Here is a 259,207-nt window from a genome sequence, read left to right as displayed (position 1 = left end):
GTGCTAATGAAATGTCAGCTCTTATTATTTCCAGAGTTTGGCTTTTGCAACATTTCTAACTATATCCTTGCACACATCTGTGATAACTTCCCAGGGATAAATTTCTAGATAGGGAGTCGCTAGGTGGGATTAGCATATTTATAAGATTTGAGATACATAATGTGAAACTTCTCTATAAAGATTCAGATTAAGTAATGATTCTTTTTAAGATTTTATTTACTTATTTGTGAGAGATTGAGAGAGAGAGAGAGAGAGAGAGAGAGAGAGAGAGAATGAGAGGAGCCCAAGCTGGCAGTGGGTGCGGGGAGGGGCAAGGAAGAGGGAGAAGCAGGCTCCCTGCTGAGCAGAGAGCCCGATGCAGGGCTCTATCCCATGATTTCTACCTGAAATCATGACCTGACCTGAAGGCAGACGCCTAACTGACTAAGTCACCCAGGCGCCCTTTAATGATTCTATGGCTGGGTTCACAATGGTAAGTAAAAGGACCAAACTCCCTGCCCCTAAGGGGCTTACATTAAAAGGTAGGTAGACAATAAACAAAATAAAGAGGTAACCTATTTGAAAGTGGCAAATACTGCAGAGAAAAATTAAGCAGGTTTGAGAGGTGGGAAAGCTGGACAAGGTGGGCATTGCAATTCTAAAGAGAGTGGTCAGGGAAGCTCCCTGAAAAGATGACACTGGAGCAGAGACCTAAAGCCAGGATGTAGAGAGGAGGACATCTGGGGGTGGACTGTTCGGGCAGAGGGAAGAGCAAGTGCAAAGGGCCTGGAGCAGGAAGTGCCAGGGTGTGCATTAGGGGAACTTGGAAGGGGAGACAACAGGGCTAGAGGAGGGCAGGGACATGTCACAGAGGGCTGGGCAGACCAAATCCAACTTCACTTTGGGAGCAGTTCTACTTTTGTGCAACTAGAGGTCTAGGAAGGATGAGGTAGGTGTTCAAGGAGACATTTAGAACAAATTGAAATTATGCTTTCCTTGTTTGCAGTCTATGCTGAAAGGAAGTGATAATTCTCTTAATTGCCACCCCCCCCCCCAAGAGAATCAAAGGCTCCCTGTTTTCTGAGCAAAACATGTGACTGTTTCAAATACTTAAGTCCAGTCTCTTTTTCCTAGAACCCTGAGAACCATGAATAAAATGAAAAGACACAAGATTGTTTTGCTTGTTCTTGGGCGATGTTCCTAGACAGCCCATTTGCCAGGTGTGTGACTTTGAGGCAGTATTTACCAGGGGAATTTAGGGCTGTGAATCTGAGATGACACTGCCAGGGTGGAGGGTCCCAGGTCCTCACCCCTCCTGTTTTCCCTGCACCCCACGGAGCCCCAGCCACAGAGACACATAGAGAGGGAAGAAAGGCGTCCCCGAGGCTGCAGTTCAGGGCAAAGAAGTAGTGAACCATAAGTTCATCATGGGGCCCACTGTGGCTGAAATAGTGACCTTGAATTTCTACCCACTTCTCGAACTGCAGAACCTCTGGGATAAACTAGCACTTCCCAGGGGCTTGGGCAGGACCAGGGCTGAGCTGAACCAGTTATAGATGAGGGGAGATGAATTTTTTCGGTGTGGACTTGAGGCTGGTGGCGGTGCCTGCAGCCATATAGGGTCAAAGACAAACGCTGGCAGGATGCTCGCTGTCCTGTTCAGGCTTCATCTACACCTTTCCAGGCGCTCCCCTTTGTAACTTGGCCTGTCACCAATGCATCACTGATCACCTGCAGCAGACAGGCCCAGGGCAGGGTGCCAGAGGAGGGCTCTGAGGGACCACGTCTTCAGAAGCTGCCAGTTCCTGCGGCAGGTTGGGGGGGTTGGGGACACTGGGCTCCGTGCCCCACGAGCCTTGCCTTCTCCAAATTAACATCAAGCAGCCTGTTGGTTTTCTCCACCTGTTTTCTTTTTTCCGCTCATTTTTTCCCTTCCTTCCTTCCTTCTTCTGTTTTGTAGATGGTACAGTTTTATCATTATGAAATGGGATTAGGCAGGATAACCTGTCCTCATAACTATATCTTAGTTTAATAAATCAGCAGAAATAAATGCTTGTTGGGAAAAATCAAACTGCAAAAACATCTAGATAAAAAGACCAAACATTCACTGCCTGCACTCTCTGCTTTTCCTCTCTGGAGTTAGTCACTGTTAACAATTTAATGTTTACTTTCCAGATATTTGTTTTTCATGCACACATGTATTTCAGTATATTGTTTTCGTACAGAAAGGGACTATAAAGTTCTCCTGTTTAACTTACTGCTGTGTTCCTAGTTCCTGGCACATGGTATACACTGGAAATATTTATACAAGTGAATTTTGAAGTTCTGAAACTTGTCTCTCACTCAGATGTGCACCCCGACATCCTTCCATGTCCTCTAGCTCATTCTTTTCATGGCTGCATCGTGGCCTAGAGAACGTCTGCACCATGGTTTAACCAGACATCAGGCTCTCTGTGTGTTTTCAATATTTGAAGTCCTTGTTCCTCTGTCCTCACACACTCCTGTGAGTGTTTCTGCAGACAACTGTGGTCGATAAAATAACAGCCTCCCAAAGATGCCCGTGTCCTAATCCTCAGAACCTGGGATCTGTTTCCTTACATGGGAAGGACTTGCAGGTATGAGGAGTTAAGGGTCCCAAGATGGGTGTGTCTCCTGGACGAGCAAGTGGGCCTCCTATAATCACAGGGCTCCTTACAAGAGAAGTTACAGCAGGTGACATGAGAGAAGGCAGGGGTTGGAAGAATGTCCTTGTTGGAAGGAGGCCACGAGCCAGAGAACATAGCCGCTGGCAGCCGGGAGAAGCAGGGAAATGGCTTCTCCTTTAGAGCCTCCAGAGAGCATGCAGCCTTGCCAGCCTATTCAGGACTTCTGACCTCCAGAACTGAAAGATAATCAGTTTGTGGATTTTTTTTCAGATTTTTTTCCTGTGGTAAAACACGTGTAACATAAAATTTACTTTCTCAACCATGTTTAAGGATACTGTTCAGTGGCTGGTAAATACATGCCTAATGTTGTGCAACCATCAACACCATCCATCTCCAGAACTCTTCGGCTTGTAAAGCAGAAACTCTGTACCTCTCAAACAGTGACTCCCCCTTCTCCCCTCCCTGCCGCCAACCAACTGACTTATTTCGCTTAGTATAATGTCCTCTAGGTTCTTCCATGTTGTAGCAGGAGTCAGAGTTTCCTTCCTTTTTAAGGCTGAATAATATTCCATGGTGTTTTGGTGGATATCCAGAGGGAGTCACACTTTTTTAGCTGAGACCCCATGAGGTGGCAGCTGATTCCAAGCAGAAAACCCAGCTGACGATGCATCAACGAATTTGAATCAGTTGACAATGTAAAAGATATCCGTGAAAAAAATCAGTGACAATTTTACCTAACTCATGCTGTTTAAACTTAACAAAGGGGTTTATAACTGGATTTCAGAAAGAAACCAAGTCTTTTTAGTTTTGTTTTTTAAAAAAATATAAGTGGGCTAGATCAAAGTTGACTTGATGTAGAATTCTAAGAAACAAGTGGGTAATGACTAGGGGTTATACCTGCCATTGGAGATGCAAACACGCGAAATTCTATGCTCCTGGTGGGTCAAAACTAGTGTGTAAAGTTCTAGAGAAGCTTTAGAACAGTTCAGAAAAAGTAACTCCTACCCACAGATGTTCTACAGACTTTGGTCATTGAGGATTTCTTCCATTGCTGTGCTATTTACATTTTTTTTTTTTTTCAGTTTTAAAATTATCCACTCATCTGTCAATGGATATTTGGGTTTCTTCTGTTTGGGTGATTGTGAATATGCTGCTATAAGCATGAGTCTACAGATACCTCTTTGAGACACTGTTTTCAACTCTTTTGGGTCTATATGCAGAAATGAAACTGCTAGGTCATACGGTAATTTTAATTTAAATGTTGTGAGGACCCTTGTGCTGTTATCAACAGTGGCTATACCATTTTATGCCCCCCACCAAGATGCACAAGGGTTTCAATTTCTCTGCATCTTTACCAACACTTGTTTCCTGTTTTTTTGATACTAGCCATCCTAATGGCTGTTAGGTGGTATCTCATTGTAGTTTTGATTAGCATCTCCATAATGATTAGTAATGTTGAGCATCTTTTCATGTGCTATTGGCCATGTGTTTACAAGTTTCTCCTGCTTTTCAAAAGTTCACGTTATGCCACTTTTCTGGAAGACTTATTTGAGAGAAAACATGTGTGCACTTGGGGTGGGGGGTGTACAGAGGTAGACGAAGAAGCAGGCTCCCGCAGAGCAGGGAGCCCACTCAGGGCTAGATTCCAGGACTCTGGGATCATGACCTGATCCAAAGGCAGGCGCTTAATGACTGAGCCACCCAGATGTCCCATCCTTTGTCTATTTTTAAATTAGGTTGTCTTTTGTTGTTCTCTATATATTCTGGATATTAAACCATATATATATGTATGTATGTATATACATATATATATATATATGATTTGCAAATAGTTTCTTTTTTTAATTTTTTTAATTTTTTAATTTTTTAATTTTTTATTTTTTTTTGCTTTTTTTTTTGCAAATAGTTTCTCTCATTCTTGTGGGTTGCCTTTCTACTTTGTTGATGGTATATTTTGATGTGCAAATTTTAACTTTCATGAAGTTCAGTTGATCTATTTTTCCTTTTGTTGACTATAATTTTGGCATCTTATCCAGGAACTCATTGCCAAATCCAATGTCATGAAGCTTTTGTCCTGCTTTTCCTCTAAGAGTCTTATGGTTTTAGATTTTATATTTAGGTCTCTGATCCATTTTGAGTTAATTTTTGTATGTAATGTTAGGTAAGGGTCCAACTTCATTCTTTTGCATGTGGCCATCTAGTTTTCCCAATACTATTTGTTAGAAAAATTGTCCTTTTCCCATTGAACAGGCTTGGCACCCTTGTCAGAAGTCTTTTGACCATATATATGTGGGGTTTTTTTCTGGGCTTTCTATACTACTCCATTGTTCTATATGTCTTTATGCCAATGCCACACTATTTTGATTACTGTAGCTTTGTAATAAGTTTTGAAATCATACAGTGTGAGTTCTTCAGGTTTGATCTTCTTTTTCAATAATGTTTTTGCTATTCCAGGTCCCTTGAGGTTCCAAATGAATCTTAGAATAGAATTTTCTATCTCTGCAGAAACATCACTGGGATTTTTGATGGATTGCAATGCATCTGCAGATCACTCTAGGTAGTAATGACCTCTGAACAGTATTACGTATTTTAATCCATGAACATGGGATGTGTTTACATGCATCTCTCCTTTATTTTTTTCCAGCAATGTTTTATAATTTTCATTGTACAAATCTTTCACCTCTTTGGTTAATTCATAAGTATGGTATTCTTTAGGATACTATCATAAATGGAACTTTTATAATTTCAGATTGTTTGCTATTAATGTACAGAAATGCAGCTGACTTTTATGTGTTGACTTTGTATCCTGCTACTTTGCTGAGTTCACTTATTACTTCTAACAGGCTTTTATTCTTCGTGCAGTCTTTAATGTTTCTTACATATAAGGTCCTATCATTTTACTTCCTTTCTAACTTGGATGCCCTTTATTTCTTTTTCTTGCCTAATACCTCTGGCTGGAACTCTCAGTACTGCACTGAATAGAAGTAGTAAGAGTAAACATCTTTGTGTTGTTTCTGATCTTAGAGGAATAGCTTTCAGTCTTCCACCACTGAGTATGATGCTTGGCTGTGGGTTTTGCCTAAGTGGCTTTTATTCTGTTGAAGTAGTTTCCTTCTATTCTTTAAGTGTTTTTATCATGAAAGGGTGTTGAATTTTGTCAAATACTTCTTAAGCAACAATTGAGATGATCATGTGGTCCCCTTCCACCTTTATTCTATGAGTGTGGTGTCTTACATTGACTAATTTTTGTATGTTGAACCATTCTTGCATTGGGGAAATAAATCCTGCTTGATCATGGTTTATAGTCCTTTGACTATGCTGCTGAATTCAGCTTGCTAGTATTTTGTTGATTTTTCCAACAATGTTCATAAAGGCAATTAGTCTATAGTTTTGGTTTTTTGATTTTTTTTTTCTTGTAGTGTCTCTGGCTTCAGTATCAGGGCAAGGCCAGCCTCCTAGAATGGCTTAGGAAATACTCCCTTGTCTTCAATTTTTTTTGAGAAAGCTTGAGGAAGGCTGATAGTTCTTTAAATGTTTGATAGAACTAACAAGTGAAACCATCAGGTCTGGGCTTTTCTTTGGGGAGATCTTTTTTTAAAGATTCGGGATCCCTGGGTGGCGCAGTGGTTTGGCGCCTGCCTTTGGCCCAGGGCGCGATCCTGGAGACCCAGGACTGAATCCCATGTCGGGCTCCCAGTGCATGGAGCCTGCTTCTCCCTCTGCCTATGTCTCTGCCTCTCCCTCCCTCTCTCTCTCTCTCTGTGTGTGTGTGACTATCAAAAATAAATAAAAATTAAAAAAAAAAAAAGATTTTATTTATTTTGAGCGAGAGTGAGAGAAAACATGATCTGGGTGAGGGCCAGAGGGAGAGGGAGAGGGAGAAGCAGACTCCCACTGAGCAGAGAGCCTAGTTCAGGGCTTGATCCCATGGCCCAAGGATCATGACCTGAGCTGAAGGCAGATGCTTAACTGACTGAGCCATCCAGGTGCCCCTTTTAGGAGATTCTTAATGACTGGTTTAGTCTCCTTACTAGTTACAAGTCTGTTCAGATTTTCTATTTCTTCATGATTTAGTTTTGGTAGGTTTTATGTTCTTGGAATTTGTCCATTTCATCTAGGTTTTCCAATTTGTTGGCCAGCCATTGTTCACAGTAGTCTCTGTGTCCTCCTTATTTCTGTAAAATCAGTAGTAATGTCTCTTCTTTCAGTTCTGATTGTAGTCATTTGTCTTTTTCTTTTTCTTAGTCCATCTAGCTAAAGGTTTGTCAATTTGTTGCTCAAAGAACCAATTTCTGGTTTGTTGATTTCCTCCCTTTCTATTTTTTCTATTTTCTTTTTTTAAGATTTTACTTTTTTTTTTTTTTTTTCGGTAATCACACCCAACTTGGGGCTTGAATTCACAACCCCAAGATCAAGAGTCACATGCTATACTGGCTGTGCCAGCCAGGCCACCCATTTCTATTTTCCATCTCATGTATTTCTGCTCTAATCTTTATTATTTCCTTCCTTCAGCTAGCTTTGGATTTAGTTTGCTCTTTTTCTAGTTCCCTAGGCTGTAAAGTTAGGTTCTTAATTTGAGATCTTTCTTGTTTGTTTATAACTATGACTTTTCCCTTAGGATTGTTTTCATTGCATTATAGTTTTTGTATTTTGTGGGTTGTTTTGTTTTCATATTTAAGTATTTTCAACTTCCCTTGTGATTTCTTTGATCCATTGTTCACAAGTGTGTTTAGTGTCCACAGATTTGTTGAATTTTCCAGTTTTCCTTCTGCTTCTGATTTCTGACTTTGTACCATTGTGTTTGGAGAAATCTTTTTAAATCTATTGAGACTTGGGCAGCCTGGGTGGCTCAGCAGTTTAGCGCTGCCTTCAGCCCAGGGCGTGATCCTGGAGACCCAGGATCGAGTCCCATGTCGGGCTCCCTGCATGGAGCCTGCTTCTCCTCCCTCTGCCTGTCTCTGCCTCTCTCTCTCTCTCTCTCTCTCTCTGTGTGTGTGTGTGTGTGTGTCTCTCTCTCTCATGAATAAATAAAATCTAATAAATAAATAAATCTATTGGGACTTGATTTTTGTGGCCTAATATATATATATATATATATATAGTCTATCCTGAAAAATCTCTGTGTACTTGAGAAGAATGTGTAGCTATTGGTGGTAGGTTAGAGTGTTCTATATCAATTAGATCTAGTTGGTTTATTGTATCTATTTCCTTCTGTCTGGTTGCTCTATCCATTATTGAAATTGGGCTATTAAAATCTCCAACTATTACTATAGAACGGTTTCTCTCTTCATTAATTAGTTTTTCTTTTGTCTATTTTGATTGTCCTTAGATATGTAACTGTTATATCTTGGTGTATTCAGATTTTTAATACATATTGTCCTTCTTTATTTCTTGTAACATTTTAAAAAATATTTTATTTATTTATTTATTTTAGAGCTAGGGAGCATGAGCAAGGAAAGAGGCAGAGGGAGAGAGAGAATCCCAAGCAGACTTCATGCTGAGTGCAGAGCCTGACAAAGGACTCAATCCCAGGACCCTGAGTTCATGACCTGAGCAAGAATTAAGAGTCAGAGACTTAGCTGATGGAACCACCCAGGATCCCTGTCTTGTAATCATTTTTTTATTTGTTTTTTTACTTTTTTTTTCCTTTTTTTTTATTTGAAGTCACTTGTAGACTATTAGTAGAACCACCTTGTTCTCTTTTGTTGACTATTTGCATGGAATACCTTTTACATTCTTTTGATCTATTAATGTTTGAGTCTAAAGTGAGTCTCTTGTAGACCACATATAGTTGGATCACATGTGTTTATCCACCTTCGCCAATCTTGATCTTTGGTCCATATAAAAGTAACTATTGGTAAGGAGGGACTTCTGTCATTTTTGTTTTCTTTATAACTTAGAGCTTTTTCTTTTCACTCATTTGTCCCTCATCCCTTTGTGTTGACTTTTTTTTAAATTCTTCATTTCCTTTTGTGTACTACTTTATTTGTAGTTACCATGGGGATTACACTTGATATCCTAAAGTTATAACACTCTACTTTAAATTTATACAAGCTTCTGGGATCCCTGGGTGGCGCAGCGGTTTGGTGCCTGCCTTTGGCCCAGGGCGTGATCCTGGAGACCTGGGATCGAATCCCACGTCGGGCTCCCGGTGCATGGAGCCTGCTTCTCCCTCTGCCTGTGTCTCTGCCTCTCTCTCTCTCTCTGTGTGTGACTATCATAAAAAAAAAAATTATACAAGCTTCTATAATATACAAAAACTGCTCCTTTACAGTTCCACTCTTGATGTTATCACAAAATTATGCCTTTATATATTATATACCCCAAAATGTAAATAATTATTTTTAATGCATTAGTGTCTTAAATCACACAGGAAACAGTGGAGTTACAAGCCATTGCTAGAATACTAGCTTTTATAATTGGCCAGGTATTTACCTTTATTGATGTCTTTGTTTCTTCTTATGGCCTCAAGTTACTGTTTAATGTCTCTTCATTTCACCGGTAGGACTTCCTTCAGCATTTCTGGCAGGACAGGTCTAGAGGCCACAGACCTCTTCCATTTTCTTAATCTGGGAGTGTCTTCATTCCTCTCTTTGAGTGACAGTTTTGCTAGATATAGGAGTCTTGGTTGACAGTTTTTTCTTTTAACACTTTGAATATATCTGCTTACTGCCCTCTGGCCTCTAAAAGTTTCTGATGAGAAATCTGCTGATAGCCTTATCAAGGATCCCTTGTACATGATAAGTAGCTTTTCTCTCCTGCTGTTTTTGAGATTGTCTTTGTTTTTTGATGGTTGGTGTGTCTTGGTGTGCATCTCTTTGAATTCATTTTACTTAGGTTGTTGAGCTTGTTGAATATTTATATTCATAAAATTTAGAAAGTTCCCATCCATTATTTCTTTGAACGTTCTCTCTAACCACCACCACCCCCAATTCTTTTTCTCTTTTTATGCTGGCTCTTCCTTCTGGGACTCCCACAATGTGTATCTTGTCCACTTAACTGTATCCCACAAGTTCCTCAGCCTTCATTTACTTCAGTCTCTTTCTCTTCCTCAGATTTGATCATTTCCTGTGTCCTATCTTCAAGATCATTTAAGGTTTTTCTGCCTGCTCAAATCTGCCTTTGGGGGATACCCAGGTGGCTCAGTGGTTGAGCATCTGCTTTTGGCTCAGGGCATGATCCCGGGACTCCTGGGAGCAAGTCCTGCATTGGACTCCCTGCATGGAGCCTGATTCTCCCTCTGCCTGTGTTTCTGCTTCTCTCTCTCTCTCTCTCTCTCTCTCTCTCTCATGAATAAATAAATAAAATATTTGAAAAAAATCTGCCTTTGAATCCCTCTAGTGAATTTTTTACTTCAATTATTGTACTTCTCAGCTCAAATACTTTTTTTCTTCTTATGCTTTCTTTCTTTTTTTTTTTTTTAAAGATTTTATTTATTTATTCATCAGAGATACACACAGAGAGAGAGAGAGAGAGGTGGAGACACAGGCAGAGGGAGAGGGAGAAGCAGGCTCCATGCACCGGGAGCCCGACGTGGGACTCGATCCCGGGTCTCCAGGATTGTGCCCTGGGCCAAAGGCAGGCGCCAAACCGCTGCGCCACCCAGGGATCCCCTGCTTTCTATCTTCTTATTGATATTTGGATTTTGTTGATATATCATTAGCTTAAATTTCTCCACATCTTCCTTCTGTTTCTTTGAGCATCTTTAAGATAGTTGTTTTTAAAGTGTTTTAAGACTCTTGTTTCATCTAGTATAACTGCCACCAGGTCTTTGGGAAAAAATGTGTTGATGTACTTTTTTTCCTTTGGATGGATTGTACTTTTCTGTTTCTTTGTAGGCTTTATAATTTTTTTTGAAAAAATTTGGACATTTGAATTTAATAATGTGGTAACTGTGGAGATCATATGTTTTTCATTCCCCAGAGTTGCTCATGTTTTGTTTTTTAACTTTATGGCTTTTGTTTTTCTTTTTTGATTACTATAGACTGTCTCTGTGCCAAGGATCAGCCAAAAGTGTAAATTTAAGGTCTTGGGTCTTTTTTAGCTTTTCCTTGGACATGTGTGGTCATTTTCCATTTTTCCCCAAATATGCAGTTGTTTTTAAATGTCTGTAATTGGGATCCCTGGGTGGCGCAGCGGTTTGGCGCCTGCCTTTGGCCCAGGGCGCGATCCTGGAGACCCGGGATCAAATCCCACATCAGGCTCCCGGTGCATGGAGCCTGCTTCTCCCTCTGCCTATGTCTCTGCTTCTCTCTCTCTCTCTCTATGTGACTATCATAAATAAATAAAAAATTAAAAAAAATGTCTGTGATTGGCTAATTCTGTGTGTCAGCTTAACCATAATAAAGAATGCCCAAATAGTAATGGTATACATTATTTCTGGGTGTGTTTGTGAGGGTATGTCCAAAAGAGATTAGAAGGGGTTCAGTAGGCTGAGTAAAGATCCATCTTCACCAATGTGAGCAGGCATTGTCCAATGCCTTGGGGATCCAAATAGGTAGCAGAAAACAAATTCTCTCTTCTTGAGCTGAGATGTCTATCCTCTCCTGCCCTCAGATATTTGCTCTTCTGGTTCTTGGGCCTTCAGACTCAAGGACTCATACCAACAGGCCCCCCACCTCTGAGGCTTTCAGCCTCAGACTGAGTGATACCAGTGGCTTTCCAGATTCTCCAGTTTATAGACAGAGATCACTGGACTTTAACCCTCCATAGCAGGAAGTAATCCTTAGGTACACATATATAGGAGATTTATTATATCTACATATGACATATAACATATTAGTTATTTTTCTTTGGAGAACCCTGACTGATACACTGTTCTAGCCTTAATATCTGGCTCCCAGAAGTAGAAGAAGGTAAATGTGAAGGGGGTGAGAGGAAGGGTGCTGGACCTTTAAATCCCTTGGAAGTCACTTCAGCTCAAGGGGGAGGGGTTACAGCAACAGGGGGAGATGCCACAACAGTGGTGCTTTGTCCCTTTATCTACACCTCTGTGATCAAAAGCAGTAATCAGCACTCAGAGCATAGGTCTCTGATATTTGGAAAACAAGGTCCTTTTTTTCCTACTCTCGCCCCTATAAGCTGTTCCAGGAATATGGACACAGTGGTCTACCATGGGGGTGAGGGATGGGTACTTTTTTTTTTAATAAATTAATTTTTATTGGTCTTCAATTTACCAACATACAGAAAAACACCCAGTGCTCATCCCGTCAAGTGTCCCCCTCAGTGCCCGTCACCCATTCCCCCCCACCCCCCGCCCTCCTCCCCTTCCACCACCCCTAGTTCGTTTCCCAGAGTTAGGAGTCTTTATGTTCTGTCTCCCTTCCTGATATTTCCCACACATTTCTTCTCCCTTCCCTTATATTCCCTTTCACTATTATTTATATTCCCCAAATGAATGAGAACATACACTGTTTGTCCTTCTCCGATTGACTTACTGCGCTCAGCATAATACCCTCCAGTTCCATCCACGTTGAAGCAAATGGTGGGTATTTGTCGTTTCTAATGGCTGAGTAATATTCCATGTATACATAAACCACATCTTCTTTATCCATTCATCTTTTGATGGACACCGAAGCTCCTTCCACAGTTTGGCTATTGTGGACGTTGCTGCTAGAAACATCAGGTACTCGGTGTTTCATTGCATCTGAATCTTTGGGGTAAATCCCCAACAGTGCAACTGCTGGGTCGTAGGCAGGTCTATTTTTAACTCTTTGAGGAACCTCCACACAGTTTTCCAGAGTGGCTGCACCAGTTCACATTCCCACCAACAGTGTAAGAGGGTTCCCTTTTCTCCGCATCCTCTCCAACATTTGTGGGTTCCTGCCTTGTTAATTTTCCCCATTCTCACTGGTGTGAGGTGGTATCTCATTGTGGTTTTGATTTGTATTTCCCTGATGGCAAGTGATGCAGAGCATTTTCTCATGTGCATGTTGGCCATGTCCATGTCTTCCTCTGTGAGATTTCTCTTCATGTCTTTTGCCCATTTCATGATTGGATTGTTTGTTTCTTTGGTGTTGAGTTTAATAAGTTCTTTATAGATTTTGGAAACTAGCCCTTTATCTGATATGTCATTTGCAAATATCTTCTCCCATTCTGTAGGTTGTCTTTTAGTTTTGTTGACTGTATCCTTTGCTGTGCAAAAGCTTCTTATCTTGATGAAGTCCCAATAGTTCATTTTTGCTTTTGTTTCTTTTGCCTTTGTGGATGTATCTTGCAAGAAGTTACTGTGGCCAAGTTCAAAAAGGGTGTTGCCTGTGTTCTCCTCTAGGATTTTGATGGAATCTTGTCTCACATTTAGATCTCTCATCCATTTTTAATTTAATTTAATTTTTTTTTTTATGGTAGTCACACAGAGAGAGAGAGAGAGGCAGAGACACAGGCAGAGGGAGAAGCAGGCTCCATGCACCGGGAGCCCGACGTGGGATTCGATCCCGGGTCTCCAGGATCGCTCCCTGGGGGCCAAAGGCAGGCGCTAAACCGCTGCGCCACCCAGGGATCCCTCTCTCATCCATTTTGAGTTTATCTTTGTGTGTGGTGAAAGAGAGTGGTCCAGTTTCATTCTTCTGCATGTGGATGTCCAATTTTCCCAGCACCATTTATTGAAGAGACTGTCTTTCTTCCAATGGATAGTCTTTCCTCCTTTATCGAATATTAGTTGACCATACAGTTCAGGGTCCACTTCTGGATTCTCTATTCTGTTCCATTGATCTATGTGTCTGTTTTTGTGCCAGTACCACACTGTCTTGATGACCACAGCTTTGTAGTACAACCTGAAATCTGGCATTGTGATGCCCCCAGCTATGGTTTTCTTTTTTAAAATTCAGGGATGGGTACTTCTAAGCTCTAAGCTGAAACTGACCAAGTAAACTATAACTGACCTGTCCAAACCCTTCCCCTGGAAGTTATAAGCCTTCAATAGATTCCAGAGATCCAAAACACATCAGACAGACCCTGTCCAGGCAACTTTTGTCTAGGTGGGAAGACCCACTTCAGGTGCTTCCTACTCCATTGTCTTTTCAGGGTCCTCTTAATATATATTGTTTTAGTCAACTAGTTTGTAATAATTTGTCATAGCAGCAATGAGAAAATAATTCAACAGGAGACCCGAAATGACATTGCTGGTTCAGAAGATAAGGCCATTTTCTTCATTCATTTACCATCATTCACGTACCCATGGTTTGTATCCCAGGCCCTGTCTTCCAGATAATTTCTAAGGTGTTTGTGTCCTTCTCAAAATGTCAATCCCAGAATGACCCATCACTCCAGACCCTGCTGACTGGAGCAAAGTAAGCGTTTTCTAGATTTGATCAGCACATCTGGGAATCTCACATTAAACTATGCTCATCGAGCTGAAAATGAACTGAACACCTAAAACTTCTTCCATCACATCTCTTCCATCCTGTTCTTGAGTCCTTGGTCTGTTTTTGACTTCGGGGCAGGACTTGACTTTGATTCCTCCTAAACTTCATGTTGTGTCAACAAACAGTGAAATATTAGAATTGCCCCTATCACATTACTGACGAGTTCCTTCTTCTCATTTCCATTCCATGTGCTCTCAGAGAATGGAAAGACCAGGTATATTTGGCCCATTAAATCTCAGAGAAAGGCTGCTAAGAGAGGTACCATCATAAATAATAGAGTAGGAAAAAGCCTCTATTAAAAAGAAAAAAAAAGGCTCAACTTCAGCACCTAATTTGTATGGGAAGAATTCACAGGAAAGCCAGCCTGATGTGCTCCTAGCCTTGTGCCTTTCTCCATTTGACCTAAGAACAGCAGACACCCTCACTCCCCTACCTCCAGGACTTCATGGACCACAAGGACCATAATGACCAAGAAGAAGGAAGTCTGAGTGGGTCCCTCCCAGTGGCCCAGAAGCATGAGATGACAAATAAGTGACCATCTCCATAATTACTGTGCCACCCACAGGCCCCTGGTTGTGTCTACTCTAAAGCAAGGGTAGATGAGGCTCAGGGCTTTAGAATCTGCCCCAGGTTCAAGTCCTGGTTCTTCTATGGTATTGGCCTCATGACCTCAGGCAATTGAGCCAGGCTGGCAAGACTCTGGCCTTGGACTCCTCTCACCCTTGCCACTGCTTGCATTCTAGTGCAGCACCCATACCCCCCCCAACCAGTGCACAAATGTGCCAAGATATGCCCAGAGTTTGGGGCTCAATCAGTCTACAGAGTAGGAGAAATCCTCTGCTGCTTTACCAAAGCGGCTGTAGAAGGGATAACCAACTCCTAGGGCTTCCCCCACTTGCCGTTATAGTAATTTCTGGTTTCTCCATCCATTGAGCATTCCTTCATTTATCACATGCTAAGTGGGAGCTGGCCAGGCATGTACTAGGCTCTGTCACGGGCCACAGCGGTGGATGGGACAGCTCCTCCTTCCTAGGGCTTTTCCTCTACCTGCTGTTTGAGCCCTTGAGCCTGCAGCTGACCTGCCCAGGAAGGACAAGCAACTCTCTGATCCTCAGGCTTGATTCCTCCTCTGTCAACAGGGTTCACAGCAGTCCCCATCTCCTGGTGTGGACATGGAGGACCATAGGAAATGGGAGAAGGGAAGGTTAGTTGCTGGAACTGGACCATTATCTAGTAAATGGTAAGTATCTTAACATTATTATTGTATAATCATTATGTTTTACTAGAATAATAAACCTCCTCAGGGCAGGTCTGATGTCAGACTCTTTGGTTCATTTCCCTTCTAGAATATAAGGTGGAAGAACACTCAATTAGCAGTGACAGGACTCAAGTTCAATGACTTTGCCATTTATTTATGTAATCATCCACTGACTCTGGATTGAGTTCCCACTCTGCTGAGCTACAAAGGTGAACACAGCAGACAAGGCCCCTGGCTTTATGATGCTCACAGTCCATGGGGAGAAGCAAGAACTCAAAAAGTAAGCCCCTGAGTTAATTTCAGAGAGTGATCAGGGCAGGAAGACCACACAGTGACAACCCAGGTAGTGAGCAAGAGGGGGCAGACTTAGCGTGGTACCTGTCAGGTGCACCCAGACATGGCACGCTCCAACGGGTGAGGGAAGGGAATTGCTGAAGGGACTATACAGTGGTGTGAGCACAGTGGTGCACCCAGGACTAGCCCCGGTGGGACACCAATACCTCTCCTGGCTGAAAGGTCAAGGAGAGGAAGCCACCACCGGAACCAGGGAGACCTGCATGGTCAGCTGGCCTGAGACATGAAAACATGTAACAGTGACTTCAAACTTTAAAAATATATACATACATACATACATACATACATACATACTTTGGTCTCCTTTGCTGGTGACAGGCCAAGGGGTTCCTACATGTTTTCATGTCTCAGACCAGCTGACCTGCTGGATGCCCTAGTACTGTGGTGGCAGTGCTGCTGTTTTGCTCCAGGCTCACTTCCCTGGCTTCCAGGAGCCTGGTCAGTGTAGATTCCTGGCCCTTGGAGGGCTGTGGAGCCCAGCGACTTAGTGTGTGGGCTTGGAGCCAGGTGAGCTCAGGTTCAAACCCTGCCAGCGTAGGCGCCAAGACCTGGGCCTGTCTGTCCCTCACCCCTCAGGGTGCTAGCATCTTCATTTGTAAAATAGCGCAGAGTACCACGCAGGCAAGGCTGGTCGGGGCACAGAGGAACCCCACAGGTGCGGCAGGCTGAAAGTGTCCCCTAGACTCCTGGGTTGAAGCGCTACCCCCCTGTGCGATGGCATTTGGAGCTGGGGTCTCTGGGAGGTAATTAGGATTTGAGGGGGTCATGAAGGTGGGCCCTCATGGTGACATGAGAGCCCTAACGGAAGACAGAACCTGCATATCTCTTTGCTTCCCTCCTCCTTACCTCTTCACACACTCGAACAAGAGGATCTGTGAGCCTGCAGCAAAACGGTGGCCACGCCCAAGCCAAGAGGAGAGGTCCCAGAATGAAACCTACCTTGATCTTGGACTTCTGGCCTCCAGAAGTGGCAGATTATAAATTTCTGTAGAAGCCACCCAGTCTCTGGCATTTTGCTAGGGCAGCTTGAGTGACGATGGCCCGGCTCCAGTCATGGTGACAGGGTGCACTTCCACAGCTTCAGGTTCATTTCTTCCAATAGGTTCAGGGCTGGGTACCGGCCAGCTGGGGAGCTGCCACCACTGTCTGAGCTTCCTTACAGCCAGTGACTGGCACTGCAGCGCCCGCCCACCTGCGGCCCAAGCTGAGCACCCAGCTCCTCTGCCGCTTGGCATCAGACTCCCTGTGTACACGGCCCCAAGCTGGTGGGATTGGTGCCGGGTCACTGTTCCCACAAGCCCTGCTCCAGGGGAAGCCCACTGCAGGGCTCCCAGTCCCTTCCTAGCCACCCCTCCAAGTCTGAGGGATGTCTAGAACCTGCAGGCTGTGTGTGTGTGTGTCCATAACGGTGTGGGCTGGATTCTTTCCTCATGTTTTACTCCAGACCCAAGCTCTGCTGCGAAAGAGGAGGGGAAGTTGAGAGGGGCTCACCTTTGGGACAGAACCCAATTTCTAGAGTGGGAGAAGCCACGAAATGGGTGGGTGCCCAGAAAAAGAGGGTGCCCCAGCAGGCAGGTGAGCAGAGCATAGCACCAGGAAAGTCACTTCGCCACACAGGTATTAAGTGGCCACTGTTTGCCAGGCATGGGGTGGTAGGGCAAGGAGGAGCCATGGGATACACATGGGTCACAGACCAGGGAAGCATGGAGGTCAACAGCCCCCCATCGAAGCCTCACTCCTCCACTTAGTATCCATAAGAAGCCACGAACATCTGTTGTTTTCTGTCAACATTCTCTACCTGCCCATACCTCTACTCCTATTGTCCTCTGGGAAGCCACCCCTTTGACTCACATGGTCACAGAGAAGCTGAGTTTGAGCCCAGTTCCCAGGATCCTCCTTGGCCCAGGCCAGTCCATGCCTCCCGTTCCCCTGGCCCAGGCAAGAGCAGGCACACAGCCAAGTCGAAGCCCTGGACACAACCCTGGTTGTGCATGAGTTCCTGCTGGACTGGAAACCGGAGAGGAGGTAGGTGCCAGAACTCCTGTGTCCATCTGGCCACGAAACAAAACCTGGAAGTAAAGTGAACACTGGAGAAACAAGAGCCAGAAATGAGGAGGAACTGAGGACTGTGGCATCTGCATCCCTGGATTAGCTGTGCCTGAACTAGCTCTACCCCACACCTCCAGCTCTTTGAGCAGATTAGTGGTTTCTTAAATTATTTTTTAAGATTTATTTATTTTAGAGAGAGAGAGAACATTCAAGCAGGCTCCCACTGACTGCAGAGCCCAACGCAGGGCTCAACCTCACAACCCCAAAATCATGACCTGAGCTGAAATCAAGGGTCAGCCACTCAACCGACGGAGCCATCCAGGTGCCCCTTAAATTATGTTTTATAAGCCCCTTTGTTAGATTTCCACCCCATACAACTGTTCTAATGCACATACATACCCAAACCAATGGCAGATTTCTAAAATTGGAGTGCAGCAAGACCACAGCATACCAGGTTGTGCCTGACTACTCGGGGCTGGTGGGGACGATCAATAAGGGGCAGGTTTGTCATCAGCATTGGAGAATATCTAATGTGGGCAGAAAAGATGCTCACCTAAGTGGCTTTGTGGATACCAGATAGAGCCTGACCTTTGCCCCCTCTTTTGAGAGGGCCATCCAGGCAGACTGGTTATCCCATTAGGTACCTTCAGCCTCCCACCCCCATATCCTGGGATGGCCCCAGTTCCAGGCATGTTCGCTAACCCCAGGATTAATGTATTTAATTCTTCCAGGAATGGGATTCTTAGGTCAAGAGAGGGACAAGGAAAGGTACATTTTCAGAAAGAAGCTGGCAAAGCAGTAAAAGGAATCCCATGTCCAGATGGGGAGTGGCAGGAAGCTGCTAGATCTCTGTCAACTAACAGGCCTGGCACACAGAGGTGTCAATATATGATTGAAATGAATGAATGAGGGATCCCTGGGTGGCGCAGCGGTTTGGCGCCTGCCTTTGGCCCAGGGCGCGATCCTGGAGACCCGGGATCGAATCCCACGTCGGGCTCCCGGTGCATGGAGCCTGCTTCTCCCTCTGCCTGTGTCTCTGCCTCTCTCTATCTCTCTGTGACTATCATAAATAAATAAAAATTAAAAAAAAAAAAAGAAATGAATGAATGAATGACCAGACCTCACAGAAGATCAGAGTATGGAGATGGTTATTATGCAAAGAATTTCCCAAGACCTCAAAAGACCTCGGGACGTCACTTAGCATAGTGTGTCTCAAGTTTGTCATTCAGATTTTCACCATGTTACGATAGTCACAGAGAGAGAGAGAGGGGCAGAGACATAGGCAGAAGCAGGCTCCATGCACCGGGAGCCCGATGTGGGATTCGATCCCGGGTCTCCAGGATCGCACCCTGGGCCAAAGGCAGGCGCCAAACCGCTGTGCCACCCAGGGATCCCCTGGCCACCAGTTTTATTTCAAGTAACCCACTCTTTAAAACTTCAATGCACTGTGGCAAGTCCGAATACAACACAGAGGAAATAATTCTAAGTCTAGGGCCTGTCTCTCTTTGGTAAGAACAATTAACAAGAGCTAGAGAGATTTTTAAGACCATCAGCACCAAACAGAGACTTTCTCTTTGTATAATCAGCGCTGAAAGGAATAACTCCCCATGAGATTTACTGCCACTTAAAACCATCTGGTACATCTTGTACGTCATAAGAGGTATGTGCCTTGGGCTGTGGGGACACAGAAGCATGGAAATAGAGGATGCAGCAAATCTGTGGCTTGCAGTCTCGAGTCTGGGACCTCCCAGCTGGTCTAGTGACCCTGCCGCCCTTCAGGGCTGCCCTTTGGGACCATCGTCTCCCTCTTCAGGTTGAAGTTCTGGTCCTGGATTTCTCTGCTTGATTCACAGGAGGCCGGCCAGGGCTTGGAATCCAGGCTGGGTGGCTCAAAGCCCTCTTGCCCCACTCCCCATCTTTCTACAAACTTATTGACTACCATCATTTCAAAGTAGCAATAAACAAAAACAATATTTCAAATCATCTGCAATAACCGTAGTGTAATAAGAAAATGCCTAGTATCACTGGAACCGGGGCACTGGCTCTGCTGACCCTACTGGGGTTTCCAGTTAGAGGTTAGTGAAAAGAAGGGTGCAATTTTTTTAGCATTGGTTTAAAATGTAGATTTTATTAAGCATAATAAAGCCAGAAGATTAAGAGATGATTGCCCTGAGGGAGAGATTGTTACAGATCCCCAGAAGAGGGGTCACACGGGGAGGCCCTGGGCTCAGTTAGCAGGCTGGGGAGCAAGAGGAAACCAAGGCCACAGCCTTTGTTGTGGTTTCAGTGAATCATCAATTTTGAATCCTTACAGCGGCTCTGAGGTGTAGGAGCAATCTCTGGTTGTCTGGTACCTGGCCCTGGGGAGGTGAAGATATGAGAATAGTGGCCCAGAGTGTAAGAGCCCAATAAAGAGGTGGTTGGGGGGGACACCTGGGTGGTTCAGCAATTTAACACCTGCCTTTGGCTGGGGGTATGATCCTGGGGTCCCTGGATCGAGTCCCACATCAGGCTCCCAGCATGGAGCCTGCTTCTCCCTCTCCCTGTGCCTGTCTCTCTCTCTCTCTGTGTCTCTCATGAATAAATAAATTAAATATTAAAAAAAAAAGAGGTGGTTGGGGTATGGGTTTAGATTTAGAAGGTTTTAGGTTGAAAGATGTACTCACAGGCTAGACATTTGCCATCTCCAGGAATTAACTAGCCCTGGGACGCACAATCTCTCTAGGCTTGGCAAGTCCCCAGAGGTTAAAACATCAGGAATCCGTAGTTAATACAGCCACCCAAATTCATAGGCCCCCTGAATTTGACCCAAGGCTGCCAGATGGAGAATCCTGAGAAAACTCCCCACCGTAAAAGGCAGCATTAACACTTGAGAGTCAGAGATCCCAAACAAGTGCCTTTGAGGGGCAAGCAGGCGACATTGGTGAGTGAAATGAGCCAAGTGAGAAGGATGGCAGGGTGGGACTGTGGGACTCATGCCCCAGCCAGTGGCCGGTATGACCTGATCTACTGAGCCTTCAGGAGATGCCTGATACCTAGACTGTGTGTGTGTGTGTGTGTGTGTGAGAGAGAGAGAGAGAGAGAGAAAGAGAGAGAGAGAGAGAGAGTGTGTGTGTGTGTGTGTGAGAGAGAGGAGAGAGAATCCCTGATTTTTAGTTGTTTGCAAAGATTTTTTAAAAAGTAAACACTGCATAAATAAGCACATCTCTGAGTTGCAAGAGGCCACCGGCCACCAGCCATGGTTTGCCCCTGTCCCTGTCTGCTCCCCTGGCCCCCCTTGGGACTTTCTCATTCATGGGGACTTTTTTTCTTTTAATTTTATTTGTTTATTAGTGAGAGACACACAGAGAAAGAGAGAGAGAGAGGCAGAGACACAGGCAGAGAGAGAAGCAGGCTCCTTGCAGGGAGCCCAACGTGGGACTCCATCCAGGGTCTCCAGGGTCACGCCCTGGGCTGAAGGCGGCGCTAAACCGCTGAGCCACCGGGGCTGCCCAGGGGACTCTCCTCTTGCTGCAGGAAACCGTGCCTCTGCTTCTGGCTTGGTTTCTTTTGTGTAAGGAGTCACACCTCAACGTCTCTTCCAGGCTTAATTTTTCCGTGGTATTCTAGGGAGCAAGGAGAGTTTGTGGGATGATACAGTACAGCTTTTTACAAAGACTGTTTTCCTCTAAACTTTGAAGTTCACCCCCAAGTCCCTCGGGTTCTCAGACTATGGGTTTCCTCACTTGTCCAGTGGAAGCTGAGGACAGTAACCCCACCCAGGCTGCAGTCCCTCCCCAAGGAGGGGCCACTGGCAGTAAACAGGCCAAACATTGTTGCGTACTGTGAGCCAGATTCGCCCAGCCTCACCTCATCAGGCCTCCCTACCACCTTCCAGGTTGGCTCTGTGATTAATCCTACCTCCCTGACAGGGAAGTGGAACCAGGAACACCACGGACCTGCCAGGGAGTGTCCTGAGGCAAAGCCACCTGTGAGCTGCCAGGGAGTGTCCTGAGGCAAAGCCACCTGGGGGCTGGGGGATGAGAGATGGAAGGCACCTGCGTGCCTCACCCAGGAAGCCCTCTGCCCCTGGATAAAGCTCAAACCCAGAGGGATGTAGAAAGCAGAATGGATGGATCAGAGGTTCAATCATAAAATAAGAAGGAACATTGTTCAGCCATACACTTGTTTGAGGAGGGAATCCTGATTCTGTCAACAAGGTGAGCGCCCCGAGACGGGCGCCTGCCAGGGTGGACGCTAGCAGCGGCTCGCTGTTCTCCAGTGAGGCCCTATGCAGAAGCTAGAGCTGCTCAAACAAGTATCACAGACCCAGGGTGGAGGGTGGGGGGTGGGGGGTTGGGGGGTGAATAAATCCCACAAAAGGGATTTATGTTTTCACAGTCCTAGAGGCCAGAAGCCCAAGATCAAGGTATCTGCAGGTTTGGTCTCTCCTGAGCCCTCTCCCCATGGCTTGTAGATGGCCTCCTTCTCCCTGTGTCCTCACATCATCTCTCTGTCTGCATCCACGTGTCCTCTATAAGGACACCCACCTTAGAGGATTACAACCCACTCTAATGATGCCATCTTAACTTAATTACTTCTTTAAAGACACTTCTAAGGTCCTGGGGACTTTAACATATGAATTTAGAGGAGAGCACAATCCAGCCCATAACAAAGGCACATGAAGGTGGCACAGGGGACTGCTCACTGCTCTCCAGGGAGGCACACTTGGGGGGTGGGGTTTACTGGAGGGGAGGCAGAGCAAAGCCCCACCCCCTAGCCCAGGTGCGCTGGGTTCACCAGGATGCTATGATGCCCTCAGGAGCTCGGCCCCAGGCCAGCTCCTAGCACGCAGGAATAGTGCTATAACTGAGTCCTAGCCAGGTAGATGATTCAATGTGAAACAAGCAAAAGATGTGAACAGAGCGTTTGCAAAAGAGGATACACACATGGCCAACAGTACAAGTGCTTAGCATCATTATTCATCAGGATAATGCACATTCAAACCACCGTGAAAAGCTAACCCTCACCAGAAAAGCTAAAATTCAAGACTGACAAGACCAAATGTTGGCAAGGATGTGGAGCTAGTACAACGCTAGGATAACTTGTCTGTGGGAATATAAAATGGTTCAACCACTTAGGAAAACAAAATGATGATGTCCTTAAAAATCTAATTATATACCTACTCTGTGACTCAACAATTCCTCTTAGTAATTAGCCAAGAGAAATGAAAATCTATACAACCAAAAAAGTTGCACAAGAATATTTATAGCAGCTTTCTTCATAATAACCCCAACACTGGAAATGGCCCAGGTGTCCATCAACAGGAGAGTGGATCAAGTATGGGGTAGCCAGACAATGAAATTCCGCTCCGCAGTAAAAGAGGCATAAACAATGATACACAGAACAATATGGATGAATCTCATAAATATCATGTTAAATGGAAGAAGCCAAATGAAAGAGGATATATTCCAATGACATTAAGGTCTAGGAGTGGCTGGATAATGCACAGGACAACCTCCAAGAACAATGAGTTATTTGGACCAAAATCTCAATGGCTCTGAGGTTGAGAAGCCTCAACTAAACTAATTTATGGTGGGGAAAAATCAGAACAGTGGTTGTCTCTGGGAGGTGGAGACTAGGATTGCCTGAGGCTGGACATGAAGGGATTGTCTAGGTGATAATAACATCTCATATTTTGACAGCAATTTGGGTTACCCCAGTGTATGCATCTGTCAAAATTCAGCAAACATATGCTTAACATTTTTGCATGTCACTATAAAGTTTACATTAAAAGAAAAGAAAACAGAAAAAGTTGAAGTTTAATTAATGACGTGTATGCTGAAGTGTTAATGGAATCACACTGCTGCCCACAGTTTACCTTGAAAGACAAAAAAAGAACATGGATGGATAGAAGGATGGATAGATAGATCTAGTTAATTTTTTAAAATTTATTTATTCATATGAGAGAGAGAGAGAGAGAGGCAGAGGGAGAAGCAGGCTCCATACAGGGAGCTCGATGTGGGACTTGATCCCAGGACTCCAGGATCACACCCAGGGCCGAAGGCAGGTGCTAAACCACTGAGCCATCCAGGAATCCCCAGATCTAGTTAATTCTTAAGAAGAATAAACACTGGGCAGCCCAGGCGGCTCAGCAGTTCAGCTGTTTCTCCCTCTGCCTGTGTCTCTGCCTCTTTCTCTGTGAATCTCTCTCATGAATAAATAAATAAAATCTTTTTTTAAAAAAGAAAAATATAAAAATTATTTAGTGAACATAATAGCCTGGATCTTGTTTTCTCTCTTTTTTTAAAATATTTTTAAATTTAATTTATTTGAGAGAGCATGAGAGAGTGAGATCCCAAGCAGGGGGAGGGTTAGAGGAAGAACCAGACTCCCCACTCAGTGGATCAACATGGGGCTGGATCCCAGGACCCTGGGATCATGACCTGTGCTGAAGACAGATGCTTAACCAGCTGAGCCACCCAGGCACCCCATTGTTTTCTCTTTTTAAGCAGAGTTCTGCTCACTTTCTGCTTCTCTGACTGGCTTTAACAAGTTCATAAAAGTTCATTTAACAAGTTTATAAAAGTTTATTTCACAAATTCATAAAAGCCAGACTTGCTGTGATGGTCTGCCTGAAGGATCAGATCCCTTCAGGATCTGATAATGCACATTATTTTTAATGATAGTAACTTTATTCTTGTTTTATTATTGGAATCGTACATCCTCTTATGTAAAAATCATGGGAAGTAAAACAAGAGACACATTAAGAAAAAAAATCAGAGACACATAAAGAAACAAAAACTCCCTTAAAATCTGCCACTCAGGGGTGCCCAGGTGGCTCAGTTGGTTGAGTACCTGACTCTTGGTTCCAGCTCAGAGTCCCATCTCAGGGTCATGAGATCAAGATCCACATAGGGCTCTGCATTCAGCACAATGTCTGGGGAGATTCTATCGCTCTTACTCCCCCTCTGCACTTCTTCTCGGCTGGTGCGTTCTCTCTAAAATAAATAAAATCTTAAAAAAAAAAAAATCCACCACCCAAAATTAACCACTGTTAGCATTTGGTGAACCAAATGCACCAGTAAGAACCCAAGCTGCCTCTTTTAAAAATGATCCGGTACTTTTTATTTTTTTGATTTCAGACTGTCCTGTCTGGTTGCTGAGCCTGGGTACCCAGACAGCTGAGCTCTAGCCCTTGGTGAACAGACTTTCCGGTCACAAAACGCAAGTCCCAGCTCTGAAATCTGCAGGGCTTGTGTGAGCATGGGTTCAAAGGAAAAATAGCAACATTGGGAAAATATCTGGAGGGTAATAAAATGACAGCCCAGTGAACAAATTTTTAAAGCACACTCATATTTGAAAAACAGAATTATTAATTAGCACACGGGAACACATTAGACATGACACAGCTGAGTTTCCAAATGTCTTTTTGGAAATAATTAACTCCTGGCGGCAGGAACTGAGTACATTCGCTGCAGGTGGGAGGTAGCTACAGGACTAGAAACTGGAAGGTGGCCCTGGCAAAGGGCTGTGTGGAAGGCGCTTGGGGAGCGGTGGTCCTAGAAAAGCAGGCATTTCTACTGGCACCAGAAGGCACCTCAGAAAAATGCTTAAGAACACAAGGTGGGAGATCTGGGCCAGCCTCTGCTCTACCACTTACCGGTGCTAAGATTGCCAGCAAGTTTCCTAACTTCCCCACACCTTGGCTTTCCCATGCATAAGACAGGAATCATCTAGATTCCTACTTCGTAGGATAGTGGTGACAAACATATAGAACATTTCAGATGAATTAGCAGTCTGTGGTCTACACTCAAGGCTTGCAGGTGATGACTGTGGTTGCTCCTATGATGAATAAGAAGGAAGAGGAACAGGCGTGCATCCAGGAGGCTCACAGCTGATTCTGGAGAAGGGAGGGACTGAGCACTGTGAAGGTCACCAAAATGACTTGGAACTTTAACATAAGACTCTTGCTGATTCACTAGAGCAAGAAACCACTCAGTGAGATTTAAAACAGGCAGAGTAAAAAATAAAATAAATAAATAAAATAAAACAGGCAGAGCTAACCTCAGGAGCCTCTGAGAAAATAGATTGATCCCGGTGAACTAGTCAGCTATTGCTGCAGTGCTGCTGGATAACAACCATCTCCAAAATTCAGGGGCTTACGCTCATGAGTGTTTGTGTTTTGGTTTGCTTTGCTTTGGTTTGCTTAGGGGGTCTGTAGATGGGCTGGTACAGCTCTGCTCCAGTCCCCAGGGCCTTGCCAGGCCACACTCCCTGCATCTTATTCTGTGGCCCAGGTCATATAGGCAGTGGCTACCCAGTGTGTGTCCTTTACAAGTCAACAGGCAGGAGAGAGCAAGAGCCAACCCAATCTCAAAAGTACATGTGTGGCCTCTGCTGGCATTGCATTGGCCAAAGCAAATCACAGCCAAGCCTGAGGTCAACAGAGGTAGGAACTTAACACTCACCTGAGGAGAGGGGTAAGGGCAGCAGGATGGGGGAGAGGGATACATAGCAAACAACATTGCCGTCAATCTCTCATATCTGGAATAAGCAGCCCTGTGGACCAGGAGGTGTTTAGGTGTCTAGGTACACAGAGCTGGCTGCACCAAGTACCGATGCAATGATGGGGATGCTGGCACTTGGGGCTCACTGGATTGACCACACAGATACCCCAGCTGTCTCATTGCTCTCAGGACCTGAGAGTTTTGAGTTTAAAAGTGGGAAGGAGAGGGGCACCTGGCTGGCTCAGTCAGAAGAGCATGCAACTCTTGATCTTGGGGTTGTGAGTTTGAGCCCCATGTTGGGTGTAGAGATTACTTTTTTAAAAAATCTTTATAAAAGAATAAAATGGGGAGGAGAAAGACAGAGATGCCTGCTTTCTGGTTTTATGTATTAATTCCTTTTCCAGAATTCCATGGTGATGTTAAGCAACTGCTAAATTCAGTCATTACCCATTTTATAGACATGAAAACTGAGGGGAAGTTGACCCTGCTACTGTCTAGATACCAGCCAGTTTGGTCTGTGGAACCCTTTGCTTCTCCTTTCCTTCAGGGGCCCTTTCTCCCAAGAGCTCATGATCCAAACTCATCCTGCCTTGCCTACGGGGAGGCAGGATATGGTGCATTGTCCAGAGACATTTATCAGCATTTACTGGCCTTGGGCTTTTTGCTGATTGCTTTACACATACTGTCTGTTAGTCCTGTAAGGATCCAGTGATGTAGTTAATGAGGAGGAAAATAATGTGCAGAGAGAGGAAGCAACTTGTTCAATGTCACACAGCTCCAAACTGTGTGGTCCAGCAGTTTTAGGGTGTCTTGCCCCAACCCTAACCCTCCACCTGAACACCTCTTCCCAGTGCCCCCAGTAAAGAAGGGAGAAGAAAATCATCCTTTCTCATTGGGCTCTCTGCTGCAAGACCCAGAAGAGGTAAGTCAGAGGTGTCCAGCTGTTAGTACTTTATCTCTTTCCCCACCACACCGCACACACACACACACACACACACACGCACACGCACACGAACACATACCAACCACCCACTTGCAATGTGCCGGCCATGTCGGGTGGGGGGGATGGTGAGTTTGGACTTTGCTGCTGCTACTGCTTTGCTCAGAGAGCTGGGAGCTTGCAGAAAGTGTCGGCTGGCTTGGCAAAGAGGAAACTGCTCACAAGGTGGTTCTCGTGGGTGGGAAGAGGGGACAGGCTGTGCCAGACACCAGGATCCTGCTGAGACCCAAAGAAGCTGCATGGGGGGAAGGGAGAGAAGAGAGGGAGGATGAGGGCGAGGAGTTGCCCTTGGTCCTTTCCAGGGGACACAGCGAGGTCACGACTCTGGCAGGCAGCATCTGGGTGCCTGCAGGAGGTGAGTAATGGGTCATAAATAATGCATCACAGTAAGGCAGAGGAGAGCTGATGGAAGAGAGAGACTCTGGACTTGGAGCCAGGAGCCAGGGGCAGGAATCCCACCCTTGCCTCGAATGGCTGGGTGCCTCCCTCTCCTGAGCTGTTTCCCACGATGTAAGGCAGGGGCCCTACTCATAATGACTGGCCACCTCAAGGATAATGAGAGAGGGTGTGTGAACAGAAAGGTCTGTGAAGTAGTGTTCCTGCTATTGTGGCCATTATGCCATCTAGAAAGGCAGGAGATCACAGTGGGTAAAAACAGAAACTCTGAAGCCCCACTGCCTTCATTCACTCTCAACCACGGGCTATGTGAGCGGACAAGTGACTTTACCTTTCTAGGCCTCTGTTTCCTAATCTGTAAAATGGACATAATGATAGCACCTGCCCCATGGAGTTTTGAGGAGAACTGGAAGGGGTTAAGGATGCTTAGCATTTGGAACAGTGCCCGACACAGTGAAGTATACAAGAGCTGGCTGTTCCCTCCTCTGGCCAATTGGCACTACCATGGTACTTGCATGCCAGGGCTTGTTAGGGACTGGTTGTGTGTTCCCTCCCCAAATTCATATACTGAAATCCTAACCCCCAAGGTGATGGATGGTATTAGGAGGTGGGGCCTTTGGGAGGCAACGAGGTTGTGAAGGTGGAATCCTCCTAAGGGGGTTAATCACCTTATAGAAGAGACTCCAGAGGGCTCTCTCCGCTCCCCACCATGGGAGGAAATGGCTGTCTGCAACTCTGAAAGGACCCTTACCAGCCCCTGACCATGCTGGTACCCAGGTCTCAGACCTCCAGCCTCCAGAACTACAGAAAAGCCACCCCAGCCTTTAGTTTTTGTTAGAGCAACTAGAGATTACTGAGACAGGGAAGTTGAGCTGCTGTGAGGGTAGTGGTGGTGGTGGTGGTGGCGGGGGGGGGGGGGGGGAGTGGGGGGGGCACTTAGGATGCTTCCCTGCAGTGTGTGATGTCCCTGATGACTATGGAGGCAGCAGGTACAGTGCCCAGAGATGGCACCCTTAGGCCTAAGGCTGTGGGTGCTCCAGGATGCTAACTCTCCCTGCCTAGCATCAGTGCTCCCTTGCTAGCCAGTGGCTCTGTTCCCCTAGAAGGCAGCTCATGTCTTCCCTGCGGCCCCACCCAACCCAGTCTGCTGAGCCAACGGCTTTGTCTCAGGCTCAAACTCTAACCCATCTTAAGGCTTGAGACCTCCCCATTAGGCCTCTAATGTAATAAACCCAAAATATTTAAAAAGCCCTTTTATGTGTCTTTTCTGAGAGGAAGAGGGGTGCTTACAGTCATAATCCAATTCAATTCGATGGTCATGGAATAAGTGACCACCAGGTGTCATCTTTGGCATCAGGAGGGACTGGCCTGGGTTTTGATGGTGACTGAGAACAAGACTTAGAGCCACACAGATGTATTTTCTTACAGATCTCCAGGTCCAAAATCTGAAATGTGTCTCACTGGACCAAATTCAAGATATCTGCTGGGCTGCATTGTTTTTGGAGGCTCTAGGGGAGAATCCACTTCCTTGCTTTCTCCAGCTTCTAGAGACTGCTTTCCTCGGCTGGTGGCCTTCCCTCATCTTCAAGGCAGCAGCACTGGCAAGCCACATCCTTCTCCCAGTGCCGTCCCTGGATCTCTCCTGCCTCTCCCCCACTTTTAAGGACCCTTGCAATTACATTGGGACCACTCAGAAAACGCAGGACAACCTTTCTATGTTGAAATCACCTGATTAGTGGCCACCTGGGTGGCTCAGTCGATTGTCTGCCTTTGGCTCGGGTGATTGAGCCATTTACTTCACTTCTCTATACCTGCTTCTTTATCTGTAAAATCAGAAAAATAGTCTATGGCCATACCACCCTGAACACGCTGAATCTGGTCTGTCAGAAAAATAAAGTGGCTCTATGCCTGACACACAGTAAGGGCTTAATGAATGGTAGAGTATTAATCCTGGTATATTATTATTAAGCATGAGGAGGGGAATCAGGGAATCGGGAGTTAGGTGAGATCTAAATTGACACCCCAGGGATAAGCAGGATTAGCCAGGGGCAGTGTCGAAAGTAAAAGGAAGGGTCCCAGGCAGAGAGAATGCATGTGCAAAGACCCTGTGGTGAACAGGCCTCTCAATCCTCGTGAGACCCTGAAACCACACCAGGTCTCTTCATGCTATGTGTGTATATGAGTTGTGCTTCCTCCCCAGAAACCCAGAAGCCATAGGGGTCCCCTGATTTCTCAGCATCCAGCTCTAGGGTGATTGGATATGTCACTGTACCTACTTTACTCACCACAAGAATCCTCACTGGCCCCACACTTTGTGCCTGGAGCCACAAGACTCATCATCCTAACAGCCACTAACCAATGGGCCTTGACAAGGTGCCAGGCCCCGGGCTGAGGCCTCTTCAGTTAACAGCGTTTAACTCTTCATGGCTTTATCATAGACCCATGTAATAAACGAGAAGACTTGCCTAAGGTCACGCAGGTAGTAGATGCTGGAACCCAGGGCTGTCTGACTCCACATCAGGAGGACCACACAGGCCAGCAGCCTCAGCCCTGATGGCTCAGCCCCATGCATGGGGCCTGCACACAGGAAAACCGGATGAGGCGGAGCCTTGGAAGAATAGTTGGTCTACCCTTGATTCGACTTAGGGAGGCCAGAGCCCCAGGTGAAGGCCAGGGCAGGGGGCGGGGCATTTGTTAAAAAGAACACATTCCTCTCTTTCCCAGGATAAACTGCAACAGCAGCAAGCCCCAGGAGCAAAAGGGATGCATGGGCTTGGACAGTTATACAAGGGTCCCAGACTGTGCCCTCCCACCCTCAGCAGGGCCTGGCCTTTCTCAGGAGCTGTGCAGGAGCCAGAGGGAACATCTCAGCTCATCTGTTCCTTACCTGGGCACAAAGCTGAATAGATCAAAAGGGAAAAGACACGGAGGCTTCCTGTTAGATGGCTGGCTCCTGGCCCCCTACCTCATCCTCAAAGCAAGCAAAATTGGGCCAACTGTTTTCTCTTGGGGAGCACTGACCCATATCACATCATGATATTCAGCGTACCTTCCTAGAGTTAAACTTCCTTTCTTTTATAAAATCATGTAGATAATGGAGGGTAGTTTGGGTTTCCATTTGGCAGAATAAATGACTGGCGCCCATGTAGTAAGGGTCTGACCCAAGTTAGAGTCTTAGTAAGGGTCTAGCCTACTAAGCTTGGGTTGCTCAGATCCTGCACATTCCAAAGAAAGGACTGGCTGGCCCTTGACAGCTCCGAAGAGATAACCTCTGAGGCTCTGGAATATCCTGCCTAATAGCAGCTTCTGTATGTCTGGAGCCTTGGGCCACACAGTATTAGCCCACATGGTTTGCAGTAACAATGTGATTTAAGGAGAATGCATGTTTGGGAGCATTTAAGGCCCAGGCCATGCTGTATCACTGACTTCTTGGGCCTGAACACTGAGTGGCTAAGGTCAATCATGTTGAAGCTGCGTTCTCATGTGACCAACCCCAATACCTGGACACCAAGGCTCAGGCAAGCATGTCTGGCTGACACTTGGCACAGGTTCTTGTAAATTGGTACCAGAAGAAGTAATCCTGTCCCCATGTGACTCCACTGGCAGGGAGTGGGAGGTCCTGGAAGCTTGTGCCTGGTGGCTCCTGGACACTGTTCATGCACCTTTTCTCTTCACTGATTTAACTTCATATCTTTCAATTAAAATCCATGGTAACTGTGAATGATACAAAAAGAAAAGAACTCACAAAAGCTATTAAGATTTTATTTATTAATGAGAGACACACAGAGAGAGGCAGAGACATAGGCAGAGGGAGATGCAGGCTCCCCACAGGGAACCTGATGCAGGACTCGATCCCAGGCCTCGGGGATCACACCCTGAGCCAAAGGCATCCTCAACCCCTGAGCCACTCAGGTGCCTGCTTTTTTGAGTTCTGTGAGTTCTCCTAGCAAATCGCTGAGCACAAAGGTAGACTTGGGGGCCCATGACATGGCATCATTCGTCACTTCCTTGGTTTCTTCAGTTTCTAGTATCAGGTGATACTCAGGAGGACTCTGCGGAGCCTGCTGTGGTCTGGAGAGGGGAGGGAGCAGGCCAGCCACAAGGCCAAGTAGTCCCCAGGTGTACCAGCGGCATGCACCTGGTGTAACTCAGGCCTGAGCCCAGTCAAGCACATTTCAGAAAAGGGGTTGCTTCTCCCCAGAACTTTCAGACAGAGGCTCCTCCAGACATGTGTGTCCTCTTTGGGAAGAAAAATGGCTTTGCTCTCCTCCAAGAGAGAGAACCTCCGCTTTTGTCTGCTTCCTGCCAGACTCTCCTCTACCTGGGAACTTGCTGGAGCCCAACCACAGGGAAGCTGTGCCCTGTTCAGCTCTTGGGTCCCCTCCTCTCTTGAGGTGGGGAGTACTTGCTCAGGGCCAGCAGGAGAGTTAGGACAGAGGACAGCCTGGAGCACCACCACCCCTCAGCAGGTCTGCCTCCTCCTAGAATGATTCCTACCCTTCAGGGGAAACTGAGGCAAGCTCAATTAACCCAGACTTAACTCTGGTCCTTGTGACAAAGTATGAACATAAAAACATTAGTTCCTGAGACTGGAGCCAAATAGCTTACCCCCAGTCCTGCCTCAGTTTGTCTTTTTTAAAACTTGCTATTTGAAATGATTATAGATTTATAGGAAGTTGCAAAAAAATACAGGAAGTTGCAAAAGGTCCTATGTGTGGGGCACCTGGGTGGCTCAGTCAGCTAAGCCTCTGCCTTTGGCTCAGTTCATGATGTCAGGGTTCTGGGATCGAGCCCCAAAATGGGCTCCCTGCTCAGTAAAGAGCCTGTTTCTCCCTCTCCCTCTGCTGCTCCTTCTGCTGTGCTCTCTCACTTGCTCTCTCATTCTCAAATAAATAAAATCTTTAAAAAAAAAGAGAGAGAGAGAGAGAGAGAGGATAGGGTCCTATGTACCCTTCACTTAGTGTTCCCCTGGTACACTTTATTTTTTTATTTATTTTTTTAAGGATGATTTCAACTTTTTTTTTTTTTAAGATTTATTTATTCATGATAGAGAGAGAGAGAGAAACACAAGCAGAGGAAGAAGCAGGCTCCATGCCGGGAGCCCGACCCGGGACTCGATCCCGGGTCTTCAGGATCACACCCTGGGCCAAAGGCAGCGCTTTAGCGCTGGTGGTTTACCACTGAGCCACTCAGGGATCCCCCAAAGCCTCAGGTTTTAAAATGGCATTGGTACAATCAGGAAGGTGAGGGCTGACAACCAGTTCACTCCTTCCCCAGAATTCCCCCCAAGAACCTGCATAGGTGTGAAAACAATCAGGGATTCTAAGCATCCATGGGCCTCCTTCTGAAGACAGATGGGCTGGCATTAGCAGAAGTCAAGAGACTAAGCAGCCAGGCAAAAGAATGCTGCAGAGTGGCCTTAGGAGGTCATCCAAGAGATGTGGGCAAAGCCGGTCTCGAGTGGATTGCTTGCAACTTTGTTTCCAATAATGAAAAAATATCCTGAATGCCTGGCGATTGACAGTGGCCAAGAAAAGAAAGAAGCTCCCACACAATAAGGACAATGCAGCTATTGTGATGTTACTGTAGAGTAACTTTTATCAAGGTAAATGTTCATGATATACCCCACGGAGAATAAAAGAGCACAGAAATAATACGTGCAGTATGATTCTTTGGGGGGAAACGAACACACACACACACACACACACACACACACACAAACTGCTGAAGGATATAACTCCTGAAATGTTAACATGTTAACACTGGTTATCATTAGACAGTGGAATCATGGCAGTGGAATTCCCTCTCCATCTTATAAATTTTCTGCATTGAATATATGTCACTATTAGAATTTTTAAAAATATTGCCAGATCCACCCCTTGTCTTGACTCAGCAGAAACTTGGGGGGGCTTCATGTGTCTATTAAAACTTCCGGGGCTGGGGGAGGGTTCTGCTCCCTCTGGGGTGGGTGGTGGGGGTAAGATGGTAAGGTGTCTGGAGTCACCCGGAGCACAAGGGTGACTACCTGCAGGAGAAGGGTCTTTGCATGCATGGGAGAAAGAAGACAACACCTCCACCAGTGAGTGGCCCAGGGTGGCCCAGGAGCCGGGAGCAGGTAATCTGGTGCCTGGTGAAATTCCAGAGGCTAGATGCTCGTTCTCACCCACTTCTTTGTTCCAGTTTCTTTACCTTCTGCTCTCACACATCCAGCATCCTGCACCTCCATTCAGGAGCTCCTGGCAGGGGCAGGGCTGCCTTGTGTCTAGCTAGCTCCGAGCCTCCCAGAGCTTTGCAAAAGGCCTGGGTGACCCAAGGGATGGTGGATGGATGGCATCTCCCCCATCCCCACTTTCCCCATCTCTGCAGTCTCTGAAGCCTCTTCCTCCAGGAAGCCCTTGCTGAGCCCTGCAGGACCCCACCATGCTGCATGGTAACCTCAATCACGCATTTTAGCAGAGTCAACCTCATACCTAAATTATGGGACGCTAACCTGGTTATGGGATGCTAAGATGGCACTCCATCAGGTGCATAGACTTTAGCAAGGTCAATGTCCTGGTCAGCTCTGGTTTTCTAATGCACCCCACAGCACAGGCCTTGGCACCAAAGAGGCACTCAACCAATCCTATAAAAGAGAAGGGATCCACTCTTCTCCTCCTGAGGCCCTTGGACTCACGATCAGTGAGTGGGGAGTATCAGTGGGGAGTGGGGGGCAGTTCCCGCGTCACCCTCCCCTGCTAAGAGAACAAGCCTCTGTGGCCCTGGGCTCATCTGCACCTCCGATCCCACCTGCTAGCTCTTCTTACTTGCTCCAGTCATGGTCACAAGGGGACTGGAGAGGAATGGTGACTCAGCCCAAATCATCACCACAATGGAAAAACCCAGTCACCTGTCCTCCTGGCAACAGGACCAGAGCTGCCTCTGCATCTGGAAGGGCAGCAAGCCATAGTGTTTTCAAGGTCCTTTTGTCTTTCACCTGCTGAAAAATCAGACTCAACCATGGAGGAGCACCACCAGTTGACACTGTAGATTCGCAGTGTGATATGAATCTCAGCGACCAGAGGTGGTGTGTGCCATCTGTCAAACTCACAGTGGCTTCACAAGTCCACCATCGTTGGAAGTAGGTGCTGTCACATTTTTGGCCACAGGCATCTGAGTTGTCCCTCCTGTAGGGCAGATCCCCCTCGTCCTAGAGGGTCTGAGAGCATCTTTTCCCAGCCTCCTTTGCAGCTTTGGCAGATGACCTGCTCTGGGCGCCTCCGATCAGACACGCCCAGGCTTGACTGTGATTGAGTAGCATGAGGAAGCCAGGGCCACACCGAGTCCCTCCTAGCGAGGACACAGCAGCAGCAGCAGTACCACCTCAGGCTTCAGAGGCAGCCATGGTCCCGCTGGACGGCAGTGTCCAGTGTCCTTGCCCACGGGTGGCACTGACCACAGCATCTGTGCCTGGGGATGGCAGTGGCGGTTTTGACAGCAGACTAACACTGCAGTGTTGGGCCTGGATCCTGAGATCGCAAGAGCGGCCTGCCCCCCTTTTAACAAAGCATTTTTCTGCTTCAACTAGCCAGCATCAGGCTCTATTTCCTGCAACTGCCCAGACAGTTACATATCCAGAATTTCCAGATGGGGAAATGAAGGCTCAAAGGGATCTTCAGAAATGCTGTGTCTTGTCTCCAATAGAGGTGCAGGCAGGTCTCCTGCCCATTTTACAGATGGCAAAGGGGAAGTCCAGCACAGGCAGTGACTTACGCAGCACTTTTCAGGTAATTAGAAGTGAGGCCAGGGGACACAATGTAGAGGTCCCCAGTCCCAGCCACCAGCTTGGCCCTCCACCCTGCTCTGCTTTCCTCTGTTCAAAGCCCCACCATCTGGCCCGTCCTCAAGCATCATGCCTCCTGCACAAGGTGTTAAAGAGGAAGAGAGCCTGGGAGCAAAAGAGATTGAGAGCTGGCCCTTCTGCTGCCTCAGCAGGGCTTCCTCTTTTCCTGGACTGTCTCCTCCAGAAGGGGCCAGGACCCCCTCTCTAAGCACCTGTGCTTGGTGCAAAAGCCCCACTCCCCAGGGGTTGGGGGTGAGGGTTCTTACATTTCTTCATCTATATTGTCTGCTTTTAAGTGTTCAAACCTGCAACCTGACCCACCTGAATGCTCGCTTGGGATTCGTGAATTATCTGAGCCTTGTGGATTGTGCACATCGTTTCAAGGCCTTCATAGATGCCATTCTGCACAGACGGACATGTCATAGTGTCAAAGCTTTTGTTAGGCAGCCCTAACACACTCCTGGGGCCTGTATTCCCCTCCCCCCAAGAAATTCAGAACAGCCTAGGCCTCATGAATTATGCTACCAGAATATTAACAATTAGTTTTCTGTGATGGCTAGGTCTGAATTTATTGAAAAAGGTGGAACTCAGGCACCTGGGTAGCTGAGTGGTTGAGTGTCTGCCTTTAGCTCAGGTCATGATCCCATGGTCCTAGAATTGAGTCCTGCATTGGGCTCCCCATAGGAAGCCTGCTTCTCCCTCTGCCTGTGTCTCTGCCTCTGTGTGTCTCTCATGAATAAATAAATAAAATCTTAAAAAAAAAAAAAAAAAGAAAGAAAAAGGTATAACTCAGGGAAGCCTGAATCTCTAATACAGTCATAACAATTTAATCAATAACAGCAACTATTCAGTGAACACAAACCACACAACAAATACTACACTAAAATTTTCTTTATGTCCTCTCATTTAATTCTTATAAGAACCCTCTGAAGGTTCATCATTCCAATTTCAGAATATGGCGTGAAGGCTCAGAGACGGTAAGTAACTTGTTGGACATTACACAGCCAGGAAATTATAGAACCTGCCTGTGCTCTTAAGGACTGGCATATATAGAACCATAGTCTCCTGGATGTCTTGGACACACAGGTTTACTTTGTCACCACCGACCTTCCACAGCCCTCTTACAAAGGTGTAGAGTGAGAGGCAGGGATTTCCCCAAGGTGAGACCTGGGGGGCTGTAAGGAGAACTCAAGCTTGCTGGCTTTTATGTGGTTAATATACTGTATTCCAAGCAGGAGCATGTACCCCATCTCAGGCCACCAAATCTTACCAGCTTCTTCAAGACAGATGAGTCAGTTAATTCAATGTCATGGCAGCTTCAACCACAGCCCAGAGCTGAAGGAAAGCCAGGACCTTACCCAAGCCAGCCCGGACAGAGGGGAGGAGGTACTGCAAATCTTCTTGACCTCCCACCCAATGTCATGCTGGACCTCCGGATGACAGGTCCAACTCATTCACTCTGCACAGAATAGGCTGTATAATCCGAGGGAGGCAGATCGGTGGCCAAGATCACTGGGTGGGGGATCCCTGGGTGGCGTAACGGTTTGGCGCCTGCCTTTGACCCAGGGCCCGATCCCGGAGACCCAGGATCGAATCCCACATAGGGCTCCCGGTGCATGGAGCCTGCTTCTCCCTCTGCCTGTGTCTCTGCCTCTCTCTCTCTCTCTCTCTCTCTCTCTCTGACTATCGTAAATAAATTTAAAAAATTTTTAAAAAAAAATTAAAAAAAAAGATCACTGGGTGGGCCTCCACAAACTCCTGTCTCCACGAGCACTGTTTTTGAGCGTCTTGACCAAGTAAATTCTTTCAGGTCATCAAATTTTCCTGCTCCCTACAGTAGGACTCTATCTAGGGACTTCAGCGCTGCCTCATTTGGGGTGACAGGCGCGAGAGCAACTGGGCCAGACCAGAGTGAGCCCGAGGAAGACCGGGCTAGGCCAGTCTTTGCCTGGAAACCATCACTCCCTCCCCCGCCCCTATGAGTCCCTCCAAGGAAACCCCGGGGCTCTGAAACCTGGACGAGGCTCCAGGGCCCCTGAGCTGCTGGATCGGTCCGACCGCCCTGGGGCTTTTCCCGCCGGGCTCCCAGGCTGCAGGCAGGTGGGGCGCGAGCCGCAGCGGCGGAGGGAGCTCCCGTCGGGAACCTAAACAAAGACCGGGACGGAGGCCTCCCCTCCCCGGGGGTCCTACGCCGCGCGGCCGGGCAGGGGGGCAGGGGGGCAGGGGGGCGGGCGGGGGCCAGCGGCGGGGCGCCTCCCCCGGACGCCCGCGGAACGAGGGGGCGTGCGGCTCCGCCCGGGGACTCCGCGGGGCTCGGGCGCTCCCGCCGCCCCAGGAGGAGGAAGCCGGGGCCGGGGCGGCCTGGGGCGCGGCCACCGCGCGGGGTCCCCGCGGCCTGCCGAGCGCCCACGCCCGCCACACCCACGTGGGCACGCCCCCGCGGCGCGCCGCCCCCAGCCCGGCTCCGCCTCCCCCCGCGGCCGCGGCGGTGTGCGGAGGGGCTCCCGGCGGCCCGCACCCGCGCCCGCACCCGCTCCCGCACCTGCACCCGCGCCCGCACCCGCACCCGCACCCGCGCCCGCCGCGCCCTGGCCCGGCTCCCCGCCTGCGCGTCGGTCTTCCTCGCAGCACCCTCGGTGAGTCGGCGGCGCCTCGGCCCGTCTCCCCGCCCCCCGCCCCCTTTCCCCCCGCGGGGGCTGCGGCCACCCCCTCCCCCTGCAGACCTGAGACTCGCGAGCCGCGCGCCCCCTCGCGCGGGCCACATTTCGCTGACGCGGGTGGCACCGCCTCCCTCCTCTCCAGACGGACTCGGGGACCCGAGTGTCGCGCTGGGGGCGCGGGTGGCGGGGCCTCTTTGTCCGCGCGGCGCCCCCCGCTCGCCCTCCGCGGCCGCCGGGAGTGAGCCCCGCATCCACCCCGCGAGCTCCCTCCGCCCCCCGGAGTTCGCCCCGACCAGGTGGCGGCGCGCGCCTTTTCGGGGTGCGTGGTCGTGCAATTGTTGGATTTTTTTAACTCGTTTCGGAGGGGGGAGCGCGGCGAGGGGGGCGGCGAGAGCGCTCCTGGCTGCCGGCAGCCCCGCCCGCCTCGCTCCCGGCTCCGCGGCTGCCTCGCTCCTCGCCTCCCGCACTCCTCTCCGGCCGGGCCGAGCGCGCTCCCCGCCGCGGCGCAGGGATGAAGGTGCTGGGACACAGGATCGAACTGCTGACAGGTACCGCCCGCCCGGCCCGGGCGCGGCCCTCGCCTCCCGCTGCGTTCCGAGTCGGAGCCGGAGCCCGGCGCGCTGCTCGGGGTTCGGGGCTGCTCGGGGTCGAATCAGAGGAAAGGGTGCGGATGCCCGTGGCGCGAGCTCGTGCGCTGTTCCTGCGCGGAGCCCGGCGCCGGGAGACGAGGGGCTGCGCCCGCCTGGCTCTGCTCCAGTCCGCTCAGAGTCCCCCAGTAGCCCGAGCCCTCCACCCAGTGTGGCCGTGCCGGCACAGGAGCCCGGCCATAGGCCTCTTATTTCCTGCTCCCTGTGACAACTGAGCGCCTCTCCCTTGCAGAAGTTTATTCCTGGGAGTAGAGGCCAAGTGATGTGGGAAGTGGGAAACCAGATGGGACCCTCAGCCTTGGGATCCCTCTGGAGAAGCAGCGGGACACCCCTGCTGGAGACCGCATCCAGGTTGCTGTGGCTGGAGATCTACAGAGGATGCTTGAGTATGCCCAGAAGTGGAGGCAGGAAACAGCAGGGATGGGGGACCTGGCATCTGAAAGGTGGGAAAGCTCCCCCAGCCCTGAGGTCCCAGAGGGGTTCATGAGGAAGGGCTAGAAAGGGAAACCCCCTGGAGCACCATCATTCCCCACCCACAACCCCATGGCAGGTGGAGGTGCTCAGTGTGCACTGTGTGGATATGTGGAGTCCTGTGCATGTCCTCTGGCACCTGGAAGGCTTTGGTTTCTGACCCCCAGGACCTTAACTGTCTGGTGTGTGAGAACAGAGCACAAGAACCCTGCTACAGGGAAGGGGACAGCATGGCGGGGGTAGACTCAGGAAACAGATTGAAGTCTGAGGGCACTGGAGGGGAGCAGAGAGATTTGAGCACGTAGCAATGTTAGAAGTGGATCCTAAGGAACGCCGGGATTTCCTAAGAGAGGATTTCTGTTACTGGAGAGAGAGGAGGCATTCCAGGCTGGGGGGGAGGGGGACCCGCTTACACAAGGGCCCTGGGAGTGATGCAGGGGCTGGAGGAATGAGGTCTGCTGAGGTTTTGGTCTGTGAGAGAGCTAACTCACCTGCAGCTCATGAAAGACTCACAGACAAGGGATGGGGGGCTGCTGTGAAGCGCGGGGAAAATCTGGCCAGGTGCTCAGCAGTGCCGCACCTGAGCCCAGAGAGCAGCAGGGCTGACCTGCCCTCCAGTCCCTTGCCAGCTTTTCCTTGTAGAACTCGCTTGAGGCAGGCCAGCCGGCAGGACACTGCACTTGTCAGTGCCCTTGAGGGAAAAGTTTTTATAACCGCTCCGGTGTTTAGAGCCCTACATGGAAGGCAGAACTTCTGGATCCTCCCCTTCTCCTCTTTGGTCCCAGAAGGGCCTGGAGGAAGAATGCTCTTGGGAGGCGTGTCTGGACGCTCCAGCGGGGGCCCAGCTTTACCCTCCTACCTCGTGCAGTGTGCTTTTGTCTCCTGAGTACAGGGGTCAAGGCCTCTCCTCCCTCATCAGACAGACTTGCCCAATGCTGACAGACTCTCTGACCCCCAGTAGGCTGGAACCTGGAACGGGAGCCCCTTGGGCATGGTCTCTCACCCCCTTGCATTTCTCACCAGGCCCCGGGAGCCAGTGTGTCCCTTCAGTCTCTGCCTCGTGGTCTTTGCATCCAGACTTCCAACTCCTTCCTGTCCTACGGACCGGGGTTCAAATCCGGGGTTCAAATCCCCACCCCACTGTTGGCCAGTTGTGTGACTTCAGAAAGCTTGCTTAAGCTCTCAGACTTCAGTTTTCTCGTCCTAGAGGTGGAACTGTCCACCCCTCCCTCCGAGAGTTGGCCTGAGGCTTACGGAGGTCGCACGGGTGAGAGGCCTGGCCCCGGTGGGCACCTCTGGGGCTTCACCTTCCCTCTGGTTCCTTGGTCTTGGCTGGTCCTATAATGGAGAACCTCCCCCCTCCTCTGGCTGGTTGGCCACTAGGAGGTTTGGATCTGTCCCTCTCCCCTGCCCCTTGTTCCTGCTCACCTGCACCTGTGAGACGTTGACCCATTTCTCCTGCCCGAAGATTGTGGCGGCACACAGCAACCGCTCTATTATCGTCCACTCCGTCCAGGCTCACATCTCCCATCCATCGCATGTGTCTCCAGGATACCTTCTTAGAGGCCTGTGACTCCCCCCGCCCCATCGCAGCAGTAGGGAGTTGTTTCATTAAACCTGTTTGCTGAATCCGTTTCTCCAGCTGTTCTAGTTCTCCCATTCTCCCCTCTGTTACCACGCCCACTTTCCCCGTGAGGTCACTTCTTCCTACAGCTGGAGAGAGGTGGAGCCCAGCTTCAGCCCTGAGCCCTGAGTCATCTCCTCTGTTCAGACTGCCTGGCTTCTGGCCAGCCTTGGAGCTACTTTGCATTTCTTTTTCCCATCTGTAAAATGGGATCGTCATGGTACCCACCTGGTTGTGTTTTCTTCAGCAGTTAGCCGTGAGAGCGTGAACGCTGAGTACAGTGTCCGGCACGTGCTCAGCAAATGGCAGCTGTGGGGCTGATGTCCATGACCCGCTCCTCAGTGTCCTGGGGTCTCTTCTTCCAGGAGGTTTACTTCCTTTTCTGGCTTCTCCACACAATCCAGATCTCCCTGAGATGTGCCTCTGGGGGACTCTGCTGAGACCTCAGCTTCCCATCCTCTCGGACACGTTGGGGCACGGTGTCTGGAGTTGGGCCCTGCTGGTCAGATGTCATAGTTCTGACATCTGCCCCTCACCTGAGGGATTCAGAGGATGTCCATAAATTGTCATGCCCACCCTGAGCATGTCTTTTTGTTGCAGAGAGAATTGGGTGGTCAGGGCCATTCTAGGAAGTCTCATGGGTGACTGATGCATATGGTGGCCAGCATTTTCCAGGCACCCTCAGTGTCTTGAACTGTAGAGAGGGCAGAGATTTGGTGACCAAAAGTTGTAACGTAAGAGTCTTCTCTCTTGTTCTTAGCTCCTCAGAAAAATTCTTAATTTCTCTGAGGCTCGGTCTCCTGATCAGCAAAATGGGAATAAGGGCCCTCCATCATTAGCACTGTGAGAAGGAGCCCAGTACACTGCTGTGTCCACACACAGGCTTGCTGTGGTCCTCAGAGGGCAGACTCTTGGTGCCTTTTGTAGCTTTTATTTCTCAGTGTAATGTGGGAAAGTGGGACATTAGTCTACCTCCAAATTGGAAGGTGATGGCTTGTGTGCATTTGTAATTAAAGGATCTGTCTCCAAGGTGGTTTGGAATCCGGAGAGAGAGCTCTCGAATGGCAGATTTGGGGCTCTGGTATGGTCCCTTGGGAGCCTTGATATTGGATGCTGGAAATGTTTTAAAATATCCAAAGTTTAATCACTCAATGTGTGATTAAAAAGCAAAATTTTTGCCCGTTCTGTCTGGAATTATGGTGTCATTTTAATGCATGGAATATGTAGTCCCACACAATTTCATAGACTACCTTTAAATAGCGTTGGATTCTTGGCAGGTGTGTTGACCCACATTTTTACATGTGGGGGTAAATGAAAAGCACAGATTTATCCAGGAGGCTGAAAATAGGATCCCCAAACCTCATCTCCAGTTCCTCCATTTCAGCAAACCTCACTGCTGGCTGGGGGGGGGAGGGCAGTGATGTGGGTATGGGGGACATGCAGAGGGGTGAGGAGGCCTGAGCTGCAGGAGGGGGAGACAAGCAGGTAGGCCCAGGACCCCAGGTGAAGGTGGGGTGTGTGGGGATGTGTACACTGTCCAACCGCGTGTGCGTAGGGTAAACTGGTGCAACTTTTTTGAAGGGCAGGTTGGCAATGATGTATCAGAAGTTTAAAAATATGTGTGATCTCTGACTCAGCAGTTAAATTTTTAGGAACAAATAAAGATGTGTGCAGAGGTGTTCAAGGATGTTTATCTCATAGTTGTTTATAGAAGATGAAGAAAAAACCCTGGAACAATCTAAATGCCTAACAGCAGAAGAGGTTAAATTAATGCAAGTACCATCATACCAGGAAACCCCAGCAGCTGCAGATTATGCTACCAGAGGTGATTTAGCCACATGAACCAACATTCCCTTATATATCTAATAATAACAACAGTGATGACAGCTCACATTTGTATGGCATTTGCCATGTGCCAGGCACCATCCTGAGTGCTTTCAGTATATTAACTCATCATCCTAGCAATCCTACAGGGGATATGCTATTGTTTCCTCCTTTTTGTAAATAAGGTCAGTGAGGCACAGAGAGGTTAAGTAACTTTCCCAAGGTCACACAGATGGTAAGTGGCTAGCTGGAATTTGAACCAGGATATCTGCTCCGGAGCCCAAAAATATGTTTCAAAACCGTGTGTTTTTGTTTTTGTTTTTTGTTTTTCTTTTTGTCTTCAGAAAAATCCTTTTTCAGCATATTGATGAGCAGTTAAAAAAGATGAAAGAACATAAGTAAAAATGTTAACGGTGCTTTCCTTTGGCAACTTAGGGATTATATGTGCTTTTTACTTCTTTTTCCTCTTCTGTGTCTCTGACTTTTCCCAGTGAATGTGTGTTACATGAAACTCAAGTCCTATTTTTAAAAACTAAAAATGAACAAACACAGAGGGGAACGCGCTTGTTGCTGGGATTCTGATGAAATCAACCCCGTGGGAACTCTGAGGAAGAGCTACAGCCCAGTGCTATGGAGGGGGGTGTCTTCTTGGAAAACTGGAGCGTGGAGCAGTCCTTCAAGGTGGATATTGAAGTGGGCTTTCTCTGAGTGGAGGGAGGAGGAAAGTCACCAGGGCACAGTGAACAATTCTGACAAAGGGCTGCAGACCAATGGGGAGGGGGTGCACTAGGCTGAGTAACAAACCCCAAACATACTCAGATCCTAACCTCTAGAACCTGTGAATGTTACTTCAGGCAAGAGACTTTGCAGGTGTGATTAGGTTAAGGCACCTGAGATGGGATCATTGTCCTGGATTAGCTAGATGGGCCCTAAATGCAACCACGTGTATCCTTACAAAGGGGCAGCAGAGGGGGAGTCTAGCAGAGCACAGAAGGAGGAGGCAGATGCCTGCAGGAAGAAGCTTCCCTTGCACGATGCTGGCCTTGAAGAGGACCATGGATCAAGGAACACAGTTCTAGAAGCTGGGCAAGACAGGAAAGTAGATTCTCCCCTAGAACCAGAGGAAGTGGTCCTGTCAACACATTGATTTCTGCCTGGTGCAGTGGAGTTTGGATTTCTGACTTCAGAACCATGAGACAACAAATAGGTCTTGTTTGAGGCCACCCGGGTTGTGGTGATTTGTTACAGCGGCCCCAGGAACCCAGTTCTGGGGTGTCAGCAGGTGAGATTCTCTGCCTCCGCGGGGGCTGGCAGCACAGACAAGGGGACAGACCATGGGCTTGGGGTCTGGAAAGCTGGTTACCACCAGCCCTGGCCGTGTGACCTCGGGCTGAGCCTGTGAGCCCACAGGGGTCAGCTGAGAGAGCACTGTGATGCTGTTTTGTCAGCTTAAGCGTGTCACATAAACATTGACACAAACCTGGTCTCTGCGTGGTGACGGAAGAGCTTCATTTGCATTAATCCGCAAGTGGGCTAAACTCCAAACCACGGATGAGATGTACACTCCAGCCAGAACGATCCTAGCTCTTAAGCCCTATAACAAATACCTTTGAGGACCTAAGGGCTTTTTCAGCTCACCTTTCAGGAGAGACATGGCAGGGCAAGTGTGCCTGCTGATACACCCTGTCTTGGGTGTGATGGGGGCACCCAGCCTCCTTGGAGGGGACAGGGGGAATATTTCTGGGATGTCATCTCCCTAGACCAGGGGGTTCCACAGCCAAGTCTGTGGTTTATAGCCAAGACCTTATTCTGCACTGAGACCAATTCCCGACAGCCTAGTCCAGGGGCCAGGCTTAGGAGTGCCAGAAGTAGCTTTTATTTATTTTTTAAAAGATTTATTTTTATTTATTTATGATAGAGGCAGAGACACAGGCAGAGGGAGAAGCAGGCTCCACTCCGGGAGCCCGATGTGGGACTCGATCCCGGGACTCCAGGACCGTGCCCTGGGCCAAAGGCAGGCGTGAAACCGCTGAGCCACCCAGGGATCCCCCAGAAGTAGCTTTTAACCATCCTTCTCATGTTGGTATTCAGGAGTAGAGATGGCCTGTTGGGGCTCAGGGCCTGGGAGGGGAACAGTGAGGCTGGCCGGTTGTCCGTTGGGTTGCCTGGAGAATCCTGTCTGTCACACCCTGAGCCCTTGCTCCTGCATTTCCTCATGCCTACGGTGAGAACTCTAAGCCCACTGCTCCAAAGCCCTGACCAGCTCCAGAGTGTTCGTCGGCATACTAGGATAGGGTAGAGGGGGCGTATAGTGGTCGGGGGTGGCCTGGAAGTCCCTTGCAATCCCAAGTGGTCATCCAGGAGGGCCATAGGCCCTAGGATGTTCAGGGTTGGAAACGCCCTGAGCAGCTGGAGTGGACCATGATGTTGCCATTGGAGTGTGGTGGGGAGTCCTGCCTCCAAGCCTGTGAGCCCTCCAGCCCAACGCTGGCCCTGGCTAGCCCCGTGTAAGGCTAGCTGGATGGGTGGGCGCTGGGCCATGTGGGAGAGAAGATGCTGACATCTTGACTGCAGAAACTGAACTTAGAACAACACAGAGGGGATTGGGGGGGTGTCTGTGCAGCATGGTGGACCCAGGGCACATGGGCCACCAGACTCCCCCACCCCCAACCCCCACCACTCCTACTTGTTCAGGTCTTTGAGTTGGTTGGGTTTGAGGTTATGCCTTGAGATGGCAAGGCAGCTACTGGCTCATAGACCATCCTCCTCGTCACCTCAGTGAGGAGTCTTTCTTCCCCAGGGAGGCCAGCAAAGACCTGGTCCTGCCTGGAGCTCACAGGCCTCCCTGTATGTCTCTGAGGGCAGGCCCTCTGTTATGTCCACCTGGTTCCCACCCTCCAGCCCCCACCACTGCTCTCCCCGCCCTCCAGCCTCACGGCTTTCCGAACCTCCTCTCCTTTCTCTGGGCTCACTCACCCCTTGGCTGGCCCCATCCAGTCTCATGACTTTGGGCACTGTGCCCAAAGTCCGCAACCCAGACATTTGCCACTCTACCTGCCCAAGGCTAAGCCTCCCCCCCCCCAGCCTCTTCTTCCCAGCTCTCTTCCTCCAACAGCTTCAAGCAAAACCCAAGTCACCCTTGACTCTTGTACCCCCCTCATGCCTCATACCTGCTGGCCCACAGCTCCGCCTTTAGGACGCACCCAAAATCTGAACACTTCTCCACTGTAGCTGTCGAGTCTCTTCTGGGTTTTTGCAACTGGTCTCCCTGTTTCCACCCCCACATCTGGACCACACAGAGCAGGTGGAGGAAGTTTTTCAAGTGCCAGAACCCTCCAGGGCTCCCCACTCAGAGAAAAACCAGAGTTTTTCTAATAACATTCAAGGCAGAATAGGATCTGATGCTCCTGCCCTAATCTCTCTGTCCCCAGGTCCTTCCCCACCACCCCTCTTCCAGCCACACTGGCTTCCTCACATGGGCCTGAACAGGCAAATGCCTGCCTCACAGCCTCTGCACTTCTCTCTGCCCTTGGTGCCCTTCCACACCTGCCCTCTGGACCCTCTCCCTCACCTCCATGCCCCATTTCATAACGCAGCCCCCAGCCTGCTGTCTAGCCCCTTCTCTGACACTGCTTCCTCTATTGAACTTGGCATATCTGACACACCATATACTTAGACTTGTTGATTGCCGCCTCTACTAGAAAATTCCACAAAGGCAGGACATTTTGTCTGTAATGGTCAGCAGTACATCGCCGGTCCTGGAACAGTGCCTGGCACATAATAGGTGCTCAGTCAGTATCTGGTGGGTGAATGAAGGAGGGACTTCCATCTGAGCCACTTGGCCACGCCTGGGGGGGGGGGTGGTTATCCCTGCCTGAACCACCTGGATTGGCAGTGGAGCAGGAGGGATGTTTCCCAAAAGGAAGCCGGGTGCCCTTCTAGAAGGGACCTGGGTGCTGAGTGGGTCCTGACACAGGGCCTCTTCTGAGACATTGTGTTTGAGGCAGGAAGACTCTGAGAGCTGCTTGGAGTGAGTCCTCTACTAGGTGAGTGGTGTTCCTGCCAACGCTGATGCGTTACAGCACTTCAGAGGAATAGGGGCTTCCTGTGAACAGATGCCCAGCAAGAAAGCTGCTTCCTCTGTCTTTAATTCAGGCCACATTACAGCCCCCTGAGCTGAACAAGGCTTGTTGCCTTAGCTTACCTCTTTGAGTCTTGCACAAAGATCCAGGACAAGTATATATTCGTTTCTGGGAAACTTGCCAAATGAGGCAAATACACAGAATCTGTGGCAAAAAAAAAAAAAAAAAAAAAGGCCAGACTCGGCTTTTTAACTAATTAGGTCAGTCGTGGTTACCCATATCAGCACAGTTACTGGGGGCGGGGGGCTGGGCCCATTTGTCGAAGAGCTAACGGAAAGGATTGCCTCATGGATTGTGCTGCCCACAGGGGAGTGGAAGCTGCAAGTTCTGGCCGAGCTCTAGCTTTCTCCTGGTTTCTCTTGGGTTAGCCCTTTCCTTTCCCTTGCTTTCCACTCCTTCAGCATGTTTGCGTGGGCCTCCAAGAAAAATGCCCCACATTTAGATCGTTTCAATAATATGGAACAAAAGAAAAACCAAGATAATATATTAAGATAAAAGTGTATTTCCCTCTTTTATAAACAGAGTCTAAAGATAGGCCATTCAGAATCATGGCTTCATGATTCTCCAGTACCTAGACTCCTTACTATACCCCCACACAGGACCCAGAATGGCTCTTGAAGCTCCCACCATCACATCTGTATTCCTGCCAGCAGGAAGGAGGATGGATTGAAGAATGGCATGTCTCCTCCTTTTAAGTCACATGCTTCCATTTACATCTTACTGGCAGAATGTTGTCATGTGGCCATTAACTTTTATTCCCATAATACACATGCGCATCTAAAATGTAGGGATGTAGGGTCGATGCCCCTGATGCAACTCTTGATGTCAGTTTTGATGTCTGTGTTTAAACCCAGATTGAATGTGGAGCATACTTTAATTAAGTGAATGGATGGATGGATAGGTGGATGGATGGATACCAAGTTTAAAAAAGAAAGGAAAATGTGGAAATGTATTCTTTTTTTTTAACATTTTATTTATTTATTCATGAGAGACACAGAGAGGCAGAGATACAGGCAAAGGGAGAGGCAGAATCCCTGCAGGGAGCTGGATGTAGGACTCGATCCTGGGATTCCGGGAACATGCCCTGAGCTGAAGGCAGATGCTTCAACCACTGAGCCACCCAGGCGTCCCTTGGGGAAGAAGGGGAGAACAGAATTAATAGTCTCTGCCACAGTGGGACTTTTTTACTGGTTCCCTATGCAGCTGCCCACATGAGATGTGTTACTGGGATTCTAGTTCCATCTCTCCTTGGTCCTGGTCTGCGGGTTGGAGGTTTATGATGTCTATGTTTAATCCCTGGGGCCATGTTGTACTAAGAAACAGCGCTCCCACGTTGGTGCTGAACCTCAGTAGAAGGAAATTTTATGAAAGAGCTCTATTATGTCAACTCTGAGATGCATAACTTTTTCACACTTTGACATCTAAAATGCAGTCTGTGTTGGTGAGGCAGGCTCAGCAGCACTGTCTTTGCTGCCTCAAGCGTCTCTGAGTTTGAGGCTCGGAGGGAAATCCTGGAGACAGTAGCGGAGCCCTGGTGGGAATGGGGCACCGCCAGCACACCTGATGTCAGAGGAGCCGGGACTGTGGAAAAGCATGCAGGCAGCAACAACTTCAAGACAGAGTGATTCAGGGGCATCAGACCCTGAACGTAGAGAAGCTTTAGGAAGATCCTAAACAATTTATCTCATGTGTATTCCTTTTCAATTTATAAGAGTGATAGATACTTTTAAAAATCTGGGTCTATGAGCGCCTGGGTGACTCAATCTGTTAAGCAGCCTACTCTTGATTTTGGCTCAGATCATGATCTCAGGGTTGTGAGATCCCACGCCCAGCACAGAGCCTGCTTAAGATTATCTCTCCCCCGCCCCCTCTCAAAAAAAAAAGTTTAAAAATTCAGGTATAAGTCTAAAAGAGTAAAGTCCAAAAAAATAATTAAAGTACAAAAAGTTTTGACCAATAAGAACTCATTATATGAGCATCAGTTCTAAAATTACTTTCTGTGTATGTGAGGAATGAACAAATAAGCATAAGTATTATGGATAATGAGAGCCAGGTTTCTTATCACAGCAGAAAAAATTACAAAGAAAGAGGGAAAACTAGAAATTTTTTGAGCATGTGACTCAATCTCAGGGTCATGAGTTCAAGCTCCATGTTGGGTATGGAGCCTACTTAAAAAAAAAAAAAAAAGAATTTAAAGATTTCTTTTTAAAAAAGCCTGTGGTAAATTGGAATCAAATGTATCAATATCAATTTCAGATTTATGTACACACACAGATGGTTGTAGACGTGTGTATGTGTTAGTATACTTACATACATATTCTAACTCTGCTGAGACAGCCTAGAACAGTGGCACCCCAATGACAATGAGCATACATAGTACCCAGATCTTGGTTTCTAAACAGTAATATGCAATACAAAGAAGCTTGGCTCCCTGGAGAAGTGGTTGATTCCAGGATTCAAGCAGAGAAAATATGAGTTACAAACATAAGGGACTGGAAAATTAGAAACTACTCAAAAGTTGCCGGTGGTTCTAAAAGAACCCAACTTGGAGGAATCCCCAATAGCCAAATCTGACGTAGTTGAAACAACAAAGTAATGATAGGAGTGGATTATAACCCATTGAATAGAATAAGTATCCATAATCCAAACTGATGTAAATGAATAATTCAATAAATAAGTGGAGGAGAAAGGACAGCTGTTTCTCACAGGAGAACTTGAATTAATAAATGCAGAAGGGATGATAGAAAAATGCCATTAAGAAAATACCTGCTGGTGGTTCAGTGGTTGAGTGTCTGCCTTTGGCTCGGGTCATGATCCTATCAAGTCCCACATCAAGCTCCCCACATGGAACCTGCTTCTCCCTCTGCCTCTCTCTCTCTCTCATGAATAAAAACATAAAATCTTTTTTAAAAAAGAAGACAGGATAGTTATTACTGGTAGGCACGAATCATCCATGGTTGCAATTAGTGGGGAAAGTCTGATAAGAAACAGGAGGTTGCATACTCTCAAAGTATCTTCCCACAAGATATTGATTAATCACAAGGAGAAAAATACTGACTATACAGTAGAGAAACCTGCAGATACTACCTTAATCAAGTGATCAAGGGCAGCATCCCCAGAAATAAAATAGACTGACATCACCTGCTTACTGATTGGATGCAGTGAGAAAGGCACACAGCATCTGTTCTATTCTTGCCAAAAATGCATAACCTCCCTCTGATCATGAGGAAACAACAGATGAACCCAAACTAAGGAGCATTCTGTAGATTTAACCCATCAGTATTCCTCAAAAGTGTCAATGTCGGAGGACTTTGTCGAAGACAGAGGAGTGAAGAATTGTCCCCAGCCCTATGACGATTAAATGCAACATGGATCCTGGATTGGGACATTATTGGGAAAACTGATGAGATTCATGTAAGGCCTGTAGATAACTCTATTGTATCAGTGTTTTATTTCCTGCTTCCTCTGGTGGTGTTTTGGTCTTATAGCATGATAGCATTAGGGGAAGCTGGGTGAAGGGTATGTGGGAAATTTCTGTGCTTTGTTTTTTTCTTCAATTTCTCTATAAGATTGATATTCTTTCAAAATAAGTTAAAAGGGGGCGTAACGTGTTATGTCTTAATTGGCAGTGGTTTTTTTTTTTTTTTCTCTTCTATGGGTACATAAAATGTTAATGTGAGTTACAATCAGTGATATCTTCGATCTAATCAAATCTGCTGGTAGAATAAAAATCTCCTGCTATATCCTTCTAAACCCATATGAGCGCTGTTGCAGCTCCCCTGAATCATGTGAGGGCTTTTATTTTAATTTGCAAATATATGGACCTGTGGTGCATATATGTTTTGCTTAAATGGGTTTGTTTAATACTTAATATTCTGCGATATCTTTTTTTATCTTAACTGCATATTTTAGAATGCTTTCCCTATTTCAATAGAAATATGGAAATCCCTCATATTTTCAATGGCTTATGATGCTCCAGGTGTAGATGTCCTCTCTTGACATTCATTTGGACTGTTTCCACTTTTTTTTTTTTTTTTTTTTACTATTCCAAACAGTGCATCCTTGCACACACTGCCTCATAGTGTGTCCTGTGATTGGGATAAATACCTAAAGATAGACTTTGTAGAGTTTACAGATATTTGCATTTCTATAAACTACCAAGTTCCCCTCCAACTAAAGTTGAACTCACTGCAATCCAGCCAACAGTATATAAAACTCTGTGCTATTTCCCCACAACCTCACCAGCCCTGAATGCTATCAGTCTTTTGATACTTGAAATCTAAGTGAAGAATCAGTCATTCATTCATCTCATTCAACAAAACCTATTAAGGGCCAGCAGAAAATATTAGTGATTGGTTCTGTTGTCATGTGGGTATACGATGGGGAAAAGCATTGCGGTTGCAGGGAGCAGCCCAAACAAAGGCATGTGCTTGCTGTGGGTAGAATGTGCCCAAGGAGTCAGCTGGGATCCTTAGCTATGAGTGTCAGCATCCACATATGGCTGCCTTAAGCACTGGAAGAAGCACAGTGGAATGTGCTTCTTCCAGTGTAATGTGCTGGAAAGATGTGTATGTGTGTGTATGTTGTCAGAGTGACGGTGGTTGTGGAGAGATGGGAATTCATAGACTCAAATCAGGAAGAAAACAGGAAATCTGATCTGGTTCAGGCTGGGCGTAAACCAAGGGGCCAACATGAGAGAGAAGAGGTAAAGGCTGAGCCAGCAAAAAGTGATATGCCCTGTGTACGCCTGCCAAGGGAGGCAGGATACACATGGAGTATGGGTTTATGAGCAGAGGCTCTGGATTCCCTACCCAGATCTGCCACCAGTCACTCCCACCTTGTGCCTTCCTTGTTTTCTGGCCTGTGAAGGGGGGATAATGAAGGAAGGTCTAGTCCCCACCCCAGCTCCACCCTCTGGTGCTGCCCCAGCCATTTGAGGTCAGGATAGGGATGGGGAGAGTGACCGAAGGGACCAGCTACCTATAAGGTGCCAGGCTCCCAATGGAGTCCATTTGGAAGTTGAATTCCTCATTTCTGAGGTCCCCAGTTTCTGGGGATTCTTTTCAAACCATGGTGCTGGTGTGGTGAGGGTGGAAAGATGGAAAGGTGTTTGGGTGCACAGGCTTGAAGGAGTCCTGTGCTGCCCTCTGCAATGTCATTCGTCATTCGTTATCTGTGCAGAGACCCTTCCTGGAGGGTGGAATCGGCCAGGCCCAGTTTGACTCTGCTCCTGGTTGCAGCTTATTTCATTTGCTTGTGGCTTTTCCCATAGTAAGGGGACCTCATAACCCGGACTTTCAGGAATGCAGCATACACAGGGCACCTTGGACCATGACCTTGACCTGCCAGAGGCTCCATCACTCTTGTAGTTGACAGATTATGGACCATTTCACAATCCCGCCTCTTTTCTCTCAGTCCAGTTTCTTCTTGCCCTATGGGGTCTGGTGCCCCATATAGTTTCTCCCATATACTAACTTCACTCTCTTTCTGTCTTGCCTTTCTTTGGCTGCAGTTCCCATGCTGCTCAGTGGCACAGCGATGGGTGTTTCGGGGGGGCGGGGAGCACTGTCCTTGCACAGCACCCTTCTCCTCTCTGGCTCCTGGACACTAAACACTGGTAGGAGTCCCTAGTTGCTGAGACAGCAAAGATCCCCACAGTATATTTCCAAGACATTCCTTTCCACTGTCTGAGCAGTGCTTTCATTCAGCAGTTGCTTTACTAGGGTGGGTCACTACTGCTGATCAGTTTAACTGACATACTGAATAATATGAATATATTGAATAATTTCAAGAATGACCATAGTAATCACTTGCACATGTATGTCTTTTTTTTTTTTTTTTTTTTTGAAGGGCGGGAGCAAAGGGAGGGAGAGAATCTTAACCAGACTAAAAGCCTGGGGCAGGGCTCAATCTCATGACCCTGAGATCATGACCTGAGCTGAGATCAAGATTCAGATGCTTGGGATCCCTGGGTGGCGCAGCGGTTTGGCGCCTGCCTTTGGCCCAGGGCGCGATCCTGGAGACCAGGGATCGAATCCCACGTCAGGCTCCCGGTGCATGGAGCCTGCTTCTCCCTCTGCCTGTATCTCTGCCTCTCTCTCTCTGTGACTATCATAAATAAATAAAAATTAAAAAAAAAAAGATTCAGATGCTTAACTGCTTAGCCAACTGAGCACCCCAGGCACCCCACTTATATTTTTAACCCTAACACATCCAAGGGTTTACATGGCCCAGGCCTCAGCATAGAGTCACATGGAAGGAAGCACAAAACAGGAACCAAAAGTAATTTGAAAGAAACAAACCTCCTCTGAAAGAAGCACCCACATTTGTACTGCTTAGGAGACCCTGTCCACTCCCAGATCTCCTTGTACTGTGACATGTCCCTGTCACGCAGGCAAAGAGGCCGCATTGCCCTCTATTACGAACATCAGTGTGGCATCTGCCACTAGGTTGGATCCTTCCTCAAGCAAAAGACAGCAAGAAAAGAGCTCCGAGCTGCCTTAAATATGCAGAGGAGGTCAAGGAAGCCCCCAGTCACCTCTGTTAAATTCTTTGTCTCATCAAATGGGTACCGAAAGCTTCCATCGCAAAGGCATCTTCCTGCCCATTGTCTGGTGCACCTCCCAAGTGGGCAGAGGATCACCCATGCTCCTGCTTCACAGATAACATCCTTTCAGTGATTTACCCAAAATCTCACTCACTGTGAGTGGGACACTTGCACTGTGTGTGATACCCATTGTGCCACAGTGAGTGACACAGAAGAAATACCGGCCAGGGTTCCAGTGACTCCTAAGCCCCAAGAAAGCAGAAGAATAATCCCAGGCTTGTTTGGATCTAACACACTAGGTTGCCTGAGGGGAGAAAAAATAGGAGGGTGAGAAGAGCCATCACTGTTGCTTCCCAGATCCCTGGGGTCACCCACCCCCCTCTCCCACCCCTCTCTACCCTGTGCCACCTGAACCCGGCTTCTCTGCAGGAGGTTGATAGAAATCTCTCTCCCCCTCCCCAGCTTTACGAAGATAGAATTACTGTTTAACATTCTGTACGTTTAAGGTGTACAATGTGTCGATTTGATAAGGAATCTCATTTTCCTTCAACTTAGCATCTAGCTGCTTTTTTTTTTTTCTAAACCCTAAGTTTCCTAGGAGGAACCTTCTATGCTGGACCTGTGGGGATGTCTGTTCTGAAGCCCCACATCACCCCCTGCTGGGCCTTGGGCTGCCTGTGTCTTCTGCAGGCTGCGACATTCCCGACATTCCTGGCTCTCTGGATTATGAGGTTTCTCCCCAACCCTGTCCCCACCTCCCCCTCCATCGCGGGCCATCTGTCCCGGCACTGCCCACCCTCAGCCCTTTCAATAGCACCACCCTTGGGGAGGGTGGTCTCCAGAGTGGTTTCATAACAGGCTCTGGGTGAGGGTGGGGACACCCCAGTGCTGCCAGGCTGTTTAATTGAGTTGGTTATTCAGAGAGACTGCAACTAAAAAAAGTCCTAATGGGGGAAGAGTTTTCTGGGGAGGGGGGGCTTCTTTCAGCCCTCCCCCCTCAACCGGGTGGATGGAGGAGTGTGCACACATGAGAAAGGATGGAAGGGAACCGGGGAGGGGAGAGGATGCCTTTCTAAAAATACAGCCCATCTGCACTGTGTTAGCTGGTTTCCCCGGAAACCACTGGGAAGAGCGCTCTCCAGCGTGGCACAGAGCTGGGGGCCTGGGTGGGGGGCTGAGTGGGCAGGGACCTTCTGGCCTGGCCTGTTCGTGCTGGGGGTGAGGCTCTCCTAGGGGGGCCCTGAAGAGCTCTCTCTTAGCCTTCCATGAGGCCTGGGTGGCCAACAGCCCCCAGTCTACCCTCAGCACATCTAAACCTTAAACTAGACTCAGGTGGAGACCCCATGACATCTTGAGGCACTGTCTTCCTAATACCCTGGCGGACTGATGCTTCCTGCTTCTCACAGGAGGGAAGGAAGCCGGGGGAAGGTCTGAAACCCCCCCGCCCCCCGGTGTCCTGACATTCTGCCACAGAAACAGGTTCCATCTGATTCCCCTCACCCTTGGGTCCCAACGGCCACTGTGCCCACTCTGCAGTCCCTGGGCCTTCCACGGGGAGAAGGGACGCGGGCAGGCACAGGGTGGGGCAGAGGGCGCCTTCTGATCAACCAACTGGTAGGATTCAGGGGCAGAAGGGAAAGTCAAGGGCTTTACCCCTAAAAAGACTAAAATAGAATTGAGGGAGGACAATCGAATGAGAGGAAGGAGAGCAATCCATCCTTACAGGTCACGCGGCTGTGGTGCCATAGAGTGAGCATTGGACCCAGATAGGAATCCCAAGACGCTATCTGGGCACGCCACGGAACTTCTTGGTTTCCCCATCGTGCTTCCCTCAGGGACGATGTGAAATAGTGCAAGGAAAGTACTTTGCAAGCAGTGAAATGCTTGCAAGAAGAAGGAATGATCGTGATCCTCATATAGTCTTTAAAAATGTTGGTTTTTCTAGATTTCAGGTTGCATAGCCTGGTTTTCAGTCCTCCGCCTGGGAAGGACACCTATGAACTTAATGGTGTACATCTTCCTAGGCTTGTCTGTTATGGAGCTACTCCTATTTTGTAATCTCAATGATACTGTGTGGTTTATAACTTCTTTTCCCATTTATGAGGACACAAGCATTTCCCCCGTGTTATTACATAATCGTTTACAAGCGACTGACCTACAGTTTGTCTCATGTCCTATGGATGGACATTTAGCTTTTTCAAGTTTATTATTATTTTAAAATGCATTGTGGTGAGCATTCTTACAGATAAATCAATAGGTGCCCTCTCTGGCCTCCATAGGAAATTTCTTCCAGGGAGAGGCTTGCTAAATCCAAGAACATGAACCTTTTTAAATTACTTTAATTCATTTTGCCAAACTGCCCTCCAGAAAGAGGTAGCAGTTTATACACCCACGAGCAGTAAGAGAAGTGCCATTTTGGGTGCACCACTGCCAGCACTGCCGACTCTGCCAGTTTGGTGGGGGGGAATAAAGCATCGTGTTTTAATTTGAATTTCTTTGACATCTAGAGAGCCTTAAAATTTTTTTCGCGTATTTATTGGTCAGTGTTAATTCTACGGACTTCCAGTTCACCTCCTTGCCTGCTTTTTCTCTTGGTACATTCTAATCTATTCTGTCCTAAAATCCAAGTGAGGATGGCAATGCCAGGCTACACAGATCATCTCCGCCTCCCCCGCCCCCACCACGGGCTCCTCCAAGCACACACAGGCGTGCACGCATACACACGTGCACGGAGAACCCTTTCTTGAGGTTCAGACTGAGAGCTCATCAGAGTCTCCCCGGGATACCCAGCCGTGAGGGCCTGGGGTCTATCACCTGCTGGCTGTGGGTTGAGCGGTCATCCCTCCCTGCTGCTGGCTCGCTTAAACTGGCACCGCCTCTTTCATCCTCACTGTACACAGACTGCCCCACTGCCTGGGCCATCCCCACCCAGGCTTTTCCTCCCAGGCCCCCGGGACAGCCATGCCCCCCAGGCCCTCACTGTCCCCCTCCAACCACAGAGGGCTTCCCTCTGCTTCCCGCCCTGCATTCGACCTCCCCACATCATCCCTCTGCATCTCAGTAAGTGCAGAGTTCACCCTGGCATTGTTTTAAGGATCATCCTGTGGTGCTTTTTCTCTTTTCTTTCTTGCTGAACGTGTTTTAAGAGCCAGTCATAGAAGAGCCTCGCCCGCCTCCGGAGGGCCCCCCACGCCGCCCGGCCCCGCAGGGGCCTGCACTCGGGGCGCGGGGTGGGGGGGGCTGCTGGGTGTGCTCGCCGGGGTGCCCCTGCCCGCCTGTCCACCCGGAGATTCAGCAGCAGGGCCCAACCCTCGTCCTCCCCCGCCCTCCCCTAGGGCTCCTGCTCCACGACGTGACCATGGCCGGGCTGCAGGAGCTGCGATTCCCGGAGGAGAAGCCGCTGCTCCGGGGCCAGGACGCAGCCGAGCTGGTGAGTGGCCCCGGGCGCTCCCGGGCGGGGGGCGCCACCTCGCGGCCAAGAAGGAAACTTCGGGAGGAGACCGCGGCCGGGCCGGGAGCCGCGCCTGGAGTCCTCCCGCGCCCGCAGGCCCCTCCCCCGCGGGGGCGCGGGCTGTCTCCGAGGCTGGGAGTCTCTTTAGGAGAGTTATTCCCATCTCAGTGATGAGAAGACTGAGACACAGAAAGTTAAGCCACTTGGTCAAGGTCGCAGAGCTACTGGGGAAGATACTCAACGTCGGTTCTGGGAGGCCCTGGATCCCCACAGGGGTCCCCAGTGGGCAGCAGAAGAGCAGCGGTAAGGCAGGGCCTCTCTTTCTTCATGGTGCTGTCAGGAGCAGTGGGACAAAGGCACTTGAGATTGTTGTTTTTGTCCCAGAGAGCCCCCTCCTGGGCACCAGGCTTTAGATTCCAGAGTTGTTTGTACCCCACGTTTTCTTGTGGGTGACCCCTGACCTGGCCTCCCTTACCCTTTCTGCAAGAAAAGCCGTGGGTGGACTGCTTGTAGAATCCTTGAGTGTCAGGCCCCGGGTCTTTGCAGGTTGTGCTGCCCACCCCTCTGACACTAGGTCTGATACGGCCTAGCAGAGAGCCTGGCCATTTTATTCCCAGTCTTCCCCCGGGCCTAGCACAGCCTTGCACACTGAAGGCTTTCAGTGCAGGGTCAGGTCATCACAGATTGGGATGCACCTGAGAATAAGGAAGTTTTCCAGAACTTCCTGAAAAAGTCCCTCCTCCCAACTACCACCCTTCTGAGGTAAGCAGAGACTGGCCTGCTTGTGAGGCTCAGTAGTGGACAGTGCCCCTAAGAATTTTCCCTGGAAAAGCTCTCCTATAAAGTGCATCAACAAACTGAAGGTACCTTTTTATTACTCCGTGGGGGAAAACATACAGACCTCTATGTGTACATACGTTCACACCCACCAAATTGTTACCACAGTGGGCTGTGTTTTCTTTCTTTTTTTTTTAAATATTTTTTTCTTTATTTATTTATGATAGTCACACACACAGAGAGAGAGAGAGAGAGAGAGAGAGGCAGAGACACAGGCAGAGGGAGAAGCAGACTCCATGCACCGGGAGCCCAACGTGGGATTCGATCCCGGGTCTCCAGGATCAGGCCCTGGGCCAAAGGCAGGCGCCAAACCACTGCACCACCCAGGGATCCCCTGGGCTATGTTTTCTTACAAATGTAAATTTTGAGAGAAAAGTCAAAGGTGCTTCAGCCATGTACTGTGTATATATATTAAAAAACAAAGTTTTGGGATCCCTGGGTGGCGCAGCGGTTTGGCGCCTGCCTTTGGCCCAGGGCGCGATCCTGGAGACCCGGGATCGAATCCCACGTCGGGCTCCCGGTGCATGGAGCCTGCTTCTCCCTCTGCCTGTGTCTCTGCCTCTCTCTCTCTCTCTCTGTGACTATCATAAATAAATAAAAATAAAAAAAAAAAAAAGTTTTGTGTGTTTTGATTACTTTAAATTTTGTTATAAAAAGCCTGGAATTCTTAATATGTGGCTTGGGGGGATTTTTGTTTGTTTTCCTGTTTGAGGGTTTTGGTTTTTTTGCTTTTGTTCTTCTGGGCAAAAAAAACCCTTGCTTTTAGTGTTTGTACTGCTGCTGGTCAGGACATTAAAATATTGAAGTGTTTTTAGGGCTGAGGCGTGGGTTTAGGCAGCGGCTGCACAGAGGAGGTGTCGCCTGCAGGTGTATGCTGTTGTATGTCCCTGCGAGGCCCAGAGGATAGACAGAGGGCACCATGGCCTTGCCTGGCCCTTCCTCTCCTCGTCTCCTGAGAGCTGCCCCTGTGCCCCTTCCCTCCCACCCTGACTTGGCGGTGTGGCACCTTGACCAGCAGCCTGGCCCTGCCTTCTGTTGGGTGCATTTGCTGTCGCTCACCTCATCCCACTCCAACAGGACCAGAGGTCCCCACCATGTCCGCGCTTCAGCCTTGAGTCCCCAGCAGCTTCTCTCCTCTCCTGGCCACGGACCTGGTCCCGCCTGCATAACAGCCCTGTCCCCAACCTCCTAAAGCCCCTGTGCTGGTGGCTGCAGACTGTGGTGAGCTCGCGCTTCACCTTCCAGAGCTATTCTGACTCTTTCCCGCCATTCCCCTGATTCTCCTTGTGTAGCTGCAGTGCGGGAGGGTGTGTGTCCCTGACTTCATAAACCTTCTGTGCAAATTCTGAGTGAGGAGCAAATAGTACCCCAGTGTTTACCCCACAGGGCTCTTACCATGTCAGGCTCGCTGGCCTTTGGAGGCTCAGGCGCCAGGTGTCCAGGGCTCCGGGAGAGCTGTTGCTCCTCCTCCTCCTGCCTGCATCCCCGTCCTCTGTCTCCATCCCATGCTCCTGGGCCTCCTCCCAGCCGGGCCCTCTCTCCCACCTGTCTTCCTCCAAAGGTTCCTGTACTCCTTCCAGGACCTCCCGGGGCCCTGTATTGGCTTGTGTCATTCCTGCCATTTGTTGGTTTGGGGTCCTGCCCCTCCAGAGACTTTCCCATGTCCAGGGGTCCCCAGCACATGGAGAGCACACAGTGCACCCTGCCATTATCTGCCTCATGGTTTGTGTTGATTTTGTTCCAAAAGAAACCACTTCCTTCTCTATAGCCTTAGGGCCTCTGGAATAAACAATCTCCCCATCTCTTTCCCTGCCCTCCCGTGCTTGGGCATGATCTTCTGGTGAGAGGATTCATCAGTAACCAGCCTGGTCCCCTTCCCTGAGCCCCCATCCCCTCTCTTAGAGGTTCCAGGAGTGGCCTGGCTGCTGCCTCTCCCCGCTGACACCTCCCACACCCAGGGAGAACCCCCAGGCCCTGAAGGAGCCAGAAGGTGTGGCCAGAGGACAGCCACTGTGTATGATACAGTCCCAGCCGCAGGACACCAGGCTTCCCTCTTGCAGTGTGAGACCCTTTCGTGCTGTCTCCCTCTCCCACCACCCCTGCCACCCCCACTGCCAGAAAGCAGGTGGTTGAACTTTTCCTTATTGTGAGAGTAAAACATCTAAATTGCTGGTTTTCATTTTTTCCCTTTTACTCCCATGATTTGGGGTCATCTTCCTTCTTGTACATTAGCAGCTCACCCCTTGTTCTGATTGTCTCATTTATCCGTGTATTTATTCGGTAGAACCTTAGGGAGCTTGTGCAGCATACAAAGTCAAGTGCAGGAGTATAAAGGAGTGACAACTGACACTGCACTTCTCTTTGATCCTCACAGACATTGAGGCCCGGAAGCTAGGTGGCCTGCCTCGTTTGTCACAGCTGAGCGGAGGGGATGACAAGTTTCTAGACAGACACGGCAGAAGACAAGGCAGAGGCCCAGGAGCTCTGCTTTTCCTGGACATGTGCTGCCCCACCCCCCTCCCTGCCGTGACGCTGCCTTCCCTAGACCAGACCCACAGAGGACACACACATGGAGTTCTAGGGCCCCCTTCCACTCCACACCTCTGCTGCCTTGCAAACAGTGGGTGCTTCTGAGCTGAGTTCCCCTCATTTGCAAAGTCAGGCTTGTTCATCCAGATCTGTTTTGGTTTGGGGAACCCACTCCATTCCAGGCTTTATGGAGAGGGCACAGCCAGCCTGGCACTTGCAGCCCAGTAGGAGGGACTCGGCGCACCAAAGATGCCCACTGTTTGGGGTAAATGAGCCTGGAAGCAGGGGACATCTGTGCTTTGAGAGCACAAAGCGGGCAGGTCTGGAAAGGTGGGAGCCACCACAGGCCCAGGCAGAGCCTTTGTGCAGCTTGGAAAAGCCCCGCATTGCTCCCCTGCTGCATGGCCTCAGCTCCCCTGTCCCTAAAGTGGATGCAGTTGTCCTGCCTACCACTGCCCTCCTTCCCCGGCCTCTGCAGCCATGGCCCAATGGCTGGGGGGTGTTGGGGGGCAGGGAGCAGTGGGGCAAGGTGACAGCAAGGATCTGGCTTCAGAGCTGTCACCACTGCCTAGCTGTGTGAGTCAACCTCTCAAAGCCTCACCCTTCCCACCTGTAAGATGGAAATCTTCACGTTTTAAATTAATAGGTAAAAGTGAAATGAGTAGATACTCGTAGGCTTATCCACCGGGCCCTTAACTGGCCTGCTGCCTGGGAAGCCCTGGGTCGTTTCTGTTAACATAAAAATGAATGGGGATACAAAGCAAGTGAGCCTGCTTGGGGCTGAACCCCCGTGGGCCTGCTGGGCCAGCCACGGCCTGACATGCACCCTCTCTGTTTGCCTTCCCTTAGGAGAACTCTGACACCTTCCTCTTGGCTATGGACACAGACTGGAAGGTAGGTCTCAGCTCGGCCTTCCAAGGTAGGAGCCTAACAGCTGGCCAGCCCCTTACCTTGCCCAGCCTGGTCCCAGATGAGGGTCACTGCCCTTCTGTGTGCGCATCGCCAGGACCACCGTCCCTCACTCCCCACAGTCCCCTGCCCATACCGTGGTTCACAGCAGCTTTGCCTGCCTCCTGCTTAGTGGAGACCTGGCTCCTTCCCTGAACAGGGCTGAAGGGGGGGGCGGGGGAGGAGGAGATGGGATACTGTCATCTGAATCAGCACTTTCCTCCAATGAGGAAAATCTCCAGCGAGGCTGGTGCTCTGAAATAGCTCCTGTTTCCATGGAAACTGTTGCCGGGACACCGGTGTCCTCTTTAGTTTGATGCCAGATTCCCTGCGAAAATTGAAATTGTTCTTTGTTTCTATTCATCTGCATGATCAGTTCACTCCCTTGACCAGCCTTTTCTTCCCTCTGAGTCCCATCCTGGCCATTTATTTCCGGGTCTTGGAACACATCACTTCTGACAGCAGACACAGTGGGAACCTCTGCGGGTTCCAGACAGAGCCCTGCTGGCAGTCAAAACCTGCTGAACAAAATCAGACCCTTCTAGGACCTTCCTCCTGGCTGAATGGAACTACCCTCTCCTGGGGCCTGACTTTAATTTGGTTTGGTCTCCTGTCTCCAAACCCCATGACAGCCCCAGCCACCTTGTCTGGACACCTCTGGGGTGACGCCAGAGGTGGGTTGGCCTGCGGGCTCCTCCCCTCCACCACCACCACCACCAGGCACACAGTGCTGCAGCAAGGACCCAGATCCCAGGCCTATGCCTCAGGCCTTGGGTCATGTGCCCCTTCAAGGACACCAGAGGAGGCTTCAGAGCAGCCTGTGCACACGTGCTCATGTCCCGGGGTGGGGGTGGGGGTGTGGGGGGAGCACCATCACCAAACACAGAGGGCTCTGGAGCTGAGGACAGGAGGAGTCTGGGCAATAGACAGGAGCCCAAGAGGAGGGAAAGGAGGAGACGCCCCAGGCCCAGCTAGAGATCAAAGCAGGCCCCTCAAGGGGGACTTCTTGTCCTACCCACTCAAATGAGGGCAGGAATATATGGATAAACAGCCCCTTTGCCCCAGGAGGGCCTGGGGAAATAAAATCTTGGAGCAGCCAGCCCCTGCCTGACACCAGGTGGGACCCACCAGACTAGTAGTGCTGACTGCCAGCCCCCAAAACACACCTGGGGGGGGGTGGGTCATGAAAGGGGAGAGGGAAATCCTGGAGCTGTGGGCTGGACCTAACCCAGCACTGCTGCCAGCAGTGTTTGGGACCCTTTGCTTGGTAAAAGGCAGTATGTGCAAAAGGCATCTACTCCTCTACTCCACTGTGCCGCAGAGAGGCTGCTGGCTTTTTTTTTTTTTTTTTTTAAAGCACTAAGAGGATGGATGACTCTTTTCTGGGCCAAGGCCTGGCAGGGATTTTATCCCCTTTCATTCCTTGCCTCAATGGACCCAGCCAATCTCAGGGGGAGGGGAGGCAAGGCAGACAAGAGCCAGACAGACCTGAGTCCCAGGCCTGTCCCTGCTAGTTGTGGGCCATGTGACCTCCAGCACACGTCACTGCCTTATTTGTACAGTGAAGAAAGCTGGGACCTCCCCAGATATTTGTAGGGTTGAGGGACGATGCCCCAGGCCCGACACTCAGCTCCCAAGCTCCCTGTGACTGTGACTGTGGTCACCAGAGCACATGGAGTCTGAGGCAGGCTGCCTGAGTGTGGTTCTGGGTTCTGTGTCATGTTGGGCACGTTACAGAACCTCTCTGTGCTTCATTTTCCTTGTCTGTAAAGTGGATGTTAAGAGGATAAAATAAGGTGACACGTGTAAGGCACTTGGAAGAGGCTGGCAACTGGGAGATAGGCTGATAAGGATTTGCGACTCTTAATCATGTGACCTAAGGCCCAGTGTGCTAGGGTGCTGGTAAACTCCATGGTTACTAGCTGAGTGGGACAGTTAATGTCCCTATGCTTTAGTTTGCTCATCCTTTGCCAGAGGTGTGTGAGGACTGTGTGTTATCCTTGCAGCTACCTACACAGACGGCACAGCTCTTCTCCCATTTATAGGTGTGGAGGCTCAGAGAGGTTGATTGCCTTGCCCACGGTTAAACAGTAGAGAAGTGGCAGATACAACTGGTACCTAGGTTTGGCTGGCAGGACCTGAGCCTGCCTCATCAGCCACCACTGCACAGCCTCCAGGGAAGGGGTCAACAGTTAGAAGAGGCACGCCGATTGCCCTGTCTCTCCCCAAGGGGCCTGGGCGGGCATGAGTTTGGGTCTATGGAACCCCTCTGTAGCTCTTTCTCTTTTTCATAGCAACTCTTCAGGAAGGCACAATTGCTGTTTACAATTGAGGAGCCTGAGGCATGGAGAAATGAGAAAGCCTTACCCAGGGTTACCCAGCTAGTGGGTGGGGGAGCCAGGACTTGAACTCGGGTCTGTAGATTTGAAGCCAGTGAGCTGAGCAGGAATGGGGCTATGGCTGGAAATGGGCAGTATCCAGAGTTAGCTTCTCACCCAGGGCAAAGGGTGGCAGAGCCACTCAGAGGTCAGAGGCTGGCTGGGCATAAAGTTGAATGGAAGAGCAGGGGTTTAGGCAGGAAGAATGGGAAGATGCCCTCCCACCCCCACCCCATCCTTTTTAAGGAGCAGGTAGGAGGGTCATGTGGATGGGGCAGCGCTGTGCTGGTGGCTACAGGGAACAGGGAGCTTGGCCAGTACCCAGGGGCAGTAGGACACTCTGATCCATACCCTGGCTGCTCTGGGACAGCGCAGGGCGCTGGGCCCCCAGAGCCAGAGGTCACAGATGGGGCATGGAGAGTTATTGGTGTGCCCCAGAGGACGTGGCCAGGAAGAGCACACATGACAGGTGTTGACCAGGACACTGGGCCCCTAGAGATGGGGAGGTGGCCCCCTCCCCACAAGGCTGCCAGCCAGTGTGTGGGGCTAGCGCTGCAGGCTGGAGTAACTGGCGTGTTCCTTCACCAGAGAGACAGAATGGGGTCTGTGTCTGCCCTCCCCTGTGTGCCCAGCACCCTCCTCTGTGTTGCTTCTGCTTCTCTTAGTCCTTGGGCTCCCTCCTGGGCTCACCTCCCTGACCTGTTTCCTCTTGTCTGTTCTCCTTTGCCTCCTCCTCCCCAGATTCCTCTACCTGCCAGCTCCCCACACAAGTCCTTGCCATCAGGAGGACAGGGCATGGAGCCTATTGTGGCCCATGCATCCTGCTCCCCAGAGACCTGGGAGCCAAGCTGCACACTGGTTGGCCCCAGGAGAGAGAACTGGGGGGCTTCTGCAGGAGGTGGGCATGTCCACTTTGACAGGCTGACTCCTGTCCTTCTCTCTGGTGGCCTCCAGCCCCTTGATGTAGGATGGGGGTGGGGAGGGCAAGCAGGTGTGTTCCCCATCATGCTGTTCATCCTACCATCAGCCCAGGCCCCTCGCCCCCAGAAGCCCCATTTCAGCACCAAGGGCAAGTGCTGGGCTTACATGGGGATGGGGCATGAGGGGTGCCCTAGGGGAGACCCTGGGGAGTGGTGAAGGAGCGGTCCCTGGATCAGGGTCACAACAGAAGGTTGCCCCCAGACAGCCAGTCACTCCCCCATCCCTTCAAGGTTAAGCGGTGGATTCTGACCTTCCTGAAGTGGAGGCTGGGCATGGGGCCCTCTCAGGCCCTCCCTGCTCCCCAGGGAATGGGTCAAGGGCTGTGCGGTCTGGGGCGTGCCTGTGAGCCCACCCTGCCCTATGTTGGTGTGTGTGTCAGTGAGTGGCTCCTGTGTACCTGACACAGGGCACACCTGTACATGTGACTCCTGGTCTCATCTTCCCAGGGCCCCGCGTGCAGCAGTGGCTGTGGGGGGAGGTGGGTGTGCGCACGCGCTTGAGTGCTGGGGGCAGGCAGGATGCGGGCCCTGGGGACCCTTGAGGATGCTCTGTTGCTGGGATGGGGGTGGAGCTGGAGGAGGAGCAGGAGCTGGGGTGAGCCAGGACTTCGGAAGCCAATGGGAGCTAGGTTCGTCTCCCGCCCGCCAATCTGGAAGCGGGGCTTGGAGAGCGAGTGGCTGCCTGGAAAGCCTGAGGGGGGGCTGGGCCAGCGCCGCATATAAAGGCCGGAAGCGGTGCCCCAGCACAGCGCCGCTGCTGGCTCCCCTTGGCGCCGTCCCCTCCCTCTGGACCCCGGTGACTCAGGCCTTTGTTTGCCCTTCTTGGAAGAGGCAGATCGCCTTCTCGCTCGGCAAGATGCCGGAGTGCTGGGACGGGGTGAGTGAGGGCTCTGGGGGCTGCCGGGTGGGTGGGGAGGAAGGGACATCCCTCCGCTTCTGTCTGGTGGCCGCCCCGCTTTCAGTCCCCTCCTTACCTTGGGCGTCACTGAGGCAGGGCCCGCAGGTTCTGGCAGCCTCCGCAGTCAGGAGTCAGCCGCCAGGCAGGGCCTGCGGGGAAGGGCTGGGATCCGCAGGCACGGGAGGGAGCTGTGCGAGCCGCCTGTGAGCCGGGGTGGCCCTCGCCGGCGCACCCCGCTGACCGTGTACCCTTCGCAGCAGGTGCCCGGCCGGTGTCTGCCTCGCACCCTTGAGCGCCTCAGCCCTGGGGGAGACACGTACCTGGACGTCCACCCTCCTGACCCAGCAAGGATTGTCCTGGTGGTTTGGGTGGCTGCACTGGGCTGGGAACAGAAGGGCGTCCCCTTCCTTCCCTGGGAATTGCCTGCAGCTCCGCCGTCATCCCCAGGGAGCCTCAGTGCCAGCCTGGCCGAGGCAGGGAGGTCTGACCCAGCCTTCAGGCCGAAGTCCCTGCCGGGAAGGGGACGAGGAGGGGGTCGCCGTCTTATTTTGTGGGTGGGGAAAGGCGGCCCAGGCAGCAGTGCCCCTAGGTGCTATTCTTCAAAGAGGGAGAAGCAGGGCACAAGTCCTCCTCCACCCCCACGCTGGGCCTGCCCTGCAAGGGAGCACAGGCCACCGGGCAGCACGTCCGCGCCTACCCCGCTGCAGACCTGGTTCACCAAACTGCTGATGTGGTTGATGGAATGAATCACACTAGACAACCCCTCCCCCCAGCCCCTCACCCCTTCCCCCTCGCTGATACCCTGATACCCGGATACCCGGCTGGGAGCCTCCCCTCCCATCGCAACCCTCAAGGTCACTGGTGAGACCAAGACCGATGTGAGAGAGAACGTCAGAGCCCCCTCCCTGGCTGCCGCAGTGCCGGCGCCCACCTGGAGGCGGGGGTTCTGACGTCACCAGGAGCCAATGGGAGTGCTGGGCCCTGGGGGCCGGGGCTCCGAGCGGGCCAGGCTGCGGCCCTCAGGTCACCTCTCTTGTGGGGCATCTGGCTCCCAAGGGATGGGGACGGGGCTCCTATCCCGCTGAGATGGGTCAGAGCTCCTGGGTTGGTGGAGGGAGGGTTCAGCCAAGTCACTGGGCTGCTGCCCTCGACAACCCATCCCGCCTGCGCAGCCGAGCCTCAGTAGGGAGAGCACTGCACCCAGTCCCACGACCCAGGGGCTGGTGATGGGGACGGCGCGGTCACACCAGGCGTGGGAGGGGGCAGACACCCCCATGCACAGCCACTGGCGGTGGAGGACTGCACCCTGCACCCTGGGCCCTGACCCGTAGCCTGCAGCATTAGCACTAGAGCTGACCTGGTGGAGATCCACCCTTCACACGGAGGCAGCGCATTGCAGGTCTTGTGCAATGGGCGTCCCTCCTGCCCCCACCCTCCCAATCTTTCCCTCAACCCCTGCCCTCCAAAGCTAAGAGCATGGAGGCTGGTGGGGGATGCAGCATGCCCCCCCTACCCCAGGGCAGGGACAGGCGGCTGTAGAGAACTGCCTGCTTGGAAATCTTTGGGGCGGTGTCTTCAGTGCATACCCTTGGCCTCTGGGGCTGGCAGCTGACAGGGCCTGCTTTGCCCTCTGTGCACTTGACCTTGGGCAAGTCATTTCTCCTTTTGAACCTCAGTTTGGGGCTTGGGTCCCTGTGAGAAGTAAATGAGAAGACACATGAAAAGTAGCTGGTCAGCCACCAGTGAGCAGAAAGTGTTCCTCATGTTGATGGCCCTGAGGGAGGACAGGCTGGGGATGTGGGAAGGCTGTGGTGGCCCTGGGCCCACTCAAAGGACATCAGGTTTATTTAACAGGGCCTCACAGCAGAATTGTGGCTCGCAGGGTGTGGCCTTTGTCAATGGAGTTGACACCACCTTGTCATTCCCCCTGGAGACACAGGCCTGAACAGTGGTCCTCTGACCTCCGACCCAAGAAGACCAGACTCCAGGAAGCTGTCCGCTGTCTCCCGAGTCTCCCCTTTTCCATCAGGAGCAGGAACTTGGGTTCTCTCTAAACCTAAGTGTCCTCCATTTGCAAAAGGGGAAAATGTATGCATAACATGCTTGGTACCTGGCCCACATTTGGGGGTCAGTCACATGTTCTTCCTACCCTTGACCTTAGCCCCACCTCCAACATACAGGGCCAACTCCCAGTGTTCCCCATGGTACAGGGCAAGGCTGGTATAATTCAGCTCTGACAGACCCTCTTGGAATCTGTCCATCGAGTGACCGAAAGTGACTAGTTTGCTGAGCCTGCATGGCACCTCCCCAAGGCTTAAGGATGTCTGAGCACATCAGCCTTCTCCTATGGCATCCAGCACCCATTCCCAAAGGACTAGTAAGCCTAAGCCACAAAACCAAAGGCACAAACACAGGAGGATCCCAGAGTAGTCACTGCAGAAGGTCTTTGGGGTGGGGGTGAGGGTCTGAACCTACCCTGCTTGGAAGGGAGGCCCTGGGGGTTGAGGGGAGGGGGATTCAAGGTGGAAGGAACAACATGAGTAGGAGTCTGGCAGTGGGAACCAGGGCTGGTGTGGGGGGGTTGGAGGCTGGGCTTGGCTGATATGGGGGTGGTGGCTGTAATTCAAGACTGTCAAGGCCACTCACCTTCAGGGTAGGCACTGAAGGATCCTGAGTGCAGGAGGGACATGGTGAGAGCAGGACTCACGCTGGGTGACAGAGCCGTCCCTGAGGGGCTGCAGCAAAATGGAGAGGACGAACCTCACTGGACCTGGGCAGTGGCAGCCCAGGGCCTGGTCAGCAGAGGGTCCCTGAGCTGGACACCTCTAGGCAGGGGTGCACCATCTGGTCCGCCCTCCCTGGGGATTGCTCGGGGGTGACGAGAAGGAGATGCCTTCCTGTTGGCAGGTGGGAGCCCCAGCACAGGCCCCACCACCCCTGGGCTACCCCATGGCCAGGAGGGAGAGCTGCCCAGAGTGTCCAGTGCTGTTTCCCTTCCAGGAACATGACATCGAGACACCGTACGGCCTGCTGCATGTGGTGATCCGGGGCTCCCCCAAAGGGAACCGCCCAGCCATCCTCACCTACCATGACGTGGGCCTCAATCGTAAGTTCACCCCAGCCTCATCCCGCCTTCCTCTGCCTCCCCACCTTCCCCACAGGGGCCCGCAGATCCCCATTTGCACTGAGTTCTGTGACCTTAGCTATTTGGGCCTTTGGTGTCCCTGCTGGCCCATAACACTGATCACCTCCACCTTGCCCCTCCTCTCAGGCCTGTGGCCCCCCCCACCCTTTTGCTGAGCCCCCGCTGAGAAGTGTGTCTTTGCAGACAAGCTGTGCTTCAATACCTTCTTCAACTTCGAGGACATGCAGGAGATCACCAAGCACTTTGTGGTGTGCCACGTGGATGCCCCTGGTCAGCAGGTGGGGGCGTCACAGTTTCCCCAGGGGTAGGTACCTGGGAGTACCCCCTCCCAACTCCCCCCTGCAGCTCTGTGGCCCCATCTGCACCTGTACCCTGACTTCCTCCTCTGCTTGCAGGTACCAGTTCCCCTCCATGGAGCAGCTGGCTGCCATGCTCCCCAGTGTGGTGCAGCACTTTGGGTGAGAAACCCCCTCCCCAGACTCTATCCCTGTGCTGGGGGTCAGAGGAGGGTGCCTCCTGCCACTGCAGGGCCACCAGGCTCCAGCTGACAGCAATCCTGGGAAGTGGCTCCCCTAGCCCTCAAGTGACCAGCCATGCTTTCCACCAGGTTCAAGTACGTGATTGGCATCGGAGTGGGAGCTGGGGCCTATGTGCTGGCCAAGTTTGCGGTGAGTCTCCCAACTCCCACCCCACCCCCACACCCATCCAGGGGCTGGCTCCCTCTCCCTTCAACCCTTCAACCACAGGAACATTTGCTCTTTCTTCCTGCTCCTTCTCCTCCCCCTACTTCCTCATTACTTAGAAAAGCTCCTTTTTCCCCCTGTTTTTCATCCTAGGAAATTAGACAAAAAGGAGGTATTTTTTTAATACATTTCCTCCAAAGACTATAAATTATAATGTGTTTAACCACTAGCCAGAGAATTTTCTGTTATCCACAAACTACACAAAGAATTGCTTTAGCCTCTAAGGGAGGATTATCCTAATCATTTGTGCACTGATTCGGGTAATATTTAAACATGAGTCATCTCTTAACCAAAAATTACGCTCACGTTAAAGTTTGGAAGGTTTAAAGAAAGTTGCATTTCAGAAACATCATGTTGGGCAGGAGCCCACAAGCTTCTCATCTCTGAAAACAAAAGCTTAATGTTCAGGATTTAAAATGTTTTTTTCCAAAGAAAAGAGCAAGAATTTTGAATCCCATTTTCAGCACTTCACCAACTTGTTAACTGTCAGCCATCCCCTGTCACCCTAGATGAACCCCACAGGATAACAGTGTCATACATATGTGATCATTCTCCCCTGAAGAAATCATTCCGATTTCTTTTACAATCAAACACAACGCAGGCTTTGGAAAGGTCACTTTGTTACTTCACTACAACTTCTTTTTCTATGAAAGCAAAGAAACAAAATGTTTTATTGAAGATGTGTATTCCTCAGGCTTACAATAGCAGTATCCTCAAAGATCTGTTAAAAGGAGTGGAAATCAGTGTGATAGGCATGGGTTCAAAGTTGATCAAAGAATTTGGAAAGCTTCCAGGTGGGGAGGAGGACAAACAGGGGCAGCTGGAGGGGGGTTCCCAGGAAGGTTCCAGCTGTATGACCCACTGGCATCTTGAAGTCCTTCCAGGACTGGGCCCCTCCTGCCCCTGTGAGATAGACAGGCCCAGCACTTCCTTACAGCCTTCTGGGTGGGAAGACTGGGGCTCCCTATGCATTATTCCGCTTCCCAAGCCCTATCTCCCTCTCACGGCAGCTCATCTTTCCCGACCTGGTGGAGGGGCTGGTGCTGATGAACATTGACCCCAACGGCAAAGGCTGGATTGACTGGGCAGCCACCAAGGTGAGCATGGGACACTTAGATGCGGTAGGGGGCAGGGGTAGGGGGCCCCGCTCACACTGGTCTCCATCCCGGCCCACAGCTCTCTGGCCTGACCAGCACTTTACCTGATACGGTGCTAACCCACCTCTTCAGCCAGGTAAGGGGGTGGGTGGTGGCTGGACTGGTGGTCTTGGGAGCCTCTTGCCCACTCTCAGGGGTGCTCAAGGCTTCTAGTCCCCCTCCCAGCCGGGCAGCAGGAGGGGGTCTGGGTTGTGACCTCTGCCCTGTCTCACTCTACTCCTCTGAGACAGATGTGGGGGGCCCTACTCCCACCCCTGGCTAGAGCCCTCCCCTCACTTCATGGGGCCCCGCCCCCAACACCCTTATGATTGCTGGGAAGGGGACAGGGGCTGCTCTGGCTGCCCCTCCTGCATGACCCCTCTGAGACCACGTGGCTTCCTGTCTACTGCACATCTTCCCCTCCTTGATCCCCCGGGGGGCCCCAGGAGGAGCTGGTGAGCAACACAGAGCTGGTGCAGAGCTACCGGCAGCAAATTGGGAACGTGGTGAACCAGGCCAACCTGCAGCTCTTCTGGAACATGTACAACAGGTATTGGTGATGGAGGTGGGTGGGGGTGGAGCTCAGCTCTGCAGCACCAGGCCACACAGTGCTCACTCTGTTGGGGTCCCCTCCGTACAACAATCATAGGAGGCCAGCAGGGGACATGCTCTCCCCAGTTTGTGGATGAGCAGCTTGCTGTATCTCTGACAAGAGTCACTTCTTGCTCAGGGTCACCCTCCCTTGAAGGGCAGAGGGGAAGCAGGGCTGCAGGCTCTGGTTCTTGGTTCTTGGTTCTGGTTCTTGGTTCTCTTCCACGCCTTCTGCGTTGGGGCACTGCTGTCCAGCTAGGAGCCATGGGGGGTGTGGGCAACATCACTGACCCCCACAGCCTGAGCTCAGGCCTGACATCGGAAGATGGGGAGGAGGTTGGATGAAGTCCATGGTTTTCAAGCTGTGCTCCTTGGAGCCCACTGGCTTTCCCTCCTCTCTCTCTCCTCCCAATATTTATTAAGCACCTGCTATGTGCATGGTGCTGGGGATATAATGAAGAAGGAGAATCAGGCCCTGCCTCCTGCTGTGACCCTGGAAGTCCACGCACAGGTGGCGTTGTATGTTAGAACTGTGCTTCAAGGGGGAGAGAGACCCAAATTCGAGGGCCCCCTGGCATGAATTGGGGTGGTCTGAGAAGTTCCACCTGAGGGGAGACCTGAAGACCCCCCCTATTTGTGCAGAGCATGACCCTGTCTCCCTGTTTACCAGCTGGGATCTGTGAGGCCTTTTCCGTAGCGGAGACAATTCAGTAACCTTAAGCCCCAACTCTGGGCCCGGCCTGGGATGTTGGGCCATACTGGTGCTGTGGGAGGATGGGCTATGGCCCCGGGGCACACAGCCCCCCCTCCACCTCTGCCTCTCCCTGCAGCCGCAGAGACCTGGACATTAACAGGCCTGGAACAGTGCCCAATGCCAAGACGCTCCGGTGAGTGCCCCTCACCCCCCGGCTTGCCCCTGCCCCCCATGCCCAGTCCAGACAGCTCTTTTCCTCTGTGTCTACAGCTGCCCCGTGATGCTGGTGGTGGGGGATAACGCACCTGCTGAAGATGGGGTGGTGAGTCTGGGGCCACCCTGAGTAGGGGTGGGAAGTGGGAGGGAAGGGACCACTGGCTTCTGGCCAGCGGCGCAGGCCCTGGATGCCGGACTTAACGGCTCTCAGAGCCAAGCATCTCCACCTGGCACAGCCCCACCCTTCCAGTGAGGGAGGCATGGAACCCTGAGGGAGCTGGGGCCAGACCACCTGCCTGCCAGTCAACCCCTCCACCCCTCCCTTCCAGCAGTGCAGTCCCACCTTGACCTCGCCCACTCCAGGCCCAGACACAGAGCTCTCCTCTCTACAGCTTGCTCCGTTCACTGTGAAATAACTCCTGAGCATTTGCATCCTTTGACTACCACTTGCACCCACTGCATTTGGGGATTGTAACCTTTCCCACTGGAACTTTGGAGGCAGGCGGCCAGGGGTTTCATGTCCCCCTTAGCACAGAGGGTCCAGGAGTCCCCAGGGCAGTCCCCAGTGTGTACGGAAACTAGTATGCCTTCCCTATGTCTGAGGGCTTGGGAATGGGGTGTGGGCTGCGCTGTCCAGGCGCAGGCCTCAGCCTCCTGCCGATGCTTGGCCCTCCCGCACCTCACCGCCTGACCCCTGTGGTCCCTGGGTCTTCCTCAGCCACTCCCACCAAGAGGGCCCCTGGCTCCCCATGAGGAGCTGGCCCAGCCCCTGTCCCAGGCCTACCCTGCCAGCAGCCATGGGTGGGAGTCCAGGGGTCTCAGGGCCCTTGGGGGCTGCTCCCTTACCTGCAGAGGCTTGGACTTTGGGAAGGCAGCCTGGTGAGGGGCAGCCTCAGCCAGGGCTGTGTTGCCACCTGTGTCTGCCCCCTGCACGCTGTCCCTCCCCAGTACAGCCTCCAGCTCTGGCAACAGACCCTGCCTTAGTGACTGGGGTGGGGGGCTCCCTGGATACAGGACTGGGGCTGCCTTACTGTGTTGACCTTATCCCTAGGTGGAGTGCAACTCCAAACTGGACCCAACCACCACGACCTTCCTGAAGGTGAGGCCTTCCTCCCCTTCCTCCACTTCCTCCCCAGCCAAGGGCCCAGCCTCAGGGAGGGGCCTGCCTGGGGTCCTAGGGCAGGCAGGAGGGAGCAGGACAGTGTGTCTGCTCAGGGTGGCCTGGGCAAGGTGTGGGGGGACCCCTGCCCAGCTTACCCCCCTCTTTTCCCTACAGATGGCAGATTCCGGGGGGCTCCCCCAGGTCACACAGGTGAGACTCTTGGCCCTCCCTCCCTCATCTTAGCCCAGGTGGGAGGAGCCTCCCCTCCCCCCAATCCCAGGCAGCCAATCAAAGCATGTGACTGTCCCTCTGTCCTGCAGCCAGGGAAGCTGACTGAGGCCTTCAAATACTTCCTGCAAGGCATGGGCTACAGTAAGTTAACTTCCCCCTGCCCCTGCCCTGGGGACTGGTGGGCAGGGGGCAGAGTGGGACTGGCACCAGCAGCAGCAGGTGACACCAAGCAGCCTGGGGGCATATGAGATCTGTGTCAGCAGGGCCCAGACGCTGTGCCACTCACCACATGCTCCCCACTATGACTGGAGACTCTCTAGGGCACCTCCACCTGAGTTGTGAGTAAATGATCCCAGGCTGTGTCTGGCTCTCCCATGCCCTTGGGGAGGCTGTGGGACATGTTCTCATGGCAATGTTGAAATGGTAGGCTCTTTTTCCAGGCCTGGGGGACCAGAGCCTGGGGTGGGGGCCTGCCCAGAAAGGCTACCTAAAGGTGAGTCATACACACCACCCACTCCCCTGCCAGACCTACAGCACCTGAGAAGGGCTTTTGTCACAAGTGGTGGATGGTCCCAGGGGCAGCAGAGTGGTCTTGAAGTCTGGGGCCTGACAAAGGTGCGTGGCGCCATCTGGGTGTTAAGAGAGAGCCAAAGGCAGCTGAGCCTGGGGGTAGCATATGTGAAGACCCCAAAATGATAGGGGCTGTGGGGTGGCAATGCCCACCCTCCTCCCCTCTCCAAACCACCTCTTGTGCAGGGATGAGCCGTCCAGATTGCTCAAGAGCACCTCCAAAACCCACGCACACACACACATGCACACAAGCACACTCACACCTTATCAACTTGATTCCTCCCCTTTCCAGCACATACCTGGCCCTCCTGCTGGAAGCAGAACTCCCCTACCTGAATGTCTCTCCACCCAGACCTCAGTCCCTGGAGCTTGTGCCTCCTTGGAAGGCCTTCAGGGGAAGGCTGGGGGCCCAGCCAGGAGAGGCGCCCCCTCTCTGTGGAAAAGTGGGGCAGAGAGAGGCCGAAACTAGCGGTGGGACACAGTGGGAACTCAGAGGTTGGGCCTGAGCCCAGGGGGCTCCCAGTGAACACCTGTGAGATGAGGAGATGAGCAATGCTTGTTGGGCTGGGACATATGCTCAGGGCCCTGGGAGAAATACCACCAGGCAGCCCAAGAGGTGGGCAGGATTTAGGAGCTGGTGCAGACCTCCCCCATTCTGTACCTGGGGAGACTGAGATCCAGAAGGGTGCAGGTGCTGGCACTCAGATATGGGCCCCAGAAAGCCCTGTCAACACAAGGCCCTCAGCGCTGCAGCCCAGGCTGGAGAAGAGGGGGCAAGAGGATTGCCCCCACTGTGGTGTCAGGGTTCCCTCCGGGGCTGCTACTTTGGTGGGTGGGCAGGGGTGGGCTTCCTGAGGCTCTGGGCCTGCCCTAGCCCACTCTGTGCCTGCTGTCTTGTCGTCTTCTCTCTCCGACCCATTGCAACACCCCGGCCTTGCCGGATCACACTCTTCACCCGTGTTCTGTGTCTCCCCCCGCCCCACCCCGCCCCGCCCCTCTGGCTCTGTCTTCTCTCTTAGTTGCATACTTGAAGGACCGAAGGCTGAGTGGAGGAGCAGGTAGCCCTGTGGCCCCTCCCCTGATGCATGGACCCCCGCCCCAGTCCCCCCTGCTCCTGCCTCTGTGTGGTGCTGCAGCCGGGCCTCATCTTGCTGTGGTTGGGAACTCTCTTATGTCCTGCTCGCCTCCAAAGCCCAAGAGCGTCCTGCTTTTTCACTGATCCTGGGCCAAGTGGGCTGCATCCCACATGAGGCTTCTAGATTGGGTGGGGTTTAGAGCAGTCTGGTTTCTGGGTTGCCATGGGCCACGTGGCTTCCACAGCTCAGGCTGTTGGAACCAGAGCCTCTCAGAGGTACTGCCCGGGCCTGGCCACAGGGGCAAGGGTGCCCAGCCATGCCTGAGCCGAATGGGTGGCCAGTTGAGTCCAGGAAGGTGGAGCTTGCCCACCTGAGCTTGCTCTCAGGAGTCTTGTCAAAGTCCAAATAAGGACAGAAACTAGACTTATGGCAGTTTGTGGCCACCACACCTTGTCCTCCTTTACAGAAGTAGTCCTGCTCCCCAATCCCATCATCCTCTTAATGGAGGTATTGTTGGAAATAACGTCCCATCCCAGCAGCAGCTCAGGGGTACCCAGTCGGACCACCCTGTTCTGGCCAGAGCTCTGGCCAGTTGTCACCCCCCACCTCTTTGGCTCAGTTACTGTTGCTGATGCTGCATGCCTCTGGCTTAACAAAGTAGGTGCCAGAGCCGTGGCTTGAAATGGGCCTCTGTGCCGTTGGAAGAACGGGTCTTGCTGGCCGCTTTGCTTGCGTCAGTCCTTTTCCTGCCTGCTGGCACTCAGCCCTGCCTGCCGGTCCTCATGCCTATCCCTTCTCTATCCACAGTGCCCTCGGCTAGCATGACCCGCCTCGCCCGCTCCCGGACCGCGTCACTCACCAGTGCCAGTTCGGTGGATGGCAGCCGCCCGCAGGCCTGCACCCACTCAGAAAGCAGCGAGGGCCTGGGCCAGGTCAATCACACCATGGAGGTGTCCTGTTGAAGCCCCTGGCCCAACAGAGCCACCCAGCTGCCCCCCACTCCCTCATCCCCTGCATCAATGTCCCATTGCCATCCTTGCACCGGCTCATTTCCCTTTTAGTTTATTTTTGTGAAGGCCAAGGGGAGGAAATGGGTTTACTTCTTTTTTTGTTAAAAAGATGAGGGGATTCATCCTAGATGCTGCAGAACAATGTCCAGATGGTTTGAGAGGCTCCTCCCCCCACCCCAGCTCACCTTGTTAACTTGGCTGACTTAGATTCCCTCTTCCAACTCCCCACAGTCAGGGCGGGGTACAGGGAGGAAGGGGATTTGCTAAGGAGAGAGCTGGAGTCCTTCTCTGGGCAGGATCCAGGATATCCTAGGTGGAAGAAAGCATGGGATGACCCCCTTGGGCAGACAGGTTTGAAGATGGGGTGGGGTTTTGAAGTGGTGTGCTGGGACAGCAGGAGCACAGGGTCCAGCTCAGGTACTGAGGTGACAACCAGGAGACAACACTGGGGAGCAGTGGGAGGCAGGCACCCTGCAGTTCTGCAGGCCCCTTTCTCCCCATCTCCCCACCAAGCACATCTGTTTGTCTTTTTGCACATATGACAATCATCTGAACCATAGCCACAAGGGGGTGCTCCTACCAGGCAGCAGTTTTCCTGGTGCTCTCTTGGCTGGCCTGGTGATGTGGGCCGGGCAGGAAGGGACTAACAGAGTTTCTCTGCCCAAGGAAGACAGAACACAGAGGACCATAAAGGCAGGAACCCCACAGACTGTCTCAGCCCATACACTACACCACCTCCTGGCCTTGTCCAATGTCTGTACCAAGGCCTTGAGGTAGAAAGTTACCTGATCCTCTGTTTCCATTGGGACTGGATTTGGGGGCTGAGCTTAAATGCTGGGAGAGCCCATCGGAGTTGGGCAGACCCAACCACTTCATGGTGCCTGCCTTGGGGAAGCAGTACGTGGCCAGAGGCCATGGTGGCTGATTCCCAATTCCATAGAGGACAACCTAATCAACAGCAGCGTGTCCAAGGCCACTGGAAACGTGGCGGTGTTAGAGTTCTGGTCAAGCTATGCCAATATTTTCTGTGGGTATCACTAAGAAAGGAAGTTTACTTGGAGAGAACTGGTCTAAGGCAGACTTCTGCAGGCCCACATCACCGTCTCAGGACTGTCAGAGTGGCAGGACCCCCAGACCCCTTGCTGGGTCCTGGGGTGGGAGGTGAAGGTTCCTAAAGTGAACAAGGGCCAGGCAGAGGAGAAAGGCTCTCCACACACCCTGGTCCCCTCCCCGTTCACGTGAAGCCTAGGACTGTGCCATACACATCCTACCCGCCCACACAGGGAGAATCTCCCAATCTGAAAACTGGAGCTACCGGTCTCAGAGACTCAATTGCACAAAACGAAACGAGTAAAAGGGGAGAGAGAGCAGTGAAAACTGCAGGGCTGTGGAGGGGACAGTTGTGTGTGGGGTGCTCTGAGGCTGAGCGGACACCTGCATCCACCTTTCCTTTGCACATATCACACCCTTCTAGAATCTTAAGCCATTACTAGACTGCTCTAGAGCCTGGTGGAGTGTTAGTCTGTGCCCAGTTCTATTCATTCACGTGCTTCCTTTGAATATCAAATGTGACTGTTTGAAAAGCTGGTAGAATTAATCCCTCTTTACTGTAGATAGTGCTGCAGACCTTGGATTTTTTTTCTGTGTTCTTTCAGATGAGATATCTATAAATATCTATACATTATATATATATATATATGTGTGTGTGTGTGTGTGTATATTGGGTCTTCCTGCGTGTGGTTTTCCATCAGAGGTGGTCTCTTTGGTCAAGTGAACTTCTACTGGAGTTTATTATTTTCCTCTCTGTATAAAGTGAAGAACCTAACTTTGTGTATTCTGGTGGCTGATGTCATGAAACTTTGAGATGACAAAATGTAAAACAAATAAAAACCCTTGTCAAATAGAAAGAGTTAATTAACTGTTGACAAACTAATAAGTGAAGAATTCAAGTACAGTGCCGCCAGGCCCATTACAGGAAGCTTTTGAGATGGCAGCATTGAGGTCCTTCCTGGGTTTAGGTGGGACTGAGTATGCAGTTCCCATTGCTGTTTCTACTTCTAGTTCTATTTAAAAAACTCTACTCCTGGGGACCTGAACTCAGGACCACTCAGAGATCAAGAATCACATGCTCTACCAACTGAACCAGCCAGGTCCCCCACTTATTTACAGTTCTTATCACATTATCTTACCAATCCTTATGTGGGTTTTTTTGGTTTTTTTTTTTTTTTTTTTTTTTTTTAAATTAGGAAGAGCAGCGAAGAGGGGGAAGTAAAAGGAGAAACAGATTCCCTGCTAAACCGCAGCCCGGTGCTGCGGGATCCCAGGACCCCAAGATCATGAGTGGCAGATGCTTCACTGAGCACCACCCAGGTGCCCACCCATCCTTACGTTAATTCCACATGGTATATAATCTGTTTCACAGCTGAGGAAACAGAGCCTCAAGATAAAGAATTTGCCATCTTATTAGGCTTCTTATTAAGCCAAGCTGGGAGCTGGCTTTTACATTGTGTGACTGCAAAACCCTCTATATTCGCTGCTTCATTTTCTTAACAGTATTCTACTTTCCTGTGTTTAACCACCATTTCTGATTCATTCACTCATTTATTTTATTTTTTTTTAATTTTTTTTAATTTTTATTTATTTATGATAGTCACAGAGAGAGAGAGAGAGAGAGAGGCAGAGACACAGGCAGAGGGAGAAACAGGCTCCATGCACTGGGAGCCTGATGTGGGATTCGATCCCGGGTCTCCAGGATCACGCCCTGGGCCAAAGGCAAGCGCCAAACCGCTGCGCCACCCAGGGATCCCTCATTCACTCATTTACTCAATAGATACTACGTACCTGCTATGTGTCAACTAATAAAGCACGTAAATAAAAAAAAACCCATGTATACGATGAAAACCAGAGGCTTATACTAGCAAGTGCGGCGGAGGGGCTCTTCCCGTGCCCCTCGGAAACACACACGCACGCGCACACACAACCGGCTCTTACGGAGCAAACGAAACGGGTTCGATGAGTTGAGTGGCTGGGACTCGAGATCAGGAAGGCAGACTGAGGACTCGTGCCCGGCTCAGACCCTCGCTCGATGCGGGTCCTCCGGAGGGACCCGACCGCACAGGCTCAAAGCCCCGCTCGCCCTCCACCCCGCGGCCCGGGCGAGCGTCACGTGGCCTGCGTCCCCGCCCCCGCCAGGCCCTTCCCCAGACGCCGGAAGTGCGCGCGCGGGGCTCCAGGGCCGCGGGGCTCCGGGGCCGCGGGGCCGCGGGGCGGCGGGCCGGGACCATGGCGACCCAGGCTAAGCGCCGGCGGGTAAGTCGCAGGGTCCTCCCCGCCGCGCCTCGTCCCTACCCTGCCCGCAGCGCGGCCCCCCGCCCCCTCCCTCCGCTCGCGCAGGCCCCTGCCCTCTCACCGCGCCCCTTCCCCCACCCAGAGCACTTCCTCCACGCGCGCCTCGGCCTCCTCCGGGGCGGGCCCCGGGGCGGGCCGTCTCCGCGGCGCTCGCTCGTTTCAGGTGGCGGGGCCCGTGCGCGGTAGCGACCCGGACCTGGACCCGGTGGCCGGCTTCCTGAGCTGGTGCCGGCAGGTGGGGCTGGAGCTGAGTCCCAAGGTGAGGCGGCGGGGGCCGGGGCGGGGGCGCGGGCGGGCGGGCGCGGCGGGCGCGCAGGCCAGCTCGGACCGGCCGCTCCCCCGTTCAGGTGACGGTGAGCCGGCAGGGCACGGTGGCCGGCTACGGTATGGTGGCCCGGGAGAGCGTGCAGCCCGGGGAGCTGCTGTTCGCCGTGCCGCGGGCCGCGCTCCTGTCGCAGCACACCTGCTCCATAGGCGGCCTGCTGGAGCGAGGTGGGTGCGCCTGCGGAGCGGGACGGGGAGGCGGGCCGCGGGGTGGCGCCCGGGCTCTCATCTCCCTGTCTCCCTCAGAGCGAGGCGCGCTGCAGAGCCAGTCGGGCTGGGTGCCGCTGCTGTTGGCGCTGCTGCATGAGCTGCAGACCCCAGCCTCGCTCTGGAGCCCCTACTTTGCGCTCTGGCCGGAGTTGGGCCGCTTGGAACACCCCATGTTCTGGTGAGAGCCTCAGTAGGGCTGGGGAGCACCAGCACCATAGCCTAGCTCAAACAGCCCTGGCCCGGGGACAGGGCTCCCAAGCACTAGTCTCGGTGGGATGTGTGAAGGGAACCCGGTGGGGTCTCCTGCAGGCCCGAGGAGGAGCGCCGGCAACTGCTGCAGGGCACGGGCGTACCGGAGGCCGTGGAGAAGGACTTAGCCAACATCCGCAGTGAATACTATTCCATCGTGTTGCCCTTCATGGAAGCCCACCCGGATCTTTTCAGCCCCAGGGTTCGCTCCCTGGATCTCTACCGCCAGCTTGTGGCTCTTGTGATGGCCTACAGGTCAGTGAGCAGAACGAAGGACTTTTTTGCTTTAGAATTCTATTGAGGGATGAGAGGGGAAAGAACACTGAACCACACCCCAGTCTCTGGGCTTTAGCAAAGTTCTCTTTGTGGCAGCTTTCAGGAACCACTGGAGGAAGAGGACGATGAAAAGGAGCCAAACTCCCCTTTGATGGTGCCTGCTGCAGACATACTAAACCACTTAGCCAATCATAATGCCAATCTAGAATACTCTCCGGTGAGTGGATCCCTCTTAGTTATTCCTTTAAAAAAAAGAAATTATTCATGAGAGGCAGAGGCAGGCTCCCCATGGGGAGCCCAATGCTGGACTGGATCCCAGGACCCTGGGACCACGACGTGAGCCAAAGACACTCAACCATTGAGCCACCCAGGTGCTGTTGTTGTTACTGCACGGATGATCAGGCATTTGATTCAAACCAGTGCTTGTCATTTATGCTGGTGGGACAGTTGGGCTAAGTGGGCTCCATTCTTGGCATGGTAAAAATGCATAGGTGAAATTAGCTTTTTTTAAATGTATCTTCAGTTTGTGTATTCCAGTCAAATAGTTTGAACACAAAACCTCAGCCCACAAAGTTTTGGTTAAGTCTCTGCTAAGCTACTGCAATCATTTTTTTGGTGCTGGAGGTTGGCTCCTCTAAGCAGTCAGTACCAGTGAGCCAAGGCAGTGTTGGAACCCTCCTGACAGCAGCCTGGAACAGCTATACAGTCATTACTTTTGGGGAAGGGGCAGAAAAGGGCATGGCCATAGGTCAGATCTAAGATGATACCAGGGTTATGTATCAATTCCATTTGTTTGTGGAAAGTTGCAAGAAAAGATCCAAGTTCTTGCAATTAGGGAATGGCTGTTTTTTTAATCCTAGCCTCTGTCTGCCATTCCTACTTTGATCTGAGTTTAACTGTTCATTTTTAAAAGCTAGTAGCTTTAAATTCTGAAGATGACTAAGGAGAGAGACTTACCTAATCAAGTAATGGGGCTAAACTTGACCTTTCTAAATCACACCTCTTTCATCCTATTGTACAGGCATGCCTCACTTTATTATACTTCAGATATTGATTGTGCTTTTTACAAATTGAAGGTTTGCGTCAATCCTGTGCTGAGCAAGTCTATCAGTGCCATTTTTCTAACACCACGTGCTTCACATCTGTTTTATTTTGGGAAGAATCACAGTACAAAATTTCTCATTACTGTATTTGTTTTGGTGATCTGATCAGTAATTACAACTCACAGAAAACTCAGATGGTTAGCACAGTTTAGCAATAAAGCTGTTTTCTACAATAAGATTTTTATATGCACTGGGATGTCAAAGTTCATTTCACTCGCATTTTAAAAAACTTGTTTTGTGGTGGTCTGGAGCTGAACCCTAAGTACAATTTCTGAGGTGTGCCTATACAGGATCATAATAGGAACTAAAAATAGAATGTTGGTAGGTATGTGATCAGTCCCATTGTTGAACTGTACCCACTGGGAGGCTTTTCCTAAGAGGGAATTAATCTTCATGGAGCTGCCCAAAGAAAGGCCAGGTCCCAGCTTCTCCCTTCCACCCTAGAATTGTCTTCGGATGGTGGCCACTAAGCCCATTCCTAAAGGCCATGAAATTTTCAACACTTACGGGCAGATGGCTAACTGGCAACTGATTCATATGTATGGTTTTGCTGAACCATATCCTGACAACATAGATGACACAGCTGACATTCAGATGGTGACAGTTCGTGAAGCAGCATTACAGGGTGAGTGTCTGATTGATCCAGTCTTAGGAGACTGGTGGACAGGTCTCTATCCCCACCCCAGGTGCTCTTACATAGCAGCAGTTGCCCTGTTTTTTTGGAGACTGGGTCGTAGACTAAAAAGCAATGATGATTTTAGACGGAGACTTTCACACTATTACTATCTACAGGAACAAAAGTTGAAGCTGAAAGGCTCTTACTGTTAGAACGCTGGGATTTCTTATGCAAACTGGAGATGGTTGGGGAAGAGGGAGCCTTTGTGATTGGGCGTGAGGAGGTACTGACTGAAGAGGAATTGACCACCACACTCAAGGTAAAGGGCTGAGAATGGCTGAAATGTTTAGAGGTAGATAAAGCTAGATGAGAAAGGAAAGGTGGGATGGAGGGAGAAGACACTTATTAAGCTGCCAAAATAGGCTTCTCTAAATTCAGAAATTGACAAAGGGCAATCAAATTCCTAATCAAAAGGCCCAACAATTGCTTCTAGGTACTATGCATGTCTGCTGAGGAGTTCAGAGAGTTTAAAGACCAAGATGGATGGGGAGATAATAAAAGGGAAGAGGACAGCTTGACAATCAAAAATATCCCCAAACTTAAAGCATCATGGAGACAGCTTCTTCGGGACAGTGTTTTGTTGACCCTGCAAACCTATGCCACAGACTTAAAATCTGAACAAGATTTACTAAGTAACAAGGAGGTCTACACCAAACTCAGCTGGAGGGAACAGCAGGCCTTACAGGTTCGCTTTGGTCAGAAGATGATCCTAAACCAGTTGTTGGAACTGACAAGTTAGCAGGTTCCCTGTTGCCTGAAGGAACATCCACGAGAAGAACTTTATTTGAAGCTAATATTCACTGATATTTGAAAAAAAGGAAATTTGCATCTTTTGCTTTGGTTTCCCTTTATTAAATACCAAAAGGAAAAGTAGCAAAGATAGTGTGCTAGGTAGGGTTAACTAAGAACTGTGTAAGAACCGGGCATAGCAGACTCAGGAATCGCTGCTGGTCACTAAGACCAATAAATTTTATAACTATTTTGTTCTTGGTTTGAACCAGAGTTAGCAGAAATGTGATAGTAATAAGGTCTTTAGTATAAACTAGCATTTAATAACATGGACTTTGAAAGTAGACCTGGGTCTGTTTTGAGCAAATTTTTCCCTGCAAGACCTTGTTTCCTCTTTAAGGGAAGAAACCCTAAGACACCAATGACATTCAAACCTCATTAAAATTTCTATTTAATCTTGAACCTTTTTGTCCTCTGTGGCCATGAAACTTGACAGTCATTAAAGGTAAGGTATATTTTAAGTGGCATAAATTTTAAATATTTTTTAAAAGGAAGAGGTATATATCAAAATACTATGAGGATAAAAGGGTAAGAAAAATAGTTTCTTAAATTGTTTAACCACAGAAACCTGCTCCAGTGATTTCCTACTGTTGTAACACTGTACAAAATTCACTTCCTTGCTTGTTTAAACAGCCAGATTAGTGGGAAAGATCTATCATTCAGTAAGAAGTGATGTTTCCCAGTGGCCCCAGGCTCTGAGAGACTGGGTTGTCCACTTCCTCCTCACCACCAGCACTGGCTGCTGCTACTGAGAAAGGCACAGTGGACGACTCACATGTGTGTCATGACTTTAATGTTTTGACTACAGTATGCATACACATACAAGAAAGGGAGCTAGAGCCCAGGAACTAGAAAGGCTACAAAATACAACACGTGGACCAATACATTTACAAAACATTCAAAATCCTTACAAAAGGGGCTGTATTGGTCCTTTTGACTTTTTTGTTGTTGTTCACCATAGCCTGTGTGGCTATTCACTGGGATAATAGGGAAGGGTAATTCATCCACTATTAGTTCCCTTTCCCACAATTTACAAGTATGAGAGAGCTAGGGGCACTTTTAGGCCTGGTCTGGTTTCCCTTTATAAAAAGAGGTGACTGCATCTCACAGGGCCTAAGGGGGTAGTTCTCCAGTAGAAATGAGAAAATGATGCTCTCCCAGTAGTCAGCTTTAGATTTGGGGAAGAGGCAAAACAAAAACCCATGGGATCTCAATTGTGAGCTCTTCCCATGTTCCCTAAGCATACCAAATAGTAGCACATACACATTTTTAACAACTTTGTGATTTTTCAGGGTCCCCTGTCCACGTTAAAAAAATAAGTTACACAATATTTAAACTGGCTTTTTTGCTATTCTTTGGGACACCAGGAATGTCAGAAGACATGGAGCTATGTTATGTCCCCGGACAAGTGCATGGCATCAACAGCCTTTTCAATTACAAGCTGGGCAGGTACCAGTTTATCTACTTGCCTTGGACACATTTTGCACAAACCCAAGAAGTTCCAGACAAAGGTTTTGTCTTTCATGTATTTACACAAGTTCAAAATGATATTCACAGCATCTTCCAAATTTTGGCCAAGAGTCAAAAAAATGCATTTAAACTTTGGAACGTGCCCACATAGACAGGAAGCTGACCCAAACAGTAATTGGGACAGGTACCCGAGAACCAAAGGGCTGGGAAAGTCAGGAAGAGCTGAAAGGATTCTTCAGCCGGTTTATAAACCTGGTGCAGTGGGACCTCCAGACTGACATGTTTACAGCAGAGATGCAGTTCCATCTAACTGGCACCTGTCCCTTCCATTACTTGCTGAGCCTGCTTCTGTCCCATGCAGCACTGTGCAACCGATTGGAATAACCTGAAGAACAGAGACAGTTAAAAGTTTGAGAAAAACTTCAGGCCAGCAATATCTTATATCACATTAGCTTTGACTATTATTACCTTCTTAATCACCCATCCTAAGCTAGAGCCATCATATGTTTCTCATTCTCAAACAAATTACTTTGAACTCACTTTTCAATTTCTGGGGCACAGTGTACAAACTCATGGTTCCAGAACTTAAACGCTGGATTTTTAATCAGCTCAATGAAGGTAATAAGAAGACCCCAAGGATGTGGCCTATTTACAATCAACCGTTCCAAGAGAACCCTGAAGGAGAAAAAAAAGATTAGTTAATGCATATAGAAACCTACAAATTTATTTATTTATTTTTTTAAAGATTTTATTTATTTATGAGAGAGAGAGAGAGACAGGCAGAGACATAGGCAGAGGGAGAAGCAGGCTTCATGCAGTGAGCCTGACGTGGGATTTGATCCTGGGTCTCCAGGATCATGCCCTGGGCTGAAGGCAGGCACTTAACCACTGAGCCACCCAGGAATCCCGAAACCTACCTAACCACACTTTTCCTTTACCTTTTTTCCTAACTTTTCTCCTTGATTACTAAACCACATGCAAAAGTTATTAGCTTTACAAAAGACAAATGGATTAATGTCTACATACAGCATGGTTACTGCAGATGGATTCTAGAATTAGAAATTCTGCCTCTTCCCATTAGTGAGCCTAGAAAACTAAGTTAAGGTAAAGGATAGTATTAGATTACATGGTTCACAGAAAGTAACTCAAAGAATGCACACAGTGAAAGAGGAAATGAATTCTACCACCAGTGGATGTGTAAATTGCTGTTTTTCTGAATGGTGGTCACTATTAGCTTACATCTTCCTATCTTTTGCCCTAACCAATTATACTTCTAAATTTACCATAAAAATACAAAGATTTATGTACAAGAAGTTCACTATAGCTTTATAATCACAAATAGAACATTCTCATTTAATAATGAGACAACACAGACTATTGGGTAAAGGGACACATTTTTAAAGTCTGGCCCACTTTTTAAAATGTGTTATATATATCTCTATCACCTACTGTCCAATCTCCAATGCTATACACAGTCCAAGCAATCTGCAATAGATTCCTATAATTGAACAAACAAAAAAAACTATGATCTTGTTATTTCTCCTTCAAACCTCTCATCTTAGAGGATGAAGAAAAGCCCAAGCTCTTTAATGTGGCTTTTGGAACACCTGGGTGGCTCAGCAGTTGAGCGCCTGCCTCCAGCTCAAGTCATGATCCTGGGGTCCAAGGATAGAGTCCCACACTGGGCTCCCCGCAGGAAGTGTGCTTCTCCCTCTGTCTATGCCTCCGCCTCTCTGCATCTCTCATGAATAAATAAATATTAAAAAAAACAGAAACAAGAAACATGGCTTTTAATAGGCCTGTGCAGATTCAAGACTCTGGATAAGAATGCTGTCATTTAAAAAAAAAAAAGTTTGTCATCACCACCTGAGACATTGTTGATTTACAATCAAAATGCTGGTAACAACCTTTCATTGAAAACCATTTATTTTAGTAATGATTAGAATCTATAATTCTCTGCTTGTGATTTTGTGTCCATCAGACTTAATTGCTAGGGCAGGAACCATGTCCATTTTATTCACAACTGTATCTCCTATTTAACACATGTAAAAGATGTCTTAAATGGACATGTAGAAGATACTCAATGAACACTGCACACGAAAAAAAAAAAAAGATTAATAAGAAAAGGTTAGAGGCATTACTTTGAATTATCAAAACTTCTCCCTTACCTTGTAATCTGTTCTTGAATAGCTTCAGTGTTGGCTTCTGCAAAAAGGTACAGCATGGTACAGCTGAAGTAGTGAGTGTGGCTATTTGGGTACCGCAGTTGATTTGCAATGGCATTCAGGAAGAGATACCGACCTAAAAATTCAGAAAACTTAGTTTATTGCAAACCTACTGTGAAAAGCCAATGTAAAAAAGATAAATCATTCTTAAATCATTCTAAGTGGCTAGGGTTTGATTTTCTGATACAGGCTTTCGTAGTATCCTTTCAACCAGTGGTACTTAGGGTCCCCAATGTTTCCATTTCTGGGGGGTTTATTTTGTATTTTCCACATTAATTTTTTTAATATTTAAAAACAGGTCCACTGCATATAAATATTTTCCAAAACAATGTAGGTAAGTATATTACTGTTTTACATTTCACAGGTTTCTTTAATGTCACTTAATAGGAGACAGCTAGATTCTTATTTCCGCCTCTGTGTTCAATCTGTTCCAGTATTGTTTCATGTAGCTCTGGAAAACTCCACTGTATACTCATGACAACATGAGTGCAAACAAAACAATAAAACACAAATGTTGTCATTATTTTGAAAATAGTTTTGACCTTACAACTCTTCTAAAAGGTCGGAACACCCTCAAGGGTTTCCAGACCACATTTTAACAACTGCTAGTTTAGACTATAATGGAATAAGTATTAACTGGGTTTGGTTGTCTGCCTCTGCTTGATATTAGTCATGTGTCATATGGCTATATCCAGGCGAGCTTTAACACTAAGGGCTACCTTTTTAAAAATTTTTTGCTGGGCTCTGGATAATCAGGTATTCAATTTTGTTAAATCTTGATTTTAAGCTATCTCAAATCCTTTCTACAAATAGACAAGCAAGTGTATGTATATCTCAAGATTAACCTCTCAAGAACTGATAGCAAAGTAGGCATCCATTCTAAACTATGCGTGTGTTAAGGGCACCTGCATAGCTCAGTGGGTTAAAGTGTTCAACTCGATCTCAGAGTCGAGTTCAAACACCACAACACCACATTGGGCTCAAGCCTACTTTAAAAAGTCTTTTGTTTTTTTTTTTTAAATAAAGTATATGTGTGGGCAGCCCCGGTGGCACAGCGGTTTAGCGCCGCCTGCAGCCGAGGGCGTGATCCTGGAGACCCTGGATCGAGTCCCACGTCAGGCTCTCTGCATAGAGCCTGCTTCTCCCTCTGCCTGTGTCTCTGCCTCTCTCTCTGTGTCTCTATGAATAAATAAAAAAAAAATTAAAAAAATAAAGTATATGTGTGTTCAAATAAGCAAGACTACGTACTTAGTACCTACTGAAGTCTCTGTAGTAAGAATGAATCTAGAAGCTCAAAAGAAATGTGATTACACCATGCAAGATGCAACTTATGGGAAAAACTATACTGCCAACTTTCTGCAAAGCAGGTAGGGAAAGTCCCATGCATTAATTTGTATATACCTAATACTTAATACGTTGCCTAACAGACACTAATAAATGGGGGGAAAGGCAGACTAACAAAACAATGTAAAATGAGCTTATTTTTAAAGAGAGCCTAGTAAAAGGAATGCTGTTTATTTTCACACTTAAAAAACACTGTAATCATACACATTGAAGTATTAAGCGATGTGGTAAGGATTCTGGATATTTCTTTCCTTTACATTTTCTCAGTTTTCTGCATTAAACAGATACTATGCAATTGAAATAGCCAGCAGAGAAAAAACAAATAACATGATTTCACATGTATATGGAATTTAAGCAACAAAAAACAAAACAAAAAAAGTCAAAGCAAGAAACAGACTTTTAATTATAGGAACAATCTGATAGTTACTAGAGGAGAGGCGGATGGGGAGATTGATTAAATAAGTGATAGAAATTAAGGAATGCACTTAGGATGAGCACCAGGTGATGTATGGAATTGTTGTATTACTGTTATACACTGAAACTGCTATAACACTGTATGTTAACTGGATTAAAGTAAGAAATTTTTTTTAATAGAGCCATAAACCTGTTGACAAAATATTTGTTGTGGCTAAAGCATTTTATGACCAGACTGTAGCAAAAAGTGCAAAGAACTTAACTCTGAGAATTGTCTGGCTTCACTCACCTTCAGTGTCCAAGTCCACAGCCAGGTTCTGGAAGATGTCCATGTGAGCCGAGTGGGTGATCGTGCTCATTGATGGCGTGCTACCCTTGTTGTGGATATGCGCAATGGCCTGAGTCCCTACATAGAGCACCAGTGCATTGATGAGCTGGAGGTTGTAACGATTGCCAGGCTCATTGGATACCTAAATGAACAAAACAGAAAGCTCCTTATTCACAGAGGATTCAGTATTTCTAAATCGTTTTTATGCCTTCACAGAAAAGGTGAACTGCTCTCAACAGTTTTTGATTTAAATTTTAGAAATTTGCTTGACTTTGTGAGGTTGCTGAACAAAATACACAGCAGCCTAAGGGTGGTTGGGTCAATAACAGAAACAGGAGTTCCCTTTGGAAGCCAAAGCTTCAACAGGTACCAGCAAAAAAAAAAAAGTTTGTAAAGTCAGACTATGCATTATCTTAATTATAGAAAGTATTTGGAGGGGTGCCTGGCTGGCTGTGGGTGGAGTGTGTGACTCTTGATCACAGGGTTGAGTCTGAGCCCCGTATTAGGTGTGGAGATTACTCAATGAAATCTTCTATTTGGAGGGGGTAAGTAGTATGGTGTGGAAAGACTGGAAGGTAACACAATTTCAAGTCCTCTTTTGTATAGCAAACTAAACCAGAATCCATTTAAAACAATCTTGAGCGTACTAACAGGTGCCAATCATCAGCAGTACATTCTTACAGAAAACAAACCTATTTCCTGGTTGTCTCTTCCAAGGCAATAGCTTTGTGTTGGTGATAAGACAACTAGTAAAATGCATAATCTAGTTAATCTCATCCATTAGAAATAGTATGTTTTAAAAATTTTAAATCCAGTTGAAGACACTGACTTCCAAATAGTATTATACATAGTCTTGTGGGTGGCCTAAGTGTTTTTCTATAAAGGCAAACAAATTAACCTGTAGGTTGCTTCGCAAATCAGACAGAAAAGTGACCGGTGATCGAGTTTTAAGATAAGAATCCAAATCCTTTTTGAACTGAGGTGGCATCACTCCAGTAAAATTGGTAAGAATCCGGGGTGCAATGTTAATTTCACTCAACATATCCACCTGCCAGACAGATAAAATAATCAAAACCAGAAGCATGTGTAGGAGTTAACAGCAAATTTTCTCTGCCTTAAAAAAATAAACTGCACATTGTAAATGTCTTGTTAAAAGCTGCCACTTTTTATTAATTTTTAATTAAAAGAATCTATCTACAAAATGATAAAAATCTCTCATTCTATAATAAATTATCTTTTCAAATTAAGGCAGGATAGGTACCTTTTGTGAAGAGGTCTAATGTATATTACTAATTGTTTCCTGGACTTGGATTTCAAAAGAGTACAGAGGAGATTCCTCACACCAAGATCCCTAGTCTTTGAAAAGATGCCCCAGCAGAACAGAACATCATACTGGTTACTTTAAAAAGAAAATAATGTATTTGAAATAGACAAAATGCATAAAAATTACAGTAGCCAAATCAGGGCTATAGACATAAAAAACACCTATGAAAAAAAAAACACCTATGAAATATGAGCATTACAAAGATCTATCCTGCAAATCTATGCCATCAGGGCCAGCCAGCAAATAATACCTCAGTTGAGGTTCTATAAAAATTAATTGAAAATAGCAAGTAGGCAAATACTGTGAACCAATATTCAGCAAGCTTAGTATTAATAACATGATTACCCCCGCAAAAGAGCATCCTTACCTAACAAATTTGTGCGTGTGTGTGTGTGCAAGGAAAGCGGTTAAATAAGTCTACTACCAGAGAAAGGACTAAAATACTAAGACAAAACTTTCTTTTCCTTAAATTGTTTGGAACTTACCTTCAGATTAGGAGTGAATGGGTCCGGGAGCCTCATGTTTCTTGGGAAGGCACTCAGGATGAGATTTCTTAGCTGAATACAATTAGGTGGGATCACATCACAAAATCCATAATGGTAATCACAAAGGAACTCAGGGAAATCATGCAAAAGAACCAGCAGCACCCTCAAAGTGCCCTATTTTTTAAAAATGAGAAAAACATTGGCTGTTTCCACATTGTTAGGAAATGAGAGTAACATTTATACTATTATGAACGTAACAAGCAAATACAAAAGTATATACCTCAGTAACAAATTACAGGCTTAAATCACCAAAAACTAGCTCTGAGGAGTTTATACATTAAGTGTATATGCTCAAAGAGGCTGGCAAAAAGTAATTAAAATGACATAAGTCTGCAGAAGATGGAAAAAGCAGCTAATGAAAACCAAGAAAGTAAAAGAGCCAAAATCAATTACATGTTTTAAAAGTACTGAAGGGAAAGATGAATCAAAGCTCGTTTTTTGAAAAGATTAAAATCCAGGCCTAGATAGCTTTACTGGTAAAAACTTAATTATAAATATTTAAGGAAAAATGAATACTATTTTCATGATCTCAAAAATAAATTTAGAAAGAATATTTTCCAGCTCTTTCAATGAGATTTGCATAATATTGACACCAAAACTTGATGTGAAAAATCACACAAAAATGCTAAATATCGTAACTAGAAATCACAATGATATATCATGACCAAATGGCCCAAAATGCAATGGCAGTTTAAGTATTTGTTGGAGTTATTAACAGAAAAAAACGTTTTTTATTTAAATATTTTATTTATTTATTCATGACAGAGAGAGAGAGAGAGAGAGAGGAGAAGCAGGCTCCATGCAGGCAGAGCCTGACATGGGACTCAATCCAGGGTCTCCAGGATCACACCCTGGGCTGAGAGGGCACCAAACCGCTGGGCCACCAGGGCTGCCCGAAAAAATGTTTTTTAAAAAAGATGTTATTCATTTATTCATGCAAGACACAGAGAGAGAGGCAGAGGAAGAAGCAGGCTCCCTGCGGGGAGCCCGATGCAGGACTCAATCCCAGGACTCTTCAGATCACGACCGGAGCCAAAGACAGAGGCTCAATCATTGAACCACCCAGGCGACCCCAGAAATAATATTTTACATAATCTTGAAAAGGCACTCAATACCCATTGAATGATTTCAGAACTCAACAAATTATGAATAGCAGGGCATTTCCTCATTTAGATAATGATACCTGCAAAACAAAACCGTAGATTTATAAAAACATTACACTTAATGCTGAATTACTGAAAGCTTTTGTTTTTTTTAAGGAGCATTAATGAGACAAGCATGCCATTATCACTCTTCTATTCAACACTGTCCTGGAGTTCCTGGCCACTGCAGTAAGGTAGGTAAAAAGCAAAACAAAAACCCACTGTTATATGCAGTTTTAATGACTGTGTATACAGAATATACTTCTCCCCACAAAAGACACAAGTAAACTCGCAGAGAAAGTAAATATTGCAAGGTAGCTGGCAAAAATCCATTTTGTTTCTATACAGGATCAACAAATACGAAAAAATTTAAAAGCTGTTCTACCACTTTACAAAAAACATCAAATATCTACAGATAAGTCTAAAGAAAGAGGCTGAAAACTTCTACGCTGAAAACTACAAAAGCACTGCAGAGAGAAATTAAAGACCTAACTAAATAGAAATACACATGTTCAGGATTGAAAGTCTCAATATTATTAAGAGGTCTATTTTCTTCAAAGTGATCTACAAATCCCCTGCAATCTCAATCTAAATCCCAGCCAGTTTTCAAAGTCAAAGCTGACTGCAGTTCTTTATGCAATGGCAAATGACACAAAATAGCCAAAATAAATTTTTAAAAGAGAGCAAAGTTGAAGAGCACTTACTCTGCTTGATAACTCTGACTTTATAAGTTTTATGAATCAAGACAGTTTGGTACTGGCCTCTACAAACAGATAAAGAGATCAACTAAGACAGCCATACACAAATAGTCAATTATTTTGACAAAGGTGCCCAATCAATTCAATACGGAATGAAGAATGGTACTGAAAAGCCTTGTTATTATATATTGGGGTGGGAACATAAAGGAAAAAGAAGGAAAAGAACCTCACCATACACAAAAATAAATACGAGACAGATCATATCACCTAGGCCAGAGTAACATGGCTTCTTGGTCAGTGAACAGAGTGTATGCAGAACAGATTGCAATTTGGGATTGGCAAAGATTTCTTACATGAGATTTAAAAAAGAAACATTTAATGAAAGCAAAAACTTGATTATTTTTGAAAACTTCCATTCCTCAAAGGACACCTAAGGTTTAAGGGAGTTAAGAGGCAAGCCACAAGAGTGACAAGTGTTTGAATATGTATTAAAGGGTTTATATCCAGAAATACATGAAAAATTCCTACAAAAAAAAAAAATACAGATAATCTAGTGGAAATATGAGCATAAAACTATAAAAGGAACATCACAAAAGAATACCCAAATGGCAGGGTGCCAGGGGGGGCTCAGATGGTTGAGGTCGTGATCTCCAGGTCCTGGGATCGAGCCCCACATGATAGGCTCCTAGCTCAGCAGGAAATCTGCTTCTTTCTCTCCCTCTGCCTTTCCCACTGCTTGTGCACCCACATGTGTGCTATCTCTCTCTAATGAATAAATAAAAAACTCTTAAAATCCAAATGACTAATCTATACTCACAAAAAGAAAAAAAAAAAATATACAAAATAAATCCATAATGAGATCCTACTGTACAACTGCCCAAAACAGTTAAAACAAAAAGCAGACAATAATAGGTATATCCTGGTGTAAGAGTTAATGGACATATCTATTTAGTAAACTAGTAGTATACACTAAAGTTGAACCTATGAATCCCTGTTCAGGCACTGACTGCACAATTACATTTGATTTCTGTACTTTTCTGAATATGTTATCCTTTAAAGGCTTTATAAAAAATTGGGGTAACTGGGTGGATCAGTTGGTTAAGTGTCTGACCTGAACTCAGGTTATGATTTCAGGGTCCTGGGATCTAGCTCCGCATCAGGCTCCCTCTTCCTTTCCCTCTGCCCCTCTCCCTGCCCATTCTCGCAAATACACAAAATCTTTTTAAAAAACCCCCAAAACAGAAAACTTAATAAAAAAAAATTAGGCTTTATAACTCCAAATTAATTACCTTATAGAGGATTTGCATAGGTTTGGTGAGTTCCACATTTCTAAGGAAAGGAGCCAAATATTTGAACAAATCTATCAGTAGCTGGGCATACATAGGCCATCCCTGAAAGGAAGAAATATACATGAGTCATAATTATACTCAGCTGCTGATTTACCACCAAAAAGTTGCCCAAGCAGCAACATTGTGACTTATTATCTTCCTCTTACTAATATAACTAGAGAATACTGACATATATACCTCTCTTAAGGACTGACTGACATTAAAAAGGAGTAAGCGTAACTATGGCAATAGTGAGAAATGGTATTTAAAACAAAATTGCTCCAGGGGTGCCTGGGTGGCTGAGTTGGTTGAGCATCTGACTCTTGATTTCGGCTCAGGCTATAATCTCAGGTTGTGAGACTGAGCTTCCCTGCCAGTTCCACACTCAGTGGGGAGTCAGCTCGGATTTCTAGCTCTCTTTTTCTCTAAAGATAAATAAATCAGGGGATCCCTGGGTGGCTTAGCGGTTTCGCGCCTGCCTTTGGCCCAGGGCGCGATCCTGGAGTCCCGGGATCGAGTCCCATGTCGGGCTCCTGGCATGGAGCCTGCTTCTCCCTCTGCCTGTGTCTCTGCCTCTCCCTCTCTCTCTCTCTCATAAATAAATAAAAATAAATCTTAAAAAAAAAAAAAGATAAATCAATCATGGGGGGGGGGGGTGCTCTCCAGAAATTCCTGTAAGCAAAATTTAAAGAGGAGGAGGTAACTGAGAAAATTTCAGACAAAACACAGAACAGTCAACTAAGAAACTGACAGAGGTCTGTTTTAATTCCCTCTTTTAATTAAGCCCTAGGTCTCAACCATTTTTCCCCACTTCCAACTCCTGTCAAATAACCTGATCCAGTTTACAAAAAGTTCACAACATAAATCCTCTATTTTCAGCCAAACTTGGACTGTCACCATCTCCCAATTATATTAATCATGTTTATTTTTGGACAATTTTATTGTTATTGTGTTCCTCCTCCTGGAATACCAAATAAAACCCACTCAATTTAAGGATTATCTTTCTTTTCTGCCAAGCATATTAGTCACATTTAATTGGAAGGGCAAATCAAGGATACTTTCTACAGTATTCATTTGCCATTTTCTCCCATTTAAGTGGGAGAAAAATTTCTCATGTTAACTGTGTTTATTTGCAATTACACAATTAAAAACTCTTTACTAGAACTTGATCCTAATTTTCTTCAAATATAGACCAGTGGTCTTCACCCTTGAGTGTGAGAGCTTTAGCATTTAGAGTGAGAACTTATAAAACTGGCAGGCTGTAGAGCTCCATTAATTATCCAAAGCTTTATACAAAGGTGCTCCAAGGTTTCAACTTTTTTTTTTTTTTCAAAGATTTATTTATTCATGAGAGACACAGAGAGAGAGGCAGAGACACAGGCAGGGGGAGAAGCAGGCTCCATGCAGGGAGCCCGATGTGGGACTCAATCCTGGGTCTCCAGGATCACACCCTGGGCTGAAGACAGGCGCGAAACCGCCGAGCCACCGGGGCTGCCCAGGTTTCAACTTTTTAATAAAAGTCCTTAAGAGAGATTAATACAGATGGCTCACAACACACTTGGAAAAGCAATACCCTTATCATTGAGGAATGGCTTCTAGGCAGAGGCAGTCAAGTACTGGTTAAACCTCTCTCCATAACTATACTCCACATTAAATAATTCTCGACTAAGCCTGGGAAAAGTGCAATTATTACTAAGTGACTGAGTGCTAATAATAAGCTCCAAGTAGTTACAGTCTTCATCTGTAGGAGATAAACTGCAGCCACACCTTCTGCTGTGGCGTATGTGCCAGCATTCTTGCAATAAATATCCGGTGGGAGATCAGTTCAAGCCAGGCATACACAAAGCCAGGAGCTTTGGTAGGCCTCAAGATGTGGAATGTATTGCTGAAGGGAAAAAAGACTTAGTCAGAACCAAGGTCCAACTTAAATATAGTAAACAACAGATCAACATAAGTAAGTAGACAACATGGAAGCTATTTTTCAAATCAATATGCTTCAAAATCCACAAGATTACTACTTCTCAATTTTACCACTAAAACAGCAATCCTTAACAAGAACTGTCTATTAAATTCAACAATACTCACCAGAAAGCTGTAAGTGTCTGGAAATTAATGGTTTCCAATACATGCTCAGGTGCATTGAGTTCTAAGAGCAGCATGATAAAAATTCGATGGTAGGGAAGCTGCTGAAATTCACTCTGCCGAACATCATGGTCCTGCAGGAGAACTCCCACTACTATACCAAGGACCTACAGAGTACATAGATTAGAGCTTAGAAATTATGAAGATAATTCACTTATCATTCACTGGACATACTTTGTTATCGTACTCTTAAGCCCCACATTAAAAGAAAGGATATATACGTTTGAATACACAATTAAATGCTGGCAGCCAAGGGGGCCAAACAAACACTGGTTTGATGTGGCCTGCAGATTTGTGTATTTTCTTTGAATTTCCATAATCTTGGACCAGAGATGTATACTCTTCACAAACACCCGCCAGTATTAAAAGGTCTAGAAATGAGCGTGGTACATCATATTCTATTAGTTAATACAATCTAAAAACCTATTTTTTCTGGTCTGATGTGAAGTTGCCAAGAGGTGAAATGGTTGGCATTTAGTAGATGGAGGGCCAACCAGGAACATCAAGGCTGTAGAAATGTGTCAAAGGACCATCCTGCATTCCACTTGATTTTCCCACTGCACAGCGAAGGACAGTCATTACCAAATATTAACATACTGAAATATCCTGTTCCCCCCACCATCTTTGGTCTTTAGTTAAGGCACCACACTCTTCAAGTATTTAGTGATTATAATTTAATTTCAAGACAGAAAAAGGGATGTTACTAAATGTTTTAGGGAACGGGTTGGGCCCCGAGAACCACTGTTGTAGATTTTAAGTGTATCAAGACTTAGGCAAAAGACAAGTTCCGACCTTGTTCAGCAGATTAATCTTTGTGACAGTGTTGGTGGCTTCCCCTGAGTGCTTCACTAGCAGTGCAATGAGTCGGACAAAAGCATCCAGGTTATGATAACACTTGGCTCGGATCATGGTAGGATTAGCAGCAGGATTGTGCTGCTGCTCTGCCTGAGCACGGTAACTGATTTCAACACACATTTCAGTACATAGACGAAAGAACCTTGTTATGAGGTCATCAGTCTTCAGGATTCCTTGCTGGTGCATCTAACAAGGGAACAACAACAACAATAATATATACACACACATATATAAAAAACAAAAGCACAGTAAGATACACAAATTTTAAATTTTCATGCTTAAGAAATATTCATTTATTCCTTGTCACATTTCTAATTCTTACTTTAAAAAACGTGCCATGAAAATGGTTTCTCCATTAAGGACTGGTGACAGAATTCCTCGGTTTTAAGTTTAATGGAGAACAAAAAAGACTAAAGTTGAGAAAGATAATAACATGACAATTTTGAACAATAGTCCATAGCCAAATATTGTGGAAATTTAGCTAGGCAAATAGACAATTTTTAGGAACCCACTGAAATCATATAAAGACATTCTAGACAACTCATTTCCCTAAGTATGAAATTAAATTACATATATTTCACTTTCCTACAGAATTTAAGATAATTTTTTCCAGCTGACTTAACCAATGACAAAATTTTCAAAACGCCAACTAGCTGCAACAGGAAAATCAAGTAATAATTTGTACAATTAAGTGGGTACCAAAGAAAATAGCCACAGATCATATTTGGCTATTTCAATGAAAACTAAAGTTTATTTTAATGTAAATTCACAGTTTAAAATAAAATGTTAAAGGATAAAAGTACAAATTTTATGACATGATTTGCAAGTGAAGCAAAGCAGAGCAGTTATTTGGCTAGTACATAAGAAGGCAGCAGTATAACAAAGGTTAAGGCTACATACGGAGAGCAAGGTCAGTGCTTAAAGAAACCAAGCCCAGAATGAAAACTTAATCATTATCTTGGAAACTTTAAAACAATTTCATTGTCCCTTAATAAGCAATAAAATAGCTGAATTGACATTAATGTACCCTAAGGCAAGACAGGAGGTCAGCAGAGGGAGTTTTGTACATTGAAATCTGAAAAACTAAGGGGGGGGTGGTGGTAACGAAGACAAACTGCTGTGATCAAAAGGGAACACAAGGAGGAAAAAATTTTCAAAAGGATGCAAAAGGGAACAAAAAGTATAAATTCTCCTTTTTTTAAACAGAGAGAAGAAACAAGAGTAAATAAGCCAGCAGGAAGAGCTGAGACAGGTGCCACATCCATACCCATGAAATACTGATGATTACAAAAACCAACTGATTTAAAGTTCTTCTATCCAAATCAGGTATCAAACTATAACATTCAATAACAGCTTTGCATTAAGGTATATTTTAGAATTCTGTTATGGTACAGACCTACTTAGTATGATTTATTTAAATAAGTTAACATTCATCTTGAAAAGTAAATTCAACTTTAACTTCTGAAATTCAAATCAGCTCTTCCACATTCCACTGTCATTTATGTGATAACAAATCTAATTTGCAATCTTTGGTAGCACACCTAAACTTTGGTCTCAGTTTAAAGAAATACAATGGTCAATCTGCAGAAATAACCAGATAAATATCTCTCCCTAAACAAAGAACAGTTCTACTAAAGGAATTCTAAGGCCAGTTCAGCAAAAGTACCATTCTTGCCATTAAGTAATATGATTAGTAGGACACACTGACTAATGGGTATGAGTCCCTCACAGTAGCTAAAAACAGACAGTAATGATCAAAAACAGAATGCTAAATGGTACTATAGTTCTTTTCCTACATTTTTGTTCATCCTGTTCACAAATACTCTTTCCAAACCTAATTATTCTAGGAACTTGTTTCTTAACACTTTAACTCAAAGTCCAATTTAGATCAAATCAAATGAAAATAAATACTGGAAACTATTTCCCAAAAGAATATGTTAATCAGTTTTAGGTAAGTAAGCTACTTAATAATAAAAGGCTCTACCATTTAAATATTTTAAGTTTTTTGTTTTCCTATTTTTTTAACATGAGCTACTATGAGAATTTTATTTATTTATTAGCCCATAATCCTCTCACTACTGATTATAGAGCTAGTGAAATTACTACATACATCTGGCACTTTCATTTTTCATTATCTGAACCACTGTACTTTGTAATTGTGACAACTGAAATGGGATAAAGTAGAACTAAATAAAGGGGACATGAAATGTTGAATTTACTGGTTAGGGTCCAAAGATCAGGAAAGAAATAGGCTTTACCAATTTAACAGAATAATGATGATGACATTTTTGGTTTACATGAGTATGGAGGTAAACTGTCTGACCACAGGTACATAATACTGAGCTTAAATATTGGAGGCATCACACCCTACTTATGTTGAATAAAAAGCACCTTTCTTTCCAAAAGCTCTACCTGTCCAACAAACGCAGAGAAAGCTTTGGTACTGTCACGGCCAGCTGCTGCTGAATGGTAGAGATTCACCCATTCCCTCAGAAGATACTCTGCCTTCTCCCTCAGGCCTGGAGGATCATCGTACTCTGAGGCTTGAGAGATTCCAGAATGCATCATAAAGTTAGGGCCTCCATGAGCACGATCAATCATTGCTTCATAGTTGGATCGCACTACTTCCATCAGCTGGGGCAATCTAGTACAATAAATCCAGAGTGAAAATCAGTCTACTCATGGTTGTGACTTCACAGACATACAGTTGGACAAGTTGTTTATTTAATAGAAACCACTTTAGTGATTTCCATACATAAAATTATCCTTGGGTTCTTCGGTTTACTCATGACCACATAACATGCAAATGACCAAACTTGGGTATGCCACTTCTTGACGCCGCGCCGCCCCCCCCCACCGCAAAAAGTGCCAGTTGAAATGGAGCTAATGTTCATTGTCAACAAATATTGACGGTCTGCCTACCCTGTGCCATGGTTTGTTATTTATCTTATCAACAATTCTTTGAGATATTTTACTTCTATTTTACTCAAGAAAACATAAATCAACTTGCCTAAAATCAGATTTTAAAAGTGCCCTAAACACAGGGCTCTTAATACCAAGTCTAGTACTGTGTGTACTACATGCTCTATAGCAAGAAGGCTTGTCAATTAGTTAAGCTTTCATACTTCAAGGGACTTAGGCCTCACTAAAGTTTCCCCACATATTGTAGGTACAGCAGTTGTTAACAGGTATTGTTAGTAAGTCTGCACATTCATTTCTAAAGCTCCTTCATAGACTACATACACAAAGATCCCAAAACATTTCATCCTCACCCTTCTGGAGCATTGCCTCTGGAGTGAGCATTAATCCTCATGAGAGTTTCAATGGTGTGGAATAGATCTGCCTCAGTAACATGAGCAACACTCCTTTCATCCACCAATAGGATTTTTACCAATTGCATAGCAAATGCCACGGCCATGTAATTTAAACCATTCTCCATTGACTGGCAACACAGAAAGCACAATGTAAGATAGACAACACTTAAAGCAAACACACTTCCCAACAACCAGAGTCTCTTTTCCTTTTTAAGAAACTTTCTTCGGGACACTGGGGTGGCTCAGTGGTTGAGCCTTCAGCTCAGGGCATGATCCCAGAGCCCCAAGATCGAGTCCCACATTGGGCTCCCTGAATGGAGCCTGCTTCTCCCTCTGCCTATGTCTCTGCCTTTCTCCCTGTGTCTCCCATGAATAAATAAATCTTAAAAACAAAAAACAAACTTTCTTCCATACCTGAGCTAGGTGAAGATCATACTGCTGCATATTAACCAAATGATTGCGAATGAGCAACTCCACTGCTTCCACATTATATTTATACTCATCTCGACATTCAATTAGGCACCTAGAAAAATTATGTCTTTAGAGAAAAGACCTAACCATACTGTATCAAGTAAAATAACCCGTTTTATCCAATGGTAATCTGTTCCAAACTAAGGATGCTTTGAGAACCAACTGCAAATTAGTATCTAAGGTTGAAAATAGCCAATAATAAAGTAGAACAGACAGCCCAGTGTTATAACTCAAGTTTTGCTTTCAAAGCCTAGAAAACAAAGCATTCCACTTAAGACACTGAAATATTTATATATGAACACCACTGCTATGAAATCATCGAAACCCTCTAAAACCAATGATCTACAATTTATCCCCCAATGCAAGGTACTGGATTTCCATACTCATCATGTGTACCAAATGGGAAAAGGCCAACCAATCAACTATTCTCAGTACTGAGAATTGGACAAATGTCCCATTTACCTTCTAGAAAAAGGAAATCTCTGGACACAAACAGGGCACGTATGTTAGAAAGCACTCCAATAAATAGTACTCTTCTAAGATGGCTACTAACCTTGTGATCTGTTTGTTACACCACGGAGACCCATATGCCCGGCCATCTTGAAGAGCTTTTAACACCAAAAGGTGGCACTCCCTATAGCGCAGCAATAGGTCAGCATCAGCACCACTTGTGGCATCTAATAAACCCTCTACAGCCTATGGAAGAAAAACAGTAGTCACAAACGGAAAATATAGGACTCGCGGCCCAACCATCAAAATCAAAAACCAAACCTTAACAAAAACTACAACATAGCTTCTAAAGCCTCCATTTAACAATGCCTGCAACTCACCAAAATGCTTTTCACTTACCCTAACACACACAACTCTTTAAATTTTATCTAGTTTATATTCAGTGTTCTACACAGGAAATGCCCCACCATCCCTACTGGGTGAAAATCCAATGTTCCCCACCAACCCTCCCAACATCACCCAAGTACTAGGATCAATCTATTTCACCAAATCTAAAGTGGTATCTTTTAAAGTTTCTTAACTATATTTTCAAAAACTCTTAATGAAAAATTTCTGTCCCATTTCACCACTGATAACTGTCATGACTACATTCTAGAGAAAATTACTTGCCTTATTACCAAACAGAATTTGTTTTATCTGAATTCTAAAATCTTAGGATAATTTAAGGAGATGGTGGTGTGAGTCACTATATTTTAGTCTCTTCTTAAAAGTAACATTTAAGGGGATCCCTGGGTGGCTCAGCAGTTTGGCACCTGCCTTCGGCCCAGGGCGTGATCCTGGAGTCCCGGGATCAAGTCCCACGTCAGGCTTCTGCATGGAGCCTGGTTCTCCCTCTGCCTGTGTTTCTGCAAACCGCCCTGCCACCCCCCCGCCGTGTCTCATGAATGAATAAAATCTTAAAAAAATAAAAATTAAAAAAAAAGGTAACATTTAATAACTAACCTTCTGGAGCAATCCAAGAGCAGCTATGGCATCCCGAGAGTTTCGAGATAATACTACAACCTCCAAAAGACTTCTAAGAGCCTGGGCTTGAGGATTCATGGCCAAAGTTGGTGGGATGGCATGCAGGTGCTGCTCCAATTCTGTAATGCACTTATCATAAATCTGAGCTACATCATCTGTTGCCCAAGCTTGCTGTTTTACAGAAGGAGACAACCAAAAAGGCAAATTTTAAAGATTTTTCGTGCAGCAATTAAAAAGTCATTTAGTATGTTTACTCACCGAATTTTTTTCTCATTGAAACATAGAAGGGTTCTCTTCCTTTCCCCTTCCTGAACTATTCAATCTTAATAACATTAGGTGGGGCAGTGAAGTGCAAGGCAGGGATTGCCAGCGGGGGGTGTGGGGATGGGGTGGGGGGTGTATTTCATTTGAGGAAAACCCATCACACAATCAAGTAATTAAAGCAAGCAAGATAAATAATGGGATAGGATACAGCCTAGGAAATTAGATAATCCAAATCATGGAAAATATAGTATTCAGTCCAGCTATCAAAGCCTGATAGAATAACAACACAAAATCATTTCTGTGATAAACCTATCAAAAATGCACTATCTGGATCTATTCCTGAGAACATATATTGGACAAACCCAAATCAAGCCGTTCTAGAAAATAACTGCCCTATAGTCTGTAGAAGTCTTGAGATCATATAAGAGGAGGAAGAAGTAAAGTGTTTTAACAGACCAACCTGGGATGAATTTAAAAAATATAACTAACTGAAATGTGTGATTTTGAAATAGGGCCTTTTAATATAAAAAGGGGATACTGAGACACTTCATAAAACCTGAACGAGGACTAATTAAGTATCAATATATCGGTGTTAACTTCCTGATTTCAATGGCAGTACTGGCAGGAGAATGTCTTTTTAGATAATACAGACCAAAGTATTCAAGAGTGACTGGGACCTAAGGGTCAGCATTGTATATTCAAATGGTTCAGGGGGAAAATGTTTCTCCCTATATGTTCAAGTTTTCTGTATATGACTATTTCAAAATGTCTTTACAAAACAAACAAAACCAAAACAAATAAAAACAGGCAAAGCCATGTGGATCACCCATGTAAATTCCTCTAGTTAGGCCAAACATGAAAATCAACTTCATGGGGGGGGGGGGGGGGAGGTCCCCCATATGCCAGTGCTGATCTGATACAAAGAACAGATATACTCAATAATTGTGGGGTTAAGTTTTCCTCCTAACTTAAGCTCACAGGAAGCAAGTGATAGGTTAACAGATAAAAACATTCAAAGTAAAATGTAAAACACTCAATTTAATCCCAGGCAATGATTTACCTTCATGGGTTGAGCTAAAAATCCCGTGGGCTGACTTAAATCATTTGTGGGCAAGAAGCCAGGCACATTGCGTGCAAACTCCTCATAAACAGCCAGCTGCTTTGGGTCCACACCACCAACCTGGAAAGAAGAAAAACAATTTTGACAGGATCCTCCTTACAGAACTGAACCCAAGTTTTTTGAAAGTGGAAAGTTTGCATAGGAATAATCACGGGGGTTCTGAGAAGGGACTGAGGAGTCACTGCAACATTATTGACGTTGTGTGCATGACTGAGTACGTTTTGCACACAATTCAGTGTTTCCCATTTCCCTGATTCCTGTCAAGAGTCCCCTTCATTGATAAATTCATTTGAGTTTTTCCACTGGAAAATGCTTCAGATTGGACCAAAACAAGTCCCAATTCTCCAGTGGAGCTGGTAAAATTATAAGATTTCTCACATGATCTTTTCATAGTAAGTAACTAGCAATAAAAACTTAAGTACCAGAAGGAAAGACCAAGTTGTAAAACCAAACAAGGACATGAACTCTTTATGGTAACACTTCAACCAACTGGGAGGTGCATACATCTAAGGTTATCCTTTCTTTTTTTTTTTAAGATTTTATTTAATTATGGGGGGGAGGGGGGCAGAGAGAGGCAGAGGCATAGGCAGGGGGAGAAGCAGGCTCCATGCAGGGAGCCTGACATGGGACTCAATCTGGGGTCTCCAGGATCACACACTGGGCTGAAGGCGGCGCTAAACCGCTAAACCACCCAGGCTGCCTCTAAGATTATCCTTTTTAAATATATACGTATTTTAAAGATTTTATCTTTAGGAAATCTTTTCAAGTAAGTAACTTTAAGTAATCCCTCACATGAGGCTTGAACTCCATCCCTAAAGTCAAGAGTCACAGTCTACCAACTGAGCCAGCCAGGCACCCCCATCTAAGTTATCTTTCATGCCTTCAATGATATGCTACTGAGGTAGGATCTGTCTCAGAAATATACAACCCCATTGTCTTAGTGAAGAGCTTAAGCAACAAGAATAGAAAGAAAATAAAGATGGTCAGAGAAAGACAAAGCCCCGATTCTCACTTTCAGCCTGATTTGCTCTGGCATCCGCTCAGCTTGGTATGTTAACACAACAGGATCACAGTACCTGCGCCCTTCTTGCCTAGCGTGTTTTCTCAGCTCAAATTCCTGCAAATAAAAAAAGTCACTGAGGTTCTTGTTATGAGGCATTTTCTTAAATAGAAAAAAAAATACTTAAATGGTAAATGTAAACACTTACAGTTGCTAATCTCTTGTCCATCTCAGGGCCCGCTTTCTCTACTGCAGTCTTCTGAATAAAACAGCAAGCTAATTCACAATTGTCCTGAGCTAACTGAGCAGCTGCCTGATCCATCATTTCCCTTTGTTGTGGGGATGCAGTCTATTGGAAGAAGAAACAAAAAGAAAACAATTTAAAGTTTTCTGTGGATGGTTAAGACATAAGAGTGGATGTCTTTCTGTGGATGGCAATACCTAGACAAATAAAAAAACAAAACGAAACAAAAAGCCCTGACTCCACTTATGACTCATCGGCTGTGACCATGAAATAGCCCAATAATCATCTTCATCTGTATACAAGATGAAAATACTATTCACCCAAAACATTTTACTTACCAGGCTGTTCTGATATGCACAATACGAAAACAGTAAGCAATGAAAGAAAGAAAATATGACATGCAAGACTCAAAATAAATGAGTTACTTGAGTGTGTGCTTCTGCGTGTGTGTGTACAAAGTCACTTTCCAAAATTACTTTGTACTATCCCTATTCCAAGTGCTTTAATCTAAATTTTTAGTGATAAACAGAAACAAGATTGCTAACTTAGACACTTTTTTCTACCCGTCACTTCCTTAAACCAATAAATATTTGGAGATCTACTATATGCCAAACACCATACTGAGGACATAATAGTGAGCAAAAAACAAATGTGATGCTTCACCTCATGGAATTTACAATCTGAGAGAAAGGAAGGCATCAAACAAATGTGATACGCAAAGAAAAACTCTTTCAGACAAGCAATAAAGAATTGTGTACTACACCAAGAACATAATCAACGTACACGTAAGGCTGAGGCAAAACTGTTTTTCAGGTTGGTAGATATGCTCATTAGCAAAGGTTCCCTGCAGGTAATCATAGCCATTCCAGCTGTTAAATTACGCATCATGTGATGAGCTGCTATTCGCATTCGAGATTCCTCAGAATCCAGGGCAAAATCCTTCCTGACTATTTGCTCACAAGTAGTCATGGCAATCTTAATTGATCGATCAACCACAGGATGGACCAGCTCCTGGACAGCCCGTTCAATTGCCTGGCGCACACACTGCTTCAACTGTGGATGGGCCTGAAACAAGGGAATCTAGGTGGGGAAAAAACAAGTCAACAGTTGTTTAAGACAACCCAACTTTCATCGGTAATCACACCCATGATTTTTGGAAGTTACTACAAATTAATCATTAACTACCAGTGTCTACCTTAAATTAAGCAGTGAAAAACACAGGAAATAGAAGCTAAGCTACAAAGAGAGTAGTATTCAGTATACCTTGTGATATGTGATAATAGATGTAACTTCAATTTTTTTTAAAAAAGTCTAAGACAGATGGGCAAAATTTTTATTATAGGGTACATTACATGCTTGCTTAGTTAAAATCTGTGGCTTAAGTACTTTTTTTTTTTCTTAAGATTTATTTGAGAGAGAAAGAGAGAGAGAGAGAACCTATCCAAGCACATGAGCTGGGGCAGAGGGAGAGGGAAAAGGAAACTCCCTGAGAGGGGAGGCCAACACGGGGCTCAATCCCAGGACCCCAAGATCATGACATGAGCCAAAGGCAGATGCTTAACACTGAGTCACCCAGGCACCCCATGTAGCTTAAGTATTTTTTTAAGGTTTTATTTATTTATTTACGAGAGACACAGAGAGGGAGGCAGAGACACAGGCAGAAGGAGAAGCAGGCTCCTCAATCCCTGAATCCTGCTGTGAATCACACCTAGAGCCAAAGGCAGATGCTCAACCACTGAGCCATCCACGTGTCCATAGCTTAAATACTCTCTTAAAGAAAGTAATTTTTTTAGTTGCTTGAAGAATTGCAAAAAGAATCAAGTTTACAGTGAAAAGGATTTCTTAAAAAACATTACTACAAATAATTCAGAATAGCAAACATTTATACTACCATACATTGAAAGCCATTTTGCTTTACTTTAAAGACTATTTACAATCCTTTATCTTTTATTATGCCCTAATACTTCATCTACTTAACTTAATGGCTTTGTAGGAAATTTTTAAAATATTCATGCTGGATACAAAAAAGTATTCAGATTACTGACAGTGTCATAAAGGGAAATCACGTTTTCTAGATCCAGGTCTGCCCCCTCTCCCCCAAAACATAGTGCAGGGGGCAGGTTAAAATGATCTCTTTCTTTATGTCCTTAAAAGGGGGGGGGGGGGGGGGCTCGATGTATTAATGTTATTTACTCCTGTATTTGTGAATATTTTCAGTTTCTAAAAAACAAAGACCAGGGACCCCTGGGTGGCTCAGTGGTTGAGCATTTGCCTTTGAGCGGTTGAGCGTTTGCCTTTGGCTCCGAGTGTGATCCTGGATTTTGGGATCAAATCCCACATGGGGCTCCTTATATGGAGCCTGCTTCTCCTCCCTCTGCCTGCCTCTCTTTCTCTGTCTCTCATGAATGAATAAGTAAAATCTTAAAAAAATAATAAATAAATAAAATAAAAAAGTAAAAAATAAAAAAGACCATGATCATACTCCAAGTATCTGATTTTGAACAAGTGTAAAGGAGAATAAAAACCAGAAGATAATCATCGCTCTGAACATACCAGAATAAAATACTACCTTTTAAAAATAGGAATCTTACAGGACTTCAAACTAAACTTCCTCCTATAACCAAGCTACAGAAATTTAACTTAAAGTATTAAGTTCCACTTCTAGACCCTTGCCTAGAGATTTAAAGATTTAAAGATTTAGAGCAAAAAAGCTATGAACACCCCAAGGATCTTTTGATTTCTGGAAGGAATTCCTGGTGACTGTGATTATATTGCCAGCTGATTAATCTTGGGGTTTAGATATGAGGAACAATACAGATGATACTCTACTCTTAGAGTAGAAAAAAATCCAAGCTGTACTACATAGCAGTTCCCAATTCCTGCTCTTTGCTAAAAATCCAGAAGAAGGGGGAAAAAGGAAAGGAAGGTGGCCAATTTATCCTATCACAAAGTAGGAACTGGGGAATGGAGCAGTGTTTACTTACTGTTGGATTTAGGGTAATGTGTGGTGCCAGGCCTGCAAGGGAATAGACATTGATGTCGTGGTAGCTGTATTGAGGTTGTGGTGGAACCGTGGCTGTACAAGTGGTACTGGTAGCTGGTGTTGTAGAAGTTGCTAAATATTAAAAGATAAAATAAGAGCTAATAAAAAGCAAACTTCTTTACTGTAACATTAGCAGGCTATCAAGTGATTTTTCATTAGATTAACTAGATTTAGTCTCCTGGGGGACCGGAATACAGGTCAGATTTTTTCCACCCTAAATTACAATAAGAAAACTTCTGTTGTTTTAAAGATTTGAACAAAGTATGTAAACCTATGTCAGTGACAATGCCCCAGAGCAAGTAAATCAACTGTGAGGACATGCTGCAATAGTAAACCCAAGCCTTGCTGGATTATTCTTTATTCCAGTCTAGGCTGTTGCCTGGTTTCATTTGGGGATTCTTAGATACTGCAGACTAAGAGAGAATGAAAAGCTAGTTTATTCTAACTCACATCTGAATCTTTCATTCAACACTCCCATAGCCCCCACACTTCCAATTTACATGATCCAAGTATAATAATTCACTCCCCATGCAGGTCTAGTTGGTAGTCTGGCCAGCCAAAGATTTGAGGAATAACATAGACCATCATGCCATGCAGTTCTGAGAATTCAAACAATGTAAAAGATAATCTGGCTTATTTGGGATATGATTAATGATACTGAGTTAAGAATATTTTATGAATTATTAGATGGCTTCTAATACCTAAGGCAATGCCTACCTAAAACTAACGTTTCTTTAATAATTTAGATAGCTTACCAAAAAGTTTGTGAAATTTCAGCACCACATTATGTGGATATTTTTAACTTGCTATATGCATGAAGATGAACCATTTAAGAAGATTTTGGTAAGCAGAGGGCTAATTATCACACTTACTTGTGGTTGTGATGGGAGGGAGTTCTTCTGGCTGCTTGACATCTTTCTTTGGAGCAGAGAGTTGCTCATCTAAGTTCTTTAGGCGATCTTTATCCTTTAGGAGGTTTCCAGGTTTTAGCTCATTGATGTCTAATGCAAGGTTCTTACAGAGGACCTCAATTTCAAACTTCAAGTTTAACTGCAGGATTCAAATATTTTAATAGAATTGTTGGTTTGTTTGTTTTTTTAGATTTATTTATTTATTTATGATAGACAGAAAGAGAGAGAGAGAGGCAGAGACACAGGAGGAGGGAGAAGCAGGCTCCATGCTGGGAGCCTGATGTCGGACTCAATCCCGGGACTCCAGGATCGCGCCCTGGGCCAAAGGCAGGCGCCAAACCGCTGAGCCACCCAGGGATCCCTGAATAGAATTGTTTTAACGTAGCTTTATTCACACAACATATACTGTTCTCACCCAAATGTTACAGTGCTTCCCTTCCCCCCACCAAATACTCTACCTTTCCTGTAAATTTTAATAATGTGAAGGCAGAGAATGCCCCAAAGGATAAAGCAGCCTTTAAATTTACCTTTAAGTCATGTTCCTGATGTAGCTCTGCTAATACATTCATAATTGCCATTGTCCAGGGGTTGGGTGGCCTAAAAACCTAAAGAAAAGCTACTATGTTAAGCTGGCCCCAAAAACCATTATTTAATTTGTATTATTTAAAATAGTTAAGCACTTATGTGCCCATAACAAAATCCTTACTTTTCCAATCTGTATCATATGTTACGAAAACACCAAAACCAAAAGCCATCCATTAAAATCAGATTTAAAATAATGTTACCTTAGCCTCTCACACTGGAAATTCTCTAAGACTGACTAAACTAGCTCTACATTCATAAGAACTAAAGATATAATCTCTTGCCCTTTTGCTGAAACAAACTAATTATTACAAATTAACCATCAATAAAGTATTAAAATCTACTCACCACACTACGAATGCTAGATTCTAAGACTTTGGCAACAAAGGGCACTACATAGAGCAACTCCTGCTGTCCTTTTACATAAGCCTCTAGCAGCAAAGATTTTACATCCAAGTCCTAGAATAAGAAAAATATTTTAAAAGTTGGGAATATACTTCAAAACCCCTCAAAAAGTACTAAAAGAAAGGTATCTTGCCAAACTAATTCCCAAATTAGGAATCAATATAATAAGACCCTGCCTTACAAAAAGGAATGACAGCCATCCCTTACTGGCTTCTGTTTATCCTGCTAAATAATGTAGGATCATAAGCATACCACAATTTGATTCAAAACATGCGCCAAACTCTTACAAACACCCAATAATCATTAAAAAAATAGTACAAAATAAAGTCGAGATTTTTAGACATAATATGCTATATGAACATTCTCAAGTTTTACATGAACCTCTGGCTGGAACTCACAGTGTGTAAGATGGGTTTATTTTTAGCTAGAGTGATCATTCCTAGCCAGTGTCCCAAATTCTTCAGCAAAGAACGATCTGAAAAATTTGCTGCGGCTTTATCAGAGGTCAGGAGCACCTGAAATGGTATAGGATTAAGAAAGACAGAAAATGAGCTTAAGAAAAAAAATTCTCAAAAAAAGAAAGAAACTCAACTGAGAATTCCACTTTATCCTACAATTAAAATGAGCCATCAATTGTGAGAACATGTCCCCAGAGTAGATCTATTCCATATAACTCTACAAAGGCTCATTTATAGTCCCAGAAAAAAATATTTGAAAACTGATAATTTTAGCTAGGTTTGAAGCGGACACCCAATTGCAAATCTAGTTTTGAAGAGCAAACATTCAATTCAAATGATGATTAAAGCAATGCTTCCAAGTCCTTCAAGACAACAAGCATATGGAAAAACGTAACCACGTTCACAGTTACCTACTGCAGTCTTTAGTATTATCCAGGTCACTATTTATCACTAGAGAGAACTAAAACAGCTTTCTGAAACACAGTATAATAACACTTCCTTTAAAATTTCTAGAATAGCTATTTCATTAATTCTCTAGTTCTTACTTTCCAGTGTGGGACATAACCATCACATGAATGTTTTGGGGCATGCACATTACATACATCTACTATAGGTTACCCCATAAAATTTATGGCTACAAAGTTATAATTTAAATTTGTTTAAAAGTATCTTGAAATTTTGCTTTAGAGTATGTGGAAACTTTCCCATCCCAATCACACTGCAATCAGATAAAAAACGGTGATTATAGTTATGTTCCTTAACTCTATTCAGCAACAGCAGAATGGCACAATGTCAGCTGTGCAGCATAAAGAGCCAGGAATTCTTTTTGCACTACAGCGTAACCAAGAATGGGGAAAATTCCCATCCACAGGTTTAAATATAGTGCTGATTCCTAAACCAATGCCCCAAGTTATGCATGCATCAGAATAATTAGAGCTGTATGCTGCTTTTCTTGAAACATTAATCCTCCTGAAAAATAAAATACCTATTTTTATGGAACAAGTGTTAGCACACTAGGAAAACTCTGACTCTAAACTGCTGAGAATCCTTCACAATAGCTATTCCACAAATAAGGCTAGAATATGTGGCACTTAAGACATAAAAGATTCACTGCAACACTGTCTTTTTAACAGTGAAAGTTATTATAAGTTATTAATCTTCCTATAAGACTACTAAAAAGAACCTGAGGGACTACAGCTAAGAGCCTATTACATATATGAAGGGGAAAAAAGTTAAAGACATCAATAGAAGATAAAGATTCTAAATTGTGCATGGAATGATGAAAATAGAATAGTATAGCTACTTTCAAAATAAACAGTACACGTCTATAAAACTAAATTCTTTTTAAAAAATAAATAAAAATAAAAATAAATTCTTCGTGAATTTTAATTCCATATATGAAACAAACCCTAGGTCAACTTTCATAAATAACCTAATATAGACAACATATAGGAAAAAAACAGCCGACCTATCCCCCAAAATTCTGCTTGTACAATCAGGTATTTCCAAATTCAGAACAGTAACGAAAAGAAATACATGAACTAAATTTTACTTTGATGTTTCTGTAGGTCTCATTCAGAACCATCTTATTAAATTCAGGGTTCTTCAGCGTGTCAAGGAAGTTTGAATAGAGGCTGTGGAAGTTTGGCTCAATACTGACTCTCTTCATAACCAGGTATTGTGAAACCCAAGGCATAAATTCTTCCTTCACAGTTTCCTTTAGTTCTTCAACCTAGCCAACCAATATAACAATTAAAAGATAAAATACAGTCTTGTGTTTTTTCCTGTGATCAATACCACAACATGTGGCTCCTTGCAAAATTTGATGCTAAAGCACCATGCTTCATTTGCTCCCCATATCAGACATATGCCATTAAATATATATATATTCAATTCCATGTTACTACAATCAGTCATCTCTCAAACTGTGGGAGATAAGGACTAAAACATCTATGGCCGCTTTCAGCTTTAAAATTATAAAACTTGAAGTCCCTCACCTCCATTTTACTCAACTCTCCATTTGACAAAAAATGAATAAATTATTAATGTACAACCTATCATAAACAGACCTAATGCTAAAACTTTTTTTCCCCTAAATTTCCATCTCCAGGAAACTTCTCTTCCAAAAGGACAATAACAGCTTATTTCCCCCTAATTAATTCTGGTGGGATTTTGAAAGATGGCATATGGATAATATCTCAAAAAATACTTGTTCAGGCTAATCTTACTGGCTAAAGTACACATTTCCAATACCTTATAATATAATCTTGAAAGGTAAGGATTTTTTATGCTTTGCACAAAGTCTACCTCAGTTCTTAGACACCTAATAAAAACTCTGAATGGTCTCTGGGAGGACATGAGTTGCGATGAGACAGAAGTGAAACCTTCCACCATGATGAGACCATTACTTCAAAAGCCTGTAAAACTAACTGCAAAACTAGTGCTGTTTAATGTCTACAAAAACCATAGCCACTAAGTGTATATCTACATTCTCCTTGTTTTGATTCTATCAACCTTTAAAGTATTACAAAGGGTGCAAAACATCAAGTATAAATCCCCCCAACCCATTATGGGTAAGAATAGACAGCATTCATAACGGTATATAAACTATTACATTGTGCTCACCTTTTGGGTCATATTTGACTGTGAGAGATTATTGAAGATAAAAGCAATCTTCTCTTGGATATTTTCTGGGGGCTCTACAATTCTCTCAGTTTGATCTGTGGCCACAAGCAACGTGTCTATATTTGTAGTATTAATAGAAGGCTAAAAAAATAAAGTACATAACATAAACTGAAATGCCTGCTTGACAAATCCCAGGGGAAAATGTATACTGATTCCTTTAGTAAAAAAACATACACATGGTATATACACAACTGTACACTGGAAAGTATTGGCAAAAATATATATTGAACTATTAATAGGGCCTGCCTCTGGGAAATCTGGGGAGGGGAGATAATAAAGGAGAAATGCTGGTCTTTACATTTAGTAGGCATGTGATATTTATATTAAAATTAAAATAATGCTCACTACTGGAGACATTACAACATAAAATACCCGAGAAAAGAAAAACGATCTACTTACTGGCACATCTTTCTTAAAGCTGACTCCGGTTGGCCTGGTGACTGTAACCGTTTTAGCAACAGTGGTGGTTGTTGAGGTGGTTACCATCGTGCTAACCTGACCAGCAAGGGGAGCTTTTGCTGGAACCTGGGCCTGAGCCTGGGCCTGAGCCAGTGCAATACTTCCAGGGGTTGTAATAGAGCCCTGCATTTTCACAGGAGGATCTCTGGATTGTTGTCCATACTCAATATACTAGGGACAGGGAGAGGGAAAGACATTAAAAGACTTAACAAAAACTGAAAATTCAGAATTACATTCCCCTCACTTCTCAGAGGGGAGAAATCCTCAGACCACTCCTCTGGTTCATCTATATCCCTCACTCCTTGCCTCATTCTGGTCCATATTCATATATACATTATACATAAGTAGATACCATGAACTCTTTAGGAGGTAAAATATTGGTATGTCTTAAAATATTTACAAGGGAACTACTCTAGAGAAGAACTTACAAAACAGCCACCACCGATACCTTCATATATACTTCCATAAATCCCTTAATACATGTAAACATTAACATTTTTAAATTTCTATACTGAATTGATCTCTTTTATTGGATGCTGATGAGAAACCTAAGGCCTAAAAAAATACACTGTGAGTTACCTCCCAATAAAGCTATAACTACAAAATAAAGGAACACACTGTAGAAAGCCCAGCCAACGAGAGAGTAATAAGCAAGAGGGCAGACTTCTTTCAATTTCACAGACCACTCAACCACCTTTCCATACACAAATTAGAAAACTGATAGATGGTTCCCGATCCTATTTCCAGCAGTCTATGTATGCCTGAACAAAACAAAAAATACTATCCAGAGGTGGCTTGGTGGCTCAGTTGGTTAAATGTCCAACTCTTGATTTCAGCTCAAGTCATGATCTCAGGACTGTGATATCGAGCCCTGCGCACATCTGGCTCTGCACTGGGTGAAGAGCCTTGCTTAAGATTTTCTTGCTCCCTCTGCCCCTCCCCCTCCCTTTCTAAACAAAAAACTATCTAAAAACTATCTAGACATATAACTTTAATCAAAAGAGGACATTTTCGATGCACCTGGGTAGCATAGTTGGTTAAGCATCCAACTTTTGATTTTGGCTCAATCTCAGGGTTGTGAAATCAAGCCCCGTGTTGGGTTCCACACTCAGCAAGGCTTCTGTTTAAGACTCTCTCCTCCGCCCTTCCCCCCCAACCCCACTTTTGAAATAAATAAATCTTTAAAAAAAATAAAGGGCATTTTCAAATAGGAAAGGCAATTTCTGAATAAAGTATAACACTTTAAATTGACTAAGTATAGGGACGCCTGCGTGGCTCTGAAGTTAAACATTTTTCAATGTTCAACCTTCGGCTCAGGGTATGATCCCAGGATCAAGTCCCACATCGGGCTTCTTGTAGGGAGTCTGCTTCTCCCTCTGCCTATTGTCTCTGCCTCTTTCTGTCTGTGTCTCTCATGAACACATAAATAAAATATTTTTAAAAATAAATAAATAAAAATAAATTAAGTATAGAAATACAAATAACCTCTCTCTCACCCTCTAGCTATTATCTTAAGAGGGGTTGCTGGAGACCACTATTTTGTGTGATCATTTCCATGCTACTTCTCTTTGTCTTCACTTTTCCAAGGTCTATATTCCCAGATCTGAATTCCAAACACATTTTATTGTGGTAAACCTCTGACTTCTCATGTTAGTCTTACAAAACTCTGCTTTCCTACATCGTACTACAATAGTGGCATATTCTCCCAATCCCTCACATGAATGAGCAACACTCGTGGCTCATATTAATATTTTTTAAAAGATTTTATTTATTTATTCATGAGAGACAGAGAGAGGCAGAGGCACAGGCAGAATAAGAAGTAGGCTCCTTGCAGGGAACCAGATGCAGGACTCGACCCCGGACCCGGAATCATACCCTGAGCCAAAGGCAAATACTCAACCATTGAGCCACCCAGGCATCCCACCATGCAGGAATTCTTAGTAAGGCGTCCCTTAGTACAATACAAGAATATACAAGATGTATATTCTTCAACAGCATTATAAAGCTAAAATAGCTGATAAAAATTTTTATTATATGAAGCAAAAGCACTGCTAAGATAATCCAAGCATGACATTTTTCATGACCTATTATTAAGCTGCAAAATGAGCAACAAATAGTATATATCCCTGTATCATGCCAATCATTAAGAAATCTTAATGCCAGTCCCAGAAATTCCAAAATCAAATTAAAATAAACTCTCCAACTAATAGATTTTAGATATTAAAGACACTTACCTCCTGTAAATGATGTGGAAATTGCATAAAGTGACTGATAGAAGCCAAGTGCTGACAATACTGGGGATAGTCCTTCAATCTGTCAACAAAAACATTTACTCATTCATTATTTCATGTAAGAACAGAAGCAGCACAATTAACAAATTTTCTTACAAATGCTAGTGTAAGCCACTTACCTATTTTACCTAGGAAAGACCTTACTTGAAGAAAATGCCAACGATAAAAACACAGAAATAGAGGAAAGAAATATCTATGCACTTTACTTTTTCTTACATCAGAAAATACTTTTTTTTTTAGGGTCCTATTTCAGTTAAAATTGGATTACAATGAACCACTAAAATTACTATCTGGAAATAATTTCAAATGTTCATAAACAGGTAAATGGAAAAACAATTCATAGTTAATCCAAACAATGGAATGCTACTTAGCAATAAAAAGACATAACTACTGAAACATACAATACAGATTAATTTCAAAACCATCATGCTAATTCCAAGAATACTGTGCAAGGTTCTGCTTAAAGAACACTGGGAAAAAAAAAAAAAAAAAGAAAAAAAAAAAAAAGAACACTGGAAAAACTAGAGAGAAATCAGATCAGTGACTGTCAGGGACCAAAGATGATCACAAAACTACAAAGGAGGAAACAAGAAAACTGCTTGGGAATGACAAAAATACACAGTATCTTCATTGTGATAGTGGAGGCCACATAACTGTGTAAATTTTGCCAAAACTCAAAGAACTAAAAGCTAAAATGGTGACTTTCACTGTATCTAAAGTATATTTCAATAAACAGTAACAAAAGAACTATTTTAGTTTATACTTTTCCTACCACTTCTTTGGTAATTATAAAGAAATTTTTTCATACTTCATACAGTTGTTAAAATACATATAATAATAAGGCATAACAAGAACTAGTTGATAAATGATAGTTATTATTTTTTATTATATTAAAAAAGAGATGCTTCAGGGGTGCCTGGGTGGCACAGTAGTTTAAGCACCCGACATTGATTTTGGCTTAGGTCAGGATCTTGAGGTGGTGAGATCAAGCCCCAAGTTGGGCTCTCCACTTAGTGTGGAATCTGCTTGAGATGCTCTCTCCTTCCGCCCCTCCCACTCTGGCATATGATCTCTCTAAAATAAATGAATTAAAAAAAAAAGAGAGAGAGAAAGAGAGAGAGAGAGAGAGAGAGAGAGATGCTTCATAGAAAACCTATTCACTCACCTATTTTTAAATCTATCTAGTGCAGCAATCCCAAAATAATACATTTTGGAACCAAAAGGCTTGCGTAAGGCTTCAAGAACGTATCGCAGGGCAAGACCTAATGCCATGTAAGTGACCAGTCCTTTTTCAATTATCCCACCAAACAGGCAGGCTGTTATATGTAACTCTTTATCAGGGTATTGGGGGAAAAATCGATATTCTTCAAATAAGTTCCTCAGCATACAGTTAAAGACTTCTCGTTCCCTCTTTATGGTAGAATCTTTAAACCTCTGTAACATTTCTAATACCTAGAAAAAGCAAGACAAAAACAAAACATGCATAAAGAAAACTATTATGGAAAGCATTCCTTACATATTCTTCAAAGAACTGTTAAAAAGAATATACTTTTAAAAATAAAATCTTTAAGGTTAGAGGAGGCTGGCTGGCTCATTTAGAAGAGCAAGCATCTCTTCATCTTGGGGTCGTGCATTCAAGCTCCACATTAGGTGTAAAGATTACTATAAAGAACAAACACACTTGAAAAAAATCTTTAAAAAAGAATTGTTAAGCAAAATATTTAACAATACACTGAGCCTGAGATGAATGTTAAGATTTCAAAGGGTATATAGATATAGGAGAACATTCGGAATTTCTAAAAACTTCAAAAGAGGTATTTACATAAAGTATTAGAATACCCTAGACACTTACCTCATCAACAGACATAGTTGGATGTGGTGGGTGATTATATATTCTCTGAAAATAGCTGTTTGCTTCATCATCTATCTCTTTACTAAAGTGCTGATTTGCCTCTGGCCACACCTGAGACAAGTCCGCTGTTAGAACAGAAAGGCAACCAGTGGGCATTTCAACTTATTCCCCAGTCGCCCATAAAACACACAGGATAGCCAAAGAGAACAATACAATTTTAATTTTAAGGGAAAAAATAAAGAAAATGAAGAAATTATTAAGTGGCCATGGATCAATATTCAAGTATTTTAGGTACATATAAAAGATTTTATCAAAATTGTCTTGTAACTATAGTTCTTATTATTTCTTCATCAGGCTTTAACCATGAAAGCTCACTACATTCAAATTCACAATGCACTTACCCTTAACCTCACTTGCCATGAACAAGTCTTCACTACTTTATAATAAAAACATCTAACATATAAGAATTACCAATGCATGTGCATGACACACTGATATAAAACACAAAGCATGCTACAGAACATAACATTCAGACAAGCCTTTCACACTAACATTTTCAAGTCAACTGGTATACTTTCAAATCCTGTATAATGAGTATTTTGTCCCAAAAACACGGGTATTTGTACGTAAATCACACCTATGTATTTACAAAGAGGACTTCTGACTTTGAGAGTTAACTTACTAAAGAGGTGAAACATTAAAAACTGTTTTCCAAGTTACATCATACATGTTATATGGCAATATTTATTAAATATAAGGCTAGACATATCATAAAAGCTTTAACCTTAAAATAAATTGCTTTATAAACTGCCAGGCTGAAACAGAAATCTGAAATTCTCATGGCTGCTCCTGTATTGTTAAAAACAAAAACAAAAACAAAAACCACCACCAACACAATTTTAGGGCAAGTATAAAATTTATATACATACATTTAAATTGCTTAAAGTGACTTTTTACTGTATTTCTTACTTTTAGAGTAATCCCCCTAAAAGATGCTACCTCTTACTAACCATCATACTTTTCTAACAATCCAGATCAAAGGTGGAGTGATACCTTAATTCATTTTAGTAACTCAAAGTTTGTAAAAAGTAATTCCTACTGATCCAGGAGGCACATCAACATATGGCCCTAGTAACAATATATTAGGATAAGTCAGTATTTTTAAGTTAAGAATAAGTCAATGTTTATTAAGTCCACATAACTCTAGTGGCAACAAATTGGAAATCTAAAGAGCTTTATGTGCATCAGTCACACTTCACAATCACAGACAACACTACCACTTACAAGGTTTCATCTTACTCTGCTGGAATGTAGGCTGGTTCAATCCAGAGGTGCCCAGTTTCCTCTGTACAAAAGGATCGTTATTCACTGCAGGGAGTCCAAGAGCCCCAGTTCCTATACCAGTCAGGCTGCCTGTGCCAAGACCACCTACTAGAAAGAAGGAAAGCAGCCAGAAGTCTTATCATTACTCATATTCTTGACTTCACTTACATCACAGATACAGTTTCTCATTTGAAAGAGTTATCTTTGTAAATTCCCTTAGAACAACGTCTATTTTATAGAGAATCTAAATTAATTAAAGTAGATAAAAATGGACAATCCCTAAAATGTCATCAGCATTTAGAATTATTCATGTGTCTACATTCTTGGTAAGATTATAATGCAAATCTTTAACTGTATATTCTCATGTGATATGACAAATAAGGGAGTGAAAATAAAAGGAACTGATTTGCTTTTCTAAAGAATTTCATACTATCTTCCAGGTGGCATGAGCCGGGACTTTCTTATTCCTCTCAACTCTGGCAAACAGAATTCATAATAATTAGAACTATGCTAAGAAGGCCTTATGAAGGAAGTTAGCTTTGACTTAAATAAATCAACAATCAGGGCTAAAACCATATAGCAGCATTGTTAATTAGGTTACAGTCATACATTTTCAGTCCTTAAGTTTTTGTACACTAAAACTTACACTCTGAAGATAAAAGATGCAGAGCTTAGGAGAAACAAATGGGTAAAGGAGAGAGAAAAAAATGTAACCTTCACTTCAATATAAAGTTCAAAGCCAAAATACCTGAAGTAACTGAAAAAGTTTTAGGGTTTTACTATCATTTCTAAGGTAGGTGAGGTGCAATGAAGCAGAATATATACCTCAATCAGATATGTGAAATATTTCCTACCTTGATTATACCAACCTTGAATGATTCATAAAGCTATGAATTCTTTAGCTAAACCCCCATCTTTCAGAGTGTGATTAACACAGTTGTTACTGTCTATACTATCATTTGGTAATACAGAATCCTTACAATTTGAATATTATCATAGTAAAGTTTTCTCTTCCCAGCTTTGAAGATTGAAACAGCCTTTATAATTTAAACAGCTTTCATTATCAAATTGATTCCAAACACTTTACCACATACTAAAGTGAAGTGAGATTTACAAATAATCTGCACTCTCATCAGCCACCACTACCCTTACCTGGAAGCTGTGATGAAATTCCTCCAATAGCACTGAATGCAGTTGTCTGATTTGGGGTTGAAAGGGGTGGAAATGCTTTTGCTGGTGACTGAGGGGTACTGAATGCAGAACCCAAATTTGGAGGAAAACCCTGCATACTCTGGGTGTGAGGGGCAGCTGAACCACCTATACTAAGAGATGCCATTCCAGCAAGAGGGTCAATCTAAAGAAAAACATTATAAAAATGTATTAAACATACTTCAAGAACATGCAGACATATGACACAGGTAAAGAAATCTTTAGCTCTTCATATAAAACTGCAAAACCCCGAGCAATCATGATGATACCTAAATCCTCAAATCAAGTCAACTGTGCTAGTTGTTTTTCTTACTGTATGACAGGAGGTTTAAAGAGTTAGCCTCTGCCAAAGGACCAGAGCCATAATATGAGGAATACAAAACTTCATGAATAACATTTAATAACATTTAAAAGAATTGCCCTGAGGCCATAGCACTAAGCACTTAATAGTGACACAGGACAATTGTTAAATTAGGTCTTTAAATTTTCCAATAAACCCCTTTACAACAGAAAGAATCTCTTGAACTATGTTATTTAATTTTCAACATAATAAAAGTTTAGCAATTAGAAATAAATCTTTCAGTCAAAACAAATAAATCTACTCAAAATGTGAAGATCTTGAGGGTTGGAGATCAGCTCTAATTTAAAACAAACAAAAAACAAGGTATGCTATTTACCAAAAGATCTTTTAAAATATCTAATAACTGAACTTTCAAGTTTCTTAGTTTGTGGCATTCTTTTCAAACCTTCATGACACAGAAAATGGTAAACAAAATGCCTTTTATATAAAGTGGCCCCTGCGGAATCACTAAATGTTCTTTTTTTTTTTTTTTTTTTTCTTAAACCCCAATCTGCCAATCAATGCAGATGAAAACAGAAGTAGAATATGTTGCTCCCAGAGAGAAGGGGGGTGGTTGGTGTCAGGGAGTAACTTAAATGTACCTTGTTTTTAAAAGAGCAGTTCAGTTGAGAGCTGAAGAGCCCCAGTTATAACAAGTCCTTATGCTCTAGCACTGTTGCTTGGCCCGTGAAGCTACAAACAAGACACATCAGGTTCAAAGGCAGTGCTTATTTCTCGAGTCTACGTTATTCTTATTTTAAAAAGCCCTTACCATTTACCTAAATAAACTGTTTTGCATCTTTCCTCTCAGAGTTATGTTCTATTTAATTATTAAAGTCTATCCTCAACTACAATGCCTATTTATGGATCTCCTTTAAAATGTAGTAGTGGATGCTAGACATGCAGGTATCTATAAGGTAATAAATTTAGACAAATTTTCCTTTGAGATTACTAATGATGTAGAAGTTTATTCTATTCCAAGTCTATGAACAAATGTAGGTGTACCAGTTGTAGCACTCATTTACCTGAACAGGAGAAATGGCATCTAAGCTGCTAGCACTAGGAGGGCGTCCTTTTGGCATAACTCCAGGTGGTGGCTGTCTGGCCTTGTTCATAACATTACTGCAATTGGCTACCATGGTGAGAATGGTTTCTGATAACTCCTGAGAAACACTCCTAAAGACAGAAGAAAAGTGAAAAGTGTCACTTTCTATTCCTCAGAACACCTAAATAAACAAATCTGATTTTTTTTTTTAAAGTAGGCTCTATGCCCAACCTGGAGCCCAATGTGGGACTTGAACTCACAACTCTGAGATCAAGTCCTGAGCTGAGATCAAGAGTTATATGCTTACCCAACAGAACAGGTACCCCAAACCTTACTTTTTTTTAAAGATTTTATTTATTTATTCATTCATTCATTCATTCATTCATTCATTTATGAGACACACAGAGAGAAGCAGAGACACAGGCAAAGGGAGAAGCAGGCTCCCTGCAAGGAGCCTGCTGCGGAACTCGATCCCACGTCCTCCTGAGACAAAGGCAGACGCTCAACTGCTGAGCCACCCAGGTATTCCCCCAAACCTAATTTTCTAATAAAGAAAACCTGCTAAAACATATAGCTAAATTTCCACCATACTCCATGTCCTTGCATCTATCACTAATCAAAAGGATTTTCTGAGCCCTGGCTCGATCTTGGAGAGACCTAATTTATACCTCTGAAACTAAACTTTGTATATGGTACAACAAATATATTTTAAAACACTGTAAGAAACATTACGTATCCTCAACCAAGTTTTCAAAACTTATGCCTAAACCTCAACATACCAAACAGAGAAGAAATTTCAATACTATTTTCTCATAGTTGAAGACAACACATTTACTTAAGTATAGATAAAAATATCACATGCATAGTCACTACACTTGACAAGCATGTAAAGAATTGACTTCTAAAACATCAAGTATGATAAATGTTTATTTAATGAAAAACTCACCTTCCTTTCTTAAGGAAAGAAAGGACATTATAAAAACATTACTGTTATTTTTACTTCATAAAAACTGTAGAAATCCCTTGTACTCCTCAACCCTATTGCTTCATAAAACTGTAGAAATCCCTTGTACTCTTCAACCCTATTGCTTCATAAAACTGTAGAAATCCCTTGTACTCCTCAACCCTACACAAACTTGATACCATCTTAAATCTTCCCTCCTAAATTCAGAATCTAACTATTGGGCATCAAGAGATAAAAGTAGTCACTCAAGAGAAGAACGCGGTTTCAAGTTTGGGGGAAAAAAAAACTGTACATTAAATCACTACAGCAAAATCTACAAAATTCTTGCTTGTAAAAAAAAAAAATTCTTGCTTGTGCCAATATGAAAGACACAGTGACTCCAATATAGATTACAAATTTAAATGAACAAGGAGTTATTTTTTTCACCCATTAAAGCAAGGAAGAAAAATATTAACAGAACATGGAAAAAAAGAAGCACATGCCAAGTACTAAAGGTGTGAGTCTACTTATTTACCTTAGTAATAAAAATTAAAACTGTTAATTTCCAAAAGATGCTGCAAACACAGTTCAAATAGGAAAAACGTGAGTAGCTCTCTCTAGCCTCTATGTATCTAGGTTCAAAATACCCACTCTCCTACAATTAAAACTTCATGGACATACAAGTTTCATCTTTCAGATTAGCAAATACTCCATCAGCAAGGCTACGGGGAAACAGACATTTTCATCACTACTGGTAGTTATATAAAATGGAAAACTTCCTATGGAGGAAAATTTTGCAGCACCCTAACAAAATTATACACGCATTTAACCCAACAGCTCTACTTCTTATGATCCCAAATATATACTGGCAAAGACAATGGATACAACATACTATTTATTGCAACACTATTGATGATACATAGCAAAAACAATCAGAATACCCACCAAGGAGACTAGTTTACTAAAGCATAAGCATCTATTCAATGGAGTACTATGCAGTAATGAACAAGGAAGCTCTCTAATTCTATGGAGTGAACTCTAGGATATATGATATGATCAAATGAAAGCATATTGCAATAGAGTATATAATATACTGCCTTTCCTATAAGAGAGAAACATACAAATAAATATTTTTAAAAATGCAAAGATAACATCAATATAAATGAAAATTATTACCTATAGAAGAAGATGGGGGTAAGAGCCACAAAGAACCCTTTTAATTAAAAAAGAAACCATTCCAGGATGCCTGGTGGCTCAGTGGTTGAGCATCTGCCTTTGGCTCAGGTCGTGATCCTGGGGTCCTGGAATCCTGGGGTCCTGGGATCGAGTCCTGCATCAGGCTCCCCACAGGGAGCCTGCTTCTCCCTCTGCCTATGTCTCTGCCTCTCTCTGTGTGTCTCTCATGAACAAATAAATAAAAAATATTTAAAAAAAAAAAAAGAAACCATTGCAAAAATACCTATGCCATGAGTTAATGGCTTCTAGTAGTAAATAATAATCATTATGCTGCACTGAAAACAAAATGCCTACAATTTTAAGACACATTATTTTACGTATTACACAAAAAGGAAATGATTAGCTAATTTTAACTATCAAGATGTCACTAATGATAGGAATCATTTCAGGTGTTAAAATATTTAATATACTGGGTATCTTAAATTCATCAACTATGGTTAAAGTATTTTTTACTATTTGAAAAAACTTTCAACTTTGTGAAAGAACTTTCTTAGACAGTTTCAAACTAATAGGAGGCTAGAATATCATTAGGAACTCTCATAAATGCTTTACTCACTAATTAGATACATTTTGTCCAATTTGTTTAGCCATTCTTTCTACACTCTCCTCCAAAAAGTTTGTGATGACATTATCTTTTGCCCCTAAATACTTCACTATGTTTTTCCTAAGAACAAGGACATTTTCTTATATAACCACGTAGAACAATAAACACCAGGAAGTTTATAACCGATAAAACAGGCCATATTCAAATTACATCAATTATTCCCACAATGTACTTCATTGTTATTTTTCCCCTGGATCAGGATCCAATCTACTACATTGAGTTGTCACCTCTTTAGTTTCTTTAAATGGAGAAATTCATCAGCTATTATTTGTCTTTCTTGAACTTGATTTTTTTTTAAATAGATATTGTATACAATATCCCTTGGCTTGAGTTTGTCTGATACCTTAGATTTTAGATGCATTTATGGCAGGACTACCACATAAGTTATATCATATTCTTCTCAGTGCATTGTTTTAAGTAACCTCTACACCCAGCATGGGGCTTAAACTCACTACACCCCAAGAACAAGAGTCATATGCTCTTCTAAGCCAGCCAGGTACCCCTTTAGTGTGTTTTACTAGGAGGCACAAGACAGAGAGCTGGTGATCACCTTGACCACTAAATTGTCAGGTTTCTCCACTGAACTGTTACAACGTTCCTCTTAATAATAACATTATTAAGTAATTTGTGGGGAGACCCTCCAAAATCAGGTGCTTGTCCTGATCCTCATTCTTTCACAACTTTTATCATCCACTGAAATTTATTAACTCCATCATAATTACTTCTATACATATTAACTGGAAGAACTTTCCTTCTTTGGCATGTTACATGCATTATTTCATTAAATTCCTCAAGAAGATAGATTCTTCTAATACATCAACAAAAGAAACTGAAACCTAGAGTTAGGTAAACTACCTTCTCAAAGATAAAAAAATAATTTTTCCAATTTCAATATGCTCTTAAATTTTCCCATATTTAATTCCAGGTGGATTATAATATATAAATGTGAAAGGCAAAATTCTAAAACTTTATATTTTAGAACATTAAGAATTATAGAGCAGTGTTTCTCAACGGTTCCACTATTAGCACTCTGGACTTGACAACAAAGAAATATCCAGGTGTGGGAGGCTCTACTGTGCATTGTAAAATGTTTAGCAGCAACCCTGTATTTTATCTGCTAGATGCCAAAAGGACGTGTCTCTCTGATTATAACAATAACAATATCAAATGACTTTGAGGGAGCAACATACTCCTTGGCTGAGAACACTGTGTTAGGGATATATATGCGTAAATTTTCTTATAAGCACAGAAAAGCAAAATAAAATTCAAGATCTACAAGGGAGAGGTTTAGAAAACAGGAATGGAGAGGACGACAAAGGGAGCTCCAAAAAATGTTATAGTTTAAGCTGCACAGCAGACTCACAGGTGTTTAATATGGTTCGGAACTTACAAAAAATAATACAGAGTACATAAGGAAAAATGGTGGAGTAAAACAAACAAACAAACAAAAAAACCTCCAATATTCTTTCCTCCATAAAAAGCAACTAGAGGGATCCCTGGGTGGCGCAGCGGTTTGGCGCCTGCCTTTGCCCCAGGGCGTGATCCTGGAGACCCGGGATCGAATCCCACCTTGGGCTCCCGGTGCATGGAGCCTGCTTCTCTCCCTCTGCCTCTCTCTCTCTCTGTGACTATAATAAATAAATAAAAATTAAAAAAAAAAAAAAAAAAGCAACTAGAAAAGTGGCAAAAGCTATCAGAATCAACTTTATCAGAACTCTGGAGACTAAAGGCTTACAACAATCCAGAAATTTTTATTTCAGGAAGACTAGATCTTAGTAATAAAAGAAAGCTTTCTGGCATCTCAATTTGCTTTATTCCCATGCCCCCTTCTCCAGCTGCACAGCAGCCTTGAAAACTAATAGCCCACAATCACAAAGAAAACCAGTGGCAGGACAGTCACAGGACAGGGTTCAGGACTGGTCTGAGGCATATTCAAAGCCTCATTCTGTCATTTCACAAAAGGATTCCCTTTGGACTACAATGGCACCCTTATCTTTATCTGACCTAAGAGCTGGTCAAGTGCAAATAGCCTTCTCCTCCTGAGGTATTTGTTGGTGACTGTCTTTTAATTTTCTGGCTGCCTGGGGTGGAAGATAACAGTTTGAGCAAACAACAGGTTAACCAAAAAGTTTAAAAGGAAAACTTGGAAAACCTCTCATTTTCCCAGAGAATCAAGAAGTCCTCAGATATGTGTAGAACATTGCCAATACCTAAATCTGTGATAGCCCCACAAAAGACCTGAAAAGGAACATGCTCTCACCTCAAATTGACCTTCATGCTCTATGAATGAAGTAAAGGCTAACAAGGAATTGTTAAGTGATTGGCTTAGTGTTAAGATGTGCCCCAATATGCACACAAAACCATAAGGTGAAGAGTAACTTACTGATTCTGACATTTAAGAAAATCACGGGATCCCTGGGTGGCGCAGCGGTTTGGCGCCTGCCTTTGGCCCAGGGCGCGATCCTGGAGACCCGGGATCGAATCCCACATCAGGCTCCCGGCGCATGGAGCCTGCTTCTCCCTCTGCCTGTGTCTCTGCCTCTCTCTTTCTCTCTGTATGACTATCATAAATAAATAAAATTAAAAAAAAAAAAAAAGAAAATCACCCAGTCTTAACTCACCACAAGGTTACCCAAACATAGACATCAGGGCCCAAACATGACCAAAAAAGAATATGGACACCACAACAATAATTCAGAAAAGTCGCTAAACAAAAGAAAAAAAGTAACAAAACAAAAAAATCCAGGTGAAGGGGGAGAACCTGATTTCAAGAACTGCCACATTATTTAAAATTACCAGTTTTCAACCACAAATTACAATATATGCAAAAAACACAACAAAGCACAGCCTGTGCACTGCAATAAAATGCTATCAACAAAAACTGTCCTGAGAAAAAGACATGTTGGACTTAGTAGACAAAGACTTTAAATCAGCTATTTTAAATATGTTCCAAGAACTAAAGAAAAATAGGTTAAAAGAACTACAAGAAAAAATTTAAAAGATGCCCCTCAAACGATGACCAGATGGCTCAGTTGGTAGAGCACAGAACTCTTGATCTCAGGGTTTGGAATTTCAGCCCCAAATTGGGCGTAGAGATTGCTTTAAAAAAAAAAAAAAAACTAAAAAAAAAAAAAAAAACAACTTATAGGTGGGGGAGGGGTGCACAGAGATGGATGACTCAGCCAGTTGGGCATGTGACTCTTGGTTTTGGCTGGGATGGTGATCTCAAGGCTTGGGATTTTCTCTCTCTCTCCCCCTATCCCTTTGCCACTCACTCCAAATGAGCATGCTTTCTCACTCTCCCTGAAGTAAATAAATCTTAAAAAAAAAAAAAAAAAGTTCCTCAAAGTAGAGTATGTCAATAGAAATTATTTCCTAAGGCATTTGGCTGGCTCTGTTGGAAGACTCCTCATCTCAGGGTCCTGAGTTTGAGTCTCACATGTAGAAATGGCTTAAATAAATAAACCTTAAGAATTATTTCCTTTGGGGATCCCTGGGTGGCTCAGCAGTTTGGCGCCTGCCTTCGGCCCAGGGCATGACCCTGGAGTCCTGGGATTGAGTCCTGCATCAGGCTCCCACAGGCAGCCTGCTTCTCCCTCTGCCTGTGTCTCTGCCTCTGTGTGTGTGTGTGTGTCTCTCATGAATAAATAAATAAAATCTTAAAAAAAAAAAAAAAAGAATTATTTCCTTTAAAGTTGAAAACTATAGAAAAAATGAATAAAATTGAAAATATAGTAACTGAAAACTTCATTACAAGTTCCCAAGGACAGATTCATGCAAGCCAAAAGAGTATCTACGAACTTGAAGATAACTAAAATTATCTAGCCTAAAAAATGAAAGTAAAAAGAAGGGGGGGAGAGAAAAGGACATAGAGACAGGTGGAACACTACCAAATGTACCAACATATATATAATGGGAGTCCCAAAAGAGATGAGATGGAAAGGGAGAAGAAAATATTTGTTGAAGTAACTTCAAATCTATTGAAATAACAACTGAAAACTTCCTGAATTTGATGAAAACCATTAAACTACACACCCAAGAAGCTCCAAAACTCCAAGTAATATAAACACAAGTCCAAACCTGGAAACCATATAATCAAACTGCTGAATTAAAAAAAGACGGTGAGAGTAGCTTAACAGCAAGGAGGAAACTTAGTGCACACAAAGGAGCCTTAAAAAAATTTAACAGCTGATGTCTTATCAGAAACTATGGACTCCGGAAAGCAGTGGAATTGCATAGTCAAAAAGCTGAAGGAAAAGCAGAGTCAATCTGGAATCCTGGTTTACAAAACTGACCTCCAAAAACAAAGAAGAAACCAAGACATTCCTAGATAAACCAAAGCTGAGGAAATTCATTCTTAAAAAAGACCCACCCTAACAAGATAATAAAGGGGATCCATAACTGAAATGAAGGACACGGCACAGTACCCTGAATCAATATGAAAAAAATAAGAGCATCAGTAAAGTAATATAGATTAATATAAAAACACAGTACAGAAGTGTGGTTTTTTTTTGTTTATAATCTTTTTTTTTTTTTAAATCTCCTACTTGTTCTTTCTTTTTTGGCTTGGTGAATGAATAAGTTTATTACAGTCTTTAGCCAAAAAATCTTCATAGAAATTATAGTTTATTAGTTCTCAGTGGCCACTTCCTAAAATCTACAAAAGCTTGTGTTCTTCTAGGCTACCTCATCTTTCTTCAGAGTGAGACACATTTTGGGACAGTTCCATCTCTTCTTTTTAACTTCTTTCTTAAGCTTCATCTCATAGATTCAATTCTCTCATATAGCACCGTGAGCTTTCTTATACATCTCCTCCACCATGTTTAGAGTTACTTTGTTCTTTATGTACTGAGAGAATGGTTTGGGTTTTTTAAAGATTTTATTTTTAAGTAATCCCCACATCTAACATGGGGCTTGAACTCACAACACCAAGATCAAGAGTCACATGCTCCATCGGCTGACCCAGCCATGAGAGCGGAGAACTGTTTCATGTAAGCATCTTCCTCTTCTTCCATTAGATAATACATATAACCTGCAACATTCTGACCCATAATGTGCTTCTGATGTACTTAGCATTGAATTCCCTGCTTTCTATAACTAGGGAACTATTTGGTACTATGAGGGACAGACAAGAAAGCCTCTATCTGCAGCTCCCATGAGGATCCCAAAAACGTCATTTCCAGTAGTAGTTCTGGCCAACCCTGCAACCAAATAGCAGGTGAAGGTACCAGGCTGACCATCAATGCTTTCCACATTGTATTCATCTTCAGTCATCTCCACTTGGCCTTCACAGATGTTGTCCAATCCAAACCTACTAATAAGTCTGTAGGCCAGCAGCAGCCAACCAGTAGAATATGCTGCAGCATAATTTGTCAAGTTAAACTTCACACTATACTTTGGGATTCGTAAGTATAAGCTGCAAAAAGTATCGTATCTCCTCCTATACCAGCATAAACAATCTGACAAATGATATCTCTGTTATGTGAACTATCATCCTATATTTGGATGTGCTGTTCTTACTTTTATCCTAATTACCAAGACTTTTTAAGCATAATAATCAGTTTTACCCTCTTGTCTTCTAAATTTCACTTGGTATCTCTTGAGATAAGCCTTATTCTTGACAACTTTAACAAACCCATCTTGCAGAACAGAGACCAGTGTCCACAGCTTGCCACAGACCTAGCTCCTACTTAATTTAAAGGACATTTACTGTACAAGATAATTATACATTTTTTGATAGACACACAACATACAGAGGTGTAATCTAACAGCAGCCCAATGAAGGAGAAAGGGAACCTATGAGTAAATTTTTGCATTCTACTGAAATTCAGTTGGTATTAATCAGAACTAGGTTGTTTTATGTTAAAATGTTAATTTTAATGCCAGGTAACTACTAAGTAAAAAAAAATTTTTTTTAATTTTTTTAAAAACCTCAAAAGCATATATTCAAGGAAATAAGAGACTTAAGATGACACACTACAAGATATCTACTTAACAGTAAAGGAGGCAGTAACAGAGGAATGAAAGAAAAAAAACAGACATAAAATATATAGAAAAATAGTGACATGAATAAATTAACTTATCAGTAATCACACTAAATATTAATAGATTAAATACTCCAGTTAAAAGAAATGGTCAAAATGGATTTTTAAAAAAATTATCCAACTATATGTTGTCCTGTAACTTGAAGGTAAAAGATGAAAGAAGATACCATGCAAACATTTACAAAAAGAGAACTACAATGGCTCCACTAATACCAAACAAAATATAGCCATTAAGAAAGAAATTAACAGGAACTAAGAAAAGCATTTAATACTAACAAAAAGCCAATCCTTCTTACAGGAAGACATGTAATAATCATAAGCATACATACCTTTAAAAACAGAGCCCCCAAACACATGAAGGGAAAACTGAAGGGAGAAATAGACAACTCAAAAATAGTTGGAGGCTTCTATACCCTACTTTCAATAATTGATAGTCAGCAATACTGTATTATACAAGTCAAAGTTGCTAAGAGACAAGAATTGTACCTACCACAAAAAAGAAATGATAGTTACATGATGTGACAGAGGTGTTAGCTAACATTATTGTAATAATTGTATATTGCAATATATAAATGTATCAAATCAACACATACACAAACTAACACAATGTCAAGTATATCTCAACTTTTAAAAAATAACGGATAGAACCACAGAGCAGTTAAACAAGGAATAGAAGACTTCAACAACAGTATAAAACTAACTAATCCTAACAAACATATACAGGACACTCTACCCAACAGCAGACTACACATCCTTTTCAAGGGCACATGGGAAATCCTCCAGGATAGACCACAATTAGGCCATACAATAAGTCTCCATAAATTTCAAGAGACTAAAATCATATAAAGCATATTCTCCACTCCCAATTGAATAAAATTAAAAATCAGTAACAAAACAAAAATCAGGTAGTCCCCAAATATGGGGAAATTAAATACAACATATTCTTGTGGGGTTAAAGGAAATACAAAATACTTTCAGATGAAAACAAAAAATATGTAATACCAAACTTAAAGCATTTCATAGTGGAAATTCAAAGCCATACATGCCCCAGTTAAGAACAATCTCAAATAAAAAGCCAAACTTTCCATCTTAGCTTTAAAAACTTCAAACTAGGGGATCCCTGGGTGGCTCAGTGGTTTAGCGCCTGCCTTTGACCCAGGGCATGATCCTGGGGTTCTGGGATCCAGTCCCACGTCAGCTCCCTGCATGGAGTCCACTCTGCCTGTTTCTTTGCCCACCCCACCCCCCGTGTCTATCATGAATGAATACATGAAAAATCTTTAAAAAAAAAAAAAAAAAGTTCAAACTAAACCCAAAATAGGAAGGAAAGAAATAAAGTTGAGAATTGAAATAAATGGAGAATAGAAAAACAAGAAAGAAAAACAAACCAAAAGCTGTCTCTTTGAAAAGGTAAACAAGATTGACATCCATTTAAGCCACAAAGACAAGAAAGGGGTCAAATAACTAAAACCAGGAACTGAGAGGATATTACTACCAAACTTAGAGAAATGAGAATGATTACAAGGATATAGTATAAAGGAATAAAATGAAAACTCCTAGAAAAGACACAAACTACCTAAACTGATTCAAAAGGAAAAAAAGAAAAAAAAAAGAAAATCTGGATGGGGGCACCTGGTTGGCTCAGTCAGTACAGCATGTGACTCCTGATCTCAGGGTTGTAAATTCGAGCACTACATTGGTTATACAGATGACTTAAAAATAAGAATCTTAAAAAAGAAAAGAAAATCTGCATAGATCTATAACAAGATATTGAATCTGTAATTTAAAACTACCCAGAAGATAAAGCCCAGGACCAGATGGTTTCACTGCTTAATTCTATAGAACATTTAAAGAATCGACACCAATCTTTCTCAAAAAATTAAAAGAGGGAAGAGAAAGAATACTTATCAACTCATTGTATGAGGTTTTCATTATCCTGATAATCGAAATCATACAAAAACAACATAAGAAAACTATGAAACAACATCTCTTAGGAATGCAGACGCAAAAATGCTCACTGAATACTAGCAAACTGAATTCAGTGGCATATAAAAAGTACACACAAAGACCAAGTGAATATAAGATACATCAATAAAGTAAAAAACAAAAACCACATGATCATCTCAAGAGATGCAGACATAAAAGCATGTGACAAAATACTTTCATGATAAAACATTCAACTAACTAGAATTAAAGGTAAGGAAACATTAACCTGAAGGGTATCTACAGAAACCCACATACCTAACAACAAACTTAATGTTTGTTAAAGATAGGAAAAAAAGATAGGAAAGGAAAAAATAAAATTCTACTCGAACATGACATGACTTTTACAAAACACTTCATAAATGCAACAAAAGAAGACTTGTACATGAAAATGATGAAACATCACTGAAAGAAATTAAAGATCTAAAAAGAATTCATGAATTAGAAAACTTAGTATTTTAAGATGGAAATATTCCCCAAAATAATGTAAAGATTCAATATAATTCCAGTGGGTTTCCTCACAAAATAACAAAAATTAACAAGCTGATACTAAAATTCATATGGGAATATAAGGGACTCACAATAGCCAAAAAAATCTTGAAAAAGAACAAAGTTGGAGGAGTCACATTTCCCAATTTCAAAGCTCACTGAAATGCTGCAGTATCAAGATGATGTGGTATTGGCATACGGATCGACATGTATAGGTCAGGAGAACAGAACTAAGAATCCAGATAAAACATTTTGCGCAACTTATTTTTCAGAAGACAAGTCAAAAGAGAAAGACCAATCTTTTCAACAAATGGTATTGGGACAAATAAACATCCATATGAAAAACAATGAATCTGGACCTCGTATAGTATACGAAAAAAAATTCAAATAGATCTAATATGTATTTTTAGTATATTACTTTAGACTTAAAAACTATTGGATTATCAAAGCTGCTGTCACTTTTAATCATTCAATCCCTCTTTCCCCCCCAAACAAGTTATTCATATAATCCAATTCCAACATTAAATAGGCGTATTCAAGCATGCTCTTCTTACCCTGCACAAGCTTGTAAACAGGCCAACATTGTTGCCAGAGTTTCTGGGGGAAGTTGAGCACTTTTGGGCTGATCTTTTTCTGGAGCAAGTCCACCCAAAATGGAAGGGCATCGTCTCTTTAAAAAAGTCATACATGCTTGGATAAAAGGCTCCTGAAAAACAGAAAGTCTCTTGGTTTATTTGAAATTGACCTTAATTGCTTTTAAATTTAAGATAAATTGCTTTCAGATTACAGACTATTAAAGACAGTATGACTAAAATCCACAAGTAACATCTTCATTGCCATTTAAAAAGGTTGTTTCAAAAAAAGGGGGGGGGGTGTTTCTTTAGCTATTTTAGGCATCAAAATTTTAAAGCAGTAACAAATGGACAAATCCTGCTTACTCCATGCTCTCGAATTTTATCTGTGAGCCACTTGTCAAGTTTGAGGTATTCACGACGTGAAGCAAGTGCAGCAAGGTCAATAACAAAGGCAAATGGAGTACCATTTAGCAGCATTGACAAGGCCTAAAACAAAAGAGTATTAGAAACTTTAAGTCAAGGTGTCTAGGTGTCTCAGTGGACTAAGCATCTGACGTTTGATTTTGGCTCAGGTCACAATCTCGAGGTTGTGAGATCAAGCCCCACAGCATGCTCCCTGCTCAGCAGGGAATAAAATTCTGTCTGTCCCTCTCCTTCTGCCCCTCCCCACTCCACATGTGTGCCCTCTCTCTCAAACAAATCAATAAATCTTAAAAGAAACAAACTATAAATCAAGCAATTCCATATCTATCATCTATCCTAGTCTCTGTTCCCTCCTTTTATTTTCACAAACAAGTCTAAATAAAACATACTGCTAATATTTTCTTGGTCATAATTTAAATAGCTCAGTAAAATTCAACAGTGACATTAGTTCTTACTTAAAATAAGATCACATCTCAAAGGTGGACAGACACATGACTTTACCCTGTGCTTCTTAAACTAAACCTAAATAAGAGCAAGACATAATACATGAAAAAGGATCCTTACTCCGTTTTTTTAAAATCTAAACTCAGGGATCCCTGGGTGGCGCAGCAGTTTGGCGCCTGCCTCTGGCCCAGGGCGCGATCCTGGAGACCCGGGATCGAATCCCACGTCAGGCTCCCGGTGCATGGAGCCTGCTTCTCCCTCTGCCTGTGTCTCTGCCTCTCTCTCTCTCTCTCTCTCTCTCTCTCTCTCTGTGTGACTATCATAAATAAATAAAAATTTAAAAAAAAAATAAAAATAAAAAAAAAATAAAATCTAAACTCAGGCTTATTCTAACCTAAACCCAGCCTCAACATAAGTACTAAGCACCTACTGGTCAAAGACATCAAGAGACAGACTATTTGTCAAAAGATTCCATTAATGGGGAAAAAAAAAAAAAGATTCCATTAATGGTAATGGAATCTGCAAAAGAAATGGAATCTGAAACCCATCAAGTTTCTCCATAAATTATATCTCACATATTTATTATATGAAGTTAATTATCACTTACTTTATTTTTTTTATTTTATTTTTTTTATTATCACTTCCTTTAAAATAGCTTCGCAATGATTGTGGAAGACAAAGAAAATTCAATCAAATGTACTCAGAACAGAAAATTTTTACGCTTTTTTTAAAAGGTTTTATTTAAAAAAAAAAAAAGGTTTTATTTATTTGAGGGGCACCTGGGTCGCTCAGTGGTTGAGCATCTGCTTTATCTCAGGGCGTAATCCTGGGATCCTAGGATCAAGTTCCACATCAGATTCCCTTCAGGGAGCCTGCTTCTCTCTCTCCCTAAGTCTCTGCCTCCCTATGTCTCTCATGAATGAATGAATGAATCAATGAATGAATAAGACTTATTTATTTGAGAAAGAGTGAATGAGAGAATGCATGGGGGGGGGCGGGGACCGAGGAAGGGGGAAAAGAAGACTCCCCATTTAGCAGAGGGCCTAATGCAGGGCCAGATCCCAGGACCTCAAGACCATGGCCTGAGCTAAAGGCAGATGCTTGACCAACTGAACCATCACGGCAGCCCCATTTTTTACATTTCTAAAACCACTCTCCTTCCAATACATTTGAACTTAAAAGGCAAACTGTAAATCTTAACATAATTTAGCTAAAAGTTAGTTACATTTGAATTATTCTTAAGGCATATGTTAAATGAAAAATTTTGGGGGCACCTGGGTGGCACAGTTTTAAGCATCCAACTTGATTTCAGCTCAGGCTGTGATCTCAGGTCATGAAATCAAGCCCCACGTCAGGCTGCATACTCAGCAAGTCAGCTTGTCTGCTTGAGTTTCTCTGCCACTCCCCACCCACCCCCGCCACATGCCCGCTCGAGCTAACATATATCTTTAAAAAATAATGTGATTTTCTTCTCGTTAATATGTAAGTGCTAACCTGTCCCTCCAAGCTCACCTTCAAGTCTTGGGCCACATCAAGTATTCGAGACAATTTGGCCTGGTCATACTGCTCCCCTCGCATGTACCATTCTGCCATTGCATGCATGATAAGTTGGCGGATTGAGGGAGACTGTCCCTAAGAAAAGAAAACGGGGGTTACATATCAGTACTGATTAACATTTTCATAGGCACTACTGGAAACACCCAGCTAATTTAAATTGTTATATTTATGTAAAATTGAAGTGCATCAATAAAGACATTAAGTTTAATCCTCAAGCAGTGATGCAGTGACATTCTCTGTAGTAAAGTAAAGTTACTTCCACATCTTCCAAATGAAAGCCTGTATCTAAACCTTGGGTCAGAGTCATTCAATAAATGTCCTATAAAACATCTGTCAAAACATTTTCAAACAGAATAGAATGTGATGTGAACATATGGGTACAACAAATTTGTATAAATTCCTTATTATTAAATTATAAATTAATGGTCTATAAATTTTTTAAAAATATTTTAAGGTAATAAGTTCGCACGTCACACAATGCAGTGTTCCATCAGTATTTCCAAGAGTGGTATTCTACATCTAGCTATTTTCACAAATAAGAATGTTCATTTTTTTGGTAATCATTCAATTTCCTTTTTTTCCAGAAAACAGTCTGGCTTTAAGGACTGATCTAAAGGCTTGCAGCTGAATGATAGAAATAAACAGTTGGTATTTAGGGAACAGTTCTCATAGAAGCAATGGCAAAGCAACTGCTATCATTGTACACCTAAATTCCTTTCCAATAACTGTCCTAGAGCAACAGAAGATCCAAATGAAACAAATATTCAACAAGAAGTGAGGAGATGCAGCTCCTTTTGGCCTGCCCTTTGTACCCTCATAGCTATGGCAAGAAAGACCTTAAAATATCTGGGCTGCAAACTTTTGAATAAATGTTTGTTAACATTCTGTAACCTGTAAGTTTACTATGTAATATGAATCTCTAGAAATGGAGGGCTGACTGAATAGCACAGAACCAAAGCTAACACTTTCATTTATAAATGAGAATCTTAACAAATATTTTAAAGGGCTTGTGTACGGGCAGCCCCGGTGGCTCGGCGGTTTAGCACCACCTTCGGCCTGGGGTATGATCCTGGAGACCCAGGATCGAGTCCCACGTCAGGCTCCTTGCATGGGGCCTGCTTCTCCCTCTGCCTGTGTCTCTGTCTCTCTCTCTCTCTTTCTGTCATAAAAAAATAAAATCTTTAAAAAATAAGAAATAAAAAAATAAAGGGCTTGTATACGTCAACTATTGAAAATAAAATGATTAAAGAAAAAAGTAGCCAAAACAAGGCACTTGAGGAGCACCTGTGTGGCTCAGTCAGTTAAGCGTCCAACTATTGGTTTCAGCTCAGGTCATGATCTCAGGGTGATTCGATGGAGCCCCATGTGGGTTCCACACCTTGCAGGAAGTCTGCTAGGAGATTCTCTCCCTCTGCTCCCTCTCCCATGCATGCTCTCTATTAAGTAATCTTTTTTTTTTGTCTTATAGGGATAAAGTGCTTGATAACTGCTTTTCCTAAGCTTCTGCATTATTAAAAATATAGGTTATTAGGGGAAAAAATTTCAATGAACAAAAAATATTTACAGCTTAAGTAAATTCTACAGGAATAGGGAGTAAAAGCACAGAGCTTAAAAGACATTTTCAGCAGAAACTAAAATAAAATTTAGACGTTGGGCTTGGATAAAAGAAAAATATCAATTAAATTAATTTGTAATCTCCCATTTACTATTAAAAAAGTGACAGGAGCACCTTCTCGTTTCATGGTAAGTAATTAAACTCCTTACGATTATCAAAAGCAATACTGATGCCTCGTAGTACAGAACTTTCATGATACTGAATGTGGGGCTTTTTGCCTCCTCCCTATTTTTCTTTGAAGTCTTAGATTTTAACACCCATGATGCTAAAAGATTAAGTTTGATGGAAGAGTCACTTTCCATAAATGTCATAAACTTAAGATTGACAATTCTGTTGAACATCCTCCAAAGAATGTCAATTATTAAAAGAAAGAAATGTTCATGTCTTACCTGTCCATGCCATGCATAGTGCAAAATAATAGCAGAGTTGGGATGGTTTCCAAGGAAAATTGGCATCAGTGTGGAGATGAGCTCATGGCGCAAGGTGTGCCAAGAGGTGTTGATCTGTAGTAAGGCCAATACCAGCATGTCTGGACAGTGTTTAATAGGGAAGCTGAAGAGCTGTTTGACTTGCTCATATTGCCCCACCTCTGCAAGCCTCAGCAGAGATTCAATCAAATCCAAGCTCTTCCTAACAAGAATGGAAGTAAGATACTTCGTCAATGAAGACCTAAGTATACAAAAATCCATTTTTCCAAATGAGTGATACCAGCTATTAAAACAAAATTGAGTTATCAACTTGAAAAATATTTAAATTGGTGGTGTTCATATTAAAATTATATGCTGGTATACTTTCAAACTAATTTCAAAGGCAGTCCAAGTTGACAGTAAGCGATGAAGTAGGAGGGGACACCACAGACCAGTAATATAATCATGGATCCTTCTTACCAAGGAATTAACATCAAAGATTTTTGTGATTAGTGTAAAAAATAGAAACATCACAAACTTTAGAAAGTCAAAAATCCAAAATATAAACATAGACCTAATTTATACACACACAAAAAATCTACACAAAAATATAGCCTGAACACTTACTTTGGTAATACAAAGGTATAACTTAAGTGCCTCCTGATGTCAAGCAAGTTCAGAAGTCCACAGCATCCCCTATGCATTATTCTTGCCCCAAGAAGCTGAATTTGGTTGACTTTAATCAAATCTCAAGATCTTACTCTACCCTAAGTCCATGAAAACTATGGGGATAGAGATCAAATTAAATGCCATGAGGAAACATAAACCCCTTACCAATGAGTAGACTAAAAGATAAATTATCCTATTACTTCATCAAAGCAACAGAAAAAATTATACTTCAAAAGACAATGAGAAAAGGAAGACTTACAGAATAAAAGAAACTATGTGAATCCTGTCTGGATTCTTCATCATACAAACTGTTAAAAAGACGTTTTTGATACAAATTTGAATATACAGCTATGTTAAGGAATTGTTAAATGCACTATGACATTTCAGTTTTATAAAAGAAATACTGCTATACGTATTAGACTGAGAGAGAAAAAAAGCAACAACTAAGCCTTCATATCCAATCTTCTAGCACCTGCAAAAAGGACACACTTTAAAACAAACTACTACATGGGGGGAGGGGGGGGCAATCTTTTGGAACAGGGATCAGCAAACTACATCCACAGGACCAATCTTACCTCCTACTGCCTATCAGTAAATGCTTTATTCAAAGAGCTACACCCATGTTTATACTCTGCTACAATGAAGATTTAAGCAGTTGCTTTGTACAAAGACCACCTGACCAGAAAAGCCAGGCAGATATTAACTAATCCGTTACAAGAAAATTTCACCATCTTCTACTTTAGTAGATCTGGCAATGCCTAAAGGGTTTTACACTGCCCTAAAAATCCCACCCACAACCCTCAAAATGCAATGATCTGTTCCATGCTGGAAAAGGGTCTCAGAAAACTACTTAGAAAAAATGTAAGAAACAAAGTAGTTACCTTTGAGGAGCAAGCTGGCCCATGTGTCCCCCACCCCCACCCCCCCGCTCAGTTGAGCTGCAGATATGTGCGTGCGTGTGTGTACAGTAATGGAAGAACTTTCACCATCCTTACCTCACATTCCTAGAGGAGGGACTTGAGTTCCAGGAGAAACGTACTGGCCCAGAGTCAGATTCTCCCTCAGAAATTAGGAATTGGAACTCAAATAAACTAGGTAATTTAGCTGAAAGGATTAGAATTGATGGGTTGGCCATCTTGAGCTACTTACAAAGGAAAGAAAACAAGCAAATCTGTACACAGAAGGGATCTAAACTAAGGGAGAAGTAAAACCTCATTCCAATATGTGACAGTTTCAGAGAATACCCACTGGCAGAACTTAGAGTAAAAACATAACTATCTAAAGATAAAGAAACTAAAAATGGATGTTTATCCATCAACATCCCTCTATAAAAATTTAAAGTTTAAATAGGCTCATTAAAAATATGGTTTTGGCAAAAACCTTTTAACTAAGTAATTGCTCCCTGTTAATTTTGTACTGCAAAGAAAAAGCAAGCAGAAGTGGCCCTTGCAAGAAAAGCTAGAGGAGAGTCTTTACCATGTGGCAATTTCTCGATTGTCATCCTCTGGTGGTGCTTTCAGAATATCAGTGGCAACCGTATGACAGGGATAGTCAGCAAAACAGAAGATCTCTGGATTTATAAGGGAATGCTGAATGAAAGAGAGCTGGAACAAGAGAACAAAGTCCTTACCACCATAAATGGCTGCAAATGCTATAAAAATAGGAAATATTTTTATTAGGCTACTCTCAATCTTATTAGAACAATTCATCTTTTAAATCTTAATTATGTGCTCTTTCAAAACCATAGACAGGGATCCCTGGGTGGTGCAGCGGTTTGGCGCCTGCCTTTGGCCCAGGGCGCGATCCTGGAGACCCGGGATCGAATCCCACATCAGGCTCCGGGTGCATGGAGCCTGCTTCTCCCTCTGCCTATGTCTCTGCCTCTCTCTCTTTCTGTCTGTGACTATCATAAATAAATAAAATTTAAAAAAAAAAAAAACACAGACAATTCAAACACATGAAAGGTATGAGATAAAATGGTCTTGGAGACAGCTGGGAAAATGGTTGCTATATATATTTCAGTTAAGTCTGACCGTACTAAACTATGATGATATTTTTTTTTCAATATTTATTGACAGTCTCTGCTACTCTGCACTGCACAAAGCAAATTCTACATTAAAACAATAATTTAGGGGGATCCCTGGGTGGCGCAGTGGTTTGGCGCTTGCCTTTGGCCCAGGGCGCGATCCTGGAGACCCGGGATCGAATCCCACATCAGGCTCCCGGTGCATGGAGCCTGCTTCTCCCTCTGCCTATGTCTCTGTCTCTCTCTCTCTCTCTCTCTCTGTGACTATCATAAATAAATAAAAATTAAAAAAAAAAAAAAAAACAATAATTTAGGGCACCCTGGGTGGCTCAGCAGTTTAGCGCCGCCTTCAGCCCAGGGCCTGATCCTGGAGTCCCGGGATCGAGTCCCACGTCAGGCTCCCTGTATGGAGCCTGCTTCTCCCTTTGCCTGTATCTCTGCCCCTCTGTGTGTGTGTGTCTCTCTCATGAATAAATAGATGGAATATTTTTTAAAAAATTTAAAAATAAAATAAAAATGTAATCAATGGATAGATGGCACTATATTATATAAGGAAGAAGTCATTATTTGCTTCCCCTTCTACAGTGAAACAGCATTCACTTACCTGGCCTTCTGCATGTTTCCAAGGTCTATATATGAGGTCTACTGGAAACACTTCCATACCTAAACCCCTCTGAATGCCATAAACCACATTATGAAGTCCTTTACTATCACGAATTTGAAATCCAGGATGGTCCAGTTCATAAGTTACTTCCTTGAAATTCAAACTCGGGTTCTAGAACAGAAAAACATTTTATAATCTAATTAACAAAAAGTGTACACATTTCTATGCTTTATCCAAAGAGCCAAATTAAATCTAATATTAAAATGTTCTAATTATAAACTCAAAATAATCATAACCTGGCATTTCTAGAGACTTAGAAAAGTAATTCTTAATATTCAAAATGAACTGGTCCTGGGCACCTGGGTGGCTCAGTGGTTGAGCATCTGCTTTTGGCTCAGGGTGTGGTCCTAGGGTCCCAGGATTGAGTCCCACATGGAGCTCCCCTTGAGGAGCCGGCTTCTCCATCTGCCTATGTTTCTGCTTCTCTTTTTTTCTGAGTAAATACATAAAATCTTTTTTTTTTATTTTGATTTTATTTTATTTTATTTTTTTTAATACATAAAATCTTAAAAAATAAAATAACTGGTTCTACTAGCAAGGCATTCCACCTTTTAGATCATGATATATTCTGACCACTGGAGTGTGTAAAGGGGAATTCTCTCTTCTGTACTTAGTCCAACAAACAATCCTACCCCAGTTTGGCAAAACTCTTCAATTAGTGCCTCTTTGTTTTTACACCAAGATTCTACTACCTTGAAACAAAGTGGTAAAGATAATTATCTCAAATACCAGTTTTTTTGAAGATTTTATTTGTGAGAAAGAGAGAACACATGCACCCATGTGTGGGGGCAATGGCAGAGTCTCAAGCCAACTCCATGCTGAGCACAGAGCCTGATGCAGGGCTTGATCTTACAACCCGGAGATCACGACCTAAGCCAAAATCAAGTTGGACACTTAACAGATTGAGCCATCCAGGGACCCTCCCAATACCATTCTTAATTAACTGAAGATCTCCCCTAAAAAGTATATCAATTTTATGCATCAGGATAAGTGGTCTAAATTCTTTAAGCCAAAATGATTGAAAATTCCATTTTAAAAAAATGTTCTATGAAAAGGTATTCAAAAAAGTAGTATGAGACTTCAGAAAACACAAAGCAAAGGCAACAAGTTTATAGAAGTTAATTTACCAGATACTCGGCACAAAGTACCAAGTTTATTTTATGCTTGAAAAGAAAAAGGCTGGGATGCCTGGGTGGCTCAGCAGTTGAGCGTCTGCCTTCAGCTCAGGGCGTGATCCTGGAGTCCCGGGATCAAGTCCCATATCGGGCTCCTTGCATGGAGCCTGCTTCTCCTGCCTCTGCCTCTGTGTCTCTCATGAATAAGTAAATAAAATCAGAAAAGAAAAAGAAAAAAGAAGAGAAAAAGAAAAAAAGAAAAAGGGTGTCCAAAGTTTGTATTTAAAACTCTTCAAAGCACCATGGATAGTTTAGTTTTGTTCTGTGACTTCTTGTAAACCATGAAGACATTAATGCTTGCTTTACAAAGCAAGGGTACAAAGAACAAACTTCCAATGTGTATTCGCTCTAAGATAACAACATTCAGAAAATAATCTTTTCTTCTTCCTAAAATTTGCTTCAAGGACTAACTGTAACAAAACAGAACCAATAATGTACTGTAAAATAGCATTTTCATAGAGACGAATTTAGTAAATCCACAGGTAAGTTTGGTAAGACCATAAGAACCCCCTGTGGTTTCTTCCTCTCCTCTTTGGTAGGCAATGGAGAAAACAAACTGTTGACCCAAAACGAAATTGTCTTCTGCTCCCTGCCTACAAAAAATGTACAGAAAATTCTAATATATGAGAAGAAAAGGGAAGAAAGAAGAAAAGAGGTTACTAACTCAATTGTTCAAACCCACACTGCAGGCACTCAATTTTATGGCCTTTTCCACTCTCTGAAAACAGAAAATAGGTTGAGATAGCACAAAATATTCTTATCTGAAATTCTTAAAAAGCGATTATTTTCAGTAAGGCAATAAAGTACAATGATGGAACTATTGAGTGAAAAAGCCCTGTTCTTACTTTTGCATTACCACCACAAGATAAAAATAAACAGTAGCTGGTATTCATAAGTGATGAAACTGGTTTTATTTCTCTTTTTATTTCCAAATTTCCCACCATGATCAAGTATTATTTTTTCCTATTACTAAAGCAGAATAAATCTGAATACTCTAAATCCATCTACTATCAAGAAAAATTCTAAACCTCATGATGTTAACAGTAACATCATATAGACAACTATAACCCAATTCTACCTATAAGTTACAAACACAGAAAACTAAAAACGAAAATTAGGAATAATGTACTGACACCTTATAAGGAATGTAATATTATAAATATATATACTCCATTACAGGTAAAGTTAGATTTTCTTCCTTGACATTTTAGAAATGAAGACTGAAGATACTACATACACCCTGATTCCACTATTCTCCCACTGACTGAACTTTATCACTCCCTTTTAAAATCTCAAAGTTGAAAAAAAAATAAAATAAAATAAAATAAAAAATAAATAAAATCTCAAAGTTGCAGACCTACATTTTTATTTAAGCATTTTAACATTTTAGGAGAGTTACATCTGGGGGAAAATTATTTAGCTTATGGATATTCTAGAAATGGAAATAGTAAGAGAAGTATAGATTATATTTTATCCACCATAAAGACAGCAAAATTTTTGTTGTACTTCCCAAAAAATATTCAGAAGGCCTCCTTTATATAGTCATTACTTTGCACTAAATTCCTCCAAAATAACCATACACCAGGACCCTCAACAGTGCCACTCAGAACTGCACTGCACCAAGTCCTAATGAACAAAACTGGTATTTGATTCTGAACTATCTCTAAAACATAATCATCTCCTAAACTTCATTACTATGAAGCCAATGAAGTCGGGACCCCCAAAACTGCTGCTCTCATTCGGCTGAGCATTTTATTTATTAAAATTTGCTTTCTTTGATCTATATTAACACCAAAAATATAAGATCATGATTTACATGTACTTACCAATTCCTTGAGAACATCAATCAAGACTTCTACATTCCATGTGTGTGCCTGTGCTCCATCACTTTTATCTTTTCCATCACTCCAGATCCCACTACCAGGAGCAGAGATACTCTGTACAAGTAAAATTTGAATTAAACAAACCCAACTACTTAAAGTACTTAGCTCTAGTTGGTAGAACAATCAATCATACTGTAATTTGATAAATAAAATAAAGAGGGCAGGATATTAATTCACATGGCAAACCAGCTGATTTCTGTATTTACCTGTAATGGAATTCCATCTGTCAATCCTGAATGGGTGCGAGCCATCATTCCCAAAACCCTGGCAACCTGGGCAGCTGTGACCTCCCGAACACCAAATTGCATGATTATACTGCGACATTCTTCAATACTGAAACAAAAATTAAACCTCAGGAAAACGCTACCACCTTCATTACCAAGGTTAAGAGATGCTAGTATGAAATAAGCCCTAAGTGAAACCCTCGACTTTTACTAATAAGTTTTATTCCATGTTATTTTATATAGCTATAAATATAAAAAACACCTACTTAACCAAGAAAATAGGAAAACTTTTCTTTTCACTTTGTCTATATGATAAGATGGATATTAGCTGAATCTATCATGGTAATCATTTCATAATATATGTAAATCAAACCATCATGCTATATGCTTAAGCTGGTACAGTGATGTCCATGAATTATTTCTCAATAAGACTGGAGGGAAAAAAAATAGAAAAAGTTTCAAAGATCGATGGAAGAAAAGCCAAGCCAAAAGGAATGATTATCTTTCACACAAACAAAATTTAATTCATCTTCAATATGAATCAAGTTGCTCTTTAAAATACTGATACTTAAGAGTGCCTGGGTGGTCAGCTGGCTAAGCATCCAGCTCTTGATTTCAGCTCACATCATGATCTCAGGGTCGTGACACAGAACACAGCTGGGAAATTAAGATTCTCTCTCTCTCCCTCTGACCCACCCCTAACCCCTCAAAAAAGATAAAAAATAGAAATAATAAACTAAAATACTGAAAGTCAAAGTGAGTTTGATTATTTTAATACATACAAAGCCTTGAAAATATATCCTAACTCTTCTTTGTTCCTTGAAGTTTAACTAAACAAAAGTTTTATAACAGGCACATATTCACACCCACAAATGTATTTTCAAAATTGGAAATTTGGTTTGTATGAACAGTTTGAAAACATTAAAAGTTACACTGAAAGTCAAAGCAGAACGCATTAATGCCCTTAACTCTCAAGAAAACATTGACAATCTACTTTATCACAGTCATAAATGTCACTAACAGACAGTATTTCCTTTAGTGTCCCTAGCAAGTGAGAAAAAACCTTCACGTGGCAGCTATGAAACAATGAAAAAAGGAAGCTTGTAGAAAATGAAGATACAGTGGGGATTTGAAGGTGCAAGGAGGGAAAAGACAAACACATCCAGTAGGAATTGATACAGTTTCCACAAATACTCCCCTTAATGCTCTCTCTCCTCCAAAGGATAAAACTGTCTATCCTGGCAACTAGACTAGAAAGCTCTGATTTCTAAATTGAGAAACTAGGGGAGGAAAAAGAGACAGAAATTTAGCCACCAGGATATTTACAGCTGCCATCAAAACTAGTACAGGCATATCCAGGAGATTTTATGAATTAGGCTCCAGACACAACAAAAAAAAAAAACAAGTCAAATCAATTTTTTTATTTACCAGGGTATTTAAATTATGTTTACACTACACTGTAGGTCTACTAAGTTTGCAATAACATTAAGTCTAAACAGAAATACTTTTTTGCTTAAAATTTGCTGACCAACATCTGAGCTTTCAGTGAGTTATAATCACTGATGACAGATCACCATTAACAGAGTAATAAAAAAGTTTGAAATGTCAAAAAGTTACAAAAAGGAGACAAGAAGTAATAAGCTAATGCTATTGGAAAAAATGTGCCAAGACTTGCTTGACACAGGGTTGCCACAAACCTTCAGTTTGTTTATAAAGGGGGGTGGGGAGGGGAGCAGCCCTGGTGACTCAGCGGTTTAGCACCGCCTCCAGGCTGGGGCGTGATCCTGGGACCCAGAATCGAGTCCCATGTCGGTCTCCCTGCACGGGGCCTGCTTCTCCCTCTGCCTGTGTCTCTGCCTCTCTCTCTCTGTCTCTCTCATGAAAAAGTAAATAAAATCTTTAAAAAGAAAAGTGCGGTATCTCTGAAGCACAGTAAACTGAAGCATACAAAACGAGGCATGCCTGTATGTGTAAGATTAAATTTAGAAGCATGGGACTCCTGGGTGGCTCAGGAGGTTGAGCGTCTGTCTTTGGCTCAGGGCATGATATCGGGATCCCAGGATGGAGTCCTGCATCGGGCTCCCTATGAGAAGCCTGGTTCTCTCTCTGCCTGTGTCTCTGCCTCTCTCTGAGTCTCTGATGAATAAATAATATACATATATCTATATCTATATCTATATCTATATCTATATATATATATATATATATACACAGAGAGAGAGAGAGATCTATAGATCTATAGATCTCTATATATATAAATAAATAAATTTATAAGAGAAATTCCTGAGAGGCAAAGATAATAGCACATTAATCTTAGGAACTTGCCTTAAAAAAATTACATCACATTTGGCACAAGAGTAATCAAAAGTTTAATATGTCTTACTACCAACCTTGCACAAAAGCCATAGCCTACTTCCTGCATAAAATCAGCCAAGGAGCTCTCCATCATGGTTTTAGCTACCCCTCCGGAATCAGGCAGGATCCTGTCCATTAGAATGTCCCGTTTTTCAGGGTATAAAAGTGGTGCAAGCACCACGGGACAGCGTTCCTGGGGAAAATCTGAAGGAGGAAAAGAAGATTACGACTGCTATCCCGATTAAAAACAATCCTAAAAGCGCCTCAAACTTTAATCTTTCATAAGTTCATTTTCCAAGTTTTTTTCAGTGTTTTCCAATCCATCAAACCCCCCATGTTATGACCTTAACACCAATTCCAAAATATGAACATTTTCTCATCACAAAATCTGCTTGAATAATTTGTGTTTATATTAGGATCCCAGTATCTAGTGGACAGTTCACAGTATCACTTTAAATTTTCACAGGACTACCAGTTCCCAAAGACAACATTAGAGAGAATCAGAGTATCAATGTAACTTCACTGACAAGAAGAAAGCTTTCTATCATTGAGAAAGTTAATGTAGTTTAAAATTAAATTATACAGGGGGCACGTGGCTAGCTGAGTTGGAAGAGCACGCAACTCCTGATCTCAGGGTTCTGAGTTTGAGCCTCTTGTTGGGTGTAGAGATTACTTAAATATAATTAAACTTTACATTTTTTTAAATTAAGAAGCACTTGAATGGCTCAGTTGGTTAGTAATCCAACTGTTAATTTCGGCTCAGGTCATGGTCTCAGGGTCCTCTGGGATTGAACCCCAAGCTCAGCAGGGAGTCTGCTTCTTTTCTCCCTCTCCCTCTGCCCCTCCCCCCACCTGGCTCAGGTGTGTTTTTTCTCTCTCTCAAATAAGTAAATCTTTCCAAAAAAATTTTTTGAATAAACTAAGCCATAAATAGTCAAGTTTTAACAGTGAAAATGAACAGCAGTTAGTGTACAAAGATTTGTTTTAAAAAGACTACTTATGTCTCTAAAATAAAGATCTGAGAAGAGAATAACAACAACAGGACCAGGAGTTATCTTAGCACAGCAACACAAAAAGTCCACAAAATGGGGATATCAATAATGATCAATTTTTAAAGTAAAAAGAACATACCACGACAATGTAGTCTCCATCACCCTAAGGTGATGGGAGTCTAGACTACATGGAAATATACCAAGTCATAACTTAGACTGTATTTACAGAACAAGATTATTGAAGTCATGTTCATTTTATAACTTTTTCTATGAGGCTTTAGTCAGTTTCATATTTGAAATTACAAAATACTCTCTTTTTAAAAGTTAAACTTAAGTACAGAAATCATGGTCTTCACTTGTATTCTAAAATCCTTCTGTGATGTGTTTGTGTTCATCCAAAGAAATAATCTTTTGTAGGCAACAAATACTCCTTTACCTCTGCGCAACGTCTTAAGAAAAGCGTCTATTTGTTCCTGTCCAACTCCAAAGGCTCCCTTCTGCCCAAAGAGGAGATGGGAGAGGAGGAGATGTAGAACCTCTATTGCTATATCTTGGAAGCCACCTTCTTGATTTCCACTGACGTCTGCGTCAATGTAAGAACGCAGAAGATCAGGAAGCTTCTGTTTGATAAACTGGGCAGCTAGAAGACAGGTAAACCAAAAACCACAAATTACTTTTGCACCACAATAGGTAAAAAGTCACATCAGAACACAGATGACCATCATTCTTATTCACCAACTCACCCCTTACCCTCTAATGTTTTCATAGTTAAAGCTGGCAGATATAAAATAAAAAGCCAATTGCCAGGGGCTGGGGGACAGAGAAATGGAGAACTGTTCAGAGGGCTTACTGTTTCAGTTTTGCAAAATGAAGAAGTTCCAAACATCTATTACACAACAATGTGAATATAGTTAACACTACTGAACTATACACTTAAAAATGGTTATGAAATTATGAAATTAAGTTTTTTATGGCATCTTTTTACCATACATATTTACATTCGTAAGACCGGCCAAAAGAAAATAATCCTGGATTATCTTACACTCTAAAATTTAAACTATGGAGCCTCAAGATTCAAAAACTCATGGATTTAAAGAATTAACTTCACTACAGGATCTTTAAGAAAAAAGAACTTACCAAAACCTCTGAGATCTGAGCTGGAAGAATTCAAGAGGGCAAGGCCAAAAATTACCTGAAACAAAAGGGTCAGATTGACCGAAGAGTCAAGTAATTGTTTTTAATTCAATTTTGCCTCTCTCTCTTCTTTAATCACTTACCTCTTGTACTTTGCTTAACTTGAGAACTTTACTCAGCTGGGCAAATAAGTGGGGTGCAGGTTTTAAACTCTGAAACAAACCAAAATTTATTTTAAAACAACAAAAACTTAAAAAAGAGAACTTAAGATTTTCAGCAAGTTTATAAAAGCATCTATTCACCCAATTATGCTGCTACAGAGGAGTGACAGAATTCTGTAGTCATGCTAGAAACAATACACCATATCCTAGAATTGTGTGGACTGACCATCTTAAACCTTCAAATTATCTGGTTTTAGTACATTTCTATTAATTATCAAACAGTCTTGATTTTGCTAGAAAATTTTTAAAAACCCAAGTAACTATTGAAATTTTTTAATTAAGACATGTCAAAAAAAAAAGACATGTCATTATGACATCAAGGTTTAAGGCCTTTTTAGAAAGTCACATTCTTAGGACTACTAAAGATAAAAGCAATACCAACCTTCTGATAGTGCAATGGATTATCAATGGCATAGGACAGCGTCGAGATAAAATTTGGCTTTGTAATCAGCGACGCACACTCCTGAATCAGAAACTGAGTCTTTAAAAATAAAAAGTGAATTTTCATTAGCAAGCACTAACATTTATCTTCTTCACAAACAGACACAGAGGTGCTCAGAACCTTAAAGTGTAATTCAATATTGCACATTTTTTCTAAGCATTATCAAAATTAGCTCTTTAAAAATCCCATTTAAACTAGAGTCCATTAGCAACAAGTCAACACCAACACCTCAACAGAATAGTTTCCACTGACAAGAAGATAACTCTAAGGAACAATATAATGACAAACTATTGCCATACTGAAAATCAAGCCAGACAAACTTTATCTAGAACAAAGATCCCTTCTCTGTCTTATTTATCAAGCAGGACTTTCCCCACATTCCTGCTTCCTGTAGGCAAGTCTGATCCCCAGCAATCTAAGCCTGAACTAGGCAGCTATTAATGGTCTGCAGCCAGGCAGAAGGGAGGAACAAAAAAAAGAACAAATCCCAGTATCTTTTAGCCATTGAGCTAAGATTATCTCTGGATGATTTGTATGTGTCGTTTGCTACACACACTATGCCCAAAATGCAATTCATTGAACAACTAGATCTAAGTAAACAAACTCTAAGTCCCAATACCTGATGAAAATCTTTGCCACTGCTTTTACCATCGCCACTGAAATCCACATGCGAAAATAGGCAGCGTAATAAATGCCTGTCTGCCTCAGGACCGTGCCGATTCACAATCTAAAAAGACCAAAAATATAAATTTGTAATCACCATTAAGGAGGATTAAAAAAAATGTCCCTAGGCAAAATCCCAAATTACATTAATTATTCATTTTGAGTAAGAGTTACAGGAATTAATAAAATGGAGATACCAATATTTTATAATTAAATGTTTCCTACAGTCATTGACAGAAAAAATAGAAGAAATTAATCAGTCCACATAACTGTGTGTACTTTGGTCAATATCTAAACCAAAACACCAAGTAGCATAAATGACATGTAGTAAGAATACAAAGTTTTTAATTATAAGGCAACAATTTTATACCAAACTAGAGTTAGGAGAAAATCACTTTTTCTATGCAGTATTTGTACCCTAAAAATATAACCTGAACTCTGACACAACTGTAACTCTTTAGCTACAAGGCAACGTGCTTAAAAACAAAACAAAAAAGTCTGGAGACGCCTGGGTAGCTCAGTCAGTTAAATGTCCAGCTCTTGATCTCAGGTCAGTTCTTGATCTCAGGGTTTTGAGGTCAAGCCTTCGGTTGGGCTCTCATTGGGCATGAGCTTACTTAAATTAAAAAAGAAAAAACAAACAAACAAAAAAAGTCTAACAAGTTCAGTACTTTAGTGCTGCCTCCAAGCTCCATTAGTTTTTTGCTATTTCTTAAATTTACCTATGTTTGTACTCACTATTCTAATTAGAAAGCTTCAATTATCTATACATGAGCTGTTCTCTCAGCTCCTAACTACCTGGACCTGCCCTCCCATCACCCCTTCACACTGCTTTACTTTTCCTAATAGAGCTTATGACCATCTGATAATTTATTCTCAATATCCCCCACTAGACTTTAAGTTGCAAGAAAACAGGAAATTTGTGCAGTTCAGCTAGCTTCTTCACACCTGGAAAAGAGCTTAGCACACAACAAGGACAGAGTAATCATTTAAGTATTACAAATATTTTTTTACACTTTAGGCTAAATACTGTACTGAACTTCCCTGGTTTAATCTTCAACAACTCTGCCAAAATCTACTGCAATTTTATAGATAAAGAGATGGATACTTGTATCAGACTAATGAGCCTTAAATCCTATAGTCCATGAACTAAGAAATCAGGATCTGTAGTCCAACTCCACTGTACCATAATTACATGGCAGCTGGCTAAGTTAACTTATTTTTTTTTTTTAAGTTAACTTATTTTGTTTTCCCCACCCAGAAAATGCAGCAGTTAAATAAGACCTTGTGGGGAGCCTGATGCAGGACTGGATCCTAGGACCCAGAAATCATGACCTGAGCCAAAGGCAGACACTCAACCAGTGAGCCAACCAGGGGTCCCCAGATTTTTTAAATTTAAACTGAAGGCAGGGGATCCCTGGGTGGCTCAGTGGTTTAGTGCCTGCCTTTGGCCCAGGGTGTGATCCTGGAGTCCCGGGATCGAGTCCCACATCGGGCTCCCTGAATGGAGCCTGTTTCTCTTTCTCTCTCTCTCTCTCTCTCTCTCTCTCTCTCTGTCTCTCATGAATGAATGAATGAATGAATGAATAAATAAATAAATAAATAAACTGAAGGCGGTAACTCTCTACATTACAATGATCACAGTTTTGGACTGTAATATATGCAAGTAACGAAGCATCTTCCTAGTAATCATACTTATTAAACAATTTTAATTCTTAAAAATACTGATTCTAGGTTTTTATTATATTATCTGTATGAATACTTCAGGTTACTTTATTTAAAAATACTACATGTATTTGAAACTGTTTAGTATAATAAAAAATGAAAAAATTGTGCATCAAATATAAAGGGTAGTTCTAACTTGAAAAGCATTAATTTAAAGGACAAAACTTTCAAACCCTTAAGTAAAACATGGTGAAACTAGGAGTACTTTTTTCTGTTCTTGAATAACAAAAAACTTAATTTCCATTTTCAGTAAAACATGGTCCAGGGAGAAAAGGAATAGTTCATTATTACCACCCTCAAATGACAGGCCAAATGTAGATTTCTACCTGGGACTTAGAATTCCAGAAATAAAACTGTTAAGGACTGATAAATGTCCCAAAAAAATGTCCCTCTGTTCAAGTGATGAATCTGGGGCACAATTAGCCATTAAAGAAAAGAGACTATACATTTAGAAACCTAGATCAGGGATCCCTGGGTGGCGCAGCGGTTTGGCGCCTGCCTTTGGCCCAGGGCGCGATCCTGGAGACCCGGGATCGAATCCCACGTCGGGCTCCCGGTGCATGGAGCCTGCTTCTCCCTCTGCCTGTGACTCTGCCTCTGTCTCTATCTCTCTCTCTCTGTGACTATCATAAATAAATAAATAAATTTTAAAAAAATTAGAAACCTAGATCAACATACTGCATAAATGACAAAGGAGGTAGAGCTGAAAAAACAACAAAGCTCAAGATACCACTTTTAATGTCTAAGAGCAAGCCATCTAGCCAAAGGGGAATGCTGGAGAAGCAGAATGAAGGAGGACATGGGAGGTAGAAACCATTACATAATTAGAAAACAGAAATGACACTCTACCACAACATACTTCTCTGCCCTCAAACATCCCTAAGATTGTTTACATTTGAGTAAATAACGGAAGTTGATTCAAAGATGAGCAAAAATCCAAAGACAGCATAGAACCTACTGAAGGAACTGTAAAATAAATGGAGCAAACAGTTAAGACAGATGAAAAACATACATTTAAAGGACTTACCCAAGTAAACAGAAGAATTTAGATAAATAATATTTCATATTGTCAAAGAAATTATACGAACTGTTTTTAAGGGGAAAAAGTCCTCAAAAAACACTGGTCCAAGGACAAGATAAGGAAATGAAAGTAAGCTTGCAGTACTTAAGAAAGAAACTTAAGGCAAAAATCTTCAGAAAAGATAACCATGTATCAGTAGATCTCAATCCACACGAAAAAAAATTCAAAGATGGAATGCCTGGGTGCCACAGTGGTTGGAGCACCTGCCTTCACCCCAGGGTGTGATCCCAGAGTCCCAGGGTCTAGTCCCACATGGAGTTTCGCTGCATGGAGCCTGCTTCTCTCTCTGCCTAGGTCTCTGCCTCTATCTAACTCTCATGAATAAATAAAGAAAATCTTAAAAAAAAATTCAAAGAAAACAACAAAATCCAAAAAGATCTGAATGGGAATATTAAAAGATATACAATAGGGGATCCCTGGGTGGCTCAGCGGTTTGGCGCCTGCCTTTGGCCCAGGGCGTGATCCCAGGGTCCTGGGATCGAGTCCCACATCGGGTTCCTCACAGGGAGCCTGCTTCTCCTTCTGCCCATGTCTCTGCCTCTCTCTCTGTGTGTCTCTCATGAATAAATAAATAATTAAAAAATAAATAAAAATGAAAAACATATTCTCAAGCATGAAAGAATTTCATTAACACCACTCAAGTCCAAAATGAAACAAATCTGACAATAATCTGCAGCCAAAAAAGAAATGAACGAAAATAGAGGGCTTTTTGGGAATACAGAAAAAGGACAGGAGGCAATAAGAACTGAATCCATTCAATATATAAGACATTTCTAGTAATGGGGCTTCATGGGCTCAGCTGGTGGAACAGAGGACTCTTGATCTCAGGGTCATGAGTTCAAGCCCCACATTGGGTGAGAGCCTACTTAAAAAAAAGAACACATGTCTAGTAAGACTATATTGCCTTTTGAATAAAGTTGTCTTACAGACTTCGGGAACAAAAATTTTACATAATTACCTAGCAAAATTAAATTCTTAAAAGTACTCCCTAAATACTGAAAGTAATATGAAAACAATTAAGCCAATTGTATATCCAGTTGGTAGTATAATGATGCCAAGAACTACTCTTAATAACCTCAAAACAGGGATCCCTGGGTGGCGCAGCGGTTTGGTGCCTGCCTTTGGCCCAGGGCGCGATCCTGGAGACCCGGGATCGAATCCCACATCGGGCTCCCAGTGCATGGAGCCTGCTTCTCCCTCTGCCTGAGTCTCTGCCCCTCTCTCTCTCTCTCTCTCTGTGACTATCATAAATAAATAAAAATTTAAAAAAATATATTAAAAAAATAATAATAACCTCAAAACAATTTGATGGTATATCTCTAGTGAGATACATAGCTATACCTCATTTTATTGCACTTCACAGATAATGTTTTTCAAATTGAAAGTTTGTGGCAACTGTGTATCAGTGACATTTTTGCAAAAGCATTCGCTCATTTCTTGTCTCTGTGTCAATTTTGGTAATTCTCACAATATTTCTGATTTTCCCATTATATTTCTTATGGTGATCTATAATCTGTGACCTTTGATGTTACTACTAGAATTGTTTTGGGGCACCATGAACTACACCCATATAAGACACCAGATGTAATAAATGCCATGTGTTTTCTGACTACTTCACCAACCAGCTGCTTCCCAAACTCTATTACCTGTGACACAACAGTATTGAAGTTAGAACAATTAATAACCCTAAAATGGCCTCCTAAGCGTTCAAATGAAAGAAGAGTCAAACATATCTCACTAGAAATCAAAAGAAATGATTAAGGTTAGTTGAGCAAGGCATGCTGAAAGTCCAAACTGACTGACCAAAAGCTAGTCCTCTTGTGCCTAAGTCAGCCAAAACACCTATGTCTGCCTATGTCTCTGCCTCTGTGTCTCTCATGAATAAATAAAAATTTTAAAATAAAATATAATTGGGTATAAAGTCAGTTTTGGGGGGCAACTGAGTGGCTCAGTCAGTTGAGCTTCTGACACCTGATTTCAGTGCAGGTCATGATCTCATGGCTGTGGGATTGAGCTACTATCTGGCTCTGCATTCAGCAGGGAGTCTGCTTGAAATTCTTTCTCTCCCTCTTCCTCTGCCCCTCCCCCTCCACACTTTTCTCCCTTGCTCTCTTTCTTGGGTTCTTGCTCTTTCTCTCTCTCTCTAAATAAAATTCTAAAAAAAGAAAACAAGTTTTTGGAAATCACATCACATGCTTATAGTCCCTGCTTTAGTTAAAAAGTAACACATGCCCCTCATCCCCAGTTTTATCAAGAAAAATTTCACATGTATAGAAAAATCATAGTAGTACAGTGAACAGCTGTATAACTGCTGCCTAGATTCAGCAATTTAACATCTTACCATAGTTATTTTTGTTATTTATATATATTTTTTTTTAATCAAAGAATGGTTGACAGTACGACAGTGATCTGACAATTCCATGTTCTGCTATGCCACCCAAGTGTTGCTACCATCTGTCACCATATAACATTACTACCATACTATTGACTATATTCTAGATCTTTCATTCCTGTGACTTACTCATTCCATAACTGGAACTCTATTTCCTGCTCCCTTTCACCCATTTTGCCCATCCCCATTCATATTTTTTTTTTTACTGGTTTGATGCTAGACACTTGAGTATGTTATTTCCTGCAAATGAAGACTTTTTTTCTTTTTTTTAAGATTTTATTTATTCATGAGACACACAGAGAGAAGCACAGACATAGGCAGAGGGAGAAAGAGGCTCCCTGTGGGGAGCGCCAACTCCATCCCAGGATCCTGGAATCACAACTAGAGCCAAAGGCAGATGTTCAAACAATGAACCACCTAGGTGTCCCAAAAACCACAGGTTTTAAAAGAAATTTATTAAGGGCCAATGCAACAAACATTTATTTTATTTGGATCCTAATTCAAGCCCACGTGTCATAAAAATTTTTAGATGAGGCAAAAGAGGAAATTTGAGTATTAACTAGATATTATATGTTTAAAAATTATTGTGTTTTTTTTTAGAGAGAGAATGTGCACATGCCCAAATGAGCTGGGGAAAGACTAAGGGGGAGGGAAAGAGAATTCCAAGCAGGCTCCACAACCAGTGCAGAGCACCCACATGGGGTTCCTTCTCTCCTCCCTGAGATCATGACCTGAACCGCATGTTTAACCAACTCAGTCACCCAAAGAATCCATAGCTTTTTTTTTTTAAAGATGTGACAGTGGGGGGGGGGGGGGGGGGGACACCCGAGTGGCTTAGTGATGAAGTGTCTGCCTTCAGTTCAAGGGCATGATCCCAGGGTTCTAAGATTGAGTCCCACATCAGGCTCCCCACAGGGAGCCTTCTTCTCCCTCTCGCTGTCTCTGATGAGTAAATATTTTTTTTAAGAAGATGTGACAACAAAAAAATAAATTAAAAAATAAAAATAAAAAAGATGTGACAGTAGGGGGCACCTGGGTGGCTCAGTTAAGCATCCAACTCTTGATTTTGGTTCAGGTCATTACCTCAGGGTCATGAGATCAAGCCCTGAATCAGAAGCTCAGCATGGAGTCCAAATGTCCCTGTATCCCCCCTCCCCCTTTGCCCCTCCTCCAGCTCCATCTAGCACACTCTAGCTTTCTCTCAAATAAATAAAGGCTTAAAAATTTTTTTTGAATAATAAATGTGTGGTACACAGCAGATGCTTAAATAGTAGCTGCATGAAATTGTCAGGTCACATTCTGACCAACACAGCTTTCAGAATTTATCCTGAAGAATTATTCCAAATAAAGATGAAAAGGGGTAAGTCTTCACTAAAATGAGATATTATTGGATCTGTTTCTCCAAAATGGGAATTCCAAGATTTAGAAGGACTTACAGGGCCCTAAAATTCAGATTGAGATTAGATTTTGTTCTCTAATCAAAGGACCCCTGAGTCTGGGTGGCTCAGAGGTTTAGCGCCGGCTTCAGCCCAGGGCCTGATCCTGGAGACCCGGGATCAAGTCCCACATCGGGCTCCCTGTGTGAAGCCTGCTTCTCTCTCTGCCTGTGTCTCTGCCTCTCTCTGTGTCTCTCATGAATGGATAAATAAAATCTTAAAAAAATAAAAAAGAACAATGAACTTAACCACTATAATTCATCAAAGCAGCATCAACTGCAATAAACCCTACAAGCATACAAAGCTGATATTTCAATATACTACATACGCTGAACTACATGAAAAGAAAAAATAAGTACTGAGTAATTCCAAGAATTGAGCTTTTCCATTAGAAAAGAATGACCCAAGTTTGAATTTCTAAGAATTTATTCTACAAATAAGCTAACACACATGTAAAAAAAAATGTTGTAACAGCAATGTCAATAGCAAATACAAAAAACAAAGTATATAGGGATCCCTGGTGGCTCAGCAGTTTAGCGCCTGCCTTGAGCCCAGGGCATGATCCTGGAGTCCGAGGACCGAGGACCGAGTCCCACAGCAGGCTCCCTGGGTGGAGCCTGCTTCTCACACCTCTCTCTGTGTCTCTCATGAATAAATTTTAAAAATCTTTAAAAAAAGTATATAACCTAAATGTCCATCAATAGAGAAATAAATTATGATCATCCATATAATGGTGATCCTACACTGCCTTAAAAGAAGAAACATCTTACGTATAGAATAAGGAGTACTTTATTTTTTTCTTTTTCTTTTTTTTTTTTTTTTTTGAAAAGCAGACTCCATGTTCAACTGGGCTCAAATACACTACCCTAAGATCCAGAGTCAGATGCTCTACCAACTAAGCCAGCCAGGCCCGCAAGGAATCATTTCTAAGACAGACTGGTAAGTTAGAAAAGAAAAAACCCAAGATACAGAAAACTATCATATGCCAACATATGAAAAAAGGATGGAAAATATTTTACTATTTTCTTCATTTTTAAACTTTTTAAGAATAATTTTGTTTAACATGGTTCAGCTTTATCAGAATAATATTTTACTGTTTTCTATGTGCAAGTATCTTCGAAAGAACAGTTAAGAAACAGAAAACATCAATTGTCTATGGGCAAAGAAAAAACGAGTAGCTGGGGTAATCAGGTTAATAGATGATCTATTTTAAAAATAAAACTAGGGCACCTGGGTGGCTCAGATGGTTAAGCACCTGCCTTTAGCTCAGGTCATGATCGCCAGGTCCTAGGATCAAGCCACCACATCAGGCTCCTGGCACAGCGGGGCCTGCTTCTCCCTTTCCCCACTTGTATTCTCTCCCTGTCTCTCAAATGAACAAATAAAATCTTTTAAATAAAAAAATAATAAAATAAATAAATAAAAAATAAAAATAAAGTTAAACCACAACCTCTACATATCCCAAAAACAAGGAAAAGAGAAAAAACTTACCATACAAACTCCTCTTATATTTATTTACCTGAAATAATTAGGCACCTGTTTCACTTAAAAGCTTGTACTTATATACTACCCACCTTATATAACAAATGTAATTTGTAACAGAGAGAAAGGAAAATTCGTATTTTTTAAAAATAATGCTTCTGACAGGAACTGTATTAGGTGCTCTTTTTGTTTTTTTTAAAGATTTTATTTATTCACTCATGAGAGACAGAGAGAGAGAGAGAGAGAGAGAGAGAGGCAGAGACACAGGCAGAGGGAGAAGCAGGCTCCATGCAGGGAGCCTGATGTGGGACTTGATCCTGGGTCTCCAGGCCCTGGGCTGAAGGTGGTGCTAAACCACTGAGCCACCTGGGCTGCCCCTAGGTGCTCTTAACTTCATTTATTCCTAACAAGGATGTCAGACAAATTTTATTTTTATCCTTATTTTGCAGATGAGGAAAATAAAGTTCGGAAAAGCTACCTACTACTATCACACAACTAGTGTAAGTTTTAATTTAACAACATATACAATTCTAAGTATGGAACTCCATTTGATTTATTTTTTAAAGATCTTGTTTGTTTATTCATGAGAGATAGAGAGATAGGAGCAGATAGGCAGAGGCAAAAGCAGATTCCCTGCGGGGAGACCGATGTGGGACTCAATCCCAGGATCCCAGGTTCACAACTTGAGCCAAAGGCAGATGCTCAACCACTGAGCCACCATTGCATGCATCTCTCCATTTGATTTATTAATAAGAAAAGGGTACCATCACTAAAACTAAGATACAGTATACTATTTAACTTTCATGAACATTGCATGAGGGACACCTGGGTGGCTCAGCAGTTGAAAATCAGCTTTCAACTCATGGTGTGATCCTGGAGTCCCATGCAGGGAGCCTGCTTCTCTCTCTGCCTATGTCTCTGCCTCTCTCTGTATCTAATGTCTCTATTCTTCCAAAAAAGTTTTTAAAAAAAAGCATGAAATGATCAACAAGTCAAAACTATACTTGAGAACAAGGATTTTTTAAAATTGAAGGTCAACAGTGAAAACACTGAGGCAAAAGATTTGAATTGAACACTTCTCCAAAGAGGAGCATGGGAAAAGATGTTCAACAGCATTAGCCACACTACCAAACAATGTACTTGTCCACACTCATTAGAATGGGTACAAAGACATAAAATAACAAGTGTTAGTAAGGATAAGGTAAAATTGGAACCCTGGTAAACTACTTGTGGAATTGAAAAGTGATCGAGTGAAAAGTTTGGTAGTTCTTCAGAGTTAGTATAACCCATCAATTCCATTCTTTATTATATATCTCAAAAATTGAAAACAAAGATCTAAGAACTCATAAACAAATGTTGAAACTCTTAATAGCCACAAAATGGAAATAAATTAAATATCCAACTGAATAAACAAAATGTAAAATATCCACAGAACTATTTGTTCATTATTATAAATAATATTCATACAGTATTATTACTCATAAAAAGGAATGAAGTACTGGCACAGACTCCCAACATGGATGAAACATCTTAAAGGGGGGGAAGGAAGAGTTGAGGAAGAGAATCTCAAGCAGGGTCCACATTCAGTGCAGAGCCCCACGTGTGGCTCAATCTCATGATCCCGAGATCATGACCTGAGCTGAAAGTTGGACATTTAAGTGACTGAACCACCTAGGTGCCCCCACAAGACAGATGAATCTTGAAAGCACTGTGCTAAGTGAAAGAAGGCAGACACAAAAGGCCACATCTGGTATGATTGCATTTATATGAAATGTCCAGAAAGGCAAATCCATAAAAGCAGAAAGATCAGTGGTTGCCAGGGTCTGGAGGGAGAAGGAAATGGGAGAGCAACTGCTAATAGATTCAAGTATTTCTTTTCAAGGTGATGAAAACATTCTGGAGTTAGATGGTGATGATTAAGTAACTTAGTAAATCCACTAAAAACTACAAACTGCATATTCATTATAAGGGTAAATTTTAAAGTTTGTGAAGTACATCTTAATTTTAAAACATAGATAAGAAAAAAAATAAAAAATAAAAAAAAAAAAAATAAAACATAGATAAGGACAGCCCCGGTGACTCAGCAGTTTAGCGCCACCTTCAGCCTGGGGCGTGATCCTGGGGACCTGGGATCAAGTCTCGCATCGGGCTCCCTGCATGGGGCCTGCTTCTTTCTCCCTCTGCCTGTGTCTCTGCCTCTCTGTCTCTCATGAATAAATAAATATTTTTAAAAAATAAAAAATAGTAAAACATAGGTAAGAAAAAAATGAGACTAAACCAAAACAAACCAGACATTTCATAATTTTTATAGAAAAATTTAAATCTGTGGCTCCTTTAAAGAAAAAATTGAGGGGAATTCCTAGGTGGCTCAGTAGTTTGGCGCCTGCCTTTGGCCCAGGGCATGATCCTGGAGACCCGGGATCAAGTCCCACGTCAGGCTCCCTGCATGAAGCCTGCTTCTCCCTCTGCCTGTGTCTCTGCATGTCTGTCTGTGTGTGTGTGTGTGTGTGTGTGTGTGTGTGTGTGTGTGTGTCTCATCGATAAAAATAAAATCTATTAAAAAAGAAAGAAAAGAAAAGGAAAAATTGAGGGGGCAATTGGGTGGCTCAGTTAGGCATCGCTCCCTGCTCAGCAGGGAGTCTGCTTCTCCCTCTCCTGCTTGCCACTTGCTTGTGTACGCATGCACAGTCTCTATGTCAAATAAATGAACAAAATCTTAAGAAAAAAAAAAAGGATGCCTGGGTGGCTCAGTGGTTGAGCATCTGCCTTCCACCCACCAAGGCATGATCCCCAGTCTGGGGATCGAGTCCCGCATCTGGCTCCCCACGAGGAGCCTGCTTCTCCCTCCTATCTGAGTCTCTGCCCCTGTGTGTCTCATGAATAAATAAAATCTGAAAAAAAAATAGATTGGGATAAAATCTTTTATATATTAAAGCTGAGGAGAACCTTCTTTCTACTGCATACTCATTCCTCTAATGGCACTTGTTTTCTAAGTTTACTTACATGCTGTATTTCCTGCTGGCTGGCTCGGTAGTTTTTCTTGGTTAAATTGTCCACCAGGTAGCTGATTTGAGACAAGGCCAGCGAGAGCGAGTCAAGATTCATTGCTGGTTGGGGCGGAAGCAGGCGGCCGAGCCCGGCGCAAAATCACCATTATTCCCCTTTAGTCACCTCAGAGGCAGGTTAATGCTTTCTTTGTAATTAGCCTATATCTGATGTCTGTACAGTGTCTTCAGTTCTTCTTTACCAGGGGTATTACTCTGTTCTGAAACATGGCACCTGTTTTTTTTTAAAAAAAAGAAAAGAAAAATCAGATTTTTAAATTAGTTTTTTTATATAGAGAAGAAGAGTTGAATAGCCGTCGTTTCTCCAACTTAATACCTGAAAGACCACTAAGGACTCAAAAAAAAAAAAAAATTTAAGGTATCTCGACCACTAGTTACAGAAGAAGATGCCAAGTTGGAAAATTAGGTAGGGCCAGTATAAGAAGGAAATATTCCCCCTCAAAAAAGTTGCAGTTTAGCAAGACAACCTATAATATATGGATTTCTATTTTATCCACTTGAAAATGATTGCTTATACTATACTCTTTAGAAATAGCAGGAAAGTACTTAAAATTAGGACTAATGGAAAGAAACTCATCTGACATTTTCAGTTCCTCTACACACACCATCTACAACCTACTTTTAAGATTTCATTTATTGACTTTACTCCTTGTGTACTACACTTCAGAATCAAGTATGATAGTCTGGCCCTAAAGCTGTACCTTAGGGTGTATGTTTTAGGTTTTAAATGGCTGTCATATGGGATCCCTGGGTGGCGCAGCGGTTTGGCACCTGCCTTTGGCCCAGGGCGCATTCCTGGAGACCCGGGATCGAATCCCACATCGGGCTCCCGGTGCATGGAGCCTGCTTCTCCCTCTGCCTGTGTCTCTGCCTTTCTCTCTCTCTCTCTGTCTCTCTCTCACTATCATAAATAAATAATTTAAAAATAAATAAATAAATAAATGGCTGTCATAAATGCAAGTAAGAGCTTCAGAACCCAAATTCCTTCCCACATTGTTGAAAATGTTACTAAGATTTAGAAAAGGAAGCCCTAAGCAGAAAATGACAGGATGCTTATCTGTCAACCTGGGGCTGAGTCAGAAAAACTATTCTGTATTTAAAAAAGGGGCAGAGGAAAAAAAAAAAAGGAGGGGAGAGAACCACAAGTTTTTCTTAGGAACTTACCAAGTACCGCTGATGAAACACAAAAATCTTTAAAAACAAGGAGCTGAACTTATACAAAGCTTCATGTTCTAAAATCCCCAAATTTCATTATAATCAGAAAATTCACAAAGATTTTTATTGTTTTTTATTTTAAAGATTTTATTTATTTATTCATAGACACAGAGAGAGAGAGAGAGGCAGAGACACAGGCAGAGGGAGAAGCAGGCTCCACGCAGAGAGCCCGACGTGGGGCTCGATCCACAGTTTCCAGGATCACACCCTGGGCTGCAGGCGGCGCTAAACCGCTGCGCCACAGAGGCTGCCCCACAAAGATTTTTTTTAAAGATTTCATCCATTCATTCATGAGAGACAAAAAGAGAGAGAGGCAGAGAGACACAGGGAGAGGGAGAAGCAGGCTCCATGCAGGGAGCCCAATGTGGGACTCAATCCCAGCACTCTAGGATCACACCCTGAGCTGAAGGCAGAAAGAAGCTCAACTGCTGAGCCACCCAGGCATCCTGAAAATTCACAAAGGTTAAAAGGCCCTCTTAGAGACAGTAAAACCTTTACCTTTAACAATTTCTAAACAAATTAGAAACACTACATTGTTTTGGTGTTTCAACTTTATACAAAGCAAAAGTTCAACCTACGGTATCACTCCACATGCTCCCTAAAAAAAGAGAAGGAGCGGGCAGCCTGGGTGGCTCAGCAGGTTAGCGCGCCGCCTGCAGACCAGGGCATGATCCTGGAGACCTAGGATCGAGTCCCACGTCAGGCTCCCTGCATGGAGCCTGCTTCTCCCTCTGCCTGTGTCTCGGCCTCTCTCTCCCCGTGTCTTTCATGAATAAATAAATTTTTAAAAAATTTTTTAAAAAGAGGAGGAGCTTGAAAATGTGCCAAGATGTTTTGTTCATTCTAAATAACACATGAATTGTTTGTATCTATCCATTACTTGCAACTAAACTAGCCTGTTATAAATCTTAGAGAAGTCTCCTTCACATTCTATTCATAGCATATTTTCTGTATCTGACTAGTAAGACATCCAACTTTGAGGGCCTACTCTAAGTTTACAAGCAAAGGGCAGCCCCGGTGGCACAGCGGTTTAGCGCCGCCTGCAGCCAGGGTGTGATCGTGGAGACCCGGGATTGAGTCCCACATCGGGACTCCTGCATGGAGCCTGCTTCTCCCTCTCTGCCTGTGTCTCTGCCTCTCTCTCGCTCTCTCTGAATGAATAAATAAATAAATCTTTAAAAAAAAAAAGTTTACAAGCAAAGAGAGGACTCATCGGACTGTTAACAATAGTATTAACTGTACAACCTTTCCTAAAATTCAAAATAAATAAAGTATCCCTCCAGATATAGAAGTTCTTTTTGCCTCAAGAACTCCAAGGACACAGATTTTCAGGGAAGTCTATCTCAGCAAAAGGAAAAAGTAAAGTAAAAGAGTAAAAAGTAACTCTTTAGGGGCTCCTGGGTGGCTCAGTTAGTTAAACGTCAGACTCCTCATTTTGGCTCAGGTCATGATCTCAGGTGGAGAGACTGGCTAGCCACAGGCTCCCAGCTCAGTTAGGAGTCTGCTTAAGATTCTCTCCCTGTGGGGATCCCCAGGTGGCTCAGTAGTTTGCACCTGCCTTCGACCCGGGTTGTGATCCTGGAGTCCTGGGATCGAGATTCACATCAGGCTCTCTGCATGGAGCCTGCTTCTCCCTCTGCTTGTGTCTCTGCCACTCTCTCTGTGTCTCTCATTAATAAATAAATAAATCTTAAAAAAAAAAAAAAATCTCTCCCTATGACCATCCCCCTGGCTCCCACAAGCTCTCTCTCTCAAATAAATAAATAAATAAATCTAAAAACAAAAATCATTTCTTAGTTGAGTCTAATGAAAGCCCTAGAGTATACAATGAAACTACAAGACTTTGTTGAAAGAAATCAAATATGACACAAACAGCCACCCAGAGGGAGCCTGCTTCTCCCTCTACCTGTCTCTCATGAATAAATAAAATCTTCAAAAAAAAAAAAAAAAAAGGACACAAACAAATGGAAAGACATATGTTAATGGGTTAGAAATAGTTAATACTCTTTTTTTATTTTTTAATAGTTAATACTCTTAAAATGTACACATCACTCACAGAGTTAAGCATCTGACTCTTGATTTCAGCTCAGGTCATGATCTCAGGATTGTGAGATGGAGCCCTGCATCAGGCTCTCCGGTGGGCATGGTGCCTGCTTAAAATTCTCTCTCCCTCTCTAAAAATTAGTAATTTAAAAAAAATTTTAAATTAAATGTCCACACCACCCAAAGCCATGTAGATTCAACAAAAACCCTGTGAAAATTCCAATGGCATTTTTCACATAAATAGAAAAACAAAAGTCCTAAATTGGTATGGAACTATAAAAGATCCTCAAGAGCCAAAGCAATCATGAGACATAAGAACAAAACCAGGGGGACACCTGGGTGGCTCAGCGGTTGAGTGCCTGCCTTCGGCCCAGGGTGCAATACTGGAGTCGCGGGATTGAGTCCCACATCAGGCTTCCTGCATGGAGCTTACTTTTCCCTCTACCTATGTCTCTACTTCCTTCTCTTTCATGACTATATAAATAAAACCTTAAAAAAAAGAATAGAGAGTACATACAGTCAACTAAAAACTTGATAAGGGAAGCAAGAACAACCTATGGGGAAAGGACAGTGTCTTAAAATGGTGCTGGGAAAACTGGATAAATCCATGCAGAAAAATGAAAACAGACCTCTATCCTAACACCACTCACAAAAATTAACTCAAAACTAAACAGAAGACCTGATACCAAAAAAATTCCTAGAAGAAGGACACCTGGATGGCTCAGGGCATGATCCCGGAGTCCCAGGGTCTGGTCCCGCATGGGGCTTCCTGCATGGAACCTGCTTCTCCCTCTGCCTATGTCTCTGCCTCTCTCTCTCTCATGAATAAATAAATATTTTTAAAAAAATTCCTAGAAGAAAACGCACAAAGGATACTTTTCAGGGCCAGTCTTGGCAATGATTTTTTTTGGACAGGATGCCAAAAACACAAACCACCAAAGAAAAAAATAACAAACTCAACTACATCAAAATTAAAAGCTTCTGCACAAAGGAAACAATTGACCAAATGAAAAGGCAATCTACAGAATGAGAGAGAATATTTGCAAAACGTGTACCAGATAAAGGGTTAATACACCCTTTTTAATTACAAAAAAATTCCTACAACTCAGTAACAACAAAAAAAGTCACAATCCAGGGGCACCTGGGTGGCTCAGTTGGTTAAGCTTCTGCCTTTGGCTCAGATCATAATCCCAGGGTCCTGGGATCAAGCCCCACATCGGGCTCCCTGCTCAGTGAGTAGCCTGCTTCTCCCTCTCCTACTCTCCCTGTTTGTGTTCTGCTGTCAAATAAATAAATAAAATCTTTTTTAAAAATAACAATCCGGGCTGCCCGGGTGGCTCAGCGGTTTAGCGCTACCTTCAGCCTAGGGCCTGATCCTAGAGACCCGGGATCGAGTCCCACATCGGGCTCCCTGCATGGAGCCTGCTTCTCCCTCTGCCTGTGTCTCTCCCTCTCTCTCTCTGTCTCTCATGAATAAATAAATAAAAATCTTTTAAAAAAAAATCACAATCCAATTAAAAAATGGGCAGAAAACCAAAAGATGTCTTTTTCCCAAAGACATCTGCAAAGGTGCTCAACATCACTAATCATCAGGGAAATGCACACCAAAACCAGGATAAAACACCATCTAACACCTGTAAGAATGGCTACAACAAGAAAAGGGCTGGAGAGGACATGGAGAAAAGGGAACCCCTATGTACTGCTGTTTGGACTCTAAAGTGTTTCTACCACTATGCAGAACAGTGTAGATCCTCAAAAAATTAAAAATAGAGGTGTCTGGCTCAATTGGTAGAGCATATGACTCTTGATCTCAGGGTTGTGAGTTCAAACTCCACATTGGGCATGGAGCCAACTTTAAAAACACAATAATAATTAATAATAAAACTACCACAGAACCCAGTAATTCCACTTCTGGGTACATATCCAAAGGTAATGAAAACAGGTTACTGAAAAGATACATGCACTCCCATGTTTACTGCAACATTATTCACAATAACCAAGATATGAAAACAACCTGGATGCGTGGCTGGCTCAGTTGGTAGAACGTGTAGATTTCGGGGTTCAGAGTTCAAGCCCCACATTGGGTAGAAAGATTACTTAAAAATAAAATCTTAAAAAAATATATGGAAACAATCTAAGTGTCAACAAATGAATGGAAAAGATGTGGTGCATATATACACTGGAATACTTTTCAGCCATGGGGGGAAAAAATACTGTCATTTGTGACAACATGAATGGCCTTGAGTATATTATTCTGAGATAAATCAGACAGAATAAGACAAATACTGTATGATATCGGTTATATGTGGAATCTTAAAAACAACTCTGAAACAGAAAACATATTGTGGTTACCAGAGGTGGGGAAGGGGGTTATAAGGATGGGGGTGGTGAAATGATAAAGGTGGTCAACAGATTAACTTTCAATTATGATCAGTAAGTCTCAAAGATATAATGTATGGCATGGTGATTAAAGAGTAAATCTTAAAAGTTCTCATCACAAGGAATAAAAAATTCTTCTATCTATGGGTGGTGGTAGATTTGTTGTTGTTCTTATTGTTGTTTTTAAGTAGGCTCCATGCCCAGTGTGGAGCCCAGCATGGAACCCAATGCAGGGTTTGAACTCATATCCTGAGATCGAAGACTTGAGCTGAGACCAAGAACCGGACTCTTAACTGACTAAGCCACCCAGGTATTCCTGGATAGTGGTAGATGTTAACTAGATTTATTAGTGTTCATTTCACAATATACAGAAATACTGAATCATTATGTTGTACACCTGAAACTATTATAGTGCTCTATGTTGACTCTACCTCAAAAACAAAATAAATAATTTAAGTACCAAATGACAAAACAGAGTGAGGGGCACCTGAGTGGCTCAGTAGGTTAGTGTCTGCCTTTGTCTCGGTTCATGATCCCAGGGTCCTGGGATCCAGCCCTGCATCAGGCTCCCTGCTGCACGGGGAGCCTGCTTCTCCCTCTGCCTCTGCCTGTCATTCCTCCTGCTTGTGCTGTCAATAAATAAAAATCAAAAAAAAAAAAAAAAAAAAAAGAGTGAAATAGTCATAACCAGGAAGTGAAGACATGAGTGTTTAAAGGTACAAACTTGTGATTTGTAGGTAAGTCTTGGAGATCTAATACACAATACAGTGATTATATACAACAAAACTGTATTATAAACATTAAACCTGCTAAGAGAAAAAAATAAATAAATAAAATAAACCTGCTAAGAGACTAGAAAAAAAAAAGATTTATTCATGAGAGACACAGAGAGAGAGGCAGACACACAAGCAGAGGGAGAAGCAAGCTCCATGCAGAAGTCTGATGTGGAACCCAATCCCGGGACTCCAGGATCACACCCTGGGCCGAAGGCAGATGCTCAATCATGGAGCCACCCAGGCGACCCAGAGACTAGATCTTAATTGTTATCACCATTAAAATAATCATTTGAAGTGACAGAGTATTAGCTAATGCTACAAAGGTATGAATGTAACAAATCACGTGGCACAACTTAAACTTGTATGTCAACTATATCTCAATTTTTTTAAAAAGATACCCTACTGGCGCCTGGGTGGTTCAGTGGTTGAACGTCTGCCTTTGGCTTGAATGATGATCCCAGGGTCCTCAGATTGAGTCCCGTATCAGCCCCCCTCCCGCCCCCACGGGGAGCCTGCTTCTCCCTCTGCCTATGTCTCTGCCTCTCTGTCTCATGAATAAATAAAATCTTAAAAAAAAAATTTCCCTAGATAGAAACAATGACATCCCAAAAGCAATGCACCCATGTAACTCCTAAATCTTGGTTTCTGAACACTAAAAAGCAATGTTTTCTTAGAGAAATGACTAATTCCAAGAGTCTGGATAATAAATACAAGTGAGTTTGCATCCATTCCGTGACAAAAGGAAACACTCAAAAATCCAAGAGGGATATGTCAGAAAGATACAAAAGCCAATTAAAGGCAGTCTCACTTAATTCTGGGTCCATCTGGACATCGAAAAAGGACTTATATTATGACCAATGACCAATTGTGTATTTTGCCCCCAGTGCAACATCATTTAGAAATGCCTAAAGGAAAAAAAAAAGAAAAAGAAATGCCTAAAGGGGGAGCAAAATTCAAAATAATGTGCATTTTTTACTATTGTCAACCAATACATTCTAAATTCTTAATTTATCAAAACATATCATTTTGGGGGGCACCTGGATGGCTCAGTTGCTTAAGAGCCCGATTCTTGGTTTTGGATCAGGTCATAATCTCATGGGTCATAAAGTTGGCTTGGGATTCTCTCCCCCTGCCCCTCCCCCAACTTGCACACAAGATCAGACACCCTCTCTCAAATAAATAAATCTTAAAAAATATATATCATTTTTGAATGCATGCCAGTGAATACACAAGTTTATTATTTGGTGTCACAAATTTCTTTCTACATGTTTTAAGTTCTTCATATATGTACAGATATAAAAAATCTAATGCAGGGCACTTGGGTGGCTCAAGGGTTGAGTGTCTGCCTTTGGCTCAGGTTGTGATCCCAGGGTCCTGGGATCGAGTCCCACATTGGGTTCCTCACAGGGAGCCTGCTTCTCCCTTTGCCTATGTCTCTCATGAATAAATAAAATCTTAAAAAATAAAAACTAACACAATTAAATATTCTAACATAAATATAAGATTAAAACAACAATGTGTTACTTAATCTACAATTTCAGTAAAACACTATGGGTAAAAATGTCCTAACAAATCATAGCATAAAAAAAAACTGAATACAGTAAATGAGAATCCCTGAATCCATGATTATACTTAAAAAGGAAGATGTACCTTTTACTGAAAGATGCCAGCAAATAAATTGAAAAAGTATGAAAGAAAAATAAAGATACCATTTTGTAACACCTGTAACCTGTATAAAAGTTGATTCAGGCAACTGGGGCGCCTGGGTGGTTTAGCTGGTTTAAGCATCCAGATCGTGATCTGATGGTTGTGGGATCAACCCCTACATCAGGCTCTCTAGTCAGCAGGAAGTAGGCTTGAGATTCTTTCTCCTTTCCTTCTTCTACCCCTCCCTTCACTCACTCACGTGTGCATGCAGCACACCTTCTCTAAAATAATCTTTTTTTTTTTAAGTTGATTCAGGCCAAAAATTACCAATGCCTAAAAAACATCAGGTGAAAGAGTGCTGGGACATTTGCACACTATTACCCAACAAATTACCTACTAACTAGAAAAGGAAAAAATGTCCCTTTACAATACACCCTGTACTGAAGGCGGCACTAAACCACTGAGCCACCTGGGCTGCCCTACAATACAGCTATGGCAGTCACTACCTTAACCAAATGAGTAACCAAATGTGTTATTCTACTGATGTGTTGCAATATGAAGTTATCACCTTGACGTATTCTTGCCAAAAATAATTACCATAAGCCTAACCATACCTCCATACATATCAATTCCCAGGAAATAAAGAGGTTAAAGGGACAAGTTTATAATACACATGAGACTCTAACAAATATATCCAAATACTGGTTCATTCTACCAAGTCACTGGCCTGCACTTGTCAAAACATGAGCAGGGAGAGAAAAAAATGGGGTCTGTTCTACATTACGAAACTAAAATAAAGCTCCTCTATAGGGAGCCTGATGCAGGACTCAATCCCAGGACCCCGGGATCATGCCCTGAGCCAAAGGCAGACGCTCAACCACTGAGCCACCCAGATGCCCCTCTCAATTGTATTTTAATTTTTAGAACTATAAAGTAGTTTTTACAAACTTAAAGTTTAAGATAAGTAATAGCAATTTTAGGGGATGCTTGGGTGGCTCAGCAGTTGGGCTCAGCTCAGGGCGTGATCCTGGAGTGCTGGGAAAAAGTCCCACATCAAGCTCCCTGCATGGAGCCTGCTTCTCCCTCTGCCTATATCTCTGCCTCTCTCTCCCTGGGTCTCTCATGAATAAATAAATAAAATCTTAAAAAAAAAAAAAAAGTAATAGCAATTACTTTTTGTAAAACTTGGGCATCTTCTAACCAGAGCTTCCCCAAAAGGGTAGATCTTTAATGAGTAGGAGGTAGCACAGAGAATTAAGAATCTTCTAAGCCCTCAAGACAGTCTCGTAGAGCAGCTAATCCAGTCTACCTTCTGATAACATCAGGCAAATAGCAAGTATTTAGCATAAGCACAGTGGATGAGATATTCTATCACCTCATATCTGCTTTAAGAGTTTGCTGAAAAGTGAGCAGCTGGGGCACCTTGGTGGCTCAGGGGTTGAATGTCTGCCTTTAGCTCAGGTTGTGATCCTGGGGTCCTGGGATCGAGTCCCGCATTGGGCTCCTCCCTCTGCTTGTCTCTGCCCCTCTGTCTCTCATGAATGAATAAAATCTTTAAAAAAAGGAAAAAGAAAGAAAAAGAAAATCTTTAAAAGGAAAAAAAGAAAAAAGGTGAGCAGCTGCCAGTCTTCAGTGGAGCTGTAGAAGTTTATAAAACATGTAACAAGGAGCATAGCCAGGCTGGACAAGATGTGACTAACTGGTGCAAAGTGATGATAGGCTGAGTGGCAGGTTCTTTTCTTTTTTTTTTTTTTTTAATTTTATTTATTCATAGAGACACAGAGAGAGAGAGAGGCAGAAACACAGGCAGAGGGAGAAGCGGGGTCCATGCAGGGAGCCCGACGTGGGACTCAATCCCAGGTCTCCAGGATCATGCCCCAGGCTGCAGGCGGCACTAAACCGCTGTGCCACTCAGGCTGCCCTGAGTGGCAGGTTGAGAGAAGGAATTAAAACTCACATCTCTTGTCGTCTATGTTTTAGTGTCATGTGAGATAGCTGTAATGCCTTACAATGCTGCAATGTAAACAAATTCTCATATTAAACATTTTTCAGGGGGCAGCCTGGGAGTCTTAGTGGTTTAGCACTACCTTCAGCCCAGGGCGTGATCCTGGAGTCCCAGGATCGAGTCCCACGTCGGGCTCCCTGCATGGAGCCTGCTTCTCCCTCTGCCTGTGTCTCTGTGCCTCACTCTGTGTCTCTCATGAATAAATAAAATCTTTTAAAAACAAATAAATAAAATAAAAATAAACATTTTTCAGGGACACCTGGGTGGCTCAGTGGTTGGGCGTCTGCCTTTGGCTCAGGGCATGATCCCAGAGTGCTGGGATCAAGTCCTGCATCAGGTTCCCTGCAGGGAGTCTGCGAATGTCTCTGCCTCTCTCTCCCTCTGTCTCTCATGAATAAGTAAAATCTTTAAAAAATAAATGAAGAAGGACAAACATATGGTCTCATTCATTTGGGGAATATAAAAAATAGTGAAAGGGATTAAAGGGGAAAGGAGAAAAAAATGAGTGGGAAATATCAAAAAGGGAGACAGAACATGAGAGACTCCTAACTCTGGGAAACAAACTAGGGGGGGTGGAGGTGACTGGGTGACGGGCACTGAGGGGGGGCACTTGATGGGATGAGCACTGAGTGTTATTCTATCTGTTGGCAAATTGAACACCAATAAAAAATAAATTTATATATTAGATAAATAAATAAAATAAAATATAAAATAAATATAAAAAATAAAATAAAATAAAGAAATATAAAAATAAAATAAAATATAAAAAATATAAAAATAAAAAATAAAATAAAATAAATAAAATAAAAAATAAAAATAAAATAAAATAAATAAATAAAATAAATAAAATTAAATTAAATTAAGTTAAATTAAATTTAAAAATAAAATAAAAAAATAAAAAAATAAAAATTAAATTAAAATAAAATATAGAATAAAATAGAATAAAATAAAATAAATAAAATAAGATAAATAAGATAAGATTAAAATAAAAAATAAAAATAATAAATAAATAAATAAAATAAAATAAAATAAAATAAAATAAAATAAAATAAAATAAAATAAAATAAAATAAAATAGCAGCCCAGGTGGCTCAGGGGTTTAGCACTGCCTTCAGCCCAGGGTCTGATCCTGGAGACCTGGGATCCTGGGATCGAGTCCCACATCGGGCTTCTTGCATGGAGCCTGCTTCTCCCTTTGCCTGTGTCTCTGCCTCTCTCTCTCTCTCTCTCTCTCTCTGTCTCTCATGAATAAATAAAATCTTTTAAAACTAAATAATTATACAATAAACAAACATTTATCATTACTTTTACATAATTATTTTTACTGTTGGGCTCAAATATTATTTACAAATTTTTGAAATTATTACATTTTGTTAAAAAGAAGAAAGCCATTACCTTTAAATATTTCAATTTGGGGGCACCTGGGTATTGCAGTCGATTGAGCGTCACTCTCAGTTTTGGCTCAGGTCAGATCTCATGGGTCCTGGGATTGAGCCCTGTGTCGCCTCTGTACTCAGGGGAATCTACTTGAAGATTCTCTCCCTCTGCCCTCCCTCTACTTGCTTATGTGCACACTCACTCTCCCTCATATTAGATCTTAGGGACCCTGGGGTGGCTCAGTGGTTGAACATCTGCCTCTGGCTCAAGGCATGATCCCAGGGTCCAGAGATGGAGTCCCACGTCGGGCTTCCTGCATGGAGCCTGCTTCTCCCTCTGCCTATGTCTCTGCCTCGCTCTCTGTGTCCTTCATGAATAAATAAAATCTTTTGTAAAAAAATAAAATCTTAAAACTCTCCTCTGCCCCTTTTCCTGCTTATGCACCCTCTCGTTCTAAGATAAATAAATCTTAAATATTTCCATTTTAAATCTTTGAATGGATCTAAAAAGGTCTTAAATATAACACCCTTATTTGTGCAAATGAGACTTCCCTTTGAGGTCAACTATCAATAATTTGGAGATGATTAAAATGTACATAGGCTTTTCAAACATAAAACCATCATAAACCTGACTGCAGAAACAAGCTCAAATTCATTCAACTTTGAAATTATTTTTTAATTGGACAAATTTACTATTATCCCTTATTTTTATCAGGATTATATAAAATGTCCCAAATGATCTCCTTCCATTTCACTACAGGATTACTTTATAAATACCTTCATTTGCTAAAGATGGCACTCCTATTAATACAAACACTTGAGCCTAGCTCTAAGCCATGTGACTAATTATTTACTTTTTGTTTTCTAGAACACCTACCTCAAGGGGCTTAACAGAATAAATATAGATTTTACTATAGTGCTATGTAACTAAGGCAATTATATATAAGAATTGGGAAACAAGGGGGCACCTGGCTGGCTCAGTCAGAAGAGCATGTGATTTTATTTTATTTTATTATTATTATTATTTTTTAATGATAGTCACACACACACACAGAGAGAGAGAGAGAGAGAGAGAGAATGGCAGAGACATAGGCAGAGGGAGAAGCAGGCTCCATGCACCGGGAGCCCGACGTGGGATTCGATCCCGGGTCTCCAGGATCGCGCCATGGGCCAAAGGCAGGCGCTAAACCACTGCGTCACCCAGGGATCCCGAGCATGTGATTTTAGATCATGGTTTTGAGTTTGAGCCCTATGGTGGATGTAGAGATTATTTAAATAAATTGGGGGGGGGTGGAGCTTAAAAAAAAGAATTGGGAGATGGGAGAGACCGATTTAAAATGCTAAGCACCACCTTCCATCAAAAAAATTAAAATCCTTAAGTACAGAACACTGTATTTTAAACACTCTGTATTCTTATGCACTTTATTATTTTTTTTTTTTATAAAATTTTATTTGTTCATGAGACACACAGAGAGAGGCAGAGACACAGGCAGAGGGAGAAGCAGGCTTCATGCAGGGAGCCTGATGCAAGCATCCCAGGACTCCGGGATCATGCCGAGCCAAAGGCAGACACCAACCACTGAGCCACCCAGGTGTCCCTCTTACATACTTTAAAGACTGAGAACCACTAAACTTACTAATAGCTCTGGGAAATGTTTTTAGAAAGTATATCAGGGGTGCCTGGGTGGCCCAGTGGCTGAGCGTCTGCCTCTGGCTCAGGTCGTGATCTTGGGGTCCTGGGATGGAGTCCTACAACAGGCTCCCCGCAGCCAGCCTGGTTCTCCCTCTGCCTCTCTGGGTCTCTCATGAATAAACAAATAAAATCTTTAAAAAGAAAAAAAAAAAAGAGAGAGAGAGAGAGAGAGAGAGAGAGAGAGAGAGAGAGAGAGAGAAAGTAAGTATGAATACCAAACTGGGGCACCTGGGTGGCTCAGTCAGTTGAGTATCTGACTTCAGCTCAAAGTTGTGATTCAGAGTCCTGGGATCGAACCCCGCATCAGGCCCTGCACTCTGTGTGGAGTCTGCTTCTCCCTCTCCCCCTTCCCTCTACTCCTATTCTCTCTCATATAAATAAATAAAACTTTTTTTTAATGGAATATTAAACCTTAATGTAATCTCTAAGACAACCAGGAAAGTCCTTCACATCTATTCCTTTTCCCCTAACATCCAGTTATGCCAAAAATATCTCTGTAAAAGCAATTTGGTGTCCCACTCACTTATGCCAACAATCTTGGTATTATCTCCTAACTTGCTCTAAGTATCAACAGGTACTTCAAGAAGCCAAAGAGGCCAGATCCAAGGCTATCAGTTTTTTAAAACTCCAAATGCCAATATTAAAAATATATGGGGATACCTGGGGTGGCTCAATCAGTTAAGCATCGAACTCGATTTCGGCTCAGATCATCATCTCAGAGTTGTGAGCCTCCGTAAGATTCTCTCTCCTTGGGATACCTGAGTGGGTTCAGTGGTTGAGCATCTGCCTTTGGCTCGGGATGTGATCCCAGGGTCCCAGGATCGAGTCCCACATGAGGTTCCTCGCAGGGAGCCTGCTTCTCTCTCTGCCTGTGTTTCTGCTTCTCCCTGTGTCTCTCTCATGAATAAATAAATAAATCTTTAAAAAAAATAATAAAAAGATTCTCCCTCTCCCTCTGTCCCCACCCCCACTTACACATGCTCTCTCTAAACATACATATATATGTATATATGTATATGTACATGTATATGTATATGGAGGGGCGCCTGGCTAGCTCAGTTGGTGGAACGTCCAACTTTTGATTTTGGAGTTTTAAGTTCAAGCCCCCTGGTGTGTGCAGAGATTATATAAAAATAATCAAAAAAAAAAAAAAAAACAGAACAAATACTTAAGTCTACCAACACTACAGACTGACCTTGAAAATTCTTACCAACTCTTAAAAGTAGCATTCCAATTTATAAGTCATCAAGCTGAGAGATCTCTTTTCTCCAACTACGGCAATGCTCTACATCGGTACTGTCCAATGTGGCAGGTACTAACCACATGTGGCTCCTTAAAATGTGTCTAGAGTGACTAAGGAACTCAGCTTTCTTAAAAATTTTATGTAATTTTAACTAATCTTAGTATAAACTAAAAGGCCAACATGTGGGTAGTGGCTACCATATTATACAAAGTTGTAAATTTCTAATGATCCATATAAGTCAAGAAAGGTAGCTTATTCTAGCATCCAAAAACAACCAATACGAATTTTCCTAGATGCCTCACTTTTCCCCTTGGTTTCCTTAAAAGAAAGAGCTCACTATTTCCTATGGGACTTTATAACCAATAACTAAATACCAACTCAAAACAAAATACTCATCCTGGTATTTAAAATTCCTTCAAGAGGCAGGGATTCTAGATTTACAGTACATAGTTCTAAACCCAAAATGTTGGTTCACTTATTAAAGTCTTAATTACTGTGTACAAAATAGAGCAACTTATCGAAGTATAATCACAACAAATACACAGAATTGTTCTAATCATTTTTCATATATTAACTTAAACCTGTTAAACTCTTTGTGAGAAAGGTATTATATCATGTTTACAGATGAAGAGGACTGCCTGGCAGGCTCAGTTGGTAGAGCATGTATGTGACTCTTGCTCTCTGGGTTTGGAGTTCAAGCCCCACTTCAGTCCTAGAGCTTACTTTAAAAAAGAAAAACATACATACATAACATATGTATGTATGTAAAGAATAGTTTGACTTACCATTACTAATAAAATTTTAAAGACAAATTTTTTTCTTGGGGGGGTGGCGGGGCACAGAGGGCAAGAGATAATTTTAAGCAGCCTCTACGTCCAGTGCAGCATCCAATGCCAACTCAATGCAGAGATTCTTTTTTTTTTTTTAAGATTTTATTTATTTATTCATAGACACAGAGAGAGAGAGAGAGAGGCAAGGACACAGGCAGAGGGAGAAGCAGGCTCCATGCAGGGAGCCTGATGTGGGACTCGATCCCTGGTCTCCAGGATCACACCCCAGGCTGAAGGCGGCGCTAAACCGCTGTGCCACGGGGGCTGCCCTCAATGCAGAGATTCAGTCTCACAACCCTTGAGATCATGATCTGAGCCAAAATCAAGAGTGGGGTTGAGCCAACCAACTAAGTCACAGATACCCCTAAAGATAGTATTTAATAGAACTTTAAAGAACTGGACAGTAGAGGTAAGATAAGCCCTTGTACTGTACCTTCAAAATCACTGTCTAAATCACTGTTTCATTTATTTAAAGATTTTATTAATTTATTTGAGAGAGAGAACATACAAGCATGGGGAACAGCAGGCAGAGGGAGAAGCAGGCTCTCTGCTGAGCAGGCAGCCCAACGCAGGGCTGGATCCCAAGACCCTGGGATGATGAACCAAGCCGACAGCAGATGCTCAATCAAATGAACCACCCAGGCAACCCTAAATAATTGTTTTAATACCAACTCCTAAAACAAGCCAACCCTGATCTAAGTAACTCCAACCTTACATAAAGTATAAAGAGTAAGAGTTTTAGAATTCTAAAGCCCCAATTTTGCACTGAATACTCAAGAGTCATCTTTAATTCATTTCCTTTTCATCCAGGAAATGAACTCTTTAAAAACATATCATGTGAAAATGGCCTACATATCCATCAAAAAAGGGCACTGGTTAAGTAAACCATAAAAAGGAATATTATGTAATAACAAAAAAAAAGTTATAAAGATTGGAAATTATCTATTGGGAGGAAAACAAGTTACAGAATATATATATATATATATATATACACATATATATATATATATATATATATATCTCCTTATATGCAGATATCTAGAATGATACAAAAATAACTATCTGAAAAGATAGGTGAAAGGAGCTAAGGGGGGGCACCTCGATGGCTCAGTCAGTTGAGAGTCTGCCTTCAGCTCAGGTCATGATCCCAGGGTCCTGGGACAGAGCCTATCACACTACAGGAGTAGGCTCCCTGCTCAGCGAGGACTCTGCTTCTCTGTTTCTCTCTGTTCTTCCACCCACTTGTGTATGGATGCATGTTTGCTTTCTCTCTCTCTCAAAAGAAAAAAGAAAAGAAGCTAGGAAGAGAATTGAACTTTCTTTCCTACTGAAACAGAAAAAAAAATTTTTTTTAATTTTTATTTATTTATGATAGTCACACAGAGAGAGAGAGGCAGAGACACAGGCAGAGGGAGAAGCAGGCTCCATGCACCAGAAGCCCGACGTGGGATTCGATCCCGGGTCTCCAGGATTACGCCCTGGGCCAAAGGCAGGCGCCAAACCGCTGCGCCACCCAGGGATCCCTGAAACAAAAAAAATTTTAAGACAAAATACCAAGTCAACTAAGTTTTGCATATTCCTAGATTCTCTCTAGGACATCCTTTTAAATGGAGATCATTCACCTTCTCACTGAGCAGCAGAGTTAACACAGAAGGTCTGAGATTGCTATCCTTAGAAAGACATACCAGGTTGGCCTTTGGCTGATGTTAGAACTTCTTTTGTGGAAAACTAATACACACTCCCAGAACCAAGTGAGAGTGGTTCCCTGTGCCTAAGCTGCACACACACAAAAAAAATATATGGTTTATGTTGAACACCTGCCTTTCCTCCAGGAATCTGGAATTTTAGTGTGTAATAGGTAGATGATGCCCACATGACAAGTTCCCAGGAACAATCCTAGGCACTGAGTCTCTAACGAGCTTCCCTGTTAACATTTCACACACGTGTTGTCACAATTCCTTGCTGAAGGAATTAACTATGTCCAGTATGACTCCACTGGGAAAGGCACTAGGAGAGGTTCAGCTTGAGAGCATGAGTGCAGTTTCCTTAGACTTCCCCTTGGTTTCCTTAAAAGAAAGAGCTCACTATTTCCAAGGGGACTTTATAAGCCAGTAACTAAATACCAACTCAAAACAAACAAATAAAAAAATAATATAAATGTCTACTCTGTTAAGCCACTGGTATCTTGGGGTTGTTTGTTAAAACACTAACCTCATATGCCTTTTCCCTTTGCTGATTCTGCTCTGTATCTTTTTGTTGTAATAAATCACAGCCCTAAGTACAACCCACACACTAACCTTGCCAAGGGCCAAAAATGAAATGTCTGCTGGAGGTAATTGAGACCCAATTTGTGCCTTTTTTCTCTCATGTAGATAATCCATTTCAGACTTCTGGATTTTATCCTAAAGACGATCCTGGAAGCTATGTGGATTGGTCTGAGTATATTTTAGGGAATAAGTGAGTAAGAGAGACATGATCACCGAATCTGTTCCCTCTTCTTGGCGAAACAGCTAAACTACATTTCTCAGCCTCTTTTGCATAGGTGTGGCCAAGAAACTAAGTTCTAGCCAATGAAACGTAGACCATAAGTGATCCCAGCCACTTCCAGACCCGGTCCAGAAAAGCTCTTACTCATGACCCTTTGGTTTTTTCCCACCATCTGCCAGCTAAGTGAAGAGGACTCCCTCTAGAGAAAACCAGAGCTATAAGCTGCAAAGACTCTTGTTTCCTGAATTACCCCACAGAAGGCAACCTAATGAACACCCAACGAAAGTTATCTGAGGAAAGTTATCTGAATATAAATGTCTAGGGACACCCAGGTAGCTCAGCGGTTGAGCATCTGCCTTCAGTTCAGGGCATGAGTCCCGGGGTTTGGTCCCACATTGAGCTCCTTGCAGGCAGCCTGCTTCTCCCTCTGCCTGTGTCTCTGCCTCTCATGAATAAATAAATAATTTAAAAAAAAAAAAAGCACTGGGTGTTATACTATATGTTGGCAAATCAAACGCCAATAAAAAAATATACAAAAAAAAAAAATACAAAAAAATAAAAAATAAAAACCTTGCTGTTCTGGGCAGGTGAAGAAAAAAATTTAAAAAAAAGAAAAGAAAAGCTAACATAAAACTATTTTTTAGAACAGAGCTGAAGCTGACAAGGGTTATGGAAATATTCAAAAGCATAGTGGTCACCAAGTAGTACAGATTTGAAATGAGATAACAAAAAAAAAAAAGAAAAAAAGAAAAAGAAATGAGATAAATGGAGAAAGAGCTGCAACTGCTTCCTAACCATGACACTTTGTTTTTTTAAGATCTCATTTTCTTATTCATGAGAAACAGAGAAAGAGGCAGAGACATAGAGGGAGAAGCAGATTCCTCGAAGGAGGCCCAATGCAGGAATCGATCCCCGGACCCCAGAATCAAGACCTGAGCCAAAGGCAGATGCTCAACTGCTGACCCACCCACGCATCCGCTAACCATGCCACTTTAAATAAGCTATTTTACTGGAATCAACAGAATCTTAATACTGTTAAAAAGAACCTTTCATAGCCTTTTGTAGATACTTTCGGAATTTTACAAGACTTAATCGAATCCATACATTAGCACAGCATGACATACTGTTAGTGTTAGCAAATAAACCATTTTACTTCTTTTTTTTTTTTATTATTTATGCATGATAGTCACAGAGAGAGAGAGAGAGAGAGAGAGGCAGAGACACAGGCAGAGGGAGAAGCAGGCTCCATGCACCAGAAGCCCGACGTGGGATTCGATCCCGGGTCTCCAGGATCGCGCCCTGGGCCAAAGGCAGGCGCTAAACCGCTGCGCCACCCAGGGATCCCCCCATTTTACTTCTATATTTATTTATTCACGTAAGCTCTACACCCAACGTGGGGCTTGAATTCATGACCAAGACCAAGAGACCCATGCTCTATGGATTGAGCCAACCAAGAACCCCAATAAATCCCTATTTTTTAAAAATAGGGAGTGAACCAGGAAAAGTACTCCAAAACTAAAAAAGAATCAAGTTCTTGATCCGAAATCAACGGAATATTAAGAAGCACCAACCCAGTAGTAATTACAAAATCATAAAGCTACATAGTATATAATATACTTGACTACTAAAAGATAACGGAGTATCCTTCTTGGAGCTACTTAAAACTACACCAGGGATTCCTGGGGGGCTAAATCAGTTGGGCATCTGACTCTTGGTTTTGGCCCAGGTCCTGGTCTCATGGGAGGTAGGACTGGATTGGAGCCTGGCTTCCTGCTCAGCGGGGAGTCTGCTTGGGACTGTCTCTCTCCCTCTGTTCCCCCTACACACTTTCTCTAATAAATAAGTCATACACACACACACACACACACACACATATAACTACACCAAGAGAAAACTTACTTGTATCTGTCAGAATTCAATTTATAGTGCTCAAGATCATTTTAAAACCTAAGTCCTTTCCTATCCTTTGGTGGTCTTAACAGAAGTGCAAGTTAATTTACACTAAGGTTAATTAATGACCACTCACAATAACTGTAACTGAAAAGGTCGACTTTTTGTTCAGTTTAGAGTTTTATATTTTCACAGTGAAGAGAAGAAACACTCAAATCTCATGTCTTATCCTACAAAAAATTTCTGGGGGGATGGGGGGGGTGGATTTTGTTTGCTTTAGTCACAACTAAGAAAATCTTCTCCAAATGAACATTGGAGGTATCTCACAATAAACCTAGGTCAAGTCATTACTCTATACATATGAAACATATACAGTGCTGTGTGTCAATTATGTCAATAAAACAGGAAGAAACACTCATTAAAAGTAAAGAAAAGGGATCCCTGGGTGGCGCAGCGGTTTGGCGCCTGCCTTTGGCCCAGGGCGCGATCCTGGAGACCCAGGATCGAATCCCACATCAGGCTCCCGGTGCATGGAACCTGCTTCTCCCTCTGCCTATGTCTTTGCCCCCCCCCCCCCCTCTGTGACTATCATAAATAAATAAAGATAAAATAAAATAAAATAAAAAAGAAAAGAAAAAAATCTCCCTAATTAATTACCCAAGAAACAGTTTAATTCTATAGAAAACTATTTTTAATAGATATTCATGATGTGCTAAAATCCAATCCACTAAATGAAAGTGAAATCCTGAACTACCAAACCAACCTCCAGAAATTTTAATTATACAATGACAAACTCCTTCAAAAAAACAAATGGTTGGGGAATCCCTGGGTGGCTCAGTGGTTTAGCACCTGCCTTCGGACCAGAGCATGATTCTGGAGTCCCAGGATTGAGTCCCATGTCGGGCTCCCTGTGTGGAGTCTGCTTCTCCCTCAGATGCCTGTGTCTCTGCCTCTCTCTCTCTGTGTGTGTCTCTCATGAATAAATAAATAAAAATCTTTAAAAAAAAAAAAAAAAAAAAGAAAAGAAAAAGAAAACAAATGGTTAACCACAAAGATTATGGGTTTTTTGTTTTTTAAGTAGGCTCCACACCCAGCATGGAGCCCAACGGGGAGACTGAATTCACACCCCTGAGATCAAGACCTAAGCTGAGATCAAGACCTAAGCTGAGATCAAGAGCCAGATACTTGGGGCACTTGGGTGGCTCAATCAGTTGAACATACCCTTGATTTTGGCTCAAATCATGATCTCAGGGTCATGAAATCAAGCCTCTCATCAAGCTCTGCGCTCAAGCCAGGAGTCTGCTTCCCCTCCCCCTCTCATGCAAGCACTCTCTCTCTAAAATCAATAAATCTTAAGGGAAAAGTCTGAAACTTAACTGACTGAGCCACCCAGGTGCCCCTATGCTCTTCTTTGATTAGTAAATTCATACATCTTTCTTTTCCTTGTACTGAACTCAAGCAGAATATGGAAAGACAGAATGAACATCAGGATACAGTAGGAGGGATGCCTGGGTGGCTCAGCTGTTGAGCATCTGCCTTTGGCCCAGGGCGTGATCCTGGAGTCCTGGGATTGAGTCCCACATCTTCCTGCATGGAGCCTGCTTCTCCCTCTGCCTTTGTCTCTCCCTCTCTCTCTGTGTCACTCATGAATAAATAAATAAAAACTTAAAAAAAAAAAAAAAGAATGCAGTGGGAAACCTGGTCTGTCTGACCTTAAACTAAGAAAAGTCACCTTACTTTCCTCAGCTTCAATTTCCTAAAGAATGATACCATAATTCTGTATGACTAGCTCTCAAAGTGTAACCATCTAAAAGATGTCAACAGAATTATAAGTTTATAGTTCCAAGAAAAAGGCTCTATACATCTACCCTAGTGGAACAAATGAAGCATTATCCAATTACAATTCAGGGCAATGAGGCAGAAAAAATTTACAAGGCAAAACAGTATATGCTATACGTAAGCAAAACTGACCAAGAGATATTTAAGAAACCAATCTTGTTAGGAATATCAGTGCAAAGACTTCTATAGACAGTATATTTGAGTTTGAATGATAGATGTTTTGGTAGACACAATGACTTTCCAGATAAAAGGGATAAAGGATAAAGATATATTTAGGAACCACTATGTAACAGTCTTTTGACTACTACAAGATAGTAATATGATGCCACAGGTAGGAAAAGGATCAACACACAGCTTCAGGCCAAGGGATCTGAAGGACTTTTGAGCAGAGAATGGCTATTTTTCAAACCAGTGACTTAGGAGGCAATCTGGCAGTAAAGAATTAATTATATTCCTGGAATTATTTACACTTGGAATGTATTTACATATTACTTATGTAATTAAAAAAACACAATCATCAAATCATGGGGAAGATACGGGAGATTAGTTAGAAAGCTACTGCAAAGGGGTGCCTGGGTTGCTCAGTCAGTTGAGTGACAACTTTTTTTTTTTTAAGATTTTTTTTTTTTTTTTTATCCTTGAGACACAGAGAGAGAGAGAGAGAGAGAGAGAGAGGCAGAGACACAGGCAGAGGAAGAAGCAGGCTCCTCACAGGGAACTCGATCCCAGGACCCTGGGATCAAACCCTGAGCCAAAGGCAGACACTCAACCAGAGCCACCCAGGCAGCAACTTCTGATTTTAGTTCAGGTCATGACTTCTGGGTCTGAGGCCCGGGGTGGGCTCCATGCTCAGTGTGTAAGTCAATTTGAGGAAAAAAGAAAGCAAGCTACTGCAAAAAGGCAAGGGTGGGCTTCAGGGGGCGCCTGGCTGGCTCAGTAAGTAGAGCATGGGACTCCATCGTGGAGTCATGAGTTCAACCCCCACGCTGGGAGTAGGGAAGAGAAAAAGAAAGAAAAAGTCTGAAACAAAGGGTTAACTATTCTTAGGATTAATCTAATAAAAATTTAAAAGTAACACTGCATTTCAAAACTATGAGCTATAAATCCAAGGTGACAAACTTTCAAACTAATTATCTGAAAGGGAAAATGCTGAGCTCTGAATGAGGATTAAGAACAGAAGATAAGGGGGATCCCTGGGTGGCGCAGCGGTTTGGCGCCTGCCTTTGGCCCAGGGCGTGATCCTGGAGACCCAGGATCGAATCCCGCGTCGGGCTTCCGGTGCATGGAGCCTGCTTCTCCCTCTGCCTGTGTCTCTGCCTCTCTCTCTCTCTCTCTGTGACTATCATAAATAAATAAATAAAACAAAAAAAATAAAAAAAATAAAAGAACAGAAGATAAAAAAAAAAAGAACAGAAGATGATGTCTTTTGAAATATGCTTTCATTCCCTTTTATATTTTACATAATTAGTACAACATACACACACACACAAACACTTCTCCGGCAGACAATTTAACATCTCATTCAACATTTTAGGAATTTCCTAACAACTGTTAACAAAATTAACCAAAACATTTTATCCTGGAGGTTTATGCTGAGCTTTCCAACATTAATAAAGACAGAAGTGCATTTCTTAAATCAACAGTCTACACTTCCAAAAGCTGTACTTTCTTCAAATCTCAACACAAGGTTTCAGATTAAGTCTACGCCTCTAACTACTGACTTCTTAAAGGTGCTTTTCAATTAATGTTTTATTTGCTTTGCTACAGTCTTACAAATATAAGAATAAAAAGAACGCTAAACTATTGTGTATATATAGGGTGCTAAGGGTTTTGAGCCCCTTTTAGCTTTGAAACATGCTTCTTAAAAATTGTGAGCAAACAGAAAAGGAACTGTAGGACCTTGCTATATATAAGGTCTTAAAATAAGACTCGGTGGGATGCCAGTTTGAAACGTCCCAGCAGGAAGTTCAGTTTGGTCAGAGGGCCATTTAAAAATGCTTCAGCTAATATTTTTAAATGACCTGAAAGTTAGTTTTGTACTTTAATAAAGTATACCAAAGTTCATAAAATACAGCATTTCAAAATGGCAGGCTATTATTTTTGGTCATTCCAGAAGCATAAATATCTTAACAAAAATTAGTGTCTTAAAGAATGTGTGAGGGGATCCCTGGGTGGCTCAGTGGTTGGACTCCTGCCTTTGGCTCAGGGCGTGCGTGATCCTGGAGTCCTGGGATGGAGTCCCACATCAGGCTCCCTGCATGAAGCCTGCTCTCCCTCTGCCTGTGTCTCTGCCTCTCTCTGTGTGTCTCTCGTGAATAAATAAATAAAATCTAAGAAGAAGAAAGAAGAAAGAAAAAAGAAGAATGTGTGAGCATTTAATTAGAATTATGGACAAATTCCCTTCCACGCAATGAATGCCCAAGATTTTGTTACCTCGTGGAATGAAAAAAAATTCAAGTTCATCAACTCAGGCTGCTCAAAAAGTTTTTCATAACTACGTATCAGAATCTAACAAAAAACATGCTTAGAGAAAGCAACATGCAATGATGAGATCAGTCTTTAAGCAGGGTCTTGAACAGACAGCATTTCCTCTTGTGTTCATATAGTTTGTTTCTAAACGACATAACCCAAAGTTAAAACTTCACAGTACTTAGCCTGACAAGATTCTATGTTGAAGAGACTGGGATTTAAACAAGCCTAGTAGAAATTTAGAGATTAGAGGGAAAAAACTAAGCCAGAAACTAATATATTTGACTTAGGAACCAAAAGCATTTCAGTCCCACCAAGATGCCACAAAACCCTGCTTTAAAACCTCTAAGGTTATATCTTAGGTAAGAAAGGGAAACGCTGTCAGTTATTAATGGTCAAGTCTTTGTGCCTTGATTCTAGAGTTAAGTTTCCAATAAAGGTCTTGGGACCAACACTTGTTGAAAAGGGACCAACCCTCTCAACAGGTTTTATCAACATACTACCATTTTAAAGTAAAACTGGATGCCTAAAACTTTATGTATCATCGGCTCATTTTCTGCTAAGACAAGGTAACAATTTGCAGTGTCCCAAAACAAGACTACTTAAACTGTTACCATATATATTAATAGCAAAAATACCACGCTGCCCAGCTTTAGAAGGATGTCAACCTGAGCCACACATTACTAACATATTAAACCCAAATACCCCAACAAAAACAGGCTTGCTCTAAATCTGTTTGACCTTTCTAATTTTTTCCTTGTCCTCCCCTTTTTTTCATATATGTATCCTTATTCCTATCAAACGGATTGTCACGAGGGCCATGATCAGAATTTTTTACCCCCAAAATACTCAATTAGAGTTTATTCAAATTACTGGCTGTTAAATCTTCCAAGGCAACAGAATTATAGAGAAAGGGGGAAAGAAGCATCATTACTCTGCTTACAGGAAAAAAACAGACTTTTTTTATTAGAGTCCTAAGCAATGGGACATTTGATTGGGTGGGTGGCTTCAGGGGGGGGAAAGCGTACTTCTCAAAGTTTACTTTAAACACAGCATTTCCAAACCCACAGATATCAGACATTTTCTTTCTTTTTTTTTAAGCTACAAACCTCACTCCTAGAGGGGATAATGATCTGTGCGAGGCTAGCTGGGCAAGTTTTGCAGAGGAACTGGTACCGAATGAGTTATTTTGTGTTTGGCCTCAAGCAACCTCTCTGCTAGAGGTGCAGGAAGGAAGTCTCTCCCCTGCGCCCAGGCCTACAAACGCTCCGCTCACTGGGGGGACACTTGGGGGGGGGGGGGGGGCGCCGAGCCGCCACTACAGCTCAGACTCACCCGCCCGAGTGGGCGACGGCCGACTTCGGAGAGAAGTCGGAGCGCCCCGGCGCGCGCCTGGAACAAAACCTGTGGCCAGAAGTAATGAGGAAGTGCTGGCTCCCGCCCGCCCCTCCCACCGGCGGGCACCCGAAACACCCGGGGGGTGACAACGTGCTGGGGGCGCAGGGAGGGGGCGGCCGGCTCCGCATCCCCCAGAAAGACCCAGGCGCCTGCAGCCACTCCAAACACGGACCCTCGCCTCGGGAGCTAGGCCTCGGGGGCCGGAGCCCGCTGGACCCCTCCGGAAGCCCGCAGAGAAAGGGGCAGTTGAGGAGCTCGTGGGGTCCGACGAGGGTGCAGCCGGCGCCCAGCACGGCCCAGCCGCCCCCCGGCCGCCCCCGCGGCCCCCAGGCCCTGCCGCCGACCACCGCGGGGCTCACCCCGCGCTCTGCGCTCCGCTCGGTGAAGCCTCCGCCCCAGCCTCCTCTCTTCAGAGCCCGAAGGCTCCGCGAGCCGTGGAAAGAGCCCGCCGTCCCCCGCCTCCCCACTTCCCGGTCCCGACTGCCCCTCAGCCCGCGGAGCTCCGGGAAACGCTCCCAATGGCCCCTGGACCGCCCCCGTCCCTTCGCCCAGGGGCGCTCGCGTCCCGAAGCTGACACCGCCAGCCGGCAGTAGCCGCCGACCCCGGCCCGCCTCACCTCAGGCGGCTCCGGCAGCGCTGGACACAGGAAACTCCTGAGTCCCCGTCTCCGGCTCTCGTCGACCCCCTCTTCGGTTAACTCCGCTTGTTTCTCTACAAAATGGCGCCGGAGGTCGCGCGCTCACGTCGCGGCCTTTCCCCTCCCCGTTCCCATTTCATCATTCGCTGCCCGCCCGAGGAGGGACGGCCCCGGCACCAGCCAATCATGGTCCCCAGCCCGGGGCTCCCGCCCAATCACCGTCAGGTGCCCGCGGATTTAAACCAATCATACACTATCACTTGCAGAAGTCAAGGAAGAAACCAGGCTCCTGCTAGCAACTACCAATCCGGACTCCTACTTCGCGGGCTTGGGCCAATTGCCGCTTCCCCGTCCCTGGGGACGGGAGTCGGGGCCCTCGCGCCTGCGCTCGAGAGGAAGGCCAATGGGGAGACGCAGATAACTTCGATTTGGGGCTTCACGGACTTCCCACCTGCCCTCGAGGTCTTCGACCAATGGGAGCCTGGCAGTGCCTCTGAGAAACAATAAATATGGGAGGGGCCCCATAACCCCTCGCCACCCCGCGCGGGAAGTACTTTGAATGAGCGTTAGACACTTTTCCTGACTCTCCTAACCCCTTTCGAAGTGTCGCGTCCGGCATACAGCGGGGCTGCACTCCCCTCCCCTGGCGTCCCTTTGGTAAGAACGCCAGTTACCGGAAAACAAGCCAGGCTAGAACTACGGGCGGGGGGGGCGGGGGGGGGGGGCTTTGCGTTCTGGGACGTGTAGTCGTCCCCCGTCCCCGCGCACCATCCTTGACGCTGAAGTATCGCGTCTTCTTCCGCCACGGACTGCGTCCTAAGGGTGCATTGCATGCTGGGGAATGTAGTCTCCTACCTGGTCCTAGTTTGCCACACATTTATCAGAACTTTCTCCTTATCTAGTCCTGCCTATTGAAGAAGGGACCCCTTACAGAAAGATGGGAAGCTGGGATTCTCTTTTTGACTTAGCCCTATTAGCAGTACCAGGATACCTATCAGAGAGGTATCAGAAAGGCTCTCATTAGAAAAAGCATTAGAAACATAGCTTTGCTGCGATTTACCTATATCAGATTATAAGATTTTATGGTCACCTGTTCCCACACAAAGGTGGGAGGACGGGGAGGGAAGTGATGACTGGTTGGTTTTTCTACCTTTTGGGAAAAAAAAAGAAAAAAAAAAAAAAAACGAACTTCTTCATCACTCCATCCTGCATCCTGGGCTAGACTCAGTGGCTTGTCTCCCAACCATCTGTCTCATTGCTACCTTTTGTGTCTAAAAATACTTTTTTAAAAGATATTTATTTATCTGAGAGAGAGCATCACAGTGAGCGACCACAGACGGGATGAGGAGCAGAGGGAGAAACAGAAGGAGACGCTGATCCAGGACCCCGGGATCACGTCCTGAGCCAAAGGCGGATGCTCAAACACTGAGCCACCCAGGCGTCCCTTTTTAAATTTTTTAAAAAGAGACAAAGTGAGACCCATAAAGGTCAACTATCTGAAGTCAACTCTGAAATTCTACAACTAGTTCAGGCCTCAAACATAGATCTCCTAAAATAAGTTGAAATAAAACTGAGTTGCCTTTCCCCACTTCAGTCTGTCTTTGCCAGAAAATGGTTTGCTACTTTATACTGAGGCTGTTCCAGGACATTCTTAACCCACCGACAGTCCCTCCCCTAAAACGACATCAATGCCACTCCTAGAATTTGACCTGCCTTGGGGACTTAGCCAAGTAGCTGTAGGATTCACACAGTAGCCTGGAGATCAAAGTTCTTCAACTGTATGTTGTCAAGAATTCTGGGTGGCTTCTGTCCCTACTCGAAAGCAAAGAGACTTATAGAATGTTCACAAACTAAGAAGTAATGGAGATCATGTGATGTACCTTTTTCATTTTACTGAAAGACATAGTAGGAAATCATGCCCAAACTATTTTACTAGAGACCTTCACAAAGGATTCACTGAATCACCTTAAATAACTCAGCAATTATGTGTCCTGGGGTTCAAAGGTATTTGGAAACAGGATATTTAAGCCAGCTGTTAATTACTCACCTGGCCTCTCCTCAGCCTTCATCTTCCAGTCCTTCACCCTCCAGTTAATTGTGCATCCCAGGCTCTGGAAACACTTTACAAACTCTTTTGTTTCCCAAAACAGCGTGGAGGAGAAAACCTACCAGTTAGGAAACAAAAACCTTATGGAATTGGGTTGCAGTCAGTGGATGCAAATTTACTCAGAAGAGGAAGGACTTTGAGACTTTAAGACCTGTGTGAACTGTATTATTTTTGAAATGCTTGAAAGAAGGGTAAGCAGAGTACAAACCTTATTATTTCATGCTCCTATTTTTCAGTCCCATTTATCAAGTGATTCGGTAAATTCAATTTATAGTAGTTTTGACTACTTTACAACTCTGTCCAAACAACTTCCTGACAGCCTAACCCTTCCAGCCCATCACTACTGCCTAGTAACAAAGTTCCTGACTCCCCAGGCACACATGCTTTGGTATTACTCTGGTGGCTCTACCCCGAGGGGAGGATGTCTGGGGAGGCATATTGCAAACTCACAGAAAAATATTCTGAAACCCAAGTCCTAAACCGGGCTGTACCCCCAACTTTCTGTGTAACCTTGGGAGGGTCATGTACCCTCCCTGGGCCTTTTTTTTCCTCTTCTCTACTCTGAGGATATTGGACAAACATTACATGGCTCCCAAATTGTGGGCTGTTGATTCCCAGGAAGCCAAGGATTTGCTGTGGGGTGCTGGAATTCTTATGTATGCACAGGTTTCTTTAGTCAACTCATATATTCTAAAAGTACACTTTTACTTGCTTTATCTTATTCACATCTCAGGACCCTAAGAGGTAGAGTCTGAGTTATTTACCCCATTTTACAGATCATAAAACAGAGGCTTAGAGAGGTTGAGTCACTCATCCGAGGTCAAATACCTGGCAGAACAAGTGTAGGAACCCAAGCTGTCAGACATCAAGGCTCACATTCTCAGGCACCACACTCTCAGCTGTAGTTTGGAAAAACCCCTGCCCAGGAAACCTGCCAGCTGTGACATTCAGTGGCCCATTAAAAACCAGATTACTTTCCCAGCAACAACAAAAAAAATGTGACATGTCATCTGACAGGGTGTTGTGAGTTAGTAATAATGGGTTCTTCAAATACTGCTATGTGTTTGATGTTTTCCAGTTGAAGTAACATTTGAATTATTAGGTCCTCTCCTTAACAGGAAATTTGTCCTAGGGCTGTATAGGAGCTCCTGACTTAAGGTTATTTATCCCCTGTCTCTTTTCATGAGAAAACAAGAAAGAAGCTAGGAAGTAAAAGGAAAGGCCACACATCTCCTCTGGTTCATAAGTACTTTAGAACTATCTAAATGGATGCTTGTAAACAAATTGGGGCAGATCTAGGAAGCCTGTCTGGGATCTAGACAGATGAGTGAAACTTAGGACAACTGACAGAATTCTGAGCTGGACAGAGTCTGTGACTCTGCTCTAATTTTTTGTGTCCTCCCTGATTATAGACCTACTGTTTGAAGTGATTACCTGTAAGCTGGACCATAAGCCCAAATTCTTTTTTAATTCTATTTTTAAGACTTTATTTATTTGAGAAAGGGAGAGAAAGCAAGAGCAAGGGATGGGGCAGAAGGAGAAGTAGACACCCCAGTGAGCAGGGAGCCCAACTTGGGGCTTGATCCCAGAACCCTGGGATCATTACCTGAGCCAAAGGCAGATGCCCAACCAACTGAGCCATCCAGGTGCCCCAGCCCAAACTCTTCATCTTTCACCCATCTGGGCCCCTGCCTTAGCAGATAGTTCATTTATTATTATAGACTTCTCAAAGAACTATCTCAGCCCCAATTTTAAACTTCACATTTTTTTCTCCCTTCCCCAGACTCAACTTTTTTTTTTAAGATTTTATTTATTTATTCATGAGAGACAGAGAGAGAGAAGCAGAGACATAGGCAGAGGGAGAAGCAGGCTCCATGCAGGGAGCCTGATGCAGGGACTTGATCCCAGGACCCTGGGATCACGACCTGAGCCAAAGGCAGATGCTCAACCAGTAAACCACCCAGATTCCCCCCAGATTTAACATTTTTAACCTAAGATTCATCTCTACTATCATCTTAGAGACCTTAGAGATGTAAAGTTATACCATATCCTGAACTTGGAGGTGGGAGGGGAGCAGTAAGTCTAAGGATTGTCCTCCAAACTCTTCAGCATTCCATATTTCTCTCTCTAAGGTATAAGTCCATCAGACATTTAATCTCTTCCAAATACAACATAGAGCCTTAGGAATCTGAGAAAAAAAGGACCCTGCCTCTAAGATGCTTACAGTCACTCTTTGGAGGAGCAAAAGATAAACCAGTTAATACGTAGTGAACAATTGAAGCCTGTATGTTACCTATAGAACAAATGGATCAAACATCTCAATGTTGGGATGCCTGGATGGCTCAGTGGTTAGGCATCTGCCTTTGGCTCAGGATGTGATCCTGGACTTCCGGGATGGAGACCCACATTGGGCTCCTGCAAGGAGTCTGCTTCTCCTCCCTCTGCCTGTGTCTCTGCCTCTCTCTGTGTTTCTCATAAATAAATAAATAAATAAATAAATAAATAAATAAATAAATAAATAAACCTAAAAAAAAAATCTCAACATTGAGGGTGCCTGAGTGGCTCTGTCTGCCACGCTTCAGACTCCTGCTTTTGGCTCAGGTCATGATCTCAGGGCCATGAGATCAAGCCCCGCATTGGGCTTACGTTCAGCCCAGAGTCCACTTATCCCTCTCTCTCTGCTCCTCCTCTGCTTGCACTCTCTCCCCCTCTCTCTTTTTCTAAAATAAATCAACAAACCTGAAAAAAAAAATTCTCAGGATGCCTGGGTGGCTCAGCGGTTGAGCATCCGCCTCCAGCTGACGTCGTGATCCCAGGATCCCAGGATAGAGTACCACATTGGGCTCCTTGCAGGGAGCCTGCTTCTCCCTCTGCCTATGTCTCTGCCTCTCTCTCTGTGTCTCTAATGAATAAATAAAATCATAAAAAAAAAAAACTCAGTGCTGGAAAATGTTCCAAAAGAAATACTTTTGTTGAAACTCTTCCAAGATACATACCTTAAACAAATGTAATAACCCATCCCCTTACCCAAAAAGGTGGGCTGAACAGCCAACCTGACTGACCCAAAAAGACTTCTTGTGACCAGAAATCCTTGAACTCAAATACACTACTGGGGGCCTGTGAACAGTATTTCAAAATGCATATCCTTCTCCATTCTTTTACTAAGTTCATTATTTTTGGTAGGTAAAAACTCCCAAATTCAGAACCCACAGGGAAAATAATAATCAAAGATCTTTAAAATAGAGCAGCCCTTAAAAAAATAATAATAATAATAGAGCAGCCCTGGCAGCTCAGCAGTTTAGCGCCGCCTTCGGCCCACGGTGTAATCCTGGAGACCTGGGATGCATGCAGCCTGCTTCTCCCTCTGCCTGTGTCTCTGTCTCTGTCTCTCTGTCTCTGTCTCTGTCTCTCTCTGTGTCTCTCATGAATAAATAAATAAAATTAAAATCTTAAAAAAAAAAACTGAGCTTTGGTAGCCTCATTTGCTCACCTGAAGGTAGGGATATGCCCATATTTGTCTTTGTAGCCCTGTGGTGCTTGGTCTGTTTTAGAGTAGTGAAAGATGAAAGAATGTACAGGAAGAAGAAAGCATTTTCAGAAGGGTCTTAGTCCATTCAAGCTGCTATAACAAAATACCAAAACTGAGTGGCTTCTAAACAACAGAAATGTATTTCTCACAGTTCTGGTGAGGGAAAGCAGACGGATGCCTTGCTGAGCACAGAGCCCAACCCAGGCTGGCTGGATGTGCAGCTGGATCCCAGGACCCCAGATCATGACCCAAGCTTAAGTCAGATGCTTAACCCACTGAGCCTCCAAAACGCCCCAAATCATTTCTTTTTTTTTATTTTTTTATTTTTTTTTAATTTTTATTTATTTATGATAGTCACAGAGAGAGACAGAGAGGCAGAGACACAGGTGGAGGAAGAAGCAGGCTCCATGCACCGGGAGCCCGATGTGGGATTCGATCCCGGGTCTCCAGGATCGCGCCCTGGGCTAAAGGCAGGCGCCAAACCGCTGCGCCACCCAGGGATCCCCATTTCTTTTTTTTTAAATCATTTCTTTTTTAATAGGCTATTAATCATATACAATAGCTAATTCTGCCACCTTGATGCAGACAATAGACACAAACAGAAACATCTGTTCAGAAAGGGGGATGGGTAGAGGTGTGGGAAAGTGGCTTTCAAATTTACCTTTAAGTGATAAAGCCTCTTAAAGTGCAACCTGTGTTAAGGTTTACTCTTTCCAAGTCAATGTCAAGAATTTGGGGGATCCCTGGGTGGCGCAGCGGTTTGGCGCCTGCCTTTGGCCCAGGGCGCGATCCTGGAGACCCGGGATCGAGTCCCACGTCGGGCTCCCGGTGCATGGAGCCTGCTTCTCCCTCTGCCTATGTCTCTGCCTCTCTCTCTCTCTCTCTCTCTCTCTGTGACTATCATAAATAAATTAATAATAATAAGAATAAGAATAAGAATAAGAATAAGAATAAGAATAAGAATAAGAATAAGAATAAGAATAAGAATAAGAATTTGGTCCTTCCCATCAGCTCTGGGAGGCAGGATATGTGCAAGAGAAGGTTTCCTGTCACTCTGCAGATGGGAATACAGACTCAGAAGAGGTTAGTGACTCCATTGAGGTCACATAGCAAATTAGGGGCAGGACCTTCACTGGAACCCAGCAGCTGCTGGAGACTCCCAGGAGTGGGCTACTGTCTGTTCTCCTCACAGGAACCTTTTTTGTCTTCCCCTTTTCTTCTCCCAGGTCTCACTATATTGGTGACAGCAGCATAGAGCTTTGGAGAAGGAAAGTGAGAGTGCATGGAAGGGGATGCACCCCAAAGGAAGCAGACTGGGTATACAGGGAGGAAGACTCCAGCTTCTGGGGAACCTTACCCACAGCTGAGGAAGAACACAAGAGGGAGGTGCTCTTCAGGAATATCTTGAATGTCTCCAGGGACCAAACCATTTGATATTGGAGGGCTATGACACCTGAGCCCTACCCAGAAGAAAGAAACAATTATCTGTTTTTGTAGAGCAGTGTTTCTCAAAGTGTAGTTCCCTAATCAGCAGCAGCAGCAGCAGCAGCAGCAGCAGCAGCAGCAGCAGCAGCACCATCTGGGAAATTGTTAGAAATGCACATTCCTTTATACTCCCGCTCAGACCTACAGAATCCAAAACCCTGGAAGGGGTGCCCAGCAGCCCACACCCTCTAGTGATTCTGATATGTTCAAATTTTTGAAAACCACTGCTCTAGAGTTAACATTTTATTTTTCTAAAAACATTTTATTTGAGAGAGAGAGACAGAGATAGCATGAGGTGGGGGAAAATTGAAGCAGGCTCCTCAGTGAGTAGGGAGCCCAACACAGGGCCCGATCCCAGGACCCTGAGATCATGACCTGAGTGGAAGGCAGACGCTTTCCCAACTGAGCCACTCAAGAGCCCTGAGGTGATTAACATTTTATAACTTTTTTTTAAGCAGAAAAAGTAGTAGCTTTTTTTTTTTTTTCTTATTCTACAGAGGCATGGATAGAGAGATGGGACAGAACACTGGAGAAGTTTGGGGGTTTCTCAGGGAAAGTAGTGTTTGAATGAAGACTTGATGTCTCTAGCCTCAGTCTTCCTAATAGTAGTCTCCGAGCTATGAGGCCTCTAACGCATCTACCTTCCTCAGTTCCCCAAACTGGGGCCACAGTGTTTGGGTCCCGAACCACTCCTGAGGTCTCAAGCCAGGACTCTGGTTCTTTCTGACTGGGTCCTATTTGGCATCCTTCACTCATTGAAGGGGGACAAGCACCCCTGTCTACCCCCAGGAGGACCTAGCCCAGATGGAGTCCCAAGTCATCTCCCCTATACAGGTTGTGGTGAAGCACTGGTGAGGAGTTGGGTGGCCCTACCTTGATTATGAGGAATGAGATCTCATATTGGGTTTTTTTTTAGATTTTATTTATTTATTCATGAGAGACACACAAAGAGAGGCAGATACACAGACAGAGGGAGAAGCAGGCTCCTTGCAGGAAAGCCCAATGCAGGACTTGATCCCCAGACTCAGGATCATGACTTGAGCCAAAGGCAGATGCTCAACCACTGAGCCACCCAGGTGCCCTGAGAGCATATTCTTTAAAGAAGCCAGCAACCTATTTGTTCTAGTACCAGGGATGGTGGGGGCTCACCATCTAGGAGACCAAAGAAGTGGGTAACTCAGCAACTGTGTCCTCACAAACTCTGCAAAGGGATTTCTTCTTCGAGTAGTCCTCAGACCAATTGACTCCCATCTGGGTTTTCTGCCACAGTTATTGGCTCTGAGGAGATTGAGAGCTGGAGCCTCAGGTACTCGTCTATCTCTATAGCCACCACCCCTTGACTACCAGGGCAGAACTCTCATTTCTTCCACAAATAATCATTGATTAGGTATCCACTGTGTCCTAGAATGTAGCTCAGAATAGTACAGGTGCTTGAGGTGCTGGTTGATGTTGCTCACAGACTAGCAGAGAAGCCAACTGTCGAAGAATTACAAGTGCATAAATGTTCATAAATGGGGAAGCACAGGGAGCTTTGGGGAGTCTACAACCCAATCTAGGGATTCAAGGGCTCTCTAAGCGTGTGCAAGGAGTAGTTTTCTGGATAGAGTGGCAGAGAGAGGATGCATCCCAGCAAAGAACTGAGCCTTACAGAGATGATACTGGCATCTTTGAACATCTTTGAGGAATTGAAAGGCCAGGAGAGTTGGAACTCAGGAGGTAGCAGGCTGCAGGTCTGCTAAAGCAGCCTTGGTCAGCCCTCTATCCTAAAGAGTCTGGGAGGAGTGCCAGACTGGCTAGCATGGGACTCTTGATTTCAAGGTAATGAGTTCAAGCCCCACATTGGGTGTAGAAATTATTAAAAATACACAAACAGGGATCCCTGGGTGGCGCAGCGGTTTGGCGCCTGCCTTTGGCCCAGGGCGCGATCCTGGAGACCCGGGATCGAATCCCACATCAGGCTCCCGGTGCATGGAGCCTGCTTCTCCCTCCGCCTGTGTCTCTGCCTCTCTCTCTCTCTCTGTGACTATCATAAATAAATAAAAAATTAAAAAAAAAAATTTTAAAAATACACAAACAAACACACAAAGAGACAAGCTAAGGGCTCTCAGAAGCCTTTGAAGGGTAGGGTAGAACAGGTGACATCCTAATATGGGCATTGTTTTAAGGTCACACTGGCTGCGCCCTGGAGAAAGGGTGGGTGCCCAACCAAAGAAGTTACTGGGAGACTAACCAGGAAGCTGCTGCCAATGCCAGAAGAGGGAGTGGTAGTGGTGAGAGGAAAGTGGGACCACCAGAGATGGGACCACCAGAGATGGGACCACCAGAGATGTGGGAGGTAAAGCATGGGGCTTTAGCAACTGGTGGGGTGTGAAAGATGAGAGAAAAAAAGTGAAGGATTGTGTACTCCAGATGATTTCCCCTGTGAGGCAGGGAGACTAGAGGAGACTAGAGGAGTTTGAAAGCAGTGATGGTGGGTTCAGTTTGGGGATCGATGCTACCTGTGATTCACCCAAGTGGAGAGATTGAGAGGCCCTTGGTCTAAAGCTGCTGGAGATGGAGCTGGGAGCCTGACTTCTGCTGGGGGACTGAAGTCACCAACAAGAGAGCTGCAATGGGAGAGCCTTCAGAGAGCAGAGGCCCCAAGGACCTGAGCAGAGCTGTCATGCTCCTGGTAGTGGAGGGAAGTGCTCTGGTGCCTGGCTGGCTCAGTCAGTAGAGCATGCAACACTTGATCTCGGGGTTGTGAGTTTGACCTCTACGTTGTGTGCAGATTACTTGGGGAAAAAAAAATCTTGAAAAGAAAAAAGAAAAGAAAAGAAAAGAAAAGAAAAGAAAAGAAAAGAAAAGAAAGGAAAGGAAAGGAAAGGAAAGGAAAGGAAAGGAAAGGAAAGGAAAGGAAAGGAAAGGAAAGGAAAAGAAAAGAAAAGAAAGAAGGAAGGAAGGAAGGAAGGAAGGAAGGAAGGAAAGAAAGAAAGAAAGAAAGAAAGAAAGAAAGAAAGAAAGAAGTTAGGGTCTAAGGACAGCCCAGCCCAGTAGGATGAGAACTAGTAGAAGCTAAGTAAGGTCGTGAAAGCCAAGAGCATTGAGGGAGGCCAGCAAGAGCTTGTGCCATCCAGCAAGGAAGGGATTGACAAGGCCTTGGGCTGTGTGACAGGACCAGTGGCAACCTTGGAGAGAACCATTTCTCAGAAGCCAGACTAGAGTGGGAGACTGGAGTGGGAGCTGTAGCTGAAAAGGAAGGGAGAGTTTGGGTTTTTTTAAGATGGAGAGATTTGTGCACATTTAAATGCTAATGAACTTGTTTTGGAAAGAAGTTATCTCTTCGTTTTAGATAGCTAGAGGGACAAGGTCTCTTTCTTTGTTGTTGTTTTTTAAGATTTTATTTATTTATTTATTTATTTATTTATTTATTTATTTATTTATTTATTTATGAGAGAGAGGGAGGGAGAAGCAGAGACACAGGCAGAGGGAGAAGCAGGCTCCATTCAGGGAGCCTGACATGGGACTCGGTCCTGATCCCGATCCCAGGTCTCCAGGATCACGCCCTGGGCTGAAAGCCGCTAAACCGCTGAGCCACCGGGGCTGCCCTCTTTCTTTGTTTTCTGAAAGGAAGGAAGAAATACTTTGATTTCTCCAGCCCTCCTCTTCCTGAGGATTCTTCTCCAAGGCAGAAGGGATCAAGGGCCGCAGCCCTCCACCCTCACCTAGCATCCTCTGGGGCATCGGTCCTCACCTGCTCCGGGGCCTCCACACACCTCTCCCCCCTCAGGAAGTTGCAAGCCAGGTCAGCATCCCCTTTGTAGACAAAAGGGGACAAGGGTCACGCTCCCAGCATAAAGGGGCCATGTCACATGCCACCACTGGGAATGAGAGCTAACCTGGAAGCTGCAGGGAGAAGTAGCTGGGAACTGGGATTCCCAGGGTCCCTCTTCAACCAGGAAGAATTTGCTCCTCGACATGGGCCTTCTCTTCCCAGGGTCCCTCTTCAACCAGGAAGAATTTGCTCCTCGACATGGGCCTTCTCACCACCCCAGGATTACAGCTCTTTCTCACTTTCTCTTCCTGGACCCAAGGGCCCCCACCTCTGTGTCTTCTGCTTCCAACAGCAACAGGTGCCTCTCAACCATTTCTTCTTTCAATAAATATTGGAGTACTATGTCCAGACACTGTACATGTACTGGGATTGTAACAGTGAACAAATATCCTGCCCTCCATTTATATATTCATTCATTGATTCATTCATTCATTATTTTTAGAGACAGAGTTAGGGAGAGTGAGAATCTTAAATAGGTTCCATGCCTAGCATGGGCCCTAGGAGGGGCCATATCTCACAACTCTTGAATTGTGACTTAAGCTGACATCCAGAGTCAGATGCTTAACAGACTGAGCCACCCAGGCACCCCCTGTCCTACAGTTAATACCTCTCCCCAAGAAAACCCCTCAATCTTGTTAGGTCACAGCCTTGTTGTCCTGCCTTTACTACTGGCTGCCAGACCTCAGGTTCACCGCAGGGTGCCCAGGCAGGAAGGGAATCTGGTTCAGCTGCAAGTACAGGGTGGGGCATTGCTGCATTCAGGCCTCCCAGGGCTGGAATCATTAGGAGGCTGGAAGCAGTGAATGTAGGAAGGGGTTATAAGGTAGAAAACCTCAGACATTCCCTTCCTCCATCCCATTATTCCACGCTCAGGCCCTCAAACTCAGTGTGTCTCATAGAGATATTCTTGGAATTCTACAAACTCTTTCTCTGTTTTATACTCTTGATCTGTTTCTGTAACTCTGCTCATCCCCTTCACATACAGGCTAGTTTTTCCCCTGTTCTATACCTCAGAATCCCCTCTATAAAACAGAAGAGTTGGCTCAAAAGATCTGAAAATCCTTTCCACCTGGAACTCTTCTGTCACAGCAGCCCTTACTCTACTCTGTACTCCAGTGGGATGTTCTCAGGAAGAGTTACCTGGGAAGGCAGGACAGAGAGGAGGGGTGGCCAGGTCACTCCTGCATACCTGACTTTCTGCCTCACCATCACCATGCGATAGTCCCAAGAAATAAGGACACCAGGACATACCAGTTCCAGATGGGGAGTGAGCAGGGGGATGGACTCTGGAAAGGTGCCCCCGTTCCCTATTCCCACCACCCTGAGCACCACACCATCCTGAGTCTTTTCAGGCTCAGACCATGCTGTCCCACAGTCCAAGACTGCCCTGGCACAGAAGCACCCAAGTCAGACTCCTTAGAGTCATATTCCAGCTCTGTCCTATGTAGGGCAGCCTGGTCTGGTGTAAGCAGGTGGCACAGGCAGTAAAAGAATCCACCCAAGGCAGAACAAGAGAGAAGTTTACCAAGTACACTTCAACAGTGCAGCAGGCAGGACAGCAAAAGAGAGATTGTCTGCCAGGAAGCAGTGGAGGAGGCTATAGCTAAGGGAGGGGAGGGGAAGGCATATGGAATTTCCCCTTTGGGTACCTGTGCCCGGTTATAAGTAGCCCATTGGTCAGCTAGGGCCTGTGGATATATTGAGGAGGGTTGTCTGATGAACCTGTTTGCATTCAGCTCATCGTCCCTGTGGGCCCTTTGCCTCACTCAGCTTTCTTTTTTTCTTTTTTCTTTTCACTCAGCTTTCCACTGCTCAAGCCTGTTGCCTAAAATCAGCCTCTACATACCCACCTGACAGATAACAATGGCAAATCTTTGGCATTTGAGCAGAGGTCTCATTTTTAGAGCTGCTGAAATGCTGGATGGGGCAATGCTGGATGGGGCTTCCCTCCCCGGGGAAGAGGGGAGCATACTGTCCTTACCTAATTTGTGGGTCCATCAGGGGTTCTGCACAGTTGTAGACAGAGCATGATATTATATTAATGTGCTGGTAGGTGATTTGAGTGAAATTCCTTGGTGGTGAGGTCCACAGTCTTTAGGGGGAGGAGATCCTCTAGTCATCTGGTCAGGAGTCCACTGAATCATCATTCCTATGTGAAGCTGTTGGATTCTAGAAGAGACACATTTAACAAAGAGAATTAAAGAGGGAGGACCAATAAGTAGGAGAACAAGTTTTGAAGCCTGGGATCCTAAGAAGGGAAGAAACCAGAATAGCCCTGACTCCTGACTAGGTTTCTTCCCAAGAAAACCATCTTTTGTGTTGCACGGTCCCAAAGGCAGGAAGCCAGTTGAAATCGAATGATGGACATTTTCTTGTATTTGTATTACAAAAAAAGAGTTCCACGGAGAGGCCATATCTCTTGATCTGGGACTTTTTGTTTGTTTGTTTGTTTGTTTGTTTGTTTGTTTGTTTTTTGATCTAGGACTTTGTACTGGGGCCAGGAAACGTAACATAAAAAAATGAGACATTTTTCCTTAGGCCTTAGGCAGCGGTGTGTGTGTGTGTGTGTGTGTGTGTGTGTGTGTGTGTGTGTGTGTAGTGTGAGATTTGTTCCTTTTTAAGAATACAGCCCAAGAGGAATGGCTGGGTGGTTCAGTGGTTGAGCAATTCCCTTCGGCCCAAAGCATGATCCTGGAGTCCCAGGATCGAGTCCCACATTAGTCTCCTTGCATGAAGACTGCCTGTGTCTCTGCCTCTCTCTGTGTCTCTCATGAATAAATAAATAAAATCTTAAAAAAAAAAAAAAAAAAGAATACAGCCCAAGAACAAGTCCAAAGGAACAGAGGGGGTTTGTCCCAACATGGGAAAGATCAGCTATTGATTCTCAAAGGGGTGTTGCACTAAAGGGAACGGAGCTCCAACCAGTGGTCACAATTTCAGTCAGGGCACCCCACTGACTGAGAAAGGACCTTTTGCAGGGCAACTGACTCTTCCTAGGGCAGCCCACCAGCGGAAGGTCATGGTAGATGGTAACTGGAATCCCTGCTGGTATGTCCCCTACAACAGGGAAGTGAGTACCATTGAGCAAACCAGGTCTGAAAAAGGAGGGGGACACTCAGCACTCAGACACTTAGGAACATATTTTGCCAAGAGATCAGGATGGCAGCTGGATCTGTGGAACAAAGGAGAAAAGGTGGGGCTCTACAGAAGCAGAGTGGCTGAAAGGCAGCCAGCATCAGGAAAGGGTTCCAATGGAGTCTGGGATGTGTGCAGATTCACCTTGGACAGACTGCTGCCGCCAAGGAAGCCACACACTGGAGGACAGAGGCCTTGGGAGGAATGGAGTGGGAGGGAAGGGGTCCTTCACCCTCACAGGCAGGGACAGTCCAATCTGCTCACCATGAGACCTCAGACCACACCTGGGAGCCACTCTCACCAGAGATCTTCAGTTGTCTGGGGAGTGGCAGGGTGAGACCACCCAAGGGCTGAAAAGAGAAAGAAGGAGGAAAGGATCCCTCCAAAGGGCAAGAGGGGGAAATCCCTCACCCTTTTGGAGCAGTGGGTCTGGCGGGTTCCTCCTCGGACTTCACTGAGGAGTAGCTTCAGCTGGAGAATGTCAGTTCCCCAAGGAATACTAGAGTCAGTCCATGGAGAGGAAGTCTCCAGAAACTGCTGGAGAATCTGGGGGAAAGTCCCAGGATGGGCAGAGGGGCCCTGTGAGAGCCACCAAATGTGGGGGACAGCCAATTGGGTGGAGGCAGGTGGCGCTGAAAGAATCCACCCAAGTCAGAACAAAGAGATAAAAATCTATCAAGTACACTGCAAGGGAGCAGCTGGCTGGTTGGCAAAAGAGAAGCTGCCAGGAGGCAGTAGAGGAGGCTATTGGTGGGGAGGATGCGGAATTTCCTCTTTTGGCATCTGTGCCTGGTTATAGGTAGCCCATTGGTCAGGTAGGGGTGGTGGATATTTTGAGGTGCGTTGCCTGATGAGCCTGCTTGCATTCAGCTCATCGTCCCTGTGGGCCCTTTGCCTCACTCAGCTTCCCATTGCTCAAACCCTCCACCCACCTCCCCTTCTACTACCCCTTGTTCGTTTCCCAGAGTTAGGAGTCTCTCATGTTCTGTCTTCCTCTCTGGTATTTCCCACTCATTTTCTCTCCTTTCCCCTTTAATCCCTTTCACTATTTTTTATATTCCCCGAATGAATGCAAGAAAGTGCAAAGACCTTGAGGCTAATATATCGTGAGTCTGCAGATGAGGCTGAGGCAGAGCTCTGGTGGTGGAGGTGGTGGTAGTGGTGGTGGTAGTGGCCATGGAGGAGGGGGAGGAGAGGGATGGATTGGGAGATCACAGAGGAGCCAGGGCTGTGGGGCCCTGTTAGCCAGGATGAGGACCCTGGGTTTCCTCCTAGTAAGGAGAGAAGCCATCGAAGATTTTGAGCTGAGGATGATATGTGTTTTAAGACTATTGCAAGGACAAGAGACTATACAAAAGGAAGGGTGGCAGCAGAAATTTGTTTCAGAAAATCCAAGTTCAGATGCCAGCTGTTCGAAAAGCTAGTACTCAAGAGAGACAAGGTTTCTGTTTTGTTTTGATTTGTTTTGTTTTGTTTTGTTTTGTTTAAGAGACAAGTTTTGATTGGAAAGGAATATGAGCTTTATTCAGGAGGCTGCCCACCTGGGCAAGACAGACTCTTGTCCAAAAACCAACTTTAAGGGATCCCTGGGTGGCACAGCGGTTTAGCACCTGCCTTTGGCCCAGGGCGCAATCCTGGAGACCTGGGATCGAGTCCCACGTTGGGCTCCCGGTACATGGAGCCTGCTTCTCCCTCTGCCTGTGTCTCTGCCTCTCTCTCTCTCTGTGACTATCATAAATAAATAAAAATTAAAAACAAAACAAAACAAAACAAAACAAAAAACCAACTTTGACGTTTCTGCCTGGCCCAAAGATTTTTAAAGGAATTTTAGGGCAGTTAATCAGTAAAAGGGAAGCACAGTGGTCTGTCACACTTCTTGATTGCATGTGCACTCCATGGTGCCAGCTACAGATGTTATCTTGGTTCTCAGAGGTTGTGCATGGGTGGGGGGGTGGGTTGTGTCAGAGGGTTTGGTTCCAAGTCCTTGTAGGAAACAATACATGATCTATAGATAATACAAAAAAAAAAGGGTTAGTTAATCAATCACATGGGCTAAACAAGCTTGCTAAAAAAAGACTGCAAAGGGGATGCCTGGGGCAGCCCTGGTGGCGCAGCAGTTTGGCGCAGCAGTTTAGCGCCGCCTGCAGCCAAGGGTGTGATCCTGGAGACCCTGAATCGAGTCCCACGTCTGGCTCTCTGCGTGGAGCCTGCTTCTCCCTCTGCCTGTGTCTCTGCCTCTCTCTCTGTGTCTCTCATGAATAAATAAAATCAAAAGAAAGAAAGAAAGAAAGAAAGAAGAAAGAAAGAAAGAAAGAAAGAAAGAGAGAAAGAAAGAAAGAAAGAAAGAAAGAAAAAGAAAAAGAAAAAGAAAAAGAAAAAGAAAAAGAAAAAGAAAAAGAAAAAGAAAAAGAAAAAAGGAAAAGAAAAGAAAGAAAAAAAGAAAGAAACTACTAAGTTTGGCCAGAGGGGCCAAGGCAGTAGCTTCAGAATCACCAAATTAGGGGGAACCTGGGTGGCTCAGTCAGTTAAGCATCTGCCTTTGGCTTAGGTCATGATCCTGGGGTCCTGGGATTGAGCTGCATGTCTGGCTCCCTGCTCAGTGGGAAGCCTGCTTCTCCCTCTTCCTCTGCCACCTCTCTGCCCCACTTATGCTCTCACTCTCTCTCAAATAAATAAATAAAATATATTTTTTTAAAAAAATCACCAAATTAGAAGTGTATTATAATAGTCCAGGCAATGGGTGATGGTGGATTGAACTAGTTGTAAAGGTGGAGAGAAGTGATACCTATAATAATTATCTCCAGACCACAGGGCATGGCTCTTCACCCTCTTATACCCCATCTGACCAACCACTTACAGTGTGACCATGTGGAACTGGTATGTTCACAAGAGGTTGCTCCTGTTGGCAGCATCACACTCCTGGTAGCCATGTGCCCCCCAGCAGGGTGAGTAGAGGTGGAGGATGTTGAGGCAATGCCCTGAAGCATGCCAGAAGCCTTTAGGACCCACAGAAAAGAGTCAGCCCAAGGGCTTCCCAGGGTTAAGGATAAAAACAAAATATGCTATACTTCTGGGAACAGGGTCCAATTACTTTGACACCCAATATAATGAGAATTTACAGTAGAGGGCATGAGACTTGAGCTTGTGCCTTCTGGCCTCTCGGAGCTGACCCCGGGAACACCTGCATGCCATAACATGGGGAGCTGAAGGCACTGCTGCAACCCTTCCCCCAGGAAGAGAGTTCCCAAGTACCAGCCGGCTTTGACAAGCCAGTGAGCTCCATTCTGATCTAGGGGCTAGAGATTCCTTTTTTTTTTTTTTTTTTTGGCTCATTCAGACAGGAGCAAAGGCTTTTGAGTCCTCTCATCCCATCTATTCCCGCTTTTTGTAGCTTTCCTTCTATCTCCACGTGGGCAAGCACAGCAGGAACTTTGCAAAGTCTGTATGGCTCCCAAACTTCTTGGCAGGAATCTGAGCTGGCCAGTAACTGCTCCTAAAGTGTTAATTCTTGTTTGAAAACCAAAGTTTGGTGACCTGTAATAGTTCCCTGTATATAGTAATCCTTTGTCAGAGGTCAAATGAAATTGCAAAAATAAATAAATAAATAAGTAAACAAATAAAACCGTGAGGCATTTCTGAACCCTGAGGCCCCAGCGTGAGCACAAGAAGCAGAGGCAGAAACACTGCTCAGGGGCACTCATCTCCTCTGAGTTGTCACCATTCCTGGTGAGAGATCTCTTGCTCCTTATTTTGTTAAAAAAAAAAAAAAAATCATAGAATGCTGGGGCTTTTGGCTGGCTCAGTCAGTAGAGCATGTGAGTCTTGGTCTCTGAGTCATCAATTCCAGCTCCACACTGGGTGGGTAGCCTACTTAAAAAAAAAAAAAAAAAAATCAGGATGCCTGTGTGGATCAGTGGTTGGGCATCTGCCTTCTGCTCCAGTCATGATCCTTGGAGTCCCGGGAATCCAGTCCTGCATTGGGCTCCCTGCATGGAGCCTGCTTCTCCCTCTGCCTGTGCCTCTGCCTCTGTCTCATGAATAAATAAATAAAATCTTAAAAAAAAAAAGTTTATATCAAATGCCAGTAGTCCTTTGTCCCAATTCTTCCCACACCTGTCAAGTCCTATTCCTTGTAATAATTTCTTTTAAGCTGTTTTTTATGGCATTTATCGCAGTATTTTATTTTTAAAAACATTTAATTAATTAATTTACTATAATCTCTGTTCCTTCCATGGGGCTCAAACTCATGGCCCTGAGATTAAGAGTCACATGCTTTATTGACAGAGTCAGCCAGATGCCCCTTATCTAAATATTTTATTGTATTTTATTTTAAAGTAATTTCTATACCCAATGTGGGGCTTGAACTTACAACTCCGAGATCAAGAGTTGAATATTCCATCAATTGAGCCAGCTGGGCACTCCCCCTTGTCTCAATATTTTAAAACAATGTATTTATACTGCTATTTCTTTATTTAAAAATTAAAAGCAGTAACTATTGACTAAAGATTTAGTTTTCTTATACCTGTACCTTGAAGTCCTTTCCTCCTTTTTTAATTTTTTAAAAAAGATTTATTTATTTATTTATTCCAGAGTGAGAGAGTGGGAGTGGGGATAGGGGCAGAGGCAGAGAGAATCCCAAGCAGACTCCAAGCTCAACATGGAGCTCCCATGACCCTGAGATCATGACCTGAGTCAAAACGAAGAGGCAGCTGCTCAAACGAATGAGCCACCCAGGTGCCCCTATTTAATTTTATTTATTTATTTTTTTAAAGATTTTATTTATTCATGAGAGACACAGAGAGAGAGGCAGAGACACAGGCAGAGGGAGAGGCAGGATCCACGCAGGGAGCCCAATGTGGGACCTGATCCCAGGACTCCAGGATCACACCCTGGGCCGAAGGCAGGCACTAAACCACTGAGCCACCCAGGGATCCCCCAATTTTATTTTTAAATTTTACTTAATTATTCTTTACACCCAATGTGGGGCTTGAACATCATGAACTTATAACCCTGAGATCAAGAGTAGCATTCTTTACCTACTGAGCCAGCCAGATGCCTCTCTAATTTGGATTTTTTTTTTTTAAGATTTTACTTATTTATTCATGAGAGACACACAGGGAGAGGCAGAGACACAGACAGAGGGAGAAGCAGGCTCCCTGCAGAGACCCTGATGCAGGACTCAATCCCAGGACCACGGGATCATGACCTGAGCCAAAGGCAGACACTCAACCGCTGAACTACCCAGGTGTCCCTCTTCTTGGATTTTTAAAAATTAGGCTATCACACTTTTAATTTTTAGTTGCTAACTTTAATTTTGCTCCTTCTTTAAAAATTATTTATTTATTTATTTATTTATTCATTCATTCATTCATTCATTCATTCATTCATTCATTCATTATTTAGCAAGAGCTGGTGTGGGTAGGGAAAGGGCCTGAGGGGAGGGAGACAGAGAATCCCAAGTAGACTGCTGAGCACAGAGCCTGACCTGGGGCTTGATCTCATGACTGAGAGACCATAGCCCAGCTGCAAACAAGAGTTGGACACTTTATGAACTGGGCCACCCAGGTGCCCCTATTTTGCTTATTCTTTAAAGCATTCTTTTCTTGTTTCATAATTGTAATATCTCTTTCATTTTCTTTCTCTCTAAATAACTTTTAAAATTTTATTTATTTACTTGAGAGAGAGGGAGCGTGAGTGGGGTGGGGGAAGGAGCAGAGGGAGAGGGAGATGCAGATCCCTGCTAGTAGGGAGCCCAATGTGGGGCTCCATCCCAGGACCCTAGGATCATGACCTGAGTTGAAGGCAGGCATTTAACCATTGAGCTACCTAGGCACTGCTATTCTTTTTAAATTTTATTCATGAGAGACACATGAGAGAAGCAGAGACACAAGCAGAGGGAGAAGCGGGCTCCCTGCGGGGAGCCCAATGTGGGACTGGATCCCAGGATCTCAGGATCATGCCCTGATCCAAAGGCAGACGCTCAACCACTGAGCCACCCAAGTGCCCCTAAAGAGCTTCTTTTAACACTTCTTTCAAGGCAGGTCTACTGGCAACAAATTCCTTCAATTTTTGTTTGTCCATGAAAGTCTTTAGTTCTCTTTCATTTTTTTTATTTTTTTATTTTTTTTCATTTTTTTTTAAAGTAGGCTCCACATCTAGCATAGAGCCCAATGGGGAGCTTGAACTAACAACCCTGAGATCAAGACCTGAACTGAGACCAAGAGTAGGACACTTAACTGAGGCACCCAGCACCCTCTCCTTCATTTCTGAAGGATAATTTCATAGGATACAGAGTTCTTTCAATATTTAAAATATTTCACTCCATTCTTTTCATGCTTATATGGTGTCTGAGGAGAAGTCAGATGTAATTCTTATCTTTAGGTATTCTCCTATCTGTAGGTATTCTCCCCACCTCCCTACCCAAACCACCCCCAGCCCTTTCAGGATTTTTCTTTAAAGATTGTATTTATTTATTCATGAGAGACGCACAGAGAGAGGCAGAGACACAGGCAGAGGGAGAAGCAGGCTCCTTGTGAGGAGCCCTATATGGGACTCGATCCTGGGACCCCGGGATCACCTGACCCAAAAGGAGATGTTCAACTGCTGAGCCACCCAGGCATCCTGAGAGCAGATCTTGTGAAAGAACATACCACTTTGCACATTTCAAAAATGGTTTCTTCTACTCTCCCCTCCTGGAAACTTAAGAGGATTATCTGGTGTTAACTATGAGAACCTATAGAACTCCAGAAGGTAAAATGCACAAAAGTGAGTTCACTCCCATGACTGGGTCCCCCTGTGTTTTTATCTCTCCGATTTGTGCACACTGAGCCTCCAGCAATTTATCTGTTATATTTCTGGTTTCCCTAAGCTCGTGCTGGTTCCTGTGCAGGTTTCTGCTGGTGAGTTCCTGCCCTGTACGTGTCTGTCATTGTCTCCAGTTTTGGGGGAAGTGGTGTGACCTGTAATCTGATATCTTACAGATTTAAGTAAACTTTTCAGTGTGTGTAGCTTTTTACTTGTTAGGATGGAGTGGCCACTCCCAAGCTTCTTATATGCTGGACTGGAAACATCAATTTCATGTTTAATGGAAGAATGACTGAATGAGTCTTGTGCCTATTCCCTCCAAGGAAACACAAAGTGTTCCTTCACAGGACAGTGTCTCTGGCCTTCTTCCATGCCTACTGAATTTTGTTTTTCATTGTATCATAGCAGTGAATTATTACTAAATCTGGATTTGGAACTTCTAATCTACATCTAGCACATGAATCTACACAATTGGATTTTGTGATTATTTGGCCTGCTTCCCCCACTAAACTGGAGGACAGAATCTAGAGGTGGTCCTAACCCCAATATAGGGGCATCACTCATGGGTAGCAGGCGGCAGCCAAATTACCAGGACCCCCAGTGACTCAGAGATCAGGAATCTCAGCTTTCCAAAGAAGACATTACACAGAGATGACCCCTATTGACCAAAATAAGAAACTGCAGTCATACACTCCTTCCATACAGGGAAATGATCCACATAACCCCTGCCAGCTTCCAGGCACTTCACATGTTATTATGCCATTTGTCCTTGAATTTACAATATTTACATCTACAAGGTGGGCACCATCACTATCATTCTCACTTTAGAGTTGAGAAAAACAGGGTTGAAATAAGTGAACTAATTTCATGAGTTTCCACAGTTTAAGAAGCATTGCTAAGAACCACCCCAGGTCTGTCCTGAGGCTAAAGGCTTTGCTCTACCAGTCCCCTGCTACTGAAAGTGTGGTCCAAGGACCAGAGCATGGGCAACACTAGAGCATCAACAATACAGACTTCTCAGGGCTCCTGTGGGGCTCGGTCTGGTGAGCATCTGACTCTTGGTTTTGGCTTAGGTCATGATCTCTGGGTCGGGAGACTGAGACCTGAATGGGGCTCTGCGCATAGCGAGGAGTCTGCTTAGAGTTCTCTCTCTCCCTCCCCTTCTGCCTCTTCCCCACCTCATTCTCTATCATAAATAACCTTAAAACAAACAAACAAACATCAATACAGACTTCAGGCAGGCTCCCTGAATCCACACTTGCTGAATTGGAATATGTATCCTAAGGAGATAAAAATTTTTATCTGTACCTTAAAGGTTGAGGAGTACTCTGACTCCCAGGAAGTGATAGGGAAATGCCAGTTTGCCTTCTTGAGGAGACACTGAGTCCTCCTATTTATTCTGTGAATGTGGATTTCTGGCTACAAAGCACTTCTGTCATTTTTCATGTACTGTCTCTACATTGGCTCCTTTTTCCCCTGGGAGGTAAATAAGGTCAGTGATTATCATTCTGATTTTAGAACTGGGAAAACAGAAGCCCAGAAGGGTGAAGCAATTTACCCAGAGGCATCCCAGCACTTGACATGGATTGGCTGGGAGTACGATCCAAGGGTTCCCAGATCTGGCATCGGCACCAGCATGGGGACCATAGGTTCCAGAGCTTGCCTTCAGGGGTCAGAAACCACTAGAGAGGGCCTTTTGCTCACTTGTTTATCTATGCATGATGAGTGCTGAGTCCAATTTTGCTACCTGCATGTCCCTGAGCAAACTATGTGATAATCTCTCTTAGCCTTGTCTTCAGAGCTATTGTAAAGATCAAATGAGGAGGATGCAGGTGAAGTGCTGGCACAAGGTAAGAATGCACAAATATTTGTTGCTATTCAATCATTTGCTCCACAACTATAGGACACTTACTTACTAAGTGCCAGGCTCAAGGCTCTGGGCTAAGATACCAGATGGATACAAGTGTTCAAAAAAACCAAAGGCCCAAGGTTGAGTCCTTTGCCCCTAGGCAGCAAAATGAGACTTAGATGCAGTTTCAGCCTCCCCCAGAACTGTCTTAACTGATCAGTTAGGAATTTTCTGGTCAGCACCAAGGAGGCAATCTGTCATCTGGGCCTCTCAATCCCCCAGGGAAAGATGAAGTAATCCACCTAAGCTCCCTGCCCTCCTTCCCTTTAAGGGAAGGTGACTTTGCCTGAAGCAGTCTGTTCTTTTCTTTCTCTAATAACCAGCTTGTCCCACTCCTCTTCCCATAAAAACCTTCCATTTTGCACAACTCCTTGGAGCCTCTCTATACTTGGATAGGATACTGCCCAGTTCATGAATTGCCTAATAAAAGCCTTATTAGATCTTCAGATTTACTCAGTTGAATTTTTTTTTGAGAGAGAGAGGGGGGTAGGGAGGGGCAGATGGAGAAAGAGAGAATCTTAAGCAGACTCCATGCTGAGCAAAGAGCCCACCCACGATGTGCCGCTCCATCTCACAGCCTGGGATCATGACCTGAGCTGAAATCAAGAGTTGAACATTTCACCAACTGAACCACCCAGGTGCCCCTAATTTTTTTTTTTTTTTAAAACAAGAAATATGCCCTTGCTCCCATGGAGCTTAGTGTAATGGAGGATATATGATCAAGTGCTTATAAGTAAGGTGAACAAGACTGGGAATGTCTTGAGTATCATGAATGAATGGATGATTGTTTGCTTTTAGCATAGACGTAACCTTTTCTTCTCTCTGTTCACTCAGAGAAAGTGAAACCAAACCTCAAGTTCTGGTGTCCAGAGTCCCGTGTGAGGCAAGGCCTGAAACTGTCTCACCCCTCTAACCCTTCAGAAGTACTGGGCCACTTCATTAGTATTTTCCCCCTGGGGAGTCCCCACTCCCACCAGGAGGGAAAGGGAGCATGGTGGGAGATGAGCTGGTTAAAATTGACCCTCCAGGCAAGTCTCATCCTTGCTCTCCTACACTCACCTGATAATCCCACAGACAATGGCCACTTTTCAGTTCTTCAAATATCAAGTGCCAAATTCCAAATTCCTCCCCACAGGGCTTTTGCACATGCAGCTTCCATGGTCTGTAAAGGTTTCCCTGTCTCTCTTCATTTAGTTTATCCCTACTCATCATCCAGGGGCCAGCTCAAATGTAACTTTCTCCAGGAAGCTTTCTCTCACTCCCCAGACAAACTTCAGGCCCCCAAATACCACATTCTGTATATTCTCTTCTTGGCACCTATCACAATTTGTAAGTGTGTACTTATGTGACCACTTGCTTAGCATTAGTCTTACACAGCAGTTTGAGAATGGAGCTGCATACAGCTGAGTATCCTGCAGCCCTGGAAAGTGCCTGGCTCCACAACCAGGACAACCAGGGCCTGCAAACACATGCCTCTGAAGGGATGAGGTGGTTGTTCAGGCAGGAGTCTGAAGCTCATCGCAGAATGTGAAGTCAGTGAGCCCTGCAGCATGGAGGCCAGTCTGAAGGCCTATGGTGTGGGGAAGATAGGAGGACTTGAAACAAGGCAGTGGCTGTGGGACAGGAGACCAGGGCAAACTGTCAGGTTGGCAGGTAAGGGCTGGTGGGATGTGCAAGAAAGAGGAGGCATCTAGAACCACTTGTATGCTCCCATCTTGGTGAAGGGAACATAGCAATACTCATGCCTGAGACAGGGATCAGAGTTGATAAGGCCAAAAGTCCCCACCCCAACCCCTACCCCCGCAGCCTATTTTCCTGCTGTCAGTGGCTTGGATTCTGTCCCCAGCACCAGACATAGGCCACACAGCTCAGCAGCACAGCCTCTTTTTATTAACCACCCTCTCTGGTATGAATGCTTACAAGTAGAAAAGAAACAGTAAAATACCCTGGAGGGGAGGGCAGAGCAGGGGGCTCCCGAGGTTAGGCCAAGTGGCCAGATTCCAGCTCCTTTTCCTGACTGGTCTGTTTTGTGTGATGACTCCCCTCACATCCTCCATCCCTCGGCTGAAATCCAACATTAGGAAGCTGTTCAGCCCTGCTGACTGGACCATCCTAAGCTTGGCAGGGATGGGCACTGGAAGGGCCTGATGCTGAGTACGGGCTAAGAGAACACAGCAGCACTGGTCTGGCCCCAGGGGCTGTGGTGGGTGGATCTGAGGAAAGGCAGGTCATCCAGTCTGAGAACTGAGCAAAAGTCTATCCGGCCACCAGCCAGCCAGCCAGCCTCTGCTTCTGCGATCTCACAGCCCTGAGTGGTGGGTTGCTGGGTGGGGGTCCTGCTCACCCCTGGAACAGAGGTTTTGAGCAGAAGGGGCCAAGGAAATGTTGGGAGTTCCAGGTGGAGGGAGCCTGATTCAATGCCTGGGATTAGTCAAAGTGAACAGCCAAAAAGGGAAAAGTGGGACTGCAGACCTAGAAAGAAATGTCCCTCTTCTCCCCACCTGGGACACAATCCATGTGTGACCTCAGTGTGATTGACAGACCGCTGAGGCCAAGCCTGGTGGACCTGTGGAGCTGAGAAAGCTGGCAAGAGAAGGTCTTGCATACCCCCTACCCTCAGTCTTATGTGAGCAGGAGAGCCTGCACCAGAAAAATGGAGTAGGGAGTGAAGAAACGACGGAGGGAGGGAACAGACAAGATCTGGACTGGAAGGGAAACTTCCAGACTGTCATGACTACACGAAAATGTTGCCCAGTCAGTGACAACTCAGCTGTTCTTCTCTGTGGGCTATCCTGCTAGGGTTGACAAGGAGAGGTGAGCAGAAGGCCGGCAGAAGAGAAGCAGTCACTGAAAGAGAAGTTATCAGAGAGGCTCACCTTGACACTGACCAGCCCAGCCTACATGGGTTTGAAAGGTTCTCAGGCTTATCACCCTCCCTGTGTCTCTGAAGCACAGGGCACATCTGGAATCTGAGAGAGCAAAGTAGACTTCCTGCCAAGGGAAAAGCTAACTGAGGAGTACTCACAGCACCGTGGTGGCACGGTATGGCCCCTGGCCTCTGCTTCAGACCGGGCTGGCACCGTTTGTAAACATTAGACTTGATGATGTCTGGGGATAGAAGAAGACAAGAATGCCTGGACTCTTAGGTTTGGGGAAAGAGGCCCCAGGCTGAGGTGGACAAGGCATGACTATCTACCTCTGTGCATCTGTATGACTTTTGTGCTACCTTTGGAAGCTGCCATCCCAGAGAAGCCACTACTGGCCAAGCGGCTGACAAACTGGAGCAGGCACTGAGTCTCAGAGTAATACGCACGGTTCCTGCTCAGGACAGGCTGCTCTGAGGAGGATGGTGGTGGCCCTTTGCCCACACTCTTTCTCCAAAGGAAAGTCAGGCTAGGTTCTCTTTTCTGAGGTGTTCTGACCCTCTTCACCCATGTTTTTCAGGCATGGAGAAGCTGAGAGCTGGCAGACAGGGAAGGTTCTTCTGTGATATGAGACCTCCTCCCTGCATCCTCACACTGCTGGGACCACAGAGCAGGAGGGGAGCTGGGTTTGAGCTGTCCAGAGGTAAGAGGCCTGATTTCACTCCAAAACTGTCCCTGGAAAAGGATGTCTAGATGTCATCCCATCAGGAAAAGGGAATGATGCTGGACTCAGAGTGGTCCCACAGCTCTGAGAGATGGGCTCCTGGGTTCAGTGGCAAAGGCCATGTGTTGCCTGGGAGGCAGCTGTTACGCCAAGAGATCCACAAAGATGGCATTGGTTGTGGTCTGGCCGAAGATGAAGGCTCCCAGGGTCACCAAGAGGATACCATAACTGACCAGCGCCCACCAGCTGTAGGGCAGAGGGAGAGAGGGACCTAGTCAGTCAACCTACAATTGACTTTGCAGACTTCTCTATATGTATATATATATATATATATATATTACTGTTTATATATATATATATATATATATATATATATATATATATATATATCAGTTAATTACTGTAATTACTTATCCCACTTCTTTACAATTAATTATTGTAATTATACCACTTCTCCTGTGGGTAGAGCACTTCCTACTTTTTTTTTTAAGCACTTCCTACTTCTGAGTGACTTTTCATATAAAGGTATGTGAGGCCAGGTATGTGATCCCTAGACCATGCGCCAGAAGACCAAGACCTAATGGGATTTATTGTCCTCGGTCATAGTAAGCCAAGGACAGAACCAGGATTAGAACATATGTCTTCTGATGGAAATAGGTTCAGGACAAAGCAGTTCACACAGAGTATGATCCACTTCATTTACAAAAGAAAGCAGACATCTGTAAATCTATGTATCAAGAACAGCAACAGGGAATTAAGAGGGTACAACAGGGCATCGAGATTAGGGTGACTTTTTAAATTTTTTTTTAGGGTGACTTTAATTTTCTTCCTCAGACTTGTATTATTAAGGTTTTCTATAATGAATATTACTAGCACAATTTTTTAAAAAGCTTGCAGCAACCTGTTTTCAACCTCTGTACTATTCAAGGAAATGTGGATATTAAAACAATGTCATGTTTTTCATCTATCAGACTAACAGTAATTTAAAAGCCTGTTCTATACAGTACTGGCAGGGATGTGGAGAGGTGAGCACTCTGCTGCTAGAACTCTGACTGGTACTGCCTTTCTGGAGGGAAATTTGAACCCATGTGCAAAGGTAAAAATGAGCATTTCCCATGATCCAGCAATTTCCTTCAAAGAATTGATCCTACCAAGATCCTCAAACCAGGTGTGCCAAGATGTACATGTCTAAGAATATTCATACATTCACCAAACAGAATGCTCTGCAGCCCTCAAAAAAGGGAAGAAGTGGACGGATCTTCTTGTGCTGACACAGAGTGATCTCCAAGACACATGGTTAAGTGAAAGAAAGCAAGTGGTAGAAAACTTTGGCCTGAAGCCATTCTTGGAAAAACCAAACTAGACACACAACCTCACATGCTTGTGTATACATAGGCCTAGTTTATGTACACAAAGCTCTCCCAGGAGAAAGGATACAGTGGGGAGTCGGCTGTGGGGGCAAGAAGGACTTCCACTCTTTTCTCTAAAGTTCTTTAGTAGCAATTTGAACAGTTGGAAGCAGCATGTGCCACTTGGTCTTTTAAAACTGTATTTAGAAAACTCTTAGGTTTTTTAAGTATACAAGTCTCTTGATCCTTCCCTGCTTTAAGCCTCCCTGCCCCTATTGGACCATCCCTTGTCCAGCACCTCCCTGACAGGACCATAGATGTGCCCGGCTTTACCTGGCTGGCTTTACTTCTTCCATCTCAGAGAGTTTGGCTTGAATGAGGCACAGTCCTGGAAGAGAGGAGGTGGCCCCAGAACTCAGGTGGGCTCCTTCACTCAGGCCCACCCACCCCCTTTACCAAGAGGTGGTGGCAATGAATGGACAAAGGCCTCTGTGTACTCGTCCAGATATTCCATCTCTGTCCTCAATCCACACACAGCTGGAGGCCTTGCATCTGCTCCTCCAGAAGAGGCCAGCATCTGACAGGCACTTCCTAGGCTGCACAGGAACCTCAGAGCTAACGGGGCAGCCATGGAAGATGATATAGCAGCAGCCCCCACCATACCCAGGGCCCTTCCAGTTACTTCTAAGAAGTGGTCCCCCTGGTCCAGGCAAAGTGGCAGCAGCTTTCAAGCTGGCCTCTTGGATAGGAATAAACTGGGTACAGGAGGAACTCGTGGCTGGGCACATGGGACCACTTCCTTGGAGATCTGGCGGCAGAATCGTGTCTGAAACACAGGTCTCCCGACTTCTGCACCAGACCCCATGGCCGTCTTGCCTATAATGGGCTGAACCAGCTCAACCCCTCACAGTCAGGCAGCAACAGGTATGTGCATGAAAGGTGATGAGTGCAGGCTGCACACCCAGACAGACCTGCATCAGAAAAGCTGTTACTCAATAGTTGAGTATGTTAACTTCCTCCCATCTCACCAGCAAAGTGGAGATAACACCTGTAGCTTCTTTTCAGGAGGGGCAGGGGTCAGCACAGAGCCTAAGTCGGGTGATTAATAAGCACTAGTGGTAGTTCTTCAGGCAGGAAAGCAAGGGAGGTACTGAGGCAAGCAAGGGAGATACAAAGCAAGGGAGAGCCTGGGGGCCAATGCTGTGGGGGTGCCGGGAGTGCCCACCTGGGAAGACAAAGATGAAGCAGGCAGCCAGGCCTCCAATGACCGAGATGACCTTGCCGATGTCAGGGATGAAGAGGGCCAGCAGCAGGGTGAGCAGGAACCAGACCAGCGTCTGCAGCACACGCCGCCGCTGCTCCCGCCCCACGTCCTCCTCCACCGGCATCCCCTGGTAGCGCAGCCATAAGCCTTCGACCACAGCCCTGCCCACAAAGACAGTGGATCAGAGGCCCCTACCTCCAGCTCACGGAGCCAGGCCTCTGAGTGGGTGGACTGGGGGTCTGGCCCTAAGCTCCCAAGCCTGTTTCCTGTTCTGTGAAGTGGGCCTGACAGCACTCTTCCGGTGGTTGCCACGGAGACTGGATGGGATGGTGGACGTGACACGCTCAGTGCCTGGCCTGGCCCCCTGGGAACTGACACTGATTCTCCTGAAAAGGAAGGGTCTGGGAACCCACAAGACTAGGTGTTCAGGAAAGGACTCACAGAAGATCAAAGGACCATGTCCAAAGGGCTTTTGTGAGCCCTGAGAAGAGGAAGCACCCTATGGGGTAAGGAGGGAGCTCACCGCCCGCAGAAGTGCAGGATGGGGTAGGAGGTGAGCACGCTGAGGATGATGAAGGCGCGGGCAACAGCCACGGCCATGTCCTCTGAGGGGTAGGACAGGAGCACATCGGGATCCACAGCAGCCCCAAAGGTCAGGAAGCCACAGATGCCTGAGGACAGGGACAAGAGGGCTGGGCAGGAGCAACCCTGGTAGGGGGAAGGGGGGCGGCCATTCACTCCTGGGTGGTGCACCAGATGGGGAGCGTCCTGGGGCAGCTCTGGAGGCTGGGACCCGAGGCCTCACAGCCCATCCGCATCACCACCTTTGTCATCTTGAGCTAGCCCAGCACGTTCTCGTTCCCGTTCCCCGTGTCAGAGTGTCAACACTCATATTGTTTGCCCAGCCCTTCACACCTCCATCCCCTCAGCGTTCAGGTCTCAGCCCAGACAGCCCTTCCTCAGAGAAGGTATCCACCCTGTGTGTCCACGATGCTCCTGACACTGGGCACTCACTCACATCACCCAGCTCTACTTTTCTCAGAGCACGCCTCTCTCTCTGCATTTTTTTTTTTTTTTAAACACTTGTTCACTGTGTCTCCCCAGCCAGAACACGAGCCCCAGAAGGACAGGGACTCCGCCTAGTTGCCTCTTTGGCTCCTGGCTTTGTCTTCAGAGGTAGGACAGTGCTGGCCCCATTACACCTGCGGAAGGTCTTCTGTCCTGCTCTGTCATCTAAATCATTCCCCGCATGGCGCCCACAGCCATTTTTTGCTGAGACATGCTCCTGCTTGAAACACTTCCTCTCTAGTTCCCCCAGTCCTCAGGCCCAATCGGACCTATCAGTCCCCTGTCTGGCCTTACTGCCTGCCACTTGCTCCCAACTCACTCCACTCCAGACCTTTCTGTCTCTGCCTCAGGGGCTTGGCATTTTCTGCCTGTCTGGAATGCTCTTCTCCTGGCCCTTCAGATTCTGGCTCTTTCTCACCACTGGGGCCTCCCCAGATGTCACCCCTTCAGAGAGGAGCCTTCTGTGAACCACTTCTTTCCTGCGAACCATGGCAGCTGTCACCACTTTTCTAGTCCCACTCACATCTCCCCTGTTTGACTGTCATGGTGGCACTCACCACTGCCTGGAATGCTTTACTGATCCCTGATTTACTCTTGTAAGACTCTCTTTAGCTAGATTGTCAATTCCATGAGAGCAGAACCATGTCTGTCAATCTTCGCGGCATCCTCCATGCTGGGAATAGTTCCTGGCACTTACTAGGCACTGACTGAAGCTGCTGAGTGAATGGATGAATATGTCTCTCTCATTTGGGCCCACAGAGGAGGCCCAAGGCAGCCCAGGGTCAAGCCAATGCCTATGGAAGTGTCTGATATGCTGGGAGTGCAGGGTTGTCCCCAGAAGAGCTGGGCCAGGGGACTTGGAGCCAAGGAGGGAAACCAGGAGCATTCCAAGCCCAGCCCTCAGAGGGGAGCACTCACCTGTGCCCATGTAGACAGCGAGGGCTATGACCATGGCGGCTGTCACCACTCCACCCCAGGTCTTCACCTTGGGCCGCTGCATGCTGTTAAAGACGGGCACACTGCTCACATGGCACTGTTAGGGTGAAGGTCACGGTTATGGGGTGAAGTGACCCCTTCCTCAGTTTCCAGAGGGAGGTACTTTGGGGACAAAGGCCACGGGGAAAAGGGACATGTCCCAGGGCCCTGACTCTTTCTTCCCAGGATGTCCCCATCCTCTCTGTAAGGTGGATTCCAGCCCAGGGAGGGGGGAGTGAGCTAAGAGGACGACAGGAAACTTGCAACTGGCACCTGAAATCCGAAGCAGATGGTGGGCATAGCATTGAATACGGCTACCCAGGAAGCTGGCCTGTGGACAAACACATAAGAATCTGCTGCCTGTGAACCCCCCAGAGCCACCAACCCATGGCTCATTCCCGTATTCTTCACTCAGCCCACCATGCCCACTCCCCAACCACTATTCCACATGTTCAACCCCCCTAAGTCTGGAAACAGGGAGAGGGAGCATCTCCATTTCACAGGTCATTAAACTGAAGCTCTGGAAGACCCTCCTGGGACCAAAATCTGGAATTTCTGGATCCTGCACTGGGGCTTTTGCTTCCCTTTCTCTTCAAAAACAGGATTTTTTTTTTTTTTACATGACAAAACAGATTTATACTGTATAGAAGATAGAGAAATTACAGATAAGCACAAGTTGCAAAAATGTCCAAGTTCACCATGGTAGGCTCTATAAGCAGGGGCCTAGTCTCATGATAGCTCATCTTTTGGATATTGGTGGCAAAGTCTCCCTGGGTCTGGTTCTCACTCTCCCCTCCAATGAAAAGAGATAAGGACCTCTTGCCTCCTTCCTACAATGACCAATGGGTCAAGCTCTGGTGAGCTAACAAGGCCTGAGAAGAGCACTTGTGTGGCCTTTTGATGGTGGCCAGCACCTCCACGGGCCCAAGTGGTGGGTTCCCCAGGGGTTCTTACCCACCTAGTCAGGATGTCCCCTGGGGTCATCTCTTTATCTGGCCAGATATATTTGATGATAATGATGGCAGTGACGTACCAGGTGCCCACGACGCTCAAGAAGCTGCCAGAAAGAATGGATTGAGCTTCCTCTTCTCCAGTGCCAGATGTTCTCTGACTCCACCCCAGGAGTATCCACCCTCAGCTCTAGTGACCACAGTGTCAGAATGAATTGGGTGACTATTCCAAACAACAATTATTTATTATTTATTTATTTATTTGTTTATTTATTTATTTATTTATTCCCAAACAACGATTTAAAAAAATGCACAAGAAATAGGTTTTAGAGGGGTGCCTGGCTGGCTCAGTCAGAAGAGCATGTGACTCTTGATCCTGGGGTCATGAGTTTGAGCCCCATGCTGTATGTTGAAATAAATAAACTTAAAAAAAGAAATAAGTTTTAGAGAAACTGGTCACAGCTTGGAAGGAGCTAAGACCTAAAGAGGGGAAGAGACTAACATTTCAGACCATTAGGAAATGCACTAGTTCAGCTCCATAGCTCAGACGTCTGGGCTTCAAAGCACATCTGTTACTTTGATTAGTGCAGCCCACACTTGGTAACAGCTGCAAGCAGGGCTCTTGAGAACCAGGAGCCATTGGAGGTAAAAGAGTTGAAGATTCAAATACTGGAATGTCAACATTAAAGGGGACCTTAGGAGACAGCTGAGTATGACCCTGTCAATTATGGATCACAGGAAACAGCTCAGAATTACACAGCTTTTCTGACTCTGAGCCAGGAAGCCAGTCCTTTCCCTTCATACCAAGCTGCATGGAGCATGCGGCCAGGCTCAACAATTCCAAATGATCAAATATCCCACTCTCCCTGGGAAAACCACAGCCCTGGCCAGGAAACTGCTCTCACACTCCTGATTATCATCTGTCCTTCCTTTGACAAGGACATCTGGAGCTGAGTCTTTCACTGATGCAAAAGGCCACTGTCTTGCTTGTTGCTGACACAAAAGTAAATCTTAGGCTGGAAGCCTCACAAGCCCTGGTCTACCCTGCCTTGCCCACTCTTGCTGCCCCCGAAGAAGAGGACTTCTCCAGTAGCGCCTGAGTCTCTAGCTGCCTGTGATTAGAGCTTCCATCCGGCCCAGGTTGTGGTGGGGTCTCCGAACCTGGCATATTTCTGGAAGCCAATCTCTCTGGGAATGGAAAGGGGCAGGATGAAGAGGACGGCAGTGAGGCTGATGGTGAACTTTCGGTCTGTGTACCAGGGGCTGCTGCCGCCCCCCTCCGGCTCCTTTGCCATCACAGCTATAACTGCACAGGGAAGAAAGAGGGAACATCACTCCAGGCTCCTATAGGCTGTGACCCTCCTGCTCTGGTGAGCCTCAGGGCCTCCATCAATCTAATGGGCTCAGCAGCCAGGAGGCAGGATTTATAGAAGAATGCTAGATCCAGGCTAGGCCTTGGGCAGCTGTTCATGCCCATTCCCTCCCCCCAGGGATCCCCAGGGTCAAGGGGGAGGTATTAATGGGGAGCCTCACTCTTGTCTTGTTGGTCCCCAATGATGATGAGGAAGGCGATGCAGGTGCCGAAGGTGTAGATAGCAATGGTCACCTCACAAAGTACTCCTGTCAGCTTGCCACACACGGCCCATACCACCTCCTGGTAGGTCCTCTCATTGCTGGCCTGGGAGCAGTAGGCCAGGATGACAAGACCGCTGATGATGAAGACCAGCATGCCCTGCAGGCAACACAGAGCCAGAGAGTGTGGGAAAGGCCTGGCTGCAAAGGGCAGCTGGGTCTTGTTCAGTATTTACCAGGCCAATGCCCAAAGCCAGTTTGGTAAAGGAGTCGCATCCTGTAGGCAACTGTACCAGATTGCTGGATGCTGCCGAGTTGAGGTTTTCTTTCAAAACAGAAGTTTTGTAGAAAATTTCGAACACACACAAGATTTGACAGAATTGTATCATGAACTCCCATGCACCCATCACTCAGCTTCAAAAATAATCAATTCATGGCCTATCTTGTTTCTGCTATTTCCCCTCCCACTCTGGATTATGGGAAGGAAATACAGGCTATTGAATTATTTCACCAGTAAATATTTTAGCATGTAGTTCTAACACATAAGGGACCACTTTCTAGATGTAAACTACAAAATTAATTATGTAGTTGGTGTCTAAACTTCTCTGATTGCTGGGAGGCCTTCTGAAGCCTCATGTGGGCTCAGAGGAAAGAACACTGGAATAGATTGGTAATGTCTGCCAAGTATGAGGGTGGGGAGAGTGGTCACCTGTGCCACTGACCATCTTGGATGCAGCACCTCCCTTCTGAGGTACAGAGCCCTGGCCTAGCACCTGACCTGCATTTCCACCCTAAGGGCCAGCATACTCACCATCTGCAGCGTGACACCAGCTGCCACACCCCCTGCAGAGCTGAAGGCCGCGGGGAAGTTGAGCAGCCCTGCACCTAAGCAGGCATTGACGACGATAAAGATGGCCCCCACTGTGGAAGTGGTGCCTCTACTCAGGCCCTCAGGAGAGGCCTCCCCTTCGCTCTTGGGGGCTGTGTCCACACAGGGACTCTGCAGCAGACGGGCCCGCTCCCCAGAGTCCGTGCTCGAGCCCCACTCGCCAAGGTCACTGTTGATGCTGACCTGGGCCATGGCCCTGGGAGCCCTCTTCTCGCAGGGTCTGTGGATTTGGCCTCACAACCACATCTCCTGGGTAGCTGAGGGAACGCCTCCAGCACCAGCCTGTTTGGGACTATTATCCTAGGAGGCCTGTGAGCTCCAGCTCTTTTCAACCTAGATGGGAGACAGGTACTACCGTTATCCTGAGATGGGCACAGAAAGCTGAAACAACATTCCCAAGGTCAGATGGCTGAGAATCAAACCCAGGTGTCCCTCTGTGCAGAACACTGCAGTGGGTACCACAGTGAAGGGTGGCAGAGACAGAAATACATCCTCTGCAAATCCTGCTTGCTTCAGGCTTACAGACCCATAGGGTCAATAAGACATAAACATTAAAGAGAGGGGTACTAACACTATAGCACTACAGAGAAGCAGGAGTATCGTAGACATATCTTATCTCATTCAGTCCTTACCACAGTGGTCCTTCTTCTTTCCTTTTTAAAAACATCTTATTTATTTATTCATGAGTTACATGGAGAGGGACAAAGACATAGGCAGAGGGAGAAGCAGGCTTCCCGGGGAGCCCAATGTGGGACTTGATCCCAGCATCATGCCCTGAGCCAAAGACAGACACTCAATCACTGAGGCACCCAGGTGTCCCATACCACAGTGGTCCTAAGGTTCATTGAGATTGTATAGCTGACCTAGGGTCACATATTAGCAAGAGGAAGAGCAGGATTTGGATCTAAATTTATCTGGCTTCCCAGCCTGTTTCCACTTCACAAGGTTGCACAAGAGCAGCCCTCAGCTAGAACTGTAGGTATGTTTAAAAAAGATTTTATTAATTTATTCATGAGAGAGAGAAAGAGAGAGAGAGAGAGAGAGACATAGACATATATATAGAGAGGGGCAGAGACACAGGCAGAGGGAGAAGCAGGCTCCCTGCAGGGAGCCCGATACGGGACTCGATCCCAGGACCCCGGGACCATGACCTGAGCCTAAGGCAGAAGCTCAACCACTGAGCCACCTACGCGTCCCAACTGTGGTTATTTCAGTGAATTACAGTCCAACATACCTCTTTCTGGTCCAGACTCTAAAATCTGCATAGCTATCGAAGTCCTTCAAAATTCAAGGCTAATTCTCACTCTTCTCTTGCAACACTGATCTAACCACCGCCCATCAGAGAGACATCCCTTTGATGCCCTCAATACATTTAGAATGGCTAATGAGAAGCTTAGGTAAGTAGTCAGATGCTTCCTATTTCTCCTTCTGGTGATGGCTGAACAAAGGTAGGAATCGTACACTCATGAGAGGGAAAGGAAGAGTGGGGGTGCTCTCAGACAATTGTCACCAAGGATGCAACCAGGGGACCCAGTTCCAGAGGAAATACCTCTCTGCTGCCTCCAAGTCCAGAAATATCAGTCTGATGCCACAGGGCTTCCTCTTATGCAACCTGTTACCCAACCAGTAACTCAGCCAAAAAAATCAAAGCTGTGAGTAGTGGAGGTAGAGATTTGGGCTCCCAGCTTTCCAGCTGGCTCCAAGGAGAGCCATGCAAAGTCAGCACTCCCAGAGCTGTGAGACCTCCGCTTTCACCCGGCTTACATCTCAGACACAGAAGTCTCAGCACTGGTCCAAGAGCTCTCAGCTCTTCTTCCTCAAAACATCCTCAGCTCCACAACCCCCAGCTTACCTGCTATTTCCACCTGATGGCCTACGGTGGAGGGTGTGTTGCTCCTTACAGGTCTTTCTCCCCAAAGATCTGGGATCTGATTTTCCTCACTTCCCTCTATGGCACCAATTTCTTCTTTCTCAAAACTTCACCTAAAACCTGCTGTCAGCAGAAGGAAGAGTTTGAGCTGTTTCTGTGCTGGTCAGTAGAGGGAAGGGAACCGAGCAGCTCTGACGCTAACTCACAGAATAGGAGCACCAGATAGGTCAGGGGAACAGGCCCAGGGAAGAAAAAGGGCTAGACTAATGTCACAGCAGGTAGTTGGCAGAACCAGAACTAGAGGCCTGATGTGCACAGGCTCAGGCCAGAGCTGTAACCACTGCCGTGGGCCCCCGGAGATTCCAATCGGAGGGGGTTCCCTGTACAGCCAGGGCTGGATCCCAGAAATACGCAGGGTGGGCTGCATAGGGAGGTGGGTCAGGGCGTACCCGGAGGGTAGGATGCCCAGGCCCGAAGCAAGGCGACGGGGCTGCGGTGAGGTAAGCTAGGAAGGCGCTCTGGGACGCGATCCGGGCCTAGCACTAGGCGGAGTCAGTCGGTCGGGGCTGCGGCGGGGCCAAGCTGGCCGAGGGCGGGCGGGGGGCCGAGGACGCCTGGCTTCGGAGCGCTGCAGGGAGTGGCAGGACTCTACCGCAGCGGGGACCCCAAGACTGAACGCTTCCACCCTCCACAGTCCTCCCGCCACCTACCTACAGCGCTTCACACCCGAGCCGGCGGCAGGGACACGTGAGCAGCGGTCACATGACCGCCGGGACTGCGGCGGCCGCGGGAGACGCCGGGAGTTGTAGTCTTCTGCGGCTTTAGTCTTGGACGGCACCAGCTCCCGCAATCCTCAACCCCACAGCATTGACCTGAGCCCCTCTCCGCGCCCAGATCACTATACTTATACTGTTAGTTTTAATCCTGGTATCTTGGTCAAGCCACACACTTCACTTTCCTCCTAGGAAGAGCATTAGGAGCTTTGGTGTCTTAGCAGTCTCACGAAGTGGGCAAACCTATTTGGCCTCCTTAATCCTTGTCCGTCTCCCTCCTTGCCTTCAGGCTCGCAACCAGAGACCCTGTAGTTTCTTTCACTGAGGACAGGGAAGGACCTTCTGTGCTGTGTGTTCTCTACTATGCGAAGACTGGTCTGAGTGTTGCCCAGGGCCTAGATTCTAAGTTTCTGAGGCATCTAGTTACTCATGTAAATAAATAGTTGCATGAAGGAATGGGTGTCCAGAGCCCTGGCTTCTGTTCTTGGCTCTGTGACACTTGCAAGTTGTCACAAAATATTTCCAATGTACTAGGTCTGTGTTATATGAGAAGATGCTCTCCACTATACCTACCTATCCATGTGTCAAAGGTCCTCACTAATGAGGGAACACAGGGAATGTCATAGAAACCCATCTTTTTTTTTTTTTTTTAAAGATTTTATTTATTTATTCATGAGAGACACGGAGACAGAGAGAGAAGCAGGCTCCATGCAGGGAGCCTGACGTGGGACTCGATCCCAGGTCTCCAGGATCACACCCCCGGCTGAAAGCGGTGTTAAATCGCTAAGCCCCATCTTTTAACTGAAATTTTTATTGAGATCACTGTAGATTCATATGCAGTTATAAGAAATAATACAAGAGCTCCTATGTACTTGAGGGAGAAACAGGCTCCCCTCAGGGAGCCAAAGTGGAACTCAGTCCTGAATTTGACCAATGCCCAAAGGCAGACGCTCAACCACTGAGCCTTCCAGGCATCCCGCTCCTGTGTTACTGTTTCCCTCAGTGGTGACATTTTGCAAAACTACAGTACAACAGCCAGGATATTGACATTGACACAATCCACCAATCATATTCAGATTTCCTCTTGTTTAGGTATTTCGTTCTATACAGTTTTTTTTTAAGATTTTATTTATTTATGTATTCATGAGAGAGAGAGAGAGAGAGAGAGAGAGAGAGAGAGAGAGAGAGGGAGAGAGGCAGAGACACAGGCAGAGGGAGAAGCAGGCTCCATGCAGGGAGCCCGACGTGGGACTTGATTCAGGTCTCCAGGATCACACCCTGGGCTGAAGGCGGCACTAAACCGCTGGGCCACTAGGGTGCCCCTCGTTCTATAGTTTAAGCACATGTGTAGGGTTTATATACATCTGCACCACCTTCAAGATACTGAAAGTTTCCCTCGCCATAAGGCTCCCTCCTGTTGCTTTATAACCATACTCATCTTCTCCAGCAAGGCCACCCCTTCCATAACGCCAGCAACCACTAATCTGTTCTCTATTTCTAAACATTTGTTGTTTCAAAAATGTTATGTAAGAGGCTCAGTTGGTTAAGAATCTGTCTTTGGCTCAGGTCATAATCCCGGGGTCTTGGGATTGAGTCCTGCATTGGACTTCCTACTCCGCAGGATGTCTGCTTCTCCCTCTCCTTCTGCCCCTCTCCCCTCTGCTCCTGCTCTCTCTCTCAAGTAAATAAATAAAAACAAAAACAAAAAAAGTTATATAAATGGAATCTAACAGTCTGTAGTCAGGATTGGCTTTCTGTACTCGGCAGAATTCCCCAGAGACATGTCCAAATTGTTGTGTATTAACATGTATTTTATTATGTAGTAGTATTCCATGGTAGGTATATACCAGTCTGTGTAATCACTTGTTGAACGATATATGAGCTATTAGCAAGTTTTTTAAACATAAGTAACTTTATTGAGCTTTATGTATTTTATCATAAAATGAGAGAGAGAGAGAGAGAGAGAGACGGGGAGAGGGGGAAAGGGAGAGGGAGAGAAGCAGATTCCCTACTGAGTGTGGAGCCCGATGTGGGGCTCAATCATGACCTGAGCTGAAATCAAAGGTTGGACACTTGGCACGCCTGAGTGGCACAATGGTTGAGCATCTGCCTTTGGCTCAGGGCATGATTCCCTGGTCTGGGGAATGAGTCCTGCATCAGGCTCCCTGTTGGGAGCCTGCTTATTCCTCTGCCCATGTCTCTGCCTCTCTCTGTGTGTCTCTCATGAATAAATAAAATCTTTTAAAAAAGAGAGAGGCAGAGACACAGGCAGAGGGAGAAACAGGCTCCATGCAGGGAGCCCGACATGGGACTCGATCCCGTGTCTCCAGGATCACACCCTGGGCTGAAGGTAGCACTAAACCACTGAGCCACTGGGGCTGCCCTAATCTCAACATTTTTAATAAGACTGTCATTTTTAAAAAGTGGGTCTTTCAGGTTGCTAGATATAAATTTATCTATTTAAAAATAAACTAGTAATTTCTTAAAAAAAACAATTCCCAAGCCTAGAAGGAAAAAAGTTAAAAATTTTTTTCAAGGAGGATGAATAAGCTGGGCTTTGGTTGTTTAAATGCAAGCCTGAAGCAGTCTAGGTCTACTAGTGCCCAATGGCTGTCCATGGAGCAGCTATATATGAACCACCTAGAAAGTTTTATTTTAAAAAACAGATTCCCAAGCCTTATTTCAGACATACTGAGTCCACATGCCCAAAGGTAAGAACAGGGAACCAGTATTTAAAAAATCAATCCAGATTTGGGAACTATTATACTTTAAATTAGAACAAAGGCATGACTATTCTGAACCACCTCCTCCATCATGTGCAAGAATGTTAACATCTTAGAGCCCAAGAAACATGGAAGGGGTAAAACAAACAGTCTGAACAGTGGGGAGAAGCATCAGGTTCACACCTATCAGGTCTGTTTTCAGTGAGGATTGGGACTTAGTCCAGGGCAAGCTGGTAATACATGCGTTTAAAAATAACAAGTCAGCAGGGTGGCTAAGTTCCTTTTTGGTTGAAGTCTTGGCAGCCAACTTTCAACCTACTGGCCCCAGACAAGGAGACTTAAAGCAGTTTCTCCCAACCTAGTCAGTCCTTTTATGGACTACTGCTTTTCTTTTTAAGATATTTCCAAAGACACCCAGTGATCCAGTCTGTCTACTTCCTTTTACCACCTTGGTATTTCCATTAGCAATAGGAACATCCCCGCCCCTACCCTGTGCACTGTGTCCCTCAGGGAGGGAGGAGAAACAAGAGCTCACTTTCCCCTCCCCCTCCAACTGTCACAACACCACAGATGGGGGATGGGCTCTGGGCCTGGCTCCTGTTCCACTGTGTGTCTGGCCAGGAGCCGTCCCATCTTGAATGGTTCCTAGCACTCAGCAGAAGGGGACAGAATAACCTTGGGCAGGACTGATGCTAAGCAGATGCCACTGCTAAATGCTGACAGAGCACATGACTTCATGCAAAAGGCTTCACACTGGCAAACTACTGTTTGCATCTTTCTGGTAAACCATTTTAAAACAACTGAATTAGTTGTTAACTTTTAAGCATCAGTCCTTGAAAAACCAGGACTTCCATTTTATTTAAAGACCTTAAGACCTGCAGTCCTGAACGTTTTCTTTCAGTGCTGTCACTTCCCTACTGCCCTGCAACACCAAGGGATGAAGGCTATGCACCAGGCATGATCTCCTATCTATTTCACATCACTTTCTATTTTACATTCATACATTCACTGTTTGCTTGTATTACCTACTTGGCTCTTGTAGACACCTAAAGTCGCCACTGCCCCTCCATTTCTTCACTGCTGCTCTATCTACAGGTTTCTTCACAGTATTTCATTTGACCCCACAGTGCAAAGGATCATACCCACATTTTCAACATCGTTGGACTGGACAAGCTGAATGGCAAGACAAACAGAAAGCCATGGCTTTGGTTTACATTCAGAACAGTCACACACCTACTGGCTTACGGGCAGCTGAATAGACTGCAGATTTCTGGGACAATTGGCCACTCCTACCCATTCCCCCATTAAAAGAAAAACGTAACAGAGTAGACAGTGGTGGGGTCTACAGTAACTTTATTTTCAGAGAAACCAGGCTGCAAGAAGTCTACATGATTGGAGCAGATGGTGGTTATCTTTCCAAAAGGTGAAGCCTGAGTCCAGCTGGCAACACACAAAGGTTAAAACCAAAGCCCAAATATCTGCTTTCCTGGTTCTGCCCTGCATTGCCCACTCATGATGTGAAATGCGAGACCGCACAACAGTACTGAACGAAGAGGTCCAACCAGGCAGAGGCAACATTCCAACCAGGAGACAATCAATCATTGAAGAGGATGCTGATCTAAGTGCCATTACCTACTCTCTGCTATTCTTTGATGAGAAAGGTGAGGGTATGGGATGAGCAGTAAATTATATTCTTAGTTCTTCAAGTAAGTAAACTCTATAGGATAGGGCAGGTGGCCAATCAAGCAGTAGAACAGGATGCAAATCTAGGCTAGTTATAGATCTCTGTGCCTAAGGAAAAGAACAGAACTTAAAATGCCCAAAAGTACTGAAAAAAAAAAAAAAAAAAAAAGAACCTTATTTCCACTCCCCCAAATAAGACAGGAAATAGCATCTTTTATTTTCCTCACTGCAGTGGCAGCAGACGTGCTGGTTTTCATGAAACATGATTTCTGTAATGAGGTCTGTTGATAAGCTTGCTCAGTCACAGGATGACAAACACGAGGCTGCCTGTTAGAACGGGCTCTGCTCACAACACCCTGTAGGTGCTATTCTCATACTAGATCTACAGAGGTGCCCCAATACCGCTGGTAAGGGGCTGCAGTTAAAGCTTCTGAAATATTGCAATGGTATGATCGACAGAATTTTTTGGGCTATGTCTTTCTTGTACATGTAAACTCTTTTGGAACAGCTGGAGTTAAAGGAGGGGCAGGAGTTTGGTTTTGAGCCCCAGAGTTTCAGACACCCACCACAGGTGCCTCTGCCCTATTTCACTACACCTTCTTTTCTGCAAAACACATTCAGTGGTTGAGTGTTAACTACTGTGGTTGGAAGAAAAGACCTGATTGCCACCATCCACCCTCCTTCTCCCTCCATGTGAATCTCACAACAGCAGAGGTCGTAGGCAGGAAGGTTGTCTCTGTTCCCTCTCACCAGGGAAATTACTTGGTAACCTGGTGAATGGCATGGGCAAGGTAGCCCACATTGCCAGAGGTGACCCCTGCCACAGAGATGCGGCCATCCTTTGTCATGTAGATGGAGAACTCCTTGGTCAGCCTCTCCACCTGCAGGGAGACAAAAGCACGTTTGAGGCAGGGGGATTTGCCTAGCCTGGTGCAGTAAAACAGGAAAATAACAGAAATGATTTTCTTGCTTAAACCCTGTTCCCAGAATTTGGTGGGCTAATGTTGAGAGAAGGAAGAAAAAACTATTTTATTTATTTTTCAAATATTTTTTATTTATTCATGAGAGACAGAGAGAGAGGCAGAGACACAGGCAGAGGAATAAGCAGGCTCCCTGCAGGGAGATGCTCAACCACTGAGCCACCCAGGCGTCCCAGAAAAAACTATTTTAAAGTAGGATGAGAAATTCTGAGGTGTGAATAGGTGAAAAAAAAACCTTCCGTCCAACATTTCTAGAAACAATAGTTCCAGAATCCAGCTATGGAACAGCTTTGTCTATCAATATTCAGGCTCTTGCTTGCTCTGATATCACTTCAGAGGAGCAGCAAGGGTCACAAAAATGCCCAAAACACACTCTGCTCAACAGTGGTTTGCAGCGTCATGGGAGATACAGAGAGGTGAATGACTAATAACAAAATGAGGGACACCTGGGTGGCTTAGTGTTTGAGCATCTGCCTTTGGCTCAGGGCATTATCCTGGGGTCCTGGGATTGAGTCCTGCATTGGGCTCCCTGTGATGAGCCTGCTTCTCCCTCTGCCTATGTCTCTGTGTCTCTCATGAATAAATAAAATCTTTAAAAAACAAAAAATAAAAATAAAGAAAATGAATGCTACACTCTTCTTTTACCTAAGAGGGCTGCAAAATGCCTGTTTTAAGTGTAATCTGAACGGGTGGGTGATCTATGAGGAATTCTAATTTGCCAGGACTGATCAATTGTTTAGCTGAGGAGAAAACAGAGCCCACTAACCTGTTCAGGCTTTAGTCCTGTGAAACAAAACATGCCAATCTGGTCAGTGATGTGCTGCCAATTGTGGGAGGAGCCCTCCTTCTTGAGGTTGGAGACCAGCTGAGTACGCATGCTAATGATGCGGTCGGCCATGCCTTTTACTTCCTGCAACCTGCAAAAGAAAAAAAAAAACAAAAACAAAAAACCCTGGGATGCAGCTTAATTCTGGACAAGCACTGACAGATAAGCCGCAGTTCACAGCAATTTTACCCTCCTTGAGGATTCCTCTAGTATGCTTTAATTCTTTGTCCTAGCCTAAGTCAAATGCTGTCACTGGTTCAGGAAATAAAAAGCTATTTTATAGCACTGTGCTCTATCACAACACTATTTTGATCAGGCAGCTAAAATGACTAATATAACTGAGTTACTAAGAAAGATGGGGAAAAAAAAAAAAAAAGAAAGATGAGGGGTACCTGTGTGGCTCAGTTGGTCAAATATCCGACTCTTCATTTTGGCTTACGTCATGATCTCGGGGTTGTAGGATTGAGCCCTGTATTGGGCTGTGTTCAGCATGGAGCCTGCTTCGGATTCTCTCTGTTCCTAGGCCACCCACCCTCTGCTTTCTCTCTCTCCCAAATAAATGAATAAATCTTAAAAAAATAAAATAAAATAAAAGGAATGAATGACCCAATTTTTTTTTTTTTTTAAGATTTTGTTTATTCATGAGAGACAGAGAGAGGCAGAGACACAGGCAGTGGGAGAAGCAGGCTCCCTGTAGGAGTCTGATGTGGGACTTGATCCCAGGACCTCGGGATCATGCTAAGCCACCCAGGTACCCCCTTTGTTAAAAAAGATTTTATTCATTTATTCATGAGAGAGAAGCAGAGACCTAGGCAGAGGGAGAAGCAGGCTCCCTTTGGGGAGCCCAATGCAGGACTCAATCCCAGGACCCTTGTATCTCGACCTGATCTGAAGGCAGACACTCAACCACTGAGCCACCCAGGCATCCCCTTAGCAAATTTTTTATAAAAGGATAAATTATAAATGTGTTAGGTCTTGTGGGCTATTTGCTCTCTGTCACAATTACTAAACTCTGCTCTATGGCACATAAGCAGCCATACATAATTCATCAAAAATGGGTGTAGCTGTGTGCCAACAAAACTTTGTAATAGAGGACAGACTAGATATGACCCAAGAACAGTTTGCCAACCTTTGATCAAATGTAAGGTTTTCTAAATTATGTGGCACCACCCTTTCATATCTCATATATTCAAGGTAGTTGGATGCAACTGGCATTTAGAAAACAATAGAATATAATACATGAAGCCCAAGTATTGAGTTTTGACAAGCGTTTCAGTTACATGTACGTTTTATAGGTAATGTGTGTTCAGGGTCATGATACAAAATATCTGTTTTATGTGGACTACAAGAGACTGAGTAGCTAAGAGCAAGCACAGATGCCAAGAGATTCAGACAGTAAGCCTAATAAAACCCCAAGATATCATGTTCTTTTTTGTTTTATTTATTTATTCATGAGAGACAGAGAGATATAGAGGCAGAGACACAGGCAGAGGGAGAAGCAGGAAGCTTCAATGCAGGAAGCCCGATACGGGACTCGACCCCAGGACTTCAGGATCACACCCTGAGCCAAAGGCAGACACTCAACCACTGAGCCATCCAGGCGTCCCAAGATATGATGTCCTTAAAAAAGTTTTCCATGTAAGGCACTTCAATTTGAACTTCGGTTGAGGAGAGGGCAGATTTTACCTAACGTGGAGATGATGGAATAAAAAACCCTGCTGTTTCTGAATTACGTTTGTCTCCAATGTATTTATTTGAAAGGGCTAACAAAATGTACATTCCTCTCTCCTCTCTTCCCCTTCCACATGTAGAAGCTGTGTGATATTTTATGGCACTACTTGCTGATTATAAACAAGATCTGAAAGATCAGTGGCAGGAAAGGCAGATGGCTGGGGAGTGGCAATGTGCTTTTACCATTGTTTTCGCAGGTCAGGGCTGGTCAGGATGGTTGAGGCAATTCGGGCCCCATTGATTGGAGGGTTGGAATACATGGGACGGATCAAGATCTTCAACTGTGACTCCACCCTTTTAGCTTCATCAGCATCCTTGCAGACCACAGTGAAGGCTCCTACACGCTCACCTGAAAAGACACAAATAGATCTTCTCTTCTAGTTTTCCAATCTAACATGCTAAAGCAAATCACGATTCAATTTGCTAGATTTTATGCTTCCATCAGAAGTGCCATAAAAATATGTTATAAATAAAAAGGTTTCAACAACCAGTATGGTGAATCTAGAGACAACAGGAAGTTTGAGTACTCAAAAGTCTCTTTTTATTATATCCATCTTCTTGGCTCGTGGAGCAGTCACTTTTTGTTTAGAGAAGCAGTCATTAGTTTTCTCTGCTGGAAGAATTCAGGGACACGAAAGAAGATGTGACTAAGATCAGTAAAATCCATGTCATCTTTTTTCTCTGTGTAACACACATACACATGTGCGTGTGGACAGACACACAGACACCCCAGCCCCCAAATTGGTATTTCTGTGGCATCCTCTTCCAGCACTTCTTCAATCTCATCAGGACACACATCTCATGCACTGGGTGGGTCCCTTAGCTTACCGTATAAGCCCATGTTCTTGGCATAGGATTGGCAGAGACAAACATTAATGCCTTGTTCGATGAAGTGGCGTACAGCCCAGGCATCCTTGTTACCATCACCACTGGCAAAGCCTTGGTAGGCCATGTCAAAGAATGCAAAGAGATTATTTTTCTGGGAAAGAGAAGAGCAAAGCTTTAGGGAGTCCCTCTCAAGATGTCCACATGCTTATTGGGACCATGTGTCCCTCACATAGTTAACACAATTTTTTCGCCCCAGTGGCAATTTGGAGATGTTTAATTTTCCCTGAGTTAAGACATCATCATATATATTTTTACTTTGGTGGATATGGCCCCTCACGAAGACATTAAGAGAAGATACTCTTAATTGCAATCTTCCCAGAAAGCTGCTTGATCAATTGGGAAGCATTTTCAGGCTCATAGGAATTTGGGTAATTACTCTGGCCCAGTCAACACAGGACAGCATCAGCCTAATGTAACTTTGGCAGCCTCATCTTACACCCAGGACTCATGGGAACCATCTCATCTCCAGAGTGCTCTCTGAATGCTCTCTCTTTATTTTCCTCTGTTTAATTCTGTTTGTACTCCAGGTTTGACAGAATATTAAGAAAGGGAAACCAAAAGAAGTGAAAATGGGGACACAAGGCAACAGGAATATTTTCCTTCTCTGGAATTTTTTAAGTAAACTCTCCCTCCAATGTGGCACTTGAACTCCTAACCCTAAGATCATAAGTTCCATGCTCTACAAACTGAGCCACCAGGTGCCGCTCCTCCCTTAAAACTTTGACTAGTGCCTTCTCTGACAGCTGATCCTCTGAATGATAATGGTCATGTTGAGAAAACAGGCAAGGATAGGAGACATAACAAAGTATATAAAGGACGAATAAGTAACCCTGACCAGGGCAAACGTAGGTGCTAATAACAGACATCCTGGGACCAGTGGATGCCCACTGTACAGGCTAACCAACCACAGAATTGATCAGAATTCCCTACATCCAGGCTGAGGAACAAAAATTACTTTCAAGCTGTTCACGTATCATCAATTAAGAACTGCGAATTATGCAGGGCGCCTGGGTGGCTCAGTCGATTAAGTGGCTGACTCTTGATTTCACTCCGGTTGTGATCTTGGAGTTGTGGGATGGAGCCCTGTATTGGGCTCTGTGCTCGGCAGAGTCTGGTTGAGATTCTTTCCCTCCTTCTGCCCCCTCCCCCCACTTACATGTACACGCCCTCTCTTCCTCAAATAAATAAATAAAAATCTTAAAAAAAAAAAAGGAACTGTTAATTATGCAAATAAGTTTTTTCCTGACAACAATGTGGGCTCAAGGGTAACTAATTCTCACTGTTCAGACTTTGCCCAGTTAAGCATCTCATAAGGCCAGTTACCAAAGAGAGAAGTTTCCTTACCTTCACCACTGTTGCTATTTCCTTCCATTGCTCAGGGCGGGGGTCTACTCCCGTGGGATTGTGGGCACAGGCATGCAGGAGAAGAACACTTTGCTGTGGCATTTTCTAAAGAGACAGCCAACAGATAACTTTGCAGCTCTGAAGGAGATAATTTACCTAAAGTGTCACAGGGTCACTATTTTTGATCAATAACAGATAATCTGAGATCTGGGAATTAGTTGATCCTCAGTATTTTAAGTCAGCTCTTGAGACTCAGCTGTGAAACATCAAATCTCTGCAAGGAGGTTTGTTCCAGTTCCTTCAACCCTCTTGCCCTGAAAGTCACACTTACCGAAATGTCCTCTATAGCGCCTGTGAAATCAAAGCCGCACGTCTTGGGGTCATAGTATCGATAACCATGTAGCTTCATGCCAGCGTCCCTGAAGATTGGTGTATGGTTTCCCCAGGATGGTTTGGGCAGAAAGACATCTTGGCTGAACTTAAAAAATCTTTGCTAAAAAGTGGGATGAGGCAGAATGGAAAAGTGAAGAAGAGGAAAAAGAAAGAGTTGATGTATTTTATTGAAGAAGACATTTTCTTTTCTTTTTTTTTTTAAGATTTTATTTTTTTCATAAGAGACACAGGCAGAGGGAGAAGCAAGCTCCACGCAGGGAGCCCGATGTGGGACTCAATCCTGGAACCCCAGGATCACGCCCTGGTCTGAAGGCAGACATTAAACCACTGAGCCACCCAGGGATCCCAAGAAGACATTTTCTTTACTGAAACTCAGCTTATCTCTGAGTGAGAGATAGTAATGACTCAGCAGCAGCACTGTGAGTTGGAATCCAGGCTCTGGCAAGTAAATTCACTGTGTAGCCAAGGACCTACCTGTCTGGCCCTCACTTTCTTCATTTGTCAAATGGTGGGAGGTTCACCTCCTTCACAAAGATTAAATGAGTTAAAATAAAAGCTGGTAGTAACAGATGTGCTTAACAAATTATATTTATTATTATTCTATCTTCCTTTTAATTTCTTCTAAGAACTTTCACTCTTCTTAGCCTGACTCCATTTATCAGACTCCATTTATCCATTTTTCCAACTTTGTGGAAAGAAGGCAGCAAACACACATGCAATAGGAAACCCCATCATCCTCAACTTCCGGACTGTCTTACATCTTTCTCCTAAAGGAATTTCCAGACTTACCAGAAAACTGGCTCCAATCCTCAATGCCCCTGTTCCAGAAATGGTCTGCACCGTGACATACTGAAGGAGAGACAGCATGGTCAGTAACATGGGGCACTCTCTACAGGCCCACAACGAACAGAACCGAGGCCAGGCCCACGGAGGCACTGTTCTGTACAGTCAGTCCCCTTCCTTCTTCAGAATCTGAAGACAACGTTCCAAATTGTATTTGGAAATGAGCGAGAATGGCACTATTGTTTCATTTCCCCATTTCCTAAGAGATAGACCGACTCTCCCTGTGAGTCCTCAAACAAACCACCTCTTTAGTTGCCAACACCCTTGCTGGTGGAGAAGCTAACTCCACATGGCTTATTATCAGTATCATACTGTATTATATGAGGAATGATCACCCATGAGAAAAGGCTGATTTACACAGAGAAAAAAAGACACTAAGAACAGTCACTATATTAAAATATTCCAGAGGCAGGAGAAGAAATGGAAGAACCTAACAAACTCTTTACCAAACAAAATTTGTCTCTACAAACTTTGCCGTGACAGAAATAAAAACCCAATTGTGGGGACAACTGGCTGGCTCGCTGGTGGAGCATGGGACTCTTGATTTAAGGGTTGTGAGTTTGAGCCCCACACTGAAGAGATTATTTAAAAAATAAAATCTTAAAACAAATCTAACTGTGGATCTGATAATACTAATAATTCACAAAGGCACAGCAACTTGTGGAACAAGCTGATGTTATTTTAGCTAGATAGATACAGATTAAGCAAAATTTATGTAATCTGTTTATAAGAAGTCTATGTTCAGTGACCTTTAGGGACATCTTTCTTCTACAATAAAAGGGTCCCCAGGGAGATAGGAGGAGATGCTAGGAGACACTTGTGTTTCCCCCCTCACTGCTGCATGATGCTCTCTGGACCGGAGAAGAGGGAGGCAGCAAGAAGGAAGCATGGTCTGCTCTCTCTTAATGTCCAAACTGGCTGTGAAAGGGCAGCAGAGCAGTGCCAAACTGGTCTTGTCCCCCACAGCCCTGCCTGTGTGCTTCTTCCATCTAAGCTGCAAGCTGAGAACATTAGGGTAGCAGCTAATTATTGGCCTAAAATTGGGCATAGTCTGGCATTTCTAAAACATATTCAGTGTAAAATGAGCATAAGCACACACAGAGCAAGGTCAACTCTTCAGTCAAATTATTCTTCCATTTCAGGATTACTGCTATATTTTTGGAATTGGTTATATGAAATCTTTGATTTAATAAGTACCATCTTACTTCCTAAAGAAGAGATATTAGCAGTAGTGTGGTCACCTCAAACGAATCATCGCAAAGTGATATCTTTATTTATTTAAATTATTTCAAATTTGTTAAACTGTTAAATTTAAAATTTAAAAACAGACTACATGATGCCAGAGTCTGCTCTGCTTACCCGGCTACTTTTCAACACTTCATTGTTCTCACCCAGGGCTAGTTCTGCAGATGCCTTACAAAATTCAGCAAGTCCAGCAATGGGCAGGTATTCTTTGTCCAAATTTTTTGCAGCAATCTGGGCCTCTGCCTAGAGGTGAGAAAGGTATCCTCTTAGTTTCTTCTCCTTACATGCAATTACTCTGATTAATATTTAATGTTTTATAAATTCAATTTACATATTAAATATAAAGGAAGTAAAGCCTTGTTTTTATCTGGAAATACTGTCCAAGAAAAAGGATAAGTAGTACACCTGAAACTAATATGACATTGTATGTTAACTAAATGGAATTTAAATAAAAACTTGAAAACACATACCAAAAAAAAAATATATATATATATATACACAAAGTAGAATACTTACTATTTTATATTGTAGAATAGAAATATTTGTAATTTTTAAAGTAATATTTTTCTTTTACAACTAGGTTTTATATGGATGAGTACGCAATGTTCTCTTGGTTAATATGAAGCATAAAATGGCATTCTTGGAATGCACAAGAACAAAGTTTATGAGCAATGCTTTAAAGATATAATAAAATCAAACTAAATACATAGAAAAGAAGTATTTCAAGATATATGCTAGTCTAAGAATTTCAAAGAGTTACTAGTAACAGCCACATCTCTTAATGCTTTGGAGACAGGTGTGCTGTCCCTTATTAGCTATGTGACCCTGAGCAAATCAGTAATCTTCCTGAGCTTCAGTTTCTTCACCTGTTGAATGGGAGAACAAACTGTTGCTATGACTCTTACGGTTGGGTGAAGACCTGATGAAGGAACATACAGCAGTGTGTGGTGATATTCCAGCTTGTAAAATAGCTAATACTTGTCGAGTACTTGATACTGAGACCAGAACAATTCCTGCATGACTTGAGACACGGGAGCCAGCAATTTTTAATGGGTTTTCTCATCACGATTGTTTCTTGAATCCTTTTTTTTTCTATTCAGAGAGTTCTAGAGATGACCCTTAATCTATACACTTAAAATTTCTTCTTTCAGGGGTTCATTCAGCTCATTTTCTATTACTTCAGTGGCCTGAGCCATGAGGGCCTGAGCCAACCTGCTGCAGGGTGGTGAAGCTCAGATTATGGAGTGCCTTACCTTCACCCAGAAGTATTTTTTTAAAGACTTTATTTATTCATGAGAGATACACACACAGAGAGAGAGAGAGGGGCAGAGACATAGGCAGAGGGAGAAGCAGGCTCCATGCAGGGAGCCCGACACAGGACTTGATATCGGGACCCCAGGATCATGCCCTGAGCTGAAGGCAGGGCTGAGCCACCCAGGCATCCCACCCGGAAGTATTCTTTTGTAACTTTCACTCACTGTGCCCAGTACTGCTGTATGGAGAATGATGCATCGCCACCTCACTTTTGGAAATGACAAAGAAGCATTCATATATCAACAGAGGTGGTGTAGATGGAAAGGAAACTGTTCTAAGGGGATTAATTATTTAAAGTTACAGTGATAACCAACAGAAAGACTACTGAAAAAAATACAACAAAAATAAAGCGTATTACTCTATAGCTCAATAGGAAGAGAGGACAGAGAGCATGCCTGTGTAGGAGAGCTTACTAAGGCAATCAACACGAGAAATGGAAAATAATGGCAGTAACCCTCCTCCACAAAGGGCTATTCTTACCACCAAGAAGCAATGTTTAAATTGTCAGTCCTTTTGTGCACCCTCAGGATTAAACATGATGATGTATCTGCTTACAGATAATCACATAAATTCAATCTTGAAAAAGACCACGTAGTTACAATATGTCACTATTGGAGCTAAGGAGACCATAGCCCAGTCGACCTGAGTGATTCAAGAAGTTAATGCCAGGACTAGAACCCAGGTCTCTGGACTCCTAGCCCTGCACTCTTTCTGCTACTCTTCCTGCTACTCTTCAGGAGCTTCAGTTTATCTCTCCCAAGAAGGCAGGGGACAGATGGCAAACTCACCTTCCGGACACTAGGGAGCACATAAGGCTTTCCATTATCATCCCGATAGGCGCCAACTCCCAGATTCATCTTTTTGCTGTTAGTGTCTCTCTTAAAGGCTTCTGTGACTCCCAGGATGGGGTCTGGGGGACCCATTTCCACATGGGTCCACCAGGAACTGAAATGGGAAATAAAAGATGTGAGATACAGTAGCTAGACTTCCAGGGCCATAGACAGCTCAGATCCTTCAAAAATCCATTTCAAAGCACTCTACAGAGGAGTATGGGAGACCAAATATTTGCAAGTGCAACGAGGAGCAGGAGGGAAATACCCCAATCACCCTGGGAGGACAGGGTGCATGTATAGACTTTCAAAGCAGTCCAAACCTGACTCAAATTCTCAAAGATTATTTCATATAATGTGGCTGTGAGAAACTGAGGGTGGTAAGAGATGACCAAAAGAAGCAAGGACGACTGTAAGAATATTATGTGACACCCTCTCGCTCCCCAAAGGTATTTGGGTTGTACCCTGTTCTCAAACTTATTAAAGGGTAGCATTTGGAGAGCTTGTTAAAAACATAGGTTCTTGTGTCCCATCTTGGATATAGTGAGAACATGTAGAGTCATTAAAGTTTTTTTTAGGGGAGGGGGCAGGTTGATTAAGTGGAATGACACGAGTAGCCTTGCAGTTTTAGAGCCCATCTGGTTGCAAAGTAGGGTACTAAATGCAGAGTGATAAGAGCAGATGCAGAGGATCACTGGTTCATTACTTGGCAAAAGAGATAGAGATGAGGGCCTAAACCAGGACAGGACAGGAGGGGGTATAGAGGAAGACAGAATTTTGAGGTATTTAGGAATTAAAAATCAATAGGAACTAGTTATAACATCCTGTTGTTACTAAGTTAAAATGCTTACTACTAAGTTAAAATACTAGATGTTATTCTACATGTATACGAGTCATGATTTTACCTTAAAAAATTATCCCTTGGCAGACTTAGGGGGTCATCCACCTGGGCCAGGTGAACTTTGTTGCTAGGGAAGTATACCTCATCTTTCTTGGTGCCCTGAGGTAATCTCAAGAGGCAACAGAACTTTATTTTTTAAAAGATTTTATTTATCTATTCATGAGAGACACATAGAGAGACAGAGACATAGGCAGAGAGAGAAGCAGCCTCCCTGTGGGGAGTCTCCCCTGATGCAGGACTTGATTCTAGGACCCTGGGATCATGACCTGAACCAAAGGCAGATGCTCAACCACTGGGCTACCCAGGTGCCTCAACACACACACACACACACACACACATATATATATATATATATATTTTATTTTATTTTATTTTTTTTTTTTTTTTATATTTTAATTATCTTCATTCTTTTTAGAGAAAGAAGGCGGGGGTGGTGGTGGAGGGAGAGAATCTTAAGTAGGCTCCATGCCCACCACTGAGCCCAACATCGGGCTTGATCTCATGACCCTGAGATCATGACTTGAGCCAAAATCAAGAGTTGGATGCTTTAACTAAGCCACCCAGGTGCTTCCCAAAATTATCTTTATTATAAGTAAAATATACAGCTGCCTAAACACGGCTTCCTGCTGTGGGGGACAATTATTTGGCTCGTATCTTTCCTGCTTTTCCTGATTCAAAGAAACCACTCTTAGGACGGGCCCCATTTTTCATTCTCTTCCTTTGGAAGAGAAAGGTTATGAAGGGTTGTTGAGTTCTCAACTTTCAAGAAGGCAATATGGAAAAGGAAAGGATGTCACAGCCCTTTGGTCCAGTATTATGCCCAGCCCCATCCCTCAGTATTTGTTGATGCCAAAGAGATAAGCCTCATGGAACTGGGGTATTTAAGCAGCAGTATGCTGAGCAATGAGGCTGTGTTGATGAGGAAGTGAACAGCATCATACTTGGTGTAGAAGTAGGCCAGGAGATAGAGTACAATAGGAGAGATGCTGAGAAATTTGAGGGAAGAGGTAAATTGGAGCTTGTAGTCCATCAAGGAAAGCCAAACCTTTCCTTGGTCAGGGGTGTCCCTTTCACTGTATATATTAAAAAGACATAAATAGCCAAGTTATGGATGATATTGGTCGGGGTCCAGACAACACGAATACTTAAGGATAGCCCTGACTATTCATCACTCGAGTGTTAGGGTTTACTTGCTGTGTGCCACCCCCACATTCGTCCTCTGGCTTCAGAAGCCCTTCTGGCTGGAGGCACAGCACTCATTTCCATACCTGCAGTCTCCAGGGAGCAGTCTGAGGCAAAAGAACTTTAAATAACTTTCTCTGGTTCCCCACCACTGATTGGGGGCTTTGTTTCCAGTTTACCGATGGCCAATTGGCTAGTTTTCATTGGCAGCAATGATTGTGAATCTGGTTTTATGGTCTGACCATTCAGTAAACTCTGAAAATGGGTAGCAGAGATCTATTCTCTGTTGGGTGAGAAATTACGCATAATCTGATTTGTTTGACTTTGTTTTTTTGTTTGTTTTTAAGATTTTATTTATTTATTCATGAAAGACACAGAGAGAGGCAGAGACATAGGCAGAGGGAGTAGGCTCCATGCAGGGAGCATGATGTGAGACTCGATCCCAGGACCCTGGGATCATGCCCTGAGCCAAAGCAGATGCCCAACTGCTGAGCCATCCAGATGTCCCGACTTTGTTAATTTGAAGCTTAAATCAAGAACTTTGCAGCTCTGGGGTGCTTGGCTGGCTCATCAGCAGAGCACACGACTCCTGATTTTGGGGTTGTGGGTTCAAGCCCCAAGTTGGGAGCAGAGATTACTTAACATCTTTTAAAAAAAGACTTTTGCAGCTCTTTTTAATATCATAGCTGTGAGGTTTTTGTTTACTCTTGGCCTGTGACTGAAGTTATAGACCCGAAGAGCTGTAGAATCTGTGTAATTCAGAAAGGTTTTGTTTACCTCTTAGTGTCTGATGTGAAATGTTTTCCAGCTCTGTAGGGTACTGATAAATTGGGATTATAAAAATCGTAAACATCCGACTTTTATTCTCAGGGTCCTGAGTTCAAGCCCTGTGTTGGGCTCCATTAAAAAAAAAAAAAAAAGGTGCTCTGTTCTGGTTGTATTATAGAGATTGAATTTCTAGTACTTTAAATGTGCTAAAGTTTTTTTCTTTTAAAAAAAGATATATTTTTTTAACTTATTCATGAGAGACACAGAGAGAGAGGCACAGACACAGGCAGAGGGAGAAGAAGGCTCCATTACATGCAGGGAGCCTGATTTGGGACTTGACCCTGGGTCTCCAGGACCATACCCCGGGCTAAAGGTGGTGCTAAACCGCTGAGCCACCTGGGCTGCCCTAAAGTTTTTTTTTCTTAAACTCAGAAATGTTTAAAAAAAAAATTCAAGTTCACATCAGTGATATAAACCTTGGAGACTAGTTTAACGGATTTAATCACAATAGCTAGGTCTTTTATTTATTCATGGTAAGTATGATGTAAGCATACATTTTATTCTGTGTGGCTTTGTTTTTCCTAAACTTATATTGGTTAACTGATACTATAAGCTAATATTATTCCTATACAATGTTTAAAATTATAAAAAATGTAAATTTGTGTTCAGCTAATTATTATTCTGACATATTTTTACCTCACATTTGTCAGAATAGCTAAAATCAAAGACCCAAAAACAAGCATTGGCTAGGATGTGGAAAAAAAGGAACCCTCGTGCACTGTTGGTGGGAATGCAAGGTAAAGCAGCCACTATAGGAAAGAGTATGGCAGTTTTTCAACAAATTAAAAATAGAGAGCACCTGGCTGGCTTAGTCAGAGCATGCAACTCTTGACCTCAGGGTTGTGAGTCTGAGCCCTATGCTGGGTGTTGAGATTACTTAAAAAAAAAAAAAAAAAAAAAAAAAAAAAAGTTAAAAAAAAGATTAAAAACAGAATAACCATAATATCCAGTAATTCCACTACTGGGTATTTACTCAAAGAAAGCAACAACAAAAATAATTCAAAAAGATATATGCCACCATATGTTGTTTGCAACATTATTTACAATAGCCAAGATATGGAAGCAACCCGAGTGTCATCTATCCATAGATGAATGGATAGAGAAGATGTGATACGATGGAATATTACTCAGCCATAAAAAAGAATGAAATCTTACAATTTGCAACAACATGGATGGATCTAGAGGGTATAATGCTAAGTGAAATAAGTCAGAGAAAGACAAATACCATAAGATTTCACTCCCATGTGGAATTTAAAGAAACAAAACAAATGAGCAAAGAAAAAAAAGAGACAAAAACCAGACTCTTAAATACAGAGAATGGATGGTTTCCAGATGGGAAGAGATGGATGATGAGTGAAACAGGTGAAGAGGAGTAAGAGTACACACACTTTTTTTAAGATTTTATTTATTTATTCATGAGAAACACACACAGAGACACAAGAGACATATGCAGAGGGAGAAGCAAGCTCCCTGTGGGAAGCCCAATGTGGGACTCAATTCCAGACCCCAGGATCACGCCCTGAACCAAAGGCAGATGCTCAACTGCTGAGCCACCCAGGCATCCCAAGAGTAAACACACACCTTGGTAAGGATTGCCTATCATACAGAATTGCTGAATCATTATATTGTACACCTGAAACTAATATAACACATTTATATTAGTATAAATACAATAAATATTAGTATAAATGCAATAATATAAAATAGTATATTATAGTATATATACTATATATATTATAGTATATAATACTAATAAATATTAGTATAAATGCAAATATATATATATATATATCACAGGTTATACTTGCAAATATGAAAGACCATACAAGGACAAAACTTGGAAAATGAAGTTTGTCTTGATTCATTAGAATTTAGTCTGAAAAGAAACTATGAAATGTGTTAACATTTTAAAAATGTTTGCCGTCTTCCTTGGTTTAGTGATTAATGACTTTATCTTTAAAGATTTTTTTTAATTCATTTGAGAGAGAGAATGAGCACAAGCAGGGGTAGAAACAGAGGGAGGTGAAGAAGCAGACTCCTCGCCCCCATTGAGCTGGGGGGCTCTATTCCAGGATCTGAAGATCACGATCTAAGCTGAAGGCATATGCTTAACCATCCGAGTCACCCAGGTGCCCCTTAATGACTTTACCTTTAAAACAAAAGGTTAGGGGATCCGTGGGTGGCTCAGTGGTCCTGGGGTCCCGGGATCGAGTCCCAGGATTGAGTCCCATGTCAAGCTCCCTGCATGGAGCCTGCTTCTCCCTCTGCCTGTGTCTCTGCCTTTCTGAGTCTCTCATGAATAAATAAATAAAATGTTTTTAAAAACAAAACAAAACCCACAAAAGGTTATTTTTTTTACCTTCTGTGTAATCTGCCTAGATAGTAGAGATTCTTTGTTAACAGAATACTTCTCTATGCTTTATGTTGACTCTCTTATGTCTAAAGAAAAAACAAAAACAAAAGTTCCTCACATATGAAAGGGCTTTAAAGTCATGTTGTGTTTAATTTTAATGTTTTTCCATTTTCATAGGTAAACAATGATTAATTCTCAACCACTCACAATATTATCTTAAGTGATCAAATATCTAACAATTTTTTTTGAATTAGCCTTCCCAGATTGAATCCTAAATATAGCAAACAGAAAACTTCCAGGTTATGTTTCACCTAGAACTACTTTGAGACTTCAAAGAGGGCACGGAAGAAGCACCATCTTTGTTTCCAATAAACAGTTTCTTGGCAGCAGTTAATGTATCAGTTGAGGTTTTTTACCTCAAGGTAAATTACTGTTCTGCAAAAAAGATTATTCTACCCCTTTTCTTCAGGGCAAATAAGCAAAAAGCTTTTTACAGTTTAATATTATGGAAAACAAAGTCTTTATTATCTCCTAAATTAATTATTGAGAATGTGCTATCTGCTAAAAGCTGGGAATGTAGAGTAAAACCACCCCTCCCTACCACATTAGCCCAGTGGGACGACCCGTAGGGAGTCCTAAACAATGCAGGCTAGTGTGTGTGGGGGGTGATGTACAGTGATAAGGACAGGCTCAGAGCACAGATTATTATTTTTCAGAGCCTGAGGACAGGACCTAATAACCTGGGGTAGGGGAAGAAAGAAAAGCTTCAGGAGGCTTCCTAGAGGAGGTGACATATGAGGTGAGTGCTAAGGATGACAGGAGGAAAAAGGCATTCCCAACAGAGGCATAAGAATAAAGGCTAAAGGTGAAACAGACCGTGTGTGTGTGTGGGGGGGGGGCACTCTACAGTGACAAGTGGAAGCTTGGGAAGCAAGGGTCCAAATTACCCAGGTGAAATAGCTCAAGTTTTTTTAGTAATCATTTATCCAATCTCAAGCAATCAAACGTTTTAGCACAGCACAGTGAAAGTTCTCTCTGCTTATCATGCTGACAAGCTCAGCGAATTATTTATATTTTTTTCCTCGAAAATGGTTCCCTTGTTGAACTAGTCAGTGGCCAGTCAGCACTTGTACACTTCACTCCTCTGTAAGGCACACTGGATAGCTCAGCACAGCATTACATTTATGCTCTTCTGACATGCTAAAAACTACCTCAGCATTAGTAGCTGTAATTGTCACACACAGTTAATTCTGTTATTGAAGGGTAGATTATTCCATTTTTGGATTTCCCAGGCATTTATTTCTTTTATTAGCTTGCCTTAGATAATGTCAGACTGCATGGATTTAAATAACAGCTCGGCTGTATACCAGCTTGGGGGAGGGAGCACAGGCAAGCCAGTTAACTTCTAAGTCTCAACTTTCCTGATCTGAAAAATGAGGGCATAAGAGTCCCTCTCCTACAGAGATGTTGTAAGGATGAAAGGAGTTATTTTTTTATTTTGTATTTTTTATAATAATTTTTTTTTATTGGTGTTCAATTTGCTAACATACAGAATAACAGCCAGTGCTCATCCCGTCAAGTGCCCCCTCAGTGCCCGTAACCCATTCACCCCCACCCCCCGCCCTCCTCCCCAGAGTTAGGATTTTCCCAGAGTTAGGAGTGAAAGGAGTTATTAAATCTAAAACACTCAGGGCCTGGAGCAGAGTGAGTGCTTGATGTTAGTATCAACACTCCTAAGTTATTATTTGTTTGTTTTCATTTATAACTATAGTGCCACTAGTAAGGTGTCTGGTGAGGCAAATATGTAGATAATTCAAGAAGCATATGGTCATAACTTTATGACTAAATACAGGTCTTTCTTGCTTTTCAATTACTTCTACTTAGTTTTTTTACAATCTTATAAGACATTATTACCATTCTTCCCCCTTACTAGCTCTATTGCCAGGACTCAATATCTCGCTCTTCTTTTTTCATTGTTGTAGGCTGCTTAGTTTTTCCAGTCTCTATGCAAAAGAAAGAAAGAGATACCTTGAAGTGATTGCTGAACTGGGCCTGAAGAAAGCTTCCTTTATTTCCTACCCACAATTCAGACTCTCAAAACATGTAGCCACCTGTCACTGATGAGTGAAAGGAATACTCTGAATGTCAAGGACATATAGAAAACTTCCAGCAAGCAATTATCATTTAAAAAAAGATATCTCTGGGCACCTAGTTAGCTCAGTTGGTTAAGCATCTGCCTTTGGCTCAGGATGTGATCCCGGTGTCCTGGGATCAAGTCCCATATCGGGCTTCCTACTCTGCAGGGAACCTGCTTCTCTGTCTCTGCCTCCCTCTCTCAGTCTTTCATGAATAAATAAAATCTTAAAAAAAAAATAAAATAAAAAAGATATCTCTGTTTCTAAGGCCTCTAATCAACAATGACAAGACTTGGAATGCCTGGGTGGTTTAGTGGTTGGGCGTCTGCCTTTGGCTCAGGGGTGATCCCGGGGCCGGGGATCGAGTCTCACAGCGGGCTTCCTGCATGGAGCCTGCTTTTCCCTCTGAGTATGTCTCTGCTTCCCTCTGTATGTCTCTCATGAATAAATAAGTAAATAAATATTTAAAAACAAAACAAAAACAAAACAAAAAACAATGACAAGACTGCTGTCCCAAGGACGGAAGGCACCATTCTTTTTTTTTTTTTTTTTTTAATATTTTATTTATTGGGCAGCCCCGGTGGCTCAGCGGTTTAGCGCCGCCTTCAGCCTGGGGTGTGATCCTGGGGACCCGGGATGGAGTCCCACGGGTTCCCTTCATGGAGCCTGCTTTTCCCTCTGCCTCTCTCTCTCTCTACCATGAATAAATAAATAAAATCTTAAAAAAAATATTTATTTATGAGAGACACACAGAGAGGCAGAGGCACAGACAGAGGAGAAGCAGGCTCCATGCTGGAAGCCCGATGTGGGATTCGATCCCAGGACTCCAGGATCATGCCCTGGGCCGAAGGCAGATGCGAAGCCGCTGAGCCACCCAGGCGTCCCTAAATAAAATCTTACAATAAATAAATAAATGAATAAATGGAATAGTAATAGATGAACACAAGATGGGACAAAAATGATGCTGATAACCTGTGGCCTACAAACGGATTCCTGCCAATGTCCTTTGGACTTAAGTGCAAAGCCCAAGTCATTGAGCAATGTTGACTAGCAAACGAAAAGATGTTAGATACAAACTATTCAGATAAGCCTTTCTAATTCCTTGCATTTTTTTTCTGGGAACTTGTCTGGTGCTTTATAGTTTAAAAAAAATGCTTTCCCTCACATTCTTATTTTAAAATATGAAGAGAAGTGAACTATTTTTATTTATTTATTTATTTTTTATTTTTTTATTTATGATAGTCACAGAGAGAGAGAGAGAGAGAGAGAGAGAGAGAGAGAGGCAGAGACACAGGCGGAGGAAGAAGCAGGCTCCATGCACCGGGAGCCTGATATGGGATTCGATCCGGGGTCTCCAGGATCGCGCCCTGGGCCAAAGGCAGGCGCCAAACCGCTGCGCCACCCAGGGATCCCAAGAGAAGTGAATTAATTTGCTCGTGATCACAGAGCTAAAAATGGCAAAGATGATACTACAATTTTGATCTTCTAACTACTGGCTATTATACCACTATTGCACACTGCCTTTCTAAAGGGTCTCATGATATGCCTTCACTTATTTCCCCAAAAAATAATCAGGATAATTAAGAACAGATCATTATAAATCAAGATACATTAGCATATTTCCCTTTCTTTACTGACCTGGGACTAAGCCTGATTTCATGTAACTATGTTTTCACAGCACGGTCAACCAGAAAAGGTTAAATGTTGAGTGCTTTCTGTTTAAAGGGATCCCTGGGTGGCGCAGCGGTTTGGCGCCTGCCTTTGGCCCAGGGCGCGATCCTGGAGACCTGGGATCGAATCCCACGTCGGGCTCCCGGTGCATGGAGCCTGCTTCTCCCTCTGCCTGTGTCTCTGCCTCTCTCTCTCTCTCTCTGTGACTATCATAAATAAAAATTTATAAAAAAAAAACAAAAAACAAAAAAACCGTGCAGCTATGGGGATCCCTGGGTGGCTCAGCGGTTTAGCGCCTGCCTTTGGCTCAGGGCACGATCCTGGAGTACCGGGATCGAGTCAGGCTCCCAGCATGGAGCCTGCTTCTCCCTCCTCTTGTGTCTCTGCCTCTCTATGTCTATCATAAATAAATAAAACTTTAAAATAAAATAAAATAAAATGTGCAGCTAAATGGGGGCGCCTGGGTGGCTCAGTGGTTGAGTGTCTACTTTTGGTTCAGGGTGTGATCCCAGGGTCTGGGGATCGAGTCCCACATCGGGCTCCCTGCAGGGAGCCTGCTTCTCCCTCTGCCTGTGTCTCTGCCTCTCTCCTTCTGTGTCTTTCACAAATAAATAAAATCTTAAAAAAATATACTTTGGTCAAGATCACTTCTACAGTGGCAGCAGTGAAGGTTCTCATTTCCTTGTTGTCGGAAGGGTTACCTGTCATGGCCAAATATGGCAGCTGGCTCTATCACCCAATCATGTATCATTGCTTAAATCTGAACAGCATCTTCTCAGCTGCAGATGCTCAACTACTTTACGACTTTACAGCAGTGAGTAAAGTCGTTAAGGTTTCTGCTCTCATGGAATTTACATTCTCATTGTGAAAAGACTGAAAAGAAAAATGAGTCAGCCACTCAAACTCAAAGAATGACTAAAAGGTCACACCCATAGGGATATGCACCAAGCACTTTAAGTAAAGCTTTAGGCCACCCAGCCAAATCTATAAAACAATAATTACTTTTAAGACCACTACAATATTGCAAGACTTTCTCTTGCCCATAACTTTAGGCACCCCTTTCTCTTCTCCCTAATTCTGGCCCACTAGGTAGGCTGGCTTAGAGAGCACACCTTGAGAGAGTGCCAAGGAGGAACTAAATCAGGGATAGACAAAGTGTGAAAGCCCAAGCAAAACTGTACTGCCAAGAGTGTGAGGCTGTGTAAAGGACAAACTGTCCTGCCGGTTGAGGATGACATGCATACAATCAAGGCACACAGAACAGGCCAAGGCTTTGCTCCTTGTAATCAGTATCTGGCCCGTGGTGGGCTGGAGACTAGGCTCCTCATTAGGTGGTACTTAAGCATACAGTCTCAAACTGCCTTCTTGAGTCACTTAATCGCCTGGCTCGGGTCTTCACTAGGAAGGAATTACTAATTCGTTTTAAACTCCATACTTTCTTATTGCAACACTTAGCACAGTGTGAAGTTACATATTTGTAAATGTCTTGAGTGACACCCGTCACTTGTTCACCACTGCCTCTATCATTTGGCCTAGCACCTGGCTCTGAGAGACTGTAACGAAATATTTAGTAAATGAGAGCACAGAGAGGTGGAGAGGAAGAGCGGTGACTTCCCTATAGTCAAACAAAAAGGAGGCGAACTACACCTTGAACCTTTTCCATGCGAAGGCCACATGGTCCAGGGGTCACCGGGGACTCTGGTGGTAACACGGGGGAGGGGGAAGGAGGGTGGATGCCACGCACCAAGGTCAGGGGATGCAGAAGCGAGAGCTGGGCCTGAAAGCCAGGGCCCCGGGAGCCTTCCTGCCCTGTACTTCCTTTCCCGCGGCCCACGGCCAGAAGCACGCCGCGGCCCTGCAACCCCGCTCAAGCCCGAGGGAGGCCACGACAGGTGAGCCCCGCCGCGCGCCCCAGGGCAGCGCACCAAGGGCACCCGGCCCTGCGCGCCGCAGCCAATCCGCGCAAGGCAGCCTCGGCGGCGCAGCCAATGGGCGCCAGGCCGGCCGGGCACCGCAGCCGCGAGAGCCTTCCCCTCGCCACCTCACCCCCCCCGCCCCCCGCCCCCCCCGGCGCCGAATCCGCGTCTCGTGACCCCCCAAACCCTGAATGGGAGTCCGGGTGCTGTAGAGGGCCGCAGACTCCGAACCCGGGGGAATGCGCTGGCACGCTGTCCTGCCGTCCCGGGGACAAGGGAGGGGAGGGATGGGGATGTAAGACCCCGAGGGTCACTTTGAGGCGCCGACGCTCAATTATCAGCCCCCACTGAAGCCGAGGGGGTGTCAGAGGAAGTGTGCGTATGGTGCCTGTGCTTGGGGGGCGGGGGGGGTTAGAGGCCCTGGGGCGCCGGCAGCCCGGATGGGCAGGCCCGTCGTCCCCAGCTCCGTGTCCGTCTCCCCTGCTTACCTGGCTCTCGCAGAAGCCGCACCAGCGAGGCCTGGGTGGAAGGCGGCGGCGACCCCAGACAGGACGCGGCCGGAGTGCAACAGGGCCATGCTGGGCGGCGAGAAGGCAGGGGGCAGCTGCAGGACGGGGCGCAGGCCAGCGGGCGCAGACACGCAGGCGCGGGCTCCCGCGGGAGGTAAGGACAGCGACTTACCCGGGCGGCTAGAGCGGCCGTCCGCCGGCGCGAACGTCGTCACAGCGCACCCTGGCGGCAGGGGCGCCTCGGCGCGGCCGCCGCCTCTGAGCCGCGTGCGGGCTCGCCCGGGAGTCGGCTCCCCCAGGGCCACGTGGTCCCGGAGAACTGTGACCCCGCGTTGTATCGCGGTTCGCAGCGCCTGAAAAGCTTTTGTTTAATCACGACAGACCCGACTGTAGAGGTAGCAGCTGTTATGCCAACTCGAGAGCTGGGAAAATATATACCGATGTAGGTGAGAGTAATTTGCCATCTGCCGTACAGCCAGTGCCCAAGGTGGCCAATCCTCAGACTTTAGCAAGCTGTTTCCCTAAGTGCAAATCACCCACCTTCTTCCTGAATCTTTCTTTATCCCTGGTTTGTAGAGGATAACAGGCCCATCTCGTGGGGGTATTTGTGATGATTGACATTAGCCGATTATGTCTAAGAACGGCCTGGTGTAGTAGCGCAAGATAATGCATGGTTTTTAACGACAAACTTGTGTTTGTCAGTCAAATCCTTACAGTTGTGTGTGGAATGGAATGAAACAGTTTTAAAGGAAAAAGTGAATAAATTTGAGATATCAGAACTAGAATGATTCAAACAAGTCAGCTCTCAAGAATGGCTGTTTCTCAGATACTTCTCTAAACCCCGAATAGAACCGTGTCCCTTGCCAATTTAATTTGTCTTCTGTGGCATCTCATTGCCTGAGGTCATATTCTAGGCCCTTCCCAGCCCAGCCCCAAGCGACTGTCTCAGATTCATCTGCTCTCTCCCTGACCTCAGCCTGTGCTCCCATAGACCACAACTTTCCATTCCACTACTAGATTAGCTTCTTACAGGTGCTCTAACAAAATGCTACAAACTGGATGGTTAAAACAATGGAAATTTATTCTTTTACAGTTCGGGAGGCTAGAAGCCCCAAATCGAGATGTCAGCAGGGTTCGTACCTTCTGGAGTCTCTGGGATAGGAATCTGCTCCCTGCCTTCTTCCAGCTTCTGGCAGTTGCTGGCAATCCTTGCCAGCAAGCGGGTCCTTGGCTTAGAGACACATCACTCAATCTCTGTCTCTGTTTTCACATTGTATTCTCTCCCTGTGTGTATCTCTGGGTCTGTTCTCGTCCTCAAGGACATGAATCGTATTGGATCAGGGCCTACAGTGACGGTTTCATCTTAAATTGATTACATCTGCAGAGACCCAGCTTGCAAATCACAGGTACCTGGGATTGGAACTTAAACTTATATTTTGGGAGAATGCATTTTGACCCATAACAATCACTATCTTAAGATCCAGCAATTTTACTTCCAGGTATAGCCTTCGAGACCTCAAACATGTATAGGATATTAGTGAGGCAATGTTCATAAAAGAAAAACACAGGAAACAGCCAAGTTGCTCATCAATAGTTATATAGATGTGCTCTTATAGTCATGTGATGGAGTGCTATAGAGCTACATGTAAGTGATCTCAAGCCTCAAAAACATAAAAAAACAAGTTGCAGACTCATTTAGGTAAAATTTTAATATAAGCAAAATCATTTCATGTATTCATTTGTAAATGTATGTAAAAGTCTGAAAAAAACATACACCAAGGATACATTTTGGTACAGGAGAGTATAGGAAGGTGTTTGCCCTTATGGAGGGAATGACACAACTTTGTCATATTTGCTTTATAAAAAATTACAAGTAATATTAACAATGATCATTTTGGGTGTATTTGTTATACTGTTCTCTTATATATATATTTAAATATATATAAATAAATATATATAATGTATATAATAATAAATAAATATAATATATATAAATATATATATTTAACTTTCTCATATGACAGCTAATTTGGGTTACTGATAGGAAAGATAGATGGAAAGGGACAACCCTTATGTGATAGGGAGACTAGGTAGAAAGAAGGCTGAGTAATCCAGGTAAGAAATTCTGATTAAGTTCAAGTGGAAGTAGTAATGTTGGACAAAAGATTACAGATCTGGGCCATATCACAGAGGCAGATAAAAGGGGGTTAGTGATTACATGCAGGAAGAGGTGGAAGGGAGTTCACAGTAACTGCCAGTATATCAGTTAAAATTGGGGTTGTCTGTCTGGGAGCCTGCTCCTCCTTTTCCCTCTGCTGCTCCCCCTGCTGCTTGTGGTCTCCCTCTGTCAAATAAATGAATACAATCTTAAAAAACTAAAAAAATTGGGATTGTCTTAAGTAGTAGAGACCCCAAATAATTGGCTTAAATAAGATAAACTTTACTTCTCTGACATAAAAATCTAGAGATAGGGATGCCTGGGTGGCTCAGCGGTTGGGCTTCTGCCTTCAGCTCAGGGCATGATCCTGGGATCCAGGATTGAGTCCCACATTGGGCTCCCTGTGAGGCATCTGCTTCTCCCTCTGCCTGTGTTTCTGTGTCTCTCATGAATAAATAAATAAAAAAAAAAAAACTTAAAAAAAAATCTGGAGATAGGTAGCCCAGGGCTGGCATGACATTTGTGCCAACAAAGTCCTCAGGAACCCAGGTCCTTCCAGCTTGTGAACCCACTCTCCCTAGGTGTGGCCATCACCCAGTCTTCCTAGGTGGTAGCAACAACTTCAGCTACATGTCTCTACTCTGGGCAGGAGTCTCAAGGAAGGGACCAAGACAACAGTGCAAAGGGTTCACACTAGCTACCTTTTAAAGGAGCTAAGAGGAGGAGGCAAACATGGCAAAGATCAGATGGAGAAGAGGGAGCCAGGGAGGGCCCAGGAGGGAGGGCTCAACTCTAGCTGTGGAAATCAGAGATTTCATCACCATGGATTGACAAAGCTTTGCTGGAAAATCAATAATTCCTCTCAACCAAAAGCCACGTGTTCTCTACTCCAATCCTGTTAAAGTTGATGCTTATTGAACTCTAGAAACTGAAAGGTTTTCAGAGCTCATTTGGGACAGTGCTTCTCATTCTGTGATATGCATCAGCATCACAGAGGGATCTTGTTAAAATGCAGTATCTGATTCAGCAGACCATGGGAGGGGCCTGCAATTCTGCTAGTCTAATAAACTCCCAGGTGAGACCAATGTTGCTGCAAGTGGACCACATTTTGAGTAGCACATCTAAACCATACCTCGCCAGCCTCCCCCCCCACCCTTTTTAAGATTTTATTTATTCATGAGAGACACAGGCAGAGGGAGAAGCAGGCTCCATGCAGGGAGCCCGACATGGGACTCGATCCGGGGTCTCCAGGATCATACCCTGGGCTGAAGGCAGTGCTAAACCGCTGAGCCACCCAGGCTGCCCTCTCACCAGCCCTTCGTAGATGTTACAGGAAGCTGTGTCTCCAATGCAGGCTTCCTGCTACATATATGGAAAATCTGAGGCCAGAAGAGGGGAAGTATTGTCTAAAGTTGCATAGCCAGCTGGAGTTTCAGACTGGACTCCAAAGCACAGATGAAGGGTAGATCCCTTTTACCAACTTCAGCACCAGTTACAGATATTTGGGAGGGTCCTCAGCCTGTTCCCAGCCCTGAGTCAGCCCTTTGGTAGCCTGTTCAGGAATCCTCTAGGGCCTTCTGCTCCAGGCCCAGGCTATAGGATAGATGCTGTGGGTCAGCCCTGAGGCTGCAGGGAGAAAAGAGCTGGTTTCCCCTGTCCAGAAGACTGAAGATGCTGAAAGAAAGGGAGAGTCCCACACAGACTCATGGCTTTTTTGGGGAGCCCTGTTATGATCAACACCTGGGGGATCAATACCTCTTTTCAGTGGAAAGAGGGCCCAGGGGATCTGAGCAGCACCTCACAGCATCTGGTACATAACTGTGCATATAAAGTCAATAAGGAGAGAATACTTGAAGTGTGTATGTGTGTCTGTGTGTCTGTGTGTGTATAACTGTATATGAACATGACTGTCTTTAGTGTTTATGGAAGGCATGCGTGGGCACTTGGAGTGATTGTATTTGAGTGTGACCTTGTGTTTGGCATTTATGTGCATATGTGGAAGTATGTGGTGTGTGTCTCTGCAGATGTCTGTGTGTGTGCCCGTTTGCATGTGGGTATTCAGTATGTGGGAGTGGTGGGGAGTAGTTGTATGCCAGCTTTCAAATCCATCAGGCAAGAAGTTCTGTGGCCCCCTGTTCCTGAGGAGGACAGAGGAGGCCATCTGGGTCAGGGTGGGGGATGATGGGCTGCCTCAGTGGCCTCGGGTGGAAAAAGAGTGCTGGTTGAGAGGGCCACTGTCATCTGAAAAGTTAGCCCTTTCTTTCTTTGGACTGACCAGGGTCTTTTGGATCCTCATGACCCTTATGCCCAGCCTGCCCCAAGAGAAATGCATAGCCTCAGAAGAATAGCTTGGGGGATGTCTGCATGAAGACACTGCCCTGCCCTGTCAGCTTTCTCCTGGCAGGAAGCAGGAGGAGGTAGTTTCTGGTGACTGTGGCCCTCCTCAGGGTGGGAAAGCATCTCCTGAGCTCCCATAGAGCATCCTGTTCTCTGATCAGTGGACCTGAGCTCCCATAGAGCATCCTGTTCTCTGATCAGTGGACCCTCTGGAAACCTCTCCCACTGGCTCACAGAGTATCTGCAAACACTTTTCTGCCTATGTGAAATTGCTCTGGAAAAGTACCTCCACCCTTCTCCATCTGATAACTCTAAGGATTTTAATAAATGATTGAAAAATACTTTACTAATGGTGTCCACCCGTGGCTCCCCTGCTGTGTAGCCCTTTTGTACAGGTATGTCTTAATTTCCCTTGGTTCTGCTTCACACTCAGACTTTTCACTAGGAGGAAAATCATCCAGTTCCCCTGTTTACTTGGAATCTGGCAGCTGGAGCTGTGGGTTCTGGACTAGCTCTGGGCTGGTGCTGGCGGCTTGCTGTGAGGGGGGGAAGACCAGCACATGTAGCAAGGAGCAAAAGTGTGGGCCAGACAGAGCCTTATAAGTGCTCAGGGAGTGCAGGTTTTAGGAGCCCAGAGTGGAGAGTGGTTACTGCTGGCTGGGGAACCAGGAGAGGTGACGGGGAGGGGATGGCCCATGAATAGGACCTTGAATAAAGAGATGTTTCAACATCATCATCTGTGCATTCTAGCTCTCAGTGTCTGGGAAGCCAGGGCTGGGACATGTCTCCCCCCACTCATATGTGTGTTAGCTCAGTTCCCAGGCAGTCAAGTGACTTACCCAAGGCCATACAGAGCACCTATGACAGGGCCTAGCCTTTCAGATAATTAACCTGTTGTTATTTCTAATCAGTTCCACCCTTTCTGGCTGCCTATGCTGAACCTACTCTGCCCTGCCCATGGGAGTGAGGACTAGGCATCAGAGCCAGGGCTGAGATATATAAGGGTCTAAACACATTCCACACACATCCCAAATATGTTCTGCTCCTCTCTATCCCAAGACCAGACATGCTCATAGTTGAGTCATTTTTAAAATTTATCTACCTATTTTCTTAATCCAGAAATCCAAGAGACGTCCTTGATCTGGCTTTCCCTCACCTCCCGTATTCCCTACTACTACTAAGACATTTATTCCTCACAATGATGCTGTGAAGTTGGCACTCAAAGTCCATAGCCAAGGAAGGCCGAGCTGAGATTCAACCCGAGCTTTCTCCTTATTACGGGAAGTGGAAGCCTCCTGCCTTTTGTCATCCACATGACCAGCACCATAAGCCCTCTCTTGAGTCACACCAAAAGCTACTCACTTGACTCTAGTTTTGTTCCTTCTATACATTCTCCATACAGTAGCCAGTGGGATCCTTCTGAAACATATGGCCAATCATAGTCTCTGTCTTGCTTAACACTCTTCAGAGGCTTGATATAGAGTCCAATTGCTTTCACATCCCCCTTGAGAGGCCTTACAGGATCTTCCTCCCATGGAGGGAGGCTTCCTCCCATGCCGCAGACAATGCCAGTGCTGCACCCACATCCCTTGGGTCATTGTACTGTCTTGGTGGCCCCTGCACCCCACATGCCTTCACTCTCAACAGTCAGCCATTATGTGCCTAGACTCATATTAGCTAGCTGAGGGGACATGGCAAAAAATCCCAGTTATAGAAAAGAATACGTTGCATCTGTCCATGAGCATCTTAAAGGTGGAAACTGTGATTTCGGGTTCTCTAAGTACAGTAGCAAATGTAAACACAGGTGCTACTGCAGAAGAATGCAGAACAGAGCCAGTCAGCCTGGGATGTTAAGAAAAATTACTTGGAGGAGGAAACACTTGGCCTGGTTCTAGAAGAATGAGGAAAAGTTTATTAAGGAAAAAAAAAAAGGAAGGACATTACCAGGATGATGGAGCAGCACTTGTCAAGCCTGGAAGATACCAGAGGATGAGGTAGATAGACAAGGTCTAGATGCTCCCAGATATCACAGCGTGAGTTGGGGAGAGGCAAGAAATATCCCACCAGCAGCGTGATGAAGTTCTCATGGCAAGATTATCATTTTACAGGGAAAGAAAGTGTCTGAAGCCCAGAGAGACTGCATGACTGGCTCAAGGTCACAGATCAGTAAAGTCAGAGCCAACCAGATCTTGCTTGATCCTCTCTCTGCAAGGGCAACTTAAGGGATTTAAACAAGCCCCAGGCCTCATGCAGCTGACAGTAGAGAGGGCAGGGAGAGGGTGCAGTCAGTGACCTCAAAGCCAAGGCTGGAGGCTGCATTGGGGGGATATTCTTTGTGCTCAGTGGTTAAGAGGATTTGAGCTCTGCAACACAGTTCAGAAAGTAGAAGCCAACATACACATTCATAGCATTTAGTTCCCCAAAAGTGAGCTGTGCTTAATCATGCTACGGCCTGGACAGAGCCACACAGCAAAAAGTGTGGAGGCTGAGAAAATTAAGGCCATTCCACCTCAAGTTTAGCATTAGCACAAGTACAGCCATCTCAGGCCCCTGTGAATAAGATCTGAACTTTACAGGAAAAACTGCAGAATGCCTTGAAACAGAGTCCCATATCAGAAAGAAAACAGAGCTCAAAACGCCCTTGACAGAGACAGAAAGGAAAGGAAAGGAAGGAAAACAGATCTTAAGAAACTCCCCCACCATTTCCCCCATATCAGAATGAAAAAATTCCTCTACCCCTTCTGAAAATCCCCTTGACCAGCCCATAAAAACTCAGCTATAACCCACCTCGGGGTCCAAGTCCCTGCTCCGCTGTGTCAGGTATACTTGGACCCAAGCTCGAGCTTGTTAATAAACCCTCATGTATTTGCATCGGTGTCGGCTCCTTGGTGGTTTCTCAGATTCACGAACTTGGGCACAACAAAAAGAACAAACTTGAACTTCAAACTTGAAACCATTCTTTTGCCTTAACCTATGTGTTAAGCTATGTGTCTGGCCCTGCTTACAGGCCCAGTGTAGCTTTCATTCCTTTTGAAGGTTGAAGTGAACAACTTAAATGAGTGTTTTTGTCATTTTAAAAAGATGGGAAATTATTAAAAAATGGGAAAATGTCAGGATCACAGCAATCCAAGCCACTGATTTGGTGGACACAGGCTGTTCCCAAGACTGGAGAGAGCATTTCCCAAAGAATAAGAGTGATCTCAGTGCGGCACTGACCGTGAGAGGTGTGGAGCAGCTGTGTTGAAAAGATTCAGATGGGCTTGAGCTATTCCCATCTCCAGCTTTGCTTGTTGGAGGCTCCAGAGGCTAATGCCTACTGAACAGGTCCAGAAGGCTGCTGCTGCAGAGGGCTGTAGTGATAAACCATGAACTTGATGCATCAGAGAAAAAAAAAAAAGCCATTTCTTCAGAGCAAAGCAACAATCTCAATTTTTGCATGAGAACACAGGAACCACCTAGCTCAACTTCCTCACTGTCAAGATGGGGAAAAAACAAAAAACTCCACAAGGTTTGATAAGGAAGATGACTCACTTCAAATCAGGAGTGAGTTCAATGGTGTAGGCAGAATTGGAATACAAAGCTTCCAGATTCCAGGCCATCATTCTTATTGGATTTAGCTGTTTAGGAAGCAGGAAAAGGCTTTATGGTTACAAGCTCCCCCCCCCCCCCCCATCTCATTACTAAAGAAACGGCTTCCCAGGAATGGTGCAAAAACAAAGGATGTTTGGTGGCAGTAAGAATGTTGGAGAGTTCATTTGTAAACTTCCAATTTCACTGTCATCTTTGTGCATTCATTGATGGGGTGTGTGTTTTATTGATGTGACTCTATGTACATATAGACCTGTTTGTTGCCTATGTCCTGTGATTTAGGAGTAACAAGTGTGGTTCCCATCTGCAAGAACACCTTTGCCACTCATACCTGAGGTTGTAACTACGGAAAGAGACATCAAATATGGGTAAGTGATGATAGAGAGGAACAAGGTTGTTGACCTTTGAAAGAACCTTAGATCACGTGGTCCAGCATTTTCTACAATACAATCCATGGGCTGATAGTTTGCTGTCATGAGGAAGAAAGATCCTGTGGTCAAATCACATTTTGGAAACGTTGGTTTAATTTAAATCAAACAGGTTTCTTTTCTGCAGGGCTCTCTCTTTTTACTCTATGCCTTATAGTTTTTCAGGGGAGACTTATAAGATGCAAAATGTCCCAGATGTCTGTCCACAGGGCCCTTTTATCCTCCAGAATAATCTCATGAGTCAAATGCTTCTAGGAAAGCATCTTCTAATTGTTGACCTTTTCTAGCGTACTAATTTTGCAGATGAGAGTACAAAGGTCTGAGAGAGGGATGACCTGTCCTGGGTCACAAAACTGGTTAGTG

General features: G+C 44.2%; 5 protein-coding genes, 1 long non-coding RNA gene, 2 other non-coding genes and 2 pseudogenes across 60 annotated transcripts; 3 read left to right on the top strand and 7 right to left on the bottom strand.

Moving 5' to 3' along the window:
* The first annotated feature begins 37,293 nt into the window (after positions 1–37,293).
* NDRG4 (NDRG family member 4) lies at positions 37,294–77,709 on the top strand. Of its 16 annotated transcripts, none has more exons than XM_072750114.1 (18): positions 37,833–37,988; positions 56,603–56,697; positions 60,934–60,978; positions 68,289–68,394; positions 68,617–68,737; positions 68,829–68,891; positions 69,041–69,101; positions 70,187–70,273; positions 70,353–70,409; positions 70,759–70,862; positions 71,734–71,790; positions 71,868–71,919; positions 72,865–72,912; positions 73,090–73,125; positions 73,236–73,287; positions 73,410–73,484; positions 74,736–74,774; positions 75,600–77,709. In XM_072750114.1, exons 2-18 carry the CDS (start codon positions 56,626–56,628, stop codon positions 75,752–75,754), a joined length of 1,230 nt encoding a protein of 409 aa, XP_072606215.1. In that variant the 5' UTR covers positions 37,833–37,988; positions 56,603–56,625; the 3' UTR covers positions 75,755–77,709. The 16 variants fall into 16 exon arrangements, with proteins under 16 accessions (XP_072606216.1, XP_072606220.1, XP_025867634.1 ...); XM_072750112.1 differs by lacking the exon at positions 37,833–37,988 and adding an exon at positions 38,080–38,560; XM_072750115.1 differs by lacking the exons at positions 37,833–37,988; positions 73,410–73,484 and adding an exon at positions 37,294–37,452.
* A 1,300-nt stretch (positions 77,710–79,009) lies between these two features.
* SETD6 (SET domain containing 6, protein lysine methyltransferase) lies at positions 79,010–83,179 on the top strand. The gene is given in 9 exon segments (XM_072750121.1): positions 79,010–79,111; positions 79,314–79,484; positions 79,486–79,642; positions 79,721–79,862; positions 79,994–80,188; positions 80,306–80,426; positions 81,757–81,937; positions 82,105–82,247; positions 82,422–83,179. Coding segments are annotated over 9 exon segments (1,443 nt in total). The 5' UTR covers positions 79,010–79,084; the 3' UTR covers positions 82,728–83,179.
* Positions 83,180–83,553: 374 nt separating this feature from the next.
* On the bottom strand, positions 83,554–187,738 carry CNOT1 (CCR4-NOT transcription complex subunit 1). Of its 24 annotated transcripts, XM_072750107.1 has the most exons (51): positions 186,937–187,032; positions 164,302–164,419; positions 160,969–161,244; positions 149,806–149,913; positions 149,127–149,225; positions 148,667–148,735; positions 148,527–148,581; positions 147,826–148,029; positions 146,433–146,601; positions 144,025–144,151; positions 143,762–143,872; positions 140,701–140,871; positions 139,547–139,674; positions 139,066–139,174; positions 137,384–137,624; positions 135,335–135,454; positions 133,319–133,441; positions 132,935–133,086; positions 121,062–121,212; positions 119,640–119,841; positions 118,464–118,592; positions 117,165–117,289; positions 116,478–116,764; positions 115,256–115,334; positions 112,962–113,192; positions 112,503–112,643; positions 111,430–111,609; positions 109,818–109,934; positions 109,363–109,473; positions 108,960–109,037; positions 108,394–108,571; positions 107,463–107,593; positions 105,262–105,558; positions 104,443–104,583; positions 104,247–104,351; positions 103,175–103,294; positions 101,830–102,021; positions 100,931–101,073; positions 100,321–100,429; positions 99,865–100,034; positions 99,005–99,236; positions 96,530–96,778; positions 95,681–95,844; positions 95,363–95,480; positions 93,557–93,658; positions 90,368–90,541; positions 89,457–89,606; positions 88,520–88,700; positions 86,416–86,548; positions 84,788–84,922; positions 83,554–84,632 (listed from the first exon to the last, which is right to left on the bottom strand). In XM_072750107.1, exons 13-51 carry the CDS (start codon positions 139,569–139,571, stop codon positions 84,554–84,556), a joined length of 5,904 nt encoding a protein of 1,967 aa, XP_072606208.1. In that variant the 5' UTR covers positions 139,572–139,674; positions 140,701–140,871; positions 143,762–143,872; positions 144,025–144,151; positions 146,433–146,601; positions 147,826–148,029; positions 148,527–148,581; positions 148,667–148,735; positions 149,127–149,225; positions 149,806–149,913; positions 160,969–161,244; positions 164,302–164,419; positions 186,937–187,032; the 3' UTR covers positions 83,554–84,553. The 24 variants fall into 24 exon arrangements, 20 of the variants coding, with proteins under 20 accessions (XP_072606208.1, XP_072606191.1, XP_072606197.1 ...); XM_072750090.1 differs by lacking the exon at positions 139,066–139,174 and having other exon boundaries at positions 98,984–99,236; positions 118,449–118,595; positions 186,937–187,738; XM_072750096.1 differs by lacking the exon at positions 139,066–139,174 and having other exon boundaries at positions 118,449–118,595; positions 186,937–187,738.
* Positions 86,731–97,919, top strand: LOC140597961 (uncharacterized). Its single transcript, XR_012000047.1, has 3 exons — positions 86,731–86,806; positions 91,687–91,763; positions 97,799–97,919. It is a non-coding gene; the product is annotated as an uncharacterized lncRNA (long non-coding RNA).
* On the bottom strand, positions 110,626–110,764 carry LOC112929681 (small nucleolar RNA SNORA46). The gene has a single exon (XR_003236969.1). It is a non-coding gene; the product is annotated as a small nucleolar RNA SNORA46 (small nucleolar RNA).
* Positions 120,631–120,766, bottom strand: LOC112929682 (small nucleolar RNA SNORA50). Its single transcript, XR_003236970.1, has one exon. It is a non-coding gene; the product is annotated as a small nucleolar RNA SNORA50 (small nucleolar RNA).
* Positions 128,749–130,235, bottom strand: LOC112929562 (large ribosomal subunit protein uL18-like; annotated as a pseudogene).
* A 23,870-nt stretch (positions 187,739–211,608) lies between the features above and the next one.
* Positions 211,609–224,044, bottom strand: SLC38A7 (solute carrier family 38 member 7). Of its 15 annotated transcripts, none has more exons than XR_012000040.1 (12): positions 223,976–224,042; positions 223,248–223,388; positions 221,318–221,728; positions 220,468–220,666; positions 220,096–220,240; positions 218,943–219,041; positions 218,258–218,315; positions 217,928–218,042; positions 216,465–216,649; positions 215,903–216,102; positions 215,011–215,065; positions 211,609–213,574 (listed from the first exon to the last, which is right to left on the bottom strand). XR_012000040.1 is itself a non-coding variant. In XM_026011860.2 (12 exons), exons 3-12 carry the CDS (start codon positions 221,585–221,587, stop codon positions 213,472–213,474), a joined length of 1,392 nt encoding a protein of 463 aa, XP_025867645.1. In that variant the 5' UTR covers positions 221,588–221,728; positions 223,248–223,388; positions 223,976–224,044; the 3' UTR covers positions 211,609–213,471. The 15 variants fall into 15 exon arrangements, 12 of the variants coding, with proteins under 12 accessions (XP_025867645.1, XP_072606182.1, XP_072606180.1 ...); XR_012000042.1 differs by having other exon boundaries at positions 223,248–223,385; positions 223,976–224,025; XR_012000041.1 differs by having other exon boundaries at positions 223,715–223,993.
* A 4,053-nt stretch (positions 224,045–228,097) lies between these two features.
* On the bottom strand, positions 228,098–250,588 carry GOT2 (glutamic-oxaloacetic transaminase 2). Its single transcript, XM_026011862.2, has 10 exons — positions 250,313–250,588; positions 238,797–238,953; positions 236,809–236,937; positions 235,396–235,455; positions 234,545–234,706; positions 234,214–234,318; positions 232,810–232,960; positions 232,165–232,330; positions 230,191–230,341; positions 228,098–229,325 (listed from the first exon to the last, which is right to left on the bottom strand). The coding sequence occupies exons 1-10, from the start codon at positions 250,399–250,401 to the stop codon at positions 229,203–229,205; spliced, it is 1,293 nt and encodes a 430-aa protein (XP_025867647.1). The 5' UTR covers positions 250,402–250,588; the 3' UTR covers positions 228,098–229,202.
* Positions 240,214–248,616, bottom strand: LOC112929675 (ORM1-like protein 2 pseudogene; annotated as a pseudogene).
* Positions 250,589–259,207: the final 8,619 nt, after the last annotated feature.

This window comes from Vulpes vulpes, chromosome 2 (genome assembly GCF_048418805.1).
Source record: "Vulpes vulpes isolate BD-2025 chromosome 2, VulVul3, whole genome shotgun sequence".
NCBI lineage: Eukaryota > Metazoa > Chordata > Mammalia > Carnivora > Canidae > Vulpes > Vulpes vulpes.
Note: the sequence above shows the minus strand (reverse complement) of the source record. Positions and strands in the feature narration are given on the sequence as shown.

Bases quoted from the DNA above. Each gene is read 5' to 3' on its own strand.
- SLC38A7 (XM_026011860.2), bottom strand. From the start codon at position 221,587: ATGGCCCAGGTCAGCATCAACAGTGACCTTGGCGAGTGGGGCTCGAGC. The intron at 216,613-217,927 runs GTGAGTGCTCCC...CCCTGTCCTCAG, and splicing joins CGCTGTCTACATGGGCACAG to GCATCTGTGGCTTCCTGACC. The intron at 213,575-215,010 runs GTAAAGCCGGGC...TCTGCCCTACAG, and splicing joins GAAGAAGTAAAGCCAGCCAG to CTGGTGGGCGCTGGTCAGTT.
- GOT2 (XM_026011862.2), bottom strand. From the start codon at position 250,401: ATGGCCCTGTTGCACTCCGGCCGCGTCCTGTCTGGGGTCGCCGCCGCC. The intron at 238,954-250,312 runs GTAAGCAGGGGA...TTCCCATTTCAG, and splicing joins GCGGCTTCTGCGAGAGCCAG to TTCCTGGTGGACCCATGTGG. The intron at 229,326-230,190 runs GTTAGTGGGCTC...GTCTCCCTGCAG, and splicing joins CAGGACTAAAGCCTGAACAG to GTGGAGAGGCTGACCAAGGA.
- CNOT1 (XM_072750090.1), bottom strand. From the start codon at position 161,070: ATGAATCTTGACTCGCTCTCGCTGGCCTTGTCTCAAATCAGCTACCTG. The intron at 133,442-135,334 runs GTGAGCTTGGAG...CTTTTGTTTTAG, and splicing joins ATGTGGCCCAAGACTTGAAG to GCCTTGTCAATGCTGCTAAA. The intron at 112,644-112,961 runs GTAAGTAGATCG...TTATTTTTTTAG, and splicing joins GCTTTAAGAAAGATGTGCCA to CCTTCTATTAATACTACAAA.
- NDRG4 (XM_072750108.1), top strand. From the start codon at position 64,752: ATGTTGGTGTGTGTGTCAGTGAGTGGCTCCTGTGTACCTGACACAGGG. The intron at 65,268-68,288 runs GTGAGTGAGGGC...TTTCCCTTCCAG, and splicing joins TGCCGGAGTGCTGGGACGGG to GAACATGACATCGAGACACC. The intron at 73,288-73,409 runs GTAAGTTAACTT...CTGTGTCAGCAG, and splicing joins CCTGCAAGGCATGGGCTACA to GGCCCAGACGCTGTGCCACT.